This window comes from Cibotium barometz, chromosome 25, assembly GCF_041138505.1.
Source record: "Cibotium barometz isolate CiBa-2024 chromosome 25, ASM4113850v1, whole genome shotgun sequence".
NCBI lineage: Eukaryota > Viridiplantae > Streptophyta > Polypodiopsida > Cyatheales > Cibotiaceae > Cibotium > Cibotium barometz.
Genome location: NC_141070.1, coordinates 23,747,268 through 24,035,625, shown reverse-complemented (window position 1 = coordinate 24,035,625; position 288,358 = coordinate 23,747,268). Strand labels below are relative to the sequence as shown.

Below are 288,358 nucleotides of genomic sequence, written 5' to 3'. Positions count from 1 at the left end.
TTGATGGAACCCTGTATTCTGCAAAATACACAAATAAATCCACTGATTTGTAAAATGAAGGTGGTTTGTCTGCATACATGACATCTGCAATCCCCTTGTGAATTGCTTTGAATGTGCCACTTAAGCTCTCAACAGGCTGCCACTCCACAGCTGTTGACGGAAAGATAACTGAAATTAAACAAACAATAAATATATCAGAAGGAGAAATATTGTGTTGTATCAAATAGATAAAGTTTTGTTGAATTACAGTAAGAATGGAGAATTGGATGTTCATCCAAGTTCAACACCATGTCTTTGGCCATGTAGACATGTTGAACTTTTGCAAGCCAGCCATTGTCGGTCACTTTGAAGGCAAGAACACGACCTTTCCAATGGGATTTCACTTCAATTCGCTTGGTTCTTTTCACCCTGTGGGCACCTTTGCAAGAGGGAAGCATTGTTACCCAATCATTCACACGAAAAGACATGGGTTTTCAAACACCATCTTCTCTCGTGTTATGAAAATCACAAGAAGTTATATTATGAGAAGGACGACGTGAGGACGCCATAGAAGCTCACAGATGAGAGAAAAATAGTGAATCTTTTGAATAGTGAATCTTTTGAAAGTGCAAAGAAAGGAGAATAAACCATATGCCAAAATGAAGGGAAGGTGGAAAGTAGACGTTTGAAAAAATTTGGTGTTTTGTCATTAATAGCGTTGTTTTCAAGGCCTGAAAAGAGGATTTCGTATCTTCATGCTTGATATTTTGAAATAAAAAATGGAACAAGATGTCACTATTTTGGACCCAAACTTTAATGTTAGCCATCGTAAACGTCTAAATTTAGCCGTTTTAGCCGTTCGCCACTAAAATAGAACCGTTAAGAAAACATTTAGAGGAGACAAGAATGCCATACTTTTGTATACGTGTCAATTCACAATTGGACAATTTCTTAATCCTTAGATTAACAAACAGCCCTTTTCTAGCCGTTTTTGGCCCTAATGCTTGGACTGTAGTTGGCTTGTTACCCTTAATCAGAAATTTGATTTGCTTGTTTAAGCCATTCACAAATCGAGAAGCTAATCGAGAAGCTCTTTCGTTTTCTGTTAAAGAGGGTGAATATTTCTGCAAGTCCCAAAATTTATCATGATATTCTGCAACAGTAAGTGCCCTCTATTCCAAGTTTAAAAATTCATTCATTTTCTCCATGTGATATTCTGGCAGACAATAATGCTAAATCATATGCCTTTTTATTAGAGGCCACGTGATAGCCTCATTCCACGTCCCTATTGGCGAATAATAGACTTCCACCATAATTTCGCATAACCTTCAAAAAGAATTACTGTCGTCTTTGCCTTAGCTTCCTCACTGAAGTTACATGTTCAAAAATAATGTTCAAGTTGCTCAATCCATGCTTCCGCTTCTTCACTCCTCTTCCCCTTTCCATTAAAGGTTGGTAAGTGACCTTTTCTTTGTAACTTGTTTAAGGGCAAAATCATCTACACGTCCCGATTTAAATCATGTGCCCATAGCAGCTTTCATGGCCTGCAACTCCTTAATAGCTCGATGTACTGAAAGATCAAAACCAACCTGTGCAACAACTCTTGGTTGTGGGCTTATAGGAACTTCACTAGGTTCTTCTTGCTCCTCATCACAATTTCTTACTCCTTGCCCTTCTCGTTGACCCTGTCTATCATCAAAATTTAGACGATCTTCCATCTCTCCATCTTCTCGGTCATCTCTGTCTTCTTCATTCAAATTCATGGAGGCTCGAGCACACATGACTCTAATTCTTTCCTCCAATTCTTAATTCCTATCTAAGTCTGATAACTTCCTCTGAGGTTACACCCACATGCAATTATCCTTGGTAAAACCTCCTCTTCTTGCCCTACTGAATTTGTTTGATGTGCAACTATCTTGTGTCTGTACAACAAAATTGCAAAACAATTCTCAAGAGAAAGAAACTCCTGACTGTATCACAAAAATCAAAATTAATATTAGTCATCCAAGACCTGCAATAACCGCAATCAAGTGCAAATTGCCCAACCTAGACTCTCATACCAAACAACTGAAACGTTCCCATATTCTCTTCCATGATCTATGCACAAAATTTTCTCAAGATTTACAAAAAAATCACATCATACACTTTAGAAAACGAAGAGATTTTCAATAAACCATAATCGTTGGACAATCCAAAGGAACATAATAATCACCAATACAAAATCTCAAAATCAAAAAGAGAATCACCAACAAAAAGATCTAGCCAATCTAGAGCTTTTCTCCGACGCCCGCCCATCCAACCTCCACGCTGGACGTCGCGGCGGCTATGCCGAGTATGCCTCTTCTAAATATTGTCCACTCTGGGTTCTACCAAATGGCTCCCAAAGGGCATAAATCACATTCTCTATCCAGCGTTCCCTGTCTAAGGACGGCCAACCCGAATCTCAAAATCTCTCTCTCTCTCTCTCTCTCTCTCTCTCTCTCTCCTACACAAAAATCACCTCAAGGCTTTGAAAGAAGCCAAAAAAAAAAAACATCCCACGAGAATTAGTACATTATCATGCACGAAAACATTAAAGATAGAAATCTCTTCTAAAAACATGATCTTGAACCAAATTAGAGATGATATGTTCTTTTCTTTTTTTTTAACACTGGAAAGTGGTGTCGGATTCATTTTGCGAATACCGGCCACCCCGTGCAAAATCTCCCAATTATCCAAACACAGACTTTGTTCTTCTTGTGATGAACTTTCTTTCTTTAATACTTCTCTCTAACAAATAAAGTTATCTACCCCCTCATGTGAGGCCGTTACTAAAATTTAAGAGTCAATTTGGTATCCGTGCCCTATTTTAGACGTCCATTGCGGCTATATTTACTATGTAAACTCCCGTATGAGTTTCCTTTAAGCTAAACTACTCACTAGGACCCTCTTATACATTATCTAACATGGTTAAAGTAAGGACGAGGATATCTAAAACTTTTCAATAGGTATTATGGACCCTTTCAGATCTTGCAAAAGATCAACGATGTGGCTTTTCACTTTGTTTTATTGGATCACTAGAAGATACAAAATGCTTTTCATGCCAGATTGCTGAGGCCTATTTAGGACCATCTCCTATGGAGCTAGTTTTGGAGGATATGCTAGAGATGGATGAATAGGAGAAGGTACTGAAGGCCTATCTTGAAGTTTTTCACTTCGAACAACTACTTAGAAGCTAGGGGAAATGTCACCAATCCCTAATTTTGCAAGCTTCTACTCTGAATCTTGTGCATGTGTACCTGGAGGCCACAACATGAGAAGTGTTTTGTGCATGTGAATGGATGAATACCCAAGAAGAACTCTAGTGTGAGCCCAAGGACATGGCAAAACATACTTTTGACATCTAGCTACCCTTGGTGCCAAGATCTATTTTTATACATCACGTGTGCCCAGGAGGAACTCTAGCTTCTATATATAATTTTTAAGATACAAATATAGCAGATAGGTGATCCTTCCGATACTTCGATGCATTCATGTGCGTGTCCGAACTCTAATTTTTATTTGTCCGACTTGTATTACTGGCTGGACAATGCTTGGGTTTATTGCCTATGTTTTGTCCATAGGGCCAAGGACACCCCGACACCCTTGTGTGGACACGTTTGTGCACACTTGTTTGGGACTAACAAGTGGCAGCATGGGTTTTGTAGGTGGTAAATATGTTTTAATTCATTTTATTGCTTTATGTACATGTTACTAAGGTTTATGAGTGTAGATGTACTGACTCACTTAAAGAAGGCAAGATACTTTATAAAGTTTTCACATGGGCCAAGCAACATTTTAAAACCGTGGCCAATTATTATATGGGCATTAGACACCTAGAGAGTATGCATCAAATAGGCACCCCTTTTTGCAAGAGAAGAAGCACACTTAGTGCTATTTACTGATAAGTATTGCCCTAGCCATGCCTTTCCTTGAAACGAGCCACCTAAAAATGGTGCTAGTTAGCACTAGAAAGGTGAGCACTACATATGTCAGCTAGCAACTCATGAGATTGCTAGTTAGCACCACATGAACGTGCATGTTAGCACTATACATGATAATGCTTATCCCTTATTTTCAATAACAATTACCACAACCACATAACATGTATTCCAGCTTTACTATGAGGCCATATTTTAGCTACCTACTGTGTAGCTTCAGAAATTCTGGCCACACCTAACCCAAATGGTACCTTGGAGTTGGCTCCCCCAATATTTGAGTGATGACCTTTGATTTTTTCATGCCTCAACTCACGGCTCAAAAGCCATGGATACGGTTACCTAGTGCCTGCAGCAACATACTCAAAGAATGTTCCCACTGCCTCAACAGAAGCACTTCTTATATTAAAAAACCTTGCATAGGTACTCCAAGAACATCCTTTAGATGAGTGCAGCAAGGAGGATGACTCAGTTGTCCTCTTCCAGCACCGTTTTGGAAGCTTATTGACATTGATCACCATACACCTTTCAGTAGAACAGAAACAGGGGTCTCGTACATCGGACCCTAAGGATCCACTAATGGATGCCTATTTATTGAGAACACTGTTCAAAATCTTAGTAAATGCCATCATCCTTTGATACATCATATGTTTAACCATAAGCTCCTTGACATGATGGGATATGTCATCTTGTTGGTGTTCAAAAAATCCAATATTTCCTTAAAAATTACCTCTAATTTTAGGCTGCTTACTAAGAAACAAGACATCTCAGTCAACTTTTGGATGGACAGGCAATCTTGCTCATCTATCCTAAAATTACAAGAATGGAGAAATCATAGCCCAAAACTCACTGACAGCAATCTTGTCCTGGAATTGTGGGTGTATATGTAAGCAGCCTCTCTAATCTTAGGCTGCCTACACATGGCCCAACTACAAATCCCAACCATAACTTTGAATGGACAGGCAATCTTGCTCGCCCATCCTAAAATTACAGTCGATGAAAAAACCCCAGCTGCACCTTTCCCATGAAAGGCAATCCACAAGATGCACACCCAAACATTTATGTTACTAGGTTTTGGAGTTAAAGTTGATCTTCTCTAGACCAAAGTTGATCTTCTCTAGACATGCAGAAACTTCAATAAACGAGGTTTTAGAGTTCTTCAAATAACATGGCTAAGTTGCAGTACTCCAATTCCTCACTGCAGCATTTCATTGTCAATCTTCAAAGTCTTGTTCTCTAATCAACCAAGCACGGAGGAGGCTGTGTCAACCCTAGATATGGAGTAGCATATTCTATGAGACCTCAACTCACTAGATGAGCATACGCCCATACTTTATGGGGGGCTTAGAATCTTGACCTTGAAGAGTCTGAATTATGGGGGGCTTAGAATCTTGACCTTGGAGAGTCTTCTGGGTTTCCTCTCTGAATTATGAGAAGGCACATCATTAGCACATTAACCAATGGTGAGTCAACCCTCCTCACTGTTGCATCTAGGGAATAGTTTGAATCAATTTCTTCTCCACAGAAACCTTTGTGGAGAGAAACCAACTCTATGCAAAGCCTGTACTATGAAGAAAAAACCACAGGCCAAACCCATAGTAAGGCTTCGAGCATATCCCCAGAGAGGCTGTCATGGTTCTTCTCCAACCTTTGGAACCTTCGCTACAACTGTTATTGCTGCTTAACCACTTTGGCAAAGTTGAGGTATTGGATAAGACTGTCAGTGCCACCACCCCCCTACTTAACAGCCATTAAATCACATCATAACACAAGTCAGATCGCTTTTGATCACGGGCCAATCATCGTGATCCTTCAACATGAAGAGCCTTGCAAGGATCTCTAACATATTTCCTTCAAGACTTCCCCATAGCACATCTAGAGCACAAGGCAAGCTTTTTAACCAAGGCCCCATTCTCACAAGCTTTATCACATGGGGAAGTGGGTCTGGAGATAGGCCCCTCTCTACATTTACAAGGTCATTGCTCTCTGCACAGGTCTTCAAAGAGAGGGATAGAGAGAGAGAGAGAGAGAGAGAGAGAGATGCACAAAGATACACTTGCTTCTGCAACTACATGGTAGCTTACTTAGAAGAGGTGAAAGAAAACTTCATGAGCAAATTAACAAATCGTTCAAACAAAATGCTAAATTTACCGCTTCATGGGCAAATTAACAAATCGTTCAAACAAAATGCTAAATTTCGCTTCTCATATCAAGTGCACACTTGTTCAAGAAAGGAGAAATGTCAGCATATCAATACATACTATTCAGCTAATAGAACTTACAAACAAAGCAGCACCATCAAAACAATGGTCAGTATAGCAGTGACCTGATTGACCACAAGCTTGTTTAGGTGAAAAAGCATAAAGCAGAGAATACAACATTGCAACAAAACTGTAAAATAGCAGGCAGCTGCAAACCTCCCTGCCCAACTACTGCCTCCAAAATGCAACTGAAACTATCTGATCTCATGCAGGTATAACCTACCCCCCCCCCCCCAGCTCACACTCACACTCACAGCAGATTAGATATCGAGCCCAAACAGCTCTTTTTGAACTGGGCTTTCCTGAACCATTGTGCTAAGGCAAGCCTCCAAATTCCAATGTTGCATCGGTACCTTAATGCCAGGAAGAAAAGGGAACAAAGTTGTAGAAATTAGAACAAACCATCTTCTTTCCATTATGAGGAGGAATTCAATACACAAAAACCTATCATAGATAAAGCACATCATAATCAATATGTACAATGTACTCCATTAGAGAGCTCGCTTGGGACAAGCTCTTGCATATGGAAAATTGAGAGCTGCCCCAACATACCTTCGATTCAGCCTCATAAATGCCTATCTTTTGTAGCATGCACGGCCTGCTGAATGACTGAAAGTCATAAAGCACCCAGCTTATCCTTCTACCAGTCTCGAAGAACTCAGCTACGAATCCACATTATTGAAGTACCAAACATGAAATTCACACAGATCAAACAGGTACTAGTAGCCCTGCTCTAGGAGGTAATCACCGAGCTTCTCCACGATGGTGTTGCATTCAGGCGCCGTGACCGGTTCATCGTAAATGCCTATTACCAAAGAAAGGTTGGTCTTCTTTATGGTTACACCACCTGAGCCCTGTCATCAACATCAATTCCACCCCCAATTCAGTGATTTCTCAACAAGCATATCACCAAAGAAAGATTGATCTTCTTTATGACTCTAAATTTTAAGATAATCAATACAAACATGCATCCATGGAGTTTCCACATGATAGGCAGAGTATCACCAGAGAATACATCTCATAGAAGTCTTTGCAAAAGGGTCCAATTAGACATCCTTGCCAATAAATATCCTTGCTAACATCAACTTGAATTAGATTGTAGCACTTCATTGAACCGTACGGCCAAAGAGTATGCTTACCTTCTTCCCACGAATCACAACCCCTTGCTCACCCTGAAGGACAAGGTACTTGGCTCCTCCAATAAACAGTCCTCGCTGTGCAAGGGCACTGGGATCATTAAAAGCATCCACTATAGCAGAGATCTCCTCGGCTTTGATCTGCAGAAAAAGGACGAAAACCCTTGACATAAACTAATCCACCTGCAAATATGTGTGATAAGATGACAAAATATACAAAAAACACTTAAGACAGAGAGAACAGATTCAAAATCTTCCTGCAAATCTATGTGGTGAGCACTACATGTACGGGAAAAACCCCATGAAAACATCCAAACCTGAAACCTCTGCAAAACAGACTGTAAAACCTATCCCTGGTCCTGACACGACATACAATTACAAGAGAAAAAAAAACTAGATTTCCTGCAGCAGATCTTAAAACACCCTGAGATAGAGATAACAACAGATAGTGGCCTAAACAAACCTATCAAAGCTCTTGATCTGGGTGGCAAGAAAAATCCTGCCTCTGGTGGCTGCGAAGCTTCAGAAGCATAAATCCTAAACAACAAAAAAAAACAGTGGATCGGAGAGGGTCCTCACCTCGGGGAACTTATGGCTGGAAGCCCACACAGAGCCTTCGACGCCGATGATGGCCGCAGAAGTGAGGGTATGGCCGGTGGCCAGGGGGCAGAGAAGATGGTCATCGACATAGCTCTGCCAAGACATCCTGAGAAGGAAAAGACAAACGAAACCCTAGGGAAGCAGCTCTCGAAAACACAGGTAGTAGGGCTGCGTGTATGCAGGAGTAGCTTGTGGACAACGACTGTGACCACCCCTTAGCTTAAATGCTGAGTGTAAGATTAGACTTAGCAACTATAATTTACTTTTCAGTAAATGCGTTTACTAACTTTATTATTATTTTATTCTTTTTGCCTGCCAGCTCATACCCCCTTCTCTTTTGGTTGGCACACTCTCAACCTTGAGAGTGTGCCAAGAGAGCTTAGAGGACCCCAAAAAGCATCTTCATGTTTCCATTTCTTATTCTGGGCGGTTTCGCCCTCTTCACTTTCTAAATGATCCATGCATCTCTGCTTGCCTACATGTGCTTGTGTAAACGGATCGTTATCAGTGAGCGTGCATGTATGGACAACGAACATGACCATGGGTGCAGTATCCCTTGTGTGTGTGTGTGTGTGTGTGTGTGTGAGAGAGAGAGCATCAATCTTAGTTTCCTCGACGAATATAATAACAACTACAAGCATACAAGTTATTCAGCTATTTGTGGCATTAAGTCTATCAAAGATAGGTATGAATTCTGAGCTTGAAACATCATATTGCCAACCATCAACAAAGGATACATATGTCTACTTGCTAAAAAAATTGTCGATGTCATTGGGAGCATGCACAGTCTTCACAAATCCAAGTAACCACAACAAGTGATTGTTGACATTTTCTTGAGGGTTGGGCAAGTGACAAATGTTCTGTATGAAAGCCTTTAACTAATGGGGTAACTAGTTGGCATCCCCCTTTAGCCTTCACACTAGTGTGTGAACAACCTTTTAAAGGCTACTTGTGGGACAATCCCCTCGAGCTATTTCCACTTCAAAAGAAAACCTCAAATGCAAGATATGCCTTGATGAGATGACTATCCAAAGCTTCTCTTCCACTCATGCTGCTCCTTTTATATCCATCCTCCTAATCTAGTTGGATATTGCCACATTGTGCCAACATTTCTTTCCCTATTTATTGCACCATGTTCCATCATCTTCATCTCAAAATGTTCTAATTTAACTCCTCTCACGATCACTTGTAAGATTATTACCCCTTATCCCTTCTCTTTTCTTTGGTTTTAAGTTCTCTCTATCTATGTTCCACAAAAAGAGAAACAATAGAAAAACTTATTTATAAGGGCCCTACCTCTACTATGAGAGAGAGAGAGAGAGAGAGAGAGAGAGAGAGAGAGAATCAAAGCTTTTTTTGCCCCTAAACATTTCATATAGTAAGGGTTGTTTTCTTAATACAATACTAAGTTAATAATGTAAATCCTTGTCATATAACTAGATGAATCTTTTAAGATATCTCAATCTAAGAAAGCAATCTAAATCACATTTAAACTAGTCACGTATTTCAACTAGCCATTTCCACTAGATATCACAATAAGTAAACTTTAAGTTTTCATACCTTGCACATAATTACATTAAAATTGATAGAGCAGTAAAGTTAAATTAAATTAAAATCATGAATTTTGCTTGACAATACACATGTGTTTTGTAATATGCACTTTGATGTCCATGATGGATGGGCCTATGAATAGATCATATTTACAATCTTTGAGGTCAAGGGGAGCATATTTAGGGCTCCTCCTAGGTGATGTAATAATGGAGAGAAGCATTTTGGGGGGTTTTGGAAGGAGGTGTAAGCTCATGTTTGAGAGTTGTGGGTGCACATATATAATGGTCAAATATATCTACATTAACACCCTAATGAAGGTGGCGAAGACCGCTAAAACCCAAACCATTGTTGTAGAGAAGACCCCTCATCCCAATATAAGCTAAGAAATGCATATTTGCTAAAGGTGAACCAACTAACTTCGTGGTGCAAAAAGGAGAGAACTATCAAGACATATTTTTAAGCTCTTCACAAGAATCTAGAGATTAGTTTCAAAGTTCTACACAAAAATTAAGAAAGCAATCACTAGGAGAAAAAGTTGTAGTCGGGGTAGTCTTTTATAGTGAAAATACTGATTTTTATAATTTTCACATGAGACTTTTGTATTCAACTCTTGTAGCCAATTCTTAAATGTAAGTTCTCTTTTAACTCTTCATATCTATGTAAGTTCAAGTGTTCTAAGCACTCACGTTCGTTTATAGAGAGATACGGAGAGGGAGGGAAGGAGAAATTTTTCCTTTCATTTACAGACAGAGAGATGGAGAGGGAGGGAGGGAGAAAGGAATAAATTTTCCCTTTCAACTCATCTATGCATATTGTGCTTAATTATTAGTTGCTTCATTGACTCTCAATTTTACTTTGATGAAGTGATCCCAAACAGGTTCTTGTTGTGATGAAGTGGTCCTAAATAGGTCCTTGTTGTGATGGGTCATAGGTTCTTGTGTTTCTACAATGGTCTATTTACCCTTCTTAGAGCATGTTCCCTTACTTGTTTTACTCCAAGGTTGAGAGTTTCTTGTGGTGACTCATGGTTTTTTGAGAAAATGTTCATGTGGAGCTCTCATAGGGTTTGATTTTGGAAGCTGATTTCTTGACAGTACCTAGATGATACTTGTACATTTTAGACTTAGGCCGATTCCCTTGATAAAAACCTTGAGCATGAAGAAGATTCCTTGGTACCCACCATTGCTTGTAGCATCCTCGACTTTAATTGGTGACCTTATTGATGAAATAGATGTCTTGACTTTGATTGGTGTCGTTCTTCTTGACGGAGCACATGTTGAAGCTTTAGGTGACCATAACCGCATGTTTTACCTTTATAGTATCCTTGAGCCTTGAGTAATCTCTTTGATACCAACCACCATTGAGGTGTTGACTTGGCATAATTGTTCTACTTCTTCATAAACTGCTTATTAACCTTTGGTGATGGCATTTTAGGAATCCAAACTTTGGTGTGGCACCACCATCATGGTAACCTTGAGCTACTTTCTTGGGCACACAATGTTAAGATGGCATTTTAGGAATACAAACTTTGGTGTGCCACCACTATCATAGTAACCTTCAGCTACTGTCTTAGGCATGCAACGTTGACATGGCTTCTTGAGTCGATGTGTTTTGGCACCCACAATTGGAGAGGTTGGGTTAGAAATTTTTAGGGTTGTCACAAAAGGAGTCTCAATGATAAACATACAAGACATTCACCTTGAGAGTGGAAATTTTCATAATAGGGGTTGTTAATGATGAGGATTTTAATAGGGCCATTGCTAATGATGTGGATTTTACTTTGATTAGAGAGGCTTTTGGATATAAGTTTTATGTGAGAGATGATGTCGAGCTTGAGTGAATAAAAGATTTGAAGAAGGGTAAACTCCATTGGTTGGCAAGATCATTGATGGGGATTCTTGATGTTTACAAGCTTTATTCTTAATGGATAGAATTCGGCATTGAGATAAGAAGGATATTAAATGATGAGGTTACTCCTCTCGCAAATAAGGGGTTATAGATTTAGGTCCCATAACAGGTTCTTCTTTAGCACATAGAGGTATGATCCCCTCCTTAGAATGAATTAGTAAAGTTAGTAGGTCCTTCTTCAGCACATAGAGGTATGATCACCTCCTTAGAATGAATCAGTAAAGCAATAGTCTATTGGGCCAATAGATTGGGCCACCTAATGGCTTCAATCCAATCCAATCCCATCCAAGTATCACCTCTTCTTCGAGTGTAACTATTATATGCATTCTACACTCCACATGATTAGTTCCAACATAGACTGATTGTTTAAAATGTCCATTACACAGAAGTGTGGCATCACTAATAAATGTGATATAATTGTGTTAGTTCAAATGTGGGTTAACCTAGAGATTTTCATGTGTCAAACCTCATCACAATAAGTTCATGCCTTATGGGGGTTTACTTTAGTTCTATTATCACAGGAGTGAGATTTTTCAGATATTTATTACCCAATTTTTGTAAAAGAAAGCTTGTAGAGCAAGCAAGGGCTAAAAATAGCCATGTGACCTATTTTTGTAAGTAATAAAAACTCTAAATACTCAAGCAAGGATGCTTTTGGCACACGCTTTGGGGGGAGGGGGGATTTGGTAAACAACATGGTGTTTCTCTTTCTCGCCTGTATTTTCTATTCTGCACACTTCTCGAGGATCACAGTTTGCTGTCACAGTGATATCAGAGCCCTGGCTACGCTCCATCCGTCACATCAAAAGGTGTGTGTTTGGGACACTCTAATGGCCTAGGACCAACAGGTCCTATGTGTTAAGGTGCATAGAGCAACTGTGTAGGCATCAACGCGGCGGCACAAAACCCAAGGATCCATCGTGAACGTCACACCGCCACAACAACCAAAGTGCATGTCAAAGTGAGCATCGGTTTCAACACCCAACACGGTGCATAGTGGGAAGGAAGCACAGCAGCTCGACAGAATGGACAGTGCTAAGAGCACGTTGAACCTAGCACCGGTCGACCAACAACAAGAATTGCCAGCCCACAATGGTGACGAACACTCAGCGATAGTACATGAGCAACAAGCAACGTGGGTTTTTAAAGAAAACAAAAATTAGAAAACCATTAAATGGAATAAAGAAAAAGTAAGATTTCTAACTTACATGAATTTTTGTGAGCTTTCCTTTGGCTTGATGGTTTGAGGGATCTACTCTTGTTTGCAACAACAAGAGTGGCCACCAATTCTTTTGAAGAGGAAATGGTCAAAAACTAAATGAACTATCAATAAATTCACTGTTTTTGGCTCTGGGGGAGGAGTAGAGTAACAGTGCAGAAAACACTATTAACCTTTTACAAAGGAGGAGGCTTCTATTTATAGGAAAAAGTGAGCTTCTAACCAAGCAAACTGATTCTAGAATTTTCCAGATCAGTTTGGTCAATTTTTTACCATTTTTGGGTCAGTTTAGTTCACTTTTTGGATCCAGTTTTGAATTAGGAGAGAGGAGAGATGAAATATCTAATTTTATTGATTTAAAATTCAAAAGCAATGATGGAAAAAAGGCGCCTACTTCATGAGGGGGAATCCCCACTCTAAGGTGTCAAAATTTCATTTTTTTAGTATTTCCTTTGGTCCTTAGTCCACTCTTCATCTTATGTAAGTATTTACTCATTTTTGGGGGGATTTTCTTTATTTCTTCAATTTATCTCCTCCCTACATTTGAATTAATCTGATTGGCCTCTCAGAAAACCTTAATCTTAAATTTAAAAAAAATTGGATCCTTAGGATAAGGCCTTTTGAATAGATTATGATTTATTTCTAATGCACCTTTTATAATCTTTTTGAACTTCTGTTTTAGGAAAATTTATTTTAATAAGAAGATATATTTTTCCATCCAAAAATATCTAAAATCTGAATAACCTCTCTCTAAAACATTTTCTCTCTCTAAGATAAAATAAGTAGAAACAAGATCTTTTATTAATCTGAAGAGGGGATTGATTACAAGGGAAGATACTGGACATCTTGAGGGATTGGGGAGGAATCTTACAAGTCGAATCTATTATAAATGGCAATTTCATATATTAGGTGTGTACGTGGTATGCCTACCTTGGTTTTTGCATGAATCGTCGGCTAGGGGGCCTGGGAACTCTTTTCCTCGGTACACTTGGACAAAAACACAACCAAATCTTTATAAAGGAGTCCCACCAATACAGTGGTCAGGTGGTTGGCTAACCCATGGGCCGGATGGAGTTAGGCTAGATTGGAGGATTCCTGTGAAATAACTAGATACGATTAGTTACGTTAATTAAATTAAATCGTGAGAAGACCTTGTTCTGTGGGAGGGGATCAGTGGGCTGTGCCTCGTAAATGAGGAAAAAAGCGGTGATTCCATGGACCAAGTGTAAGTCTCTTCTTGATCTGACCATGTGACTTCAGGTTCGGTCAGATTAATTTAACTAGTTAAGACTTTGACTCATTAGAGTAATTCCCCCGTATGAGATTTTCCCATGGTAGAATCGCCCGTGCCTTCTGGGCGAGGGGAGTCTTTCTGGGCCCAGTTTCAGAGGAACCGCCCAAGCTAGCCTCTCGGACATCTGCGGGCGGGCGAGGCCCCGAGTGTGGATCCCCGCCCCGCGCTGGAGGCCGACGCCGCTTCCGCCCGCCAGTGAACCGTAGAGGGGGAAGGGATCCCACATGATCAAAGTTAACTTTGAGGTGTCAAAATCATGCAATGTAATGGTCTCCTTCCCATGCATAAACCTCAAAAAGCCTCGTAAGAATTCATAGAGAAGGTTCCAAGAGTTGATAGCCAATCACCCCCCAAAACCATATCAATCAGCCCCATATCTAGCACCAACAATTGAGCTTTGCAAGTGTACTCCTTTGAGAGCATTAATTCCACATTTTTGCAAATCATTATGCAATCCATGTTATCCCCATTTTCTACTTCAACTTTTCTCTTCAATGTCTCTGGGTACAACTTGAGATTTCCCAATGATTTGTAGTTCACAAAATTATGTGTGCTACCACTGTCCACCAACACAAATGCATCTCTTCCCTTGACCTTAGCCTTGAGTCTCAATGTATGTGCCCCTTTGCAACTAGCATAGGATTCATTGTATATGGAACAAAGAGTAGCATTGTGTTCATATGCATTTGTAGCACCCAAAGTATGAGGTAAGCCATCATCGTAATCATAAAGATCACCAAGAGAACCACGAGGGTTAAAAGGAAACTCCCCCCCCTATTCTAAATAATAGCCGGCATCCATAAACTCATTTGTCTCGTCAAGTGGCTCCATTTCTTTGTCATTAGTATCATCTACCACTTAAAAAAATAAACCATATTAATTTTGATAGTGTGGGCTTTGCACTCCTTCAAATTGTCCTTGTTATACTTCCCACCACATTTGTAGCATAGGTTTTTGTCCCTCATCTCATTGATGCAGTCCTCCCTCACAAATTTGGTCTTCATAACCCCATCATTGGTTGCCTTTGCACCCGCTTGAGAAGGCTTTCGAGAAGTATTCTCACTTTTGAAACCACCCGCATTGTATGGTTTGAAACCACCCACATTGTATGGTTTGAAACCACCTGTATGGTTTGAAACCACCCGCATTTGTATGGTTTGAAACCACCCGCATTGTATGGTTTGCCACCACTACCATAGATGATATGAAATTTGGGTACATTGGGAGTGGTAAGAGCTGGCTTTGTAAAAGCATTTGACCCATAATCCGACCGACGATTCACCCATGTATTCGTATACTTTTCTTCAAATACCTCGGCCAAGATCATTGCATCCTTGAGAGTTATATTAGTCTTTGTGCCTTCACATCCGTTCCAATTGCATTCTTTAATCTAGTGATATACTTCACTATTTTAAACTCTTCAACATGAAACATAAATTTTAGAAACTTATGTGTATACTCCTTCACACTCAAGTATCTTTGTTATAGATCGTCCCATTCACAAACCATTTTATCTTTGTGCATCTTGGAAGTGAATGCATCTCTCATATCTTCTTTGAATGAATCCCAACTTGTGGCCTCATAACCTTGTGATTGGAGATGCCTCCACTGTGCATGAGCATACCCTTCCAACTGTAAAATAGCAAAGTAAACCATAGCTTTCTCACTTCAAGGGTTCATCTCAAAATAAAGATTGGTGGCCCACTCCTCAAAGATGTCATTGTTAGTGCCTTCACCACTAAACTTTGAAAGGACAATATTATCTTGCACACCCTTGAATTCATCTCCATTCCCACGACGGTCACCACACCACACATAGGCCCATCCATATAATGATTGTGATCCTAAAACTCACCAAAAATATCTTCCTCAACATGAGGTCTTGAAGCACCACCTCGATGAGTATTCCCGTTAAATGGAACGTGACCATCACTCCTTGGAACTCTTAGCCTTCATTTGGAGATGCATGACCCTTGCCTTTGACTTCATTGGGTGTGTATGGAAACATTGGGTTGCGTATAGCACCATAAATAGAATGAAAACTTAGGTGATGATTCTCTTTTTCTTCAACATGAGCTTGTCGAAAATTGTGAGGTGGTCCACCCTTGTCTTCATCCTTGCTCTTCATCTCATCATGCATGACCCTAATCTCTTGCACAAGTGGTTACATCATGCTTCTCATCATCATCATCATTTGTGACATATCATTTGTCATAGATAGCGAGCATTGCTTGTGCATTTGCTCCTCCCAATTGATTTGATGTATTGGCCACATTTGCAAAACTTGTCCCAATTTGCACATGATTTATCCTATGTGCCATATTTGCATTGTTGTTGTCGCCTTGTAAATTAATATCATCTTCACCAATCACCTCTACACGATCCTCATTCACCATTTCCCTGTTTTCCCTTATCTCTTGAAGTTCCATCGCTTGCTTCTTAGATGGACAGCCCCCCTTAGCATAATGGGGCTGAAAATGCAAAATGACTAGTAGTAGGCTTAAATGGTGTCGAAAATTGATGATCTAGGGCTCTATGGATATATCTTGTTGCGTAGTATCCAAATATGCAAGAACATAAATTTTTTAGATAGCCCTAATATTATCCGTTTTAGGGTTTATACAACACTGCTGAAAATAGTAATTTGGCTCCAAAACCCTAAACGAGGTCAGAATTTTGTCTTTCACTTGCCCAAAACCCTGACTGAATTAGGGTTTTTCTTGCAACCACACATGAATTTCTGGGCAAAATCGGACAACGTCTCCTTTGAAATCAGGGCAAAATCTCAATGAAATGAAGTGTTACAATACTCATGTACTCATTGCCAAATTGCCCTAATGTCCAATGAAATCCAATTGCATGTGCATTTGACCATTGGCTTTTTACATGCCAAAATCACTGCATAAGTGTCCCAATACCTCACCCATGCATCATTTTGCCACAAGATTTGTCTTGATGTTGTCTAAGGATGTATATTGGTGGAGCGCATTGAATCTTGCCAATCTCCCGAACAACCAAGCTCTTCCAACCCCTTTACCCAAGTTTACAATCCAAGGGCAAAGGTTTGGGCCATTTCTTCACCACCACGTACCTAATCCCTCACCGTACCACTTTCCCATGGCACTCATGGCACGGTGAGTTCAAGACATGCACCCCTCGGTCTCTCCTCCATATACCCGAGTACCCTCACACATCACTAGTATGCTATAAATAGAAGGTGTAATGCAAAGTGATATGGAGAGTGAATGAACTCAAATAGGTGCTGAGATCACTTACATTTTGATTTTAAGCATGACTCATGCTTTTACAATTGTTCATTTATTCAAGTATGTACTCATGCTCCATCAATCATCACCAATGATTCAACACATCCAAAATGGCATCCGATAGTGATTAGAAATCAAATTTTCCAAATAATGACTTTGTCTTTATGCATACCATTAATGATCTTCAAAGCCCCTTCATAGCATAGGGTTTGCCAAGATTTTGCACATTTGGCATACCATTTATATGCATTTGAGAATATGAGGCATCCAATAAGAAATATCAAGGCAAATAATGCTTCCAAAAGCTTGCAATCAACCACAAGGCTCTTCAAGAGGATGTAAATGATTCATTTTTAGCAAAATCTCTCCAAACTTGAGAGCAAAATTTCTCCAAACTTGAGAGCAATGGTTGATTAATTGGCCATTTGGTGGGAAGCTTTGCTTAATGTCATCATTAGTTGGTTCTAATGGTGATTACACAATGCTAATTGCATGGATTAATGGCCAATGGTGAGAAATTAGGGTTTCTTGGAAGAAAGCCCCAAATCTCAAGTGGAGATTCAAGAAATCCAAGAAATCAACCAAGAAATGCAAGGGAATGCTTAGCAAATGTTCAAATGTTACCAAGAAGCCATAATCTTGAATGTTGGTAGAGAAATGCCCTTGCCTTGATGAAAAACGTGGGCCTCTATTTGCAGCTTTGTAGAGAGTCCATGGGCTTCATTCCTCAAGAAATAGAGCTCCAAAGTGGTAGAAAATGGTAGAATACTCCATTGCTAAGCTTGAGAAAGCATTAGGACATGTATTGAAGCTTGTATGAGGTGCTCATAAGCGAAAATCGCCACCCTGCTAGAAATTGCACCGCCCTGTTGCTGCCTCCCCATAACTTGATTCCAATGCTGCCCACAAATCTCTACTAGGTCTTGGTTAGATGCTTGGTAACATGTATGTGAAGCTTGAGCAAGAAATTTGATGAAACCTATGAGATTCTAGGTTTTTCTTGAAGCACAAAAGGGGCTGAAAGGTCTACAACTTTCCATGATAAAATTTGGGAAAAATAGGATCAATGAGAAGCTCTGATACCACTGCAATGAATTATTGTGATTATCAATTCACATTGGCCTATATACCATGGCCCCCTTTTCACACATAATTATTAATTTCCATCCTACTTGGCCTTTGGCCCATAAGCCTATGTCTCTCCCACTCACTCCTTGGCCCAATACAACTTATGCTTGGCCCTTGGCCTCATGTGTGCAATTTGTGTCCATCGCCTCATTACAATTAAATGCAATCAAGGAGTTACATGTGGCAAGAACAATGTCTAAGCTTGATGCATACCAAACCTTGGCTCATTTCGGATATGTTTTCTATATTTTTGAAGCACCCCAAAAAACCACCCGACAAAGATTTGGCAAATCGGCATAGAGGGTTAAAAACTTGTTTACACCCAAACAAGAAGAGGACCAAATAATCTCATAATGAAACAAGAAGTGGTATGGTAGTTTATCTCATCATGGAGCTCATGCATACCAAGTCTCATGACATTTAGACAACTCTACCCAAGGGCTACCCCTGGTAGGCAAGGCTAACACTTAGCAAAATACACTGAAATTGTTCTATTTTGGTATTTTACTATTTCTAGATGATCCCATGCTCAGGCATACCAAGTCTCATGACATTTAGACAACTCTAGCCAAGGGCTACCCGTGGTAGGCAGGCAACACAGGGCTGACACTTAGCAAAATACACTGAAATTGTTCTATTTTGGCAATTTACTATTTTTGGATGGTCCCATGCTCAGATGGAGTTATACAGGCATTCTTTAGCACATAAGAAGTACACAAAACAAAGGATGCCAAGCTTTGGGTAGAAAAAGATAATTTTTGGTCCAATCATAAAATGAAAAAAAGTTATTCACACCTGGCCATATCAGGGGCAAGACAAGCTCAAAACTAATCAAAATCTTGCATACAACCTTAAAATGTTGTGTACTAACCATGGTTCAAGTAGTTTTCTGATTGGGTAATGACAAGCCACTTTTAGCCAGTTCAGGAGGGTACAGGTCTAGTTTATCACTGCCAAAAATAGGTCATCTGATGCTCCAAATCTGATCTTGTTGTTTACAATACCTTATCTCAGTATAAAGCTCACGCACATAAATTTTCACAACTATTTGGTGCCTACATCATATGGCTACACTAACAGGTCACAAGTGGGACTTAAGAGTCAGAAAAGGCAAAAAGTTGTTGACACGTGGACATTTGATGGGCATGAATTATTCCGTTTTTAGTAGGATTTTGTAAAATCCACAATCTAATTATAATTCATAGGCAAATGAAGTTTTGAAGCATTCCAATGCAGGTAGGTAAGGCAATGGAGGCCAAAACAGCTTTTGAGCAGTAGTTAGCTGGACATCAGTAGCCACCACCAAGCCCCATCAGATGTCTATGCCTAATGAAAATTCAACCTTCCACTACCCTATCTGAGGCACAAACTAGTATGTTAGCTGTCAAATATCTGTTCTAGGTGCATACCAAACCCCGTTTCTCGTTGATCCAATATCTTCCCCAACGTACTTGTGGGTATCTTCGACGACCCAGAGCCCGAGCACCGTATGGTCAGCACCCTCTAGGATCCTTCGTAGGTCACCTAGCGCTTCACTCATAGGCCACTTCCTTGGTCCCTCATCCACTGTATCGGAAGCTCACCATTTTAATCAAACCGAGGCTGGTCAAGACCTCGGCCGACCTTGCTACGCGAGACGTCCTCCATTGACTCTCCGTCAGCAGTTGCAACTTTAACAGATAGATCTCCATGACCTCATTCACAAGATGGTCAAAATGCTTTCCCAACATTCTTGACATAAAATAGTCATTTACAAACAGGTCACAAATACAGTTTCTATAATGAATTCTCGTCTTTCCACACTATCCCTCTCTCATCAATCCACATTACTTATTTCACATTCCATTCATATGTGTACTCATTCTCATCCAATCACATCATTTTCCATTTCATCACATCAGATTCATTCACATCACATATCATTTATTCATCACATCCCAATTCACATGTCATCACATCTCATCACATCAGATTCATTCACATCACATATCATTTATTCACATCCCAATTCACATGCCATCACATCTCATCCATTCACTCATATCGACGTCACATCATTTCACATACACATTCGCATTCATTATTCCACATAGACATCCACATTCGTACATCCACATCCACATCCGCATTCAAACATACATATCCATATCCACATCCACATCCATACATCCACTTCCACATTCATACATCCACATCCACATCCACATCCATATATCCATTTCCACATCCACATCCACATCCACATCCATACATCCATACATCCACATCCATACATCCATTTTCACATCCACATCCACATTCATACATCCACATCTCCATTCACATTCATACATCCACATCCACTTCCACATCCACATTCATACATCCACATCCACATCCACATCCACATTCATACATCCACATCCACATTCCATATCTACATCCACATCTACATTCATGCATCCACATCCACATTCATACATCCACACATCCATTTCCACATCCACATTCATACATCCATTTCCACATCCACATCCACATTCCATATCTACATCCATACATCCACATCTACATTCATACATCCACATCCACATTCATACATCCACACATCCATTTCCACATCCACATTCATATATCCAATTACGTTTATCTGATTCATATCACTTCCATCCATCCATTTACATCTATCTGATTCCTATTACATCTCATCACATCTATTTATAGAATGTAAGAGAATTCTAATTTTTTTGATATAAAGATTCTTTACGGTTCTAATTAGACATAAAGACAACTTTAGTAGGAATAACACTTTTATAAAAATCCTTTTATGCATCTATTTATGCATAAATTGAATTTTAAGGAAAATAACACTTTCGAATTAAAAATAAACCTTTTATGCATTTTACTATGCATAAATTTCATTTTAATGAGAATAACACTTTCAAAATAAAAATAAATCTTTTATGCATCTATCTATGCGTAAATTCAATTTCAATGAAAATAATACTTTCGAAATAAAAATAAATCTTTTATGCATCTTTCTATGCATAAAATCAAAATTGATAAGAATAACTCTTTTGGATTAAAAGTAAAATTCTTTATGCATCTATTTATGCATAAAATCAAAATTGATGAAAATAACTCTTTTGAATTAAAAATAAAATTCTTTATGCAACTTTCTATGCATAAAATAAAAATTGATAAGAATAACTCTTTGGAATAAAAATAAATTTCTTTATGCATCTATTTATGCATAAAATCAAAATTGATGAGACTTTCCATACATAAATCCAATTTAGTAGGAATTACACTTTTAGAATAAAAGAATTTCTCTTATACATCTAATTTATGCATAAAATCATTTTTAATAAAAATCACACTTTTAATATATATATATATAATCTTTTATGCATATGTTTCTGCATACAAATCATTTATGATGAAAATCACTCTTTCAATATAAAAGAATTTCTTTTATGCATCCATTTATGCATAAAAATCATTTATGATAAAAATCGTACTTTTAATATATAAAAAAATCTTTTATGCATATGTTTATGCATACAACGTATTTATGATGAAAATCACACTTTCAATATAAAAAAATATCTTTTATGCATATGTTTATGCATACAAATCATTCATGATGAAAATCACACTTTTAATATAAAAGAATATCTTTTATGCATATGTTTATGCATACAAATCATTTATAATGAAAATCACTCTTTTAATATAAAAGAATATCTTTTATGCATCCATTTATGCATAAAAATCATTTATGATGAAAATCACACGTTTGTAATCAAAATAACTATTTCAATATGCTTCCTTCTATGCATAGAATTTGATTCTAAAGAAGGTAACACTTTTTTAATAAAATATTTTTAGGATGCATTTTTCTATACCTAGGTGAAAAATAACACTTTAAGAATACATATACGATGGGAATTACTCTTTTTGAATAAACAAAAAGTAAAACTTATTTTACACAATTTTAAAAAATTTTGCCATAACCTCCTTTGTATGGCTGACCATTTTTCAAATTTTAACTCTCTAAATTAATTAGAATTTCACCAAGAGTATTTAAATCATTCTAATGTAAACATTTTCTACTTATTTAAGAGAAACATTATGAAAAACTTGATTTTATCCATTAATCATTCATCTAGGATAAAGAATGGTTGGATTTACTAAAGAAGAGAGGAGAATGCCTTTTTTCAATGAGGCATATTAGAGAAGACAAAAATCATACAAAACCATAAAATGAAATAGAAAGAGAAGAATCTCCAACTTACAAGGAGAATTTGAGAGCTTTTCTTTAGCTTGATGGTTTGAGGGATCTACTCTTGTTGAAACAAGAGTGGCCACCAATCTTTAGAAGAGGGAAGGCAAAAACTAATGAATTATGAGTAAATTCATAGTTTTTGGCTCTTGGGAGAAACAAGGTAACAGCGCAAAAACACTATTAAGCTTCAACAAAGGGGGAGGCTTCTATTTATAGAAAAAAGTGAGCTTCTAACCAAGCCAACTGATTCTAGTATTTTCCAGATCAGTTTGGTTAATTTTTGACCATTTTTGGGTCAGTTTAGTCCACTTTTTGGATCTAGTTGAAACAGGAGAGAGGAGAGATAAAAATATCTCATTATTTGGGAGTTTAAAACTCTCCCACACATGAAATAGGCACCTCCTTCATGAGGGGAATTCCCCCATACTGAGGTGTTAAAAATGCATCATTTCTTCTAAATATCTCTCTTTTTTAACTATTAACTTTGTCCTTAGTCAACTCTTCATCTTATGTGAGTATTTACTCATTTTTGGGGGATTTTCCTTTTATTCTTCCATTTATCTCCTCCCTACATTTGGATGAATCTTATTGTTCTATAGGAACCTTAATTTAAAATTTTGAAAAAAATTTGACCCCTAGGATAAGGCCTCTTGAACAGATTATACTTGATTTCCAATGCACCTTCTGAAAATCTTTTTGAACTTCTGTTTCGGGGGAACTTATTTTAATAAGAAGAGATATTTTTCCATCCAAAAATATTTAAAAACTGAATTACCACTCTCTAGAAGATTTTCTCTCTCTAAGCCAAAACTGGTAGAAACAAGATCTTTTATATTTCTGAAGAGGGATTTGACTACAGGGGAAGATACTGGACATCCTGAGAGGCTGGGGAGGAATCTTACAACACATGGCAAAAAGAAGGCCTCAATAGTATCAGAATCAAATCCACCTGAATATGTTAGTTTATATTAACTTGAACGAGCCTTGTGCCAAATACTAACTTCATTGGACACTCTAGGGTATGTGCTATCCTAATAGCCCATACACTGATAGCCAAATTTTGCAGATTGAGTCTAAAATTAGTGAATATGTGCTTCTATGTCAAGCACATGTCAGTTTCACATGAGATTTCAAAGTTCTATTCCCCAATGCATGGAGATGCCACATATTAGTTTTTGGCCACAGTGGATATGCTTAGATGCCATTTTTAACCAGTCTCATCAACAGATAAAAAGATGTTCCCACCTAACAGTTTGCTATCCTTAATGCTCATGGAATTAGGTAACATCTTACACAAGGCATCTACCAAGTACATAGAAGCCAATACTCAAGTCTTGAGTCATTTGGATAGGTGTAAGATGCTAAAAATAGAAAGATCAATTTTTGAGCCAGTGAAAGAGCAATTTCTTAAAATTGGGTTATAGGAAGCCTCCTGATAACTTGTATGTGTTGTAAAAAACTAGACACCTCCTACAGTAGGTATACAATGCAGATATCAAATCTTGTCCAATTTAGACAACCCTATGCATACTAAAGTTTCACTGGCCTTTGAGTGAATACTGCGACGTGGATTTTGACAAAATCTCGCACAATGGCTAACTGTCTATCATGCATGGCTTAAAGAGGCCCTTCTACACCTCAGATGCCAGCAAGGCTTCAAACATTCATTGATAGTTGTCCAAACTTGTAGCAAATCAAATCTCCTATCAAACAGACAAAGGTAATTATAGTTTTCCGCATCTCAAAGTAACCCCTTTGCAAAGATTAGAACATTGAGTCATGACAAACCAAGAGTTGTATGACTGCTATTTTTAGCACAGTTAATTGATGCCAGAATCAGATAAGATTTCCCATAGGTTTGAATTACATCTTGAACTTGCATGATATTGAATATTACTCAAATATGATGCTTACTATCATAGATATCATCCAATGGTAGGTTTATGTGGCAGTATTCATGTTTATGCACAAAATCAAGCATCAAGGCTAGTGATCTGTCCATGCCTATGAAAAAGCAGACTTATGGGTATCGGAATCCTACTAGAGCTTGTATACCTATTGTTTGATGTCTAACCTACATGCATATCAACTCAGGAAAAAAATTGGCATTGTTTGGATACTTTTCAAGCATACCAAAGTAGGCCTAGAAGCCAGTTTTCCCATATGCCTTTGGGAGATGGAAAGTTGTTTACACTGAGCCTGAAAATGGTCTTGTGATACTCAAATGTTCAAGAGTTTCGTCATAGCCCTCATACATGTTGGAACCTACAAGAATATCAAATTTGAAGTCCTTCCGAGTGGTTTCATCTGACCAACCAAATTAGTTAAGCAATCTCTACGCTATGTACATGCAACAAGCGAAGCCCAGTCACCATGCATAACTATCTGTCCATGCCTAGTGAAAACAAGGGCTTCCCATGGTCAAACTTCAGCAAGGTCATGCACATCATCTCTTCATACACACTACCTCTCTCAGGCATACCAAGGTCATGCACATCATCTCTTCATAAGTACTACTTCAGCAAGGTCATGCACTACCTCAGGCATACCAAACCTCAAGTCATTTCGGATCAATCTAATATGTTTTCAGGCAGCTGGAAAAGGGTATCTACCACTTTTTTCACATTCAAGCTAGGAAAAGCACATAGATGTCCACGCCTGGTATTTTCTACCCCTTCCACACACTGAAATGTTGCATGCTTATGCACACAGGTCCACAGCTCCCAGACTACATGCATACCAAATATGGATGCAATCTGACCATGTATGGAGAACTATCTAGTAGAAATTCATGAAATGGGCAGTGGGAATAGATTTCAGGCACACAAGCCTGCTAGCTTGCCCACACCTGGGGTCAAATGAAGGGTATGGCATCATCTATTGGTTGTGCCAGCTGGGAAATGTTGAAATTGTACTAAACCCTATCAATTTATAACAGTATTGTCTATGTTTTCGAACAGGGGGGACATGCCACCTGGCAACAACTGGTTGCATGGTTGACCAGTAAGAATAAAAGTTTTTTACACTGGCCAGTAAGAGACCTTATAATTATCCAAATGCTAAAATATTGTACATAGCCATGTAACTAAGTAGATTTCACTGGCCTACTAAGTTTGGTTACATTTCGGGCACCTGAGGTTAGTCAAACAACTTTTCGGGCCCTCTCTAGGATCAAACAACTGCAAAAAGTGAAAATCTTGCATCATGTCTAATTGTCTGTCCATGCCTGGTAAAAAGTAAGCCTTCTACATATTAGTTTGTTGCATGCATCTAACTTGCTAATCTTCATATACCCAACTAGCCACATATCAAACCTTGGGCCAAAAGGACATATATAGCATGTTTAACTAGGCTATTGAGATAGGCTCCTGACATAGATTGGCAATTTACTTCTCACTATCTCATCAGATGTCCACGCCTGCTCATTTGAGGATGCAGATGAAGTCAGTTTGGTATGTGGTCTAACAGTAATGTGTCAGACATCCTGTAGTTACATTGTGTTAAATCTTCAACTATTCTAACCAACCTAAGCTATTATAAATAGTAATTCAGTGACACCAGGTCTGATTTAGAGGATAACAAAGAGAACTATGTAGAAAGCAAAGACCCTGTTCAACAACTGCGTGGTTGATGGCCAAGTATACATCTGATGCCCGTATAGATTTGTATGAAAACTTCTCATACAACAACCTACAAATACACAAAATCTCACATGCCACTTGCTAAAATTAAGGCATTATTGAAGCTGCTCAAGTCCTACCCGAACACATTGGACAAAATCTGCAAAATCACGACGTAGCCATGTTTACACCTGGTAAATTGAAGCTGCTAATGGACTCGGATGGATATGAGATTTTGTACCTCGCAACAATTCAACATGACCAATGATCTTGCCAAATCTCATCACATTCCGACCTTTGGAGGCGGGACTCGCTTTATAAGGCTATAAGCTTAATTTAGTATTTAATGGCATGTTTTTTAGAATTAATGACTTTTCAAGCTTAATTTATGGCCTTCTTTCACTTCCCACTTTTGATTGATTTTGGTGATTTTTGGGTTGTTTTGACTATTTTTCAAAAATTTTAGCTATTTTACTTAATTTTTTGGTCATAAAAAGCTATTTTTTCATGTGAGTTAAGCTTATTATCAAAAATTCCTCAATAACCAGCCATAAAGCAGTCAACTGCTTCCCTTCACCCTACCTTTGCATCTTTGCATACTTTTTGCTCTCAAACACTTGAATTCTTTTCTCTACTGAGTTTGGAATCCTCGTAGCCTACCGGTACACTATGCATGCCTGCATACTGTGATTTTTGCAGATTCTTGACCTGAAGCCTGCATAGAGAAAATCCATTTTCTTCTTCACTCTCCTCATCCCCAAGTAGCAAAACTACTTGTTGCTAATTAGCATCAAACTACAGACCTAGTAAGCCAGTTAGCCGGATTTAAGCTCTCTTTTGCATATTTTTCATAAAATTAAAATTTCCTCTTGATTTTAATCAAATCTTCCAAGTTGAACCTAAACCTAAATTAATTATCAATTCTCAATATATTTTCAGCCTTTCTTATGCTTTGCGATCTACTGTTGGCTTTGATTTGCTATTTCCTGTAAATTTCTATGCAAAAAATATGTTTTTTGGCCAAAAATTAAGCTAGATCGGATAATTAATGTTTTTTGATTTCACATTCATGGCTGGTCATTACAAATTAGTTATATGTAATTTTTAGATCCTACATTGACATATTCTAATCATAATTACAATGTATAGCAAATATGGGGAGGTTCTGTCGAAATTTTTTAGATTTCGGAAAAGCCAGTGAATTCACTGGAATGTTAAAATTTTCAGTGAGACATGACCAGAATGACTCAAGATTTGGAATGAAAATCCTTCATCATGTTCCACATAGGATACAAACCTTGTCCCCTATCTGAGACAATTCACTGACTATTTTTAGCAATTTATGCTAAATTATTCTATTTTGCATAAATTCAGATAGGCTGCATAACACAAATGATGAGGTCTAGTCACAAAGTGAAATAACTTTTATGTAATTCTCGATACCCTCCAAAGGCCTACCAAATCTCATACCTATTGACAGTCATTTGCTATATCCTACACTAGGTAGCCAGGTCCCATACATTTTTTTAGAGCCAATATTGGGCATTTGACTATTTTCTTCCAAATAAAAATCATGTCTACCAAGAATCACAAAAGCTCTACACAGCAAGCTCAAAAGAAGATATGAAGAAGAGAAGGCCGGAATTCCCTGATCCGTCTACCTTGGATGTTGAAGGATGGGTTGTCACCAACTATTCAAAAACTTGGATAGGTGATTCGGGTGAAAATGGAGAGAGAGTCCAAGTGAGACTGATGAAATATGGTCTTGACCAACAAAAGTATTTGTGTACCATTCACCTATATGGTACTCAATTCTACAAGATCCTGGAGTATAAGAGAAGCTCCAAGCCACTGGACTTGGTCATTTAGCAAGCTCTTGGTGGTCAAAAGATTATGATCCTACTTAGATTTTGAAATTCCTCGGCACCTATGATGCAAATTTGAATATGGGGATAGTGGAATTGGGAGGTCACACAGTGGAGGTTGCCATTGAGGACAGAGAACTCATCTTAGAAGCCCTCCAATTGCCAACACCAAATTCACCCCAATACATAAAACTCACAATGGAGAGCTTGGATTTAAGCAAGTACTTAAGTAATTGGCTAAGGCCAAATGCAAGAGTACCTTTTACCATCATCACATATCCAATGCTTATAAAAGCAAGCCAAGCTATATGCATGCTTTTGCAAGTTAAGTGCACATACAAACACAATAGAATTAATCTCCAAGACCATTGTACGTGTTAGCAGCTGGAAAAGAAGATGACTGGGGTTTTCAAATTCACAAGGATCTACAAGCTTACTATAGAGAACACAAGAGAACACAAGAATACTATAGCCAACCCATTCTTACTACATAAGATTTTTATCTTTAGAGTAGCAAAGGCACTTACTGGGTTTGCAGATTATACCAACTTCTAGGATGGAAAATCCAACACAAGAAGAAAGCCGAGTAGGAGAACTTTCTATGGACAATGCACAATAGGACAAGGGAACATAAGCTATAATTGATAAAGGAAAGGGCAAACATGTGGAAGAAGATAAAACTATCTTAAAAACTCTGCAAAGTGGAGGAGCAAAAGACACAGGAAGGCTTGACACCCGAGGGTTGAAGAAGCAGAAACCTCTACAAGAACCTAGAAGAGGCTACGGACTAGTGAAAACAGTGAAGATCCTGAGGTGGATAGGGTTCAAAAATAGGTAGTAACTCTATTGGGATTGAAAAGTGAGGGTTCATAGGAGGATCCAAGTAAAAAGTTATTGAGGTTAATGAATCCTTAGTGGAAACTGTAGAAATCTTTTACAAACAGAAAGTACAACAAAGATAAAATCATGTAGTATCAAAAAGAACATATTACCAAGTTGGAGGCAAGGGTAAAGGAGACTAAACAACAAGATCAACACATAGTTGACCTCCTGGCACACCTTGAAGAAGAAATAATAACATCTACATTATGGGCTACAAATTGCAATAAGCTTAAAGGAGATAAGGAGTGACTTGAAAGGAGAAAATGCAGATTTGACAAAAGAGAAAGAGGCGATAGGTAAGGAGCTAGCCGGTTTTGAAAAGTGAAAGAAGTCAACTACAAGAGGCAGCAAGCATCTCTCAACAACAACTCAAAGAGACAGAATCCAAGTTAGGAATCACTTAATGCACAGAGACTGGCAGCTTCTTGTGATGAAATGGAAAAACAACTTCATGAAGCCAAATAAAACTTCATCACACAACTGCAAAAACACCAAGAAGAAGAAAAGAAAGCAGTATTGAGAAGAAAAAGGCACTTTCTTCCCAACTAGAAAGAGCACAAAAGGAATGCCTCATGTTAAAGCGGAAGTAGAAGAAAAGATCAAAGAGTTGGATTCCTCTCTGCTACAACTAGCAAAACTCAATGAAGGAGAGTCCTCTCCAAGAGAACATGACCAAGGTATGCTGCTAGATACTATTGCAAACCATGCAGGCCAATGGGCTACACTAGTAGTCGCACCTAGAAATCCTGCACAAACCCAATCCTTTTCACAACAGCTCTTCTTCTATCCCTCGCTGAAAAAGAAACTGATTTTTTGTCTACCCTTATACACAAGGTACATTGCTAGATACTATTGCCAACTGGCTACACTAGCAGTCACACCTAGAAACCCTGCTCAAATCCAATTGTTTTCACATCAGCTCTTCTTCTATCCCTCACTGAAAAAAAAATTGATTTTAATTCTTCCCTTATACACAATGTATGTTGCTAGATACTATTGAAAACCATGTAAGCCAACTAGCTACACTAGCAGTCGCACCTAGAAACATCATCTCTTCTTCTATCCCTCACTAAAAAAGATATTGATTTTGAGTCTACCCTTATATATAAGGATATAGAGTGGATGGTCTAAAGGATATCTAGACACAATGCACCTACATTAGTAATGGCCATTTTTCACAATGACTTGGAGTTGGAAAATGCTAAAGACATATTTGTGGTTCCAATTCATCCTATAGTACTTAACTTCAGAGCATGGGTGAGAGTCTTGGTGCATTCTTAGGAATTCACAGAAGATGAAGAGATAATCCCCTTAGGTTTTCTAGAAAATCTCTCATTTGATTCTCCTTGTCCCAGGTATTATATAGCTAATAGCATAACTTGGATGACCACATATGGGCTCTATGAGGCAAGGGATTGGTAGAATAATCTAAAGATTAGAAATAGAAAATCTTACCAACCTTTGGGGATATGGAAGTTATACCTTCTATTGTGCACCCATTTATAAAATCTAGAAACACAGGGCTCAAGGGAATTTGATTTTATTCACCTCAACTACCCCATATTGAAGGAGGAAGAAGAAACAAAGTTAGAAGAAGGTATTCATGATTACTTTCAAAACAAGCCTAAAAACCCAAATGTGGATGAGGATAAGAGGAAGCAACTAAATAAATTAACATATCCTTATAACATGTCTATCGTCTTTACCTCTCTTGGCTGAAGCACATCTAAAAGTTAACCAAGCAGTCAAGACAAGCCTACAAATCAAAAAGAAGCGAATACACCTCAAGAAGATGTATAGTTACCACCGGCTCAATACTTTGCAGTCAGTGTTTTGCTGATTTTGGAGCATCTATACCTGTGTTTTGTTCCTGGCCTAACGGTTTCCCGGTTTCTACATCTGTTGGCAGTGGAGTGATATTTTTGCTGGATAGCAGTGTTTTGGCTGCGTTTTGCTTCCCATATGAGTTTTCTACACTAGGGGGGGGGGGGGGGCCTTTCTCCAGCTACTTCACTTGAGGATCAGTTTCGGGAGCTGTGTTGTATCTATGGAGACTTTCTTCTTTGATAGGAATTTATAGTTATTTGGAGGAGAGTAGTGATCTTTTCAGAGATCCTGAGCAAAGTTTATTTTGTCCGAGCTTGTGTTCTTTGCAGTATTTACAGAACAAGGAGGGTGTTTTGCCCTTTACGATGTGATCCTTTCACATGGATCTTTTATCTGTTTTGCTGATTCTTGGGATCTAGTTCTACTTCTGGAACAGTCTTCTGCTATCTGTGATGCTTTTGAGGACTTTGTTTTTACCACTGTAGTTTATATTCCTGCTTCCCTTCCTCATTTTGTGAGGAGTCTATCTCTGCATCTATTTGTGATGCTTCTGAGGATGCCCTCCCCTGCCAGTTCTGTTGGCTTGTTGTTTTGGAGGATGGTGTTTTGGACCCAGTGGGATGCTTTGGATTTGTGGTTGCTAACTAGGGCACAGTGGTACTTCCAGAGTTTTTTGGATTTGGATCACAATCAGGTTGGACTTGTATCAGGCCTACGATATCTTTTTTAAGAGGGGGATGTGTAGTCCTTTCATCTTGCGATGCCCACCTGAGTGGTGTGTACTTATGTACAGCATTGGGCAACTCATGTTATGGAGTTTGAGTAGATGGACCCCATCTTTTCTACATAGTCTTTACATCTTGCGATGCTGACCTTTTCAGAGGATGCTTTTGTACAACATTTGGCTACTCTTGGTATAGAGTTGGAGTAGATTGACTCTATTTCTTTTTAGGGTTCCAGTGAGGAGCAGTTTACTTCTCCCAGGATTGATTATATACAAGATCTGATCTTGGTTGGTTATGAGGTTTTTCATACCTTCTCCAGGTTAGATACATAACATTCGACTTTGGGGAGTGTTCTTACACTTGGGTTTAGAACCATTATTTGGAGTAGCACGTCATAGCCTATATGATTGTTTTCTTCCAGAGGACGGTGTACCTGGTAGCTTGTTTTATTGCTTTTACTGAGTTGCTAAGGAGATTGCTTGTGGAGCTTTCTTGGTACCTGTTTCTGCATTCTTTCATCTTTGATCGAGGATGGCATCTCTGGCTTCTTGGAGTTTGCTCAGCATCCCCGGTGCTGAGAGGGGGTGTTAGACATCATCCCCTACTTGATGGCTTCCTATTTGGTGTCCTATTTTAGCCTCTAGGACTGACCATGTTAGTTAGAGGGGCTGATCACCTCTCACTCATATTTTACTCCCCATTTATTGTCCTGGGTATTTTTCCCAGTCGTGAAGGTCTTTTGCTCCAGTCGGCTGCCTACAAGTAGTAGTATATATAGCTGGCATGCCTCCCTCACATATTCATTGCTTGCCTAGCTTGTCTAGCTGTAGTCCCTCACTTTTAACGAGGTTCTCCCCTCTTGCTCAGGACATGTATTCCTTTTGGTGATGATATTGAGAGCAAGTTCTCACCTATGTTTCCTCTCTCTCTCTCTCTCTCTCTCTCTCTCTCTCTCTCTCTCTCTCTCTCTCTCTCTCTCTCTCTCTCTCTCTCTCTCTCTCTCTCTATTGAGAGAGGAGCATGGAGCTGTGTCTAGAGAGAGAAAAGATTATGCCGGCTATGTAGTCTGGGAGCCGTGGAGACAGAGGAGCATGTTCTTTTAACATGCCCACAATATCAGCACATTAGGAAAGATTTCAGCACCACTTTAGAAGGATACACCGACTTAGTGAATTTGCTCTCGCATGGCCAACTTGCTGCCCTTGGCATATACTTCATCAAAATTCTCAAGCACCGTGACTACCTTGTAACACAATTGGCCACACACTAGTTCCCTCCCATGAAAGGAGGAGGCTTTGTTTACAGCTTTTGTACTTACTTCGTGGGGGTCCCATGGGCCGTTTTTTCGGCCTCCCAAGAACGATAATATATTCTTCTTCTTCTTCTTCTTCTTCTTCTTCTTCTTCTCTCCCTCTCTCTCTCTCTCTCTCTCTCTCTCTCTCTCTCTCTCTCTCTCTCTCTCTCTCTCATGTGTTTCCACTTTCCCTTCTTCTGCTGCACATTCTATTAGAATTAGTGTAAGGTCTCCTCTAGAGACTGAGGTCTTCTGTGAGGTTAATTTCATATTCGAGGAGAGAGAGGGTTAGTGTAGATAAAAACAATGTTAGTGTTTGAGGAGGGGCCTGCGGAGTCACTGGCAAAACGAACCTATCTCCGAGGCACGTTCGATGAGGAGTCATAATTCATCAGTTTGTTTCGTCCTCTGAGATCTTTCTTGGAGGATGAGCTGTCATTCCAAATCCTATATCCTTAAGTTTTTGTGGTAAGTAGTTCAGAGATGATAGCTTCTCGTACTTCTCAATCAATGGCTAGTTCTGCATATCTTCTATTTGCTTCCTCTGCTTCAATCCTAAAAGTTGTGGCCTGAACAATCGCTTCTTTATGTAGTCTTTGTCGTTCTTCTCCCAAGCTTTGACTGGTAGTCAGCTTGTTAGTGTACGTGCTCAAGCACTTGTTGTGATGACTAACAAGGATTTGATCCATCTCTTGATACTTGGCACTGATTACCTCATTTAGGGCCATCATTTTCTCAGCATGTGCTTTATTCATCTTCTATGTTTCTGTCTGCAAGCTTACCACTCTATTTTCTGCTTGAGTAATCGCTCCAGTGAGTGTTTGGATTTGTCCTATATACCCATCTTCTTTTGCTTTATATGCCGCTTGTGCTTCTTCTAGTTAGTGAGCAAATTGTGCCTCCTTCTCCTTGATATACGCCACTTCTTTTTGTAGTTGGTTGCTTTAATCTTGCCTTCAGCTCCTCATTGTCCTTTGTGGTACGGACTATGGTTTTGCTGATAAATCTGTTATTACTCTCCAAGGTCTGCAATCTAGCCTCTTGTTCATCGACTACCTTTATGCTTTTTAGAATGATGTCCCTGTGAGTGGCATCAGCTCTTCTAGCTACTCTTTAAGTTGTGTCACTTGGTCCGTAGACTCTTGGACCTGTTTCCATAGCGTAACATTCCTTTCATGCAGCAACAAGTGTGTGGTAAGCAAGTGAGATCTCCATACTCTTTGTTCTTAGGTCCATAGATTTGCACTTGTGGATGCTGAACCTTGTACTTGGTGCACCAGCAGCATATCGAGGCCTTCCATGGTTTCCTCAAGAAATCAAGTAGCGTCAAGATTGTGCAAGAAAGATCCTTCATCAACTTCCAATCACCTTCTCTTATGTGGACTCATGGTGTCATTGGGTCTCCTCCTCTTCTTAGTTTCTTGTGCTTCTTCAGAGTCTGGGTGTGTTGATGTGGCTTCTCCATTCCTTTCCTGCTCCTCCTTTTGTGGCACATGTTCTACAAGAGCTTGTGTTACACCAACTTCCACTGAGATGGGCTAATCAAAGATGATGGAGTCACGGAGTGTTGAAAGATTAGTGAACACCATGTGAGCAGGGCTAGACAGTGGCATTTGTTGTGTTGACTCTAGAATTTTTTGTGTTATCATGTTGATATTTTCTCTCTTTGGCCTCTTGTTCCTCTAGAACCTACTGAAAAGATGCAATATCTTGTGCTAGTTCTTCTTCCATACATTGAGGTTTCAAATTCTAATTATTGTAAGCTGCCTCACATCTTCTTACCTTTCTTGGATTTCTTGCCCCCCTTTCCTGAATGAGTTCTTTGGTCTCTTTTAAGACTTCCTAACCCTGCTGTGCAGCTCTTCTGAAATATATGTCGAGGGCTCCAATGTTCCTTCAATTTGGGATGCCCCTACCTCCTGGGTGCCTTCGAGAATAGGAAGATGAGCTGCATGGTTGAGCACTTTGGTAAGAAGATAGGGATTGCACACCTTTGCCTGATGTGACTTTAAGTAATTCTCCATCTCTCGATGGATGTACCAAGCTCAATCTTCTTGCTTTTCTTCATGGATTTTGGCTATTTTGTTGAGGGGGACCCTATTATACCTATTAATTGGCTCTACAAGCATTTTCATCCACTTCATCTCCAATGTTCTTGTATTCTACTCCATTTGAGTTGTAAGAGACCCTCTTTAGCATATCCTCCATAGGCATCTAATCAATGGTATGGATATGTGTTGGTATTGGTGGTGGTATCTGTAGATTCGTAGATCATTTCCTTGATAATGATGAGGACCTGCTCAGTTGACCCATCAGCCTTGGTGACTATGCACCTCTTGTCTTTAAGAACTCCGCACATAATGTTGTGTTTATGGTGCGGGGGAGGATCTCTACCATCTTGCCCATACCAACTTTCTCTAGCTTGGCTTTGATATCTGCATCCTTGTGGATATACCAAGCCTAGCCTTCTTGCTTTTCTTCATGGACTTTGGCTATTCTGTTGAGGGGGATATACCTATCAACTAGCTTGACTTGCATGATCATTGACATCACCCTACAAGATTTTTCATCCACTTAATCTCTAACGTATTCTGTGCCATTTGAGTTGTAAGAGACCCTCTTTAGCATATCCTCCATAGGCATTTGATTGATGGTATGGATGTGTTGGTATCGATGATGGTAGCTATAATGATTCACGGATCATTTCCTCGTCGGTAATGAGGACCTACTTAGTTGACCCATCAGCCTTGGTGGCTGTGCCCCTATTGGTGGTTCTGTCATATGTCTTTAGGAACTCCGTACATAATGTTGTGTTGATGGTGCGAGGGAGGATCTCTGCCATCTTGCCCAAACCAACTTTCTCCAGCTTAGCTTTGACATCTACATCCTCTACTATCTTCAAGCATTTAGGGTTGTGGTACTGGAATATGATTTTGCCATGACCTATCTGAATGCCCTTCTGAATGACTAAACCTTGAACTATTTGTGCATATGGTCCAAGATAGGTTAACTTCGTGCCAAGTGGTTGTCTCTTCCATTTTTCTGCTAGCGATCCCAGGGTACTGGCCTGGGTGATGGCCAAGTTTCCCTCTACCTCTGGTTCGGATGTTGTGGAGGAGGCCATCTAAAACATGTGAAAACACATCAATCATTGTGACTTGTAGGAGCTCGTGGTCCTCCTTTTTCTTTTTCTTTTTCTTTTGATTTTTCTCCTTTTTTTTAATGGTTAGTAATTTGTTTGGGTGTATGATGGGAAGAGTGTTAGTGTTGTAAGTAATAAACAAGAAGGGATGTGTGTGAATTAGTATAAGTCGGTCTTCAACCGTGAAGTAGCAAGCCGTGAAATGGCCAAGCATGAACAAGTGGTGCATGAAAGATTAATTTGTGCGATGTTAACCTGTGAAGCATTACACGTGAAAGGTTAGTTTGTGAAGTGTTAGCACGTGAAGGGCTTAAGCCATGAAAGTATTAACCCGTGAAGCACTTAACCCATGAAAGCACAGTCATTATTTCGTGACAGTGCAGGTTTTTACCCATGAAAGAGTAGGTTTCTACCTATGAAAGACCAAGTGTTTTAGATTAGTTGTGCAGATGGGTAGCCTAGATGTGGGTAATGCAACCCTTGCCATTTTTTTATATGGGCTTCAACCCGTGATTTACATTTGATTTCGTGAAATAGCAGACTGCTATTTCACGGGTCATACCCATGGGCATTTATGAAGAGCTATGTTGGTCTCTAGACTTAAATCAGGATGAATGCAAACAAGCTTAATGAAAACAAGATGAATGAAAACAAGCTAACATAAACTCAATCCATGTGTGCAAAAAGCAATCATTGTTTTCATGAAGACGCTTGAAACCATTGATTTCATTGATGAAAAGAAATTGAGAGTGTGAAGAGATCCTACATGGAATTCTATGGTCACAAGAGCAAACTCAAGAAGAAGATGCAAACAATGCACGCAATGCAGCAGATGATGTAGACGAGAATCACACAAAGCAAACCGAGTGATCGAAAAATAACAAAAACGGGAAATAAGAAATATTTATTATCTGGCCGTCAGCCCCCGGCGGCCATCTTAATTGGGCATGCCACATGTCTACCCACAATTTGTTGGGGTTTTTTAACCGTTTCATGATGTGAAGTGGTTTGAGTCAGTTCACGATGTTAACCACTTTGAATTGTTTTATGCCGTGAAGCAGTCTTGAGTGGTTCATGGCATGAAATAGTTAGAACTGATTCACGATGTGAAATAGCTCATACCTTTATCCATGTAATTATTGATACCCTATTGCCTTATATATGCTCAAACACTCCAAGGCGGCATCATGTAATTCATTCTGAGAAGTAGAATTATACATGTGAAACGAATGAACATGTCTCACATCATGGAAAGCATACCCTTTTACCTTGTACCCAGTTGTTGGAGCTAGGTAGCCTTTATCTTCCTCCTTCATTCTTTTAGTGCCACGGGAACCAATGTTGTACCTTGGGGCTTGTGGAAATGTGTTGTTGTTGCAACTGCATAAGTTTTGCATGAGAACTTTTGATTTTTCCCTCCATATCCAGTGGAGGAGGAGTACATCCACCAAATCCTTAGGAACCTGTTTTTCTTCTTGAGCCTGTGAGTGCACATCTCTTTTACTCTGGTAAATGGCTTGGTTCAGCTTTTCCTTCTTTATGGGTGACATTGGCGGTGTTGTTCTCCATTGATTACTTGGTTAAATTAGTTTCTTTTTCCAAATCAACTTTGGTGCTTCCTTATTACTTGATTTAGCTGGAGCTTTGTCTTGTCTGTACTTATGATACTCTTCTGTTATGCTGGAAGCACTTGTAGAAATGGGTTTTGAATTTGTTTTTGGTACCCATACCATTTTGTTTTTAGTACCCATACCATTTTTTTCCTTGATAGTAGCCATGTGCCGCTAGTAAGTCTTTTCGTACCCATCGCTATTGAATGTTGAGTTATTTGCAGGCTTGCTTTGAAAACAGCTTCCTGTCTTTGTCTGGCTTTTCTTGTCTCTTGCTTGTGTAGCATGTCTTTTTTGCTTTGCTACCCACCATGAGGTCTCATAATATCCTTGTGCTTGAAGCTGGGCCTTGGGAACCCAGTGCTTTTCGCCTAGATGATTTTGCTGCCTTTGCTTTGATTCTCTTGAAGAGGGAAGACCTTGCAATGAGGATGCTTATTCTGTTAAACCTTCTGTTTTTTGTGGCATTGGATATTCCATGTTACATGCCACTTCCTATTTCCCTTTATTCAATGGACTCCATAAGGGCATGGTAATGGTGTCTTTGCCATCTCATTGAGTTGTACTTCTTGTTTGGCCCATTGGATGTGGCAATTGCTAGCGCAAATCCATGTTTGTCCAAGAAGCATTTCCTCTTCCATTGTCCCTGCAAGCATAATAAACACCTTCCCGACGAAGGGATTATTTTTGACAGAGATGTTTACACTCAAAAGTCCTATTGTATGTGTAACAGAGGGATGCACACTTTGAACCTCAGCATTAGTTGCCTCCAGGGGGGTTTGTTTAGAGGTACCCATGTCTTGACCTTGTATCAACGAGTGCGATGCTTGTCGTGTGACCCTCCCTTATAGAGACCTGTACACTGAGTCATGCAGGTTCAATATCCAAGTCATCCTTGTCAAGCAAGGTGAGTGAAGCCATGTTGACATGTAGCGTTCTCCCTTGGAGTATTTTTTTGCCTTGGCTTCCTCTTGATCTCGTTTGATCTTGTCCTTAACTAGCTCTTTTTTCTGATTTAGGAGATGCTCATGTGTGAGCATTTCCTGGGTCAGGGGTCCATAATATATCTTGAGTTTACTCCCATTTATGTACCTTTCCTTTTCTACCCCTTCTATAGTTTCAATGCGGACTGACCCTTGAGGGGTGATTTCGGACACTCTAAAAAGGTCATAACCCTCTGTATATTAGTTTCTTTTTCTTGGTGCTTCCCACACCATACATGAGGACAAGGTCCCCCATTTCCAGTTCTTTTTGTTTCAAGTTATGGTCAAACCAGTGTTTCCTCCGTAGTTTTTTGACCATAAGCCCATGCGAGGCAATCAATCGGGTTTCGTCGAGTTTTTCCAAGTCAACTAATCTTTCGGCTAATACATTTTCAGTGAGTCTTTCCTATATGGCAATTCGTAAGCTTGGAACTAAAAATTCCATACACATTACCGCATCAATGCCATAAGCTAGGCGAAAGGGAGTGTATCTCGTCTCGCTACCATATATGATGTATGATAGGCCCATAGTGCTGCAATTAGCTTGTGTTCCCAATCTGTGCGGTGGCTTCTAAAGTTTTAGTCAAGATAGCAGAAAAGATATTATTTGTGCTCTCTTCTTGACCATTTGCCTGTGGATAATAAAGTGATGACTTGCTCTGTACTACAAGAAATCCTTTAAGTATTCAATCACCTCATTGATGAAATGTGAACCCCGATTACTAACTAATTCAAGTGGGCAGCCAAATCTGGAAATTATTTGTTCATATAGGAACTTGGCCATAGTTTGAGCATCAGCTCGTTTAGAGGCTCTAGCCTCTGCCCACTTAGTGAAATATATGTGGACACGATCACATAACGTGCTTGGGATGAATGCGCTACTGGAGTAATAGGTCTAACAAAATCGATTACCCATTTTTCAAAGGTTTGTCTCACAATCACGGGGGTAACTGGCATCCTGTCCTTTTGTTGTGGAATAGCACATTGTTTGCACTCTTTGCATCTTTTTAGAGATTCTATGGCATCCTCAAATAATGTAGGCCACCACAGTCCCGCCTTGTGAGATGTAACTTCTCTTGCAAAATGGCCTCCGACTATTATACTGCATGTGCTTCTAAGATAATGACAAACTTAGCTTCTCGCACACATCTCCTAAGGATATCATCCTTGCCCAACTTACATAATTCTCCAGCAATCAATTGATCAGGTGTGGCTAGCTTAATAAGTCAATGCATCTTATCTTTGTTCAAGGGTCGATCTTATGGAAACCCATAAGCTAGATAGTCGGATATTTCCTCACTCCATTCAGGCACCATGTCAAGTTTGAATAGACAAGCATCTGGAAGGTCATCGTCAATGCATGTTGCCAGTTCTTCATTTAAAAGTATAGACATATGGTCCGCCCTAAAACATATTGTGATCCTTTTCTAATCGTGACCCTAAATTCAAATTCCAAGAGTAGAAGCAACCATTGTGTGATTCTTCTTGTGGTGCGACTGTATAATCCCCTCTTAATCCAAGGTTATTTGGCTTATTGAATTTGAAACATCCTCAATCTCAGCATAACATGGATGGGGTCTTTGGGCCCTTCTATCTTGTCTCTTTACCACTATTAAGGGTTGTCAGACCAACGGTAGGAGAAGTACCCTAATTACACCATTGGAGTATCAGACTCAAATTGAAGTGATTCTAAGTTAAAAATTTGAAACATGAAACATCAGTTGTTGCAGTGTGATGCGTGAACCATTCTCTACAATTTCACGGATATCTGCTCTTTCACGAGACGACTAAGAAAGATAGTTCAGTAGAAAAATAGGTGAAAAGGTTGGAGTAGTGATTTTGCCTGTCGGAACATATTCTCATGCACTTGAGGTCTGGTAAACTGATTGGAGAAGACGATCTTACCCCCGATGATAGTGCATCAAATCACCTAGGCTCTTCCTACTTAAGGATTGTTAGCTTAGGCCGCTTGGTGAGCACTAAATTGAGTGTTTCAGCTTAGAGGAATGTGACCACCATAGAAACAAATAGTGAAGAATCCATGAAAGAAAAGCTACGATTCTATGGCCTTGGAGAGGAAGAAAAACCATCTTCCCCTCCTAGATCTAGCAGAACCTTTGATATGGCAAGGGATTTTTGGGTTTGTATGGCAAGGGATTTTTGGGTCTGCACCAACACGGCACGGAAGATGAAGCACAATCTATGGGCACGATCCCGTCAACTAGCACATGACATGGTCTAAGACCGAAATTACTAACCCAACCTTATAGTCCTAGGCATACTAACACAGTAAGGATCAGTGGGATGACCCCAAGGTTAGAAGGGATAAGGAAAGCACCACGAGAAGATAGGTCAAGTTTTCTTTCCCACATCGAAGGAAATGGAAACGGAATTGAAGAGGGTTGAGGTAGAGTGACAATTGCAGCTATTAAGCTTAAGAAAATAAGAGCTCAATACTCGAAGAACAAAGGCGGAATAATGGAAAATGGAGGAATTAAATTCATTCCGACCATATGGCAAAGAACCCGAAACATCTAGGAATGTCATTGATAGTATGTGGATGGGAATAACAGGAGTGATACCAACTCTAGAACCCATCAATGAGGAACCAAGGGTTGACGAAAGCCTTAAGACACAAGAAGAGGAAGAAAATCTGCCTAGGGCACCTATAGGTGGTGAGGGTCTTCTCTATACAAGAGAGGATATACAAGAAATGATCAATGATCTCACATTCTTGTAGAGCATGGAACTCTTGATTGAACAAAGTCAGGCTGAGGCTACCAACAATGAGCCAAGCAATAAGGCATTACCCAAACCCAGCCAAAGACCTGAAGTGAATAGAAGAACCTATCCAGAAAGAGGACGTGTTCTAGGTAGGGGGAATAGCTCCTTGAAGGCCAATTGTAGATCTTAATGTAGACTTAAATGTAGTCACAAGGGCGAACCTGCTAAACATGGCCACAAAAATGGGCCGAGGTATGGTTAGGAAGCTGGGAAATGCCATGGAATCCAAACCATCCTAGATGAAACCACATATTATTTCAAAGGTTGTGCAAAAATTTCGAGAAGATGGGGACCCGATCCAGTATATAGAGATCTTTGAGTCTACTTGTGAAACATGTGGGCCAGTTTGAGCGACGTAACCATGATACATGCTTTTTCCTTGACCCTAGAAGGGAAGGCTCACCAATGGTATCAAACACTAAAACTTGAGGATAAAGTGAACTTCACTCGACTTAAAAATGTGTTCATACCAAGTTTTGCTCAAAGTGGTGATAGATGGATGACTGAGCTCCACAATATCAAGCAAAAGGAAAGTGAGTCCATGTGAGATTATGTTTCTCGACTCAAGCACTTGAATTCAAGATGCAAGTTGAGGGAAAGGCTAACTGATGACAATTTACTGCGTTGCTTCCGAAGAAAAGGAGTTCGAGATCATAAGATGCATGATTATTTAGTGTTAGCCCGACCAGCTACTTTAGATACTTGTTGTAAGCTGGCCATTGAACATGAGGACAATATGCTTGAGTTGCTCTGCAACCGAAAGATGCCAAGGCAGCTTCCGTAGTGGCAACATCGCGAGTCTCCAGTCATCACAGGACATAAGAACCAAGAACAAGCAAGTTAGAAATATGACAGTGGAAGAACTCAACAATGCCATCTTAGAGAAATTAAAGGTTAAGGGATGGGAGAGAAACATCAGGAAACGCTCATCTCTACCCCCAAAAAGAACTAATTTGGTGATCTATTTAGAGACAAAATCACATGAGTACAGAATGCCTCACTTAAGGCTAAGGCAATTACTCTACTGTGCTCACTGTTAGAAATTAGGAAACCATGACACTACCATGTGCAAGTATCCGAGGGTTCAACTCTTAGCACAACTGCCAACATCTAGAGTGCCGATAGCCTTGCCGGCACCACCAGTGCAAACCAATGTGGCTCCAGGGTAGCCAAATACCTATCCACCAAGAGGGATGTTCCGAGTGTAAGACATGTTGCCTTTGTTGCCACCTATTCTACCTCCACAACCACCACAGGCTAAAATCAACCAAGTGTTGATTAAGGACCTCTTGGATGAAGTAGAAGTCATGTGCAAGGTAGAAGTCAATAATGACTTCTATGAGGAGTCCATAGAGATCGTACCAGAGTATTATGTCTTACAGAACAACATGCCAGTACCAATGTTTTAAACCATGGTACAATGGAAAGGAAAAGACATAAACTCAACTAGGATAAGGGGACCCATAAAACGTTTTTATTGTAATGGACCTCATCGAGTAAAGGACTATCCTCTTAAGAATGTGGCTAATACTGGCCAATGCCATGCCTACACTCTCATGTGTGAAGTGTGGTGTCAATTATTTGAACAAAGACTACCCATATCACGCTAGTAGTTCCGCTTCTACTGCTAACCATGCCACTACCAAGACTATAAGTGTGTAGCCTAGGAATATCACGCCGCTGAATGTCATGACTCGAGCACAAGCAAAACAATGGGTCAAAGGGAAAAACCAGGGAGCTGTTTACAACCTCTAAGACTGGGAGAAGGAGAAGAGTAAAAAAAGTGAGCAAGGGAGATACCATGGTCACAATCTAGGATGGATCCAAAGAAGATACCATTGACACACTAGATCCACCTAATCAAGGGAGATACCATGGTCACAATCTATGAATCCAAAGAAGATACCATTGACACACTAGATCCACCTAATCAAGGGAAGAAGGTGACCAAGAGCTGAAATAGGATGGGCAGACCCAAGAAATTGCAAGGGAGAAACCAACTACTACTAAGGGGATTGGAGAATATCCAAATGTTGAAGAAGAAATAAGGAAGCTGGAAGAAGCTAACGCCCTATTTGAGGAGTGTCAATGCAATCATGAAGCCAAGTTAAGGGCCAACTAGGCTAGGGATACAGTGTATCCAAGAAATGAGATGGTAAGGGAAAGAATATTGGACATGCCTACTCTGATCCCAGAAGAGTCTGAGGAGGGGACTCATAGTGACCTCATGGCAAGAATGTTTAAGGAAGAGGATCAAGTTATGTCAATCCATTCATTCCCTAGGATTGAATACACGACAAAGACATGTAAGGAGCCCTCACTCGCACAGAGAACCTAGAGCCATAGGTAGTCTCGTAGCCATACTATCCAAAACAGCCAAAATGCCACTAGGACCATTGCTACGCAACACGTCGGCATTGTGGGTAAATGTCAAGGATTGGGTAGAAGGAATATTGAACCTAATGTCCACTACAGAGGAGAGTAAGTCACCTCTAGAGCATAGAAAAACCTAGTGCACGAGGAAGAGGGAACACCCAGATTCATCAAAATACCTGTCAATCAATTGGGCCGATATTATGAGAGTGATGATACGAATGCCACAATTCCAATCCGCCACGATGGGTACCACAAGCACTGGCTATCCTAGATGGAGGTGCGGGTGTGAGCATTATTACCACACACAAAAGGTGTTGGGAGAACTAGGAAAAACCAGAATTGGAAAGAACAGATCTAATCACATCAAGATGGGAGATGAAACTTCCTCAAGACGGATGGGGCTACTGAAAAATGTTAGGCTTAAGGTCTTTTCATTCCGCTACCATCATAGAATTATTGTAATGTACTTTCTGCACCAGCTGGATTCATATGACATTATCTTGGGCATACCTTTCATGAGGGAAGCTAAATAGTATGATTGGGCATTAGATCAAGTGTAGGTTCAAAAGGATTCGCAATGATCTACATACGTGGAAGGCACATCCCATGGAAGGGCAATTGTTTGGAAATGATTTGGTCACCACACAACAGACCACATCCTTACAAGTCTGCCAACTAGTTGATGAGAATTCAAGGGAAGAGGAAGAGGCTGCAATGTATGTGTCACTTCCACCTCCAGATTTTAGCAAAAATTTGATGCACATGCTTGCCACTATAGATGTGTTGCCCCCTAGAGGAACCTAGTATGTCGAATCAGGAATTATTCCTACCACCTTAGTGCACATGGTAGATGTGTAACCAAGAGAAGAGGAAACAGGGGATGAGACCTCCAGCACAGAAGGGTCTAGCTCACAAGGCGACACAACAACAACACCCAATGCCTCAGGAGGATGGTGAAAACAAAAGAGGTATATCACTCGATGAAATGCCCTATTACGAAGTAAACCCATAGACGCCCTAGTGGCTAAGGTATCTTAAGGTCACTAAGGTGCACGATGAGTTTTCTAAGAACAAGGGTGAGGAGTTGAGTAAGATAACCCTATAAGGGAAACAAGGAGAAAGGGCTATGCCACAGGAGCCAAACCTACCTAAACTCACTAAGGCCGGACGTAGAAAATGAAATAAGGCTCTGGCTGAACTTGAACATGAGGTAAAAAAGGCACTAGCTCGGATGAAAGATGAGGAGGACGACAAGCCAGACCTACTCTGTGCCAGAAAATTTCAAAACATACACCATTGAAGAACAAAAGGTGGTCCAATTGATGGCTAAGAGAGTAAAGGAAGATGGCCAATCCATTTCTTACGACGGTCCAACTGAAGTTAAGGAGGCTGACATTGCAGAGAGACAGCGGAGGACTCCAAACCTGTTTACATTGCTAAAGACTTAACTATGGCTCTGAAGAGGAAGAGCTCATTAAAAGAATTCAAAGACTATTTTGCTTGGAAATACATGGAGATGAAGGGTGTACCACCTAAGGTGGTTCAACACACCATTCCGATCATGGAAGAATCGAGACCATCCAGGCAAAAATCGTACCAGATGAATCTAAAATATGTAGCGATTGTAAAGGAGAAAATTGATAAATTTATTGCCGCACGGATTTCATTTATGAATTCGAGCACACAGATTGAATTTCACCAATCGTGATTTTACCAAAGAAAACTGAGAAATTAAGGGTCTTTGTTGATCTCAAAAAGGTCAATGTAGGCACCAAGAGGGACCATTACCCACTACCATATATAGAACATGTATTAGAATGGGTAGTAGGTGAAGAAGCCTACAACTTCTTAGATGGGCTATAATCAGGTGTCCATAGCACCCGAAGACCAGCACAGGATGACCTTCAATACGATGCGGGGAACATATGCTTATAAGGTTATGCCTTTTGGCCTCACCAGTGCCTCAACAACTTTCCAACAAACTGATGTGCATAGCCTTTAAGGACTACTTGTAAAAGTGGCTGGAGGTATTCATTGAAGATCTGTGTGCACACTCACGCTAGATGGAGCACTTGGCTTTCTTGAGAAAGGTGTTTGAAAGATATCGATTATATCGTATATCCTTAAATCCTTTAATGTGTCAATTTTGGGTCAAGCATGGTGTGATCTTAGGGCACATTGTGTCAAAAATGGTATTTCTACTAATGATGAGAGCAAGGTAAAATTGATCTTGGAATTACCACCACCAACCAACTACAAAAGTGTATAGCGGCTTATAGGCCATGTTGGGTATTATCGACGCTTCATCATATTCTATGCTAAAATCAACAGGCCATTGTATAAACTACTCATTGTCTTTTAATGGACTGAGGAATGCCAAGAGGCCTATGATAAGTTGAAGAATGCATTGGCTCATGCTCCAATTATGAGACCAACTAACTAGGATCCTGTATTCCACATGCACATCAATGCATCAACCTTTGCTATAGGATGCATATTGGTGTAACCTGGGAAATTCAAACTAGATTATCTAGTTTGCTTTGCCAGGTCAGTTAAATGATGCTGAGATGAACTACACCACCACGGACCATGAAGGGTTGGCCATGGTTTATGCTATAAAAATTTATAGACATTACCTATTGGCCAATTTGTATTCTTTGTGGACCATTAGACCCTATAGACATTACCTATTGGCAAATTTGTATTCTTTGTGGACCATTAGACCCTATTATATCTGGTGAATAATGGACCAATCCTGGAAGAAAGAACCTTAAAACTCTAGGAGAAAGTTGGAAGAGTCTCACAAGATCATAGAGAGGAATGAACAACTCCGAGGTTAAAACCAATTGATAATCCAAGATATGTAGAAATAGAAATCATCCTTGAACCACCAGTTCAAATCACTCTCAATGAAGAATGAGGCAAGGGAAGTGAAGTTGGATCAATCATAATGGACCAAAAAGACAACATTCTTGAAATGGCCAAGAAAGCCGGAAGGGAAGTACAAATTCAAAGACCCTTCCCAAGAAGTTATAAGCTTACCCTAAACCGAGAGAGGAGATCTCGAGGTTGAATTGGTATAGTATATCCATCTAGAGATAGAAGAGCCTACATGATTGATTTCCTTATTCCCACCAAGAACTCCCATTACAATGCCATTAGAGCCTATCAAAGAGGAATCCCATAAGCCTCACAAAGAGCATGAAAATGAAAGAAAAGCATTGGAAGAGCTCCAATAGTTTGCTAAAATAGAGAATGTGAGATTGCTCCATGAGCACATCATAAGAGAAAAGATCGACCAAGAGAGGCAATATGCCCTTAGAGAATATGCCCTTAGAGAATCCCTAATTAGAAGATACACTGAGAGATTACCTTCAAAATGAACATGGGTTCCTAGCTCATTACGGGCCAAACCATCCTACATGGGTATGGATTACAAGAGTTGATGATAGTCACTAACATGCCATGTAAATATAAGCCTAGCTCATTATTGGCCACACCATCCTACATGGGTACGAATGACGAGAGTCAATGACATTCGCTAATGTGCCATCTTTAAGGGTTGCATTGAAAGGAGAAATGGGTATGGATTACGAGAGTCAATGATAGTCGCTAACATGCCATGTAAATATAAGCCTAGCTCATTATTGGCCACACCATCCTACATGGGTACGGATGACGAGAGTCAATGACATTCGCTAATGTGCCATCTTTAAGGGTTGCATTGAAAGGAGAAATGGGTATGGATTACGAGAGTCAATGATAGTCGCTAACATGCCATGTAAATATAAGCCTAGCTCATTATTGGCCACACCATCCTACATGGGTACGAATGACAGTCGTTGTTGATGTGCCATCTCTAAGGGCTGCACTGAAAGGAGAAATGGGAGCCTTGTTGAGAGAAGTCCTCTCAGCCTTAGTGACTATAACCATGACCGAATACTTGGCATGCAAGCTAGAAGCTTGGGATCAATGGATGAAAGAAAAGCTCAAACTGATTAGAGAAATTGAGGAGACATACCAAGCTAAAATTGGTAACCCACAACGAACATTCCAGGATGTACCAGTCAATGTGGTTGGGATTAAGCTAATAGAGAGGATTACAATGCTGTGTTTTTGAATTTGGATGGCCCACCACCAATTATTATGTAATACTGGGACGACCTTGCGTGCACCAATTGTCAATGATTTACGATTGGGGTTATGATGTTATCTACCTCTATCTCACAAGAGGGAAATACCATTAACCTAAAGGACCATAAGTACAAAGAAGTTGCCAAAATGCCTATCAATAACTTGGGGTCAGATACGACTGCTCGCTCGGATTCAATACATATACACCAATTCAATGGGCAAAGTGGCAAATTATGCGAGTCAACTAATAAAGCTTCCATAACTTCACTACTAGATCATAAAGAGGAAGAAAACTAGAATGGATGTATGTTCTACACCGATGGGAACATAGTTTTGTGATGAGAATGATAGCGACAAAATTCCAATCAAAGCTATGACCTTAGTGCTTCCAAAGCATAGACACCAACCAAAATTGTGACCTTAGTGCTTCCAAAATAAAGACACCAATCAGAACTGTGACCCTAGTGCTTCCAAAATAGAGACACCAATTCCACCAAGTAAGGGGGAAAAGTCTTCCAAAGAACCAATAATCGTACCAATCCAGGGCTAAAGTGCAAGTTTTACACCAAGCAGGCCCCTCCGCTGGCAAAGACGAAGATGTAGAAGTGTTGCCCCATAACACCAGGCACTTCTCAGAGAATTCCTTGAAAAGAGAGAAGATCTACTTAAGAGATCTAAGAAACCAACAAAGATTAGAGCCAGACATCCGCCAAGCTTCAAGGGGAAATAATAGTACTTACAATATATAGAAGCCTTAAAGGCAATCGGGGAGATCTAGTTGGAAGGATCTAATGAAAAGACCTAGTGTAAATGCCATGACAATAGATTCTAATATAGCTAAAGTGCTAGCCCATGATAATCCCTATGATACGGTTTCATTAGACTCTTAAAAGCTTCCAAGTTTGGATGGAGAAGACAAAACAAAGCCATAAAGGAAGGGAGAGTCACGAAGGAGGTTGAGCCTCCAAGTCCAACAACCAATGATCAAGAAGATAACTCTAAACAAGTCCCTTCTCGATTCCAGAATTATAAAGTGGAAAACAGAAAGGTGTGTGCTCCACCACCAAAAAGGGAAAAATCAAACAAGTTAAGAGGGTCCTATGATGGAAAAAACGATGCAAAATAGGTGGATTTACCATTGCCTGGGGTGGAGCTCAAATTAGTGTGGATCACCATAGACTTAACCTAAGAGGAGGAGATAGAACTTGTGGCTTTTCTCAAGGAATACATAGATATGTTTGCTTAGAGCTATGCAAACTTGAAAGAAGTCCCTCTAAAGGTTTTCCCCAGCACATAATTCCTTTAGTGGATGGTGCTAGGCAAGTAAAACAAAGACCGTATACATGCAATGGTGCCTACTCCAAGGCAATTAAGGATGAATTTGATAGACTTATCAATGTAGGATCTATTTATGAGATCGAGCATATAGATTGGATATTTCTAATCGTGATTATGCCTAAGAATAATGGTAAGATCTACATGTGCATTAACCTTAAAAAAATGAATGCTACCATGGCAAGAGATCATTGCCCACTACCATACACTGAACATGTGCTTCAAAGAGTGGTATAGGAAAAGAAGCCTATAGCTTCTTAGATGGATTTTTGAAGGTACAACCAAGTATCCATAGACCCAAGGGACCACCACAAGGCAATATTCGCTATTGAATGGGGAATATTTATTGTTTGGTTTTAACCAACATGCTAGCTACATTTTAAAGACTTGCATATACATCATCGTACAAGGATTTCCTAAGGAAATTCTTAGAGATCTTCATGGATGATTTTCTTCTTAAGTGACTTATGCACATTGGATATGCTTTACATTTTTTTTATAGTTTAAATTTGTAAGTAACTTTGTCATAAGTATTTGGAATGAGCTAGAGTACCCTGAAGTACACCTTCCATTTTTTGACTTTCACATGAATTTAAATAAACTTTCTCTCCTCTAATAAACTCTTACCTTTATTTGGTGAGGATTACATAACTTCTTGCTATATTTTAAATTTTCTCTATGTTGTCTTGAGCTAGCTTAATTATTTCGTTCTTACCCTCAAGAGAGTCTTTAGCTACCTGTACCTTTTTGTTCTCTAACCCTACTACTATGGACCTCTAAGCTAAAATCATCATAGCTACGTGTAGCTTTTGGTTATCTAACCCTACTACTATGGACCTCCAAGCTAAAATCATCATAGCTACGTGTAGCTTTTGGTTCTCTAACGCTACTATTAGTGGACCACTAGGCTAAAATCCATAGATCAGCATAGCTACGTGTATCTTTTCATTCTCTAACCCTACTGCTATTGGATATCCAGGCTAAAATCTATAAATCATCATAGCTATGTGTACCTTTTCATTCTCTAACCCTAGTGCTATTGGATATCTAGGCTAAAATCTATAAATCATCATAGCTATGTGTACCTTTTCATTCTCTGACCCTATTGCTATTGGACTTCTGGGCTAAAATGCATAAATCATCATAGCTACGTGTACCTTTTGGTTCTCTTACCCTATTGCTATTAGAATTCTAGGCTAAAATCCATAAATTATCATAAAATTTAGCACTATCATAAATAATTTCCAAAATGGGTAAATATTTAATTTAATTGGTTTGATTCTTGTTCACATATTCTCAAAGCATATCTTTGACTGACCCTTTTGGTATAACCATCCATCTGAGGATGCTGCTTATATGTAATCTCATATCTAATGTCTAAAAAATAACCCTCCCAAAGTGACCATCAAATTTGCTCATATTTATCTAACCTCTCAAAAACAAGCCGCCAAAAGTGACCATCAAATTTTAAGTGATATAATAAACTTTTTCTCTTTTGGCTTTGTGATCAAAATAACTAGCTAGCCTGTTAAGCCTACTACTGCCTATTAAGTAGTTAATTGATCAAAACAATGAGCCAGCTTTTCCATCTAGGCTCTACCCTAAAGTCTATACCTTGGTCATGTCACATGTTCAATAGATTTACAACCTATCTAAAAAAGTCTCTAAATGCTGGATTGTATCATTTAATTCATCAAATTTATGGATCTTTGATATGTGAGTTAGTTTGGCATCTAGTCTTGTCGGTTGCGACACTTGTATGGACACTCCTCTTTCCATAGTCTATTTAGTTTAAAATCATGTGTGTGATGAAATCAAACATAAGTGGTTGTAATGGTGGCATGTCATAACATTTGGCCACCCATGGTCATGTAAACAATTTTCTTATTCTTGCTTTAAGCTACTTCTAAGCTACGTAGAACAAATTGTTGGCTCACAAGTCAAAAGAGATTGTAACTAATTTTCTTAATATTGTTTTAAGCTATTTCTAAGCTATGTAGAAGCTGTTGTAGCTCATAAGAAAATAAGTTTTTTATTATTAAAAAAAGCTTTTGGAGATTTTTCAAAAAAAAAAGCTTGATAAAAGCCTGAAAAATATGGGGTTTGAGAAAAAAATCTCTGAAAAATTACCGAAAATTTTTTCTTGAAACTTTTTGGCTTTTCATCTTCTGGAAAATCTTTGGCTTTTCATTTTCCCGAAACCTTTTGGCTTTCCGAATTCTGGAAAAACTTTTGACCTTCCGTATTCTGGAAACTTTTAACCTTTCACATTCCGATTTTTTTTGTCTTTTCATTTTCCCAAAACTTTTGGCTTTCCGTATTCCGGGAAAACTGTTGGAATCCCGAAATTTTTTGACCGTTTGTATTCTAAATGCATTCGGGATAAATTAAAAATTTTAAAAAATTTCTAAAAATTAGTGAAAAATTAGACAAAGGTTATTTTAAATTTTGGAAAAATGTGGGGTTGGTGTTTGGCATGTGGTGTGTCCATTCAGGCGCCCGTGACCATTCAAATTCCGTTAAAAATATATTTTTTGACCTAGAAAATTAGAAAAATCCATTAAAATTATAAATTTTCATTGGATTTGAGAATTGTCGGGCAGAATTGGAAATTTCGTGAACGATGGAATTCTCAGGAAAAATTAAGAATATTCTGAAATTATTTTTAGAAATCCTAAAAATTGGTATTTTTAAAATATCAATGGTATTTTATCAAATTAAATTGCTAAAAATTTTATGGAAAAATATAGGTTTGGAATGCCATAAGATAGGTTTGGTGGAATTCAAAATTATTATATTTTGAGACCCTAAAAAATTAGAAAAAATTAGGAAAAAATCATGATAATTCTTTTTCTCGAGAATTTAATATTTTCGAGGGTTATTTAATGTTGAAGTACGTTTTCTCGTGTGCTAACATTAGATAGATGCGGGTTATTCGTATATTATTAATATGATTATATCTCATATTAATGGATATTTATGTTTGGATTAATTCTAAACGATGTATTCATGATTTTTTACCATTGTTTAGCCATTCTTTTTGGATATGTTCCTTAATTTCTTTTGATGGCTATAATTTACGTTCAAAGTGTGTTTCACCTTTGACACTTTTCCATGATAATTTATTTTGGCACTTATTAAAATGTGGATTGTGCTTAATTTCTTAAGCCTAAGACAAATTCTATCATGGGTCAGTTGATCGGTTTGTTTTGGTGGATTTTTATTGGATGTTTTCCAAGTTTTATATGGACTCATCAGGTTCTGCCTAGATCACTTGTGTCTAGGGGTTTTTTATTGAGTACTACACACATGTGTTTCACTTTTTTACTTTGGAGTTTTATTTGAACAACACAACGTTCATATACTCCGGGGATTGATGAGTTGGCCACCAATTTTAATGCTTCTTTTGGCATGATTAATGTCCATTAGATGGTATGCATTGATTTTTATGATCAACTTTGGTTTTCATGGATTGAAGGAGCTTCTATGCTTTTATCCATGGTTTTATAAGGATCTTTTGATCTTTTAAATAATTACATGTGCTTTGAAGGTAACATTTGCCTTCGTTTTTTTGCACGTAATTTTGGAGTATATTTCTTCTACTCTTGTACATATTGTAACTCAGATACCTAGTTGCTTATATATCTAGGTGAGTTATTTTTCTACCCTAACTTTATTGTGTTTTGGGTAGTTATCATTAGAAAGGCGCCAATAATTCAATTTCTTTTCTAATGATGTACTCAGAAGGAGTTATTCTTTGATGTAGTCTCAAGTATATAGAGACAGGTTTAGTATGTGAAAGTCTGGATAAGGCCATCTTATTCCTTTTATACAGGATTTTATTCACATTTCCTAGACGGCATACTAGGGAGTTTCAAATTGTTAAGGTATGTATGGGACGCTAGTGATCCCTCACATATATTATCTTATGGGATAATTTGGGCTCAAGATTGTTGCTTTGCTTACATCGCTTAGCATGTTGACCTCAACATTCAAAGACAATCTTATTTTCTAAATTCACTAGAAGGCATTCTTTAGATAAACTTCTTTTATCTATAGTTTGCATGTTTTGATGAGGAAAATCTCGTCGGCATTTTCACTTGTTGAAATCTCTTTCTTTAGAGTTCAAACAAGTTTATCTTATTGTGTTCGGATAAGGAAATTTGGATTCTTTCTTTGTTGGCATTTCTTTCTCTAGTTCCGTACTTTAGGTGATTTACACAATCAACCTGATAGGTTTACGGATGGACATATGTAACTCATCGAGACGTTGATGATTCTCTATGTTGATATGGGTAACTCGAGACGTCGATTATTCCATATGCAGATGTGGATATGTCAGGGCGCCGATGAATCCCTGGTTTCTGCTATTATAATGCCATGTTTTCTTACTTTATTTCGAATGGTTTACAACGAGGAAGTTACTTTGAATGTGAATTGCTCTGATCATCCACAGTAGTTTGATGGGCAAACAGAGTGTATGAATCAGATTATAGTGTATATGCTTCGTGCATATGTCTCTAGAAAATCATCATATTGAAAAAATATCTTCCAATGATGGAATTTGCCTATAACAGTTCTAAATTTACGGCTATTATTTTTTAGTCCGTGCATACTTATGTATGGGTATCAACCCAGGGCACCTATTGATGTCGGTCTTAAGGACATCGAGCTTGATGCATCGAGGGATTTCTTGCGAGATATGCAGGAAATGCTGTCCGAAGCTCGGGATTCTATCAGGAGTGCTCATGATAGGGCACGGTTTTATGCTAATAGGGGACACTCATCTCGGTCTTTTGAACCAGGAGCGTTGGTTTATTTTAATGTTCCTAAAGATTTTCAGACTTTGTCAATGGAAAAAATGCTTGAATTTATCTCCTAGATATTGTGGTCCATTTCGAGTTATGCATCGGATTGGCACAGTTACGTAAGAACTAAAACTCCCTCCAATTGTTAGAGTTCATCCAGTCTTTCATATCAATAGATTGAAAGGGAAACTAGGAGTGAGGATAACAGATTACTCCTCAAGAACTCATTGAAGTCAAAGATTTATCCTATGTTCCATATGAACCTGATATGGTACATGAATTCAGGGAAAGGAAACTTTGTAGTTGACTTATCCTTGAGGTTAAAATTAGGTGAAAAGATAGGAAAATTGAGGATTCGACTTGGGAGTCGGTTGAGATTGTTCAGTGCGTGCGCAGTTCTCCTTCTTTTCATTGCAAGAGTGCAATGTTTTGAGAGAGGGGAAGTATGTTATATGTACATTATGTGTGCTATGTTATATACACATTATGTGTGCATATACTAGGAGGCTAACCCACATTAGGCTTGTGAGCATGGGAGCATGGGAACAAGCTCTAGTGGAGCATGGGTTAGGACTAACCTTAAGGGTTAAGGTTAGGGTCAGGCATCCAAGGGTCACACATGAGAAATGGAAAGTCAAGAGTCACTTGAGGGCCCTCCTATATAATAGGGGCATGGGGCACACTCAAGGGGGCTTGGGGGGCTTGGGGGGCTTGGAGGCTTGGAGGCTTGGAGGCTTATGCTATGGTCTCTTGTGTAAAGGTCTATATCTACTCATCTACCATTTCACACTATAGCTACATGCTATTGGATTGGAGTTATACCTCTTGATGGTATGGGACATCAAGGTAGAGGTATGATGTATTTCATTATTATTCATGTGTGCATCCCTTGGGCTCGAGGGTGGTTGGGTGGTTGAGTTTATGCCTGATTTATGCATGTTTATGCATAATAATTATGTAGAGAGATCTTAGGGTTTTAACAAATAACTATATTTAGCACCCAAGAAAAGAAGAAACAACACCTTTGTCAAGGGTTTTTTGTGGCAATTGATAATTATATGGCCTTACACCTTAGGGTTAGCATGATCTTAATCAAAAAGTGATGGTGCAAGCAACGTCTTACATGTCCCAAAGTGATGCTTTGCTGCTCATAAGCCGAGTTTCAAAGACCCAAATCCTCTAAGCAACTCTACACCCTCATATGCAACAATGTTGTACTATCTCATAGCTGGGGCTGGATGGGTCTGCTCCAAAAATAACCCTCCACTTAAAATGTTAATGGATACCACCAATGGCATGGCAGGTGCTTTCTATTGATTAGCTAAGGTTGACATTGTATGTTCAACTAATTGAAATTACATCGTTTGCTTGTATAGATTGTGCTTTTTCCTTGATGACCTATAGAACTTTCTATGAATAGCAAGTATAGATTGTCCTTTTTCCTTGATGACTTATAGAACTTTCTAAGAATAGCAAGTATGCTAAACTAATTGAAATTATTGACCATACAACTAATTGAAATTACATTGTTTGCTCATCATAAAGATTGTGCTTTTTCCTTCATGACTTGTAGAACCTTCTAAGAATAGCAAGTATAAGAATGTTAATCTTTGCAAGCATCTCTTGCATGGTGTTCCATCAACAAACATAAAGAACACTTTTGTGTTAAAAAGTTTTACCATGTATTGCCACTCTAACTTGTGAGGTACCTAAAAGATGAAAATAAGACCATTCACACCAATCCCTATAATTTTTATGGACATCTTTGAGGTTGGATATAGAACAATGCTTGACCCAATGGGGCACATGTAGGTAGCGCACGAGGGATCGATAAACTCTATGATTGTTCAAGGGGTGGGGACTCTAGTGTCCATGCATGTAGACTATAGTAGAATACCATCACTGTCCCCACTATGGGTAGGGTAGATGCAAACCCAGTTACCCAACATTGTACTATAGTAGAATACCATCATTGTCCACTACGGGCACACCCCAACATTGTACTGTAGTAGAATGCTATCAATGTCCACTATGGGCAGGGTAGATTCGAAGCCAGTTACCCACCAACACCTCCTCTTTGGGAGGTAAGGGCGCTTTCTTTCTGTGCACATAAAAAAATCAATGTATGGGGAAATGTCTAGGCAATACATACACACACATATACATGTGTGTACATACATATATGTGCACGTAGGGTGCACATATATGTATGTACGTAGGGTGCACGTAGGGTGCACATATAAGGTCCCACCCAGTTTTTTCGATGGGTGGACACCTCGCCTTCTCCGTAGCTGAAGAAGTCTGCGAAAGAACGCCACGCTTGGCATGGTGTGCCTCTTAAGCTTGTTGGCGAAAGCGTTTTCTTCTGCTCCACTTCATGCGACTGGTAAAAGTTCTGTTTTCTTCCTAAGGCGTCGATTTTCCAGCTGCATGTGCTCCGGAGTATTCTGATTCAGAGGCGTTTATTGTATCTCAACGGGTATAGTTCATCACATTTTCTTCACATTTCAATCCTGTTTTTGACCTAACCTTGACAGTTCAATTCAATCCTGAGAGCGCTGAAGCATTAATTAGGGCAGTTTATGAAACATTAATTATGTGTTTGGGGCCTCCTTCACACACACACACACAGACACACACACACACACACACACGCATACATACAGTGGGTTAGGGTAACTGATGAAGATTCAAACCACAACAGAAATCAAAAAGTTGTTAGGGTTAGCAACTTAGAAAAGCACTTGCGCTCCCATTCATACATACATATATGCATGCATGACCGCGTGCAACCACTTTTCATGCTTCCGTTAAGTTGGATGTTGTTGCTCTGTCGTGAATTGCATAACATTTACTGGTGCCGTTTTCAAATGCAGGGATTTCCCAGCTTGTTGGATTTTCGTGGCAGTGTTGCATAAGAGTTCTCGGAACTCTGCAAAATTTCTCATTTGCGAGTCATGAGTTTTGTTTTCCGAGGATCACGTGGGGACTTGGAGAGTGGTTTTACTGACTTCATTCCTGAGCGCCGTAATGTGGTAGGTGGTTTTCTACGCATGTTTTTCTGGAAACTGTAATATCATGTCCTTAGGTCGGTCAATTTTTACAAGCGATTTTTGTGTATGAAAGAGACAACTTCAAGCTGCCTTAAATGTAAACATTAGTTTATAGGCACGCTACATGACAACTAGGAGCAGAAGCCGTAAATTTTTTGTTTTCATAAAAATAAGGTGTTCACAATCACTAAAATGTTCAGTATATGGAGAGTAGTCAAGCCATCATCAAGTTCATTCAAAACAACAAAAGTTTTTAGAAAGTGGTTCACTTTGTGAAAAGCAAACAGTTTTTATCCATGAAGACCTCACCCATCTGCAAATGGAAGAATAAAAACTGCAATGGTGAAGGTGCAAGAAGCAAGGGGCAAGGAGGAGTCAGACTACTCGCTTAGGTGTAGTACCCTTTGCCATGCTGTATTGGACCAGCTCTGCTTAGCCCTTCAAACACTTTAGGACCTATTCATTTAACCGATTCCCAGATATAAATAAGCAGACAGATTTGCCATATTGATAGGGAAAAAGCAGAGAAAGTATCTATGTCTTGAAAACTGAACAAACTGAAGATGCAAAATAGAGCTCTCCCAGATCAGTACTTTGCTGACTAACATCGTGTGTGTATTGTACATGCTTTATGCTCTACTCCAAAAAGAGGATGGCATTATTATGTTTCGAACCAGATACATCAATGGGATTTTGAAGTGGTTTGATATGAGGAATGCAAGCCAATTGTGACTCCTATTGAGACAAGCCTCAAGCTCAATAGCTTTGATGCCGGAGATTTTGTGGATGCCACTTCCTCGCAATAAAATATTCTCATGTCAGAAATGTCAATGTCCATTATGAATTACGAATTTCTTTCCCTCTCATGCTTTGAATTTTCCCCTTTTTTCTTTGCGGAATTTGATTTTGCCATAGCGCATAGCATTTAATGCTAAATATCACAAGCCGTGGGCAATTCAGAACAGGCCAACAACCCTTTTTCAGCACCGACCATTAGCAAACATTCATATATAAGCAGCCCTTGGTCCATTGCATAAATCATTAATCACAATTCCAGTCCTCAAGCATTCAAGAGCAGAAATGTGTGCCTAGAGCCATCCGGCCTCTTGTGCATACATTCAGCATTCAGCACTTCATTGTGCTACAGTCCCCAAGGCCTCAGTGAAGATCTTCTTCAGCATTCAGCCAGCACATGTGCATCTTGGAGCATATGGTTCAGCCTGCGTTCTATCTACCAAAAGATGTCACTTATATACCATGGTTTAAAGTTTTTATTATGACCATTGGAGTAGATGCCACATGTCATCATAGGATTTAATCTTGGGCCATCATCATCATGTGCCCTAAGATTTGATATAGCTAGCGACTATTGTAGTACAAGTAAGTTGTGGAGTTCTATTCCTGCACGTGTGCTTCTCTACCTTGTGTTCTTGCACATCTTCAAGCTACTCCACTCCAACTCTTAGAGGCTTGACCTAAGAGGCACACCCTAATGCATGAATTTGGCTGAAAATCTTGGCTGCCCTACAAATCCTTTAAAAAAATGTACATATGGGAAAAACACACCTTGGATGACCTAATGGAAAGCTTGCAGAGAGGGCTGTAAATCTGATGACCCTTGATGTCACTTGTGCTGCCCTTAGACTTAATTGCCAACACTGCTTCTAAGATGAGCACAAATGAACCTTGACTTGCCTTTATATAGGAATGGTAGTAGGTCGTATGCTGGTTGGCTAGCCTTTTTCTGACCTAAATTCTTTATCCAAAAGGTGTTTATATTGTGCCCCATCCATTGATGCCCATCTTGGGCACGTACGGGCTGTCAACAAAACTGCCCTAATCGGTCCACACTAGCCCTTGGTTCTTGCCTAAAAGGTGGGCGCAAGGGAGATCGATATCCATGTGCATCTTGCTTAGTGCATGCGCGTGACATAGGCATATTGCAGGTATCGTTACTCATAATGGATTTTAGCAAATTGAAGAAAAAGATTGGGTTCACAATCACTAAAATGGTGAGTAGTGAAGTCATGATCAAGTTTAGTACGCAGTTTACTTCGCAAAAAACATCATCTTCATGAATGAAGACCTCACCCAACTCAAAATGGAAAAAGGATTGCTACAATGGTGAAGGTACAAGAAGCAAGAGACAAGGGGGAAAGTGGGCTATATGGAAATATGGGCATGTACTAACGATGATGTGGGGTCTATGAGGCTATAGACAAGCTGATTGGAATTGGGAAACATGCATAGGAAGGGGAATAGGTGAAGTGTCATGTGCACACACATGGACATGGCTGATCCAAAGCTAATCCCTAATTTGCAGAAGATAAACACTAGGTTTAGGGCACTAGCTAGGCTCACACAGGCTCAAGTTGGACATAGTTGAAGTCAGCTAGGCATTGTAGAGGTTTACCTCAGGTCGGTAGTGTTTATGTGTTTTGTTGTCCATTGGACACATTTGAAGTCAGCCAGGCATTGTAGAGGTTTACCTCAGGTCGGTAGTGTGTTTGTGTTTTGTTGTCCATTGGAGCTGGCCGACTGATGGCCTAGTTGCCAAGGGCCTATAAAAGGCACAACATTTCTCAGTGTAGATCATCTCACTCCCACTTGGAGTCAAGTCTTGGATAGGACCCTTGAGGTCTAGATCAGGCTTTATGTCTCCTTTTTGGAAGGCCAAAGGCGAGAACATATGTACCTTTTTGTACTATAGAAATATACTGAAATAACAGCACTTCCCTCTCTCTATTCTCTGTCTACGTTGATTGTTCTTGCATCAAGGGTTCCTATGAAATACTTAGGGCTGAAAGAAGACTCCTAGAGCTTCCGCATGTCACATAAAGCTTATTGGTTTCCAATAGTCAAGCATAGGACTAGATCTGGAAGACATCAAGGGAAATAATTGATGGATATAGCAAGTGTTTACTAGATCTAGAACGAGCTTGTGGGTTGATGTCAAATCCCGAGATCTCTCTGAGAAGGAAACCTGCAAAACAGCCATGAAAAGCAAGACAAAGCAACGAACCCTAACCCTAGAAGGCAAAGCGGAAGAAACATATCTGGGTGCAGGCATACTCGCCACCCAACCATGACAGCCGTGAGCGACTCACAATCTTGGCCGTCCCCACCGAGCCACGAGCTAGAGCGTCATGCTCTCGTGAGTGCCTTGCCATCGTCCTCATCCGGTGTCCTCTACCAGCGGGGTTGCCCTCCAAGGACGTTGGCCTCCTGCGCGATGGTGCTCCTGCTCCACGCGCTTTGCACTCTTGTGCTCCATCTGTCGGTGTGTGCCCAACTGGTACCCCTTCCCCCAATAAACAGAGAAGGAACGCCCAAAAAGCACACGATATCAATAGCGGACCAAAAAGCACATGTCCGCCCACAACATATCATACTCTAGCTCGCCAATCTGCCTGCCCCTAGCGTGCACATGACATACTCCCCTTCCTCAAAAGAACTCACTCTTGAGCTCAAAAAAAGAACCTCAAGGAGAAGAAGTCACACTCGCAACACTAGAGAAACACTCTCTATTGGTCGAAACCAATAGTCTCAAGGACAATCCGACTAAGGGATCGATCTGCTCAGGTAACAGGACATGAGCGTCAAGTCCTAGTCACAAAAGCGTAATCCGGAGAAAATGGATCATCTGGGTAACTCGAAGCTGACAATGCTACCAGTACCAGAGGTAAGCAACCACTGTCCTAAAGAGTTATCCCGAAACCAAAAGTATCTTCCATTTGACTACCATGCTTTCATCTTGATGTCCTCTATAAATCTGGTCTAGAAAAAACCACAAAAACTAGGAAAACCCAACACCTACTACTGAAGCGTGAACCAAGTGGAACACAACAGTAGTCTCTTCCCAAACAAGAGAAGAACCCTAGAAAAGATCATCAATCTGTCCTCCGTCACCTCGGAAGTCTAACTTCCCAAACAGACCTCAGAAAGTCTATGAGTACGTTGGACATGAAAGGAAGAACTGTTCCAACAGACCTGGTTATGACTCAAGATAGCATCTATCATAACTGTTTGTATCAAAAGTAAAGCATCTATCCCTCAAAAATATTGAGATAGCCTTGTGTTTGTAGACGCAGAGTCTGAATAAAGTCTTGACAATTTGGTAACATGCGATGGATCATGGCATCCCATACCACCATGATACACTCCATACCCGTGCTATGATTACTACAAAACACCAGTTTGTGGATCTGTCGCGATCTATAAACAATAAATGCCAATGGCTGACCATGTGCCACAACCTGAAACAAGTTCTCGAAAGGAAGAACTCGGTCCAGGGTAGTCAAAGCATCTGTCTAAACCCAAAAATTCTTGGAAACTAAAACTTGCTTCCAAAAACTTATGTGTGCATCACGCAAATTCTTGAATAACCATGATTCAATAGTCTTGGTATAAGAATAGGCGGGTATACTTGGAATAGCGTGAATATCTATCTGTACACACTCCTGCTATGTAGAGGACCATCAAAACCTTAAGGACTGTAAGGTTGAAAACGTACATATTGGGTATTGTCGCATAACCGTCTTGTCATGCAATCTGACAACGAATCCCAACATGTAAACTTAATCTAGATGCCCTCTATCAAATATCTGTGTAGCCACAGTGTCAATGTGTGGTCAACTATTCCTCAATCCTACATATGTAGATAAGTCTTGCCTATCAAAGCCCAAAAACGAAAACAATGGTCATTCCAATATATGTAGGGTATTAGGTCTATGTCTTGCATGGTACAAGGCCATGACTAACTCGTACGAGTGGCATGATCCTTATGCGTCCCCTGAGGCCACAGAGATTACCTTTTTCCAGTACACTGTTCGGTTGGGGAGGCATATTTTGACTGTGAGGAGGATGGTCTCTCTAGCCGCAGCGGAGCATTGGCGGCTACAGGGACTCTCACAGGAGTTCCTGGAGGATTTTTGGGCTAGGCTCTGGGCTAGTCGACAGGCACGCAGGATCTCGATTTTTCAGTGGGGCTGGTTGCCCACAGGGGCTCTGCAGTTGGCACCTGGCTTGTCTATGGTGGTCTTCCGGCGGCCTGTGTCCGATGCGGCCACCCATTGGAGACACAGAGACACTGCCTATGGGACTGTCCACAGGCGCAGCAGATTTGACTGAGGATGCTGCGCATTTTGGCCCCCCTCTCTCCAGAGGGCATGTATACGTGGGGTGTAGCTGCTTGGTCGACATCGTCAGGGCCTGCTCTGGGATATGAGACGGAGCAGGACAGCCAGGCCATCAGATTCATTAGGGGCCAGCCTCGCCTTGTTCCTTCACCGGATTTCTCGTCCGTCGTCTGGACACAGGAGAGGGATTTACGATGGGAGCTCCTCAGTCTGGCTCACCTGGAGAGCCCGGTGTTTCAGAGCCTTTGGGGGGAGACTGGAGCCACCAGCAGAGACTGTTCGGGGGATTTGGCAGGAGCTGATCCACACCCTGCGCGGACAGTACGACCGCATCCGGGGCGACTCGGATGCGGCGATCTTGCGGCGCCAGGCCTTCCACACCACTTGGCGCAGCAGCCCCTTCTATACACTTCACGCGGGTACCCCCCGCTGGCATTACAGGCCACCTGTTTGGCTTTCCCCCCCTCCTATTGTATGATATAGCTCTCAGTCATTTGTACTGATCTTTGTACCTTTTTGCACCTAGGGAGAGTCTCCCTAGCTGCCTTGATTGGATCTCTGCTCTGCCTTCTTATGAGCAGGAGAGTTTTTTGTAGCCCAGTGGGCGTTTCCTCACAAGTACACCACAAAGTCCCGTACACAACCTAGACATTTTGGAGAGAAGAATCTGAAGAGAGATCGTAGAAAAACATGTCGCCATCACTTGCTGCTGTAGGGCAGCCCACTGACGATCGTATGCCTCTATCCGGACAACCTAGATGTGGCTGTCCACAACCTTTGGCTGCGTGAGGTAGACCTCGGGTAACACGGATGGCTGTGGCATGTGCGGCCCTGCTAGACTACGTTGCATCTGCATGAGTGCGTGCACACGTCATGCATGGCTGCATGGGAAACAGCCCCAAGAACTTGGGCTTCCTCACCCCAGAGGGGTCCCCATCAGCAAGGTACAGTCCCCATGCGGGTTGCCAGAAGCCCCATCGAGCCCCGACAATCCCTGCAACCACCGACTGTGCCATCGATAGTCCTTCCCATGTCCGTAGCACAGGCGACCAGGTAAGGAACCCCCACGCGCACCATCAGCTTCGGGAAGGTATGTGTTTTTTTTTTCCATTAAAAGAAAACATACCTGTTGCTTTAAAAAAAAAATTACAGCGTGCTAATCGCGGCTCTCTCTCTCTCTCTCTCTCTCTCTCTCTCTCTCTCTCTCTCGGTGGCGCTCATCTTGGCGGCCAGCTTTTTTCTGCCTGCCGCTTTTCTTGTGCTGCTGCCGCCTACCTTACTTTCCTGTGGCTGCATGGTGGCCTGCACATGGGCCTCTGCCTGCTCGTACAGCAGCAAGTATGCGATAGCATGCTTTTCTTCTCTCTATGCTGCGCTTCCTCGCCATGCCGGCCTTGCTTTGCTGCGGGTGACCCCTACTCAGCATCCCTGTGGCTACTGTTTGCACACAGTAACCCCTACGGCTGCCCTGTGGGGTTTCTCCGCAGCCTCTCACCAGCCTTAGGGCTAGTCTATGGTGCCTGCACACAGCAGCCTTACTTGGCTGGCCTGCACATGCCTATTGCCCGCACTGTCTGGCTGCCCTGTGCGCCTTGGGCTGGCCGCCCACAGGCCTGAACATGGCCACCTTGTGGGCTGGCCTTTGGCCGCCTTGCAGCCCAGCCACACAGCAGTGCGCTGGCTGCTGGTCACACAAGGCTGGCTGGCCACATCTAGGCCGGCCACCATGCCACCAAACCGCCCACAGTTATGTGAGCAAAAGCAATGCAAAAAGCAACGCAGCAGCAAATCGAGGACAGCCCAAATCACACAAATCTCGAGGCGCTCTACACACAGCCATCACGGGCATACAAACATGGCGCTTTTTTTCACAGCAACCATGGCATAAAAACCACGTGCATCCATGATGCTTTTTCTTGCACACCCGTCAGCTTTCTCTGTCTCTCTCTTCATCTTGCAATAAACCTACACATGTACGCTGCAGGAAACATAGAAAGAACTCACCCGAAGGTGTCCCGCTCGCATCTTCCTCCCGGAGAGGCTCTGATACCACTGTCAAATCCTGAGATCTCTCCGAGAAGGAAACCTGCAAAACCGCCATGAAAAGCAAGACAAAGCAACGAACCCTAACCCTAGAAGGCAAAGCGGAAGAAACATATCTGGGTGCAGGCATACTTGCCACCCAACCATGACAGCCGTGAGCGAACCTCACAATCTTGGCCGTCCTCACCGAGCCACGAGCTAGAGCGTCATGCTCTTGTGAGTGCCTTGCCATCGTCCTCATCCGGTGTCCTCTACCACCAGGGGTTGTCCCCCAAGGACGTCGGCCTCATGTGCGATGGTGCTCCTGCTCCACGCGCTTTGCACTCTTGTGCTCCATCCGTCGGTGTGTGCCCAACTGGTACCCCTTCCCCCAATAAATAGAGAAGGAACGCCCAAAAAGCACACGATATCAATAGCGGACCAAAAAGCACATGTCCGCCCACAACATATCATACTCTAGCTTGCCAATCTGCCTGCCCCTAGCGTGCACATGACAATTGATTATCTACATTGGTTATTCAAATGGCGAATCGGGAGTTTTCACTCATGTTGGTGAATTTATCAGAGTCGCACTAGAGGTATGTAGTGTGTAGAAGGGTATATCCTAACAAGATTAGGGGGATCATCTTTCATACCTCCAGGGTGAAAATTGCATAGTTCCACATATGAAGGAGATAGTAGACTTCTTTACATATTGTGGGGAAGATATTTTTTGACCTACATTGTACCATGAGAAAGAATTTTGAGGTTTGACACTGTGCTCTTGGATAGCTTGTGAGATAATGATTCCTATTGCATACGGGGCCCCTTTATAGAGGCTTGACATTAACCTTCTAGACCTTTAGCTGTCTCTGTAGAAATTGGTCTCTAGCAGTTGATTTTCTACCTAGGATTGCGGTAACCTTATCCATATAGCTGGCTAGCTTGGGAGGTGGTATTACAATATCACATCCTCTTTTGAGGCATTTAGATGAACATAATACCACTTTTCAAGCACACCTTGATGCCCCAGCCTCTGTCTTAGCAAACAAGAGATTACAAGTGATGGTGTCATTGATTATGATAGTCATTTGAGTTGCACCTATCACATGGTATGAGGATGCCCATTGGTCAGATCAGAATCCGCTTAGATCTGTGACAAGGCTGTATGTGGATCCAATTGTACATCTACGGGCTACGTGAAGTTGGGGACACATGAAAAGTAACCCTTTCATTCAAGGTGGATTTGGGGGTTTTTTGCCAGCTAACAATTAGCCCGTGACCTACATGGAGCTGGCTGATCAGTCCATGATTAAGGGATTTCACCTATGAATAGGCATGCCCCTCTGTCATGTGCATGCACATGGACATGCTAATCCCGCAGCTAATCCCTGAAGGGCAACGGATAAGGACCAGATTCAGGAGCTTCAGCAGCTATTATTGGCAAGGAAGGCATTGGGATGGACCAGGTGGCTGTCGGCCAGCAGATAAAGAGGATGTTCTTGTGTCGACTGCAGCAAAGGTATTTTATGTCTAGGGACCTGGCTGACAGCAGGTCAGCCTGTCCACATACCCTTCCAAGGCCTATATAAGGAGGCACTTGGCTCATAGTTGATCATCTCTCATCTTTTGGGGTGTTAGGACATAGACTAGGTTTAGACTAGGTGGTACTTCCTTTTATGGGGCAGCCTATGGCTTGCCAGGATTGTACCTTTTTGTACTCTATTGAATATACTGAAAACTCAGCTATCTCTCGCTCTTCTCTCCATCTTCTATTTGCGTTTTGCATCTGTGCGTTCCTTGAAAGAGTGCACAAAGCGGAAGCAGAGTGGCACTAGAATGTGCTGAACAGAGAGTAAGAGAGAGAGAGAGAGAGAGAGAGAGAGAGAGAGAGAGAGAGAGATGGAGCAAACTATGCTGAATATACTGAAGCAAAACAGTCCCAAGCAAGAGACACTACAAGTCTCATAAGTGAGGGAGCAAAATATGTACAAGACTGAATGAGAAATGAGAGGCCAGCACCCACTATTTATGGTAGGGGAAGGCTGGCCAACTGGAGCTGCAAAACAGGCCGACTGGAGCTACTGGACAAGGCCGACTAGAAAAATAGTAGAAAAAGGGGTGGTCAGCCCACAAGCAAGGGCCATGCAAAAGGGACCAAATGGGCACCATAAAAGAGCAGAATCTGGGGATGAATGTGCTAACACCCCCTCTCAGCACCATATGCTGAACAAACTCCGAGAATCCGAAGATGAGGAGCCAAGGAAGCTTGAGAAACCGGCTTGGTGAACAAATCTGCAGCATTCTCCGCGGGAAGACAATACTCCAAACGCAAATCTCCAGCAAGAACCCGTTCACGAACATAGTGATACTGAATCTCAATGTGTTTCGTACGAGCATGAAACACAGGGTTCTTGGCGATGGCGATGCAACTCTTACTCCGCCTCGGTAGAGGAAAGCGCCACAGTAGGTTGCTTTCTACTGCTCCAAGAAATGGCTCCAGACCCAAGTGAAAAAACACAACCAGTGGTCGAACGTCGTGTATCCGGATCTCCAGCCCAGTCCTGAGTCAGACCATCCAACAAGAGTGCGTCCTTGGCCATAAAAGATGCCAAAATCCAGAGTGCCACGCAAGTACCGAAGAACTCTGAGAGCACACCGCCAATGCTGTTGACGGGGTTTGGATGAGAAGGAACTCAATAAACTGACTGCGAAGCATATGTCCAATCGGGAGTAGGTCAACCATACCAAACATCCGACGAGAACCTGATACTGTCCCTGATCAGTTCGTGGAGAAGCATCAAGTGAAGAAAGCTTCTCACCAGTATCCATAGGAGAAGATACTGGTGCACCCAGTCATCTGAAATCTGTCGAGAATCTCCCGAGTGTACTTCTGCTGATAGAAGAAAATGCCCTTCGAGGTCTGCCAAATCTCAAAGCCAAGAAAATAATGCAAGAGGCCAAGATCAGTCATCTCAAACTCTATCTCCAAAGCATCCATAACAGAACGGATCCGCACAGAATAAGAACCTGTAAAGATGAGGTCATCAACATAGACCACAATGATAACAATCAACCCCCTCTCAAGCAGGATATAAAGGTTCGAATCTGCGTGAGAACGGTGCAGGCCAAACTTCTAAAAGAACTCATCAATCGGCTGGTACCAAGTCCGCGGAGCCTGCTTCAGACCATATAAAGCCTTCCTCAGCCGGTACACATGATCCTGTTTGCTCGGAACAACAAATCCTGGCGGCTGAACAATATAAACCTCCTGTGTAAGCTCTCCATTCAAGAAAGCCGACTTGACGTCCATTTGGAAAACGGGCCATCTATGATGTCGTGCAAGTGCAAGAACGGTGCGAATGGTAGTCATCTGGGCCGTCGGAGCTAAGGTCTCATTGAAGTCGACACTAGGGCACTGAGCATAACCCTTGGCAACTAACCTCGCCTTGTGCTTGTCCAAGTTGCCATCAGCTTGGAACTTTGATTTGAAGATCCAACGCACACCAATCACCTTACGCTGCAGTGGCCGAGGCACCAAAATCCAAGTGCCATTCCGTTCGATAGCATCCAGCTCTGCTTGCATAGCACGACGCCAAGGCTCATGTGAAAGAGCCTCGTCTACAGAAGTGGGATCAGAAGGACCATTAATGATAGTAGACATAAGAGCATAATTAACAAACATGTTACCCTCATGAATTTGTTTCCCTGTAACTCTGGAAGAACGTTAAAGAGAACCAGGTGGAGGAGTAGAAGGAAGATCACGTAACCCAGAATCACGAACTGTCTAATAATACCAACCAGGTACAAATCTGCTCGAACTCGCCAGAGGAGGAGCAGGGACATCATCATCTCCAGCTGAGTATCCTCAGCTGGAGGTGTAACAGAAGTAGCGGGAGGAGGAGGAGGAGGAGGAGGAGGAGAAGGAGGCAGAGACGGAGGTGAAGGAAGAAGCTCACCACCCCCCTCTGAAGATGTAGGAGTCTCGTCGAACACCACATCACGGCTCACAACAACTTTACCGGCCTGAGGATCATAAAGACGATATGCCTTGGACACAGTGGTGTATCCGAGAAAAGTCATGCGCTGAGACTTGGAGGCCAACTTGGAGCGGTGCTCCTTAGGCACATGAACATACGCCGTATACCCAAATATCCGGAAATGAACAACGGAGGGCTTCTCACCATGGAAAGCCTCATATGGAGTTTTATTAGGAAGAGCAGCAGTAGGAGACCTGTTCTGAATATAGACAGCAGTGGAAGCCGCCTTAGCCCAGAAACGTTGAGGTAATGAAGAATGCTCAAGCATAGCACGGGCCATCTCCATAATGGTCCTATTCTTCCTCTCGGCAACTCCATTCTGTGATGGAGTATATGATGTAGTAAGCTGTCTCCGAATGCCATGAGTCTTGCAATATTGCTGAAACTCTTGGGATGTGAACTCACCCCCTGCGTTGGTCCTGAGAGCCTTGACCGGTCTCTTTTTCCACCTCAGCTCTTCAATCACAGAAGTGCTGAAAAGTCTCATCCTTGGTCTTCAGAAAGAAAACCCAAGTATATTTGGTAAAATCATCCACCATCACGAGCATGTACAACGCCTTACTCAAAGAGGTGGTACTCATAGGACCACATAAGTCTGCATGAATGAGAGCAAGTGATGTCGAAGATCTGTGTGTCGCCTCCTTCGGAAAGGCGGCTCGGTGTTGCTTCTCGTGTAATCAAGAAGAACAAGCAGTAGACAGAGCCTTGATGGTCGGTAATCCCTCAAGGAGAAGAAACAAGAGACTGAAAGTATGCATCAAACCTCTCTGGAAGTTTGGAGAGCAGTCGAATAGCGATGTCCTCTGTGGAGATGTCCTTGCCACAAACAGCAAGCTCGTCCCGGAGATCTTTCATCTTGGAGATGAAAGCAGATAAAGATGGAAAGGCAGAAACTGATAAGTTCATAAATTGCTTTTCCAACGCCAAAATCTGACCCGGAGACTTAATCTCATAGAGATCTGCAAAAGCCTTCCAAACTTCATGTGTAGCATGTGCTGTACGCACATGAGAGAGAGAACAGAATCCTGACAGTTCAACATCAGAAAGGAGAAAACGTGTCGATCATTCAACTGCCAAATATCAAGCTGTGCCTGAGTCGCACCACTGGAAGCAAGGGTGGGAGGAGTGGCATTGGCCGGTGTAACAAGCCAATCCCAAAGATCCACGCCACGCAAGGCCGATTTCACCTTCACCTTCCATAGGGTGTAGTTGGAACCATCCAACTTTGCAGACTCAGCAAACATACGAAGAGAAGTCAGTGCAGCCATCACAAAAGCTTGGGCTCAATCTCAAAAAATGCACAAACTCTGAAGAAGAAGTGTCCTCCACAGGTACCAAGAGTGCCACCAAAGCTTGCAACACCATAGACCCCCTCTGCAAAGGGGAAAGCCCACTGGAGAGGAAAACGCAGCACAGAAGGCTGCTGCCCTGAAGAAAAACAGGCCGCCTATGTCCAATCTCCATGTGGAAAGAAAACGCTGATCAGAAAATACCTGATGGCTGCCATAAATCTGCCCATAACAAGGCCAGGACTGTGAGAGTGAAGAACACTGGATGACAACCATACGTGTGGCTGTTGCATGGCTGTACGGATGCCAAACAGTAGCTGAACAGCCAGCTAAATCACTGCTGCTGTGTATGGCCAGCACACAGCAAGAGAGAGAGACACCCAGGCGGCTGTTGTGTTGTGTGTAACCAGAAGAGAGGAGAGCAAAAAACACCACTTCTAGAATCGACCAGCCCAAAGCAAGAGGGAGAGAACGAATCAACTGCCTGCTGCCAATTAGCTGGGAAGAAGATTGCTATACGGCCAACGCTGAGAGGAGCACGGGGTAGAGAGAGACTGCAACCGGCCAGAACTGTATGCGCATCCCCAAGAGCATCCCCTTCTTCCTACCTTCTCAACTCGACTAGCCTAATATGATCCCCATGCTTTTCCTTTAAGCCAAAAATAGGTGGGCTGGCCCAAAATATCAACTTTATGTTTTTCCCAAGCTTGTTGCCCAAGTTTCATGCAGGCGCCTCTTTCTGTCCACCTTTCCATGCCCCAAAATATTAAATATGTCCAGCCTTCCTTAAATATATGTGAACACACTGACTTATAAGCATTATAAGTCACTTCGATAAATAAAATCCCATGCTGCTCATGTACCGTAGCCATCTTTCAGGCCAAACTTTGCTAGTAAATGCTTCAGCTTTCTATTGTGGAAAATCCCCGTTCACACCTTGGCTCCGCTCAGTGTATGAAACACTGGTCGAGGGACCAAATGGTGACAAATGCTGTGATACCAATGTCACATGAGTGGAAGCTCTGGGAGCCTTCTTTCAGCCCTAAACAGCTTTCTAGGAATAATAGCACATTCATCCCCAGATTCTGCTCTTTTATGGTGCCCATTTGGTCCCTTTTGCATGGCCCTTGCTTGTGGGCTGGCCACCCCTTTTTCTAGTATTTTTCTGGGATTTTTCCCAGCCTTTTCTGGCATTTTCCAGTCAGCCTTGTCCAGTAGCTCCAGTCCTGTTTTGTAGTTCCAGTCGGCCAGCCTTCCCCTACTATAAATAGTGGTTGCTGGCCTCTCATTTCTCATTCAGTCTTGTACATATTTTGCTCCCCCACTTATGACACTTGTAGTGTCTCTTGCTTGGGACTGTTTTGCTTCAGTATATGCAGCATAGTTTGCTCCATATCTCTCTCTCTCTTGCACTCTCTATTCAGCACATTCTAGTGCCACTCTACTTCCGCTCTGTGCACTCTTTCATGGTATCATCGCTCCCGGTTTAGCAACCTCCTTGCTGCCCCAGTTTCAGCACTGTTTTCAGCACCCTCTCCTCTGCGTTTTCTCTCAGATTTGCAGCCCTTTGCTGCTGCGTTTTCTGGACAGCACTTGCTGGTCACTTCTCTTCCAGATTGGCTTCACCAAATTTTTTGGACAGTTTTGGGACAGTTTTGTGGGACTGTTTTGTCTTGATTCTGAGAAGAGGAATTTTTGAAAGTCTCGTGCATGCTTTGTGGAAAATCTGGTGCTGTTTGCATCCACATCTTGGGTTATTGTAAAAGCTTCTATATGAATAAAGTGTCAAAGTCACGCAGAGCAGCACGCACACCACCCTAGGGCACTGAGCAACGTCGGTGGTGTTAGACATCATCCCCTACTTGCTGGCTTCCTATTTGGTGTCCTATTTTAGTCTCTAGGGCTGACCATGTTAGTCAGAGGGGCTGGTCACCCCTCACTCATATTTTACCCATATTTATTCCCCATTTTATGGTCTTGGGATTTTCCCCAGTCGTGGAGGTATTTATCCCTAGTCGGCTGCCTTCATGTAGAGGTATATATAGCCGGCATGCCTCCCTCATATTTTTACTGCTTGCATTGCTTGCCTAGCTTGTCTAGCTGCAGTCCCTCACTTACGAGGTTCTCCCCTCTTGCTCGGGACATGTATTTCTTTTGATGATGATATTGAGAGCAGGTTCTCACCTGTGTTTCCTCTCCATCTTTCTCTCCTCTCTCCCTCCTGTGTTTCCACTTTCCCTTCTTCGGCTGCACATTCTATCATGGTATTAGAGCGCCGGTGATTTTCAGCGTTGGATGCTCCCTCCTATACCTCTTCATATCTGCGTTTTTTCCGCCCCTGGACAGACCTGCGTTTTTGCGTTTTCAGCAAGGGAAGCAGCACATAAGTTGCTGCGTTTTTCTTCAGGTGGCTGTCTACAGCAGTTTTCAGCAGTTCTCGGCATTCATACCCCCCCCCCCCCCCTTAGTGCTGGTCGCCTGTTTTGTACAGGCCAGCAGGAGCATGTTTGCTGTTTTTTTCTTCTACAGGTTTCTGATGCTGATTTGCTGATCTGAGGCTTGGGTGTACCTATTTCTTCAGCGTTTCCATATTCAGCCCCTTATACCTCTGCGTTTTCAAATTTGCAGCCATGGTTGCTGCGGTTTTTCTGAACCGATCTTGCTGGTAGCTCTACCTTCACAACTGGGCTTCATCTATTGGACCCGAAGGTACCTTCTCTTCAGCGTTTTTCCTCGTAGGAGGTGTGGACACTAGTTGGCTTGAATTTTCAGGTTTGTAGCCCTTGTTTGGTTGCGTTTTCTTCTCCAGTGGACATCTCACTTGCAGAGGGGGTTTCTTGATTGGATTGTGGCTTTGGAGGCAGTTTGGTACTTGAGGAGGATTCTGAATTTCAGATTTCGGTCAGCGTTTTGCTGATTTTGGAGCATCTATACCTGTGTTTTGTTCCTGGCCTACACAGTTTCCCAGTTTCTACATGTTCCTTGCCTTCTGTTGGCGGTGGAGTGCTATTTTTGCTGGATAGCAGTGTTTTGGCTGCGTTTTGCTTCCCATAGGAGTTTTCTACACTCAGAGGGGGCCTTTCTCCAGCTACTTCACTTGAGGATCAGTTTCGGGAGCTGTGTTGTATCTCTGGAGACATTCTTCTTTGACAGGAGTTTACAGTTATTTGGAGGAGAGCAGTGATCTTTTCAAAGATCGTGAGCAGAGTTTATTTTGTCCGAGCTTGTGTTCTTTGCAGTATTTGCAGAACAAGGAGGGTGTTTTGCCCTTTTGCGGTGTGATCCTTTCACATGGATCTTTTATCTGTTGCTGATTCTTGGGATCTGGTTCTACTTCTAGAACAGTCTTCTGCTATCCGTGATGCTTTTGAGGACTTTGTTGCCACTGCAGTTTATATTCCTACTTCCCTTCCTCATTGTGAGGAGTCTACCTTTGCCTCTCTTTGTGATGCTTCTGAGGATGCCAGTTCTGATGGCTTGTTGTTTTGGAGGATGGTTTTTTGGACCCGGTGGGATGCTTTGGATCTGTGGTTGGTAACCGTGCCTGGGGCACAGTGGTACTTCCAGAGTTTTTTGGATTTGGATCAGAATCAGGTTGGGCTTGTACCAGTCCGACGATATCATTTTTCAGAGGGGGATGTGGAGTCCTTTCATCTTGCGATGCCCACCTCAGTGGCGTGTACTTATGTACAGCATTGGGCAACTCATGTTATGGAGTTTGAACAGATGGATCCCATATTTTCTACAGAGTCTTTACATCTTGCAATGCCGACCTTTTCAGAGGATGCTTTTATACAGCATTTGGCTACTCTTGGTACAGAGTTGGAGCAGATTGACTCTATTTCTTTTGAGGGTTCCAATGAGGAGCAATTTGCTTCTCCCAAGATTGATTATATACAGGATCTGATCTTGGTTAGTTATGAGGTTTTTCATACCTTCTCCAAGCTGGATACACGCTGGATACACGACATTCGACTTCGGGGAGTGTTCTTACACTTGGGTTTGGAACCATTATTTGGAGCAGCACGTTGCAGCCTAAATGGTTGTTTTCTTCCAGAGGAACGGTGTACCTGGCAGCTTATTCTATTGCTTTTGTAGCTGAGTTGCTGAGGAGATTGCTTGTGGAGCGTTCTTGGCACTTGTTTCTGCAATCATTCTAATAAAGCAAATACACCATTCGTGGTGGGGGCCCTATAGAGGGTATTTGGGACCCAATATTGTGTCCTCCCCATCTCTCTCTCTCTCTCTCTCTCTCTCTCTCTCTCTCTCTCTCTCTCTCTCTCTCTATTTTCTGCACATCTTCATTCAGTTTTTGTGCGTTAATTTCGTTGCGAAAAGAGTGCTGATGTCCGAGCATTGAAGTTACCGATCCTCTCTGAAGCTTCCGCATGTTACAGTGGTATTAGAGCCTACTTCAAGTGCAAAGATTCAGCAAAGAAACCAAAATTTTTTCTCGCTCGTGTGGTTGGTTTTTAGACGCCGGTGGACTACCCTTTTCGGAGTGACTCCTGTCCCTCGAAGGACGGTTGGTTTTCAGCCTCCAGAAGCCTTCGGACGTCTCCCACACAGATAGTGGATGGTCAGATTGCGTTCCGGAAAGGAAGTGTATTTTTTTGCTATGGCGAGCTTCGACGATGAGAGAGACCAAGAACCATGGGACCAGAGTGCACCAGGGAGCCCAGCCAGGGCATCAGGCTTGAGTGTTACAGATATGTTCTAGTAGATGATGCGAGCAATCGCAGACCAGACAACCAAGTTGGACGAGCAGAAGGCGCAGATCTTGGCTTTGGAAGAGCGTACCCGTTCTCCAGCGTCGCCTTTTCCATCTCCTGCTCCCTCTCCCTCTGTATCCCAGATTCCAGATCCTCGACACAGGGACCCTTTCGCAGGGTCACAGCCAGCCGAGCTCTTTGCTTGAGTTGCAGATGCGTGCATTGGAGATTCGACAACGTGAAGACGAAGCCATGCGACGCGTGCAGCACGAGCGTTCCCTGGCTGGTCATTTAATAAAGTTTATATTTATAAATGATAATAAATGCTATATAAATATGATAAAATATGAACAAAAATACCAGATAAATCCTAGTAAAATCCCTAAGGCTTCTGGGATGTTCTAAATGATGCACAGGCATATGAATGCATATTATGCAAAATGCAGAGCGCTTTCTGATGCAAACCCTAAGGCTTCTACTGACTCTACATGCATGAATGATTCTCTCCAAGTGGGTTAAGGGACTTGACTGATTGACTGACTGACCCGCTAAGGCTGAGGAATGACCTACGTAGCTCGTGCTGACTTATCCTGGACTGAGGATGTACAATGGGGTCACGGCGTACGACAAATATCATCCTACTGGGTTCTAATACTATAAAACTGTTGCACTGCTGATGATGAGCCATCTTGTCACCATGCACTGAGTGCTGAGTGCATGTGACATGATGTAACCTTTTGGTCTCATAGGTCATTTTGGCCTTTTGAAGATGAAGATGTTAATACAAGTTTCTTTCTTTCTCTCTTTCTCTCTCTCTATTCTGCCCATATCTCTCTATATTGTGCGTTATCTTCGTCACAAAAGATTGCTGAATTCTGTCCATTGAAGTACCGATCCTATTCATCAAGCTTCCGCATGTTACAATTTAGGAGCTTCAGCAGCTATTATTGGTAGGGAAGGCATTGGGATGGACCAGGTGGCTGTCGGCCAGCGGATAAAGAGGATGTTCTTGTGTTGATTGCAGCAAAGGTATTTTATGTCCAAGGACCCGGTCGACAGCAGGTCGGCCAGTCCACATGCCCTTCCAAGGCCTATATAAGGAGGCTCTTGGCTTACAGTTGATCATCTCTCACCTTTTGGGGTGTTAGGTTATAGACTAGGTTTAGACTAGGTGATACTACCTTTAATGGCGCAGCTTATGGCTTGCCAGGATTGTACCTTTTTGCACTACACTGAATATACTGAAAACTCAGCTCTCTCTCTCTCTCTCTCTCTCTCTTTTCTCCATCTTCTATTTGTGTTTTGCATCTATGTGTTCTTGGAAAGGTGTTTAGGGCTGAAAGGAGACTCCCAGAGCTTCCGCACATGTGACTCTCCCTCAGTAATCGATCTATTATTCAGCCTTCCACATCAGCAGTTGAGCAGCTTACCAAGCCTATGTGTGCAACTGAAGGCAAGAATTAACAGGAGACAGCCAGCGCTTGGGGGAACAACAGCGATTTCCGTCAACTTGGGGTTTTCTCCCTAGTTGTTGATCATTTGTATTTCCAGACAGTCATCGTACTCCATCTGTAGTATAATCTGTTCATCTTCTGTTAACATTCTTATAGCACGAGTAGGTCTACACATACCATGGTGCATGTTGGATGGATTATCATTGTCTTGTTGATTCTCCTACTTCTGTAATACAATCTTGATGTATTACATTGGTTTCATAGGCTTTTGTGGTCATTTGTAAGAGTCAAGAGGAGCCATTTTTTCTCTCACCATTTCTCTGTCCCCAACTCCCATTCACCCTTAAATTCTAAGGGGAAAAGAAGGGGAAAATATGGAAGATTGTTTAACATGCAACAAGTGCAATATTCTACTTTTCTTCAATGATGTGAGTTTGTGTAGTTTCTGATATTGCTTCTATAATTGGTCAGAGGTTTCATGGTAATGGAAGGTCTGTCAATGCAAATCCTATGGCGTTCCTTGTGACAGGTATACAATGTGTTTGTAAATTGCAAATACATAAGACTTTCACATGCTGGATTTTCATGCATTACTTCTACTGTTGAATTTGCTAACTTTGTCCCTTTTGACAGTACTTCTGCTCTTCATGATTCTTAATTCTCATCAAATGTCACCCAACTTCTTGGTAGGTATTGTTTTAGTTTTAAAGTTTGAGTAATGCTATCTAGAGCTTATTATATTCATATAAAGGAGTCAGTACAATTCTTGCAGCTTGAAGTCTTTAAGACTGCCTTTGGATATAAAAAGGAGTCCTGCTTCAAGGTTCACACAAGCAATTGATGGTTTCTTGTGAATCTTGCATGTGCAGCTTTGGCTTGGGATGGGTGTCTTCCTTATGGCGACGAGTCTACGAATGTATGCGATGTGCCAACAGCTCCAGGCTCAAGCACAAGCACATGCTGCCGCAGCCGCGGTTGCAGCTGGAGGTTTAGTTGGTCACACTGAGTTTCGTCTTCGCATGCCCCCATCTATAGCGTTTGCTACAAGAGGAAGGTTACAAGGCCTCAGATTGCAGCTTGCTTTACTCGATCGGGAGTTTGATGATCTTGGTATGTACATATATTCAAGTAGCATAACACTGACATGGAAGCATTTTGCAGTACTTATATATGCCTGCTATCTGTTTATTCTTGAAATGAATGGCCGCTTAGGTGTATTGCATTATGGCTGAGATATCTTAGTCTTGCATGTGGAGAGCCGATTGGCTGCCTGGGCTGAGGAGTACAACTCATGCAAATTGGCAATGAGAATCTGCTGATGGCTTGCATTTTCTGCACCAGCATGGCTGGTTGAGTTCGCATATGCTCTGTAGCCTTTTTGGTTGCATTTTGCTTCAATTGCTTGCACTGTGGCTGAAGCATGCACGTGGGCTTGAGGAGATGGCAGATGGGAATGGTGGGCTGCCTAGGCATCAATATATGGTGCCTATGGTGCTGGTCGGCCAATTGTTACAGGGAGACTAAGAGTTTTTTGGACAAATATTCGATAAATCGCCTTTTTCCTCATTTTGTATAGGCATCCCTCTTCTCACCAGCCTTTACCCCTTTGTTTCATAGTTGAGGAAAATTGGGAAATTGAAACGGAAACAGAAATGGGAATGGAAATTTCTAGGAAGGCAGAAACAAAAATGGAAATGCTGCGTCAGCAAGGAGGGCTGAGGGAGGGGAAGGGAAGAAAGTACATGGTTTGTTGTACACACATGTGATCACATTATGACATGAACTTGAAGGTTAAGAGAATAGAAGGGGATTAAAAGGGATATCAGTTGATGTAATGGGAATTTTCTGAAACACTCATGTTGATTTGGGTGACAAATCGAAAAGCACCTGGTGTAGTGGGAAACAGCAGCCCGAAACGCTTGCCCTAGTGGCTGAAAGGTTGCAGCTAGCCATTTTGGAGTTACTGAAATGTTTCTGTGACGGAATTGGGTAATTGGGCACCCAACGGGTTCCATGTCCATGGACTTGCCCATGATCCCATAAATGGTCATCCTGTTACCTTGCTAGTCACCTTAGACAGAAAAGGGCTTTGCACACGTAGACATTGACCTATCTAGATGGCATGAGGAGTGTTCCGGCACCCAACCAGGGGTCCAATAAATGCCTGGGACACCTGTACATCATTACAGCTTGCAAGTTAATTGCATATGACTTGTGTGGGACTTGCACATGAACTTTTAACACTTGATTGGACCTAGACCGAGATGGTGCAAGTGACATGTCCTTGGACAACCGCTCACAACATGCCCAATGCCCATTAAAAAGGAGTCTTACTAAGGCTCATTAAAAAAGGAGTCTAGAGTAGTCGTTTCAGCTGCCCATGGCTGTCCATGGACTTGCCCATGATCCCATAAATGGTCATCCTGTTACCTTGCTAGTCACCTTAGACAGAAAAGGCTTTCGCACAGGTAGACATTGACTTGTCTAGATGGCATGACGAGTGTTCCAGACACCCAACCATGGGCCTGGGACACCTGTACATCATTACAGCTGACACCTGTACATTATTACAGCTTGCAAGTTAATTAGATATGACTTGTGCGGGACTTGCACATGAACTCTTAACACTTGATTTGACCTAGACCTAGATGGTGCAAGTGACACGTCCCTGGACAACCGCTCACAACATGCACAATGCCCATTAAAAAAGGATTCTTACTAAGTAGAGAATGACCACGTGGCACCCTAGAATAGCAACAGATGTGCACGTGACATCCCCTTTTGCTTAAATTGATGGCGGGAGTTGTATTGTTTCCAAGTAGACCGCCGCCAACAACGGCTTGTATTCCTTGAAGAAATCCTTTTCCAACCACATGGGGTTTCTTGGTCCTTGAACTTGGTCAAATATCACCACTTCTTGTGACTGGTGCCGTGTTTGAATCGGTGCAGGATGATATGTTCCATTTCTAAGAGTTCTGTCTCATCAATGATACTTGCCTGCTCTTCATTTGGTACTCCGAAGGTAGAGGCCCCATGTACTGCTTTAGCCAACTAACATGAAAAACTTGATGCATAGTCCAACTGAAGGTAGAGGTCCCATGTACTGCTTTAGCTAACTAACATGAAAAACTGGATGCATAGTCCAACTGGGGGAGGGAAAGAGTTTCACGCTGATGTTGTTGATCTTTTTCGCTATCAAAAAAGGTCTGAAGCTTGTGAATGACAACTTAGGGCATCACTTTCCCGCTTGCTTGAGTCGTTGCTTCATGATTTTGAGGTGGACCCAATCCGCTTCCAAGAACGTGACGTCCATTCAATGCTTGTTTGCGTGCCTAGTATAGGCCTCCCGCTCTTTAACCAACTGCATCTTCACAAACTCCATAATTTCTTGATATGACTTGGTCACCTTGTTGGCCTCAGGAATCTTTAAAATAGTCCTAGTCATCAAAGATTGAAAAGGCCTCCCGAGTGCCACCTCGTAATGTGTCTTGCTGCCAATCGAGGATGAAAAGAGTCATCTAGCATTGCTTGATCTAAAGGCAAGAACTGTTTTCACTTATCTTGATGGCCATTGACATAGCACTTGAAGACATCGAAAGTTAGTTGATTGTAGATCTTTGTTTGATTGTTCGCCTGTGGGTGAACCGCACTTGAAAAAGTGTAGCTTAGCACCAAAGGAATAGAGCATGCCAAAAATGTGATGTAAATTCAGCATCCATGTTGAATGAAAAGTCAGTTGACTCTTCAGTAGTAACATCAGTCTTGCAAGGAATCAACATAACGAACTTACTAAACCTTTCTATGATAGTCAAGTTTTGTATTCCGACTTTCAGTAGTAACATCAGTCTTGCAAGGAATCAACATAATGAACTACTACTAAACCTTTCTATGATAGTCACTTTCGTATTCCGACTTTTTGCACTAGGAGGGAGATCCACAACAAAGTCCATGGAGATATCCTGGAAGGGACCATTAGGAATTGTCAAGGGTTGCAAGAGACCCACCTACTTACCATGAGGTGCCTTCACTTTTTGACATACCAGACAATATGAGACATATGTAAACACGTCTCTTCGCATCTAAGGCCAAAAAATTCCTCTCTAATTTCTCCAGTGTGCTATTCATGTCTCTATGGCCGCTAGAGATGGCATCATGCATGTCATGGAGAAGGGTAGCACTAAGACTTTCAAGCACATAGTCGGTCCTTATACAAGAGCCAACCATTGCACACTATGAACTGACATAGTCTAGTGTCTTCAAGCGGCTTATGCTCACTGCGTGTACCAAATTCTTTTGAATCCACATACTTATGATGCCGCATGTCCTGTAGATCAAGCCTCTCAAGACTTAGCAAGGTAGGATGTAGGGTGGTAATGGTTGGATATGCAATTGGGTTTGACTTCTAGCAATATATTCGATCATTCTGCCAAATTATTGGAAAATCGGACTCCAACTAGCTTGGCAAGATTGCTCCACTTAGGACTTGCCATTGAGTGAAGTCTTTCAAGCACACAGAGTCGGTCCTTATACAAGAGCTAACCATTGCGCACTATGAACTGACATAGACATAGCCTAGTGTCTTCAAGTGGCTTATGCTCACTGCGTGTACCAAATTCTTCCGAATCCACATACTTATGATGTTGCATGTCTTGTAGATCAAGCCTCTCAAGACTTAGCAAGGTAGGATGTAGGGTGGTAATGGTTGGATATGCAATCAAGTTTGACTCCTAGCAATATATTCGATCATTCTGCCAAATCATTGGAAAATCGGACTCCAACTAGCGTGGTGAGATTGCTCCGCTTAGGACTTGCCATTGAGTGAAGTCACTTAAGTGCCCGATGATCTGTGTACCATGAATTCATGTCCATAAAGGAAGCAGTACTAGGAGCTTCTTATCGTGGACCGAATAATTCCTTTCCCTCGAGTTCGATTTTTGGCTCAGGCTATGGGACAACCATCTTGCTGCAAAATAATGCATGATTATTGGCATCCGTATTGACCACAAATGGATTGTCCCAAGAGGCTAACTTTAAACAAGAGGCCTCTTGAGTCTTGAGAGCCTCGGGTGGGGTCATCCGGATCTTCTGTCTTTATGTTTTAACTCCTTTAAGCATGTCTGGGAGAGGAGCCGAAATCTCGGAGAACTTGTCATATGGGCACGATAAGCTTGATAGATCCCAATGAAGGAACAAACATCATATGCCGTGTAATTCCACTGGTTGGTGTGGAATGTTTGGTTGAACACAGTGTTAATACACTTAAATACACTAAGATTTAATGGACAACAAGCGCAATACAAAATGTAATTTGCTGAATTGACAAGAGACGCAATGAGTCAGAACGGTTGGTTCCTTCCTCAAATAATGTATATTGATCTTGGGAGAATCAAGTACATAGCATCACGGGACTTTCTAACTAGATTTCCATACCAATGCATATGAAAAGAGTATTAAGATCTCAGAGGAGCTACTTTCTCACACTACCCTCTCAAGTGTTCCAAGAATCAAGTATATAGCATCACAGGCATTTTTGACCAGATTCCATATCAATGCATATGAAATCAGTATTGCAAACAATATGGTTGTTGATGAAGATCTCCAAGGAGCTTCCTTCTCACACTACCCTCTCAAGTGCCCTTGTTCTCTTCTATCTGCTCTGTATTGTTCTTCCCATACATGGTAGAAACAATCTTCAGGAGAGCATGTAGGACAAGAGAACACTACACAGGGTATGTGAATACGGAGTTTTGTCCTTCCCTCTTGCTACTTGCTGCCATAATTGGTCATGAGAGCTTACCAATTGTAAATGCAGGGAGCCTTGGGAAAGCTTCCTCTATGGTTCTACTTAATAAAGGATGGTTGAAGTTAGGGTTTTCAGCCAAAAGACCAGAAATTATAGCGAGTAAATGAACTATTTTGTTGAATTTGAGCCATTGGGACTGTGTAGGAGGAGGAATATGACCCGGGAACAATATTCAAATTTTTGGGGACTCCCCGGGTGGAGAACCCATGACTCACATAAGCAGGAAACGGGAATTTTTTGGAAGTTTTAATGACTTCCATGTCGATGATATGTTGATGTAGGCCTTTTGTGTTGAAGTTGCCAGGCTGATGTCACTTGCGCCAAGTGACTGACAGACTTTTTAGGCTTGGGAGCTAGAGCAAAGTATGTGAAACTGCATGAAGTGGAAGCTACAATGAAGAACCCCCAGATTTTTGTTGATGTAGCATGATCATTTTGATGCAGAAGGTTTTTTTGTAGAAAACCCCCAAAAATTTGTCGGTGCAGGGTCAGCATACTGATGTTGGGACATCACTGATATGGCTCAGGTAGTACTTGCTGGAGCAAATCAGCCTTTAGCACTGCAATGAAATTGTCGAATGAGCCAGTACACCAATGGTGATAAGCGACAAACTGAGCAGAAGGGCCTTAGGTAGTGTGGAAGAGAACTGCAGAGGCACAGATGGAGGTGGAGTGCAAGGAACTGCTGGCGGAGATTGTTGATCGGTTGAAGGTAGAGGCGAGAAGGTCCAAGCAGTGGTGGTGCAGTCCACAGGTCGAGGAGACGGGCTACAGCTGGGCGGAGATCTGGCACAGGAGGAACTGGGCGGAGCAGGACAAGTGGTGATGACCAGGACTTGGGCAGCATTCTCAGTAGCTGGGCGGCAATCTGTGGGCACTAGTGCTACCAGCTAAATGGACAGCGGTGGTGCGCCCAAGAGTAGTGCTGCCTGATTTTGGTGGTGAAAATGGTGGCGGACAGCTCTGGGCAGGCGGTGAACAGCGGCGACCAGTTCTGGGCAGCAGCAAGGTGAGAACCTGGTTGCTCTGATACCATTTGTAGAAAATTAGGGTTAGCAGATCAGCAGGTATGGAGGCTTGAAGATATCCATGGTGAAGTGTGTGATAGAGAGAGTGAGAAACCATAAATGGAAACAGAAATGGTGATTCCAGAGAACTGGATTTCTGTGTTCCCCAGCTAGGAAATTGATTTTCTTGTTACTATGATATGCTCCCATTAGCCGTGGAGATTGCGGATGATGTGAGTTGAGATGGTATGACCTCTGCTGGAGGTGTTACAGTGGCCTTGATGGTCTAGAGGCATCGTGCTCTCCAGATCTGCCATGCTGCAATGCTACTGATCAGCTCCCAATGAATCAGGGACACATTCTATTTCATTTAGATGCATCAGGAGCTCAAGGTTCTAGATCTTAATTACAGCCTTACTTGATTACATTGCCTTCGTGCTTGTTTATTCATGACATCATTCTTTCCAGCTGCATGAAGCCCTGCCATGGTGATTATTACACTTTTGAAAGAACTTGAGTTTGGGCATGGAACATGGTTTTTGGAGAAGGTCTAGGGAGAGCTCTCTAGAAATGACCAAACTAGAGAACAACAAAGATACACTTTGAGAAAGATAAAGAGGACAACAAAATCAGCACTAGGTACAAATTGAATCTCTCAATTAATAGAAGCTGAAAAAGTGCTCATAAAACTGTCTACTCAATAGTGTTCACTGTTCTTGAATGAGCTCTAGAATTGTATTTTTACATGTGATGGCACAAGGCCTTTTTTTTTCCCAACCGGCCTTAGGCCCAAGATCCTCCCGTGGCTATCATTTTTCACCACCCGTAGGTGCTTTTTCAAAAGCCCGTAGGAGGCGGCTGCCAAGGAAGCACCGTGTGGGGTTTTGAACCCAAGACCTCCTAATCCTAGACAAACATCTCTACCACTTGAGCTATCACCTCATTGGCAGCACAAGGCCTTTTTATATACATGTGAGGGGAGGACCTTCTATAGGTTGACTTGCTACAAGTTTATGGAGTGCATCTGATTTGGTGGGCTAGAGAGGAGTTAAGCTAGTGTGCATGGTGGCTAAAAGTGGGCTCAACAAGTAGACTTCACTTCCATGAAAAGAAGCTCCAGTTTCATGTACACCTAGTAGGTGAAAATAAGTGAAAAGACTACTTCAGCTGGTCGATTCATTTCAGCCCCTTTCCACCTCGGTTCAGCCCACAAAAGTGGTTGTATGTGTTGGGGTAAAGGCATAATGCCCACCCTTATAGTGTGTACCTTATAGTGTGTACAAGCCCATAAGTTATAGTACATAGTACACTTAGTACTTTTAATGTACTAAGTGCACTATGTGTACTAGTGCAATATACATGTGTGATAGGGGAGTCACACACTCATATCATGAGTTGACTTATCCCCACAACTCTCTCTCTCTCTCTCCCTTGCTCTCTCTCTGTGTATGTCTCCCACATGAACTCTAACCCTAATTCTCCTCTTCTCCCACACAACTGGTATCAGAGCCTTCAACTGGAGCACACAGTCGAGCTGGCAGTGAAGCGCAGCAACGTTTGAGATTTGAGCTTCTTGTAAGGAAAGAGAGTGCTGAGCAGCGCACAGTACTGCACAGAGGGCAGGGCGCCAGGTAAGAAGGTGTGGGCTGCTTAGCTGCTGCCCAGGCACAGCCACGCTGCCCAGCAGGTGCAGCCACGCTGCGAACCAGAACCAGGCGAACCAGAACCAGGCGTATACCTGGTGCGTGTAATCGTGGAGTTCCAGCGCACAGCAGGCGGACACGGAGTGCAGCGGCGTACAGCAATTCGGTTGCTACGTGTAAAGTTGGGTAGCTTGTTACGCTTTGGCCAGCGTTACACGTGACGGAAAGTTGCGAGCGTTAGCCACAGGCGAAGCCAATTAAACCCGTAGTGCTGCCAGGCGGTTGGGCGAAGGCGTTGGCGAACGTGGGCAAGCGTGTCAGCGCATCTAGCGAACCTCCCTCTAACGCCCTGCCTGAAACGGGCCAGCAGACAAGCTGTTGATGAGGCAAGCCCCTTCGTAAACCCTCAAACCAGGCACAGACTGATCTCCATAGCCACCGCCCTTTTCTGCAACAGCAAAAATCATCAACCCCTTTTCTTGCAACAAAAAGAAAAATAAAAAATTGCAAGGTATTTGCCTCAATTTTTTTTTGGGATTTGCAATTGAGCAGGTACAATCATTAATTGAGTAGGTACAGGTGCCAAATTGCTCAATTTCTGAGCAAAATTGGCAAAATTGGGTGACATTGGTCACAATCAGGATTAATTTGCAGGAAATTGGATGTCGAAATTTGGGGATTTTGATGTAATTGTGCAATTAAGTAGTCATACATGCTGTATGATGTGAGAAATCGCACATTTGGGCAAAATTGCAGCAAATTGCAGTGCAAATCAAGGGGCTTTTGTGCCGATTGGATTGATTTGCCTGCAGGCAATCGCATTTGATGCTGTGGATAATGTGTTGATGCCTTACAAGCACTCAATGTGCCTGTAAATCAAGGGGCTTTCATTATTTGGATGTATATGGCTAGGGGGAAGCATCGTGAACACTCTGGATGCCTTCATGTGCGTCAATGTACCATGTATGATCAGAAATTGATCTTAAATCAAGGGGCTTTTCAAGTTTGTATGCTTGTTGAGCTTGGCAAAGCAGCAGGCAAGACATTTATGCCTTAATCCTCAAAAATCAGCTTGCAGTCAAGGGGCTTTTGCCCAATTTCTGTTCCGGACTGTTTTATGCAGTGTTCGGGACTGTAAAAGTCTGATTTTTACTCATTTGGACAGCCAGGAGAGCATTTATTGCTAATGTACCTGCTGGTACAGATTTGGCACAGCTTTGTGCAAGTTTTGGCATGGCTGTACACTGATTTGAGTGAGCAAAAGGTTCAATTTAAGCTGCTGTACTTGTCGGTACAGGTTTGGTACATCATTGGTGAGTACTTGGTACTGTCGTACAGTACTTTGGAAGGGCAACAGAGCACATTTAAGGTGCTGTCCTAAATCTGCAGCAACCAGATTTTGGTGATTTCATCACAAACAGTGGGAGAAAAGTTGCATTCTTGCTTCCGCAGTGGGAGATAAAGCTTGGGAGAACAACTGTGAGCACTTTGTGTGCTTTTGGTGCAGCGTTTGCACATTTTTGCAGGGAGTCAGGCATTTACAGGTTGCATATTGCTATGGCAACCACAGGTGAGAGCTCTTCATTGCTTCACATCAAGAAGCTTGAAGGCTCGCATAATTATGATATTTGGCAAACCCAGTGCTACAATGTGTTGCTCCAGAAAAAGCAGCACAAGCCTATCAAAGAAAGGGGTGTAATGCCCGCTTCTCTTACTGCTGAAGAGTGGGAAGATATGGATGAGTTGGCAAGATCTACTATCATGTTGTCTGTGTCAGACTCATTACTTTTTAGCATTCGTGAAGAGAAGACAGCTTGGGAAATGTGGCAGAGATTGCAGGACTTGTATGCTCAACAAAGTGCCTCAAGCAAAGTGTATTGGTTGAAAAAACTCATAGGTCTTCAGATGAAGGAAGGGGCGTCTATGACAGCCCATCTAAATGAGTTTAATGGTATTGTCAGCCAGGTCATTAATCAAAAGTTGGCAATGGACGATGAGTTCAAAGCCACTTTTCTGTTATGCACTTTGCCAGAAAGTTGGGACACATTCAGGACAGCCACTAGCAATTCGAATGCTATGCTGTCATATGCAGATGTTGAGGGTGCTCTTCTTCAAGAAGAGATGAACAGGAAAAACAACTCTGTAGGAAAGTCCAATGCAATGAATGCATGTGGGAGATCCCAGCAAAGGGGAAAAAGCCAAGAAAGGGGAAGGAGCAAGTCTCGCTCCAAAAAGGATTTGGAATGCCATTATTGTGGCAAGAAGGGACACATTAAAAAGCAATGCTACAAATGGAAAAATGATCAAAAGGAAAAGGGAAAAGGCAAAGACAAAGACAAGGATGAAGCCAAAGATGTAAAGCCAAAGGGCAAAAGTGGAGTCAAGATTGAAGAAATCAATGTGTCACATGCAGGTGGCAGTGAGGATGAGGTCCTATTTACGTCTTCACTTGATGCCCATTCACTTCTTACAGGTGGTCATGGTATGCACTCATGGATCATTGATTCAGGTGCCTCCTTTCATGTCACAGGTTGCAGAGACTTGTTTGTCAGGTATACTGCTGGCAATGAAGGAGTGGTTTATTTGGGTGATAACCATGCATGCAAAATTCTTGGCAGAGGTGATGTGAGGCTTGTGTTTTCAGATGGCTCACAGCTTATGCTCCATGATGTCAGGCATGTGCCTGAGATCAAGAAGAATCTGCTTTCTACGGGACAGCTTGATGATGCTGATTATGTTACCACATTTGGTCGTGGAAAGTGGAAGATTTGTAAGGGCTCACTGGTTGTTGCCAGAGGCTCTAAGGTGGACACTCTTTATTTCATGCATGCAGGTGTTTGTCACCATGCTAATGTAAATGCAACCGAGCTGCCGGAAATTTCTATGTGGCATAGCCGGTTGGGACACATGAGTGTCAAGGGAATGGAGCAATTGTCTCGTTTGGGTTACTTGCCTTCTCTAAAGTTTTCAAGTTTTCAGTTTTGTGAGCATTGTATATATGGCAGGCAACTGCAGTGCCCCCACAAGAAAGCTCTTGGACAGAAAGATGCTCAGTTAGAGCTTGTGCATACAGATGTATGTGAGATGCCTCAGCTTTCTTTGGGAGGGGCAAAATACTGTGTCTTTTATAGATGATGCCACACGCAAGGTGTGGGTTTATCCTCTTCGTTTGAAGAGTGATACATTCTCAGTGTTTCAGAAGTTTGTTGCTCTTGTTGAGAATCAAACTGGCAAAACACTGAAGGCTTTGCGTTCCGACAATGGTGGTCAGAACTTTTGTGATGCTAAAGGCATCAAGAGGGAGCTCTCTACTCCTTATGATCCTCCACGAAACGGGACAGCAGAGAGGATGAACAGGACCATTCAGGAAAAGGTCCGTTCTATGTTGTCACATGCTGCATTACCTCATGGTTTTTGGGCTGAAGCTGTTATGACAACCGTTCACCTTATAAACAGGTCACCTGACACGAGACTTGGTGGGAAAGTGCCAGAAGAAGTATGGACAGGGAAGCCTCCGTCATACAAGCACTTGAGAGTGTTTGGTTGCGTTGCGTACGTGCACATACGCAGGGAAATGCGCACCAAACTTGATCCTAAGTCTCACAAATGCATATTCCTAGGATATGGTGACAGAGGTGAAATGGGGTATAGACTTTGGGATCCCGTGAATAGAAAGATTATACGCAGCAATGATGTCATTTTTGATGAAACATGCATGTATAAGGAGCTTGCAAGGCAACAGGAGCCTAGCAGAGTCATCTTTGATGATGATGGACATCATGGACAACAACCAAGGGCTGTAAATCAGCCATTACAGCAGCAAAACCAGCCCTTAAATGGTGCTGAAAATGGTCCAAATGGACAGCCAGACATGGCGGAAGATATCCCTATGGATATACCACAGCTAGAGGAGATACCGGGCATGATATTTCAGCCTTATGGCATGGAACAGGAGCCACCAATGGGTGATATGCAGGTTGGACAGCAACCTGCAAATGATGGTCATTGGGTACGGAGGTCCACAAGACCCTCTAGAGCCCCTGACAGGTTTGTTCCAGGGGTTGACTACTTGATGCTCACTGACTGTGGGGAGCCCTCATGTTATAAGGAGGCTTTACAGAGGGCAAACAAGGCTCTATGGGAGCGTGCCATGAAGTCAGAGATGGATTCTCTGCACAAAAATGGAACATGGAAGTTGGCGCATTTGCCTGCAGGCAAGAAGGTTTTGCCATGCAAGTGGGTATACAGGCTCAAAGTTGCACTAGATGCAAAGCCAAGATACAAAGCCAGGTTAGTGGCTAAGGGCTTCAAGCAGGAATATGGTGTGGACTTTGAGATCTTCTCTCCAGTGGTCAAAATGACCACACTTAGAGCTCTGTTAGCTTCGGTTGCGCATGATGATCTGGACTTGATTCAGATGGATGTGAAGACTGCTTTTCTTCACGGTGATCTCCATGAGGAGATATATATGCAACAGCCAGAGGGTTATGCAGTAAGTGGAAAGGAGAAGCTTGTATGCAAGCTGAAAAAGAGTCTTTATGGGCTCAAACAGGCACCAAGAGAATGGTATCATAAATTTGATACATTCATGAAATCCCAGAAATTCAGGAGAAGTGACATAGATCACTGCTTATACACCAAGAAAGCTTTGGATGGCAGTCTATTGATCCTCATCTTGTATGTTGATGATATGTTGATTGCTGGGAAATCTCGTAAAGAGATGGATGCCTTGAAGAAGAGGCTGCATGAAACCTTTGATATGAAGGATTTGGGTGATGCAAATCACATTTTGGGTATGCGGATACTTCGGGACAAAAATCAGCATGTGTTGTATTTGTCTCAGAAGGAATACATTGGCAAAGTTTTGCAGAGGTTCAATATGGACGGGGGGAAGAAGACTAGTACTCCTTTGCCTCCATATGTGAAACTCAGTGCTATGGACAGCCCACAGTCAGATAGTGGCAGGGCTGATATGGCTAAGATTCCGTATGCTTCAGCTTGTGGCAGTCTCATGTATGCCATGGTTGCTACTAGGCCGGACATTGCATTTGCAGTGGGAGTGGTTTCTAGATACATGGCCAACCCTGGCAAGAAGCATTGGGAAGCAGTGAAAGGTGTCATGAGATACCTGAAGGGCACACAGGATATGTGCATATGTTTTGGCAAACAGGATGCATTAGTGCATGGTTACACGGATTCGGATTATGCCGGTTATCCAGATAACCGGAAGTCTACTACCGGTTATGTATTTACATTCACAGGAGGTGCTGTGTCATGGATATCCAGGATGCAGAAGTGCACAGTCTTATCTACTACAGAGGCCGAGTATATTGCAGCCACAGAGGCTTGCAAGGAGGCATTATGGCTATCTCGGTTAGTGGTTGATTTGGATTATACAGGGGATATTCCATTGTTGCATTGTGACAGTCAGAGTGCCATCCAGTTGGCAAAGAACCCTGTCTTTCATGCAAAGACGAAGCATGTGGATGTGAAGTATCACTTCATCAGAGAGGTGATAGAGAACAAGCAAATTCAGCTTGTTAAGATTCATACGGATGACAACCCGGATGATCTGTTGACAAAGAGTGTGCCTCCGGAGCGGTTTGCTCATTGCAGACACTTGATGGGCATTGGATGAGGCCAGTTTCAGCCTTGATATGGCCTTGTATATTATCATGTACATGCTGATTTTTTCTTTTCCTTCATTTAAGGGCACTTTGCCTTCAAGTGGGAGGTTGTTGGGGTAAAGGCATAATGCCCACCCTTATAGTGTGTACAAGCCCATAAGTTATAGTACATAGTACACTTAGTACTTTTAATGTACTAAGTGCACTATGTGTACTAGTGCAATATACATGTGTGATAGGGGAGTCACACACTCATATCATGAGTTGACTTATCCCCACAACTCTCTCTCTCTCCCTTGCTCTCTCTCTGTGTATGTCTCCCACATGAACTCTAACCCTAATTCTCCTCTTCTCCCACACAGTATGTCATGCTAAACTGCGCCACACTTCCGTCCAGCCACCAAAGACTCTTGTCATGACATGCATGTGTACATACAACAACATGCATGACTTGAACGGCCCATGCATGCACCAAATAAAGACATGCATGTGTAGATCCTTCACATGCAATACTGTCCTGACTTGCATACATGCATGCACAAAACCCAAATTTGCTCCTCTACATGTCAACACTAGCATTGAGGTCCTGACATTGCCTTTCAACAGTTTTTTCCCCTCCTGAAATTCATGACCCTTTTTTTAAGTTCACGTGAAAAGTAATCCATGAAGGCCATTGGGGGTTTGTCATAAAATCGCGACGGCACACGTTTGATAAGGTGGTAGTGCCACCCCCCTCGATTAAGGTACATGCAAGTTGTCTATCATTGGCCATTTTAGATGCATATGTCTAGTGACATGGCCATGAGCAGATGTATAATTTGTAGGCATACTCGTGATTTGAGAAATCTGTCAGAAGAACTAGGTCTTGTCTTAATTCGCTACTTACCCGACTCAGTCTCACCTTTTAGCATGGATGATGGTAGCCTATTTTGTGCTTTTTGAAACAGGGAGATGTGAAGCAAACAATGGCTTTGTGAAGACCAATTAGGAGGGTAGCCCCTGTCCAGACTCCCCTTCATCAGCCTCCATGTTATTCCAAACATGGTAGTATGAAACCCAAGTGAGAAACTAGTGTGGCTTCGAAACAGGTGGATATATCTGTGACGGATTATGATAGGATTGAAAGGCTGAGCCCTTGTCTGGCACAAAGGCAGGAAGGTGAAGTGGCCTGATCACATGACGGGACTGGACTTGGCACCCTTTTGTGAGTAGGCCTTGGAACTTGTGAGGCAGCCCTTCCATAGGAACCTTGAAGACTAACTTGTGGTAACTGTCGAGGACTCCACATTTTCCCTGCAGCATTTGCATGGTTAAGTCTAGGCTTTGGTGGAGCATAGAGTTGGGATGATTGAGCCTCTGTATATCCTTAATCTTCTCACCTTTTACATTCAGAAAATCTGCAAGGGGAAAGGGTGTAGGCGAATGTCAAAGATCAGACCTAAAGCTAGCAGAGGAAGTCCTTGCAATGCACCTCCTTTTGGCTTGAGTTCGGAGAGTAGTAGATCTTTGTTACCTTTTCTTAGAATTTGAAGATCTTTGCAAGGAATGATGTGCTTGATGTGGGATGCAACCTCTTGTCTGTCTAACTCCTGTTTATTGGATTTTTCCAACAGATTATGATGCATTAAGGGCCTTGGATGCAGACAATCCCCCTGGTGTGGCATCTTTAAGTGATTCAGAAATCAACGCTCTTCCACTTCACAAATACAAATCTTTGTCCCATGAGGGTGCTTCCGACAATCAAGTCAACAGGTGCATGTTATCGACATGATTTGGCTGCAATCGCCCTTGCCTCACATTGGATTGGCACGTATTTTTGCTTCTAACCCTTCGAAATCAAAACTTGCAGTGAGAAAAGCTCTGCATCACATCAAATGACATCTGGAGTTTCAAATGAGGCAGGGGATTTCTTATTTTCCTATTGAAAATTCACATTCCTGCATGTTTGTGAAACACTTCCTTATCTTAAGCTTCCTGTCTGTCACACAGACGGGGGATTGGATGGGTAATCTTGGCCAAGATTGCTAATCCAAGCCTTACAGGCAGTTATGAGGGGTCCGTCCCTTTCCCTCGGGTGGTCCCTTTGTGTGTAACTAGGCTTATACTTTGAATGTCTTCTTGCACTAAGTTTTTTACCAAGGAGCATCTGCATGGATCCTCTCTCTTGCATCTGGCTCCGATGCACACCCATCTATACCTTACAATGCTTGCACGCACATTCAGTCTTTTTAGGCCCAGAATTTGAAATAACACTAACATCTTTTTTTTTCCTTGAATTAAAATTAAACGATGCACAGAAAAAGAATGAGGCTGTCAGTTTGGATATCATGAAAGGGCAAGACGAGGACCTGACATGCAGTGTATGTCTTGAACAAGTTATTGATGGGGAGCTTGTGAGGAGTCTTCCCTGCGTCCATCAGGTAAGTTCTTTGTAGTAGTCAAATTCATTTGAAGCTACAGAGTTCTATGTTGCATTCTTACTTTCTGTGCCTGTGTGCTGAGCAGTTTCACGCAAGCTGCATAGACCAGTGGCTGCGACAGCAGGCCACTTGTCCAGTATGCAAATTCAAGCTGGGCTCTGGATGGCAGGCTGGTTCCAGCTCTAGCTCAGCTGCATACATGGTTTGAACAGGTTTTGATTTTCCCAAAAAGGAAAAAGCGGCATCATTGCCATGCCTCTATGCTTGGGGCCATCATGTATTATACTCTATGTATAATATGATCGTAATTTATGCTGGATGTGCCTTTTTATTCGTGGAATGAGTGGAGCAGCTGGTCACGTTTGTTTTAGATTATTGTCCTTTAGGTGTGCATGCGGACTGCATTCTAGCTTAACGTTGCTTGGGCATAAACTAGATCATGCAGCATGGGCTAATTTCTAGTGATGGTGGCAAAACATTAGATCAGGAAAAGATGTACAAATACAGACTGATCAGTATTCTTAGCAGAGAATAATGTACAAATACAGAGTGATCGGTATTCTTAGCAGAGAATAATACACAAGCTGCTTGTTGATTCATTCACCAAAGATGTACAAATACAGAGTGATCAGTATTCTAAGCAGAGAATAATACACAAGCTGCTTGTTGCTTCATTCACAAAAGTGAGAATACAAGACATTTTACATGGCTATAAAGCTCTAAGCACGAACACAACTGATCTCATTGAGGAGGAGATAACACTTTTATAAACAACCGTGTTGAGTTAAACAGGTAATGCGTTTTATTTTGGGGTACTCCCTTACCCTTCAGAGGAGATGCAGCCCACTGTGCAGTGCAGAGGTGGGGTGGGCAGGACATGCAGCTGGTGGGAGTAGAGCTGGGGCAGAGGCACACGCAAGGACGGGCGGCTAGATTGGTCGAGGTGCTATGCAAGATGGCAACGCAAGGCTTGTGTAGCAAAGGTGAAGGCCGGATTGGCGAGTGGAGAGATGCAGGGTGGTAAGGCAGCAGTAGAACAGACGAAGATTAAAAATAAGGGCGGATGAAAAACAAGGGCGGAGGTGAAGAAAAAATTAACAAAGGGGGGTGAGAAAAATATGGGGGGGGAAGGGCGTGCACACACGGGCGTGAGTAGCCTATGTGTGCGTGCAAATGTATTGAGTGCATGGACGAGGTGTGTGCACACATGCAGGTGCAAATGCAGGCACAAGTGCATAAATGTGTACATGCATGTGCGTGCGAATGGTGTGTTCATATGTGGGCATTGTAAATGGGAGTGTGGTCCACATAGGTGGGTGTAGGTTGTGTGAATGTGTTATGTATGGGGTGCATATGCATGCGCAAGTGAGGTGTACATGGGGAGTGTGGTGCACGAACGGGTGTAAATGCAGGTGCACGTGCATGCGTAAATGCGCATGGGTGCATGTGCATGTACATGGGGAGTGTGGTGCACGAACGCGTGTAAACACAGGTGCACGTGCATGCGTAAATACGTATGGGTGCGTGTGCACGTGGAAATATGTCAATGGATGTTGTGGTGTGCATGCAGGTATAAATGGGTGAAGGTGTGCACGTGAGTGGATGTGCGTGGGATGTGCACATGCAAATGTGTAAAGAGAGGGCACGTGGAAGTATGTGTTTTTAGTGGTTTTTTAAAACATTTCGTGTTATCCTTTGTTTGGGGTTGTGTTTTCTTATCATTTTCGGTTAGGGTAGTTGCTACGTTACATATGAACACATGGGCTTAGGGGTCAAGGTTATATCGTGCGCACGCTCAAGGTGGAGAATTGTTTGTCCATCCATGACAAAAGCTTGGACGTCGTCGCAGTTGGCCTTGATGGCACACTTTGATTGAGCTTGATCTTTCCAGTTTCAGCTTACGAGCTAGTGTTAGTGTGGTGGTTCTCTTTGGAGTTTTGCACCATGGGTGGCTCTTCTTTGATGGGAATAGGGATGGGGTAAGGTGTTGCCTCTTGTTGCTCGGAGCCCATGGACTCTTTGGACTACTTTGAAGGTGGTGATGTCAACATATGAATCGAGGTGGAAGCCAGTGCTCTCCATTCTTACTTAAGCTTTGGAGTTGCCTGATCGAAGGCGTGGCACCCCATCTTTGGTTTGGCATTTGATGGCATGGTTGTAGAGGCTTGTGGTGTAGGTTCTTGACTTTGAAACCCAATTATAGGGTTCCCCCTTCGTAGAAGCCTCGTGCTTCTAACAAACTAGTTTTGACCTAATTTCAACACTGTCCAATCGTGTAGACTTTGTCCCAAGCTTTTGTGAAAGATTGTACCAGAATATGAATCCAGTCTTCGGAGGACAATTTGAGAGGGGCTCATATTCTTGGTCCTCATCTTTTCATTATCCAACATCTTGTTACAAGCTCTACAGATATGATTCGCCATGATGTGGGTTACATGCTTTGCAAACATCGACTAAAGCGGTTCGAGAAGTTTTGTTAAGACTCATTGGCAAGAATGCCTCGACCCATGGGATGAATCTTTCCTATTTTTAAGTTCAGATATGATTCACCATAATGTGGGTTGCATTCTGCAAACATCGACTAAAGCAGTTCGAGCAGTTGTGTTAAGACTCATTGGCAAGAATGCCTCGATCCATGGGATGAGTCTTCTCTATTTTTAAGTTTATTTTCAAGGATTGGTTACCCTTGTGTATATAAATTTGTTTGGTTTCTCCCAATTGTGAACCAGCCTTGCTCCTCTTATGTATGGCCTTTCAAGGATCATTGCGTATGACCATCTTCTCTGAAAATCCATCACCACCAATGTGTGGTGGAAGCTTAGCTCAAAGGACTTAATCTTTGCATATTGAAGGATGCCCAAAGGTTGAGATGTGTTCCGATAGGCATCGAGGCTTGTGTCGAGTGGTGGGCTTCCCTAGGTCTCCCAACAATCCTTAGTGATTATGCTTACACCAGCACCACCACCACCACCCATTATTGCGAAGACTGTCATGCCTCAATAAGCAGCAAGTAACACATCGTTCATTTTATCGCTTTTGAATTAGTATACCAGCTTGTTCATGGGCACTTTTGGCTATCCTTTTGTCTTGGGTATGGACCTTCTCCTCCTCTTCAAGTTTATGTGTGTAGACTCTTAGAGTCCCCAATCGCATCTAGTCTGACAAGTCTCTCCAAAGTTGAGATTTTTCTTGTAAAAGAGAGCTTATTGGGAGTCAAACTTTCGAGGATAAGAAGGTTGTGAGGCTTGCTATGTCCCTTGTGCGATATTCACACTTAGCTCGTACTTACTTGGAAGTGGGCTTGGACGTGCCAATGTGTAGGAGATGTGCATGATCCTACCCTAGGAGACAATGCCTCTCCTGATGGTATCGAAATGAAGTTGTTACCTATCATGTTGGAGAAAATATTATGGTGACTATGATGACCCTTGGAAGGCCAACTTTCACCTCCCACTAAGTCCTCCGTCATTGCATCTAGCAATTCCAAATTTTTTTCCAGATTTGTTCTAGAGAAGAGGCTTTGGAACTTGTTCTTTTTGCATCCTCTTAAGAATGGTTACGGTTTTGGTAAAGTTCTTTAGCAAGCATTGAGGTCTCCTCATCGGTTCTATAATTCTCTAGAATGGGATCACGAATACACTTAGGCAGGGTCAGTGGTTTGTACTCGATCACTTGCTCAAGTACTGGCTCTAAGTCAGCTTACACTTGCTTACAAGCTCTTGGGCATGTTTTGTTCGCTCTTTCTCCAGCACAGTGTTGGGGTACTCTTTAAGTTTCTTTGAAGAGTTGTGGTTTGAGTAGAAAAACGCTCATTGTCTCCACCGAGGGAGGTAGCTTCAAAGCTATCTTTCAAACCTCTTTCAATGGTCATATAGTGTTGTTGCCCTTGACAATTGATTGTGCATTGTATTTTTGCGTGCTCTTCGAGGTTTCCTTCTTTTAGACCCTCTCGTTCTGGTTCTTTAGCCTTTTAAGGAGATACTGCAACCTTTTGAGCGCAAGTGCTTAGACTACTAACTTTGAGGTCAAACTTGAGCTTTCAGCTTCTTCACTGCTTTGGATGTTTCCTTTGTGATGGCATTAAGGAAGACTGTACAAATAAGGTCACCTTGTACACTTAACAAGTTAAGGCTCATCAAAGTGGTTGATGCTCTGACCATTGGGATTATTGTCACTCGCTTGAAATAATCCTTGAAAGGATGATCAAATCCATATAACATGTGTCTGTCTAAAATGACATTGGGATTTCGCATTGGATTTTGGGATGAAGTTGGAAGAAGTGCTACGATAGCTCTATGAGGACAATGAGCAATACAGTGCAAATCCTTACAATGAGAACATTGAGAAGAGATATAACCTCATGAATTTTGAAACCTACAACTATAAAATTTACAAAATCTTAAACACACAAAATACACTATACTCCAATTCTGTGTGTGCATTGGAGTGATCCCCATTTATTTAAAAAATCTACAAAAGTTTTTAAAACTAATTACCATTTCAAAAAAGGAACAATGTTTGACCTTCGCTTTTCTATTCAGCTCCAATTTTAAACACCAAGCAACCGTGCCCTCATGCCCCGCCTCCCTCCCAGAGTTGTGCCCTCATATCTCGCAGATCCACCCACTCCCGTCCCCTTCCCTGAGCCGTGTTTTCATGCCTCATAGCCTCCCTTGGAGCTGTGCTATCACACCCCCTATCCCCAGGTCGTGCCGTCACACCCCCCGCGCGTCGTGCCATCACCCCCCACCCCCTTGGTGTCATGTGCTCACATCCCCTCCACCCCACCTCCCCAGCTCCTACTCGGAGCCATGCTGTCACAACCCCCTAATCTCGACCCCGCCCAGCCCCCCCTCCCCCGCGAGGCCGTGCCGTCACACCCCCACCCCACCCTAGCCCATAGTCATGCCATCACAACCTCCCCTTGGACCATGCCACCCGCCCCCACCCCCCACCTCGGTTAATAAAATTGTGTGTTCTTTGAAATTTTTAATCATATACGGGTCTTTATGGTGTAATTATTTAACTCCATGATTCAACCACGTTACAAGACCAAAGACATCTAGACAACAAAAGACACAAGAAAAATTTCTATATAATCAAAACAATATTTTTAGAAAACAACATTTACATATACATCATATCGAATATGTGACTAATTCTTACTACAAACTTGTTCACTAATTATAAAAATGTTCAATGCTTTCAAGAAAAAAGATGATAAAATACAACCAATCAACCAACGAAAACATTTTGAAAAATGATTTTGGACAAATGCATCTTGCAAACATGCACTAGTGGCCATACATTTATTAGTGAGATAAAATCCTTCATGGTTAATGTAGTAAATATAAAAAAGATATGGGAAAAAGAACATGGCAAGGAAACTTGCTGATGTTAGACAAAGATCAAGCTTTTTCACCCATAAGATCTTTAAATGCTTCAAACTATGTTCTAAATTCACTACTAGAATACATACTACAAAAAGGTAGACAATTTTTTAAAAGTAGTGACCAACTCCAATGACAATGAGAAAGTCACAAGTTGTTAATCATAAGTTTATTATGGGCTGCTTCAACATTTTCAGACATGTGGCATTAACGACATGCTGCATAACAAATAACCTTTTATTATCCTCATTGTTTCTGCTCGAGGATGCATAGTTGTTTTGCTGCAATTTCTCATTTTGCATGTCAGCCTGCTTCTTATAACAATCTGCCTGCACATGTCCAGGCTTACCACAATAAAAGCATCCACGTGTATCACTATACTGCCTTTGCTAATTTCCACGACCTCTTTGACTCCCCCTGCCTCTGAATTGGCCTCTTCACCTGCATGTTGTTGTTGTGAATTCTGGGACTGTTGTTGCTGCTGCTGCTGGCTATAATTCTGATTACCTATTCGGCCACCTCCTTGGCCGCGTCTACGGCCTCCTTTACCTCGTCCTCTTCCTGACTTGTGTAGAAGGCCTATTGCTCCTGAACTGTTTTTGTTTTGTGAAGACTGTTGGTCCTTATTCAAGCTCTTCTCTTCTATAATCAACATAGACACCAAATCTGTGAAATTGGGAATGTTTTTTCGAGTCTGAATAGATATCTTGAACGCCTTGTATTGTGGCCTGAGACCACGTAGACAAACTTCCACCTTATCATATCATCATCTATTGAAATGCATGAACTTCAAACACAATAAATAAGACCAATAATCAAAACATATTAAATACTTGCTCAATTATTTTCAGATAAATGCAAAAGAAATATATCAGCACAGCAAGCAATGTACAAAGAAGGAAACATGAACATATGACTTTTATCTAGCTTATGAATACAAAGTATTTAAGAAGGGTTACACTCGTATAAAAATGTAAACATCAACCCTTCTATAAGCTACAGCGTACATGGTTGTTCTCTCTGTTCATCAGTGATAAAGCCTAAACTGGAAGAAGCACTCATATGATTGTGATTTTGATTGCCTTCAGAGCTACATCAACTTGTAGCCAAATAGTTTTTCTTTTATCAAGGTGAATGGGTTGAGCTAGTCACTTTATATATCTACCTGGGATTACTTTTACTGGTCATATTTTCATTGAGGCTGGCTACTCATGCCCACTTAGCGACAAGACTCGCTGCTCGGCCTAATTTGAGAGAGAACTTTAAGACTCACTTCCAAGAACCCAATATCAAGAGTTGTTTTCTTAACACTTTGTTGAGACATTCCATGCAATATGGAGCCTTGAAGTTTGGAGGAGATCGAAGGAGGATAGAGAGATTGCAAGTGATGATATTCTCCTGTTTTGATCAAGAAGTGATGATATTCTCTTGTATGATCAGGAGTGGGTCTTCCGTGCCATGTGAGAGATCATATTGCTCAAGTTTGAAGCATCCCATCAGATCTTAGATTCCCTCTTCCAAACTATTATTTGCATTGACCACTTCCCATGGTTGGCACCATGGGTCTTCCAAAAAACTTGCAAAGAAAGGTCAAAGCAGACATCAGTATTCTTATATCGCTAGATGGTTTCTTCACATTATCTTTAAATGGATCACCTCCCCCTTTGATTACAACTCGGAGGTCCCTCCTTTTGGAGTTCTCTTGACGAGATCAACCATATATATCCATCTAGATTTGATTTGGCTTTACACAAGTGGACCTAGCTGATCCCATCAGAGCTTTTTACAAAGCTTTTTCACTTCTACAAAGCATCTTTTAAGAGTTCCAGAGTATGGTTTAATCAAGAAACCCAAGTATCTCTCTAGACACCCTGCATGCCATGACAATTGCCATTAGAGTACGTTTTCATTGTCTTTGAATTGTGGCACGGGGGACATTCCACAAGAAGCGAGTATGCCAGGTATGCACTACCAGCGAGAGACAGAGAAGCACTATTCGTTTTCATGTCCAATTTATTATGCAATACAAGGGAGAGTTCAATATCTCTTCAAACAGGGGTTTGGTCCTCTTTCAAAGTGATGCACTACAAAGTTAAGAGATGTTTGGGCATGTATCTGACAAAGCTGCACCGTCATAGAAAGACCTTGATGCAAAACACATGCACAGTTCTTGACAACGAGCCCGAGGTCATAGTGTCTTCTTCTGAAACAAGCCTTTATTATACAACTTTAGCAGAGATGCTAGGCTAGACCTCACAAAACAAACCAAACTGGTGGTAGTTGATTGCTCCGCAATCCACACTTTTCCTTCAAGGAATAGCAGCTTTCATCTAGGTGAGCTTAAGGGGTCTCCAAAAAGGGTGGTGTTCATTCGCCATACTCAGGCTTGCTGCCGTTTTATCTCCCAAGAAAGAATTTCCCGTGTCTCCTCAGATGAGATGAAAGGTCTCGAGATTTCAGAAATCATAAGCTCCCCACAGTAAGGACATTCTCCAGCAATGGCATCATCGAGCTGCAGACGAAGCTGAACACAACACACTAGAAGGTTAAACAAACCAACTGAAAGCTTTGTGAAGATGAATAATTGCCCCTAGGGAGGTCATTAGAAAAAAATCGCATGATAGCACCGGAGTGCACATTTACGTAAATATACAGGTGTTAGATATATTCATCTTACAAGTTTGTATACTTTCTTGCCCTAGGAGGCATAACCCTTCATCATCAAGCTACACAGCCATAAAAGTTTGTATATTTACAGAAGATGGTGTGTATTCACAAAAATATGTTAAAAGACCTTATTTTAAAATTCCCTCTGCAAAGCATGTGATACAGAGGTTTTCTAGGAAGTGAGGACCTACATGAAAGAAGGGGGAGGGGGGATGTGTGTGGGAGGGTTACCTGATCTACTGGAGAGGGGTTTGTTGCTTCAAGTGGGTCTTCATTTTCCATAGATGATTCATGCTCTTTACTCATTGTTGTTCCAGAATTGGCTAGCACAACAAGCTTGCGCTGTAGGTCCATTATGCGATCCATCTACAAACAAAATAACCTTCTATATTAAACTACAGATAATTGCAATACTCATATTTATTGCAAAGTCATTTTCCTGTACATGTGTAACGCAAAAGGAAGAAGAAAAGGATTTATATGATTGCAACCATCACTAATCCAAATTAGTGTACTCTTAAAACAGCTTTACCTCATTTTTGTCTTTGTGTTTGATGACATGGGCAAGAAGGCACTGTGCATGAAATGAATGTTCACAAGGGAATACATAAAAAGGTGCCATCACAGAAGAATATCCTCTTGTTTGCACACTTCCTGATGCAAAAATACCAAGCCCACAAACCTGCCAGAATTTGGAAAAGATCAATAATTAGGCGAGCACACTCAATTCATGCATGTACATGCAGAAATATGTATGTATGTACCCATTTAAGTAGGTAAATATATATCTACCTATGCAGATAAGTATGTGTGCATGTACAAACATATGGGTATATGTACGTGAGTGCATGCATTTATGGATGCATCTGCGTATGTGTATGTGTGTGCAAACGTACCTATGTACATTTTGTGCATATGTACTTACTTACATTGTATGTGTATATATTTATGCATATGTACTTACATTGTATGTGTATATATTTATGAATGTGTGTGTTGTATGTATGAGTGTGCAAGCGTACATACTTACATTATGTGCATGTGTGCATATATACTTACAATATGAGCACGAGTGCGTACATGCATACATAATGTGCATGCATGCACATGTATGTAAATTATGTGTATGCGTACTATGTATGTACATATTAATAAAATACGCTTTTGTGGATGTTGCACAGTCTATGCGCACAAGGCAAGAGAAAATTACTCCACACTTCTCATCACGATCAACAATGGCATATCTCTGTGTAAGGGCACTGATATCACGCCGGATATTGTCAGCACCCCGAGTTGCATCGTTCATCTCTTGCTTTAATTGGTTGATTTGCCTATTATAATCCTCCAGTGATGCACAAATAGCTTCCTGGTTCCCATAACACAAAGTGGCATCAAATCGGTGAGCAACAAAGGAAAGATTTCTTTCTTTAACATGTTAACTAGCCTATTGTACACCTCTATTGATATATCAATTCACTTGCACATGCATGTATGCAAAAGCACACCAGAAAAAGAAGTGGCAGGCCTGTCATGTTTCCTACACTTGTTTTATGCTGTCTTATTTGAGGGGACTGCTTGCTGAAGATTTGTTCGCTATTTTTTGGGATTAGAACCAAAGCTATGTGTACAAAGGAGGACTGCGACCTTCTCATCAAAGTTTCACTAGTTCATCATATTTAAAAATACTATTGACCAAGCTAAAAAGAGCTTAAGAAGTATCACCAAGGCCTACCCATGGCAGGCCAAAGAGTGCATCACATAGGCATTGTTAACTGTATCCCCTCCATACAGCATGCACGAACATCCAGCATTGTTAACTGTATCCCCTCCATACAGCATGCACGAACATCCAGCAGCTACCTTTTATTACAGAGCAAACATGCTCACTTTATGTCTCACCTTGAAATCATCGATGAGTGCGAAATCTGGAAAAAACGGTAAAATGTCTTCAATTTTCAGAAGCCCATCTGCTTCTTTCAAGAAAGCAATCGCCTTGCGAATGTTCTCTCTCTCTACTCCCTTCTCCTGTTGAATCACATGCCTTGCTACCATGAGCCAAAGCTTTTTTTGCAATTCGGGATCATCCTCCACTTTGTCTGCTTCCGCCTTTGCAAGCTCAGGATCTACCTAAAACATGGAAAGAGATAGACTTGACACCTATCCTATTTTTTTTGTTAATCATATCAAATTCACTATTAACTTCTACTATGAGTGGGTAAATACTAAAATATGGACCTGTAGAGCAAGGGCAACAGCCTCCTCGTGCATATTCATTGTGCTGTAGATGTGTACACATGCTCGCATTCGCTTCTCCTTTAAGCACAGCCGGAGTGCATACTTTGGATCATAGAATATGTCTGGCTGCCCATGCCTTCCTTTCCCGTATTTGCTTTCCAGAAACCTAAGGAGTGCACTTTCATCCTCCTGAGACAAGCATGGCACAACAAGTTACATGTCCTGCTCTACTATCACTAGGTAAAGAAATCATGTGATTAAAAGACTTAAGCACCTGTTTAGCATACAAAGAAAGCAGCAGGTTGTGCACAGCACTGTCCTTGTTCTGCTGCCGCTGTACACAGAACTCCAGATACTTTATGGCTTCATGAGGTTCATCTCTGCAAGAATAGATATAACCACTCTTTATACTTCCATAAGCATAGAAAACAAAGGTGTGCATTTCAAAGCTATGAAACTATCCATAACTTTACGGTATCAGTGGAATAAAAGTACATGATTATGGACAGCTTCCCAGGTTTGCACTGCTTGCACAGAGAGTGTTAGGAGGCTTACTTAGAGTGAGGCTTGCTTGAGTAGCGCATTAATGCAGGGATCAAGCGCCTAGGATTCAAATTGTCCATTGTCATCCAGAACTCCACCGTTTCATATGGATCCAGCATTATTAGATCCGGTGCAAATTTGTACTAAATTCCAAGTTTGTTCATATCAGTCAGAAGGAAAAAACCTTGCTAATAGATTGTGATTGATTAACGTTAATCAACCAGCTATGTATACAAAAGAAGGTACTTTTGGATGCACTTTTAAGGAAACAAGTACCTGTAGCTCCGGTGAGATGTTGGGCTTTCGAAGCACTCCCAAGGCTTTCTTAGCCTCTCCTTGCTGTTAAAAGTACAAAAAAGTGTGCAATTGCTGATGTAGAGGAATCCAAGAATTGGACTACCATGCAACTATGAGACTGCCTTCACTACGTGTTACTAAGAAAAAGGGCAGCATTTGGTGACTGTAATTGCATCTGTATAAGAACTTACAAGCATCTTGTATTAGATGACAGACTTTTCTCTACCATTCCTCCCTTCACCCAGGTGCTAAGATAGATGACAGACTTTTCTCTACCATTCCTCCCTTCACACACACCCCCAAACCAAAAAAAACCTCCCAAAAAATTCCACACCACCTCAAAACACTTGTTATATTTGCCTTATGTTGGTGTTTGTGTAGAAAACTATACATCTCAAGCAGCTGTCATTGGTGCAGTATTGCATCCTATCACAATCTTTGGGAACAGCAAGGCAATAACTTGTACGTTGACCTATTCTAAACCTGTGGAGATTTTTACTTTAAAAGGCCAAATCTTCACCTGAATATAGTGATGAATCACCGTTTCATGTTGTTCCTTCAAACCCGCAAAAAAGATTAGCTCCTCGACCCTCCCGTAGCTACACAAAGATATATATATGCATTTATAGGCATTTGGCAAAAATCCATACAATGTCCTAGTAGTAGGACTAGTTTAAACATAAGACATTGAAACAGAAGTTCATGGTACATCAAACCAGTTCTTGAATTTTCTACCAATGATAACTAAACAAGGAAGATTGTTTTGTTTGGAAAAATTATCAAGGGGCACCTCTTCATTACCTTCTCCACCTGGAAGCACACCTACCTATACAGGCACTTTGTAGCCAGGTCACTTTGACTAAGGAGGCTGTGCTCCATGCCTTCAAAACCAACAGCAAATACACTCATACATTAGTGGATTAACCTACGCAGTGCGACGGGCTCAGCTGCATGACTTTGTCTGAAGCTGTATAGGCGAATCAAACTCGGCCTGATAGTAGGCGTGCCCCAAGGGATGAATGTCTGTGATCTTTCCAGGCGCGCCGAGAAGGCTTGCCTGTACCAAATCCTTGAACTGTCCGTGTGCACCAAGCGGCTACCCACAATCTTGCATACCAGGGTGGAGGCCTCCGAAGAGGCAATTGTCGTAGCAAGGAGCTGGAGATTTTCAGAAAAGGATAGGCAAGGGACGGCGGCCTCGGTCGTGGATGACGGAGTGGCTGCCATGGAGTCCACTTGAAGGGGGGCCAACGGGAGGTGGAGGAAGGGGCTGTGCATTGAGCACCCGGGGGGGGGGGGGGGGGGGGGTGGCTGGGACAGGTACGCAGGGGGAGCGGGAGCTCCAGTTCACAAACTCGGGTCTTTTGCATACTTTTATAATTTAAGAAAGGAGAGATTCCACGATGAGAAGTTAGAAAGTTCTAGGATACTAAGTGGCTAAGTTTTTCGATGAAAGAGAAAATTGTGTTAAGAATTTTGAGTCGTGAAGGCTAACTAGCGTTAGCATTTGACTTTGATGAGAAAAGCTAAGATCCTTGTATAATGATTTTCTTTTGTGCTCTCTCATCACTTATCTTTACTATTCGAAGCCTGAAAATGTCTTGTTCATTAGATCAGAAAGAAATAGCTTTTGCTTTTGTTGTATGAATCATCTAATGGATTGAGATGTGAAATTTAGCTTCCAATTCAAATCTGCATATCAGGTAGCAAAAGTATTGTTTACTCAGATCATTATCACTGTGCACCTTTGGAGAGGGATCATTAGAGACACCAGGAGGTCAACTTAGTTGCAGTCCCTAGAATTGTAGCTCACAGAAACTCTTGCATTGTCACTAAAAAATGATTGGCTCAAAGTGCTCTATGCAATGAGATCAGGAGTTGGTGTGGGACTATGTTAGATATGTCAGGGTTGCGTTCACAAAAGTGTTGTTCTTACTTTGAAACACAAACAAGGTGGTTAGAAACGTTAGGTAAGATATTTAACAATTGTGTACACATAATGCATGCAGGCTGCAATATGGCATGCATAGATGAGGCATAGTGTCCACCTAGTAAGGTCTAGGAGAATCAGAAACTTCAAAATTTACATAGGAGGTTTTGCATTTTGTATGGAGTATGGTACGTTCATACATGCATGCGGTATGCGAAGTACAGAACGGATCACAAGATTGAGTAGGAGTACAGAATGCAACTATGAACACAAATATTCGGAGAAGAATAGAGGAAAGAGAATGACAGTGGAAGACTCGATTCTCTCAATCTAATCTACTGTCCTTTGACAAACTTAAGATTTACAAAGAATCATGCTAGATCTTCTGAAAACTAAACTGCATGCAAAGCTAACTGCGAACAAAGCAAGAAATCCTCCTATAATACTCTCCGAATTGCTGAAATCTCCTACAATAGGAAACCATGGACTGATTTGCGTCAATGGCTGCTGGTTAACACTACCACTAATCTTCTCTCCCTCATCTGGCTGCTCAAAACACCCGTGTGGCAGATGATTAGATCGAGGACAGGGGTCTTATTTATAGAAAAACTAAGTTGGCCACCAACCAGTCAGCTGATTTTGCAGTAATCTGCATTTGGCATTATCTTTATTCACACACAGTCTATTTGGTCCCTAGGTATTTGTTTCTTCTGCTAAGCCCTAATCCTAACTAGCAGACTAACTGTAATGGTTGAGGGTGATGCGTGCGACAGATCATCAGTGATTGCAGTTTTCATAAGCACCTCTGCCTTCTTTTTGCCTTTATTGCTAGGGGGACAACTCTGTGGTACCATGTGGCTATACTCCCAATGCTTCAGAGATCTTTGGATCTTGGATATGGTTGAGAGCTTGGATGGAGCTTTGGCTCCTAGTCTAATATTATGCCCTTGATGTACTGTCATTACTGGCCATTGAAATCCTTGGTGAAGGTCCCCAAAGTAGAGTGGACATGCTCATAGTCACTTGCAATGTGCTTCGACTAGGTAGAGCAATGAGCTGTAATAGACAGAGAGATTAATACCCTGATAATTCAGGACCACTCTCTCACTACTGGTTGCACTAGGAGATGTGGCAAGTTCCACGCTCTGCCCATTCCATTGATGAGGTACATACAATGCAGGCCTTCTTTGCGTGGTGGCCGCACGGCTTCGACCCAGTGTCTGATCCCTTGGCTAGCGTCTCAAGCTTTCCTATGACAGTCTGCTTTCCAGGTCTCAAGAAGGAATACCTTTCTCTCCTCCTGGTGATAGGTGGCTATCGGAAGAGTGTCCCCACCCCCCCCCCCCTCTTCCCCCCGACCGCCACTTTGGTTCTTGCACGGCCAATGTCCTGCCGCTGTTGTCTATCCCTGACATCTAAATCTTGTGGCCTAGCCATGGAGTGTAAGCAAAAAAGGGGGTGTCATAGAAGATCACCCTTTTCATGTGGCTACTTGCAGATAGGAGCTTGGTAGTTGGCTGGCAGTAGACCAACATTATGTCCGAGATGTAGCCATCCCCAAGAGTCTCAACGTCATTGTCTTTGGGATTGCCCGAAGGCTTAGCAGGTTTGGCATAGGAGCCTACATGTTTTCACTATGGATCGGGCCCCCGCCCATACTGCTACGTGGACAGAGTTGCTTGGGTCACTGAGGCCACACTTGTCAAGTCATGAGGAGGAAGGTGAGTGTTACATGCACTGAGGTTGATCGTGATAATGCTCAACAAGGCCTTCTTTATACCTTTATGCGGTGAAATTCTTTATCCAATTCAGAGATTAGAGAGAAAAGAATAAGAGAGTGAAGTAGACGACACCTTATTGGGTCCCAAATACCCACTGTAAAGTCCCCACCCCCCTTGCAAGCAGGAGTATTTGCTTATATTATTCTTTGGAGAATGATGTACAATGCTTGAGTAAACAAGCGATATGAATGCCCAACGCAAGGATGAGAAAGACCATACGTCGGCTGAGTATCCACCAATCTGAGGCACTGCAGAAGACTCTTCAAGCCACTGATGCACGTCCAGATAGCTATAGGACTGCACATATTGTTACAAGACCGAGTATTTTACCTCTTTGTCTTAAGCATTGTAATTATGTTTTAAGCATGTTTAAGCATTCACTAATCATGTTTAATCCGGTAAATGCATGTGTGTAAGTTTGTACACGTGTGTGGATGCAGATACATGTTTGGTGTGTGTGTGTTCATGTGCATGCTTTTGGTTTTTCTCTTACCTTGTTGCAGGAAATAGCAGCTGAGGCACCTTGTGATTCAGCCCAATCAGCAACCGACACATGGCACAAATGACGTGCCAGCTGACACGTGTGCAGGTACAACAGGCTGCACAGGCTGGACTGCACGTGTGGCTGGCTGTTGCTCAGGAGCCGAGGCGGCTGCAAGTACTGCCACGTGGGCAGCCAAGCATGGGCAGTACTGCCATGTGGGCAGCCAAGCGCCAGGAAGCAGCAGCCAAGCGTAGCAGCAGCAGCAGCCAAGCGCCAGGCAGCAGCGAAGCAAGCGCAAGGCAGGCGGCTGGCTGAAGCGATGGCAGCTGGCTGCCACATAATCGGGCAAGCGCACAAGCAAAAGAGGAAAGCAAGGAAACGCGATGGGCATCCAGGCGGCAACTAATCGCACAAGGAAAAGCGAAGAGAAGAAAACGCCGGGCAGCCCAAAATTTTTTTTGAAAAGAAAAGCTAATCGATGGTTTATGAATAAAAGCCTCTCTAGTAGATTTTTCTAAGGCAAAAAGCGTAGCCCCGAAATTTGTATAAATAGAGGCCAAGGCCCTTGTATTCAACATCATCTTGGGTGAAAGCTTGAAGGAGATCTCTTCCCCGTGGATCAAGGAAGAATCTTCTCGGGAGTTGTGCAAGGGCTACGCCGACTTTGAATTATAAATAAATACCTGCGGGGGCGCCACGCTTTGGGGCCAATTGGTCTCTTGTGCAGGAGCACTCTAGCTCCACTTAAATATTTTCTTTTACTTCCAAATTTATTATTCCAGTTCATAAAGTGATTAAAGTGTGATTAAGTGTGTTCACTGCCCGTCAAGTTTTCTGAAGGCCGGTTTCAAGGTTCCATTGCCGGGATTCATCGTCAACTTTTTCAAGAAGGCGAGCCTGTGGTCGACACATTTAATCTTATGGCTGGAACTAGTGCGGAGATGAAGGATTTATCTTCGGAAGAGGACGAGTACTACTTTGATGAAGACGAGGAAAGCGAGCAAGAAATACCTTCCAATATGCTAGAGCTTGAAGATGATGATGCCACCTATGAGGCAAAGATGCAGAGTTTGATGGAGGAATTAATGGAACTCGCAGAGGACTCACGTTTTCCCCGAAACTTCAAAGCTGATTCCAAACCACAGAGGTAGGGATCTGAGAAGAAAGCCAAACCTCAACGTTCGACTCCCATACATCCAAATTTTCAGCCATACCTTGATTCTTCTTCTTCTTTTCCCCCACCTATCCATGGGAACCCTTTCAATACTTCTCATCCTGGTTACTTTGGCGGAGGCTTTGTCTTTCATTCCATGACGGGTGTACCCAACATGGGTATGACTGGGAGCTATGGCATGCAACCAGGTATGCATGGAGGTATGTATGGAGGTATGCTAGGAGGTATGTATGGAACTTATGGTGGCGGTGGTGGAAGTGCTTTTGGTATGCCTGGTATGGGAAGTGGTATGATGGGCATGGGATCTAATGCTGTGGGCAATTCTTTTCTCAAACCACATCCCTATAATAATCTTGTTCAAGGCGAGAAGCCGCTACCGGTCACATCCTTTAGGCCCATGTCACTGGTTGAGCAGATAGAGACTTACTGCTGTGGGTTATCCAAGGAGCTTCAAGATTATTGCATCAAAACAAAGGTCATTAATATGACTCAGATGATAGAAAATGCTTAGACTAGATATGCCATGCTTACTAGTCAGATGTCTGGATTCAAGGATCAACGTCTCTTCTCCAAGAAAGCATCAAAGGAATCAAAAGAGACCAAAAACACTGAACCACGAGAGAAGGGGCAATCCAAGAAGAGAAAATTTCAACCTTTACCTCAAAGGACAGATGAAGAAAGGAAAGAGCTTATAGCTGGCAACAAATGTTTCTCCTGTGGAGAAGCAGGGCATCGGTATTATAGGTGTCCGAAAAGAGCACCTAAAAACGCAGATGATTCACAGGAAGAGCCTAAAGCAAAGAAATAGAAACCGTCTGCTGGACTAGTACCTGACTTGATAGGGATGAAGCAAGGGGATGCATCTTTAGAGTTATGCAGAGCATGGGGAAGACTTCGAGATCAGGAGGTTTTGATCTTCTTCGATCCTGGGGCTCGTGCAAACTTTATCACCCCTGAGCTTGCAGCAAAGTTGGGCATTAAACCAGAGGAGATGGGTGTGTTACATGAGGCTACTTTGGCTTGCCCTGGACATTCGGTTGAGGTTACACCGATCATTGGGAAACTGCGTCTCAGTGTGCAGACTTACACAGACAGAGAGGATAACTTCTTCATTATGCCTTTGGAGGGTTGTGATGTTTTGTTGGGTATGCCTTGGTGCCATAAGGTTAAAGCGGTGGTAGATACTTTCAACATGAAAATCTCTCTCACTAATAAGAAGAAGGAACACACTCTTGATGTAAAGCTTTAAGGGGAATCTATTCCTGTTGTATCGGCCTCGGCCATTTCTCGTCTAATAAAGAAACATCTTTTTGTTTACTTATTGTTTGTTAAAGAGAATCAGGATACCACGGATTCTAACTTATCTGAGTTGGATAAAGAAAGATTGGATTTTCTCAAAGGTTTTCAAGATTGTTTTTCAGAGGCTTTGCCAGGGAAATTGCCGCCTGCCAGGCCTGAGGATCATGGGATTGATTTGATTCCTGGAAGTTCACCATCGAATAAGCCACCCTATAGGGTGAGTGTAGCCCAACAAGAAGAGATTATGAGCCAAGTGCGTGATCTGTTGGACAAAGGGTTGATTCAACTGAGCTCTTCACCCTATTGTTCACCAGTGGTACAAAAGAAAGATGGTTCTTGGCGGATGTGCATTGACTACAGGGCACTGAACAAGATTACCATCAAGAACAGATTCCCTATACCTGAAATCGATGATATTTTGGATCGATTACAGGGATCAGCTTACATAAGTCGCATTGATCTGAAGAGTGGATGTCATCAAATTCGCATCAGGCCAGAAGATGTGCACAAGACAGCTTTCAAGACAACTTTTGGACTTTATGAGTTTTTGGACATGCCTTTTGGTCTTACGAATGCTCTAGCGACTTTTAACAGGATGATGGATCGGATTTTTCAACCCCACCGTTCTTTTGTGGGCACTTTCTTTGATGATATGATTGTGTTTTCTCACTCAGAGAAGGAGCATCGAGAGCATTTGACCAAAGTCTTTGAGGAACTCAGAAAGCATAGGTTGGTTGTCAACGGAAAGAAGAGTGAATTCTTCATGCAGTAGATTCACTTTCTTGGGCACATAGTGTCTAAGGATGGCGTCAGGATGGATCCAATAAAACTTGAAGCAATAAAGAATTGGCCGGATTTACAGACTATTCATGATGTAAGAAGTTTCTTAGGACTTTGTTCATATTACAGGAGGTTTATCTGATTCTTTGCAGAAATTGCTTCACCTTTACATCACTTGACCAAGGTGTAAAATTCCGATGGACAGTAAAGGAAGTGGAAGTTTTCAACAAGCTTAAGGAAAAACTAACCTCTGGTCCAGTTTTGGTTTTACTAGATCTTCATAAACCTTTTTGGTACTTTGTAATGCATGTGGGAATAGCATTGGAGCTATTCTTATGCAGGAGGGACATATTATTGCTTATGAGAGTAGAACTCTGTCACCAGCAGAAAAGAATCTACAAGTGTATAAGAAGGAGCTTCTTGCAATTATTCATGCTCTTTCTACTTGGAAGCATTACCTTCTTGGGGCTGATTTCATTATTCAGAGTGATCATCAGACTCTTCGATATTTCCTTACCCAAACAAAGCTCTCAGAGAAGCATATGAGATGGGCAAACTTTTTGTCCATGTTTCACTTTTAGATTGTTCATATAGATGGCAAAAAGAATGTGGTAGCGGATGCCCTGTCTAGGAAACCACATGTGGCCGCCGTCTCCATTATCTTTCATCATGAACTTGATGATATGCGAGAACAGTATGCTAATGACTCAGATTTTGAGCGGATTTTTGATCGTTTGACCGAAGGTGAGCGAGTTGATCATTTTTCTCTGAAGGAAGGATTCTTGATGATGCATGACAAATTGTGTGTTACATCTCAGCCGAGGCAGAAGGTTTTGACAGAATGCCATGCTCCGCCTTATGTAGGCCATCATGGTATTGAAGCTACAGTGAAGGCTTTGGAGGCATTCTTTTATTGGCCTACTATGCGCAGGGATGCTGATGCTTTTGTTCATGATTGTATCATTTGTCAGAAGGTCAAAAGACACCTGGGTTACTTCATTCTTTGCCTATTCCAGATAGACTGTGGGACAATATTGCTATGGATTTTATCTTTGACCTTCCTAGAACAAAGAGTGGGAATGATGGCATCTGGACTATCATAGATCGTTTCAGTAAGCAGGCTCATTTCATTCCAGTTACGAAGAAGATTAATGTAGAGCAAATGGTGAGGATATTTTTGACAAATATCTTCAAATACCATGGGATGCCCACATCTATTGTCACTGACCGAGATCCTCGAATGACGAGTTTATTTTGGAGAGCATTGTTCGAGAACATGAAGACTTCGTTGAAGTTCTCATCGTCTTTTCATCCACAAACAGATGGTCAATCAAAAATTGCCAACTCAGTTGTATTGGATCTTCTAAAGTGTTATGCTTCAGATCGTAAAGAACAATGGGAAAAGTATCTTCCTTTGGTGGAGTTTGCTTACAACAACACCATTCACACTTTGACAGGAAAGGCACCTTTCGAGATTGTAGAAGGCGGGAAGAAAGTACCTCCGATCGTGCATACAAAAGATAAGATCTTCGAGGCAGATCGTTTTGTGGAGAATATGGATGAGGCTTACAAAAAGGTCAAAATGGCTCTTCAAAGGACTCAAGAGAAACACAGAAAAGCAGCAAACCTTCACCGTCGATCATTGGTTTTTGATTTGGGTGATTGGGTGCTTTTGGGATTTGAGAAGGCTAGACTTAGGAAAATGAAGGGTAAACAGAGCTTATATCCTAAATTGAGTGTGCGGTACTATGGGCCTTTTCAGGTGATTGAGAAGATGAGTGATGTTTCCTATCGTCTTCAGTTACCAGATCTTTGGAAGATTCATAATGCATTCCATGTGAGTCTTCTTAGACCTTTCAGAGGTGCGGTGCCTACAGCGCAGGTTGATGAGCCACAACCAGAGGTAGAAGAACTTGATGAGATTCTTCAACCGGAACAGATTTTGGCACATAAAGAAAGAAAAGTCAGAGGGAAAGTTTCACGTCGATATCTTGTGAAGTTTGTGAACTATTCGCCTATGGATTCGAAGTGGATGGAGGAGGGTAACTTGGCAGATTCACCGAGGGTACTACAACTTTACCTCGAGGCTTTTGGTTTGGAGCCTACCTTGCAAAGTGCTTCAACAGGTTCAGCTATGGATTCTGGAGTACTGCCTGTTACTCAAGAGGGGGGTGACTCCGCTCCTTTGTCACAGAGTTCATTTGGATGAGATCTTGAAGTCGCTTGGTGTTCTTATCAGCACACCCGAGATACTGACCTGACAGTATATCTGCCTACGGGATTTCTATGATATATGTGTACTAGTCACATGGTTTGATTCATGGATATACGAATATCTTCAGAGAATGGGGACGCCTATTCTAGACTTTCGTTTGATATGCATCAATATTTACTCATGTTCATGGTGTACTGCTGATCGTGGGTCCTATGGGATGGCCATGAGCGGAGCAGGTAAAGCATCCAGGGGGACATGACTATTCAGGAGGTGGATGCTCTTGATTTATGTTACTCGGATGTTCTGTTTCAGTTGGCAGGACATGGTTTTCTCGTTGCTCTCTTGGGTTTTGTTTCAGTTGGCAGATCCTTTGAATGAACAATTGAGGACGATTGCTTTGTTTTAAGAGGGGGGTATGTTACAGGACGACTGAGTATTTTACCTCTTTGTCTTAAGCATTGCAATTATGTTTTAAGCATGTTTAAGCATTCACTAATCATGTTTAATCCAGTAAATGCATGTGTGTAAGTTTGTACACGTGTGTGGATGCAGATACATGTTTGGTGTGTGTGTGTTCATGTGCATGCTTTTGGTTTTTCTCTTACCTTGTTGCAGGAAATAGCAGCTGAGGCACCTTGTGATTCAGCCCAATCAGCAACCGACACATGGCACAAATGACGTGCCAGCTGACACGTGTGCAGGTACAATAGGCTGCACAGGTTGGACTGCACGTGTGGCTGGCTGTTGCTCAGGAGCTGAGGCGGCTGCAGGTACTGCCATGTGGCAGCCAAGCACAGGCAACAGCCAAGCGCCAGGAAGCAGCAGCCAAGCGCAGCAGCAACAGCAGCCAAGCATGGGCAGCAGCGAAGCAAGCGCAAGGTGGGCAGCGAAGCAAGCACAAGGCGGGCGGCTGGCTGAAGCGATGGCAGCTGGCTGCAACATAATCGGGCAAGCGCACGACCAAAAGGGGAAAGCAAGGAAATGTGATGGGCATCCAGGCGGCAACTAATCGCACAAGGAAAAGCGAAGAGAAGAAAACGCCAGGCAGCCCAAAATTTTTTTTTGAAAAGAAAAGCTACTCGATGGTTTATGAATAAAAGCCTCTCTAGTAGATTTTTCTAAGGGGAAAAGCTAAGCATAACTTTTCCCCCAAATTTGTATAAATAGAGGCCAAGGCCCTTGTATTCAACAACATCATCTTGGGTGAAAGCTTGAAGGAGATCTCTTCCCCGTGGATCAAGGAAGAATCTTCTCAGGAGTTGTGCAAGGGCTACGCCGACTTTGAATTATAAATAAATACCTGCGGGGGCGCCACGCTTTGGGGCCAATTGGTCTCTTGTGCAGGAGCACTCTAGCTCCACTTAAATATTTTCTTTTACTTCCAAATTTATTATTCCAGTTCATAAAGTGATTAAAGTGTGATTAAGTGTGTTCACTACCCGTCAAGTTTTCTGAAGGCCGGTTTCACATATGCTGGTTGAATGCTGAAGAGGATCTCCAATGTTTCCGTACGCTTGTGACAATAGTGACACTTGCCTTTCTTCTTTTGGGTATCACCTTGTGACGAGGTGACTTGCCTTTGTCTTTGAAGAGGTAAGCATGGTCTGAGATTTGCTGGAGTCACCTCTGGATCTATTCTTCCTTGGCTGTTCCTCTTGAAGAAGTAAGCCAACAAGCTCCTCAAAGGATAAAGGGTTACCTCCTCCTCTCATAGGGAGTAACAAAGAAGTATGAAAATTTTGGTAGAACTCAGGCAAGGAGTTTAGAATTGTTGTGACCAATTTCCCTTCATGAATTACCTCATTAATATTCAGCAGCTTTTCTTTAAGGTCTGTTACCTTGGTAAGATGATCCACTATGGAATCACCTTTGTTCATGGCCAGGTTGTCCAGCTCCCAAGTTAGGTACATGACACGTGCTTCGTTGCGGGGCTGGAACATGGTCTCAACAAGCGGCCCTCGTAGAGCCACAGGATCGGATGTGAGGGATGATGGATTGCTTGACAGATAACGCAATCATTACCATTGCTTGAGCATCATGAGAATCCCATCTTCTTTGGTCTTCGGTGGGTCCAAGTGGTGGTACTCGAGGTCCTGCTAGCACTTAGGCCACCATTGGTGCCCCCCTTCCTATAGGAACTGAAGCTTCCGAGGTGGTTGGAGCTGGTGTCGGAGGACAAGGCTCTTGCCCATGACAATCTCCCATAACCCCCAAGCAATGAGCAAGCTTTTGAGCATAAAGCTCTAGAATGAGTAGTTGGGGCCATCAAGGTGGTCTTCAGTGGTGATGAACTTACCAAAGCTGGAGATGTCAGCAGCAACAGCAGGTGCTCTAGACATCCTCACAATACTAGGTTTCCCGACATAAGGTAGAGTGCAAAAAATAAAGAAGCCCCCCTTTGACGTGGGCTGTAGTGCACTATGTAGATGGGAAACAAGTGACAAGAGTGTGCTCACAGGGCATCGGATTGAAGCTGGAATGTGCTCACAAGGCACCGGGATTCAACTGGGTGTAAGGTGCGATCGCCAAAGTATACCATATGCAGGATGTACACTTGAATGAGCTGTAAACAGAATGCTCTTGGAGTTGTGCACAAAACCAAGAGTGCCTGGATGCCTAATGAGAGAAAAAATAACCAAGAATCCAAAATACCTCTGAAAGGCTGAAGAGTCGAGAGACTGTGTGTGAGAATCTGTAGCCTTTAGGTCCGGACCAGTCAGAAGCGCCCCCAAAATAGGTTGGTCTGATGGCAGCTGCCGCTGACACCAGCACTATCTCTATAGACCAACTGCAGCAGGAGAAGCAGCAGTAGCATTGCAGCCAGCCGACTGCAGCAGCAGCAGCAGAGAAGTGATACAGAGCCTGGGACGAGCGCGTGTGCAGGAGTACCTTAGAGAGAGCAGCAGTCGGGGCGGACACACGGGGTGTACGATCTTGGATCGGGAGCAGCGCGTTGCAGGAGAAGCTTCAACAGCGACGGGCACGGGAGCAGTGGGCTGCAGGAAAAGCTCAAGCAGAGGGGGCACAGAGGGAGTCAGGGCGCACCTGGAGGTGTGGGGTCGGGATACAGCACCTGCATGCAACAGGGGGAGGGTCTGGGTGGACAGAATGGTGGTGCCTCAACAGATGGCGACAGACCTTGGGCAGTGTACAGCGCTGGACCCCGTTGTGACGGGATGCACGAGGCAAATCCTTGCAATCAGGACAAGGACAGCGACGGCGACTTGTAGCTCCACACTGCTGTCGGGTCTTCGCAGCGTCCAATACTGTGGGTGGCTGTCGGACCGACGCTGTGAATGACGGCTGCCTTAGAGGTCGTGAATGCACGTAGGTGGTTGTCAGATGGCAAGAGAGGACCACAGTGATGACGTGCTGTCAGACGGCGAGAGGGCGATGGTAATGGCGAGTTAGCTGCAGCAGCAGCTCCGATACCAATTGTTGGGCTAGCTTGATGGTGACTGCTTGTGATGGGCAGATGACAGCTCCGGAGACAGAGAGAGGGAGAATGGATTAAGTAATGCTAATTACACTCTTGCATGAGGTACAAGATGCTTGATGTAATGACTAGGCAAGTACAAAAGGGGCACTAGATTTAAGGTGCAAGATTAGGCATACTTTAAACATTAGAATAGTGGTCCTTTTTATAGGAGAGACCCCCCTTACAAGGTGTGTGCATATGCTGCCACCACACATGCCACATGTCACATCATGATGCCAAGTGTCCTTATAAGTGTCACTTTGCCCCACATCATAGATTACAAAATATCCCTCTAAGAGGGTGTTCGCACAAGAAAAGAACCATTACACACTGGTGGTGGTTCACATTATTTAAGCCCAGTTTACATACACGTAGGGTGCTAGTTTACACAACCACCTAGCACCGGATTATTCCCACATTAATCACTAATTATATTCTCACTTTGTGATGAAAAGTATTTCAAACAGCATTTAATCAATTGATTCTTCTGGCAACTCCCAAACAGCAGGCATTTCCAAAAGCCCATATTTTACCAACACAAATTTCACTGCTACACTGTTTATCAACTCGAAACCTTGTGTAATGTGAGAAGGTCCCTCTGAAGAACATTGTTGTGGCCAAGCGTTTCGACCAGAACACTAACTGAAAATAGCTCCAGCCTAGAAGCTGATTATTTCTGATGCAACCCTGCTAATGAGCGTGGCTTCCAGGTTGTGTTGGAGGTGGCCCCAAGCTGGTCTGCTTCCTATAACCCTGCCCGCAAGAGTAACTGATTTGAGCATTGCAACTCGGTTGGAAAGCAGCTGAAGATTAGCCTCTAAAAAAATGCAATTGAACGTGTCCTCGACCTAGGGCTCTGCAATATTGTCCCCATGAGGATGGGAAACTAAAGGTGTTCAAACACAAATCCTAACAAGAAAATTGATTTTTCTGTTTTCCCCCTTTTTTCTCTCTAAAGGGGAGGGCGGTAAGCAAGCCAGAGATGATAAGAAGCTGCAAGACATGGGCAGGTCAGATTGCAGCCAAGGTAGGCTGTTTTTTTTAACCCTTAAAAAACAGCCAAGGAAGGCTGTTTTTTTAACCCTTGAGCAAGTCCTTCTGTAGTCACAATACCAACAGGGGCCTGTCAGGGATCTGAACTCAGGATCTCTCCTCCCAAGTCACAAGCCAACACCAATTGGTTATGCGCTCGTTGGCCCAAGGTACGCTGTTGCCACTGGCCACATGAAAAGAAGGGGCAGGAAACCCTCAAAAGGCCAGGGTAGCAAGGAGAGGGGTAGCATACTTGACATCCGGGAGGGGGATTGATTCAGCTCATGTCCAAAAAAGAACCTTCACGATAACCAATCCTACATGAACATGTCACCATGCGTGGTGTTGGTTTTGAGAAATCTTAATGAACATAGCTGAGGCCACTGTACATCTGAAATTTGGCCAATTAAATCAAGACAGCACATTTTATATGTAACTTACCTATTGTCTGGTTCTCTTTTCAAAATCTACAAAGTTTTTTTTATATAGATTATAAATAGTACCTCCCTAGCAGTTTCAAAGTCGTCGCCTCATCAAGAACATCCTTGCAATCACTAAGAAATGCTCGAAACTCTTTGAGTACGCTTTGGTGTTCTGTACTGTTCTTGTTTTCATTGCTATCATCTGATACCAAGCAGTTGATCTGCCACCAAATCTGGCTTGTAAGTGAATAGTAAAAACCAACAAAATGAACATTTTCATGATTCTTTAGATGGCTGTGGGCAACATGCACTGCCAAGAAAAAAAAACTTATTGGAGAAATCCAACATTATACAACACCAGAATATTGAGACAAGACGTGTGTATATATGAATGTGTGCACGCTCACATTCATAAATTTTACAACACCAGAATATTGAGACAAGACGTCTGTATATATGAATGTGCGTGCTCACAGGCACACGTACATGTAGGTGTGCACACACATGCATGCATACACGCACAAACATGTACATCTCTCTCTCTCTCTCTCTCTCTCATTTCAGTTTTTCTTTCCATGATACTTAGGACATGGACTTGTTGTATACAGATTTGTTTCATAGGCCAATGTGACCTTCCGTAGACATTAATATATCTTTTCTTTTCTTTCTTTCTTTCTCTCCCGCCCCCCCCCCCCCCCCCCCCATTGACATGCTCCCATCACAGAGGCCTCACTCTCTTTCTGCCTGGACATTGGTACTAGCTGAGGAGGGATCATCATCTGCAGTTCTTTCATTGTATACTTATGTATGTATGTATGTTTACATACATATATATATATACATATATATATATATCTATATATATACGCACACACACACACACATATACATATACATAAAAATACATATACATATATAGATACATATACGTATATATATATACATATAGACATATGTGTGTGTATATATATATATATATATATATATATATATATATATATATATATATATATATATATATATATATATACACATATGTCTATATGTATATATATACATATATGTATATCTATACATCTATACATATATATATACACACTTTTTTTTTAGTGGAATCATAAGTATATTAGATTTACAAGATGACTATCCAAAGTAGATAGTCCCAAAGTACATCAACTGAAGATGTCAATATAAGACATATATACATCATGATCTATTTGGTCAACCTGCATGCAATCGAAGAAAGATTGATGCAGGGAGTACCGAAAAAAAGAAAAGGCAGAAAAAACCGCATCACCAAAAACTGCATGGTTGCGAACTTTCCATAGTGTCCATAAAGCCCAGTAGCGCACCCATGAGAAGAAAAGAGAGAACTCTGGTCTGGGCAAATGAAGACCAAATAACCAGAAAAACTTTCCAAATATCATATTTGGAAATCTAGCCCGCAGAAGCTGAATGAGAGGAAGAAAAAACTGACGAGAAGAAGGACAGCTCCAAAAAATATGAATGATTGTCTCCCTGGAAGCAGAGCATCTACGGCAAGTGGATGAGGATATATGTCTGCGTGCCAGAAACTGTCCTGAGGGAATAATAGCCAAAAGAACGCGCCATAAAAAGAGCTGTTGTCGAAGAGGAAGCTTCGACTGCCAAAGAGATCGCAATCGTCTTTTCCACCACCAAGATGACCGATGCATATGCCAGAAGAGATTTGCCCGTTCAGAAACCCAAGGCAATGGCAACAAATGTTTATACAGACCAGCAACTGTAATATCAGATAGCCTCAAGGGATGGCATGAAGAATCAAAAGAGGAGATAGTCCAATCCTGCAGGCGATCTCGAATTCCCAACAGTGGAATCGGCAAAAAATCACGCCAAAGATGACGATAATGAGGTCCCAAGCCATAATGTGCAGCAGCCTGTGGAAAAGAAAGAGGGGAACCATCAGGATGGATGACATCTGCCACAGAGGTAACACCCTTTGAGTGGAGAAAATATGAACGCCGGGGTTCTTGCACCGCCAGGGGAACTGAAAATGCTTTGGACCAGTGGATACTCTCAACGCGGAGAGAGTTGCCTTGTAAGGAGCCGCGACCATTCCATTTTAAATTTGAAAGGACAAGCTTCCAATCAGCAAGTAAGCCAGAAATGAGAGGACAGCCCTTAATTTTGCCAGTAATGTAACCAAGAATAAAATCCCAATGAGTAGGTTGCCAATGGCCAAGAGCCGAAGTCGTCAGATGAAGTAACAAATGACGGATCATCGCTGTCCAAGGCTGAGTGCCTTCCAGAAATTGAAGCATCAGTTTACCTCTGTGGGCAAGAATATGCACCTGTAAATTAAGGATATTTAAGCCTCCATGCATTTTAGGGGTGCACAAACGATTTGCCGAAAGCAAACGTACACTCTTTTTCCCCTGTTTCGACCTCCAGAATATCTCAAAGATGGTGGACATAAATAATTTCAGCTCCCCTTTAGAAAACCTGATGAGAGGAAGGTAGAACTGAATATAGGCAACCAAGATGGATTGGAGAATCCGTAAACGAACATGCAATGGCCATGTTGCAAGTTTCCAGTATTCCAACTTTTTCTTGAGCTTTGCCAAGACCCAATCTGTTTGTTGACGGCGAGTGACTGACCATCCCAAAGGATATCCCAAATGCCGAATCAAATGAGTGGAGTGAACTATTTCTCCTGGCCATAGCAAATTATGCCACTGTTTTGAATGTAGAGGCAACAATTTAGATTTCTGAAAATTGATTTCTAGGCCAGCCGCAAGAGCAAACAAAGAAAGAGCCTGCATCAAAGTAGAGAGATCCTGATGTGTGTTGCGAGGAAGAAAAAAAGAATCGTCAGCATATGCCTGAGCAACCAACTGACGTCTATTCTGAATGTCCAATCCATGAAGACTGCCAGTATCAACCAAATGATCTATATAAAGAAGCATGGGATGCGTCGCTATAGCATACAAAAGAGCACTTGAAGGGCATCCCTGCCTAACTGAACGATGCAAAGTCCATGATTCTGAGAGATCTCCTGACAATATACAAGCCGCCTGGCTATCAGCATAAAGCCAGTAAATGATATTCTGCATTTTTTCTCCAAATCCCAGAGCACGCATGGTTTCTTGAATGAAATCCCATTTAATAGTATCAAAAGCCTTAGCAATATCCACTTGCAATAATAAGACATCTTGCTGCGTGTATTTGGCATATTCAATGCCAATATAAGCATTTGCAATGTTATCTGTAATGTGCCTGCGAGGAATAAATCCATACTGTGCAGAATGGAGTCCATCATTCAAGCAACCCTTAATGCGATTGACAACCATTTTACTGATAATCTTGTATATCACCGGCATAAGGGTAATTGGTCTCCAATCTGCCAAAGACTAACATAAGTGTTTTTTAGGCAACAACTTCACTAATCCTTTTTTCCAGGAAGCTGGCATTTGCCTTGTCTCCCAGGCAATGTTTACCATACGCAACAAAGGTAATTTGAGGGTGTCCCAATATGCAAGAAAAAATTCAACTGTAAGGCCATCCCATCCTGGAGCTTTCCATCGGCCACAAGACCTGATTGCATCAGACAGTTCTTGTTCAGAGAATTTTGTTTCTAGTTGTTGCGCCTGAGTAGCAGAAAGGATGGGGGATACATGCTGTAATAACCGATGACGTGCATCACACACTTCCATGGCATGAGAATCGTCTTCACCAAATTGAGAGGAGAAATGGGTAACACAAGTCGCAGCCAATTGTGCTCGGGTGGAGGTCCACGTGTCATCTGAAATTAAAGTGCGACATATAGATGCAGCTTGTTTTCTGGAATGTAAACTCTTGAAATTTTTTTTGGAAGCGCAGCCTTTGTCCAAAAGCGCCTGTTGTCGTGCCCGTATCTCCCATTTGACAAGCTTTCGGTGATCATTTACCTGAATACAGTGACGAGCTTGACATAAAGAAGTGGCTTCAGCCAAAGTTAGGGAGCGAAGATGACTAAGCTCGATTAACGATTGGCATGTTTGCTTAGCATAAGCAACAGTCTGTCTCCAACCTTCCAGATACTGTTTACCATAATCACGGATGACTGATTGCATGCGAGCAATAAAAGCTGTCCATGCATAATCCAAGTCAATGAAAGATTGAGGAAAGAGTGGCTGACAGGCCTCAAGTATCAGTGCTTTGAATGCATCATGCTCCAAGTAACTATTATTGATGATAAGCAACCTTCGAAGTGGCAATCTGTCATCAGGCATGTCGTGCAGATGAACTCTGAGCCATAAGGATACATGATCTGAATATGTAAATGTATAATCCACCCACAATTTGGTCGTGAGAGTATCATAATGAAACGGATGAAGCTGATACCATCGATCCAAGCGAGCTTTGTAAGTGGATCGTGCATTATGTTGGAAGGTATACCCAGGCATCAAGGGCTGAGATTCTTTCCAAAGATCAATCAGATTAAGCGTTGCTACAAAATCTGCCCACGAAGACGTCTCAGTAGCAAGCATATGTGTACGACCGGATGTATTATCACCAGGTTGAGGGGCATTATTGAAATCTCCACATATGAATGCTTTCTGTCTCCAAGGGTACAATTTCATTTGTTGCCATATCTGTCCTCTAGCCTGAGAGGATTGAGGTGCATATATTGATGCAAATTCAAAGATTTCACCCTGAATAAAGCACTGCATAACCATCCATCTGCCTTGGAGGTCATTAAATGCCATGACTGGCTGTAAATGATGTTTCACAAGAAAAAGTACACCCGAAAAGGCATGGTGGCCTGCATAAAAAATATCATAACCAGCATAATGGCCTTGCTGTCCAGCGTAGTGATGTTGATAGTGTTCCTGAAGAGCAACGATATCTGGCTGCATACGCTTCAAATATGCCCAAACCATCTTCCACTTTTTAGGGTCACACAAACCCTGTACATTGAGAGTCAAAACTGTGATATATGACATCATATTTATAGTGTATGTACAATATGAACAAAAAAGTAGCTCAAACATTAGGGGAAGTCCACCACTTCTACCCAAACAGGACAGCGATGCTTAATCAAAGCCTGATAGTCTCTGGTGGGGGACCACGGCAATACATGAACCATCTGTTGTCCATAGAAGAGAGAGGAGTGCTCTAAAAGCGTTTGCTTATGGTGCTCATCCACCATAATGACCTCAAAGAAACCTCTTGCCACATAGTGGACTTTGCGAACAAAACAACCACCCAATGTCCGTGTCAACCAATTCCCGACATCAGCAGCAACAGGCATCCTGCCTGGAAAAAAAATAATCACAGCATGCTTCGCATATTCTCGAATGGGATCTATGATTTCATCCACATCCACTGCAAGTCCCACCATAGGAACAGGATCTTTCCAATTCTTGCGTGTATCCTGAAATCCTTCATGCATTACCTCATAGATCAGCCCAGCCTCGGGCGTTTCATGCATAGGGTCATCCTGACCTACAGCCTGCTTTTGTTTTTTATGAGCATAATATTTTATAGGAGAAGCCATGATGAGATAACAGGCACTAGGTAAAGTCGGTGCAGAAAGGCGATATCAGGACAGCTGGACAGAGAATCGAGGGCGCTGTAGACGCACCAGCGAACAGTCTCAGTGGACCCACGAGCAAGGACGGGCACTCCAGAAGCAGAATCCGGCGACCAAAATGCAGAACTGGGCGATTGGGATAATGGCGAGGCAGTCTGCTGAGCAATTTCGGCGACGAATTGAAGTTGCGAGGGAACCAGGTGCTCACGGGAGCAGCAAACGATGGAGTCGAGTCGAGGCTGATGGACCACGCAGGGTCTCACACACACACACACACACACACACACACACCTAGCCTGCACACTCTCTCTCTCTCTCTCTCTCTCTCTCTCTCTCTCTCTCTCACACACACACACACACACACAGGGTTGTACAGAGAAGAGGAGCGATAAACAGTAGCTAAGCAGAGGGTATAACAGCGAGCAAAAAGTGAGTCAAAACAGGGAAGACGTGAAGGTTCGTGCAGTACTCTCTCCTGCGCGAGCTCTCTCACTACACCACACACAAACACACCTATATATATATACACACACATACATATATAGGTATATACATATACATATGTATATATACATGTATGTATATATATACATGTGTGTATATATATATATACATGTGTATATATATATATGTATGTATGTATGTATGTATGTATATATACACATGTATATATGTACAAATGTATACATATACATACATACATACATACATACATATATATATACATGTATATATGTACAAATGTATACATATACATACATACATACATACATACATATATATATATATATATATATGTATGTATGTATGTATGTATGTATATGTATACATTTGTACATATACATACATACATACATACATACATATATATATATATATGTATGTATGTATGTATGTATGTATGTATATGTATACATTTGTACATATGTACAAATGTATACATATACATACATACATACATACATACATACATATATATATATATATGTATGTATGTATGTATGTATGTATGTATATGTATACATTTGTACATATGTACAAATGTATACATATACATACATACATACATACATACATACATATATATATATATGTATGTATGTATGTATGTATGTATGTATATGTATACATTTGTACATATATACATGTGTATATATATATACAGATATATATATATATATATATACATATATATATATATATATACATATATGTATGTATGTATGTATATGTATACATTTGTACATATATACATGTGTATACATACATACATACATACATACATACACATGTATATATGTACAAATGTATGTATATGTATACATTTGTACATATATACATGTGTATACATACATACATACATGTATGTATGTATGTATGTATACATTTGTACATATATACATGTGTATACATACATACATACATGTATGTATGTATGTATGTATACACATGTATATATGTACAAATGTATACATATACATACATACATACATACATATATATATATATATGTATGTATGTATGTATACACATGTATATATGTACAAATGTATACATATACATACATACATACATATATATATATATATACATATGTATATATATACATATGTATATATATACATATATGTATGTATGTATATGTATACATTTGTACATATATACATGTGTATAAATATATATATATATATACATATATATATATATACATATGTATATATATATATATATGTATGTATGTATGTATATGTATACATTTGTACATATATACATGTGTATACACATGTATATATATACATACATACATATATATATGTACATATGTATATATACATATGTATACATATATATATATATATATATATATATATATATATGTATGTATATATACATACATATGTACATTAAATGTATATATACATATATATACATATGTATACATATATATATATATATATATATGTATATATATATACATACATATGTATGTATATATACATATATATACATATGTATATATATATACATACATATGTACATATGTATACATATATATATATATATATGTATACATATGTATGTATATATACATATATATGTATACATATGTATGTATATATACATATATATACATATATATACATATGTATATATATATACATATGTATGTATGTATATACATATGTATGTATATATACATATATATACATATGTATGTATATATACATACATATGTATATATATGTATGTATATTACATATGTATGTATATATACATACATATGTATACATATATATATATATATATATATATGTATATATGTATACATATGTATGTATGTATACATATGTATGTATACATATATATACATACATATGTATACATATATATACATACATATGTATACATATGTATGTATGTATACATATGTATATATACATATATATATGTATATATGTATATATATACATATGTATACATACATACATATGTATACATATGTATGTATATATACATACATATGTATCTATATATACATATGTATGTATGTATATATGTATACATATATATACATATGTATATATATATATATATGTATGTATGTATATGTATACATATACATACATACATATATATATATATATATGTATGTATGTATGTATATGTATACATATATATACATATGTATATATATACATATATACATGTATGTACATACATACATACATACATACATACATACATACATATATATATATATATACATATATATATATATATATATGTACATATGTATATATATATATATGTACATATGTATATATATATATATGTACATATGTATATATATACATGAAATTGCTCCTGAGCCAAGGGAAAAAATGTAGCCTGATGTCAAGGTCTTCGTGTATGGCTCTCCTCCCCAATCTGAGTCACTCCAATCGTGGAGTCTGACTCCATCCATCAATCCCCCTCTTGTGTAAAAGAGTCCAAGATCCTTCGCATGTTGTAGAAACCACAAGATACACAATCCTACCTCCCAAAGAGTCCTCTGCAAACATGAGCTCATGTCATATGCACTCTCCTCATCATCATCAGTGCAACATTGTACAGTATTAGTTCAATTCAGGATGATAGTTGTCGTACGCCGTGACCCCATTGTAATCCTCAGTCTAGGATACGCATTCATGCATATATAGTCACTAGAAACCTTAGGGTTTGCATCAGAAAGCATTCTACATATTGCACATCACTCATCCATTGCCTCTAGACCATGGCAAACACTACAGATATCATCTAGTATTTATCAGGATATTTACTATGATTTTTCTAGTATTTTTCCCATCATTTTCAGCTTTTTTCACATCATTTATGCATTTATATTGGACATGAGCAGTCGGACAGCTCAGTAGCCAGCCGACTGGCTCCTTGTGTCCATATAAATAGAGTTCTTGCATAATCATTCATTCATTCATCATATTCAGCAAAGGAGCATTCAAGCGCTTGTCATCCTCAACACTAGGAGCATAAGCGATCGCAGTTTCAGCCCTATTCTCTCAGTGTTTTCCTCCTACAGCCCTAGGCGCATCAACGCATGAGCATTTGGCCCCTACATCAGCAAAACGCAGCAGTTTCAGCATTCAGCCTTGCTGTTTCTGCATCCATACAGTTTTCAGCATTCATCTTATCATCGTTTTGCTCCAGCCACTTGGTGAAGGTAAAACGCAGCATTCATAAGCATTTACAGCATTCATACTCAGTCTCGAACAGTCCCAAACAGCCCCTCTCTCAGCCCTAGCTTTGCATCCCTCCCTCATTCCATTGGGAAGAGTGCATAGGCTCGAGATTGGACATCTTTGGTGCTTCTACAGCAGTGTACAGTTCAGCCCAACACTTGGTCTTCAGAGGTCTTGCATTTGGCTTATCGTCAGTCACACCATCAGTCTCTTTAAAGATAATAAAGCAAATACTATCTCGGTAACGGGATAGGGGGCCCTTTAGTCGGTAATTCGAGACCCAATACAGTGTACAGTTCTCATCTCTCTTATATCTCTTTAAAGTTTGAAGTATTAAAGTGGATTGCTAAACTCGCGAAACTCAGGATACAGAAGACGGTGCGCATTTGTGTGACAAGATCCTCCAAAACGAATACTTCCGCTGCATGTTACTGTCATGTGCACACCCATCAGGTGTACAAGTGGCATGGCATCATCAAGCATCCATAAACATCAATCAGGATAGTAAGCATTAATCCAAGTATTATTCAGGCATATATCAGCATAAGCATGTATATGGGGCTGTTTCAGCACCAACATCAGTACCTTAGTCTTCATTAGCATGTAAGGCATTTATTTGCATCAGGTCGGGGCTGTTAGCACCAGCCGACAGCATATTATGGGTAGCCGACAGCGTATCATGGGCAGCCGACAACAGCGATTATGCATTTATGAGGTCGTGCAGTCCCAGATAGGCTGGCCGACTGCAGCACACTGGCCGACAAGCAGCCATGCTCTCATATATAAGCAACGCATCATTTCAGCATGGTTATCTCATCTTCTCTTCAGCGTTTCCTTCCTAGGAGATAAGGGAAGTCAGCGGGACAATAATTCACCCAGCATATAGTCATCAAATCAGCATATTCAGCACCATAGGCAGCATATTCAGCCTATCCCTCTCATCCCGAGAAGGATCTTCATCTAGGACAGCATCATAGATCTATTTAGATCTCATTGTAACCCATTCATCTAATATAGCTGCATTGCATTGCATTGACACTATTTGTCTATCTTTTAAGCATCATTAAGTGAAGTTTATTAGCCTAAGGTTGTGACTACTACGATCAATCCCTCACATGTCACATTGGTATCTCAATGTAACCCATTCATCTAATATAGCTGCATTGCATTGCATTGACACCATTTGTCTATCTCTTAAGCATCATTAAGTGAAGTTTAGTTAGCCTAAGGTTGTGATTATTACGATCAATCCCTCACATGTCACAGTTACATTGGTATCAGATTCAGCTTGTCCACACACACCGTATCCTAGCATGAGGGCATCCTTGGATGGTCAGATTGCGTTTCGGCCACGACCACCGACTTCAGCATCATGTCTACATAGGAGAGTACCCATCAGCTGGAAGAAGTCTCCCCCGAAGGAGACCTTGCTCTTCCGACTACAGCAGACACCATAGCTCTTCTTAGAGCTCAGAACCAACTACTCATGGAGTGCCTCCAACTCTTGGAGGCAGCAGCAGCACGTCATCCTCTGCCTCCAGCAGCCCCCGACTACATCTCCCTCTTCTTTCAGATAGAACAACAAAGAGGAGAAGATGAGGGCCAAAGGAGAGAAGAAAAAGCAGAAGCAGAAGCAAGAAAACAACAAGAAAAAGCAGAAAGACGGCACTATGAGGAAGCCCAATGCAGGATCGACGAAGACCGGCGTCAAGCTGAACTCGCCGCTCGGGAGCACCAACGAGAGCTCGATCGAGAACGTATGTTACTTGAGCACCAAAGGGAAAAGGAGGCCATTCATCTTAGATACCAGCACCTCTCTTTAGCATCCCCCTCCTCAGGTGCCACCAGCCAGCAGTCCGCAGCATCAACTACCGTCATTTGCAGTCAACCAAATTTCAGTAAGTATGATGGTAAGTGTGATCATTTAGCAGTTAATCAGTTTATTCATCAATTTATTGCTCATTTTCCATTAGCTAGGATCACAGATCCTCAGGATAGAGTCCACGTAGTGGCTCCCCAATCTCACTAGTGAGGCAGTCACTTGGTGGCAGCATTGGTCTAATCTTTACATAGACCAGACCATAGGTGTTACAGCTTTTAGCTGGGATACCTTTGTCCATGACCTAAAGACCAGATTCCTCCCGTCCCAGTACATGTCTAGTCTGGCTGACAAGTTCTATGAACTCAGACAGAACGGATCCCTAGTGCTTCAGTTTTCCGACAAGGTTATTACTTCAGCACAGCAGTTAGGGCTATCTGCGCAGGCCAAGATAGAGCAATTCATTCGTGGATTAGATCCTAACATTCGGTTCACAGTTCGTAACTTTGAACCCAGTACATATGACCGGGCTTTGACTCTCGCTCAGAATGAAGATGAACGGAGGTAAGCCCAAGCAGTCATCACAGTCCAGTACCAAACCCCAACCGGGGAAGGGTGATTCGTCTTCTAAAGACACTAAGACAGACAACAGTCCTAGCTCTAGTTCAGGGGGTAAGGAACCCAAGCCTAAGAAGACCCCTGAGGAAAAGGCTCAAGTAGGTATCACTGGAGGCTATCTTCCTCCAGAGGAGCAAAGACAATATCAGTTAGAAAACCGATGTTTTTTCTGTCATACCATTGGGCATGGTAAGAAGAATTGTCCAAAAAGGCAAGCGGAGCAATTCTCCAAAGAGCCTTCTGTCACAGTTGCCGCAGTATCCCCCGCTCCTCCAGACCCGCCTACTATCACCAATGCGGTTCAGATCTTACCTTCTATGCATCCCATGCCATCCGTGGTAGAGGCAACAACCACATAGAAAAGCCTGATCCGAGCTTATGGCTCTGCCAAGGGCCGACAGTTCATAATCCTTTTTGACATGGGCAGTTCTGAGGACACCATCTCTCCCCAGTTGGCTACCAACATGAGCTGTACCTTAGTGCCCTATCATTTGGAGGTAGACGGGTTTACACCTCGTCTCCGCACCCACATATCTCAACGGGCACAACAGTTTTCTTTTCATGTTCAAAAGGCCTCATTCCAGTGAGATTTCATTGTCTCTCCTCTTTTGGGGCGTGACATGATCTTAGGAATCCAGTGGTTTTGTCAGTATGAACCTATTCCCAATTGGGGACAGGACACCTTTATTATCTCTAAAGGTTTGCCTGCGCTTGTCATGATTTGGGGGGATAGGCGCATTCTTGGCATTCCTATGATTTCTCATCTCCAAGCTAAACGAGCTATCCGCAAGAGAGCGATAGTGAAGCGCTAGGTGACCTGCGAAGGATCCTAGAGGGTCCTGACCATACGGTACTCTGGCTCTGGGTCGTCGAAGATACCCACACATGCGTCGTGGAAGATATTGGAACAAGGAGTAAGAGTTGTTTTCTAAAACCGGGCATGGATCTGGTTGATTGACCTTGCTGGTCCTCAAATGGATGAGTCCATGGCTCTTTTATATGGATTTGTTGGTTGATCTTGTTGATCTTCAACGAAGATTCCATCTTGATTTTTATAAGTGATTATATTGCCGAGTACTATGAGCTAGGAACTATTGAAAAGGCCCCTGAGTGGACAGGTGGTGAGCGTTTTGGTTACCAATGATGTCATAGATACTCTGATGAAGGAATGATTGGAAATTAAGATTCAACCGGATATTTTGGAGGATTGTGATCAGTGATACTATGGTTTCATTAAATGATTGTTTTAAAGATGGCTGAATCTGTAAAAAAGGCAATTTCATATTGGGTGTGTAAGTGGTGTGACTAGTCTTATGTTTGCACGAACATCCGGCTAGGAGACCTTGGAACTCTTTTCCCTAGGACCCGGGACAAAACCTAACCAAATTCCTAATTGGATCCCATCACTACAGTGGTTGGGCGGTTGGCTAATCCATGGGACTGGATGGGGTTAGGCTGGACTGATGGGTCCGTAAATCGAGACTCAATTTCTGTTTAGTTCGATAGATAAAGTAAATCCCGGACAAAAATTGGGGTGTAACTGAAAAGGGTGGGTGGGTGGGAAAAAATGAGGAACTAAACCTGCAAGTGACTGTCTATAGCAAATCAGCCCGCCTTCCTCTTGCTTCTCCTCGTCCCGTATGGTCCAAAACAGTCCACCAATCAATAACAAAACAGCCCCCCTCTTGCTCACACAGTTCCCAAGATCTTCCAAGAGCCTGGGCTCTGATACCATGTCAGAATATGCAGCGGAGATGAAGACAAGATCTGAAAACACAAGAGTAAGTGCACTGCTGAAAAACACAGCAATAGAGAGGGAGAGACAGAGAAGCGTATAACTCTGCTATATACACAAGAAAATCCCGGAGACTGAATACCGAATACAAACTATGCGGGGGCAAGGGGCCATTTTATATGGCCCCTATGATCCAGTCGGCCAGTAGAAAACCAGCCGACAGCTCTCTGTGGGTCACGCAACTGCTGAAACATCAATCGGCCAACTACTAATAGTCGGCCAACATACAAGTCAAGTTGGCAGCTACAAAGAGGGGCGGGGAGCAACAGGAGCAGTCGGCCACCACCTAGATCAACCAAGAGCCACAGGACAGCCTCCCACACCAGAATAAAATAGGGAAAAATATGGAGAGTGGGGAAAAATGAGAAAACACCTAAATCGGGCGGGCACACCCACAACAGAGGCCCTGGTGTAAATATACAGACAGGAGATGATTGCTAACAACATATACATATATACATAAATATATATACATATACACACACACACACACACACACACACACACACACGTATATATATATATATATATATATATATATATATATATATATGTATGTATGTATGTATGTATGTATGTATGTATGTATGTATGTGTACACATATACCTATATGCATATATGTGTGTATATGTATGTACACACACACACACACACACACACACACACACACACATATATATATATATATACACACATGTATATGTGGTGCACACACACACACACACACACACACACACACACACACACATATATATATATATATATATATATATATATATATATATATATACACACCATTATATATACACATGGTGTGTATATATATATATATATATATATATATATATATATATATATGTATGTATATATATATATACATATGTGTATATATGTATGTATGTATGTATATGTATATGTATATGTATATGTATATATATATATATGTATGTATGTATGTATATGTGTGTGTGGATAGGAGGACCGCCGGCAGACTTGACAGGTTTTATGTTGATGAGTGGGCTTGTAGCTGAGGGGGTATGATTGGTATTTTGGCAGGTACTTCCTTTTCTGATCACGCCCCAGTTATTTTGTCCTTAGAGAACCCCTGGAGGCATGACACGCATGCAAGCTCGAGGATTCCGGACAGCCTCATTCAGGACCCAAGGATAAGCAGCAAAGAGAGCAGATATGGGCGAGAGTGGATTTTCTTTCAGGCTCTGTTGCGTGCACATTGGATGAGGGCTTAGGGAAGATCAACAGTTTCTTGCAAGAGGCAAACCAGAGCAGAGTAGAGGGTTTTTGGGAGTAGGAGAGGAGTTTGACGAGGAGTCTTGCCTCTTTACAGTGGCTTCAACAGAGGTCCCCGGATAGCCAATGTATCGAGAGTTAGCTTGCCGCCACTCGCACGGAGATTAGATCCATAGAGGGGAGGAGGGTGGAGTATAGGTATCATGCTAGGGCCTCTTTTTGGACACAGGCAGGCGACAGAGTCATAGGGGATTTCTTTGAGATAGCTAGACCCCACAGAAGGAGAGATGGTATTCGCAGGTTGCGTGGCCAGGATGGAGCTATTGTTTCAAATCCCCCCCTAGGTGAGAGCCATCCCCACGGACTTTTTTCGATCCCTCCTCATTGGTGCCCTAGCATCTTCACAGGTGGTGGATGCACGTGAGAGGGTCTGGCGGCATATGAGGGAGGCGGTTCCACCTTCTCTTTGATCATTTTTATTGACACCATTTACTGCTAAGGAGTTGGTGGAGGCATTGATGGCACTTCCCACAGGCAAATGCCTAGGGGCGGACGGGCTTCTAGTCTCCTTTCTTCACCATTGGGACCTCATGGAAGGTGGCCTTCGAGCTACCTTCAATGAAATTATGATTACAGGTGCCATGCCAGAGAGGCTCTCAAAGGGCTTGATTCACTTGATTCCTAAGGAGGGTTGGGACAGATAGGAGATCAAGCAGTGGAGACCCATCACTCTCCTTGGGACAGCCTATAAGATATTGGCCAAGGCCATCAGCAGGAGACTCCAGCCTTTTCTCCCACACTTGATCTCCATGACACTCAGACTGGCTTTGTTCAGGATAGGAGCATCCTGGACAACATATTTACCTTCTCGAAGGCGACAACTTCGGCTAGGATGTGGCAGTAGGACCTCATTGTGCTTCTCCTAGATTTCAAGAAAGCATATGAGAGGGTGGATTGGAGCTTTCTGGAGGGCACGATGAGCTGGATGGGATTCCCTGTGGAGTGGATTCATAGGGTTTCAAGACTCTACTCAACCTCGCATAGCCAGGTCCTCATTCAGGGAGCCAAAGGTGACAGATTTCGCCTTTCCCGCTCGGTTCAGCAGGGATGTCCATTGGCACCTTACCTCTTCCTTTTCATCGCCGAGGCCATGAGCAATTTTCTCTCTACCCAAGAGACCGGGCTCCAAGGATTGCATCTTCCCCTCCGCACGAAGGAGTAGTTTCTTGATTTAGAGTTTGCAGATGACATAGTAGCCTTCCTTTCACGAGATGTTGGGAATCTCTAGAGATTCGCAAAGGCGATTAGATTTTCTATAGCGCATCAGGAGCGCAAATCAACTGGCACAAGTCGTGTGGTTTTTGGGTAGGTTCAACACCCGCCCCGACTTGGCGGCCAGTTGAGGCTTTCCAGTGGATCCCGAGGGGCACTCCATTTCGCTATCTCGGTTGCCAGGTTGTCATTGATCTCTCTCCGGAGGAACAGCTCGCTCCGCTTCTTCTGAGTATTTGGAAGAAGCTTTTATATTGGAGCACGGCGAGGCTCTCCCTAGCAAGCAGAGTGGTGGTGGCAAACCAGGTACTTCTAGCAACCATGTGGTACCTCACTTCGTGCTGGGCCTTTTCTCGGGCATGCATTGGCCAAGTACAGCGATCGATCCGAAACTTCTTATGGGCCGGAAGTGATGGGAGGCCATCTAGGGCCATGGTGGCATGGCGAGCGATCATTCAGCCACGTAGCAAAGGGGGTTTGGTCTCATTGATCCTGCTGTTCAGAATCGTGCCCTACTGGGCAAGTTGATTGTCAGAGGACTCCTTCCCGGTGGCCACATGTTAGAGGCCCGACCGCATGTATCTTGGGGAGCCTTGAGCACGGGACCAGCCAGGTCTCTTGGAGATTGGATTGCACATAGGTAGTTACCCCTGGAGGAGTTGGAGCAAGGCTTGACAGGGATTCGGGGTCGAGATAGGCTCAACATCAACATTGAGTCAGCTATCCCTCAGGAGTGGCTAATGCCCCCCCCCCCCCCCCCCCCCCCGCCCCCGCGCGGTGGTTAGGAGTGTTTATCAGACACGATATCCTCGTGGCGTTCCACGAAGCAGATGAGGATAGTGGTTTGCTCACTTTTTCTATTGGCTCCCAGGGCAGACTAGAGAGATCAGAGCTTCCCTTGGAGGATTTCAGAAGCTGCACCTTGCAAATTTTCGGGCACGAAAATGGCACATAGATCCAGCACCGGCCAAGGTGGCCTAGGAGAGACTATGGCGGCTATGGATTTGGGAGTGCCGACCTCTCACATGGCTGTAGTGGGACCCGGGAGAGTGGACTTGGCATGATCCTGGGGATCGGGAGGAGACTCTAGATGCCCCCTTCTTTGCATATACAACACGGCTAGGCCGCAAGATCTAGATGCTTGAGATAGATGGCACACCGGCAGCAACAGCACATTGGCAATCACAGTACCTATCACAACGCTTCCTTTCATATTTTTGGAAGAGGCTTTGGGACAACTTTCGGCCTAGAAAGATCACACTCTTTCTTTGGCTGATGGCACACATGAGTTTAGCGGTCGGTACTTGGCTGGCAGTTGGAGGTCGGTCAGCAGCTTGTCCACGGTGCGGCCACCATCAAGAGTCTCAGCGATGTTGCCTTAGGGATATCCCGAACGCTCAACAAATTTGGCAACGGATTCTCCACATCTTCGCTATGGACAGGGCATCGACTCGGATCATCACTTGGGGCATTGTAGCTTGGGCCACTGAGGCTGGAGCGATCACAGCTTATGAGGAGGATGGGGAAAGACTAGCCCTTCAGCTCTCACCATTGCATTTCAGTAGTACCAATCACAACCCCTCCCTCAGGTGACTGTCGGCCAAGCTCATACTAGAGATGGGAGATTTGCAGAAGCATCGCAGCCTGGCACATTTGGCGTGCTAGATGCAGCGAGGCCATCAAGGGTACCCGCACTCCGCCAGCTGAGACCATTAGGAGCATATGGCTTGATATCATTCATACCCTCTACGGTCAGTGGGGGAAGTTACAGGGAAGTTATGACCGCATGCGAAGCGACGGGAAGCCTTCCTGAGACTTTGGAGGCCTGGCCCTTTCCTCACCGATAGAGACGTGACCCCGTTTCGCATTACAGACCACCAGTGTGGTTTGTCCCCCCTCTACCCCCCCCCCCCCCCCCCCCCCCCTTATGAGATAGCCTTCTCCTCACAGAGTGGCCAGCCAGAGGAGAAGCATCTCTTCCCCTAATGATCACTTGTTTCCCGCCCTTATATGAGCCAAGTTTGTATTTAGCCCTTTGTGGTTGTACCTAGCCCTTTGTGGTTGTTGTTCTTTAACTAATTGAAGGATCCTTTTCCCAGGAAAAAAAATCAGTTACCTGGCCGGTCGGAACCCTGATTTTGCAGGGTATGCAGAGATGTAGATGCAGGTTGTAGACGGGCAGGCACATTGATGGCGGGCTGTCCAGGAGCTGGAACCAATGCGCTGGTGTCGGTCTTCTCCAGTCTTCAAGTTCTCCAAATCTCCGATGAGCTGTAGGTGGCAGGTACGGCAAGCTGCAGACGGGGGTTGCTGGCCAGTCCGGTCTACGGCAAGCAAACGGGAGTTGCTGCTGGCGTTGAGGCAATTGTGCAGACGGCACAGGACTAGACCTTGGAGCCAGCAGCGGTGACTGTGCAGGTGGTGTTGACGTTGTGGGGCAAAAGGAAAAGGGCAGTCCTCCACCCACACATGCCGGAACACACTCAAAGAACAAAAAAAGGGGCACCACCAGCTTTTACTAAAGCTGGAAAAGGGAAACTCACACAATAAATCTCAAGATACTCAAAACCCACAGTTCAACAACTCTCTACCCTCATCCAACCATCCAGATACACACAACATAGCCCAAAATACAAATTCACACCAAGAGGAGCGAGGGAAAAAGGTACATTAACTTCTCTACCTCACAACTCCATTGGTAGATGATATATATGGGTAAAAAACCTTGATTACATAGGCTCAACAGCCTTAAGCAATAGATCAATAAAGAATAGAGAGAGAATGAGAGATTAGCATGTGAATGGCATCTTTGTGCACAGAAGGGGGTCTGGGCACATCAACAGATACACACACACACACACCACACACTAAATCTACATTCCCACCTCACCCACAACTTCAAAAAAACTTGTAACACAAAGGCCCCTTGGGCTCACACACATTAATTCCAAAATGTTCTGCATCATTGATTGAATATGAAGTAGAGTGTTGAAGATAGCCGCCCTTTTAAGTACCCAAGATACTCACACCTTGGCACATAATCATTTCAAAGAGCATCATCCCAAACACACTCTCATATCACACATGCACAATGAGATAACCTCGCCTGAGATCAAACAAAGATGATCTTCAATGTTCTAGATAGGCAAATCAAGATAGCCCAACCACAAGAACCACCAGCACTTATACTTCTACCTTGAGCTTGATTTTCTCTTGAACCTTCTTTAAGCTCCACCACCTTTGATTATATAGCCTAGTGTGAATAGCCTCCAAAGTGTGTGAGCCCAAGCCTCAGAAACCTCCAAAGAATAGTGTCTTCATGTGAAAAACCCCCGGCAGCAAACACCAATAAGGATATAATGGAAGCAAGCTGGTTGCGCTGAACCGCTTCTGCAGAAAATGCTTAACTTTCAAGCAAAACCAGCATCTTTCTTTAGTGCAGGAAAACTTAGCATAGGTAGCATTGAAGTTCTTCGCACCGTCACCACGATGGTCTTGAGCTTTGCCCTCAAATGAACACTACACAAGGACTAGCATGCTCTTGTCAGCTTGGTTTCTCCTTAAATGAGCTTGGGTAATCAGAGCAGCAGCATATTCCCCCCAAACCTAGCAGTAAAGCCCAACAAGGCAACACACGAAACGAGCACACACCTGCTTAGCAGCAGCAATACAAAGCAAACACACATGCTCTGCGCTCAGAGGCGGCGACCCAACAAGAACACACACATTCTCTACTCAGACACCAAGGGGCAACAACCCAACAAAACAACACACCCACACTAGCCTCCGAGGCGGCATCCTCAACCAAAGAAAACCCCCATGATGTCGCCACCAGTGCGCCATCCTTTATACTTCTCAGAGTTTGAAGAATTCCACTGGCAGAATCGGGCAAATCCTGAAATTGTGCTCCTCGTTTGGCATCCATCACACCCGCCACCTTCCGTTTGAACCTTTCTTTGCTTGCTATTTTAATTTCGCCACCCTTTTTAAAGAAAATTACATGGTATTGCATTATTGCCCTTATGTATTAAGGCCTTTATATATTAAGGCCCTAAGTATTATGCACACCTTTGGCTTGATATTGATGATGAAGATCTCCGATTGCGTACGCGCCATCTACAAAGATCTGATCCACTCCTGCTCTTCTACATAAGCTCACGAGATCCCGGATTTAAGGAAGCCCAACCCTGATCATTGATGAACATAAATCTGGTGGTGTTCCACAATGTGTTCCCCATGTTGTTGCCAAACATCATGCCATTGATGTAACGTTACAATGGTTATAGTCTTGCACCGCTTCCAACAAACATATCTGCATCAAACACATCATCACATGCTAAAAAAGCTTCATTGCCACTTCAGTGGGTGGAGTATTGGGCATCCCAGTGCTATATGAACATGCATCTATATGTACATATGTTAGAAAACCATACTCAAAAAACTCCTAACATAGTTTGCCCACCCCCCAGCCTGCTAGGACATTTATGTCGAGCAGCTCTCAAACAACTGTTGTCCACGTGGATCAAAAGGGAAGCACTCACTGCTCTTCCACAATGCAAACACACGCCACCATCCTCCTGGATCAAAACAAAACCAACTGTCTTCTCTCCCACTGGTAGTCCTTCCAACATATCTATCCATCTTCATCTGCATCTGGCTCTAGATGGCTTTGAAACAAATTATGCTCCAAATCCGCTTTATGGAAGCAATATTGCACTTGTACCACCCGGCAACACCTTCAGCTTCCACTCTTTGGTAGGCTCCGCAACAGATTCTTCCGTCTTGGCCTCAACAGCCACCGTCAAAACTGCAACAGCGTTCTTTGGCTCTTCCCTTTCTTTTATTTTGGCAAAGACATGGGGAGGCACTTGATACATCCATTGCTTCACTTGCTTCGGTCTACTTCCACTAGATTTTATGACATCCACATCAAGGTTCAAAGGGTTCCACACGGGCTTCACCCCTTTTATCGGCATAGGCACCGTCTTTGCTTCTTCTTCATTCTTCTTGATGAGAGCTACACAAGGAGCTACTTCCACCTTGGGGACTTCATGGATCTCCTCAATCCTTATTGTACTAGTTGTCATTGTCACGGGAGGGGTGTAGTACATCCCCCTCGTCCATTGTTGGGGTTCCTCATAGGTCTCGAAAACTGGCACAAAATCTGCATTCACCGCAATTCCGAGCTCCCTTTTGTCGCTGCATCTTCCATTCTTTCTCCTTCGCAATCAGCACCACTTCTTCAAAATCCACTGGCCGCTTCAAATCAACCTTCACCCTTAGCGTTGTCACCAAGCCATTAATGAAGGCATTCTTCTTAAACATGAGAGGGGATCTCTCATTTCCAAGAACTGCACACCACCTGCTCCATAAGTCTTCAAACTTTCGCAGGAAAACTGCTACAGTTTCAGACTCTTGTTGTTGCAAGCCATTAAGCTCCTGCCACACCACACTTGGATCTTCTTTCATCCGGAATTCCGACAATAATGCCTGCTTCACTCCTTCAATTGTTAATCTCCGAGGCGGCTTCGCCATTGTTTCCTTTGCTTCGTACTCATTCCACCACTTACGAGCTTCTCCCTTGATACAGATTCTCATCAATCGTAGAATCCGGGCTTCGTCTTCAACATGGTTGCTAATGCACGCAATCTCCATCTGCTCCAAAAACTCATCCACATCTTCACCTTCGTCACCAAGAAACTTTGGGTATGCGTACACCATTTTTGGCATACCAACTAACTGCAGGTACTTGATTTGGGTTCCTCGGTGGGGGCACCAAAACATGTGGGTCGAAAGGAAAAGGACAGTCCTCTATAGCAACATCCACCCACACATGCCAGAACACACTCAAAGAACAAAAGAGGGGCACCACCAGCTTTTACTAAAGCTGGAAAAGGGAAACTCACACAATAAATCTCTACTCACACACCGAGGGGCAACAACCCAACAAAACAACACACCCACACTGGCCTCAGAGGCGGCATCCTCAACCAAAGAAAACCCCCATGATGTCGCCACCAGTGTGCCATCCTTTATACTTCTCAGAGTTTGAAGAATTCCACTGGCAGAATCGGGCAAATCCTGAAATTGTGCTCCTCGTTTGGCATCCATCACACCCGCCATCCTTCTCACCCGCCACCTTCCGTTTGAACCTTTTTTTGCTTGCTATTTTAATTTCACCACCCTTTTTAAAGAAAATTACATGGTATTGCATTATTGCCCTTATGTATTAAGGACTTTATATATTAAGGCCCTAAGTATTATGCACACCTTTGGCTTGATATTGATGATGAAGATCTCCGATTGCGTACGTGCCATCTACAAAGATCTGATCCACTCCTGCTCTTCTACATAAGCTCACGAGATCCCGGATTTAAGGAAGCCCAACCCTGATCATTGATGAACATAAATCTGGTGGTGTTCCACAATGTGTTCCCCTTGTTGTTGCCAAACATCATGCCATTGATGTAATTTTACAATGGTTATAGTCTTCCACCGCTTCCAACAAACATATCTGCATCAAACACATCATCACATGCTAAAAAAAGCTTCATTACCACTTCATCGGGTGGAGTATTGGGCATCCCAGTGCTATATATGTACATATGTTAGAAAACCATACTCAAAAAACTCCTAACAACGTGGACAGACGGCGAAGATGATGGTGGGCAGTAGAGGCGACGTGGACAGACGACGGCACATGCGAAGATCTCTGGCGACGGCGACTAACGGAGTCGGCGACGGAATGGTCTTGTTGCCGGAGTTGGGCACCCAAAATCTCCAAAAAATCGTCCTGTGCCTTGTAAGCCCAAGGTGCGGCTGAGCACCGCCAGGGGTCGCCTGCTGAGGTGCGAGCGCCGCCCGTGGGCAGGGCGGTGGTGGAGCCCTCTGCACTATCGCCGCCCCTGTTGGAGGCTGAAACGGGCAGCGGAGCTCTGAATTGGCGGCACTGGAGAACAGACGGAATTGTGGGCGATGGTTGAATTGCAGTGGACGGAAGCTGAGCTGGCGACAGAAGTGCAGAAGGCAGGGAGGCGACTCATGGTCACCATGAAACTCGTTTCGGTGGCTTTGAAACTCGTTTCACGTTTCAATGTTGAAACGTTTCATGTGCACATTGAAACCATATCGTTTCATGTGGGGAAAAAGGTTGTGATTTTGTGTGCTTTTTACCAGTGAGGAAGGGTGGCAAAGTGTCTACCCCGTCATCAAGTTTAGTAGAAGGGAATGTCATGTGCACGCCTTCCCAAACAACTTGGCCTGTTGCTTTGTCCTGGATAGCAACTAAATGCTCATCGAACTCCACCCGCATGCCAGTCTTGCAAACCTCATGCACTGACAAAAGATGACAGTCAAGAGATGGGACATAAAGAACAAGGGAGGAATGCTTCCCCCTTTTGCCATCGGGAACTTTCTCCACTCTACCCTCACTGTGAATCGGGATAGTGAACTTGTCACCAATAAAGATGTGACCTGTTTGCCTCGGAAGGTCCTGTAACAACTCTCGTGAAGGAGTCATGTGCCTAGAAGCACCACTATCCAGAATCCACTCCCGAGTATCCCCAACGGATGTATGTATGTATGTATGTATGTATATATGCACACACTTTTTTTTTTTGTAAAGCTTCATGTCATTAATTACAGGTGGGAAACCTCAAAACGAGGAAAACCCACCAAAAAGACCATATACAAGGGAAACTACTAGAATGTTCACTATGTTCAGTGTGAACATAGTTAAACATCTAAAAACAATCTATAAAAAGAGCATATAGAGATGAGTCTATCTCATGAAGAGAGACACAGTCATATAAAGATTGCTGAAGAGAGGAACGGAAGAATGAGTAAGCATCCAAATGAGGCCCAGCAAAAACTATCCTGTTGCGAGACTCCCACGTAGTCCATAAAGCCCAATAGCGAACCCAATCAAAGAAGACTTTATAGGATCTAAGGGGTGAAGGGAGAAGACCGAAGATCCAAAAGTATTTCCCAAAGGGTGCCTGCCGGAAGCGGGCTCTCAAACGTGTAGCAATCCGATCCAATAAAGTCCTGATGAGAGGACAACTCCATAAAAGATGAAAGACTGTCTCTTGAGAAGCACCACAACTATGACAAGTTGAAGGTGCCAAAAGTCGCCTAGCCAAGAAAAGGCCGACTGGCAAGACTCCAATCAAGCATCTCCATAAAAAAAGTTTACTTTTCAAAGGTAGACTGCATTTCCAAAGAGAATGAAGCCGCTGTTTCCACCAAGCCTGACTTTTATGAAGATGCCAAATCTGATTTGCATGTTCTTGAACCCAAGAGGCAGGCAACAAGAAATGATATATCGAATGAACCGAAAGTTTAGTCATTGATAAAGGGCCTCGTGCAGGTTGTTCTCTTTTAAGACTCCAATCAACCAAACGATCAGAACGATCCAAATCTGCAATTGGTTCAAAAGGAGCAAGAAGCTCCCGAATAAGCTGCCAGATTGATCTATAATGCATCCCCAGACCAAATTTCTTGGCGGCAACCACAAAAGAAAGCACATGGCCAGCAGCATCCAAAACATCATCAATAAGATAAACTCCTTTCTTTGAAAGGAAATATGCCTTCCTAGGCTCACGTAAAGCCAGGGGTACATCAAAAGCCTTCGACCAATGAATACTCTCAAGGCGAAGTGAAGAAGATTGCGCATTAAGCCTCGGATTCCAAAAAAGATATTGCGTAATCTGTTTCCAGGCAAAAATTAACTTAGATGAAAATGGGCAGCCGACAATCTTTCCATTGAAATGGCTGAAAATTGCATCCCAATACGTAACAGTCCACTTTCCAAAAGCAGGTGAAGACATAGACATACACATATGACCCAACATAATAGCCCATGGCTGGCGCTGTTGTACAAATTCCAACAGCAAAGTGGATTTACGAGCAAGCACATGAAAATGAATATTCAATATGTTCAAGCCACCAAATCTTTGGAGAACACATCTTTGGCATTGACAAAAGACGAAGACCCTTTTTACGATGTTGAGTTTTCCACACAATTGCCATTGTCAGAGACATAAACCGATCTATATCAGCTTTCCTCCACATAATCAATGGAAGAAAGAACTGTATGTAAGCCATCACAATAGCCTGCACTATCCTGAGACGTACATGAAGAGGCCAAGTGGAAAGCTGCCAATAATCAATTTTGCGATTCAATTTTAGCATAACCCATTGAATCATTTGTGAAGATGACAGCTGCCAACCCAAAGGGTAACCCAAATGACGAACGATATGTCCAGCAGGAGGTATTCCACCGGGCCACAATACATGATGCCATTGCCGTACACTAAGCGCAAGCAAGGTAGATTTACGGAAGTTTACTTTCAAACCAGCAGCCAGACCAAAAAGTTCCAAAGCCTTCATTAATCTCTGAAGATCTTGTTGCGTATTCTTGGGCATAAAAAAAGAATCATCAGCATAAGCCTGAGCCAGGAAAGTATGCCCAGCAGGAAGCTGTAAGCCATGCACTTCATCAGTGGCTTGCAAAAAATCCAAATAGCAAAGAAAAGGATGTGTGGCAATAGCAAACAACAAGGAACTAAGCGGACAACCCTGGCGAACTGAACGCCCCAATTTCCAAGAATCTGATAGAGAAGAGCTCAAAATCAAAGAAGCATCACTGTCATTATAGAGCCAATACACAATATTTTGCCACTTTGCACCGAAACCAAGAGAACTCATAGTCATAGCTATATAGTCCCAATGCACAGAATCAAAAGCTTTCTCAATATCAACCTGCAAAATGAGTACATCCTGCTTAGTGTATTTGGCATATTCAATGGCAATATAAGCATTGGCTAGATTATCATTGATTTGCCTCCGAGGCACAAAACCATATTGCGCAGGATGCAAACCATCATGTAAAAATCCTTTAATACGATTTGCCAACATCTTAGTCAGAAGCTTATAGATAACAGGCATAAGAGTAATGGGCCTCCAATCAGAGAAAACTTCACAAAGATCCCGTTTAGGGAAAAGCTTAACCAATCCTTCTTTCCAAGAAGATGGTAGTACATCATTTGCCCAAGCTTCATTGATCATATACAGCAATGATTGTTCCAACTGAGGCCAAAAAGCATGGAAAAATTCCACTGTCAATCCATCCCATCCGGGAGATTTCCATCGACCCATTGAACGTAAAGCATCTTTAAGTTCAATATCAGTGAACGCAGATTCTAATTCCAATGCATCCTGTGGAGAAATAATGGGCTGAACATGATGCAATAAAGCATAACGAGCATCAAGTATGTCAGACGAAGTCGTTGGCGGTTTAGCAAAAAGAGCTGCAAAATGCTGACTAGCAATATATGAGAGCTCCGATAAAGAATGAGTCCATTGACCATCAGATTTTTTCACCCTTCTGATGCATTCCTTTTGTCTTGAAGCATGTAGATTTTTGAAAAAATCTTTGGAAGAGCAACCCTTATCTATGATAGCTCGATGTCGCGAACGTGTCAACCATTTTTGCAATTTTCTCTGATCATTTAGCATGAGGAAATGCTTAGCCTCCATTAAAGATTCTTGTTCATTAGTATTTAAAATCCTATACTGAGCAAGATCAGCCATGGATTGACATGTTTCTTTAGCCTGCAAGATCTGATCCCGCAAGTCGGCCATGTAATAACGACCATAATCACAGATCACAACCTGCATGCGCTGAACAAATTGAAACCAAGCAATGTCAATGTCCTCATGCATTTGAAGGGGCAAGGGCTCAATGGCTTGCAAAACCATTTCCTTGAAATCAGCATGCACAAGATAACTGTTGTTTAAAAGCAACAACCTATGTTTCTGAAGAATAGAGAGATCTTGTGGCATGTCGAAATAAAGGCCTAACCATAAAGGAGAATGATCAGAGAGTAACATGGAACGATCAATCCATAGTTTGCAAACAAAATCATCATATTGATCAGCATGTAACAAATACCAGCGATCCAGACGTGTCCAGATATGTGGAAAAGCATTGTGGTTAAAAGTAAACCCTTGCAGATGAGGGAATACATGTTGCCATAGGTCCAAAATATTGCAAGAAGAGAGCAAAGCATTCCATGTTCTGCGTTCAGCTCCAAGCATATGAGTTCTTCCAGTGGAGTTAAATTCAGGAGATGGAGCATTATTAAAATCTCCACAAAGGAATGCATTATGGAGCCAGGGATAAGCCAACATTTGTGACCATATATTTGCCCTGTCAGCTGAGCTTTGTGGTGCATAAACTGCTGCAAATTCATAAATTTGTCCATACAATAAACATTGAATGACCATCCATCTGCCAGCAGAATCATTGTAGGCCAACATTGGTTGTAGATCATGCTTAACAAGCATAAAAACTCCCAAGTAATGCTGAGTGCCCGCATAAAATATATCATAACCAGCAAAGTGACCTGATTGACCCACTAAGGTATGCTGATTGTGTTCTTGCACACACACCAGATGAGGCTGCATTTTATGTACATAGTGCCAAAACAACCTAAATTTACTTGGATCACAAAGTCCTCTAATATTGTACGAAAGACATTTTATTGGAGCATCAAACATCAAATCTGTACAAAGGTATATACAGTGAACAGCCAGCAAAATCAATGCTGCATAACAACAACTGAATCAGGGAGAGAGCCCTCGCCCTGAATCAAGAGAGACTCATGCATATTCGTATCAACACACATATCCAAAGCATTTACATCGGCATCCATACTCGAGGAAGCACCTCGAACTACATCTGACCATATTCTAGAAAGCATAGTCGATGAAGTGGAAGACTGTGTAATAGTGGCAGATGCAGTCCAATTACGTGAAGGAACAGGAGCACGACGAACCATAGTAGCTTTTTTCGGAGTTTTCCATTTAGCTGAAGATATTTTATCTTTTCCTTTATCCTTGGGTTGATTAGACACTGCCAAAGAAGAAACAGCTTGTGGAGAAACTTTAGCTTTTCCTTTCTCTTTCTCCTTTTGAGTATTTCGAGTGGCTTGATTTGTTGGTATCTCCTTAATTTGAGTTGGCTGCTCATTCGCTGAGATGGGAGGTACAGCAGATAACGGCGGAGGATGCAGCAGAGAAGGACATTCAGAAGCCATATGCCCAAACTTATGACAAGTGAAACAAGCACCTGCAAAGACTCCCCAATTTAATTTGAAGTAACGTGCACCCATGCCACGCACATTTTCTACTTCAACAGCAATTGCTGGTGGTTGCTCATGGTCTGTATCCCACAAGATGCAAAATCTGTTTTTGTTTCCTGTAGGACGAGGTGCACAAACCACTTTGCCCAGAGTGGCTGCTATACCTGGCAAATGTTCTCTCAAATATTCTGGAAAATCCACGACCTTGACCCAAACAGGACAACGATGCCTAATCAAGGACTGATAGTCCTTGGTCGGGGACCAAGGTAACACATGTACCAACTGTATACCAAACATAAGGGGGGAAGATTCAAGCATCTGCTGCTTATATTGACCATCAGACAGTAATACATCATAAAAACCCCTTGCTGCAAAGTGAACTCCATCTACAAAGGGTCCACCTAAAATGGACTGAATCCATTGAGCTACTTCTTGCGCAGAAGGCATTTTACCTGGAAAGAAGAGAATAATCCCTTTCTCTGAGTATCTACGCAGAGGAGACACAATCGTCGGCAATTTAATCTTATAACTGAAAGAAGGAGGCGGGTCCTTCCATTTGACACGACTGTCTACAAAGTCCTCACATAAAGCCTCATATACAAACTGTGCATCCGACGAATCTTGCTTGATCATGGTGACAGATTCAATTGCAGCATGCTGCCTCTTGTTACTGTCTGCAGCATTATCCCGGCGAGCATAGGTCACAACAGTCTCAGACATAATTGCAAGAGTATGTACAACACTGCTAAACAACTCTTTTTTTTTTTTTTTGGAAAGCTGTATGCTGTATACAAGAGGCTTTGAAATTTAGGCGAGTAGACTTGCAGCTTCGAAGCAAAGGGAGTCGCAGGCGAAGAGGCGAATAAGGTCGCAAGCAATAGGCGAGTTGGGTTGCAGGCGATAGGCGAACTGCGAGCAGTCGAACAGGCGACCAGGGTCGCAGGTGAGTAGAGTCGCAGCTTCAAAGGCAAAGGGGGTCGCAGGCAATAAGCGAGCTGGGTCGCAGGCGATGGTGAACTGGAACGCAGGCGAGCAGTCTACACACACACACACACACACTTTTTTTGTAAATCCTTGATTTATTTACAAGTGGGAAACCTCTAAGCGAGGAAAACCCAGAAAAAGAAGAGTAACTATAGGCTTCACTACCTAGAAGCAATCAAAGTAAATCCTATAAGCATCAAGAGTGATGTCCCCAGCATCATAAGCAAAATGAAGCGCGTGACCAAGCGAGAACTTGAAGTAATGGAAGGGATCAATGTCATTGGCTTGGAATATGAGGTTGTTCCGAACATGCCATATGGTCCAAAAGACCCAGAATCGGACCCAGTTGAAAAATACAGCAAACTGAGACTGTGATGCTTGTAACACCCCAAAAAGCCAAAACCGTCTGTGAAAAATGCCCGAAGGGAAACGAAGGCGAAGAGCAGTCGAGACCCGGCGAATGAACGATCTGGAGCATACGCAACCCCATAGTAAATGTGGGACAGTCTCCTCAGTAGCTTTACATCGGACACAACATGAAGGCGCAATATGACGTGCATGTAGCAAGCTACCAACAGGAAGAGCACCAACCAAACAGCGCCACAAGAACAGGCGTTCTTTGAGAGGCAGATGACTTTTCCAAATGCGAAACAATGTACGTTTCCACCACATTGAAGATTTGGAGAGAGACCATAGCTGATTACCATGTCTGACTATCCATGCATCCGATTGCAAGAGGGCATAAACTGCCCCAGCTGAAATACATTTCATAGCAGTGGTTCCAAGATTCCAATCAGATAGACGGGAATCCACATTCAAGCGAGGTAAAGGAGAAATATCAGCAATCATCCGCTGAATTTCTGTCCAAAGATGAGAATAATGGGATCCCAATTGAAAACGATCCGCCGCAACAGAGAAGGAAAGAACCTGACCAGTGTCATCCACCACCTGATGTCTCTGACATATTCCTTTTTGAGATAGAAAATATGCTTGACAAGGTGAACGGTCAACCAAAGTGGAAGAAAATACACGACTCCAATGCAAACTCTCTAGCCGCAGGGAATTGCCCATCAAAGATCGGGAACCATGCCATATCATATGTGAAGTAACTTCCTTCCAATCAATAATGAGAGAAGAAGTGAAAGGACATCCCGGAATGTGTCCTTCAAGTTTTCCACATATAAGATCCCAGTATGTGGGTTGCCAATGACCATAGAATGGCGTGACAATATGCCGACACAAATGGGACACCATGAGAGTCCAGGGTTGCTGCTGGTCCAACAAAACCGGCAAAAGCATAGCTTTCCTAGCCAAAACATGACGTCTCAAATCCAAAATATTCAGCCCTCCAAGGCGCTTAGGAGAGCATAACTTGTCCATGGATAACAATCTGAGGCCCTTTCCACGAGATGAAGTGCGCCAGAAATGCGCCAATATACTTGACATAAGGGACTTCAAGCGGGATTGAGACCAATATAGCAAAGGTAGATAAAACTGCACATAAGCTACAAGAATGCATTGCACAATTCTAAGACGCACATGAAGCGGCCAAGTAGACAACTTCCAATAATGTAACTTGGAGTGCAAGCGCTCGGCTACCCAATCCAATTTCCGTGTAGCCGATACAGTCCAACCCATCGGATAACCCAAATGACGAACTATAATGTTCGGAGGAACAAGTTCGCCTGGCCAAAGCAGCTTATGCCAATCATACTCAGTCAGAGCCAATAGTTTGGATTTACGAAAATTCACTTTGAGGCCTGCTGCCAATCCAAACAAATGAAGAGTGTGCATAATTTGTTCCACATCATCTTGGTGATTGCGAGGCATAAAGAGAGAATCATCCGCATAAGCTTGCCCAATAAAATGTTTCCCAGAGGGTAATTTCAGGCCCTGCAATCTTCCAGACGAAGTCAAAGACTCCAAATACATAAGCAGGGGATGAGTAGCAATCGCATAAAGCAAAGCACTGAGAGGACAACCTTGCCTTACTGAACGTCCCAAATGCCAAGGATCTGTGAGAAAACCATCCAACAAACCGGCAGAGGTACTGTCAGCATACAAGAAATAAACCACAGAGGATAGCGTAGGCCCAAATCCCAGCCGAAGCATGGTATCTGCAATGTAATCCCAAAGAACAGTGTCAAATGCCTTTTCAATGTCAACCTACATGACCAATACATCTTGTCGAGTGTATTTCGCATACTCCATGCCAATGATGACATTTGCTAGATTATCAGTAATTTGCCTTCGTGGAATGAAGCCATACTGAGATGGATGCAAACCATCATGCAAAAACCCTTTAAGTCTATTGACAAGCATTTTAGCCAGCAATTTATAAACCACAGGCATGAGCGTAATCGGCCTCCATTGCGAGAACTCTTCACAAAGTGCTTGCTTTGGAATCAACTTGAGCAAGCCTTCTTTCCAAGATGAAGGCAAAACCTGTTGCTCCCATGCCCTGTTTATCATTAACAATAGTGGCTGGTCCAGGTAGTGCCAAAACGACAAGAAAAATTCTACAGTAAGGCCATCCCAACCGGGAGATTTCCAACGGCCCAAATCACACAAACTAGCATACAATTCTGTCTCCGTGAAGGCGGCTTCCAAAAGCTGAGCCTGGTGGGCCGATAAAATCGGAGCAACTTGAGATAAAAACAAGCGACGAGCCTCTCGACCTTCCTGCGTGAGAGAAGAGGCCTCAAAAATCTTGCCATAATGAGATTCCATGGCCCGTGCAAGCCCCACACGAGAGGTAGTCCAATCACCAGTCGGGAGTTTAATCCTCTTAATAGTTTGAGACTGCCTAGAAAGATGTAGATGACGAAAGAATTGTTTAGAAGTGCATCCTTTATCCGCTATAGCCTTTTGGCGAGCTCTAGTCTGCCACTTTGCCAATTTTCTCTCATCATTACGATGCAACAAAGCACGAGCAGAAAGCAACTCTGTCATCTGGATTTCAGTAAGAGATGAAGTGTTAGCCAGATGCATCAAACTTTGACAAGTGCCTTTGGCCTGTTGAACTTGCTCTCTGAAATGCGATAAATAGTGTCTGCCATAATCCTGGATCACACATTGAACCCGCATAACAAAACGAAACCATGCTGTGTCCATATCAACATGCATTTGAGAGATCAATGGCGAAATAATATCCACAATCAGATTGCGAAAAACCTCATGCTTAAGATAAGCATTATTGACATGCAGAAGTCTCTTTCTAGTTAATGAATCATTGGCAGAACATGAACCGAATTGTATTTTCAAGCATATCGGAGCATGATCCGAGAGACACAAGGAGTAATCAATCCACATATCACATACAAAATCATCATACTGCTGCATCTGAAAGAGATACCATCGGTCCAGACGAGCACGATACATTGATCGAGCGTTATGCTGAAATGTGAATCCTGGATCATTGGCTTGCAACAGAGGCCACAAATCCAAGGCATTACATGTGTGCTGAAAGAGATCCCAAGCTTGTCGTTCCACATGAAGCATGTGAGAATGTCCAGTAGTATTATCCACATGATTTGGAGCATTATTAAAATTGCCACAAAGAAATGCATTAGAACGCCAACAATAAGAGGAGATGGCATGCCACAAACGAGCCCTGTCAGTAGAGGCTGTGTATGCATACACACCACCAAACTCAAAAACTTCCCCATTGATAATACATTGAATGACCATCCATCTGCCAGCTGGATCATTGAATACCAACATGGGAAATAATTCATGGCGAACAAGCATCAGCACTCCAGAGTATCCAGCGGATCCTGCATAAGCTATCCAATATCCCGCAAAATAGGAAGTTTGTCCGGCAAAATTATGCTGATTATGCTCTTGAAGAACAACAATATCTGCTTTGCAAGTATGTACATAGTGCCAGGTTAGCCTCCATTTATCCTGATTGCATAATCCGCGCACATTATATGAAATGCAATGTATAGAACTATGCATCTTAAATGGTATATACAGTGGGCGAGAAAACCAACAGAAAGCTTAAGAACTCGTGCCCATGGACACATCCGCATCTGTCGCGGAAACATCAGCTGCCAAATCAAAACTCGAATGTGGAGGAAACAAGTGATGGCCATCCGACGTTGAAGCGGTGTCCCCTGTAACTACTTCCTTATAAGATCGAACAACTTTATCCCAGGCCTGAGCCAAGGAAGAGTTATCATTACAAGGCAGTTTTTGCTGAGCAACATTCTTCAAGGGGGGCACATAATTGCGAGAAGATGGTAGAGTACGTGCTTTGACAGTTTTCTTGGGTACTATCCACGCTTGAGTAGCAGGAAGCTTCTCTTTGCCCTTGTCTTTGATGTTCGGGGAAGCAGGAACACTTGGCATTTGAGACTGCTTCCCTTTACCTTTATTTAGTCCAGTTGTTGATGTGGATGCGGAAGCACCTTTAGATTGTGCCTCAGGGGAAGATTTCGCTGGAGGAGGAGTCTGAGGGGTAGGGACAGCCGAAGGAGGGGGTTGTAGATTTGGTTCAGAACATTCAGATTGCATATGACCAAATTTGCCACAGCGAAAACAGGAATTGGCAAATTTCCCCCATTTAAGCTTGAATGGTCGCTTTCCGACCACTGCGTCCCCAGAATCAACGGTAATGCCCGTAGGAGCACATAGAATACAAAAACGATTTGTATTGGCATCCAACTTCGGGGGGCAAATCACTTTGCCCAATTGAGCAGCCACAAAGGAAGAAAATGACGCCAAGTACGAGGAAAATCCACCACCTCAACCCAAACCGGGCACTTATGTCGAATAAGGCTCTGATAATCTTTAGTAAGAGCCCAGGGAAGAACATGAGTCATTTGCGTATTGAAGAAGAGGGGAGACATTTCCAACAAAGCATCTCTAGCTTCCATGTCTGCTAACAAGACCTCATAGAATCCTCTTGCTCCAAAATAAACACCCCGGACTGCTTGACGCTTAAGCAAGAAATCAACCCATTGTCCCACATCCTGTGCACTAGGCATCTTGCCCAGGAAAAAGAGAATCACTGCATTCAATGCATACTGCGCAACCGGATCCATGAGCTCCTGCACCGGAATACGCACTTCTGTGACTGGAGCAGGTCCTTCCCAAGCACATCTTGCTTCTTCGAAATCCTCATGCAGGCATTCCTTAATCAAAGACATGGCATCCAAATTCGAGGTGTTCATTGCTTTCCGACGCTTATAAATGGCCAGCTCAGGTGATTCCATCATGCACACCTTAAATTTTCTATAATCCCCAGAACTGCTCTAAGCCCTACTGCTGCTGCAAACAAGAATTTGCTGCGGTACCGCTGGCCGAATCTGCTGCAAGCCCCAAATGAAGTAGAAACCCTAATGCTGCTGCAGACGAGGAAGTACTGCTGCTGTAGAACGCTGCTGTAGAACAGGAGTCGGGCTGGCTGACACACACACACACACACACAAAAACACGCACACACACACAGTACGCACGCACGCGCGCACAGACACACACAGAGATGTACAACGCAGCACACACAGGGGCGAGTGAACACACTCAGCGGCACAGAGAAGACTCACGCTGTCGCTGGACAAATTCTTTCATGTGGTCGCCGGCTTTATCAGACAGGTAAGTGGCGAGCAGAGTCGAGCAGAGACGCAGGCGAGGACAGTCGCAGGTTCGCAGGCGAACAGAGTCGCAGGCTCACAAGCGAGTAGAGTCGCAGGCGAACAGGGTCGCAGGGTCGCAGGCGAGCAGTCGAACAGGGTCGCCACACACACTCTTCTCACACACAACACACACCACACACACACACACACACACACACACACACACACAGGTGAGAGCTGCAGCCAGAGGGAAAGCAAAGGAGAATCTGCTCTCTCTCAGACACGTGCGCAGGCAAGCAGGTCCCGGCAAGCAAGTCCACAGGCAAGCAGGTCCCGGCGAGCAGGTCCACAGGCGAGCAGGTCCCGGCGAGCAGGTCGTATATATGCACACACACACACACACACACACGCACACGTGTGTGTGCGTGTGTGTGTGTGTGTGTGTGTGTGTTCGCGCGCACATGTACGCAAGTGCGTACTTGCAATAGCACTAATGATTAGTACGTTTAGTGTGTTTCAATGATGCTGGCTAAGTTCACATGACAGAGCTGAACAAACGAAGTTGAGCAGGCCAAAGCACCTTGTGTAGGTACAGCTCCACAGCCCAGGTCGATATCATCGTGATTTGAGATCGATCTTCCTTACTTAGATTGTCTAACTTCCTAAGAAGGTATGTCCTTAATGCATCCTGAAATCACCAAATACCAAATAAGAGGACCCGAAGATCTGACTTTAAATAAACTCAAAAATGTTTTACATAATATATAGCGATTTAAATTGCGAAAAGCCCTGTGTATTGTGTACACCAACCTACCAGCTCACCCACTGCAACAAACTTTAGAGCAATTTCCTCAAATGTCGAGACATTATTTGTCTGTGAACAATCAAAGAAATATATAAATTCTGCAAGTTTGAAGCTTCAAGAATGACCTTAATAGCAAGTCTTGACTTTTTTGTGGATTCCAGATCTTTTTGCTGTTTGTTAATGTTCTTTTTCTTTTTTGGGGGGAGGGGAAGGGGGGTCAGAGTGTTTAATTTGACCTGATCTTGTTGAACTAGCATGCTGGCATGCAGCCATGCAGAGAATGTTATACTGCTTTCAGCAATGATGGCCCTACCTTTGCATAAAAGAATGCAGCCCTTGTATAGTCTCCTGCTGCAAATGCAATTTCTGCCTGCAACATGAAGTAAATGCTTGGACAAAAACAGAAGTGATGTATCTCTAGCAGTACAGAGCTCAGAATATGACAAACTAGAATATTAACAGCAGCAACTAGAATTAGAATGCCACAATATGCTAAACAGGAAAAGGTGGTACTTGAGCAGCATGGACATGGTCTTTCTGTAATGCATCTCTGCAATGCTCAAGAGCAGCAGTGTAATCTTTGACATCCAAATATACTTGCCACATATCCCGTCCTTCATCATCTATAACAATCTGAAAAAGGAGCTAAGTAATAAGAGCCCATTAGATCAACCAAATTCCATATCTTAAAAAAAATCAGCGCAATGACATAATGAACTCTTTATACTCTTCCCTATTTCATATATGAGGGTTTTCTTTCATTTAACAAAAAGGATAGCACAAAGACTACTAGAAGGATCGCATATCCAATCAAAGTTTAAATGTCAAATCATGGCACTCAGATCTATGGGTTATAGAAATGTACTGTCAAGGCTCAATTTAGTGTTGACTTCAGTTTGATCACTTTTTATTTGAGGATTTAGGTGCCACATTACCATTGTTCTTCTGCTCCAACATTTGGTATTAGATACATCTTTCATGCTAGTAACCTCTCCCTCCTTGCATCCTCCCCTCAGAATTTGTAGGCCTGACAAGAGAGAGCTCTTGGCAATGTAGACATTATAGCCGCCTCAGTCCGCCAGAGCCGCCACCATAGCAGCGCTTGGTGGCCACCACAGCAGCACCGCCCATCATCTCAGGTCACCATCAGATGTCAGCAAGTCGACATCATTGGCTGCATCCGCATCGATTCGTTCATCATCCGCCGCCAGTCTTACCAGCAAAGCTTTCTACTCACTAGAGTCAGTCCACTTTCAATACATTTGCAGGTATTCCGTCATCACTGGGTCGCTTGGCAGCTAAATTGGTTGCATTAAGTGGGCACTACACTTGCAGTGTATTGGCCAGGTTACATTTGGTGTGGGTCAGATGTTTTTTTGCAAAAGTGGTCCTATATGATGAGGCATGTTTTGGTTGCAAAGGGGTTTTGGAATGTGGTTAATGAGGTTGAGGCATGCCCTACCTCACTAGCAAGCCTGCGAGGTGTTACAGGTACATTGGAAGGTGATTCTGCATCCATTGTGGCTACAGCTGCACCCCCTCCTATTGCGGAGCAAGCAAGATGGGATAGTAGAGATGCAAATGCCCATGCCTTGATTGCAGTGTCAATGAAGAGGGGTATTATCCAGGATCCTGCACATTTGCTCATGTAAGTCTACTAAAGACACTTGGAATGCACTTGCAACATTGTACCATGTAAGTTTGCTAAAGACGCTTGGGATGCACTTGCAACATTGTACCATGTACGTAATGAGTCATGTGTCGCTTGCTTACGCAGGCAGCTTGAATTTGAACACATGAGTGAGGGAGACTCGATGAATGAGTTTCTTGGATTTCAGAGAGCAACTTGCAAGTGTTGATGAGGCCTATCCGGACAGTTCTTTGGTGCCTACCGTCCTCAATGCTTTCCTGGACTCATACTAGAGTTTTGCATCTACCATCAGTCTCATGATGAAGGGTAATCCAAATGCCCTCACTTTTGATAAGCTTATTGTTGTGCTCCTGCAAGAAGAGCGATCCCAGCAAAACCGGTATGTCTTGCATGTTGAGGATATAATGCATTTGCTGCCAGTCAAAGAGGCAAAGGCAAAAGCCTCTTTACAGGGTGGCTACAAGACACATTCAGCCCAAAATGTTTGTGGATCATGCTCTGATTAGCAGCACATGCAATGAAGAGGAAACTTTTTCCTTTCAATAAGCACAAGAAAATGATTAGTGGGTGTGTGCCATGCAGGAAGAGTATGATTCTATCCTTAACAATGACATCTGGTATTTAACACATTTGCCTTATGGCAAGAAGGCCATTGGTACGAATTTACAAGCTTAAGCGTAAACAGATTTGCCTTATGGCAAGAAGGCCATTGGTATGAATTTACAAGCTTCAGCATAAAGCACATGGTATTGTTGAGATCGCTACAAAGTGAGACTTGTTGCAAAGGGTTGTGCTCAGCAAAAGGGCATTGATTATGATGAGACCTTTGCTCCCACATCACGTATGACTACCATCAAGTGTATTATTGCATTGGTAGCACATCATGATTGGCATGTACATAAGTTGGACATCAAGACTGCCTTCTTGAATGGTGATTTGCATGGGGAGGTGTATGTATCTCAACCTTGTGGATTTGTTCAGAAGAGTCATGAGTTAAAAGAAAGCTATATGGCCTTCAGCATGCTCCCAAAGCATGGTATGAGAAGATTCATGCATACTTAGTTGCACTTGATTAATTGCAACAATCCAACAGAAAGTACCCTCTATGTCAAGAGGACGAAAGAGGATTTGTTGGTCATCGTTCTATATGTTGAGGACATGCCGGTCAAAGGTCCTAATGAGGAGAAGATTTCAACATTCAAGACTTAATTACATGCGTCATTTGAGAAGACAGATGTTCATGGCTTGCTCGAAAGCAATGGTAGCCCTGTCATCAAGATAAGTAGGAGGGGATGTCATGTGCACCATCTGCCCTAGGGTGCCATTTGGACATTCTCCTTTATCTAGGATAGAGGATCCATTTTCTGATGGGGCTTGAGAATGTTGTCAAGGGATGAGTCATTAGGTGCCATATAGGTCATTAGGGTTTGGTCCGGTCATGCCTGAGGCACGAGTCTTTTGTAACCTTCTTTGCAAGATGTAATGGTTGTACAAGCCCAACTAGACACTTATTGGACCCATTGCTCAAGTGTCTAGGAAGGCTAAGTCGGTGTCAAGCCCTTGTCAAAGTCTCACACAATGTCTGGGACCAGATTGGGAGAGTGGACCAAAAGAATGGACTAAGAAAGTCTCCTATCTAAAGTGACTTAACGGCACACCTTTTGAGGCAACCTGTGCCACTCTCAGCCAAGGAAGCTTGTGGCGTTTTACTCTCAGCATCACAGGCAAGCAAGGGAGGAACACGCACCATAGCAAGAGGGCGACCAGACCAGCTTGTGCAGAGGGGTTCTCAGCCCATCAACACACATCATCAGCAAAACGCAGCCACCCTACAGGTGCTGGAATGAAGAGAGTGCTTTGGTTGGATGTGTCAACTGTTCATAATGTGTTCAAGGAAGATATGTGAATGGGTGTGTCGAAGCTTGTGGTAATCCACTAGTAAGTGAGCTTTCAGAATAATTCTCAACCAAGGGGGGAGGCACTGGCTGTGACTGTATGTGGAAGCGGAAGCGGCAGGAAGCCTTCTTGCGGCTCTGGTGACCTGGCCCTTTTCTCACAGATAGAGGTGGTGAGCCCACTTGGCACTACAGACCACCTGTATGGTTATTCCCTCCCCCACACCCCTTGTATGAGATAGCCTTCTTCTCATAGAGTGGCCAGCCGAAGGAGAAGTCCCATCATGTTCTTTAATCCTCGCCCTGTACATGGAGGCGAGTTGGTATCTAGCCTTTCGCAGATGTATTTAGCCCTTCTAGGCTGTTTTTTGTTAACTAATAGAAGGATCTTTTTTCAGGAAAAAAAAACGAGGGGGGTGGGGGGGGCGCCCGGGCCGCGGGGGGGGGGGGGGGGGGGGGGGGGGGGGGGGTGGTTAGAAGGTTGGCGATTTCGAGCTTGTGATCTATGGCTAAAAGGTGCCTTGGATTATCCCCTAAGTGGAAGCATGGGAAGTTGAAGAGCCATATATAGGCTAGAGTGGCACCTTGTCATAATCATCTCCTCTGGCCGGTGTTTTGGGAGGCAGCTCACCGGGAGATGGGAGCCCAGTGGAGGGATGCTGCAGTGCCCGTTGGGGGTGTTCATGGAGCTCGATGGTGATGCGTCCCCTACGTGCGTTGGTCTTCCGCTGCGCATTCTGACATGGTATCAGAGCCGGGGCGTGTGTGGTCCTGGGCGACCCCCTCGCACCTCATTGGCTTGCGGAGCTCGAATCGAGGGAGGGTGTTAGAAGGTTGGCAATTTCGAGCTTGTGATCTATGGCTAAAAGGTGCCTTGGATTATCCCATAAGTGGAAGCATAGGAAGTTGAAGAGCCATATATAGGCTAGAGTGGCACCTTGTCATAATCATCTCCTCCGGCCGGTGTTTTGGGAGGCAACTCACCGGGAGATGGGAGCCCAGTGGAGGGATGCTGCAGTGCCCGTTGGGGGTGTTCGTGGAGCTCGATGGTGATGCGTCTCTTACGTGCGTTAGTCTTCCGCTGCGCATTCTGAAAAGGGGGGGGGGGGGGGGGGGGGGGGGGGGGGGGGGGGGCGCCTCTGGAGGAACTCTTGGTCATCTCCATGGTTCACTACACATTTATCAACTTTGTGGATCATGTGTTTCGCATTAAATAACATAAAAATAAAGCCGTAACTAGGCATACTGAGAAGTAGCAGGTGGCATACAGGAGGGCTGAAAGAATTACATCTGAACAGCCAACAAGCTTTAATTTGGCAGCCAGCTGCCAAGAGATGCCAAGGTAAGCAGGTGACCAGCCTGACAAGCATTTTACCAATTACATGCACCACAACTAGGTACCCCCAGTTCAATCTAGCCAAGCTGCACTTCAAGCATATGAAAGGGTCCAACCCCTTCCTTACTTCCCAACAGCATTCCAAGCAACCCTCAGGCAGCAACAAGCGCCAATTTACAAGAAGCATCCACGAAAGCTCTTCGAAGGGTGTAACCATCTGTTGTACAAGAGTCAGCAGTAAATTTCCTCCTATCTTGTGCATCTAAGCACAGGTTGTGTGCATGAAAGGATTTTGCTTGTGAGTGTGATCCCGTGCTTGCCTTTTTATACACCAGATTAACAAAACTATTACCTACAAATTTAAATTCTATCTGAAAATGGTGCTATAAGTGTAGTACCACTGACAAAAGAGATTGTGAGTTTAATAACCGACCTCATACAATGTATTCTCATTGAAAGCATAGACTGCCCCGCCAATAGCATCAGTGCATAGCCCAAGCATGGTTTCCGTGCTGTGATCCAACAGAGAGTCAAACTGTTTTTCCTCCACTACCTTCTGGCTTACCCTGTTTACCACCTGTTTAGAAGACGTGACTATCAAGCCGTGAAAAAATCAAGCGCAAAGTTGCCAGCTACACCACCTGCCCACCTAGCATACATCCTGCACAGCATATAAAATATCTATTGACTGAAATACCTCATTTCTTAAGGGAAATACACATACCTTTAACTTATTTTCGTACAGAAGTACAAAGTGGAACTCTGACAATGCAAGAGAACATGGTTTTATGGAGGCCCCATCGCTCAGCTTACTGTATTCGAGAAGAGACTTGTTCTCCACAAAATAATCTTCTATGCTATTTTGTGCATTGAAAATTTGAGAGCCCAAAGCCAAAAAACAATCAGCACCATGATGTCAACTGAACAAATATGCTTAAGATCCCCTTAAGATGAACCAATGATAAACCTGGATTTAATATCTGCTTACCTCTGCTGTAAAGCAAGGTTCAACTCCCCAAAGTAAATGCCTGGCCCAGCAAGCCAAGCAAAAATTTCGGTCCGGCGTTGCTTGGCAGAAAAATGCACCGCACTGCAGACCATCCAACAGAACCAAGTAATTAATTAGCACTAAGTGCAAAAAAAATCCATACCTACAAAGAACTCAAAAGAGCTATGTTATTCCTTTAGGGACTAGCTTCCTTTGTTCTAAACACATTAATTTACCTGTTGGATTGTTCACCCGGCAGTTCCGTGAAACGAACCGGTCTATCCACATATGCAGAGAAAGTTGCCTAAAAGTACCATATGCACAGGGCATTAAGATTTGTCGTTGTGTTGTATACTTGCGTGACACTTTGTTTCTGATGAAAACAATCTTTCCGAAAATTGAGAATTCACCAACCTCTAACGACCCCAAACCAGTGAATGAATAGAGTCGCGTTGGAGTAACTGCCATCAAGAAGTATCGCACTTGTGGTCCTACGCTACTGGTTTCCATCTATCATAATGAAAATAAGAAAACCCTCAAAACATACAAACAGTAAGAATGCCTAGCCTAGAACTCCATCTTATCATCATCAATTTCCCAGCAGATCAGAACCACCACACAGGCGAACCTGCCACGCAGGCTAATGATGGCACATTTCAATGCAAACTTTAAAAGTACACCTTGCTCAATTGTCTATTGCTGTATTAAAAGTGACTTACTTGAAGCCCAACAATAGGTTCATTAAGTTCAGTGAGCTCATAAAGCAGCTTCAGTGGTTTCTCCTTTTTCTCTTTCTCCTCCAAAGATGTCTCATAAAGCTGGCCTCCAGATGTTCCAATAACAATGTCCCGTGTCGTGGCTGGACCCACCCAAAAATCAATTGAATTGTAATAGTCCTCCATAAACTCTAGCCAATGTTTCCCCAGCTAAACACTAGCAAGCCAAAACAAGGAGCAATGAGTCAACCAACAAATTACCTTCACTTAGCTGATGCTTATTCCAAGCCACAGCACAAACAACTAGACCTTTTAGTCTGCTTAAGATGCGTGACTTTTTCGATTTTGTATGTAAATAGTGAGTTTCTGTTCCAACGTTTGTTCGAACTACTGCCAAAGCATGTCTCCCACCAGGATCAACAAACACTCGAAGCACAATCTGTTCAGAAACTTTGCTTGAACTCAAGTCAAGCTCTGTCACAGAAAAACACAGCAAATCAAGGACTTCCCTTACATGCTAAGAAAAGCCAGGAAGAAACAGGTACATGTAAAGCAGAAGCACACAAAATCTTCTCAAGCTTACTTCCAAAGAGCAATCTTCATGATTAAATTAAGGAAAACTTTAACAAAATACAAGTCACACTTTTATATCACTCTTACCTAAGCAATCTCCTCCAGAGAAATCATGTCGAATGAGCCACCCTCGGTCTGTACCCACTACAATGACATTGTTCCCAGCAGCCATGGATGTCACAAGCCCATGATTTTTCGATGGATTCCTTTCCAAAACCTCAACAGTGAAAATTTGATTGGTTGGATTTCTAGGCATATTTCTTGATGCCAAGCCTTCAGGTGCCTGCATGAAAGTTGATCGGAACTCTCTCTCTCTCTCTCTCTCTCTCTCTCTCTCTCTCTCACACACACACACACACACAACCAGACGTAAGAACGAGCACATGTTAAGGGCCAATACAAGGACTTATACAAATCTCTCAAAGGTGTGAACTGTAACAATGGCTGGAAGAAAATAGGGCAGAAATGCCCACCCATTACATCACCATTCATATGGCCCACATACGCACGATCCCTATATGAGTTACCAGATCAGCCCCCCATCCCACCACCATCACATCCACGCCCCATCATATCCACTTTTTCACACCTGCCAATGTGGCCCGAGCCATCCAGAGACTCAAAAACAGTAGATCACAGGACCACAAGGGCCTCTTGGCGGAGCACATCTCCCATGTAGGGAAACTCTAGCACCCCTCCTCGGCCATATGTTCAACAGGGCTCTTTCGGAAGGCTTCCCACCCACCTAGACAGCCCATACCATCACACCCATCCCACCACCTTAATCAGCAGATACAAGATCTTCCATCCGAAGTCCTGTGCCTATTACCCCCCGCAAATGGACAAGGTGAAAGCACCAACAAAGTTACTCCAAAAAATGTGCCATCAACACCCAAGCCACTGGTCTGAGGCACTCCTAGGAACATTGTGGGCTTCGTGGCTAGGATTAGGGTTAGTAGAGCCAGCACCTATGGAGACTCAAACAGATACATGGTGGTGTGTGTAGTAGAAAGAAAGAAAGAAAAAAAGTTATATTTACATCTTACAAAAGGCCCGATGGGCCTATGAGACAAAAGATGATTACAAGTATCCATGGAATATCATTGTCATGACTCAAACTGAAAGGAGAGAGAAGCAGTGATTGCATGACTCAAAGATACCTTTATTTAACGTGTTCAAGGCTTCAAACAGTACAATGCTCTTATAGGCTTTAGAGCCTTATCTTTTGACACAACACACATTGGGGGAATGACACATGGCAAGTGCCTATGACATCACTACTTAGCACATACACACATAAACAGCTACAAGAGGTGGTTCACACACTTAATCACTTACATAAGTGCGCATTTACACACACATACAAGGGCTGTTCATGTTGGGAATGGTAGAGAGAGAGAGAGAGAGAGAGAGAGAGAGAGAGAGAGAGAGAGAAAGATATATTAAGCGTCTACTAAAGACCCAATGGGCCTATGAGACCAAAGTGATACAATAATGTCCATGGCATATCTCATCATGGAATGGAAAATAAAACAGCAAGAAAACATAAATATAGCTATCTCACTGGGGTAATACAAAACTGTCCATGGAAACTCATCATGGAATACTAAGAACATAAAAACATGGGAGCAACATCAGCTCCGAGTAGATGGTATACCACTCTCCAAAATGTCAAGCATGGGGCTGACGAGTATGGCCGAGAGGTCTCCCTCAGCTATATCACGTGGAAAGGTAGCTCAATGGCGGTGGAGGATGTCCTGGATCTGGAGCTGATGAGGTGATCGTGGCCGAGGGGGGTCGAGGGCGTCGGGCATGCTGGAGTGCAGAGGCTCCGTCCAAGGTAACTCCTCTCGGGGGAGGTAGGCCCAGAGCAACTCGTGGAGGGTCCACAAGATCCACTATGTCGGTGTCCTCCACTTCCTGGGTCCGGAAGTAACTGGTGATGGTTGGCTGCCGAGGGAGGGGGCAAGGTGGCTGGGGCCTGTGTCTCAAGAAGAAAGTGTCCCTATGTCTGCGGAGCTCAAGCAGGAAGAGGCCCAGGCAATACGGTCCTCGAAGTCAATGATCCTGGAGAGTGGACCGAATCCCTCACGAAATAGACAGTGAAACCTCCTGCGGATCTCAGAGTATACTGGGCAGCGGCATATGTAATGCTCCTCCGTCTCAACCTCTGTGTGGCATAGTCGGCAGATCCTCTCCTCTCTGGGTGTTCGTATGAGCTTCGTGGCTCTGAAGATGCGCTTAGCTCTACCTGTCTCCACTCTGAGGCGGTGGGAAGAAACCCGTATTTGGCCAATCGCAATCCGCATGGCATGGGACATGTGAGCACTCAAGTAGCCCGGCTGCTGGATGAATTCATCCTCAGTGAGTGTGAGGAAGTGGTCTCTGTAAAAGTGCATCTTCGTGGGGAGCTTCGGGGGTGTGATCCATGTGCAATGTGTGTAGAGGCTAAGAAGATCTGACCGGATAACCCAGTTGGTATCCTCGTGCCTCTTTGGGCCTTAGCATGGATGATATGGGAATAGAGATTGATGCATGTTCTGCATTTGCAGACAAGACCGTGAAGGTCGCCCTTGTGATTGGGAAACTTCATATTCATATACAGGGTTATGTGGACCATGAGGACTTTTTGATTGCTCCATTGCAAGCATGTGATGTGTTATTGGGAATGCCTTGGCATGCACACCTGAATTCGAAGACGGATTATAAGAATAAGAAGCTACTAATAGCTCACAAGCATAAGAAGCACACTATTGATGCAAGATTAGCTGGGGACACTATTCCAGTTGTATCACATATACATATAAATAAAGCAATGTAAAAGAGCATTTCCTCGTACTTGATTTTTGTTCGTAATGTTGTGGAGCATAATAATGTACATGTGGATGCTCTAGATGAAAGCAAGCTGAATTTTCTTCATGGGTTTAGTGATTGCTTTGCAAAGTCCCTACTGGCTAGCATGATTATATCATTGATCCATACCTTGCAGCTCTCCTTCCAATAAGCCGGCTTACAGAGTCAGTGCTAGCCAACCGGAAGAGATCATGACACAAGTGAATGAACTCTAACAAAAGGGTCTTATTAGACCTAGTTCGTCCCCTTATTGCTCTCTTGTTCTCCTTACTCAAAAGAAGGATGGCTTTTTCAGAATGTGTGTCAACTATAGGACTCTTAACATAACCATTAAGAACCGTTTTCCTATTCCTCGCACTGATGATATCTTATATATACCTAGATGAATCCAGGAACATGCACAAATTCACCTTTTAGGAACGTGCATGTTATATACTCATGGTAGTCAACCCACAAGACTATATAACTATCAACTCCATTATGCATAGTATGGACTAGATACTACGACATCCCCACTAACGTCATCAATGCCCAATAGTGGGTGTAGAACTCTATATCAAGATATGCTCTCACACACACACTCCACACACACACATAAGAGCATATATTCACACAAAGCCCTTCGTACTGAGTTTCTGTCAAACCTCCGGAGATGCAGGGTGATAGGGAGAATTAGGGTTAGGTCATGTGGGAGACATACACAGAGAAACAAGGGAGAGAGAGAGTTGTGGGGATAAGTCAACTCATGAGGCATGAGTGTGTGACTCCCCTATCACACATGTATATTGCACTAGTACACATAGTGCACTTAGTACATTAAAAGTACTAAGTGTACTATGTACTATAACTTATGGGCTTGTACACACTATAAGGGTGGGCATAACGCCTTTACCCCAACAACCTCCCACTTAAAGACAAAGTGCCCTTAAGTAAAGGAAAAGAAAAATCAGCATGTACATGATAATATACAAGGCCATATCAAGGCTGAAACTGGCCTCATCCAATGCCCATCAAGTGTCTGCAATGAGCAAAACGCTCCAGAGGCAAACTCTTCGTCAACAACAGATCAGCCGGGTTGTCATCCGTATGAATCTTAACAAGCTGAATTTGCTTGTTCTCTATCACCTCTCTGATGAAGTGATACTTCAAATCCACATGCTTCGTGTTTGCATGAAAGACAGGGTTCTTTGCCAACTGGATGGCACTCTGACTATCACAATGCAACAATGGAATATCCCCTGTATAGCCCAAATCAACCACTAACCGAGATAGCCATAATGCCTCCTTGCAAGCCTCTGTGGCTACAATATACTCGGCCTCTGTAGTAGATAAGGCAGTACACTTCTGCATCCTGGATATCCATGACACAGCACCTCCTGTGAATGTAAACACATAACCGGTAGTAGACTTCCGATTATCTGGATGACCGGCATAATCCGAATCCGTGTAACCATGCACTAATGCATCCTGTTTGCCAAAACATATGCACATATCCTGTGTGCCCTTCAGGTATCTCATGACACCTTTCACTGCTTCCCAATGCTTCTTGCCAGGGTTGGCCATGTATCTAGAAACCACTCCCACTGCAAATGCAATGTCCGGCCTAGTAGCAACCATGGCATACATGAGACTGCCACAAGCTGAAGCATACGGAATCTTGGCCATATCAGCCCTGTCTCTATCTGACTGTGGGCTGTCCATAGCACTGAGTTTCACATATGGAGGCAAAGGAGTACTAGTCTTCTTCCCCCCGTCCATATTGAACCTCTGCAAGACTTTGCCAATGTATTCCTTCTGAGACAAATACAACACATGCTGATTTCTGTCCCGAAGTATCCGCATACCCAAAATGTGATTTGCATCACCCAAATCCTTCATATCAAAGGTTTGATGCAGCCTCTGCTTCAAGGTATCCATCTCCTTACGAGATTTCCCGGCAATCAACATATCATCAACATACAAGATGAGGATCAATAGACTGCCATCCAAAGCTTTCTTGGTGTACAAGCAGTGATCTATGTCACTTCTCCTGAATTTCTGAGATTTCATGAATGTATCAAATTTATGATACCATTCCCTTGGTGCCTGTTTGAGCCCATAAAGACTCTTTTTCAGCTTGCATACAAGCTTCTCCTTTCCACTCACTGCATAACCCTCTGGCTGCTGCATATATATCTCCTCATGGAGATCACCGTGAAGAAAAGCAGTCTTCACATCCATCTGAATCAAGTCCAGATCATCATGTGCAACCAAAGCTAACACAGCTCTAAGTGTGGTCATTTTGACCACTGGAGAGAAGATCTCATCAAAGTCCACACCATATTCCTGCTTGAAGCCCTTAGCCACTAACCTGGCTTTGTATCTTGGCTTTGCATCTGGTGCAACTTTGAGCCTGTAAACCCACTTGCATGGCAAAACCTTCTTGCCTGCAGGCAAATGCACCAATTTCCATGTTCCATTTTTGTGCAGAGAATCCATCTCTGACTTCATGGCACGCTCCCATAGAGCCTTGTCTGCCCTCTGTAAAGCCTCCTTATAACATGAGGGCTCCCCACAGTCAGTGAGCATCAAGTAGTCAACCCCTGGAACAAACCTGTCAGGGGCTCTGGAGGGTCTTGTGGACCTCCGTACCCAATGACCATCATTTGCAGGTTGCTGTCCAGCCTGCATATCACCCATTGGTGGCTCCTGCTCCATGCCATAAGGCTGAAAAATCATGCCCGGTATCTCCTCTAACTGTGGTATATCCATAGGGATATCTTCTGCCATCTCTGGCTGTCCATTTGGACCATTTTCAGCACCATTTAAGGGCTGGTTTTCCTGCTGTAATGGCTGATTTACAACCCTTTGTTGTTGTCCATGATGTCCATCATCATCAAAGATGACTCTGCCAGGCTCCTGTTGCCTTGCAGGCTCCTTATACATGCATGTTTCATCAAAAATGACATCATTGCTGCGTATGATCTTTCTATTCATGGGATCCCAAAGTCTATACCCCATTTCACCTCTGTCACCATATCCTAGGAATATGCATTTGTGAGACTTAGGATCAAGTTTGGTGCGCATTTCCCTGCGTATGTGCACGTACGCAACGCAACCAAACACTCTCAAGTGCTTGTATGACGGAGGCTTCCCTGTCCATACTTCTTCTGGCACTTTCCCACCAAGCCTCGTGTTAGGTGACCTATTTATAAGGTGAACGGCTGTCATAACAGCTTCAGCCCAAAAACCATGAGGTAATGCAGCATGTGACAACATAGAACGGACCTTCTCCTGAATGGTCCTGTTCATCCTCTCTGCTGTCCCGTTTTGTGGAGGATCATAAGGATTAGAGAGCTCCCTCTTGATGCCTTTAGCATCACAAAAGTCCTGAAACTGTTTGGACATGTACTCTCCACCATTGTCGGAACGCAAAGCTTTCAGTGTTTTGCCAGTTTGGTTCTCAACAAGAGCAACAAACTTTTCAAACACTGAGAATGTATCACTCTTCAAACGAAGAGGATAAACCCACACCTTGCGTGTGGCATCATCAATAAAAGACACAAAATATTTTGCCCCTCCCAAAGAAAGCTGAGGCATCTCACATACATCTGTATGCACAAGCTCTAACTGAGCATCTTTCTGTCCAAGAGCTTTCTTGTGGGGGCACTGTAGTTGCCTACCATATATACAATGCTCACAAAACTGAAAACTTGAAAACTTTAGAGAAGGCAAGTAACCCAAACGAGACAATTGCTCCATTCCCTTGACACTCATGTGTCCCAACCGGCTATGCCACATAGAGATTTCCGGCAGCTCGGTTGCATTTACATTAGCATGGTGACAAACACCTGCATGCATAAAGTAAAGAGTGTCCACCTTAGAGCCTCTGGCAACAACCAGTGAGCCCTTACTAATTTTCCACTTTCCACTACCAAATGTGGTAACATAATCAGCATCATCAAGCTGTCCAGTAGAAAGCAGATTCTTCTTGATCTCAGGCACATGCCTGACATCATGGAGCATAAGCTGTGAGCCATCTGAAAACACAAGCCTCACATCACCTCTGCCAAGTATCTTGCATGCATGGTTATCACCCAAATAAACCACTCCTTCATTGCCAGCAGTATACCTGACAAACAAGTCTCTGCAACCTGTGACATGAAAGGAGGCACCTGAATCAATGATCCATGAGTGCATACCATGACCACCTGTAAGAAGTGAATGGGCATCAAGTGAAGAAGTAAATAGGACCTCATCCTCACTGCCACCTGCATGTGACACATTGATTTCTTCAATCTTGACTCCACTTTTGCCCTTTGGCTTTACATCTTTGGCTTCATCTTTCTCTTTGTCTTTGCCTTTTCCCTTTTCCTTTTGATCATTTTTCCATTTGTAGCATTGCTTTTTAATGTGTCCCTTCTTGCCACAATAATGGCATTCCAAATCCTTTTTGGAGCGAGACTTGCTCCTTCCCCTTTCTTGGCTTTTCCCCCTTTGCTGGGATCTCCCACGTGCATTCATTGCATTGGACTTTCCAACAGAGTTGTTTTTCCTGTTCATCTCTTCTTGAAGAAGAGCACCCTCAACATCTGCATATGACAGCATAGTATTCGAATTGCTAGTGGCTGTCCTGAATGTGTCCCAACTCTCTGGCAAAGTGCATAACAAAAAAGTGGCTTTGAACTCATCGTCCATTGCCAACTTTTGATTGATGACCTGGCTGACAATACCATTAAACTCATTTAGATGGGCTGTCATAGAAGCCCCTTCCTTCATCTGAAGGCCTATGAGTTTCTTCAACCAATACACTTTGCTTGAGGCACTTTGTTGGGCATACAAGTCCTGCAATCTCTGCCACATTCCCCAAGCTGTCTTCTCTTCACGAATGCTGAAAAGTAAAGAGTCTGACACAGACAACATGATAGTAGATCTTGCCAGCTCATCCATATCTTCCCACTCTTCAGCAGTAAGAGAAGCGGGCATCACACCCCTTTCTTTGATAGGCTTGTGCTGCTTTTTCTGGAGCAACACATTGTAGCACTGGGTTTGCCAAATATCATAATTATGCGAGCCTTCAAGCTTCTTGATGTGAAGCAATGAAGAGCTTTCACCTGTGGTTGCCATAGCAATATGCAACCTGTCAATGCCTGACTCCCTGCAAAGTGTGCAAACACTGCACCAAAAGCACACAAAGTGCTCACAGTTTTTCTCCCAAAGTTTATCTCCCACTGCGGAAGCACAAATGCAACTTTTCTCCCACTTTATGTGATGAAAACACCAAAATCTGGTTGCTGCAGATTTTGGACAGCACCTTAAATGTGCTCTTTTGCCCTTTCAAAGTACTGTACAGCAGTACTAAGTGCTTACAAATGATGTACCAAACCTGTACCGGCAAGTACATCAGCTGAAATTGAACCTTTTGGTCACTCAAAACAGTGTACAGCCATGCCAAAACATGCACAAAGCTGTGCAATCTGTACCAGCAGGTACAATAGCAATAAATGCTCTCCTGGCTGTCCAAATGAGTGAAAATCAGACTTTTACAGTCCCGAACACTGCATACAACAGTCCCGAACCGAAATTGGGCAAAAGCCCCTTGACTGCAAGCTGATTTTTGAGGATTCAAGGCATAAATGTCTTGCCTGCTGCTTTGCCAAGCTCAACAAGCATACGAACTTGAAAAGCCCCTTGATTTAAGATCAATTTCTGATCATACATGGTACATTGACGCACATGAAGGCATCCTGAGTGTTCACGATGCTTCCCCCTGGCCACATATACATCAAATACATGAAAGCCCCTTGATTTACAGGCACATTGAGTGCTTGTAAGGCATCAACACATTATCCACAGCATCAAATGCGATTGCCTGCATGCAAATCAACCCAATCGGCACAAAAGCCCCTTGATTTGCACTGCGATTTGCTACAATTTGCTGCAATTTTGCCCAAATGTGCGATTTTTCACATCATACAGCATGTATGAGTGCTTAATTGCACAATTACATCAAAAGCCCCAAATTTTGACATCCAATTTCCTGCAAATTGATCCTGATTGTGACCAATTTCCTGCAAATTGATCCTGATTGTGACCAATGTCACCCAATTTTGCCAATTTTGCTCAAAAATTGAGCAATTGGGCACCTGTACCTGCTCAATTGTTGATTGTACTTGCTCAATTGCAAATCCCAAAAAAAAAAATTTGAGGAAAATACCTTGTAATTTTCTGATTTTTTCTCTAATTGCAGGCGGGTTGATGAATTTGGTGCTGATGCAGAAATTTGATGCTCTGTTGCAGAAGGGGGTGATTACACTGCTACAGCTTGTGAATCCATGCTCCAGGGTGTTGGCTCTTCTCTGCTGTGCGCTGGAACTCCATGCGAGTATGCTGCCTTGCTTCAGGGTGAGCTTATTGAGGTAGCGTCACAACATAGGAGGTCTTCCTTCTCTGCTTTCGCTTAGCGTATGAACGCCCAGCGCTAGCCTCCTTATCAGAGACGCCCAGCGCTAGCCTCCTCGCTGCCTCAGCCACGCTACACGATTAGCGTATGTTGACGTATTCGCTATGAGCTCGCCTTCGCCTGTGTGCTGTGCGCTTCGCTCACCTTGCGGATGAGACTGTTTCGCCTAGCGCCAAGCTGGCCTAGAATTGCCCGCTTATGCTGCCTTGGCTATGTTCGCTCGCTTATGAGCGCCACCTGCCTACAGCAGCAGCCGCTGGTGGCCACAAAGTGCAACAAGCTTATCGCCTGAGTTCGCCTCTTCGCTCGCCTAGCTTCGCCTTTGGCCTCTTCACCGAGTAGCAGCGCTACATACGACCAGTTGATGGTTGGGCAGCCTGGGCAGCCACGTGGGCTGGCTGCGTGGGCAGCTGGTTGGCCAGCCCCTTTTGTGCTGCAAGGAGCAGGGCGACCAGGAATCAGCAGGGCGACCAGGAATCAAAAGGGGGGGGCGGCCAGCAGAGCAGAAGAGGGAGGAGAACCTGGTGACCAAAGCTCTGATACCAGTTGATGGGGAGAATTAGGGTTAGGTCATGTGGGAGACATACACAGAGAAACAAGGGAGAGAGAGAGTTGTGGGGATAAGTCAACTCATGAGGCATGAGTGTGTGACTCCCCTATCACACATGTATATTGCACTAGCACACATAGTGCACTTAGTACATTAAAAGTACTAAGTGTACTATGTACTATAACTTATGGGCTTGTACACACTATAAGGGTGGGCATAACGCCTTTACCCCAACACAGGGTAGACTCAGCCATAATGAAGCCTAGCACTAAGGAAAGTAACCAATAGAAAGAATTAGACCGCTTGCAAGGAGCTTCATGCTTTAGTAGGATAGACTTGAAGAGTGGTTACCATCAAGTCAGAGTTGCACCTCGGGATGTGTATAAGACTACTATTCATACTTCATTTGGGCTTTATGAGTATTTGGTCATGCCTTTTGGTCTCACCAATGCTCCAGCTACATTTAACAGGCTAAAGGATCGCATCTTCAGAGAGCATCGCAAATTCACTGGCACATTTTTTGATGACATCCTCGTGTTCTCCCGAAATAAGCAAGAACATACTAAACACCTGACCATTGTGTTTCAAGAATTAAGGAAACACCAACTCTTCATAAATGCTAAGAAGAGTAAGTTTTTCCTTTCTGAGATCCATTACTTGGGTCATATTGTCTCTAAAGGTGGTGTACATATGAATCCAGAAAAAGTTCAGGCAGTAATAAATTGGCCTCAACCCAAGAATGTACATGAAGTACGAAGTTTTCTTGGCTTATGCTCATATTATAGGAGGTTCATAAAGCATTTTGCTCATAAGGCGTCACCCTTGCATGCTTTAACTAAGAAGAAGGCTACAGGAAGCAGAGTCCAATGCTGTTATAGCACTTAAGAATGCCATTGCAACGGGACCCGTGCTTATTGTGCCTGATTTACATAAGCCTTTCTCAATTGAATTTGATGCATCGGGAGAATGTATTGGAGCTGTCATGGCCCTGTGAAAATGGAACAGCACAAGTGTGGGCATGGTGGTTGCTGAGTCAAAATATCAAATGATTCACATGTGGGGTGCCCGGACAGAGATAATGATGTGTGGACATCCCTAGGTGTGAAGGGGGGAACTAGAACATTAATATTTTAATGTTATATGTGTGGTTGCCCGTAGGCCTTAGTGGCCCCTAGGGAACTTTAATAATTATTAAAGTTGGGGCCCTAGGATTAATATGGGGAGGGGGCAACTCCACTTTTGGAGTGCATGCCTCTCTCTCTTCATTCTCTCTCTTCCTTTTGGAAAGACGTGTAGCATACGTGCTGGTTGCAAGCGTGGAGAGCAAGAGAAAACAAGTCGGCTGCTGCAGAAGTTTGCTACTAATTTTTTTGTGCAAAACAGGCCATACAAACCAGCCGTACAGCTCTGTACGGACAGGCTGTTGCAGATACATCTTCTGGTACAGGCTGCGCACAGGTACAGAGTCGTTGCTGCGGGTACATCTGCTGGTACAGGCTGCGCACAGGTACAGAACTGCTACTACAGGTTCTGTTGCAGGTACAGTTGTACGAACAGAACAGAAGCTGGCGGCGCTGGACAGTACAGGTGTTGGCGGCGCTGGACAGACCTGGTACAGGCGGCGCTGAACTGGCTGAGCAGGTACAGTCGGGTACAGAGACTGGTTGCAGGCGGCGCATGCAAGTATAGTGACACGTGGCAAGTACGGACTGGTACAGTGCAGATTTTCAGGTCTGTACAGTCAGGTACAGCACTGAAGTGGATGCAGAGAGAAAGGTACAGACAGGTACACCCACACGTGTGAAGCAAAGTTGTTGAAACAAGTGTGCAAGTACAGACTGGTACAACCACCTTCCGGTGCAGATCCACGAGCTGATTTTGGTAAGCTCTGAATTTGTTCATCTATCTCTCTTTCCATTGGCTTATATCTGTTGCAGATTTGAGTTATCTGGTCCCTTGTGAGAGGAGGGGTATGGCAGATTGAAAAGGGTGGAAACAGAGAGATTGGACAGTGAATGTATGCTTGTGCTGAGATGTGGAATCATGTGCATGAGATATGCTAGATGTATGTTCAAGGTTGTCCTGCTGAATAGTCTTGGCTGATCAGAGGGAAGCACAGAGTGTTGCTTTGAGACACAAATCTGTGTGTGTGTGAATCCTTTGTGCTAAGAGGTATTGTGGGCTGCCAGATTGGCCATATAGGTGTATTCTCTTGGCTGATTTTGTTGTACTCAGCCTTACATATTTTTGAAATTGAATAAAGAAATACCGCAAGGGGCGCCAAGCTTTGGGGCCAACAGGTGTCGTTTTATTTTCAGATTTGGGGCACTCTAGCTCCAATCAAATTTGTTTTCATATCTAGACTACAAGTGGAAGGGTGATTGCTAGTCCACCGCACTTTGGTTTATACCAGAGGCCGGTTTCAGGAGCTGCCCTCAATCAAGAGGGACATGCAGTAGCCTACGAGAGCAGACATTTGCAAGGTGCCGAGAAACATATGGGTGTTTATGAGCAGGAACTCATGGCTCATGCTCTAAAGGTGTGGAAACACTACCTTTAAGGAGCTGAATTTACAAAAGACAGGCCATCGAAGTTTAGATTCTTTCTTACTCAAACAAAGCTTTCTGAGAAGCATATGCGGATGGCCAACTTTCTTTCCATGTTTCATTTCCAAATCATTCATACCCCTAGAAAGAAGAATGTAGTAGCCGATTTACTCTCCCAAAAGCCATATGTAGCTGCTATTTCAGTAGCATCACATGAAGACTTGACTACGATGCGTAGTGCTTATGCTAAGGATGATGATTTTACATCTTTATGGGTTGATTTGCAGTCCAGGACAGCACATATGCCATATGTATGTAAAGATGGATATCTCATGTATGCTAACAGATTATGTATTACCAAAGACTTCAGGCAAAAAAGTTTTGCATGAGTCTCATGCACCACCTTATGCAGGGCATAGAGGAATTTTGCCAACCACTCAGTTTATTGAGAGGTATTTCTTTTGGCCTAGTATGCGTAAGGACATTGAGGCATATGTACGTCAATGCATTACTTGCCATAAAGTAAAGTTCAACAAGCAAAAGACCCCCAGGGTTACTTCACCCATTACCCGTGCAAAATGAACCTTGGAAAAGCATAGCCATGGATTTTATCATGGACTTGCCTCGTACACAGTATGGCAATGATGCCATATGGACTATTGTGGACAGATTTAGCAAGCAAGCTCACTTCATACCAGTGTAAAAGACCATTAAACTAGACCACATGGTTAAACTTTTTCTATCACGGGTCTTTAAACATCATGGAATGCTTAAGTCCATTGTGGGTGATAGAGATCCCAAGACTACTAGCCTATTTTGGAGGGCTCTCTTTGATAACATGGGGATGAAACTTACTTCTCCTTAGCTTTCCACCCCGAGACAGATGGACAAAGTAAAGCTGCAAATTCAACCATACTTGATTTGCTCAAATGCTATGTTGCATAGAAAAAGAGCATGTGGGAGAAATTTTTACCCTTGGTAGAATTTGCCTACAACAATACGATACACTCTTCTACTAGCAAAGCACCATTTGAGGTTATTCATGGCAAAGTAGTCCTGCCCCCCATTTTGCGTACAAAAGATGAAATCTTTGCGGCAGATGAATACATGATTTGTAGGATGCTTTTGCAAAAGTACGGATGCCATTCAAAAGTCCAAGGAAAAGCATAAAAAGGCTACAGATAAGCATAGACTACATATGGATCTAAAAGGAGGAGACTCGATATTGCTGAATTTGATAAGGCCAGACTTCGTAAAAGACCTGGCAAGGAGGGAGCCACTCCTAAGCTTGCCAACAAGTATTATGGCCCTTTCAAAGTAATCCAAAAGATCAATGAAGTTGCATTTAGATTGGCTCTTCCAAATCATTGGAAGATTCATAATGCTTTTCATATGAGCCTACTTTGAAAGTATATGGGACCGGAACCCACTGATGGAAGACCCTCCTGAAGTTGAGCAAATGGAAGAGATCCTCCAACCTGACGAAGTGATTTACCACATGGTGGCGAGAAGAACCTTGGTTCGCCACCACGACTCAACTAGCTAAGGAAAGGCTGGCTGACCTCTAGTATAACAACTTCTGTTGAATGCTCAAAAGAAGATTTGCTAGCTGTTGCTCTCCAAGGAAATGTCAATACCAACCTGGCATCCAAGATAACAAACAAGAGTGCCACTCGAGATCCAGTGAAAACCCTCAACCGGCCTCCAAGTCAGGGTAGGTGATGAGCCACCCAAAAACCATGAGACTTGTGCCAATTGATCTATGCATCGAATGCACCGCAAAAAATCTCTATCGCATCTGCGAATCTTTGGGGCAGTTATGTTGTGTCATCGGCAACTCTGAGTTAAGCAGCTCCTCCTGTGAGCAGCTCCTGTAAACCGATCTCCTGGCCGGAGAGTAAACTGCTCATGACCTCAACTACAAACAAGAAAAGGAAAGGCACAAGAGGGCAGCCCTCCCAAACCGAATGAGCAAGAGGGAATCTGTCGCCTCCGGCCCCCTAAATGAGCACCCGACTGTGAGAGGAAGAATAGAGTCCGGAAACACCTCGAAACCACTCCACTGGAAATCCCGTCCAGAAAGCCCCAGTCCACCATATCGTAGGCTCTCTCAAAATCAAGGAGGAGAACTATCAAATCCTAATGTCTCAATAAAATTGATAACAATCAGACTCCATCCATCGAGCTTTGGAACTGTGAGTCGCCCAGCCCGTTCTGCTCTCCCTCGCCCCCGCTATCCACCTGCAGACCACTCTCTCCCCCACCCCCATTGTCCCACTTGCGCCCCCAATTCCACTTGCGCCTACCACCCCCCCCCCCCTTTCTCCCTCTATTCTCGCCACGTACACCTTCCTCCCCTCCTCTCTTGTGTTGCACCCCCCGCCCCCCCCCCCCCCCCCCCTTTCCTCGCTCTCTCGCTGCCCCTTGCCTGCGCCCAGCTCCTCCCTATCCCCCCCCCCCCCCCCCCCCCAACCACCTCCCTCTTGTTGCCCCCGCACGTGCCTCTCTCCTTCCCCCACTTAAACCCCCCCCCCCCCTTCTCCCTCTATTCTCGCCACGTACACCTTCCTCCCCTCCTCTCTTGTGTTGCCCCCCCCCCCCCCCCCCCCCCCCCCCCCCCCTTCCCTCGCTCTCTCACTGCCCCTTGCCTGCGCCCAGCTCCTCCCTATGCCCCCCCCCACCACCACCACCTCCCTCTTGTTGCCCCCGCACGTGCCTCTCTCCTTCCCCCACTTAGACCCCCCCCCCCCCCCCCGCCTTCCTCCTCTGTAGCCTCACCGCTTACCTCGTCTTCCTCCGAGTTCTTCGCCCCTTCCGTCTTCATCTGGCAACGTCTTCGGTCCCTGGGTTTTCTTCATTCGGCAAGTCTCAGCCTCTTCTGGTCTTCACCCTCAGGAGGACTCCATGACAGCCACTCCTTCATTCCCGACCGAGGCCGCTATAACTTGCTTATCTTTCTTTGAAGCAAACCTTTAGCTCCTCGCTACGACTGTTGCATCCTTAGAGGGCTCCACTCTGGTATGCAAGATTATCAGTGACAACTCAGAGATCTTCTTCAGGCTAGCCTCCTTGGTGGGCCTACAAAGATCACAGACATTCATTCTCTAGGGCGTGGCTACTACCAGGTTGAGTTCGACTCGCCAACGGCAGCAGATGGAATCATGCCCCCCCCACCACCTCCCTCCTGCTGCCCCCGCACGTGCCTCTCTGCTTCCCCCCTTAGCCCCTCCCCCCCCTCCTCACTTTCCTCCTCCGTAGCCTCACCGCTTACCCCGTCTTCCTCCAACTTCTTCGCCCCTTCCATCTTCATCTAGCAGCGTCTTCGGTCCTTGGGTTTTCTTCATTTGGCAAGTCTCGGCCTCTTTTGGTCTTCACCCTCAGGAGGACTCCATGGCAACCACTCCGCACACAAACATTTACCCCAGGAGGTGTAGGAGAGAGACCTAGCAGGGGTCTGGGGTAGAGACAAGCTCAGCATCGACATCGACTCAGCTATCCCTTAGGAGTGGCTGACTCCTATCCCAAACCCGACCCCCCCCAGTGTGGCTAGGTGTGTTTACCAGACATGATATTCTCGTGGCGGTCCACGAAGCACATGAGGATAGTGGTCTGCTCACTTTTTCTATTGGATCCCATGGCAGACTTGAGAGGTCCGAGCTTCCCATAGAGGACTTAAGGGGCTGCACCTTGCAGAGTGTGAGGGTGATTGGCTTTTGGGCACGGGAGTGGCACATAGACCCACCGCCGGCCAAGGTGGCCAGGGAGAGATTATGGCGACTATGGATATGGGAGTGCCGACCTCTCACACGCCTACAAGGGGACCCGGGGGAGTGGACTTGGCATGACCCCACTGATCGGGAGGAGACTCTAGATGCCCTCTTCTTTGCATATACTGCGCGGCTAGGCCTCAGGATCCAGATGCCAGAGATGGATGGCACCCCAACAGCAGCAGCACATTGGCAATCACAGGGCCTCTCACCACGTTTCCTTTCAAATTTGTGGAAGAGGCTATGGGACAGTTTCCAACCTAGAAAGATCACCCTCTTTCTTTGGCTGATGGCACACAGGAGCTTGGCGGTTGGCACTTGGTTGGCAGTTGGAGGTAGGTCAGCAGCTTGCCCGCGGTGCAGCCACCCTCAAGAGTCTCAACGACGGATTGCCCGAAGGCTCAGCAGATCTAGCAGCGGATTCTCCACATCTTCACTATGGACAGGGCCTCGACCCGGATCATTACATGGCGCACTGTCGCTTGGGCCACAAAGGCTGTGGTGGTTAGGGCTTATGTGGAGGATGGGGGAGGGCTAGCCCTTCAAGCCTCTCACCATAGTATTTCTGCAATAACAATCACAGCCCCACCTACAGATCACTGGCGACCAGGCTCATGCCAGAGATGGGAGATATGCAGCAGCATTGCAGCCTGGCACATTTGGCGAGCTAGATGCAGTGAGGCCATCGAGGGTACCCACACTCTGCATGCAGAGTCCATCAGGAGCATTTGGCTCGACATTATTCATACCCTCCGCGATCAGTGGGGGAAGTTACACGGAGGTTCTGACCGCATGCGGAAGCGGCAAGAAGCTTTCTTGAGACTCTAGAGGCCTGGCCCTTTCCTCACAGATCGAGGTTGGTTGTCCCCCCCCCCCCCCCCCCCCCCCCCCCCCCCCCCCCCCCCCCCCATATGAGATAGCCTTCTCCTCACAGAGCGGCCAGCCGGAGGAGAAGTGTCTCTTCCCTTATGATCATTTGATTCCCGCCCCATACATGAGGCGTTTTTGTATCTAGCCCTACGGGGTTGTATCTAGCCCATTGTGGCTATTTTTTCATTAACTAATAGAAGGATCTTTTTCCCAGAAAAAAAAAATGAGTGAGCATGTCACTAATCCCCAGGTCCTGCAGATGGTAGGAAAGCTCTACTGCCTTCCTGTGAATGCCGGCAAGCACGGACTCTTGGCTCCATACCATCCCCGGCGCTGCACTCAGGGGGGAGGAGAAGATCATCACACCACTCTCCGGGGTGGAAGGACTAGAGTGATGCAGAACCACGCAAATGCGGATGGAAGCCACCATCTTCTCAAAAATACAGAGGGAGGTCGAATCAACAAAGCCCTGGGGAGGGGAGGGGGAGGGGGTGGGGGGACCAAGTTGGAGGGGGCGACGGGCGAGCAGGGGGAGCTCCACCTCTCGTTCACTTCACATCGGGGCTGCCTCTCTCGAAGTGGACTCCTACACATATATGGGGGTTGTTTTTCCTCGTCCAAGATTGATCATAGAGTGTGTTGCTGAGACTAAGCAAGGGTTATGGCTTGGTCTAAATTTAGGCTCTTTCAAGACCCGTCTATTCTTTTTTCCCCCCTTGCGTAAACCAGCCAGTCGGAGGTGGCTACTTACATGTCACTAAGAGTACTCCCCTTGCCATATGTTGTTGGCCCAAAACCCTGGCCCTGCTTAGTCCATAGCTTCTAGGTAGTACTTGACACTTGTGCTTCTTCCCTCTACTCTCTTCTTCTGCAATGTCTAGCCAGCCTTGATCATCAAACGTGTGCATGGATCAAACAAACAACTAACCCACGCATGTGAAAGCCTGTAAATGCTATGTTAAGTTTATTGATGCCACATCACCCTTTGAACAAGAAGTGACCCTTCGAATTGTTGATGCATGAAGACTTTTCTCGAGTAGACCTGTACAATAGCACATGCTCTTTTTCATACTTTATTCTCTACATATCAAGTCAAACTTATCTTCAAACTACATTGCTCTGGAAGCAACAAACCACATGCAGTAAAGTAAGATAGAAAAACCTCATCGTCAAAGTCAGCAGTAACCCCCAAGGTTGATGAGTATGCTGGAAGTCGTGGCACATTAGAGTGATTTGAGGCCCATTCATCCAACATTGTTGCAATCTGCAACAAACAAAATTTGAGTCCTTCAATTTTCAAGTCTACAATCAAAAGTATATAAATCAATCCACCACTCAAAGGTCAGCATTAGTCTATAGATAATAGCATTAAGTGCTTAGACCAAAGTTGTATAGAGACATAACCAAATCATTGATATGGCCCATCAATGCCTAAAGTTCTAGGAATGTGCACCATGCCATAAATCTAGATTATTATCAACATCTCTTGAGAAATGACATCCTTTGTAAACACACTCATCCCAACAAAGCAGAAAAGGATGAACTTCCATTGCCGCCTATGGGTATGTTTCAGTAGGGTAGCCATTTCCAAGATGGGTGCACACACACAAACCTGCACAGTCTTAAAGTACAAGGCAGGTAGAACCCAGGCACGAATTGCTGGAACTAAGAAAGTCCCCATCGCTCGTCAGGCAGCAGCTGCAAGCCATATGCAGTCAACCCACAAATGCACGTCCTCCCTAGCACATAGGGAGCTCATTCAGGTGTATGGTTGGGTGGTGAGCTTTGTATCATCCATTCGAGATTCTTTGGTCAAAGAATGATCTTGCAACTGTAGAGAAATTCGTAGCTAAGACCTACAAGGGCATTTCAGTTGGTATCATAGCTAATCTGACGCAAAGGAGGCAAAGGAAATCTAGCACAGGAGATCAACATCATCAACAATAGCGTTGGGCAAGTTTACTTTCGTTAAGGTCAGTAAGTCTTTTGGAAAAACAAGGCAGCACAAATCTAGCACAAGAGATCGACATCTTCAACAAGAGCATTGGGCAAGTTTACTTTTCGTTAAGGTCAGTAAGTTTCTTGGAAAAACCATACCCTCAAAAGCAGGCACTTTCCCATAAAGGGGGTAAGCAGACAAGTGCCATCCACATTCTTGGGGTATAAGAAGCATGTGAAAGCCTCTTGTTTGTGTATGGCCACATGAGAAGGCCTCATGTGAACTTTTAAGGCTAAAAGACCTTGGAAAAAGCTTGAGAAAAATAAAACTTAAGAAAAGCGTTTCATGGATGCACTTTCCTATTAAGGGGGGGAAGAAGACAAGTGTCATCCACATTTTTTTGTATATGTGAAAGCCTCTTGTTTGGGTAGGGCCAGGTGAGAAGGCCTTTTGAGCCTAAAAAAAGCTTGAGAAAAATAAAACTTAAGAAAGCGGTTGTCGACCTGCAACAATGACAAGCGTTGTTGGGACCGCATTTGATAGGAAACACCGAAGAAGGATCAGGCGTTGCTAAGGGAATAAAGAGCTGAGGCATGCACAAATGACCAAATAGCAGCTATTCAACGGCCAATGTTGTATCACATGCATCTCGGATCTGGCACAGATACTCTTCACTATGGAGGAACAAAGAAGAAAACATGAAGATAGACGTGAACAGAGACGTGCGGAGGAACAACGAGATAAGGAAGCCACACACAAATATGAGAAAGACCAACGCCGTTGAGAAACCGCCAACCGAGAGTGCATCAGCAAACGATGGCACAGATTCTGGCATCCCTCCCCCAGCTGACTCCAAATACCTCGTCCTCCACCGCCCCTACCACCACCGTCATACGAACCTCTCCCAATTTTAGTAAGTATGATGGTAAAGTGTGATCATGCTGCTATTACTCAATTTATTCATCAATTTGAAGCACATTTTCCTTTAGCTAAAATTACAGATCCACAAGACAAAGTCCATGTGGCAACACCCCAACTCATTAGGGAAGCTGTTACTTGGTGGCAGCATTGGTCACAACTTCACACAGACCCCATCACAGGCCATTTCCAATTTGATTGGACTACCTTTGTGGCTGACCTCAAAGCCCGTTTTCTTCCACCACAGTACATGACCAATCTTGAGGACGAGTTTTACAAACTCACTTAGGGTGGTTCCCCTATTTTAACCTATTCCAACAAGGTCATTACAATGGCCCAACAGTTGGGCATATCGGAAGGAGATAAGCTCAAGTAGTTCATTCGAGGTAAGACACTAACATTAGGTACCCAGTTAGGAATTTTGAGCCTCAGACTTATGCACGGGTATTGACCCTCACTCAAAATCAGGAATTGATATGCAGATACAGTCTACCCCTAAGCCCCAACAATAGCCATCTACCAAACAATCATCTACCCAGGGTACGGGGGCTCAAAACAGCAAAGACCAAAAGGACCAAAAGAAAAATTCTCAGGGTCAATCAAGCAATAAGAAGGATTCTACGCCCAAGAAGACTCCCAAGGAAAAAGCTAAGGAGGACATCATTGGAGGCTATGTCCAGCCGGATGAACAGACAAGGTACAGGACAAAGAACCGTTGTTTCTTCTGCCACACTGCGGGACACAGAAAGAAAGATTGCACTAAGTTGCACGCTGAAAAGTCTGCTAAGGCATCCACTTCCACGAAAGCAACCGTAGCAGCCCCATCCACACCTCCACCATTAGCCTCTAATGCCGTTGAGCTTTTGCCCGCTTTGACTTCACTGCCACCAGTGGTATTTAATGATAAGCAAGGGGGTGAGACTAAGGGACAGACAAAGACTCTCATCCGTGCTTGTGGCACTGCAAGGGGACAACAATTCATTGTCCTCTTTGACATGGGCAGTTTTGAGGATGCCATCTCTCCTCAGTTGGCAAACAAGATGAGTTGTACCTTGGTTCCTTATCATCTTGATGTGGACGGGTTTCCCCCTAGTCTACGTACACACATTTCTCATAAAGCTTAACAATTTGAGTTTTAGGTTCAAAGGACAACATTCCAGCAGGATTTCATTGTCTCCCCTCTCTTAGGGTGTGACATGATCCTCAGGATCTAGTGGTTTAAAGAGTATGCACCCATTCCTGATTGGAGGCAAGACACTGTCACTATCATTGAAGGTTTTCCTGAGCCCATCATGATTCGTCGGGGATCGAAGCATTCCTAGAATTCCACTCATTTCCCATATTCAAGCCCAACGAGCCATCAGAAAAGGAGAACAGTGTGCGTTACTTTATGTCCACTCTTAGTCTAATGCAGTTCAGATAGCACCTGCAATGGAGCAGCGGATGGCTGGTCTTTTGTCTCAATACAGCAACATCATGCTACGAGACGACCTCCCACCCAGTAAACCTGAGGACCATCGCATAGAGTTGGTTCAGAGCTTCCCAACAAGTTCCCCTACTGCCTTTCTAAGGCATTGGAGAGCGAGCTGGAGCAGGAGTTAGCCCATCTACTCCAGTCTGGATTTATCCGACCGTCATCCTCCCCTTTTGCCACTCCCATTCTGTTTGTCCAAGAGAAGAATAAGTATGCATGCTTATGTGTGGATTACGGGGCGTTCAATAAGCTAACAGTTAAGAATAGATTCCCGACGCCCAGAATAGAGTACATCCTAGAACAACTCAATGGTGCAAAAATTTTCTCTAAGATAAGATCTTAAGAGTGGCTACCATCAGGTTCGGAACTTTGAGGCAAACATTCCAAAAATTGTCTTCCAGATTGTCACGTGCACACCAGTCAGGTGTACAGTGACATGGCATCATCATTAGCATCATCAGTAGTCATCAGGCATTTAATCAGCATTTTACAGGCATTTTTCAGGTATTTATGACCAGCCGACTGGCATTTATGGTATTTATGCTCAGTCGTGGACATTCAGTAGCTGGCCGACTGCATTAATGCTGGCCGACCAGCAGCCCTCATGCATATAAATAGAAGAGCCTCTCCATTCAGCATGGCAGGTTGATCATAGCAGCATTCAGCAGTGTGCTCTCCAACGCATCACACCCAGGAAGCATTGGGAGCAGCATAATCAGCAAACACATCATCCTCAGCCTCATCATCAGCAAACGCATCATCAGTTCAGCCATCATCATCAGCAAACGCAGTCAGTTCAGCCCAACAGGTCTGCGTTTCATCATCCCATCAGCATTCAGCATCTGTTCCAAAGCCTCCCTTCAGCGTTTCCTTCCCAAGAAACAAGGGAAAGATAGTGGACAGCAGTTCATTCAGCATATTCAGCATATAGGCAGCATATTCAGCAGTACAGATCCATTTGGATCTCATTGTAACATCATTCATTCATCTAATATAGCTGCATTGCATTGACACATATCTGTTTGTCTCTTAAACATCGTTAAGTGCAGTTTAGTCAGACTAAGGTTGTGATTACTACGGTCATAAGCTCTCACATGTCACATTGGTATCAGAGCGTTACAGGGTAACCAGCCTTAGAGCATGTTCAGTTCATCAGTCATTCAGTGAGACATCATTTTTATCGCTTCCGCACAGTTAAACCCAGTTCTCAAAATTTTGCAAGCCACCCTTAGGGATTTTCCCTTAGGTATGCACTAGTAACCCATCCATCTGCATTCTTGCATAGCATATAGGGTTGCACATGGCTTGCATAGTAGTCATCTTAGCAGTCAGTCTTGCATACATGTTACCCATGAACTCTCAGGGAAGAAGGACATCCATCATCAAAGGAGGACATAAGTTTGGACTTCAACTGGCAGCAGCAAGGGGTTTCTCTTCCACAAAAGACGGAAGTTTGCTCCAACATCGCCTCAGGAGGTTCCGAGCTTCAGGTACGACGGAGATGGTAGGTGAAAGGTTTCCAGAGGTAGGTCAAGGGTGACACAAGCATTTGCCATTCAGTTCCCGCAGTACATAGAGTCTTGGCTCAAAGGATTTCACTCCTGCAGACGGCCTCAGTCCCAGCAGAAGACAGAAGGGGGCAGTGGTTCGGAGGAGAAGGATCGTAGAGTAGTCGAAGGTTGCCAGGTATCCACCCAGCAACAGTTTAGCAGCGGGGAATGTCACGTGCACACCAGTCAGGTGTACAGTGACATGGCATCATCATTAGCATCATCAGTAGTCATCAGGCATTTAATCAGCATTTTACAGGCATTTTTCAGGTATTTATGACCAGCCGACTGGCATTTATGGTATTTATGCTCAGTCGTGGACATTCAGTAGCTGGCCGACTGCATTAATGCTGGCCGACCAGCAGCCCTCATGCATATAAATAGAAGAGCCTCTCCATTCAGCATGGCAGGTTGATCATAGCAGCATTCAGCAGTGTGCTCTCCAACGCATCACACCCAGGAAGCATTGGGAGCAGCATAATCAACAAACGCATCATCCTCAGCCTCATCATCAGCAAACGCATCATCAGTTCAGCCATCATCATCAGCAAACGCAGTCAGTTCAGCCCAACAAGTCTGCGTTTCATCATCCCATCAGCATTCAGCATCTGTTCCAAAGCCTCCCTTCAGCGTTTCCTTCCCAGGAAACAAGGGAAAGATAGTGGACAGCAGTTCATTCAGTTCATTCAGCATATTCAGCATATAGGCAGCATATTCAGCAGTACAGATCCATTTGGATCTCATTGTAACATCATTCATTCATCTAATAAAGCTACATTGCATTGACACATATCTGTTTGTCTCTTAAACATCGTTAAGTGCAGTTTAGTCAGACTAAGGTTGTGATTACTACGGTCATAAGTCCTCACATGTCACACAGATTGAGCATGGCCACTACGAATTTGTGGTGCTGCCCTTTGGACTCACCAACGCACTAGCGACGTTCAACAAAATGATGTCTCGGGTTTTTCAGGATCTCATTTGCAAATGCGTCTTCATCTTCTTAGATGACATCCTTATCTTCTCAAGGACTCCCGAGCAGCATGAGGGAGATGCACACACACAAGTTTTGCAACTCTTGCAAGACAATGAGTTGTTTATCAATGCCAAGAAGAGTGAGTTTGGAGTATTGGAAATCCATTATCTGGGATACATCATCAATTCATCAAGCATTAGCCTCGATCTGAAAAGATACAGGCCATTCTCAGTTGCGATGTTCCCACTACAGCCCCAGAAATCCGCTCATTTGTGGGTCTTTGTCAAGCCTACAGCACAAGTTTTCTGACCTTGCAGCACCTCTCACCGACTTGCTCAAGGGCGTGAAGACTCGTCATCAAAAAGTGTCTGTCACGGGCAAGGCTCTAGAGGCATTCCACACAATGAAGAAAGTTGCCTCGGAGTCACCAGTTTTGAAGTTGACGTCATGGGATGATCCTTTCGAGGTGATTACCGATGCCAATAACCTTGCCATTGGAGTTGTTTTACAGCAAGATGGTAGGCCATTGGCTTATTATAGCCACAAGTTGAATAACGCCGAAAAGAATTATTTGGTGTATAACAAAGAGCTTTTGGGGGTGATGACCGCTCTTAAACATTGGAAGCACTTCCTGTACGGGAGGGACTTCACAGTTAAGACAGATCTCCATGCACTTAAATGGTTGCAAACCATGCCCAGTGCCCAATGGAGTGACAAGCAGTCCAAATGGAGTCAATTGTTCCAACATTTTGGGAGAATGATTGAATACATCCCTGCAAAAACAACCTTGTTGCCGATGCTTTTAGTCACAAAGGCACCATTCAGACATTGCAGGAGTCCACTGTGCTAGAAATTCAAGGCAAAGACCTAGACAGCATGAAGGCGTAATATCCGGATTCGGAAGAGTTCGAGACTCAATATCAATTGGCCCTCAATTCAAAACCAGGCCACTACAATATATGGTTGTTCTTCAAGAACTGTCTGTGTGTACTCGAAGAAAAGCGCAAGTCCTTCTTCATGATGGCCCTGATTCTCTTATTGGAGGTGGCCTAAGATGTGACGAGATGTCTACCAACACATCCAATCATGTCATATATGTCAAAAGGCGAAAGTTCCTCATACGAAACAGGCAAAGTTACTTCAGCCTTTGTCTATTTCAGAAGGACCTTTTCACGACATCAGTATGGACTTTGTAGGCCCTCTTCCCGCCTCAGCTGGATCTAGAAACACACGGTGTATGACAATTGTGGACAAGTTCAATAAGTTTTGCATGCTCATTCCATGCAAGCATTCAGCCACGACCAAGGGCACAGCTCGCTTGTTCATTCGGTTTTGGTATCCCATTGGTGGTTTATGTTCGATTATATCATCTCCAGAGGATCTACACACCTTTTTCATGCTTGTATTGGCCATTTATGAGGCCCTGCATTCGCATATCTTAGCAGAGATTATTCATCATTTTTCTACCATTTTTGGTATTTTTTGGCATTTTATGTAGCATTTAATGCTACAGCCATGCTGTTGGCCTGCTACAGCTGGCCGACCAGCATACTGAGGTAGTATATAAGGGCTGGCTCCCTTTCCCTCCGTCCATCTCATTTTTTAGCATTCAGTTGAGGTCATTAGCAGCTGCTACTGCTTCGCACCATTGTATGGCACCTACGGGCTTCCCTCGTGCTCAGATTTCAGCAATAAACCTCAGTTTCCAGCATTTACGAGCCTTGTACCTGGGCCTACATCTATGTTTTATATTTGCTTCACTTTCTTTCAGTTTACCACGGACAATCACATCAGATAGAGATCCTAAATTCATGTCCCATTTTTGGAGAGCATTGTTTGACAATTTTGGGACTAAGTTGCAGCTTTCCATTGCATTCGATCCACAAACAAAAATATACAATCAATTGGCCTTTGACGTCTCAAATCATACTGCCATGACCAACAGTCGAAATGGGAACAATACCTTCCATTGGTTTAGGCAATCCTAAACGATACTCACTCATCAAGTATTGGCCGGACGCCGTATGAGGCAGCGTTTGGTCGCCGGTTCTCATCTCTTTTGACAAGACAAGTGTCACCATCTCTTGAGGCCAATAAAGCCGCCGAGACATTCTCGAAAATCATGGAGTCAGTTAAGGAGCGCCTTGCCAAAGCTTAGGAAGCCTATACCTGGAAACCCAACAAATCCAAGCGAGATGTCAACTTTAAAGAAGGGGATTGGGTATATCTCCACATCTTGAAACAAGTGTCACCATCTCTTGAGGCCAATAAAACTACGACATTCTCGAAAATCATGGAGTCAGTTAAGGAGCGCCTTGCCAAAGCTTAGGGAGCCTATACCCGGAAAGCCAACAAATCCAAGCGAGATGTCAACTTTAAAGAAGGGGATTGGGCATATCTCCGCATCTTGAAACAACGGCTAAAGCAAGTGGACAAGCGTTGTCCCAAACTTTCATTCCGAAGTTTCGGTGCATTTCCAGTCATTCAGAAGTTAAGTGCTGTCTCTTTAAAGTTAAAGTTGCCGACAAGTTGGACTATGCATAATGTCTTTCATGTTTCTTGATTGAAGCCATACGTAGGTCCAGCACTGCAGGATATATAAGAAGAGCAACAACCAGATATGATCTATGAACTTAAGTCATAGAGCCAGAGCAAATTCTCCTCCACAGATGGAAGCATGGATCCGGACAAAGAATACGACATTTTTATACGAAGTTTAAAGACCGAGAAACCCATGAAGCAATATGGCTGGATGAAGAGTTCTTTCAGGAGTACCTGTCATCATTTGGCCACCCAATTGGTCCACCCGTGCTTTCTCATCATGTATGTACATTGGACTGGTGTCCGTGGGCAGTTGTATATGCCGGGGATTGATGCCACTCATGTGATATTGTGGACTTGGCTTTCCGTTGGGACTTGTACCACTGTGTACATGCCCAGAAATGCCTGGTGGAATTGGTGTTCCATTGGGTCTGGTACCTCATGTACTTGCCTGGAGCATGTCTATTTTGGTATAGTCTCATGAACGGGGATTGTCCATACCAATGCTGCATTGCATAGCGTCTTTATGTGCTTGCTTGCAATTGAAATTACATGCTTTTTTCATGCTTGCTTGACCAATGTGTAGTTCCGGGTAAGGGGACGCCCGCCCGCGAACCGTGCGTGTGAAACTATCTATTGACATGGTTATGTGGCATGTGACAGGTGGTAAGCATTGTCCATAAACCTAGTCTTAGGAGTTAGCACTAATTTATAAGTGAGTGTGTACACACTTCATTAAGTTTTGGGCAACCCAAACTATCGTCTCGTTATTTATAACGGGATGCTACAGTGGCCGGGATCAGGAGGGCTGACATGCTTCCCACATGGAGGTCATACACGGACCGGAGGCACGGTGGTAGACTACATTATGGGATCTTTGGAGGCATCACAGCTTGTCACCTCATTCTCCATTCCACCTCGTCCTATTGGGGCAGATCATACATACTTGGCATTTTCACTAGCCGGATCACCAGTATCACCAGCCCCCCACATACCGACGCCACACACTACCATCTACTTCACACATGACATGGCAGACATATACACTGGCAGAGTAGAGGATGGGCTCCTACTCATGGATCCCCTGGCATCTATGGATACCATTACAGCCCAGCTCGCATCACTCCTACACACGGCTGCATTACAGAGCTTCCCACATCGTGTACACTCAGGAGAGCCTGCGAGACCTGGGACTATGCCCCAGAACAGATGGTATGATGACGAGTGCAGAGCCCTATACTCACGACTCCGCATACAGAGAGCTTTGGGAGCCATCACAGAGCAGGAGTCGAGGAGAGAGATGAGGAGACTTACTCGCCGCAAAAGGCGGGCCTTCGCAGAGATGCAGGAGCTAGAGATCTTTCATTTCTTCATGAGTAGAGATAGCCCTGTCTCATGGCGGCACTTTAGAGAGCCCCGGACCCCGACACCTATTGCAGACCCACAGACATGGCACACATATGCAGAGGGTCTATACCATGCCCCACAACAGCCACCTATACCTCAGCCACAGGAGCCTCGACCTACCACAGCTAGCTTCTTTACCCACTCGATGGTACAGGAAGCTATCCGCCGCCTACAGCATGGACGGGCCGCCGACCATATGGGCCTGCAGGGTGAGCATCTCATATATGCAGTAGATTCTTTAGCTCCTTTTCTTGCACACCTGTTTAACAGGGCACTAGCAGAGGGTTTGCCTGCGGAGTGGACGATGCACACCATTGTGCCGATTCACAAAACAGGGGATATGCTCGATCCGAGCAACTACAGGACGGTTATGGTTGGCCACGTGTTGGCCAAACTCTATGGTGCAGTGCTGGAGCAGGAGCTTAGCTTATATGCTGAGCGAGCAGGTTTACGCTCATCAGGGCAGGCAGGCTTCAGGAGAGCTTTCTCTACCACTGACCATGTATTCACTTTGAGATGTATGATTGATCAGGCCAGAGTGAGGAAGAGAAAGCTCTATTGCTGCTTTGTGGATTTCCGCAAGGCATTTGACACAGTACCACGAGAGAGGCTCTTTCAGCGCCTGCAGTCTCTTGGCATACCAGCAGATATGACATGGGGCATCTATGCATTATATGAGCAGGTTTTTGGGCGAGTCAGATGTCCAGGAGGTATGTCCGAGACTATTGCTAGCACCATTGGTGTGAAGCAAGGATGCCCACTTTCCCCCACGCTATTTGGGTTATACATTGATGAGGTGGCTGACTTCATTACACGGGGAGGCGGAGATGGAGTTGATTTAGCAGGTACCTCAGTACATATTATGCTCTATGCTGATGATATTGTATTAGTGTCTGAGTCCCCAGGTGGTCTACAGCAGCATCTACATGCACTCCATGATTTCTGCACACAGAGAGGTCTTACTGTGAACCTTGGGAAAACCAAGGTTATGGTCTTTCATACATCGAGACAGGGCAGGAGTCAGCTGACATTCACTCTCGCCGGATGCCAGGTGGAGGTGGTGACATCATACGTGTACCTAGGGGTTACCTTCTCTGCAGCAGCCACACGCTTTACCATGGGTTCAGCAGCCAGAGCTAGATTGACACGCGGATATGCAGCATTGGCTATGCTAGAGAGACAGTGCCACCAGGCGCATTTTCAGGAGCCCCGGACGAAGGGGTGGCTATTTGACACATTAGTCACACCGGCATTGATGTATGGAGCAGCAGTATGGGCGCCAGGCCTTGCTACCCATTGGTGGACACAGATAGAGAGACCACAGGCCCTCATGATGGCACGCATGATACGCAGCAAACCGTCAGTACCTCATGACATTATCCGAGCAGAGTTTGCTACGCCTCCTATGATGGTAGAGGCCATATTTCAGACTATATGCCTGCTAGACAGATTTAGAGAGATGCCACAGGACAGATTATCATACAGAGCTTTTCAGGCATCTAGACAGTTGGCTGAGGCAGGAGACAGAGGATCATGGTATGCACAGGTCACACATTGGTTCTCACAGCATGGCCTAGACATGGATCATCTACCACCATTCCAGTATGACAGGGATGCACCACATATCCGTCTCTCTCATAGTGAGAGGAACAGAGTATTGAGACAGGATCTATGGCAGCTCTATACACGAGAGACATGGATATCGCCTACACAGCCTCTTCCACCGAAGATGCTATACTACAGAGATCACTTCATGAGTATCACTGATGATGGATTTATAGAGAGGCCTAGATACATGGAGGGCTTTTTACCACATGGCTCCCGAGTGGCTATTGGTCAGCTCAGAGTTTCATCACACCGATTGGAGATTGAGACTGGCAGAGCAGCACGGATCCCCCGAGAGGAGAGGGTATGCAGATTGTGCAGAGAGGATGTGGAGAGTGAGGAGCATTATGTATGCAGATGCAGAGCATATACAGCCATCAGAGAGAGATATCCCATTTTATTCAGAGAGCCACATTCCCTACGCCAGATCTTTGAGACAGCAGACCAGCGCATACTGGGGAGATACATTCTAGACATACAGCGCCACAGAGAGACATTATTACAGGCTCAGACAGCTCCAGAGGGGGGGCGACAGACACAGATTACTACATTTTTTCAGAGATCCATACCCCTCCCAGCCCCTACACGGCAGGGAATTACTCTCCAGAGAGCAGAGACACTTAGAGCCCGCAGGAGACAGAGGACACCTGGCTTTCGGACACCACGCCTATACCAGAGAGAGATGACAGAGATCAGAGCTCAGTTTCACAGAGAGGGTGCGGAGCGATTGGCTCGCTTCAGAGCACACCCAGGCATGTTCTTCAGGGAGCTGTGGACACCCCCTTCACTGATGTATACCATTTTATACCCCCAGTATGGTACAGGATGGAGCTAGCTAGGTTGCATATCATGATTGTATACTCCATGCATATAGCTTTGCATTCTCCTAGTAATAGAGCTCCATCCCCTGCATACCCAGATTCAGCTTTTTTATTCAGTACTTTTTCATTTTGTTGGGATGACAGAGGATACCCCATACAGGTACTCCGATTTGTCTCATAGGCCGAGTTCGGTCTTTTGGAAGACGTTAATAAAATCTTTCTTTCTTTCTTTCTTTCTAGAGATTGGCACCTTCTTCATGAGGACTGTTGGGCTGCATTTTCTGCACTTTCTCCTTCCCAACTCCATTTCCAAGCTTGCTAACGTGTTTCTCAAGCTTCCAAGAGTGTTTCCGGATGCTAATCACTCTCCTACACACTCCCAATGACTGAAATTCAGCAAAACAGCTCTCTTTATTGCTGTAATTTCTGGTCTTTTTGCTGAAAAGCCTAATTTCAGCCCTCCTTTCTCAAGTTGAACCATAAGGGAAGCTTTCCCAAGGTTCCCTTCATACTCTTGAAGACTTTTGTCGCGAAGAAATGCGACAAATCAAAGATCTCATCACTCCAAGGACTTCCATCGCGAAGACGTCCGCTGTCACCGACTCTACTTGCAATTGGTAAGCTTTTATGCTTAAATATGGAAGCAAGTAGCAGGAGGGAGAAACCGGATTACAAGATCACATACCTTGTGTAGTGTTCTCTTGTCCTACGTGCTCTCTTGCAAATTGTTGCTACCATGTGTTGGTGGAACAATAGAGAGTAGATGGTAGGGAACATGGACACTTGAGAGGGTAGTGTGGATTGCAAATCTACATCGACAACCACTTGTTTGCAATACTGTATTCATATGCATTGGTTTGGAAATCTGGTCAGAAATGCCCATGACACTATGTACTTGATTCTCCGAAGATCAATATACTTTATTTGAGGAAGGGGTCGGCCGTTCCAGCTCATTGTGTGTCTCTTGTCAATTCAGCAAATTACTTCTTGTATTGAGCACGTGTCCATCAAATCTTAGTGTATTTAAGTGTATTGATTAGCATTGTGTTCAACCACGTCACAGTACCCCCAATTGTTGGTGGACTACTTGGAAGCCTTGAACCTGCCGCCAAGTTAAGCAAGAGGGAATGTCACGTGCACCCTGCACTAGGGTACAAAGTGACACACTAGCATGATCATCAGTGCAACATTTGTACAGAAGTAGTACCCTTCTATAGGAATATTTGTCATACGTGAGCCCATTGTGAGCCCTTGGTCCAAGGACAGTAAGGCATGAGTTACGTAGGTCAATCTCCGAGCCTTAGAGGTCAGTCGAGAGTCAACCCTCTTAACCCACTTGGAGAATTCATCAGATAATGCATGTAGAGTCAGCCTTAGCAGAAGGTCTTGCATTAGACAACATCTAACTCATGTTGGCATGCCCATGGGCTAGCCAAAGGCCAGCCCATGGCTGGTGGCTTTGTCAGGGGCTTGATCAAAGGCTATTGACAACCCTAACCCTCTAGATGAGGCAGCCGACAGCATCCACGGACAGTAGACCCCTGTCGGCCAGCGGCAGGGCGGCCATAGGGCTTCATTTGCAGCCTGTCCTGGGCTCTATGCAAACAGCCAGCAGGCAGGGCAGCAATCAAAACACGCGCATCATTTTCCAATTTTAAGCATAAAAAGTCGGCCAACTCAGCAGGCAGCAAGGTAGTTGAAAATAACCAGTCGACCAGCATTAAATGTTACGAGTAACATTTAATGTTAGCCTTGGCAGAACCTCTTTAGCATTCAGCCAACATATGTGCAGTCCTACAGCTATCTGGACTTGCATCAGTGGCCCGAAGAGTCTTCAGCAAAGCCTTGGATTGGTGGATACTCAGCCGACGTACGGTCTTCCTCGTCCTTGTGTTGGGCATTCATATTGCTTGTTTCTCAAGGAAGACCTTGCATTTGGCATTTATATCGCTTGTTTCTCAAGCGTTGTGCAGCATTCTCCAAAGAATAATATAAGCAAATACTGATGCTTGGGGGAGAGAGGAGGGGGGGGGGGGGGGGGGGGGGGGGGGATGGGGATGGGGATGGGGATGGGGGGGGCCTTTTCAGTGGGTATTTGGGACCCAATAAGGTGTCGTCTACTTCGCTCTCTCATTCTCTCCTCTCTATACTCTCTCAATTGGATGCTAAAGATTCTCACCACATAAAGGTATAAAGAAGGCCCTGTTGTGCGTTATCACGATCAACCTCACTGCATGTAACATAAGGGGTCTAGGGATAGATCGACTGGTGGATGGGAATGCAGCTATGGCAGATGTGTGTAAGATTGTGGTGAGCCGAGGAGTGAGGTCGGCTATTGGGAGATTGGGGTCTACATATGTTAGATGTCGGTAGAGATGGTCAGAGTAAGTCGAGTACCCAGGTCCCATCGTAGTGGAAGTGAATCTAGGTGTAGTGGGAGAGACGGGCAGTGGTGGTGGTGAGGATGGTCGGGAAAAGCCGAGGTTGAAGGAGAAAGATGCATGGTCGGCTCCAAGGGGGCGGGTGGGAATGGTGAAGGTATGTATGGATGTGGCTAAAGCCGAAGATCCCATCAGGTAATCCGCTGTACTCGAACCTCTGCCATGTGGGAAGCATGTGAGAGCTCCGAAAGAAGGCCAACGGGACATCCCGTTGAAGATGGCTAAGCCATGTGCGGTCCCTGGCACGAGGAACTCTCTCCCTGATGTTGTAATGTCCCCTCTGTCTTGTGATGCTCACTGAATGTCAATCTCCTCCTAGTCTATCTCCTGCATGGTTGGCTCCTCCTGGTCATATACAGATGCGTGCTTGCTCTAAGTCCTAGCGTTGAAGTCCCCTAAAAGGAGAGCTTCGCCCAAGTGTGAGAACTCAATGATGTTTATATGGAGGGGATAAAACTGCTCTCCCTCCTCTAGAATAGCATATGAGAACTTCCTAGGTGGGAAGTAACATACTACAATGTGTATACATCTCTCCAGTGTGACCTGCAACCTCACCCACATAAAACATGCCTCTATGTCCTGCGGACTACGGTGATCATGGGCTATAGATGTGTCCTTAATAGTACCCCCATTCCGCCAACCCATGTACCCCACCACATGTGCGTGTCTCCTCTCGATATGCGAAAGCCCACTAATAGCCTGAAATTCGTGGTAGCCCTCTTGCGGGCTCTAGTGGGTCTCAGTGAAGAAGATAATGTCCCTAAGTCCCCAATGTCTGACCATTGTGTACCATTGCAGTTCCAAACTGCTAGCTCGAGGTGTAAGGTCCCACAGACCCCATGTCCCTATTTGGGACACCGCTCTCTGATGATGACTCGCCCGTCCCTATATACTTGTATATTGCCGATTTCCTATCTAAGATTGATTGGATAATTAAGATAAACATAAAGATAATTAAAGATAAACTATTATCCACTTGAAAGAAAGAAAGAAAGTTACATTAACGTCTACAAAAGACCCCAAGGGCCTATGAGACCAAAAGTAAAACAATGGTACCATGGATATACTTAGCCATGGAAACTGAAAGAAAAAGTAAAATGAAAACATCTGACAGTGCATGTGATCAACAGATGACCCTGTGTAGAGTGAGATATGATGTGATCAACTAATGACAATACCTGCCTCCGCCAGAACCAATCTAATGGTGGAGTGAATGTTGGGCCTCTCTGATGGGAGCATGTAATGTCAGCGGAGAACCTCACGAATCTATCTCTGTGTGGTGGATGTCACCATTTGGCCACCCGAATGGTTCACTCTTGCTTTCACACTATGTACATATTGGATTGGTGTCCATGGCTTATGGAATGTGCCTATGCATGTGATTGACACGTGTCATGCTGTATAGTTGGATATGATATTCTGCTGGGACTTAACGTTATCATACCCGGAATATCTGGAGGACTTGGCTTTCCGCTGGGACTTGTGCCTTTGTGTACATGCCCGGAAACGCCTGGAGGATTGGCTTTCCACTGGGTCTGGTATCGCATATACTTGCCTGGAAACGCCTGGTCTTATATGGTTTCATGAACGGAAATTGCTCATGCCAATGCTGCATTGCATAGCATCGTTATGTGCTTGCTTGCAATTGAAATTGCATGCTGTTTTCATGCTTGCTTGACCAATGTGTAGTTCCGGGTAAGGGGATGCCCGCCCGTGAACCGTGCGTGTGAAACTGTCTGCTGACATGGTTGTGTGGCATGTGAACAGGTGGTAAGTATTACCCAATCTAGGCTCAAATAGCCCTTAGGACTTAGCCAATATTTATAAGTGAGTGCGTTCCCACTTCATTAAAGTTTGGGCGCCCAAAAGTCACTTATAAATTATGACCGCTTCCAAGTTCACACTCACTGAAGTCTCGAGGCGGACAAGACTCAATGTCCAGGACTTGATCCTCCCCTTTTACTCATAAATGGACATCTCCCCATGTCCCTTCACCTGATTGGACCTCAATTCACTTACTTATTAAGAGAAAATTCGTGTTTTCTCTTCATGAGGATTTTTGGAGGCTGAAAACTCTGTTTTTCCACTATTTCTCTTCATTTCCAAGCTCTCCATAGCCATACCCAACTTGCTAGGGTGTTTTCCAAGCTTCCAAGAGTGTTTCCAAGTGCTAATCACTCTCCTACTCACTCCCAATGACTGAAATTCAGCAAAACAGCTCTCATTTTTGCTGTAATTTCTGGTCTTTTTGCTGAAAACCCTAATTTCAGCCGTCCGTTCTCAAGTTGAACCATAGGGGAAGCTTTCCCAAGGTTCCCTTCATCCTCTTGAAGACTTTTGTCGCGAAGGATTGCGGCAAATCGAAGATATCAACACTTCTAGACTTCCAACGCGAAGGCTTCCGCTTGCAACTACTTCTATGAAGACTGGTAAGCTAATTGGACAATGTGTTGTCATTACTTATTTGTTTAGCCGCCCTGTGTAGTATTTCTCTTGTCCTATGTGCTCTTGAAGATGTTGCTACCTTGCTTGGTAGAACATAGAGCCAATGGCAGAGAATATGGGCAGTGAAGTCGGGCCGGGCATCAAGGCAGCTCCTTGGTGATCTACATCGACATACCATTGTTTTCTAAATGCTGAATTTCATATGCATTGGCATGGAGGATTTGGCAATGGATCCCGTGAAGCTATGTATTGAATTTCTCCAATAGTAATACAATTTACTCAAGGGAGGGGTCGGCCGTTCCGGCTCATTGTGTGTCTCTTGTCAATTCAGCAATTTACTTCTTGTATATGAGCGAGTGTCCTTCAAATCTTAGTGTCTTTAAGTGTATTGATTAGCATTGTGTTCAACCAAGTTACAGTGGAGAGACCTGATGCTCTAGGTTGGGGACATCTGGCTCGCACAATGGATCGAGCTCTCTCGCTAAGAACTCCTCTAGGGCGTGGAGCTGGAGCGTGGGTACGGGTGGTGGGCTCGGATGTCGTAGTAGAGGAATTGTTGTGGGCAATGGATTCCGATGTGGATGTATGTACCACAAAGAAATCTATGATGGCTCTCTTTGAGGCATCCTGTTGGAGCCGAGGCTGTCTCTCAGCATGCTACCTCAGCACTACATCCATGTGTCATCTGAGCTCCATCAAGTACATGCCCAAGCACCTTTGATCCTCAAACTGTATCACCCGTGTGATTGGTCTGAATCCCTCTCGGAGGAGGGAGTGGAATCTCCCCTGTATCTCGTAGTAAGCCGAGCAACTGAACATATAATGGGCCTCTTCCTCTACTGCTCATGTGGTGCATGCTGTGCATGTCCTCTCCTCACGTGGGATATCCTCAGCTCTGCCAGTCTCTACTCTGAGGTAGTGGGAGGATACCCTGAGTTGGCCGATCGTGATATGCATAGCATGTGACATGTGTAAGAACTCACACTTCTTACCAATCTCTGACAGAGACACCCATGTCTGGCGTATGTGTAACCCGAATAGATCTAACCGGATGATCCAGTTGATCTCCGTCGTGAGAGATCAAGGTAGGGGGGATCCAAGCTATACTGAAACGGGGGGAGACAATCCATCTGTATGCCATGTGCATGAAACCATTCAACTACCTCAGAGTACCATGCATGTGTCAGTAATGGTGGCGGCCATGTCGCTGAAGAGGAGGGCAGTCCAGCTCATCTCAATCGCTCCCTCTCCCTCTCGCAGTATAATTGCATAGAGGCCTCTAGTGCTAGTCGTGAAGCATGTATACATGCTGAATATAAGTGACAGTCTGAAAAAGGGCATCTTTAACCAGTGGGGCCACCCCAAACTCTACATATGAGAGAGAGAAAGAAAGAAAGAAAGATTGTATTAACGTCTCTCTCAGGCCAAAGAGAGAACTGGCCTATGAGACAAAACCATGTACAATGTATGTGGTATCTCTGAGTATCAGATGGTGCTCAGTGCACAATACAACAACTGGAAGAAAACTGCTACTGTGAGATCGGGATGTATGTACATATATAAGGATGGAGCACTACTAGATGCCACGGTGATACAACGATGCTCAATGCAGGCATGCTCCTAGTCAGCTCCATCCTGTGGTGAGGGGGGGGTGTAATATGTCATACATGTCAGCGCCAGTTGTAATGATATGCAAGATGGCCGCCAAATCAATGGGTCCCGGCTGTCCTCTCTCCTGTAGTCGCCTCTGGTGTCGTGCCCGAATGTCCCTGATCATATGTCGATGTCTGTGGGAAGGGCGGTATCCGGGCGCTCGTGGACGCTGCCAAATGCTCCGGATGGACTCCGCCGGCGGGGTGAGGATGCCTTCCATGGCTTCGTTGCATCTCCAGATGTACCATGCAGCATTACTGCTGCAAGTCTTCCATCTCTGGCTAGAACCTAGAGTCCAGTGATCTATAGGTGGAGCTAGAACTAGCACTGCAGAAATACGAAGGTGAGAGACCCGAAGGAGTCCCCCACCCTCCTCCTCATATGACATGACGACTGCGGCCTCATTGGCCCAAGCAACTGTGCCCCACGTAACAATGCAGCAGGGGGCCTTGTCCATAGTGAAAATGCGTAGGATCTGCCACTAAGCCTTCAGGCAATCGCAAAGACAATGATGTTGGGACTCCTAGGGATGGCTGCACCTTGGACATAATGTTGGCCTACCCCCAATGGCCAACCAAGTGCCAAATGCCAAGCTCCTATGCGCTAGCTGCCACATAAAGAGAGTGATCTGTTAGCATTCATCTCCTGTCTGTACCATACTGTGTCAGGGCCTGTTGATGTGGGTGTGCCCGCCCGTGGGAGGTGTCCCTGATCATGTCCATGTTTTTTCCATTTTTTTCAGTAGTCGTGGGGGGCTTTTTTTTCCCTGTCGGCCTGTAGGTGTTGGCTGGTCAGGAGGGGCCCATTTTTTGATGCTGGCCGACCAGGCCATATATTAGCCGACTAGGATATACCTAGTCATGGGCCATTTTTGGGGCTGTCGGCCTGTTTCTACTGGCCGACAGCAGCCCCTTGCCCATATATATTGGGGCTCATGCCCCCCACACTTTTTGTACCAGATATACTTGTGTATATAGCAGAGTTTACACCTCTTCTCCTCTCTTGCACTTCTGCAGTTTTCTGCTCTCTGATTTCTGTTTCATTTCCGTTGCACATTCCAACATGGTATCAGAGCCCCAAGTGGCTTGAAGCTTTGGAGACGGTGAGAGCTTGCGGGGTTGTTTTTTTTTTGGTGCTGATTGGAGAGTATTTGGGCTGTACGGGACATGGAGAAGCGGGTAGAAGGCCGCATCATTGCTGGACAGCCACCTTGCAAGAAAACGCAGCCTCTTCTTCCAAAAAAAAAATTCCCCACGCACCCTCCCTTCACAAGACCACGTGATCCCCCGAGATGGCAGATTTGCTCGAGATGGCAGAGAAACCTGTGAAGATCCCCACCCTCCCAACGTTCCCAGTGGAACGACAGTTGGACAGGAACAACTATGGCATTTGGAAGGTAATGATGGAGTCTATTTTGGAATCTTATGATTTGGCTGACTTCATCACGGTTGGTGTTTCAAGGCCAAATCTGGCAAAGGAGGACTCTTCACTATCAGTCAAAGAGCAAGAGGCCCAGGCACAGTTGTGGCATTGTGTCAATGCCCGTGTGCACTCTTTCATCTTCTTAACTGCACACCCCAAGTGATAAATCATATCAAACACGTGACGCTGGCTCGAGGGATTTGGCAACACTTGGCCTCTCTGTACAATCGGGGTATCACCCATGAAGAGAGTTTCCTTAGAAGTGCAGATGCGAGTGATGAATCCTCCAAAGTCTTCTACGATACGAGAGCACATCAACAAACTCCATGCTCTTCAGCAGGAGGTTCTTTAGGCTGGGAAGGAGATATCATCAGAGGACATGGCCATCACCCTGTTGTCTCATCTGTCCTCTGAGTACTCAGCTTTCTATTCTTCTTTGATCACCAGTGGAAGGCTCGGCACCATTAATTGGGAGGAGCTTGTGCCGATGATATTGGACCAAGAGGAGCGGTTTCTCAACCCTCCATAGGGCGGAGGTTCTAAGGCTTTGACTGGCCAGCGATCGAAAGGCCGCAAAAACAACAACAACAAAAACAACAAGGGCAAAGGGAAGTCTTCTGAGAAGAAGCCCGACTATGCTTTGAAGGCCGAGCGGACCTGTAACCATTGTGGCCAGAAAGGTTATCATTGGAGGAAATGTCCTCAGCGGAGCATCGAGAAAGGTGCAGATTCCTCAGTTGCAGCCGCGAAGGCTCCAGCTTTTGTGCACTTGGAGATTATGGACACCGGAGCTTCATCTTCTTCGAGCGGGGAGGCGGTTGGTATCACCATTGGGAATACTCAACAGGAGTGGATTCTGGACAGTGGTACTTCCAAGCACATGACTCAGTGGTGCTTCCACACACACGACGACTCCTCGAGAGTTTTTACAGGACCTTCAAGGGCAAACAGGTCACATCTTTATTGGTGACAAGTCCACAATCCCGAATAGTGAGGGCAAGTTGGAGATCATTCCTGATGGCAAAGGGGGGGGGGAGCATTCATTACCGATTCTTTATGTTCCATCTCTTGGTTTTCATATTTTGTCAGTGCATGAGGTTTGCAAGATTGGCATGCGGGTGGAGTTTGATGAGCATTCAATTGCTATCCGGGACAAAGCAATAGGCTAGGTTGTTTGGGAAGGCAGAGTGGAGAACGGGATTTACAAACTCTCAGCACTCTCTTCTCTTACAGGTACTTAGCTTCGTGATTTGTGGCGTACCTTAGCTTCGTGATTTGTGGCATTTTCGTTTTGGCCACTTGAATGTGGACGCACTCTGGCGGGCTTTCTGGGACTAGGTGGTGGATGGCTTGCCAGATGTTGGCAGCAGGTAGGGACATTGCAGTACCTACATTCGCGGGAAGCAACATAGGGAGTCTTTTCCGAAGCAGGCTACCAGGTGGGCTTCGAAACCACTAGAGTTGGTTCACACTGACTTATGCGGGCCTATGCAGACCCCATCCTTGGGAGGAGCCTTGTATTTCATGCTGATTGTGGATGATTGTAGCAGGTTCACATGGGTGTATTTTTTGCCACATAAGGACCAAGCCTTTCCTCAGTTCAAGGACTGGTATGCCTTGGTGGAAAAGGAGTCTGGATTGCAGGTGAAGACTATTCGGGCTGACAAAGGAGGGGAATCCTCTTCCAATGCTTTTGTGCGGTTTTGTGCGGAGAATGGCATCAAGCCAGAGCTGGCCAATACAGGGTCGCCTTCAAAGAATGGAGTGGTTGAGCAAAAGAAATGGACTATGGTGGAGATGGCAAGGACGATGTTGGAGCATTGCAACCTTCCTCGTCCACTTTGGGGAGAGGCTGTCGCTACTACAGCTGTCCATATCCTCAACCGATCTCTAACGATTGCAGTGCCTAAGATGACTCCGTTTGAGGCTTATTTTGGCAAGAAACCAGATGTCTCCCATTTCCGTGTTTTTGGGAGTGATGCCTATGCTCACATTCCAAGTCCCAAAAGCTTGACTCCAAGTCCCAGAAGCTTGTTTTTGTGGGATATAACTCTCTTTCCAAAGGCTATAGGTTATATGACTCGGAGTGGAATGAGGTGGTTGTCAACAGATGTTGTCTTTGATGAGCATGTTCCAGCTTCCGCTGTTGAGGAGCCACCGCTTCTTGGAGAGCCACACGAGTATGAGGATGAGTCCCGAGCTATTGTTCCAGCTAACCAGTCTCAGCCAATAGGAGAGGTTGATCCCGAGATTGGAGATTTGCCACAACAGCAAAGGAGGCTCCGCGTTCTGTTCGGGTACCGAAGTGGTGGTTGGATACCATTCGAGAGTTTGGTGTGACAAAGTATCCCTCCGAGTGGATCACGGAGGATGGACCTCGAAGATCATATGAAGTTCGTGACAAATGTCAGTCAAAGGAGCATTTACAAGTAAATTATGCCTTGATGTCTCATATCATTCGGGACAAGGAGCCTGCTTCAGTTAAGGAAGCTCTTTCCCAAGAGACTTGGAGGAAAGCCATGCAAGTGGAACTAGAGGCCATAAAGAAGAATTGGACTTGATAGTTGGATCCGAGGCCGTCGAAATGGTCAGTCATTGATGTCAAGTGCGTCTACAAAACCAAGTATAAGTCCGATGGGTCCGTGGACAAGCACAAGGCTAGACTTGTGGCTAAGGGCTATGCTTAGCGACCAAGCATCGACTATGAGGACACTTTCGCACCAATAGCTAGGATGGCCACGATTTGGATAATTCTTGCCCTTGCCTCTCATCAGCAGTGGCCGGTGTATCAAATGGATGTTAAATCTGTGTTCCTGAATGGTGACTTGCAAGAGGAGGTGTATGTTGAGCAACCTCCAGGCTTTGAGGTTCCGGGCTCAAAAGGTATGGTTTACAAGTTGCGGATGGTCTGAAACATGCTCCCAGGGCTTGGAACCAGAAGATTGATGCTTTCTTTCAGAAACAAGGTTTCCAGAGATCAATTGCAGATCCGAACTTGTATCTCTTTAGGGAACGCGGTATGGTCACATCGATTATCCTCTATGTGGATGATCTTGTCCTCACTAGCAATCATGTGGAGCACATAGCTGTGACGAAGGCTGCCTTGTTAGAGGAGTTTGAGATGATGGATTTAGGCTTACTCCATTTCTTTTTGGGATTGGAGATTTGGCAGACCCAAAGGGGGTTCTTTGTTTCTCACGAGCGGTATGTTCATGAGTTGTTGGAGGCCTTTGGGATGGAGAGCTACAAGCCTATTTCATCTCCGATGGACCCGAATACCAAACCTATTGTACATGATCCTTGTGAGCAGGTTGATGCCTCTTTGTATCGGAAACTTGTCGGTTCATTGAGTTGGTTGTTGAACACCAGATTGGACTTGAGTTTTCCAATGGGGCTATTGAGCTCATTTATGCAGACACCTTTGAAGACTCATTGGGACACACAGGATTGCAAATCTTGCGGTATCTGCAGGCTACGAAGAATCTTGGACTCTTTTATGACACTACAGGGGGATCGAAGGACCGAGTCAGACTCCGAGATTGAAGTGACTCTGATTCGGGAGGAGACCCAAACACAAGGAAATGTACTTCAAGATACGGCTTTACCCTTGGCTCGGGAGCGATTTCTTGGAGCAGCAAGAAGCAACCAACTGTTGCCTTCTCTTCCACTGAGACAGAGTATCAGGCTACTTGTGGTGCTGCTTGCGAGGTGGTGTGGCTTAGGAGGTTACTTGGCGAGACTGGTTTCAACAGAAGGAACTCACGATCATACAGTGCGACAACCAAAGCTATATGGCTATTGCTCGGAACCCAGACTTCGATGCCCAGACCAAGCATATAGAGATACAATATCACTTTGTTCGAGAGATGTTCTGGATGGTAACATCTTGCTAGCCTGTTGTTCGACGGAGGGCAATGCGGCAGACCTCTTCACGAAGCCTCTTCCTCAACACATGCTCCGTCAGCACTCCAGCTCACTCGGATTAGTTCCACATCTAGGAGCTGGGAGGGGGTGTTAGCATTCATCTCCTATCTATACCATACTGAGTGAGGGCTTGTGATGTGGGTGTGCCCGCCCGTGGGAGGTGTCCCTGGTCATGTGCATGTTTTTTTCATTTTTTCCAAACCGGCCTTCAGAAACTTAACAAGCGGTGAACACACTTAATCACACCTTAATCGCTTTACAAACTGGAATAATAAATTTGGAAGAAGAGAGAGAGAGAGAGAGAGAAGCACGTTCGCCCCTGATCGTGATCGCGCACTCTGCTGGAGTTTGTTTTGAGAGAGAGGCTGTCGCCTTTACGTGATTTTGCAATTGGTCCTTCCCACTTGCTGGTCGTCGCCAGTTCTTGTTCATAGTCAAGCTTCTGCTTTTGCTCTACCTCAGGGCTTGTGTGTGTGTGTGTGTGTGTGTGTGTGTGTGTGTGTGACATGTGAAGGATGAGACCGTAGTAATCACAACCTTAGTCTATACTTAACTGCACTTAATGATGTTTAAGAGACAAACAGATATGTGTCAATGCAATGCAGCTATATTAGATGAATGAATGATGTTACAATGAGATCCAAATGGATCTGTACTGCTGAATATGCTGCCTATATGCTGTAAATGCGGGCTGAACTGCTGTCCACTCTTTCCCTTGTCTCCTGGGAAGGAAACGCTGAAGGGAGCTTTGGGAACAGATGCTGAATGCTGTTAGAATAATGAAACGCAGACCTAATGGCTGAATGATGCTGCGTTTGCTGAAGAAGATGCTGATGGAGATGCGTTTGCTGACTACGAATGCTGAGGATGATGCGTTAACTGAATGCTGCTGCTGATGATGTGCTGAAACGCAGGATGATCCAGAGGAGGCTGCGTTTGCTGATTATGGTGCTGAGGGTGATATGCTGAAACGCCAGATGCTCCAGATGAGGATGCGCTTCACTCTGATGAGCCTTGATCAGTGAATGAAGAGGCGCCTGAATAAATAGGCCAACATGCTGCTGGTCGGCCAGCACTAATGCAGTCGGCCAGTACATGTCTCTCAATAATGCTAGTCGGCTGCCCCAAAATGCCTATTAAAATGCATAAAATACCTGAATAATGCCTGATAAATGCTGGTAAAATATCTGACGAATCTGATGATGCTAATGATGCCATAATGATGCCATGTCACTGTACACCTGACTGGTGTGCACGTGACATTCCCTGCTGCTAAACTGTTGCTGGGTGATAAACCTGGCAACCTTCGACTCTTCTGCGATCCTTTGCCTCCAAACCACTGCCCCCTTCTATCTTCTGCTGGGACTGAGGCCGTCTGCAGGAGTGAAATCCTTTGAGCCAAGACTCTATATACTGCGGGAACTGAATGGCAAATACCTGAGTCACCCCTGACCTGCCTGTGGAAACCTTTCACCTACCATCTCCGTCGTACCTGAAGCTCTCAACCTCCTGAGGCGATGTTGGAGCAAACTTCCGTCTTCTGTGGAAGAGAAACCCCCTGCTGCTGCCAGTTGAAGCCAAAACTTATGTCCTCCTTTGATGATGGATGTCATTCTTCCCTGAGAGTTCATGGGTAACATGTATGCAGGACTGACTGCTAAGATGACTGCTATGCAAACCATGTGCAACCCTATATGCTGTGCAAGAATGCAGGTGGATGGGTTACTAATGCAGACCTAAGCATATCTCTTTCTCTCTACTCTCCCTTCTGTCTACGTTTTTGCATCAACATGTTCTCAGTGGTGCTTAGGGCTGAAAGAAGACCCCCAAAGTTTCCGCATGTTACATCAAGAGCATCCACCTCGTGAATAGTCAGTCTCCCTAGATGCTTTACCTGCTCCACTCATGGCCATCCCACAGGACCCACGATCAGCAGTACATCATGAACATGAGTAAACAATGATGCATATCAACTAAAGTCTAGAATAGGCGTCCCCATTCTCTCGAAAGATTCGTATATCCATGAATCAAACCATGTGACTAGTACACATATATCATAGAAATCCCATAGGCAGATATATTGCCAGGTCAGTATCTCGGGTGTGCTGATAAGAACACCAAGCGACTTCCAGATCCCATCCAAGTGAACTCTATGACAAAGGAGAGGAGTCACCCCCCTCTTGAGTAACAAGTAGTACTCCAGAATCCACAGCTGAACCTGTTGAAGCACTTTCTAAGGTAGGCTTCAAACCAAAAACCTCGAGGTAAAGTTGTAGTATCCTCAGTGAATCTGCCAAGTCACCCTCCTCCATCCACTTCGAATCCATAGGTGAATAGTTCACAAACTTCACCAAATATCGACGTGAAACTTTTCCTCTGACTTTTCTTTCTTTATGTGCCAAAATTTGTTCCAGTTGAAGAATCTCATCAAGTTCTTCTACCTCTGGTTGCGGCTCATCAACCTAATCTGTAGGCACCGCACCTCTGAAAGGTCTAAGAAGACTCACATGGAATGCATTATGAATCTTTCAATGATCCGGTAACTGAAGACGATAGGAAACATCACTCATCTTCTCAATCACCTGAAAAGGCCCTTAGTACCGCATACTCAATTTAGGATATAAGCTCTGTTTACCCTTCATTTTCCTGAGTCTAGCCTTCTCAAATCTCAAAAGCACCCAATCATCCAAATCAAAAACCAATGATCGACGATGTAGGTTTGCTGCTTTCCTCTGTTTCTCTTGAGTCCTTTGAAGAGCCACCATGACCTTCTTGTAAGCCTCATCCATATTCTCCACAAAACGATCTGCCTCGAAGATCTTATCTTTTGTATGCAGGATCTCAAAAGGTGCCTTACCTGTCGAAGTGTGAATGGTGTTGTTGTAAGCAAACTCCACCAAAGGAAGATACTTTTCCCACTGTTCCTTATGATCCGAAACATAACCCTTTAGAAGATCCAATACAACTGAGTTGGCAATTTCCAATTGCCCATCTGTTTGTGGATGAAAAGACGATGAGAACTTCAACGAAGTCTTCATGTTCTCGAACAATGTTCTCCAAAATAAACTCGTCATTCGAGGATCTCGGTCACTGTCAATAGATGCGGGCATCCCATGGTATTTGAAGATATTCGTCAAAAATATCCTCACCATTTGCTCTGCATAAATCTTCTTCCTAACTGGAATGAAATGAGCCTGCTTGCTGAAACGATCTACGATAGTCCAGATGCCATCATTCCCACTCTTTGTCCTAGGAAGATCAAAGATAAAGTCGATAGCAATACTCTCCCACGGTCTATCTGGAATAGGCAAAGGATGAAGTAACCCAGGTGTCTTTTGACGGTCATACTTCACCTTCTGACAAATGATACAATCACGACCAAAAGCATCAGCACCCCTGCGCATAGTAGGCCAATAAAAGAATGCCTCCAAAGCCTTCACTGTAGCCTCAATACCACGATGGCTTGCATAAGGTAGAGCATGGCATTCTGTCAAAACCTTTTGCCTCAACTGAGATGTGACACACAATTTGTCATGCATCATCAAAAATCCTTCCTTGAGAGAGTAATGATCAACTCGCTCTCCTTCAGTCAAACGATCAAAAATCCACTCAAAATCTGAGTCGTGAGCATGCTGTTCTCGCATATCATCAAGTTCATGATAAAAGATAATGGAGCCGGCAGCCGCATGTGGTTTCCTAGACAAGGCATCCGCTACCACATTCTTTTTGCCATCCACATGAACAATCTGAAAGTGAAACATGGACAAAAAGTTTGCCCATCTTATATGCTTCTTTGAAAGCTTCGTTTGGGTAAGGAAATAGCGAAGAGTCTGATGATCACTCTGAACAATGAAATCAGCCCCAAGAAGGTAATGCTTCCAAGTAGAAAGAGCATGAATAATCGCAAGAAGCTCCTTCTCATATACTTGTAGATTCCTTTCTGCTGGTGACAAAGTTCTACTCTCATAAGTAATAACATGTCCATCCTGCATAAGAACAGCTCCAATGCTATTCCCGCATGCATCACACTGTACCACAAAAGGTTTTTGCAGATCTGGTAAAACCAAAACTGGACCAGTGGTTAGCTTTTCCTTAAGCTTGTTGAAAGCTTCCACTTCCTTCTCTGTCCATCGGAATTTTACATCCTTTTTGGTCAAGTGATGTAAAGGTGAAGCAATCCCTGCAAAGAATCGGATAAACCTCCTGTAATATGAACAAAGTCCTAAGAAACTTCTCACATCATGAATGGTCTGCAAATCCGGCCAATTCTTTATTGCTTCAATTTTTGCTGGATCCATCCTAACGCCATTCTTAGACACACTGTGCCCAAGAAAGTGAATCTCTTGCATGAAAAATTCACTCTTCTTTCCATTGACAACCAACCTATGCTTTCTGAGTTCCTCAAACACTTTGGTCAAATGCTCCCGATGCTCCTTCTCCGAATGAGAGAACACAATCATATCATCAAAGAAGGTGTCCACAACAGCACGATGGGGTCGAAAAATCCGATCCATCATCCTGTTGAAAGTTGTTGGAGCATACGTAAGACCAAAAGGCATGACCAAAAACTCATAAAGTCCAAAAGTTGTCCTGAAAGCTATCTTGTGCACATCTTCTGGCTTGATGCGAATTTGATGATATCCACTCTTCATATCAATGCAACTGAATAAGCTGCTTCCTATAACCGATCCAAAATATCATCGATTCGAGGTATAGGGAATCTGTTCTTGATGGTAATCTTATTCAATGCCCTATAATCAATGCACATCTACCAAAAACCATCTTTCTTTTATACCAAAAGCACTGTTGGGCTGCACTCACCCAATAGGGTGGCTTATTTGGTGGTGAACTTCCAGGAATCAAATCAATCCCATGATCCTCAGGCCTAGCAGGCGGCAACTCCCTTGGCAAAGCCTCTGAAAAACAATCTTGAAAACTTTTGAGAAATTCCAATCTTTCCTTGTCCAACTGAGACAGGTTAGAATCTCTGGTATCCTAATTCTCTTTAACAAACACTAAGTAAATAAAAAGATGTTTCTTTATTAAACAAGAAATGGCCGAGGCCGATACAACAGGAATAGATTCTCCTTTAAGCTTTACATCAAGAGTGTGTTCCTTATTCTTGTGAATGAGAGAGATTTTCCCGTTGAAAGTATCTACTACCGCTTTAACCTTATGGCACCAAGGCATACCCAACAAAACATCACAACCCCCCAAAGGCATGATGAAGAAATTATCCTCTCTGTCCGTGTAAGTCTGCACACTGAGACGCAGTTTTCCAATGATCGGTGTAACCTCCACCGAATGTCTAGGACAAGCCAAAGTAGCCTCATGCAACACACCCATCTCCTCTAGGTTGATGCCCAACTTTGCTGCAAGCTAAGGGTGATGAAGTTTGCACAAGTCCCAAGATCGAAAAAGATCAAAACCTCCTGATCTCGAAGTCTTCCCCATGCTCTGCATAACTCTGAAGATGCATCCCCTTGCTTCAACCCTATCAAGTCAGGTACTAGTCCAGCAGACGGTTTCTGTTTCTTTGCTTTAGGCTCTTCCTGTGAGTCATCTGCATTTTTAGGTGCTCTCTTCGGACACCTATAGAACCGATGTCCCGCTTCTCCACAAGAGAAACATTTGTTGCCAGCTATAAGCTCTTTCTTTTCTTCATCTGTCCTTTGAGGTAAGGGCTGAAATTTTCTCTTCTTGGATTGCCCCTTCTCTCGTGGTTCTGTGTTTTTGGTCTCTTTTGACTCCTTTGATGCCTTCTTGGAGAAGAGACGTTGATCCTTGAATCCTGACATCTGACCAGTAAGCATGGCATATCAAGTCTAACATTTTCTATCATCTGAGTCATATTAATGACCTTTGTTTTGATGCAATAATCACGAAGCTCCTTGGGTAACCCACAGTGTCACGTGCACACCCTTCAGGTGTGCAGTGACATGGCATCATTTTAGCATCATAAACATCATCAGGATTTATCAGGCATTTTATGGGCATTTTTCAGGCATTTAAATGAAGGTTTTCAGCATGTACCACCTGGTATGGGCTGGATTCAGCATTGTAGCATCACATTAGCCATCTAGACCAAAGCATTTGGGGCTTGTGGAGGCAGCCGACAGAGTTTGGACAGCAGCCGACAGCATTTGCAGCCAAGATAGCATTTTATGCTATTTTTACATTTATTTTGTCCAAAGTTGCTGGCCGACAGCAGTATGCTGGCCGACCAACCTTATTTGAGCTATATAAAGCAGGCGCCTCTATTCCTTACAGCATCCCAGCATTCAACAGTGTGTTCTTCAGCGTTTCTACTCCAGGAGGGCTGGGAACAGCAGCGCATCCACGCATCACAGCATCTACATCAGCCATCTTCCCAACTCCTACATAGAGGGATACCAACATACAAGTGGTGGAACTCAGCATTGGAGTCAGGACAGCCATCCTTCATCATCCTTTAGCATGTTTCCCTCTCTTCCAGGGGTAGACATCATCTAGGACAACATAGATCCATTTGGATCTCATTGTAACCGCATTCATCATCTAATATAGCTGCATTGCATTGCATTGACACTCATCTCTCTTGTGTCCATCTCAGTTAATCATCTCTTAAGTAAAGTGTAGCACTAATCCAAGGTTGCTTAACATCGATCGGTCCCCGCATGTCACATTGGTATCATAGCATAGGGTAGGCAGCTTAGCAGTCAGTGCATGTTCATTCTCTAAAGTCATTCAGTCATCATGTTTCACGTTTCCGCACAGCTAAATCCAGTTCTCAAGATTCTGAAGCCATCCCTAGGGTTCTTCCCTTAGGCATGCATCGGCAAGCCATCCATCTGCATTTTGCACAACAGCATATAGGCTTGCATCAGTATTTTAGTCATCCTAGAAGTCATACCTTGCATCATGCGTTCTGCAAGGCCTACAGGTTTCACCCACGAGTTCTCTCGGGAAGAATGACATCCATCATCAAAGGAGTGAATGGAGTTTTTGACTTCAATTGGCAGCATGGAGTTCTCTTCCACAGAAGAAGAGGGAAGTTTGCTCCAACATTCGCCTCAGGAGGTTCAGAGGTTCAAGAACGACGGAGATGGTGTGTGAAAGGACTCCACAGCAAGTCAAGGGTGACTCAAGTATTCCAGGTAGATCTGCAGGTTGCAGGTTAGCAGCATTGTGCCATGAAGTTCCCGCAGTTCAGTAGTGTTTGTCCCACAGGGATCTCACTCCAGCATTGACCTCAGTCCCGGCAGAAGAAGTCAAAGGGGACGAGTCTCATTGGAGGAAGGTCAACACGGAGTCAGAAGGTTGCCAGGTTACCACCCAGCAACAGTTTAGCAGAGGGGAATGTCACGTGCACACCCTTCAGGTGTGCAGTGACATGGCATCATTTTAGCATCATAAACATCATCAGGATTTATCAGGCATTTTATGGGCATTTTTCAGGCATTTAAATGAAGGTTTTCAGCATGTACCACATGGTATGGGCTGGATTCAGCATTGTAGCATCACATTAGCCATCTAGACCAAAGCATTTGGGGCTTGTGGAGGCAGCCGACAGAGTTTGGACAGCAGCCGACAGCATTTGCAGCCAAGATAGCATTTTATGCTATTTTTACATTTATTTTGTCCAAAGTTGCTGGCCGACAGCAGTATGCTGGCCAACCAGCCTTATTTGAGCTATATAAAGCAGGCGCCTCTATTCCTTACAGCATCCCAGCATTCAACAGTGTGTTCTTCAGCGTTTCTACTCCAGGAGGGCTGGGAACAGCAACGCATCCACGCATCACAGCATCTACATCAGCCATCTTCCCAACTCCTACATAGAGGGATACCAACATACAAGTGGTGGAACTCAGCATTGGAGTCAGGACAGCCATCCTTCATCATCCTTCAGCATGTTTCCCTCTCTTCCAGGGGTAGATATCATCTAGGACAGCATAGATCCATTTGGATCTCATTGTAACCGCATTCATCATCTAATATAGCTGCATTGCATTGCATTGACACTCATCTCTCTTGTGTCCATCTAATATAGCTGCATTGCATTGCATTGACACTCATCTCTCTTGTGTCCATCTCAGTTAATCATCTCTTAAGTAAAGTGTAGCACTAATCCAAGGTTGCTTAACATCGATCAGTCCCCGCATGTCACATTGGTATCATAGCATAGGGTAGGCAGCCTTAGCAGTCAGTGCATGTTCATTCTCTGAAGTCATTCAGTCATCATGTTTCACGTTTCCGTACAGCTAAATCCAGTTCTCAAGATTCTGAAGCCATCCCTAGGGTTCTTCCCTTAGGCATACATCAGTAAGCCATCCATCTGCATTTTGCACAGCATATAGGCTTGCATCAGTATTTTAGTCATCCTAGCAATCATACCTTGCATCATGCATTCTGCAAGGCCTACAGGTTTCACCCATGAGTTCTCTGGGGAAGAATGACATCCATCATCAAAGGAGTGAATGGAGTTTTTGACTTCAATTGGCAGCAGGGAGTTCTTTTCCACAAAAGAAGAGGGAAGTTTGCTCCAACATTCGCCTCAGGAGGTTCAGAGGTTCAAGAACGACGGAGATGGTGTGTGAAAGGACTCCACAAGCAAGTCAAGGGTGACTCAAGTATTCCAGGTAGATCTACAGGTTGCAGGTTAGCAGCATTGTGCCATGACGTTCCCGCAGTTCAATAGTCTTTGGCCCACAGGGATCTCACTCCAACATTGACCTCAGTCCCGGCAGAAGAAGTCAAAGGGGACAGGAGTCTCATTGGAGGAAGGTCAACAAGGAGTCAGAAGGTTGCCAAGTTACCACCCAGCAACAGTTTAGCAGAGGGGAATGTCACGTGCACACCCTTCAGGTGTGCAGTGACATGGCATCATTTTAGCATCATAAACATCATCAGGATTTATCAGGCATTTTTCAGGCATTTAAATGAAGGTTTTCAGCATGTACCACATGGTATGGGCTGGATTAAGCATTGTAGCATCACATTAGCCATCTAGAGTTTAGACCAAAGCATTTGGGGCTTGTGGAGGCAGCCGACAGAGTTTGGATAGCAGCCAAGATAGCATTTTATGCTATTTTTACATTTATTTTGTCCAAAGTTGCTGGCCGACAGCAGTATGCTGGCCGACCAGCCTTATTTGAGCTATATAAAGCAGGCGCCTCTATTCCTTAGAGCATCCCAACATTCAACAATGTGTTCTTCAGCGTTTCTACTCGAGGAGGGCTGGGAATAGCAGCGCATCCACACATCACAGCATCTACATCAGCCATCTTCCCAACTCCTACATAGAGGGATACCAACATACAAGTGGTGGAACTCAGCATTGGAGTCAGGACAGCCATCCTTCATCATCCTTCAGCATGTTTCCCTCTCTTCCAAGGGTAGACATCATCTAGGACAGCATTTGGATCTCATTGTAACCGCATTCATCATCTAATATAGCTGCATTGCATTGACACTCATCTCTCGTGTCCATCTCAGTTAATTATCTCTCGTGTCCATCTCAGTTAATCATCTCTTAAGTAAAGTGTAGCACTAATCCAAGGTTGCTTAACATCGATCAGTCCCCGCATGTCACACACAGCAATATGTCTCTACCTGCTCAACTAGTGACACAGGCCTAAAGGATGTGACCGGTAGCAGAGCATCCCAAAATTTCTTGTTATATTCTTCCAGATTACTACAATCTCTGGAATCTAATCGATGCCAAGCTGTCATAACATCCACCTCAAAAGTCGGTATCAACCGTAAGGAAGAGAAGATTTGCTTGAACTCCACCCAAGTGCTAGGTGCTATTCCCTGATGAAGAAGTGTCGACCACCATTGAAGAGCATTACCCTTTAGGAAAGAAGCTGCCTTTCGTACCTTAGATGCCTCTGTGAAGTTACCGCCAGAAAATGCCACATCAAACTGTTGAAAGAAGGTGAGAGCCTTCAAACGATCCTTTGCACCACTAAAAGTATCAAACTTTACTACAGCACCACCCTCTTTATAATCTTTTGGCTTCTCACCCTGAACAAGATTATCATAGGGATGTGGTTTGAGAAAAGAATTGCCCACAGCATTAGATCCCATGCCCATCATACCACCTCCCATATCAGGCATACCAAAAGCACTTCCACCACCACCTCCATAAGTTCCATACATACCTCCTAGCATACCTCCATACATACCTCCATGCATACCATAGCTCCCAGTCATGCCCATGTTGGGTACACCCGTCATGGAATGAAAAACAAAGCCTCCGCCTGAAACGAGACCCAAGCAGGGGTCACCCCTTCCTGGACTCACTTCTCCAATTAGCACTTTAATATACACTCTTAAAAGACAATAGCACAAGACAAAATAGCAATAAAAAGTAATTAACAACTCTGAGCATAGATAGATGACACCACACTGAGGCCGGAACGGCCGGCCCCCCCCCAAGGATTGATATTATTACTTGGGAGAATTTGTTACAAGTACACGGGCCCAAGGCCAGATTTCCAATAAGCAATGCACAATGAAAAACAAAGTATCAAACCCAAACATGTTTGTTGATGCCGAGTCTGCAGTCACCAAGGGCTGCCCCGTCCATAGCACCTTCTAGAGTCACACTCCGCGTGCAATCCACCCGTCCCTGGCACTACGGATCACGCCGTGCCAGTCCTAGCGATGGGGCACCCTCACGGAGTTGACTTGGTGAATGGAAGAGGAGTCCAGACATAGGAGAGCAGGAGAATTCCTCATTCTTCGCGATGAAAATCTTCTGGAGCCACCGTACAGCCAGTAGGAAGAGTGAAACAACTTGGGCCACTTGTAGGGAATACGTATGACCTAAATCCACGCGGATTACCCCACTGGTCTGACCTGAATCACACGTGGGAGTGAAGAGGGCTCCTGCTAACTGTTTTGAGTACACACGTGAGAGAAAAAGAGAGCTGTCCAGACCTGAATCCACGCATGGAAGTGAAAAGAGAGAAGCTGTACCATTCAGTCCATGGGAAAAGGGTTCCAAGGCTGCTGTACGGCCAGAATCAACAGGCAATGATGATTTTTGTACTTCCTGTACCTGCTGTACCTACTGTACGACCAGAATCAGCAAGAAATGAGGGTAATATACCTGCTGTACCTACTGTGTGGTTCAGTCCTCAAGCAATAGATGGAATAGGAGCTGTACGACCTGTTTCATGAGAATATTGAGTGCTCCAGCTGCTGTACAACCTGTTTTCCCTAAATCCCAGCAAGCAGTTGTGTTTTTCTCCTTCAAAATGCAAGGGAGAGGGCTGGAAGTGAGGCGCCTTCCTCCCATGCAAAGGATTGGGTGTGGTAGGTGGGGTAGGTGGCCAACCCCCACCCCACATGCTATAAAAGGGTGCCCAGGCCAAAAGAAGGTGCCCACACTTATAAAGTGTCCACCTACTTTTAATGAAGTATGAAACCTGTAAGTTATAAGACTTATAACTTAAAACTCTTATTAAAATAAGGATTTCCCACCTGTTCACACGCCACAAAACCCGTCAGAAGACAAGGCATTCCACGGCTCACGGGAGGGCGTCCCCGACCCCTGAGCTAGACACACATGTCAGGCATGCAAACGAAACCAGTTCACGCGAAAACATTTTAAAGGCAAGCAAACATGAGTGCACAATGCAACATTGTTAAAGGATAATCTCCGTTCAGGTACTTGCACAATACTTGACATTTCCGGGCACAAACAGGCCCACCGGAAAGTCAATTCCAGGTACACACACAGTGTACAATCCACCCGTCCCTGGCACTACGAATCACGCCGTGCCAGTCCTAGCGGTGGTAATCCAGAAACATACACCGTGTGCAATCCACCCGTCCCTGGCACTACGAATCACGCCGTGCCAGTCCTAGCGATGGAGCACCACTACGGAGTATGCTCATCCAGAGCCCAAAGCTCACACAAGAAGATAAGAGGACCATTAGATAGCTCAATGGTGACATCTCCCCGTCTTCTAAACAGTTGTCCGCAACTGAAAAGCTTCCAAATAGTCATGGAGAAGCTGCGGATAATCTTTGAAGTAGTCCTCATCAACCCACTTAGCATCAATGGGGAGATAGTTCTTGAACTTCACCAAATAGCGTCTCACAAGCTTGCCTGCAGATAGCTTACGCTCTTTATGAAACACAATCTGCTCTGGTTGCAAAATCTCTTCCAACTCATCCACTTCTGGTGGATCCTCAATGATAGGAAGACTTGGTTCCGGACCCACATACTTTCGTAAGAGGCTAACATGGAAAGCATTATGTATCTTCCAATGGGATGGCAATGCTAAACGAAAAGCAACTTCATTGATCTGCTCAATGACCTTGAAAGGCCCATAATACCTGGATGAGAGCTTGGGAAACATCCCCTCCTTACCAGATCTCTTACGGAGTCTAGCTTTTTCGAATTTCAGCAATACCCAATCATTTACCTTGACATCCAAATGCTTTCTATGCTTGTCTGCAGCCTTCTTATGCTTCTCTTGAGAACGGGCTATGGCTGTCCGTACCTGTGCAAAGGCAACATCCAAGTCCCTGACAAAGTCATCAGCAGCAAAAATCTCATCCTTAGTACGTAGGATGGGAGGCAATACCACTTTGCCATAAACTATCTCAAAGGGAGCCTTCCCAGTAGAAGCATGCACCGTGTTATTGTATGCAAACTCCACAAGTGGCAAATACTTTTCCCACAAAGTCTTTTGATCAGCCACATAGCATTTGAGAAGGTCCAATACGGCTGAATTTGCTGCTTCACTTTGACCATCGGTTTGAGGATGAAAAGCAGATGAAAAATTCAGCTTTGTGCCCATATTGTCAAAAAGTGCTCTCCAGAAGAGACTGGTAGTCCGAGGATCACGGTCACCCACAATAGATTTAGGCATACCATGATGCTTGAATACCTGTGATAAGAAAACTTTTGCCATATGATCTGCCTTGATCGTTTTCTTGACCGGCAAGAAATGAGCTTGCTTGCTAAACCGGTCAACGATAGTCCATATAGCATCATTACCTTGCTGAGTGCGAGGCAAATCCATGATGAAATCCATAGCTATACTCTCCCATGGCTGCGAAGGAATAGGCAATGGTAGAAGCAATCCAGGAGACTTGTGACGATCAAACTTGACCTTTTGGCAAGTGAGGCAAGCACGTACATAAGCCTGAATGTCCTTCCTCATCCCTGGCCAAAAGAAGTAGCGTTCAACCATATGAGTAGTAGGTAGAATACCTCTATGTCCTGCATACGGTGGAGCATGGCATTCTTCCAACACTTTTTGCCTCAAATCTGTGAGTACACGAAGGCAATTATCTTTAAGGAGATACCCATCTTTGATCACATATGATGCATGAGTATGACCAGCCACCAAATCAGCCCATAAATGTGAAAAATCAGCATCTATATGGTACTTATTTTGCATAGACGACAAGTCTCCATGAGAGGCAATAGAGATAGAAGCTATATACGGCCTGCGAGACAATGCATCGGCCACCACATTCTTCTTTCCCGGTGTATGCACAATCTGAAAATGAAACATAGAGAGGAAATTTGCCATCCACATATGCTTCTCTTAGAGCTTAGTTTGTGTGAGAAAATACCGTAAGCTTTGGTTATCGGTCTTCACCATAAACTCTGCACCCAGAAGATAGTGCTTCCATATGGTCAATGCATGAACCACTGCCAATAGCTCCTTCTCATAGATCCCCAAAGAAAGCTCCATATCACGCAAACGGCGGCTCTCAAATGCCACGGGGTGTCCTTCCTGGTTTAGGACAGCACCTAAACAATCTCCACATGCATCACATTCCACAAAGAATGGCTTGTGCAAGTCAGGAATGATCAACACGGGCCCAGATATGATTGCATCCTTTAGTGAATAGAAAGCTTTGCTTTCCAATGAAGTCCACTGAAAGGGGACTTTCTTCTTTGTCAACTGATGAAGAGGGGCAGCAATCAAAGCAAAATGCCATATGAACCGTCTATAGTATGAGCATAACCCAAGAAAACTACGAACCTCATGCACTGACTTGAGTTCAGGCCAATTCTTGATAGCCTCAATCTTGGCGGGATCCATTCGTATGCCATCTTGAGAAACAATATGCCCAAGATAATGAATTTCGGAGAGGAAGAACTCACTCTTCTTAGCATTGATGTGAAGTCTATGCTTTCGGAGTTCTTCAAAGACTATGGCCAAATGCTTTCTGTGCTCTTCTTCACTCTTGGAATAAACCAAGATGTCATCGAAGAAAACTCCAGTGAACGATCGATGATCTCTAAAAATCCTGTCCATCATACGGTTAAAAGTGGCAGGAGCATTTGTAAGACCGAAAGGCATAACAAGATACTCATACAAACCAAATGCTGTCCTGAAAGCGGTCTTATGCACATCCTCTGGTACTACCCGTACTTGATGATATCCACTCTTCAAATCAATCCGGCTGAAATATGCCGAGCCATCCAATCTATCCAAAATATCATCAATGCGAGGAATAGGAAACCTATTCTTAATGGTTAGCTTATTTAGAGCCCGATAATCCACACACATACGATAAGAGAGATCCTTCTTCTGCACTAGAAGTACGGGAGAGCAATACGGTGAAGAGCTAGGGCGGATCAAACCTTTTTGCATGAGCTCATTGACTTGCTTCATGATCTCCTCCTGCTGTGATGCACTCACACGGTATGCCGGCCTATTTGGTGGAGAACTGCCAGGCACAAGGTCTATACGATGATCCTCCGGCCGTGGTGGTGGTAGCTCCCCTGGAAGTGAATCTGTAAAGCAATCTTCATATTGTTTCAAAAATTCCAGCCTATCACATGTGAGAGAATCAAGAGAATGATCAACATGGTCTACTCTATCACGAACAAAAATCATGTACGAGCAAAGACCCTTTCTCATGGCTTTATTTATTTGTATGTGTGATACAATAGGGATAGAATTCCCTTCCACACCGGCATCAATAACATGCTCTTTGCCCCTATGCATAAATGTGATCCGGTTGGTCTTGTAAGCCTTGCGAGGATCAAGACGGGAGTGCCAAGGCTTTCCAAGCAATACATCACACCCATTTAATGGTGCAATGAGGAAGTTCTCATGGTCCAAATATCCCTGAATATGCATGCGAAGCTTGCCAATAAGAGGTGTGACCTTGACTTTCTTGCCAACAAATGCACTTCCGGCCTCAATCTCCGGTCCTATGTCATCCACACTAATGCCCAATGCTGTAGCCATTTCCAATGATATGAAGTTGTCCGTGGCACAATCATCAAACATAAATAATGCGGGTTGATCTTTGAGCTGTCCCCATGCCTTGCATACCATCCTATCCAAAGCATCATGGGCTGTCCCCCCTTGTACATCGGGCACCATATGCACATTAACCTTGGTTTCCTTTGCATCCTCTTTGCCTGCTTTCTTTGGGCATTGCCGGACCATGTGATCTTTACTACCACAAGAAAAGCACTTACCGTCACGTATATATTGCACCCTTTGTTCCGGAGTAAGTCCATAGTTAGGCCTTTTGTTGGGACGCTTCTTCTCTGAGGTACTTTCAGCTTTTGGAGCTCCCTTAACTTCATTGGAGTCCCTTTTAGGTGGCTGTCCACCCTTATGCAGATTTGGGACAGCCTTGTCCTTCCCCTTTTGAGCATGTCCATCTCTATAGTTTTGCTTCAGCTTTTGCTCCAATTGCTCGGTGGCCAAAGCAGCTGAAATGAGCTGTTGTAGAGTGTGGTTTGGGTACAACTCCAAGCCCGATTGGTAAACCGGTTGGAGTCCCGATTCAAACTTTCTCTTGCGTTCCTCATCATTTACCTGCATAATAGGGGAAACTTCCAAGAGTGTTTTCCAAAACTTGGATACATAAGCATGAACTGACTCACCTTCATTCTGCTTAACCCAATCCCACTTCTTGCGTATGTTCTTCTTGGCATTAGGGGGTAAGAATTGGACATAGAATCTAGTTTTGAATTCAGCCCAAGTGTCCACGGGAGTGCCTGAGAGCTTTTCTGCAAGCCACCAATGAGCGGCCGTGCCCTTCAAGAACATGCTGGCATGCCTCACCTTGGACTTTTCTGAAAAATCCTCATCACTAAAAGCAATGTCAAATTGGGAAACAAATGACATAACCTTGGAAGCATCAAACTCACCATGATATGTCTCGAACTTGACGGATTTGTCCCCGGCTTTGAATTCCTTTTGCTTATGAACATGATGCTCATAATCCCCATGCGTCCTCTTGATTCCACGTTCATGTGGATCAGCCCTGGCATCCATAGATGCTCCTGCATACTTAGGTGGCATACGTGGACGTGAACCATGTGCTGTACCTGCATGCATGTGTGTAACCCCACCACTTTCTCTTGCAGCATAAGCATGATCCGGAGAGGATGTGGAGATGGGAGCATGAAGAAATGGCTCTTCACGGGAGAGTTCAACAGGTAAAGTAGTAGTACGGGGATGTCGGTGCTCTCTAAGCCCATGAGAAACCTGCAATGATGAAGAATGAGGCTTGTAACGATCATCTCTAGAAGTAATGTTACCTTCATAGGCATGGCTATGCCTCCCATGTAAGGTAGAATCACGTCGGGATGTAATGGAAGGCTCCTCTTTGTGGACAGCAGATTTCAGCTTTGGAGAGGCTATCCCAGGCATGTCCACCAATGGAGATCTCTTTATAACAAGCTCCCCATCCTGGCCCTGCAATACATCACCCTTATCCACTAAGAATGAAAGAGCTAGCTCACGAGGTTTCAGCCCTGATCCACGAGCCAAAGCTTCAAAGTCTTGAAAGACGGTTGCCTCCTTTTTCTTTGCATCTAGCACTTGTTGAATGTGTGGGTCCTCACGTAGGCTGGCCAATTCCATCTCCCTGGCATGGAGAAGCTCTCGCATACGCTGAATTTCAGCATTGATGGCACTTGGCTCTTGCTCTTGCTCCTGCATTTTCTCCTTGCCACGGGACGGCTGTCCCAACCATACATGATCACGGGCATAAGGCATCCGTCCACTTGCTTGTGTTCCACTGGAGTGCCCCTTTGAATTTGGCACTTCCTTGCTACTTGCTTGGCTAGCCATAATAAGAGTAAAGTCACTAATGGAGAGTGGTCAGGAAGCCTTTGGATCGTCTCCCAATGTAGAAAAAGGAAGATCCGTGCTCTGATACCACTGAAACGAGACCCAAGCAGGGGTCACCCCTTCCTGGACTCACTTCTCCAATTAGCACTTTAATATACACTCTTAAAAGACAATAGCACAAGACAAAATAGCAATAAAAAGTAATTAACAACTCTGAGCATAGATAGATGACACCACACTGAGGCCGGAACGGCCGGCCCCCCCCCAAGGATTGATATTATTACTTGGGAGAATTTGTTAGAAGTACACAGGCCCAAGGCCAGATTTCCAATAAGCAATGCACAATGAAAAACAAAGTATCAAACCCAAACATGTTTGTTGATGCCGAGTCTATAGTCACCAAGGGCTGCCCCGTCCATAGCACCTTCCAGAGTCACACTCCGCGTGCAATCCACCCGTCCCTGGCACTACGGATCACGCCGTGCCAGTCCTAGCGATGGGGCACCCTCACGGAGTTGACTTGGTGAATGGAAGAGGAGTCCAGACATAGGAGAGCAGGAGAATTCCTCATTCTTCGCGATGAAAATCTTCTGGAGCCACCGTACAGCCAGTAGGAAGAGTGAAACAACTTGGGCCACTTGTAGGGAATACGTATGACCTAAATCCACGCGGATTACCCCACTGGTCTGACCTGAATCACACGTGGGAGTGAAGAGGGCTCCTGCTAACTGTTTTGAGTACACACGTGAGAGAAAAAGAGAGCTGTCCAGACCTGAATCCACGCATGGAAGTGAAAAGAGAGAAGCTGTACCATTCAGTCCATGGGAAAAGGGTTCCAAGGCTGCTGTACGGCCAGAATCAACAGGCAATGATGATTTTTGTACTTCCTGTACCTGCTGTACCTACTGTACGACCAGAATCAGCAAGAAATGAGGGTAATATACCTGCTGTACCTGCTGTGTGGTTCAGTCCTCAAGCAATAGATGGAATAGGAGCTGTACGACCTGTTTCATGAGAATATTGAGTGCTCCAGCTGCTGTACAACCTGTTTTCCCTAAATCCCAGCAAGCAGTTGTGTTTTTCTCCTTCAAAATGCAAGGGAGAGGGCTGGAAGTGAGGCGCCTTCCTCCCATGCAAAGGATTGGGTGTGGTAGGTGGGGTAGGTGGCCAACCCCCACCCCACATGCTATAAAAGGGTGCCCAGGCCAAAAGAAGGTGCCCACACTTATAAAGTGTCCACCTACTTTTAATGAAGTATGAAACCTGTAAGTTATAAGACTTATAACTTAAAACTCTTATTAAAATAAGGATTTCCCACCTGTTCACACGCCACAAAACCCGTCAGAAGACAAGGCATTCCACGGCTCACGGGAGGGCGTCCCCGACCCCTGAGCTAGACACACATGTCAGGCATGCAAACGAAACCAGTTCACGCGAAAACATTTTAAAGGCAAGCAAACATGAGTGCACAATGCAACATTGTTAAAGGATAATCTCCGTTCAGGTACTTGCACAATACTTGACATTTCCGGGCACAAACAGGCCCACCGGAAAGTCAATTCCAGGTACACACACAGTGTACAATCCACCCGTCCCTGGCACTACGAATCACGCCGTGCCAGTCCTAGCGGTGGTAATCCAGAAACATACACCATGTGCAATCCACCCGTCCCTGGCACTACGAATCACGCCGTGCCAGTTCTAGCGATGGAGCACCACTACGGAGTATGCTCATCCAGAGCCCAAAGCTCACACAAGAAGATAAGAGGACCATTAGATAGCTCAATGGTGACATCCGCCAAAGTAACCAGGATGAGAAGTATTAAAAGGGTTTCCATGGATAGATGGGGGAAAAGAAGAAGCAGAATCAGGGTATGGCTGAAAATTTGGGTGGATGGGAGCCGAATGTTGAGGCTTAGCTTTCTTCTCAGACCCTTGCTTCCGTGGTTTAGAATCAGCTTTGAAGTTTTGTGGAAAACGTGAGTCCTTCGCGAGTTCCATTAATCCCTCCATCAAGCTTTGCATCTTTGCTTCATAGGTGGCATCATCATCTTCAGCTTCTGGCATATCGGAAGGTATTTCTTGCTCGCTTTCCTCATCTTCATAGAAGTAGTGTCCTCTTCTGAAGATAAATCCTTCATCTCCACACTAGTTCCAGCCATAGAATTAAATGTGTCGACCACAGGCTCGCCCCCTTGAAAAAGTTGACAATGAATCCCGGCAATGGAACCTTGAAAACCGGCCTTCAGAAACTTGACAGGCGGTGAACACACTTAATTACACCTTAATCGCTTTACAAACTAGAATATTAAATTTGGAAGAAGAAGAAAATAAATAAATAAGCGGAGCTAGAGTGCTCCTGCACAAAAGACCAATTGGCCCCAAAGCGTGGCGCCCCCGCAGGTATTTATTTATAACTCAAGGTCGGCGTAGCCCTTGTACAATTCCCGAGAAGATGCCTCCTTGATCCACGGGGAGATCTTCTAGCTTTCACCCAAGATATGTTGTGGGATACAAGAGCCTTGGCCCCTTATTTATACAAGTTTGGGGGAAAAAGCTATGCTTTTCCCCCTTGGGAAAAATCTAATACAAGAGCTTTTTTCCCAAAAACTATAACAAAAGCTTTTCCCAAGAAACTATCGCATAGTTCTTTTTTTTCTCTCTTTTTTTTTAATAACAAAAAAACACGGCACTTTGGTGCATGCGCGTTTTTTTTCGAAAAGGAATCCCACGCTTTTCTTTTTCGCGTTTGGGCTGCCCGGCGTTTCTCCATCGCTTTTTTCCCTGCGCGTTTTGCTGCCCAACGCCCACGCTTCACTACTGCCCGCCTTGCGCTCACTGCACGGCTTCACTTCTCTCTCGCTGTATGCGCCCATAGGGCTGTTTGCTACATGCCGCCTATGATATGCCTGCAGCCAGCCGCCACTCACACGTGCGCTAACAGTACCTGCAGTCCACCCTTCGCTTCGCTCTCTCATCACTTGCAACCAGCCACACATCAGCGCCTTTACCTGCCACATCAGCGCTTGCGCACGTGCAGTCAAGCCTGTGCAGCCAACCGTACCTGCACACGTGTCATCTGCCACATCACCTGTGCCACGTGGCTGTGCCATGTCAGCTGCCTTCCATCAATGCGACATGGCAGTACCACCTGTCGACTGCCTGTACCCAGTTGAACTTGCAGAAACACATTGAGATTTAGTATCACTATGTTCGTGAACGGATTCTTGCTGGAGATTTGCGTTTGGAGTATTGTCCTTCCGTAGAGAATGCTGCAGATTTGTTCACCAAGCCGGTTTCTCACACTTCCTTCGCTCCTCATCTTCGGATTCTCGGAGTTTATTCAGCATCTGGTGCTGAGAGGGGGTGTTAGCATATTCATCCCCAGATTCTGCTCTTTTATGGTGCCCATTTGGTCCCTTTTGCATGGCCCTTGCTTGTGGGCTGGCCACCCCTTTTTCTACTATTTTTCTGGGATTTTTCCCAGCCTTTCTGGCATTTACCAGTCGGCCATGTCCAGTAACTCCTCTCGGCCTGTTTTGCAGCTCCAGTCAGCCAGCATTCCCTTACTATAAATAGTGGGTGCTGGCCTCTCTTTTCTCATTCAGTCTTGTACATATTCTACTCCCTCACTTATGAAACTATCTTTGTCTCTTGCTTGGGACTGTTTTGCTTCATTATATTCAGCATAGTTCTCTCCATATCTCTCTCTCTCTCTCTCTTGCACTCTCTGTTCAGCACATTCTAGTGCCACTTTGCTTCCGCTCTGTGCACTCTTTCATACAGGTCGACAGGAGCCATTTCTTGGAGCAATAAAAAGCAGAGTGAGGTGATATGGTTGCGGAGATTATTGGAGGAGCTCGGCTGTCCTCCTACCGGATCTACTCTTCTTTGTGACAATCAGAGTTGCATGAAACACAAGGTTCTTGGCAATGGCGATGCAACTCTGATTGTCACAAAGAAGAGTAGATCCAATAGGAGGACAGCCGAGCTCCTCCAATAATCTCCGCAACCATATCGCATCACATGCAGCATAACAAACTGCACGGTACTCCGCCTCGGTAGAGGAAAGTGCCACAGTAGGCTGCTCTTTACTGCTCCAAGAAATGGCTCCAGAACCAAGTGAAAAAACACAACCAACGGTCGAACGCCGTGTATCCGGATCTCCAGCCCAGTCTGAGTCAAACCATCCAACAAGTGCGTCCTTGGCCATAAAAGATGCCAAAATCCAGAGTGCCACGCAAGTACCGAAGAACTCTGAGAGCACACCGCCAATGCTGCTGACGGGGTTTGGATGAGAAGGAACTCAATAAACTGACTGCGAAGCATATGTCCAATCGGGAGTAGGTCAACCATACCAAACATCTGACGAGAACCCGATACTGTCCCTGGTCAGTCCCTGGAGAAGCATAAAGTGAAGAAAGCTTCTCACCAATATCCATAGGAGAAGATACTGGTTTGCATCCAATCATCTGAAATCTGTCGAGAATCTCCTGAGTGTACTTCTGTTGAGAGAAGAAAATGCCCTTCGAAGTCTGCCAAATCTCAAAGCCAAGAAAATAATGCAAGAGGCCAAGATCCATCATCTCAAACTCTGTCTCCAAAGCATCCATAACAGAATGAATCCGCACAGAATAAGAACCTGTAAAGATGAGGTCATCAACATAAACCACAATGATAACAATCAACCCCCTCTCAAGGAGGATATAAAGGTTCGAATCTGCGCGAGAACGGCGCAAGCCGAGCTTCTGAAAGAACTCATCAATCTGCTGGTACCAAGCCTGCAGAGCCTGCTTCAGACCATATAAAGCCTTCTTCAACCAGTACACATGATCCTGTTTGCTCGGAACAACAAATCCTGGCGGCTGATCAATATAAACCTCCTGTGTAAGCTCTCCATTCAAGAAAGCCGACTTGACATCCATCTGGAAAACGGGCCATCGATGATGTCCTGCAAGTGCAAGAACGGTGCGAATGGTAGTCATCCGGGCCGTCGGAGCGGTCTCATCGAAGTCGACACCAGGGCGCTGAGCATAACCCTTGGCAACCAACCTCGCCTTGTGCTTGTCCAAGCTGCCATCAGCTCGGAACTTTGATTTGAAAATCCAACGCACACCAATCACCTTATGCTGCAGAGGCCAAGGCACCAAAATCCAAGTGCCATTCCGTTCGATAGCATCCAGCTCTGCCTGCATAGCACAACGCCAAGGCTCATGTGAAAGAGCCTCGTCTACAGAAGTGGGATCAGAAGGACCATTAATGATTGTAGACATAAGAGCATAATTAACAAACATGTTGCCCTCATGAATTTATTTCCCTGTAACTCTAGAAGAACGCCGAAGAGAACCAGGCGGAGCAGCAGAAGGAAGCTCACATAACCCAGAATCACGAACTGTTTGATAATACCAACCAGGTACAAATCTGCTCAAACTCGCCCGAGGAGGAGCAGGGGCATCATCATCTAACTGAGTATCCTCAGCTAGAGGTGTAACAGAACTAGCGGGAGCAGGAGGAGGAGGAGGAGGAGGAGGAGGCGGAGGTGAAGGAAGAAGAAGCTCACCACCCCCCTCTGAAGATGTAGCAGTCTCGTCGAACACCACATCACGGCTCACAACAACTTTACCGGCCTGAGGATCATAAAGACTATATGCCTTGGACACACTGCTGTATCCGAGAAAAGTCATGCACTGAGACTTCGAGTCCAACTTGGAGTGGTGCTCCTTAGGCACATGAACATACGCCATACACCCAAATATCCGGAAATGAACAACGGAGGGCTTCTTACCATGGAAAGCCTCATAGGGAGTTTTACCGGGAAGAGCAGCAGTAGGAGACCTGTTTTGAATGTAGACAGCAGTGGAAGCCGCCTCAGCCCAAAAACGTCGAGGTAATGAATAATGCTCAAGCATAGCACGGGCCATCTCCATGATGGTCCTATTCTTCCTCTCGGCAACTCCATTCTGTGATGGAGTATATGATGTAGTAAGCTATCTCCGAATGTCATGTGTCTTGCAATATTGCTGAAACTCCTAGGATGTGAACTCACCCCCTCCATCGGTCCTGAGAGCCTTGACCGAGTGACCGGTCTCTTTTTCCACCTCAGCTTTCCAATCACAGAAGTGCTGAAAAGTCTCATCCTTGGTCTTCAAAAAGAAAACCCAAGTATATCTGGTAAAATCATCCACCATCACGAGCATGTACGCCGCCTTACTCAAAGACGCGGTACTCATAGGACCACATAAGTCTGCATGAATGAGAGCAAGTGATGTCGAAGATCTGTGTTCCAAGACCATGACTGAGAAGTCACAAGAGCAAGTATACGCCGAGTACCTGCTAAGAGAAGAATGCCATCATCCTTCTTGGGTTGAGACACCGCCGTTGAGGAAGAGTTCTTTGCTGCTTCATCACGCTTCTTCTTGTGACATTGGGGTGACTTGTGACCCTTCTTGCCACAATAATGACATTCAATGTCCTTATTCTTTGAAGATTTGTTGTCTTTATCCTTGTCGAAATCCTTGGAGTTATTGTCAGAACCCCCTTTTCCTTTCTTTTGTTGATTCTTCCCTTTATCTCGTGCTGCCAAAGCTCCATCAGGGCCACCAGAGGGGCCAGTCCGCTCCTCAAAGTGAGATTCAATCTGCATAACGGAGGGGAGAACTTCCTCCCAAGTAACTGGAACACGACGAGGAGAAGAAACAAGAGACTGAAAGTATGCATCAAACCTCTCTGGAAGTTTCCACACGTACCAAGAGTGCCACCAAAGCCTGCAACACCACAAACCCCCTCTGCAAAGGGGAAAGGCCACTGGAGATGAAAACGCAGCACAGAAGGCTGCTGTCTTGTAGAAAACAGGCCGCCTATGTCCAATCTCCAAGTGGGAAGAAAAACACTGATCAGAAAACGCCAGATGGCTGCAATTGGAGAAGAAGCCAAACTGGAAGAGAAGTGACCAGAAGGTGCTGTCCAGAAAACGCAGCAGCAAGGGCTGTGGATCTGGGAGAAAACGCAAAGGAGAAGGTGCTGAAAACAGGGCTGAATCTGGGGCAGCAACCACAACCTGCCCAGCTAAAGAAAGCCTGGCTCAACTCCACTATAACAGCTTCTTCCAAATGCTCAAAAGAAGAGGGGCTAGCTACTACTCAGGGAAGATATCAATGTCTGCCTGGCATCCAAGATAACAAATTGGAGTGTCCCTCGAGACCCATTGAAAAGCCTCAACTAGACGCCAAGTTGGGGCAGGCAATGAGCCAACCCAAAATCCACACAACTTGTGCCAATTGATCTGCACTCCGAATGCATGACAGAAGATCTCTATCGCCTTGGCAAATCTCTAGAGGTTCCCCCCGTCCCAAGACACGTATGATGCTGTGTCATTGGCGAACACCGAATCAAGCAGCTCCTCCTACACACAGATGGGAAGACACAGTCCATGGAGCCCAGTCCCCTAGGCGGAGAGAAAACTACTCATGGCCTTAGCGACAAATAGGAAGAGATAAGGTGCTAGAGGGTAGCCCTGTCGGACCAAGCGAGAAAGCGGAAATCTGTTGGCTTTGGCTCCCTGAATAAGAACCTGGCTGTGTGAAGCCAGGTAGAGTCCCGAAACACCTCGGACCCATTCTTCCAAAAATCCCATCTTGCACATCGTTCCCTCCAGAAAGCCCTAATCTACTCTGTCATAGGCTTTCTCAAAATCAAGGAGGAGAACAATAAGATCCTGTTGAGGCGTCCTAGCCGAAGCGATCGCCTCCCAAAAAGTGAAGATGTTGTCCCGAATGCTCCGATCCAAAAAGTGACGATGCTCCCTGGTTGGGTCAACCCCATAGTCCAAGCATCGGAAAGTAAAACAAGAGAAAAGGGGAGTATGCCAGCCAACGTACTGGCCTATGGATGGGTGGGCTGGATCAGTCTGGTGCTTTCCTTTTGCAAGTTATATGATGATGAAAGTTCTTGAAAGAACCTTGCATGAGCATATTGCACAAAATATAGCATACTTCTATGTGCTTTGTCCGTGCATTTTTTAGCAACGGCAATAGCACTCTAATATCTGTGAGAATAAGTACTACACCACTTTGTCTAATCTCCATGTCTCTCAACAACCTCCTCGACCATGGCTGTGAAGACTACTCTATACTCAGCTTCACATGAGGATGTAGCCACAATGGATTTTTTCTTGCTAAGCCAAGAAACATGTGAGTAACCCGACAAAAAACAATTTCCACCTGTGGATTGTTGAGTATGAAAGTCGTCAACCCAATCTGAATCATTATATTCAAACAAGTGAATATCACCTCCTTATCCAAGTGACTGCGAACCGACTCTGAGCCCTGGAGGTACCTGAAAATCCGCTTCACAGCTTTTGAATGTGAGGTGCATGGGTTGTGCATGAACTTGCTCAATAGGGAAAACACCATAAGATATATCCACTCTAGCGTTGCATAGATAGATCACACAGCCTTACTATAAAGAGTGGCATCTCTGGCATCAAAGCTATTGAGCTTGAGGCTTGTCTTAATAGGAGTCACAATTGGCTTGCATTCCTCATAACAAACCACTTCAAATTCCCATTGATGTACCTTGTTCAAGACATAATAATGCCATCCTCTTTTTGGAGCAGAGAGGATAAAGCATGTACCATACATACAAAGTGTTAATCAGCAAAGTAGTAGAAGCATCAAGCTGGGAGAGCTCTATTTTGCAACTTCAGTTTGTTCAGTTTTCAAGACATAGCTACTTCATCTACTTTTGCCCTGCCATTGCAGTTTTTGTTCTTCCAATTGCAAATGGGTGAGGTCTTCATGGATAAAACTGTTTGTTTTTCACAAAGTGAACCGCTTCCTAAAAACTTTTGTTGTTTTGAATGAACTTGATGATGAAACACCACTCTCCATACACTGAACATTTTAGTAATTGTGAACATCATATTTTTATCCAATTCTTTGAGAAGAATTGGAAAAGAAAAATTTGAAGGCTTGTGCTCCTAGTTTCCATGGTTCCTTTCATACCCCCCCAAAAAAAATAATAATAATAATAATAATCACTTGCAAAAAACTAACTGACTGAGGACATGATATTACAATTTCCAGAAAAACATGAGTAGAAAGCCACCTACCACGTTATGGCGTTCAGGAATGAAGTCAGTAAAACCACTCTCCAAGTCCACGAGATCCCCGGAAACGAATGAGAAATTTTGCAGGGGAACACCACCTTCTTCCGAGAAGTCTTATGCAACACTGCCAGGAAAACCCCAGCAAGCTGGGAAATGCCTGTTTTTCCCTGTAGCAAATGTTATGCAATTCACGACAGAGCAACAATATCCAGCTTAACGCAAGCATTAAAAGTGCAACTAATGCAGTCGAGCCTACAATGTACTGTGTACCACATCGGATGTATGCATGCATGCATATATGTATGTATGTATGTGAGTGTAAGTGCTTTCATAAGTTGCTAACCCTAACTACCTTCTGATTTCTGTTGTGATTTGAATCTCATCAATTACCCTAAACCCACTGTATGTATGCATGTGTGTGTGTGTGTGTGTGTGTGTGAGAGAGAGAGAGAGAGAGAAGGAGGCCCCAAACACATAATTAATGCTCCTAAACTGCCCCAATTAATGCATCAGCGCTCTCAGGATTGAATTGAACTGTCAAGGTTAGATCACAAACAGGATTGAAGTGTGAAAAAAAATGTGATGAACTATACCCATTGAGATCCAATAAACGCCTCTGAATCAGAGTACTCCAGAGCACATGCAGCTGGAAAATCGACGCCTTTAGAAAAAAGAGAACGCTTTCGCCAACAAGCTTAAGAGGCCAAGCGTGGCGATCTTTCGCAGACTTCTTCAGCTACGAAGGAAGCGAGGTGTCCGCCCAAAGTAAAAACTGTGTGGGACCTTATGTGTGCTGGTATAGGACCCTATTTTTTTGTTTTTGTTTTTATAGGACCCTATTTTTTTGTTTTTGTTTTTATAGGACCCTATTTTTTTGTTTTTGTTTTTGTTTTTTTGAGCCAGGTCGGGCCGCTAGAGCTGCCTTGTGCTTGGACTTGAACAGAGAAACGCTTTTGTATAGGACCCTATGTGCACATTCATGTATGTATACACGTGTATATGTGTGTGTATATCTCTATGTGTGCAGGCCTACACATTTCCCTGTGTTGGGTTCAAATCTACCCTCCTGCCCGTAGTGGACAATGATGGCATTCTACTTAGAACATACTTACACTTATTGTGTACCTACATGGACACTAGACTCCCCACCCCTTGAACAATCATAGAGTCAATCGATCCCTCTCACGCTACCTAGATAGGCCCCCATTGGGTCAAGAATTGTTCTATATCTAACCTCAAAGATTATTGGGTGTAGGAAGCAAGCACGGAAAAATGTCGCACCACTATTCTTGCATTTGTTTTTCCCATTGGAAGCTTGCCAAAGTGTGTATACATACCGATCTATGCTATATTGACAAAGAAGATCTCATATTTAATTTAAGAACTATGTAATTATAGCATTTGTTGTGCTTGATATTATTCGCAAATAATTAAAACATAATGGAAAATAATATCAAGCATTTGTTGTGCTTGATATTTATTGGCAAATAATTAAAACATAATGGTAATAACGTTCACAAATGTAATTATTAATTTTTTCTCTCCCAAATACACTTATTCATATGTTGAAATTTGAGATTCATTCTATGATAGCCCCACCAATGGACCTAAGTAGATTAACAACCCATTGCCCCTAAAAATTATAAGGATTGTGTGAAGGTCTTATTTTCATCTTTTAGGTACTTCACAAGTTAGAGTGGCAATATAAGGTAAAAGGATTGGTGTGAATGCCCTAAAAATTATAAGGATTAGTGTGAAGGTCTTATTTTCATCTTTTAGGTACTTCACAAGTTAGAGTGGCAACAAAGGGTAAAAGGATTGGTGTGAATGGTCTTATTTTCATCTTTTACAACTTCACAAGTTAGAGTGGCCATAAAAGGTTAAACTTTTTAACACAAAAGTGAAACACCATTCAAATACAAGAGATGCTTGCGAAGATGAACATTCTTATACTTGTTATTCTTAGGAGGTTCTATAAGTCATCAAGGAAAAAGAGCAACCTTTACAAGCTGTAAGTTCAATTAGTTGAACATACAATGTATGGTCAACTAATCCAATTAGTTGAGTATACGTCCTATTCTTAGAAGGTTCTATAAGTCATCAATGTAATTTTAGTTTACATACAATGTATGGTCAACTAATTTCAATTAGTTAAGCATACTTCCTATTCTTAGAAGGTCATCAAGGAAAAAGCACAATCTATACAAGCAAACAATGTAGTTGAAGATACAATTGGCCGATGCATAGATGATCAACATGGACCATGTGCCACGGTAAGACAATATCTAGTGTGGAGAATTAGTGTGCTTGCACTTCACTAGGAGCGAGTCCTTTCCTCCCAATGCTTACCTTTAGTTCCAATTTTTGAGCAACGGTTTGGGACTAATAGTTTTGTGAGAGAAAAAAACACTTTTTGGATCAATGCCTTCATGCACACATTATGTAAGAGAAGGAAAGAAAATAGATAATGTGTGTATGCTCTCAAGTTGAGTTGTCATCTTGACACGGTTGGTTGAATTAACACAGTAATCATGTTGTAAACAAAAATTATTTCTAAGTGTTCTTTACGGTGTTAGGTTTATTACACACTATTGTTGTTCCTTATTTTAAAAAACCTAGCATAGAACCAAAGGATCTTGAATACCTATAAAAGCTAGCACATGCATCGTGAACAATGGCACCACTTTAGCTTTGTGTCACAAATATGTGGCCAAGATAATGTATGTATTATGTTACATGGACAATCATAGACTAGAATGTTAACACTATAATAGATTATACTACCACACACAAAGTAACAGGCTTTAAACATTACTAAGAAGCTAGTAATAAACTTCTTTAAACCACATGCCTAACTTCGTAAACCACATTAAAAAAAGAATCACATCCAAGGGCCTCACTTCTTAAACAACTCCATATCACCTACGTGCATTGGGTAACAAATAAATATGTTTATTTTACATGTTTTGTTAATTCATAAATATCATCTCTTGTAATTATGAATATTTTTCAAATCAATACCCATCTTTTATGCAATCTGGTAATATATTATACAATAGACATCCCTTGAGGAGTTACACAAGCTTTGCTAAAAGTGCACATTTATAATCATGGTACCATAATCAATAAAACATGTTAGATATTTGGTAATACTACACTATGAGGTCATGTCCTTATGCAATGAGCACTTTTGTCGCACTGGGTTTGTTCCCATGGCCACCCAGGTATGAACACGGACCTTAGGGTTAGCTAGTATATAAGTAATCTTATTTGCAGCTGAGGGTTAGCTAGTATATAAGCAACCTTATTCATGGTTTACGGTTGCGTGGTGATTTTTACTTTCTCTTTTTGTACAAAGTAGAACTAAGCCTAATGACAAAGCAGTGAAATGCATTTTTATTGGTTATTGTGGGTGAAAGCAAAGGTTATTGTCTCTACAATCCTCTCACTAAGAAGATTATTATTAGTAGGGATATCGTTTTTGCAAAGGATTCTGTCTATTCAATGATGGAATTTAATAAGCATGCATATGCCAATTCTTTGGACATGTTTGATGGGTTGTTACCCGTGCCAATTTCTATTGATTTTGAACACATTTTGCCTACTAATCCTTGTTTGTTTGCAAGGGAGGAATGCTCAAGGAATTGATGCACTAACTTTAGAGATGTAGCAAATGTTGAAAGATCGGCAATCACTAAATCTAGGGTTATGCCTACATGGGTTAAAAGCACCTTTTACAATAGCAAATTATCTACTCCTTTGCAAAGTAGAACCAAATTCGGTGCTTGAACTCAATAGATATTGCTGAGTCTACATTTCTTAGTTCTTTATATGATGTAGGTGAACTTGAGTCTTTTGAAGAGGCTCAAGAAGATTCAAAGTAGGTGAAATCCATGTAGGATTAAATTTATGCCATTAATAAAAATGGTACTTGCGATTTAGTGTTTCTACCACTCAACAAGAAAGCCATCGGTACTAAGTGGGTCTTCAAAAGGAAGATGGGTATTTACAGATGTAAGGCCAAACGTGTTGTAAAAGGTTATACCCAACAAAGATTGATTATGATAAAACTTTTTCTCCCACTTCTCGTATGTCCACTATCCAATTTGTTATTGCTTTTGTAGCCCATCATGGATGAAAAGTGCACCAATTGGACATTAAAAAATAGCGTTCTTGAATGGTGACTTGTGAGTCAACCAGCTAAATTTGTCCAAGTTGGTCAAGTACAGAAGGTATGCAAGCTTACTAAATCTTTATATGGTTTAGAACAGGCTCCCAGAGCTTGGTACTAGAAGATTCAAGCCTTTTTGACTGGATAGGGATTTCAAAACAGTCCTACGGAATGCACTTTATATGTGAAAAAGAACAAGCAGGATTCGTTGTTGTCATTCTCTATGTAGATGACATGCTAAAGGCACTAATGAGGATTTCATTACAACCTTCAAGGCTGACCTTGTCTCAATTTTTGAGATGTCAGATCTTGGTCTTTTGCACTAATATTTGGGTATTCAGTTTATACATGAAGATAATACTATAGTCATTACGCAATTCAAGGACATCACAAGGCACTACTAAAGAGGTTCAACATGGAAAGTTGCAAGCCAATTTCTACACCAATGAAACTTGGTGTCAAGCTTCGTCTCTAGAGGATGTCGATGAACCATTTGACATAACCACTTATGATCAAGTTGTTGGATGCCTTGTGCAACTTACAACCAGACATCTAATATAGTGTGTTACAACTTTCAAAGTTCATGCATTGCCCAAGAATTAAGCATTGGCAAGCAATTAAACGTATCTTCCAATACTTGCAAGGCACTTAAGATCTTGGATTATTCTATGTAAAGGGGGGTGATTTAGAACATCATGCCCACAATGATTTCAATTGGGTAGGCGATTACGATACATGATAGTCCACATCTGGGAACTATTTCTTTCTTCGAAATTTGTGCATATCTTGGCTAAGTAAGAAAACCAACTATGGTAACAACATCTTGTGAAGCTGAATACAGAGGAGCATTCACTATGACAATTGAATGTGAATGGTTGAGAAGATTGATGGAGGATCTTTACGTCCCTTCAAACACCCCTACTCCTATTCTCACTGACAGTCATAACACAATGGAAGTTATCTTTCATGCCAGGACTAAGCACATTGAAGTGCATTACCACTATGTTAGAGAGAGACTCCATGTGCAGGAGAGATGAATCTGATCTATACACATGATAATGGTTGAGAAGATTAATGGAGGATCTTTATGTCCCTTTATACACCCTTACTCCTATTCTCACTAACAGTCATAACACAATGGCAGTTATCTTTCATGCCAAGACTAAGCACATTGAAGTGCATTACCACTATATCAGAGAGAGACTCCATGCAGAAGAGATCAATCTAATCTATTGTAATACACATGATAATGTGGCATATCTTTTCACTAAAGCCTTATCACGTGAAAAGTTTGAGGCCTTCCATAAAGCTTTTGGTCTCTTTTCTTCTAGAGACTGATCTGTAATCATTGTAAAACTCACATTTGTACTAGAGAGGGGGTTTGTTAGATACTACACCATGAGGTCATACACTAATGCCATGGGCACTTTTGTCCCACTAGGATTTTCTCCATGGCCATCTAGGGGGTTAGCTAGTATATAAGTAACCTTATTCGTAGTTTAGGCTTGCTTACTCATTTGTACTTGTAGAGAGTTTTATCCTCTCCTTTGAGCTTGCCATTCTCTCTCACACTTTATACCCTTGTGTTCTTGTCTTTGAGCTTGCCATTCTCTCTCACACTCTACACCCTTGTGTTCTTGTCTTTGATCTTGCCATTCTCTCTCACACTCTACACCCTTGTGTTCTTATCTTTGAGCATTGTGTGTGTGTTTGTGAGTTTGGCTCTTCATTATGTGAGATCTAACAAAACCATCGTATCATAATAATCTTATTTGTGCATGCAATGTATGTTATTATATGGGTTGCTACAATACTATAATGACTCTATGTTATTATATGGGTTGTTATGTTATTATTTGTGAATGCCATTTATATTATTATATGGGTTGCTGACACTACTATAATGATTCTATAGTGACACTAATTGTATGGTGATTTTGGAATCATATGTCCCTCAGAGAGTTAGCTTGATCTTAGTCACAAAGTGATGGTGCTTGTAAGCAACATCTTACATGTCCCAAAGTGATGCTTTGCTGCTCATAAGTTTAGCTTTAGAGCCCCAAATCCTTTGAGAAGCTCACCTATACCTCTTAATACAACTACATAGTTGTACACAAAGAGAGTGGGTGTAAAAGAAGACAAAGGTAGTAATATACACACAAATGTAACAAACAACCAAGAAGAGAGGGAGAGAAGCACAACGCTCAAAGTAGATTGATAAGAATGAGTGAAGTACAAGCGAAGTGATGTGATAAGGTCACTTACATACATACATTGTCATGTGTAGTAGAGACATAAGCTACAAGGCTAATCTCTCCCGCAACGAGCCTCTCCCCGACATAATGATGAATACACCTCAATGTGCTTTATTTGGCATGAAACATTGGGTTCCTTTCACAATAATGCACTCTATCTATATCAATGAAGATGGAGGCGGGAGACTATTGTCCAACACCAAGATTTGCCGAAAGGTATATGAGCCATACATACTCCACAATTGCTTTGTGAAAAACTACCTTGTATTCAACTTCACAGCTCAAAGTGGCTACCATTGGTTGTGTCAGTAGGCTGTAACGCCTGGGACCGACGGCAGACCGGATGGCCATGTCCGGGGTTCAGTGGGAGAGGACGCCCATGCGGAGTCATGGGCAGCCAGGCTAGTGTGGACGGCAGGCCACACACTATATATGCACAGATATTTGATGACATCAAGCGCCGTAGTGCGTGTGGTGGTTCTAGCAGGGCCAAGGGTAGTGAAAAAAGGAGGTCAGGCCTTAAAAGAAAAGGGTTCCGCAGTGAGAAACAAGGGGATAGGATGGACCAGGAAGGATAGGGTGGTCATTGGTCTAAAAAACCACGACCATCCAGGAAAAAAAGAGACACTGAAATCCAAAAGAAAGAGCATTATATTAAAGCGCGAAAGGAAAATGGTTGCTTTAATTGTAATGTAGTAGGGCACACGAAGGCTGAGTGTCCAAAACCTAAAGCCAGCACGAGTGGCAACGAGCCCAAAAAAGATGGTAAATCTTCTAGGCAGTTGCATATAGTGCAGAGACTCCCTCTCAGTTCCGCAGAGTTCAGAGAGGTGACAGTGTGTCATTGTGATGAGCATCATGCTTGTTCAGTGACACTAGCGATGTGGCAGCCTACTGTAGGTCTGCATGACATGGTACGCATGTATGGCACCATAGGTGGCCGTAGAGTCACAGTTTTTATTGATGATGGAGCTAGCTACAACTTCTTGAACTACTCGTCGTTAGTCAAGAAGTTGGGGTTGATTGAGACCCGAAGTGATCATGAGTATACTGTTGGATTAGCTAACGAATATGATAAAATGGTATGGAATACCGTAGTATTGGGGGTCCCATTATCTATGCAGGACTATGAGGCTCCGCTTGACTTTCACGTCATGCACTTAGCCAGAGCAGACGTATATCTAGGCAGGGAGTGGCTGTATGGCTTGGGCCCTAGGCTAGCTCGGAATTACTTATATAATACGCTATGTTTTGAGCACGGAGGTAGAGTCATCACCCTGCAGGGCGACCGTACTGTCCCTGCCACACCACTTATTTCCTCCATTGAGCTGTGTACAGCGGTCTGCAGAGACTAGATAGCAGAGGTATATGCTTGTTACCCTCTATTGAATTCTGTTTTCGTAGATGAAACAATAAATGATGTTTGCGTAGACAAACAAGGAAAACAAAATAACCTTGGACGAGACCCACTGTTTGAAAACCCTATTTGGCATGCATGTGATTCAAACAAGAAAAAATCCAAGGTGAATGAGACATTAAAGAAAAAGTACGTAGATACTTTAATAAATTTATTAGAGGAATTTCAGGATGTTTTTCTTGATGATTTACCAGATGGTTTACCACCATCTAGAGAAGTAGACCATGGAATCGAAGTTATGCCAGGATCAAAACCTATAAGCAAACCTGCTTATAGATTAAGCCACTCTGAGGCACAGGAGGTGGAAAAACAATTGACGGAATATTTGAACAAAGGCTTTATTCGGCCTAGTTCAAGTCCGTGGGCATCGCCTATTCTTCTGGTAAAGAAGAAAGATGGATCTATGCGGATGTGCATAGACTATAGGGCTCTTAATCATATAACGATTAAGAACAAGTATCCAATGCCACGCATGGATGAGTTGTTTGATCAACTCTATGGATCGAGATACTTTACAAAAATAGACTTGAGATCTGGGTATCATCAGGTTAGAATAAAAGCAGAAGATGTTGCAAAGACAGCATTTAGGACCCGTTTCGGGCATTTTGAGTTTTTGGTTATGCCATTTGGGCTAACCAATGCTCCAGTGACGTTTATGACGTTGATGGATAGTATTTTACGTCCATATCTGGGAAAATTTGTAGCAGTTTTCCTAGATGATATTCTTGTGTACAGTAAGACACAAAAAGAACACATAGAGCATTTGCGTCTAGTGTTCGAGTTGTTGAGAGAACACAAACTATTTGCAAAGAAGAGCAAATGTGAATTTTTTGAAACAAAAATTCACTATCTTGGCCATATTATATCCGTCTCGATGGTACGTGGATGGAGCCAGAAAAAGTAGAGGCTATTCTTAAATGGCCAGCGCCGAAGAATCTCGAGGAACTGTAGATTTTTCTTGGCATGTCGGGGTTCTACCAACAGTATGTAAAGGACTACGCGAAGATCGCAGTCCCGTTGACTGACCAGTTATGGTCAAAAACTAAAAACATTAGTTGGGGGGAAGTGGAATGAAGGGATGTAATGCATGAAAATATGAGTAATCACCATGTAAACATGATGCCTAAGTGTGTTTAGTCTCTCACACCAAGAGAATGGAAATAGCCTTCCACAAGCCAAGAAGCCATGAGCTCCAAGAAACATGAGTTTCCATTTCTAAAAATGATCATCAAAAGTTACAACCATGGTCCAAGTCCCCTCTTTTATACATGGACTTGTCCCATTATTAACCCTATTGAATAAAGTTCCTACTTTATTACAAACCATCCCTTCCCAAAGATTTTGTCCTCAAAATCAATAACATGTACAATCTCAAAGTATGAGACTCTAATGTAATCAATGGGAAGTGGTTAAGAGTTCTCAAGTACATCCAAAGCACATATACAATGAAAATTTGGATGTGTACAAGTCCACGAAGCTTCAAGCCCAAAGTGTATGAGTGGGACTGTTATGACAGCCCTTCTAGTCGATGAAGACCCTTGAAAATCCTTCATTTAGACTCCATATATTGGGCTGAAAATGATATGTACACTCAGCCATATGTAGCCCACATCATAATCTTTCATTAGGATACGCCATGAAGCTTGTTCGAGTAGAAAAATAGGCCCAATAGTAGACCTTCCCAAAGCTGTCCAGAAATTACAGCATGTATACTTCTCCTCATATTACCCAATTTGCTCAAGTAAACCATACCACTTGGTCACGGAAAGTCATCCACAAGTAAGCCATGTTGTTGGACATACTCCAATGATTACCAAGTAGCCTCATCCATGGGTAATTGCTTCCATTTGACAAGGTATTCATCAATAAGACCCTCTTAGGTGGTAGACTCTTTGGCACTTGCAAAATATCTTCATACTCCTTAAGAAGAGTTGCCATTTCCTCATCTATGTGCTGTCCACTGCCTTCCATCCCCTCTTGGGTAACATGTAACACATAGATAGTGCCAAAAGCCTTAATCTCTTTCTTGAGTCACCTTGGAGTGATCAAAGAGAGCCTCTTAGGTGCATTTGCAGCAAGTACCACCTCCCGGATCAAACGGAAATTCACCATCCTCCGTGATGAAAGAATGGTCTTCAAGTGACTCCTCATGTGCTTCTTCATTGCAATCCTCCCATTCCTCAATGTCATGAGAGTCATCCTTGTTCTCTTCCTCATCCATGAGGATCATAGTGGCCACAATCTTCTTTGATTTGCACACATGCCCGGGTGACCACCTCTCTTTGCACTTGAAACATAGCCCTTTGCTTCTCAACTCCTCAATCTTTGGATCATCCATTCTTTGAGTCTTCTTGAAGGGTTGAAAGGGCTTCTTCTTCATGAAGTCACTACTCCTTTTGGCATCAAATTGATGTATCCCATTCTTTGGCTGTCCACCCCCAAATGATGTAGGAGTTCTTGGATTAGAGGATGGTAATGTAGAGGTAGGACCTTTCCCAAAATTGTAAGAAGTAGTGGTTGGTTTGAGTGTGTCTTTGGTGAAGGTCATGGGCTGAGATCTCTTGTACTTTGGCTCATAGAGTTCGGCTAACCTCATAGCTTCTTTGAGAGAGCTAGGCCTTTGAGCCGACACATCCGCCTTGATGAAGTGTTCAAGCCCATGCACAAACTTTTTCATCTTCATGTCTTCACTCAAACCTTCCACATACATTGAAGCTTCAAAAACCTCTTGATATAATCTCTCACCATCATCCCCTTTTGAGAAAGTTCATACCATTCTTCATGGTAACGGTCAAGCACTAGGGGTGAAATGAAGGCCAAGTTCATCTCCCGCTTCAATCCTTCCCAAGTTGATGGCGTGTTCCCTTGTTTGACCAAGTGCCTCCACCATTGATGTGCATAATCTTCAAGGTGTAAGGAAGCGAATTGTACCGTATCACGCTCACTTTTTGGGTAAAGTTGGAAATAAGTGTCAAGCTTAGTAGCCCACTCCTCCAACTCTTGCGGAGATGATCCATCACCTTTGAACTTTGATAGTGAGACTTTGTCTTTGACATCCTTAGAAGCTGTGTAGGATGGGTTGTCATGTTGGGTAGAGGGTTTGAACCTTTGCATCTTCATATACGATTCCATGAATTGCGCAAAGTCTTTGTAGTCCCTCTTGATGTCATTTGGTAACTCCATCCACTTCTCATGAGCATCCCTTTGTCTTTGGGCAAAGGACAATTGGTTCCAATCGAGTACCACCTCTTCATCAATCATGTGCATATTGGAATTAGATGGACCCGAGTGAAAAGAAGAATGAAACATGTCCTTGACAAGGGGCCTCCGTGCATCCGCCATGAATCCAAAAGTAGCATTCTTGGTGGCATGCTCATGCATTACTTTGGGAGAAACCTCTTGTGCCATAGGTAGCTTGCCTTCCCTACGGCCTTCAAAAGCTGTCCCATATTGCTTGCCTGCATGTGAAACACCATGACCACTATCAAATGAAGGTTGGCTCATTGGCCGAGCCACCCTCTCTTCCAAAACTTCCATCCTTGTGGCCATAGTATCAAGTCTATCATTGACCTCCACCCTTGTAGCCATCGTGTCCATCTTCGCATTCATTTGCATCAGCATTTGCATGATCGAATCGATGGGGATGGTATGTGACGCTTGTGGGGTGGGCTTGTGGGCACTTCCAACATTCACTTCTTCATGCACTTCCCTTGAAGTATGCCCACAAGTATCTTCCGGAGCATCTAAGATTCCTTGCTCCATAATTGCTTCTTCTCCCTCTACCTCGTCGGGAGTCAAGGTGTTATGCTTTGGTCGCCCTCTTGTCCTCGTTCCCATGGAAAGTATCGGTTTCCAAGATTTGGCTCTAACTTGAGGTAGGGATGTCTGATTGAAGTGGTCTAGAGCTTGTTGGAGAGCTAATGAGGTGTACTAGACCACTATACAAAGACCCTTAAGAGGTGAGAAGTGCTACTATTCTCTGTTTTAGGGTTTACAGGGTTATAGGCTGAAATAGTATTTTGAGCATAACTTGAGCTAGAAATATCCGAATGCAAAACTTCTTAGCTCAAATCGAAGCCCTCGATGAGTACTACGAGCCTATGTGATTAGATCTTGAAGACCTTAAAACCCCTATGACTGAATTAGGGTTTACTGTTTCTGCAAAAACCCTAATTTCTACCCCAAAGAGATATCGAAACGGAAAGGTTAAGGGCTCATTGGGTAGCTCTAAGGAAGCACTAAGAGCTCGTATGATCACCTTTAATTCAGTCCAAAAGGTTTGGGACTGAATTAGGGTTTTGTAAATCTGCAATTTTCTTGCCCAAGTGACCCTTTTGTGCCCCCAATGATCCTTGCTTGTTCCCACACCTTTGTTAGCACCTTTTGCACTTCCTTTGCATCCCAAGGTCTGCAATTAATGTTTCACCAACCTCAATTGCCATGCATAGCCAAGATTTTGAAAAAATTTCGTCATAGTCTCCTTTGTAAATGGAGCCAAATCTCAACTGAAAATGCAATTTCTGAAATCAAAATACAATGCTCTTTGCATCCCACAATGCCATGAAAGCTCTTATGCAATCTTTGTCCATCAAGGCATTAGCACATCCACACAATATGATGGAATAGGGGGCCCCATTGCCCAAATGCATCCATAAAGTCGATGTGAGGATTGTTGAGGACGCGCGTTGAAGCTTGCCGATCTCCCGGCCAAGCCCTTCTCACCCCTTCACCAAGTTTTCCTCCAAGGTGAAGGTTGAGGCCATGTCTTCACCACCATGTACCTAATCCTCCACCGTATCGCTTTCCCAAAGCAATCACGACACGGTAGATTCAAAACATGCTCCCCTTGGCCTCTCCAACCAACGCCAGGGTACCCTCACACATTGCTAGATTCACTAGGAAATGAAAGTGAATGCAATGGTGAGTGTATGTGTTTGGAATTTACAAATGGGATGAAGGTAAAATCACTTACATGTGTGTGGCATGACTCATGCCATTTACAATATTCTCATGAATCAATACGCATGAACTCATGCTCATTCTCCTCACTCCAAGTGTTCACCATCCATCAAACAAATTCCAACATCAACAACATCCAACAACACATTGACACTTGTGAAATATGAGTTCAATCCCCCAAAATTGATCCAAGAGCTATGCTTTCTTATGCCAAAATGCAAGTCATAGCATTGAATGGCTATGTAGATGATTCAAGGCATCTATGTGGCATAAAGATAAGCATGAATGGCTCCCAAAAGCATTGAGTAAACTTGATACTCCATCAATGGCATGCCAATTGAATCAAAGTGAAGAGAGTCTCCAAAAATATGATCCCTTGTTTGGCCAAGGCTCATGTGGAAGCAATCCATTGCACAAATGCAAGCAATAATGCATAGACAAGCATCATTGGCATGTGAATGGTCAAGCCAAATGGTTAATGTCTGAAATTTAGGGTTTCTGAATGTAACCAACCCCAATCAACTCCCAAAGCTCCACCAAATGCTTCAAACTTGCAAGAGATTGATGGAATCACTCACCGATGACATCCCATGAGCTTCAATGGTGGAAAATGTTGAAGAATGCTTCATGTTGGAGAAAAACGTAGCCCTTCTTGCTCTGAAATTTGCAGCCAAATAGCATCTCCCATGTGCTTGAATAAGGCTTGAAAATATGCTCCAAGCAAGGGCTAAGAACCCTATTGAAAGACTTCCAACTCTTGAGGTAGTAGAGCTAGGCTTCACCTAGCTCTCCCTCCCTCTATTTTCAGCGCAGATTTGAGGCGGCAGCCTGCAGCAGCCCGCCGTGTGCTTCTTTGCCTCCTCCATGAGATGATTAGGATGCCAAACATGCCTATGAAATGTGTAGAAGCTTAGCAATGCAAGATATGGTTCAATGGAAGGTAGGTTAAGCTCAACTTTCAGCCATGGAGAAATGAACAAAAGCTCCCAAATCTTGAGAAAAAAAATTAGCAAGAAGAGGCTCAAATGAAAGATCTCAGAAAGCTCTACAAAAACCCTAAGGTTTGGCATCAAAACGGGTAAAGGAAGAGCATCCCATGGCTATGGAAAGCTTGAGGAAGAAGAAGATGATTACTAATCATGATTAACAGAAAAGTTAATTGCAATTAGTCACTTGCCCTAAGTTTTGGCCCGACTGTCCCAAATTTTTGATCCAGAGGCCCAAAATTTGGTCCAAAAATGGCAAAATTGGCCAAAATCACTCAAAATTCAAGCAATTTCCATGAAATGCTCACCATCTCCATGAGATTAAGCAAGATTAGAGAAGATTTGTCAAGAATCACTCAAGGATTACAAGAAAATGAAAAAAAAAATTAAAAGAAACTCAAATTTTCAAGCAAATTTTCCCAACAACCCATGCATGCCCATGATCAAAATCAAGAGCTCTGATACCAATTGGAATGAAGGGATGTAATGCATGAAAATATGAGTAATCACCATGTAAACATGATGCCTAAGTGTGTTTAGTCTCTCACACCAAGAGAATGGAAATAGCCTTCCACAAGCCAAGAAGCCATGAGCTCCAAGAAACATGAGTTTCCATTTCTAAAAATGATCATCAAAAGTTACAACCATGGTCCAAGTCCCCTCTTTTATACATGGACTTGTCCCATTATTAACCCTATTGAATAAAGTTCCTACTTTATTACAGGAAGCCCAACAGAAGAGCTTTGATAAGCTCAAGGTGACCGTAGCAGTTGCACCTGTTTTGACTATTGTTGATCCAAATGAGCCGTTTGTTTTGGAAACAGACGCTAGTAATGAGGCCATTGGGGCCGTACTTATGCAAAGGGGACGCCCAATTACATTTGAGAGTAAAAAGTTAGATCGTGCGCAGCGTAACTACTCGGCTTACGAGCGAGAGTTACTAGCGATAGTTCATGCACTGAAAAAGTGGAGACACTATTTATATGGTGCCACTTTTGAGGTCCGGACGGACCATGAAAGTCTGAAATGGCTTGAAGGTCAAAATGAACTGAAGGGTAGAAAAGCTCGGTGGGCGGAGATTCTACAGGAGTTTGACCTTCAGATACGTTACCAAAAAGGTAAGTATAACGTGGTGGCAGATGCACTTAGTCGCATGCCACAGATTAATGAACTTAGTTTCACAGTCTTCAAGAATGATTTCTTGGAGTCACTACGTGGTTTATGTGAGCATGATCCATCTTTTACAGAGGTCTGGCGCGCTGTACGCGTACGCACTTCTTCACAGACGCGACCACCTCCCTCGTTGGCACGGATTGCTAGTCCGGAGAGATTAGCCAAAGGTGCAACGAGAAGGGAAACGAGAGTTAGTCCGGAGAGACTAGCCGTGTCTTCTGGGTATAGTTTGGAGCCGGAGAGTTCTGACGTAGGCCCTTCATCACCTTTGACTGCCACACGGCTTCAAAGGGGAGTGATAAACTTTGTCGGGGGGAGAAATATGCTAATTACTCCATTGATAATGGGTACTTATTCTACAAGGGTAGAATATGTGTACCAACTATTGGTGACTTTCGGGCCCACATTCTTAAAAAAAGTCATGATAGTCCAAGTGCGGGTCATCCTGGGATTCAGAAGACCTATGCACTAGTAAAAAGACAGTTTTATTGGCCTAGTTTGTTTAAGGACGTCCAGACTTATGTGCTGAAATGCAGTAAGTGCCAGGTCAATAAACATGAACGTCTTAAGTTTGGAGGACTACTCCATCCGCTGGATTCCTCAAGGGAAATGGGAAAGCATTTCCATGGATTTCATTACCGGTTTACCCAAGACGAGTCGAGGGAATGACTCGGTGTGGGTGGTAGTGGACAAATTAACTATAATGGCAAAGTTTATCGCCACGAAGAAAATTGTTAAAACGCCAGAGTTGGCAAAACTCTTTATTGAACATCTCTACAAGCTATATGGCCTACCCGCAGATATAGTGTCGGATAGAGATAGAAAGTTCAACAGTCATTTTTGGAGGGAAGTCTTCAAAAAGTTGGATACTACTTTGAGTATGAGTACGGCAGATCATCCGGAGTCTGATGGTCAAACTGAAAGAGAACCAAATTCTAGAGGATATGTTGCGTTCTTATGTTAGTAAGAAGCAATCTAATTGGGAAGAGTACTTGCCCTTATTAGAGTTTGCCTATAACAGCTCTAAACACTCAGCGACGACTGGATTTACACCATTCATGTTAATGTATGGATTCCAGCCGAGATCTCCGATGACTGTAGGCCTAGAAAAGGAGAAGATTCAATCTGTCAAGGATTTCCTTAAAGATATGAATGATATGCTCAGAGCCGCACGTGAGAGCATTCGTAGCGCTCAGGATCGCGCTAAAACTTATGCGGATAAAGGACGAAGAAAGGTGACCTTTGTAGAAGGTGACTTTGTATTCCTCAAGGTTCCTGCGCAGTTAGAAACCATGAAAACGGGAAAGTGTGATAAACTTTCTCTGAGATATTGTGGTCCTTTTAAAATCCTTAAGAAGATTGGGGACGTAGTATATAAACTTAAGTTACCAGAGAGTTCTCAAGTCCATCCTGTCTTCCATGTCAGTAAACTGAAGAAATCAGTTCACGGGTTAGAGAACGCAGTTTCTCCAGAGATTTTGGTGGACTTGATAGAGCCACCAAAGATACCACATGAACCTGAAAAGATTCTACAGTATCGTGATAGACAAACCCGACATAAAGTGTATCAGGAGGTACTTGTTAAATGGACAGATAGGGATGCTACCTGGGAATGCCATAGTGAAATTTCCAAAAGGTTTCCCCAGTTTGTTTTCGAGGACGAAAACTCTTCTTAAGGGGAGGTAATGTCACGTAGGCTGTAACGCCTATGACCGACAGCAGACCGGATGGCCATGTCCGGGGTTCAGTGGGAGAGGACGCCCATGCGGAGTCATGGACGGCCAGGCTAGTGTGGACGGCAAGCCACACACTATATAGCCTGGGGGATGAGGGGCAATCCTCATTCTTCCTCTATGGCTGGGTGGTGAGCCAGAGGCCGTCCCCTCTCGTGGTAACGCCCGTAGTGGCGTTACGGGTATCTAACAGGTTGCTTCTTATTGAGCTATAATATACATGAATCACTAAGATGAAAGCAAAAACCACTAGTGGACACTCATGTGCAATAACATCTAGCCCAATCGGAGTCACAAAATATATGATATATATATATATATATATATATATATATATATATATATATATATATATATATATATATATGAATCACTAAAATGAAAGCAAAAGTCACTAGTGGACATGAACCACTAAGATGAAAGTAAAATCCATTGGACACTCGTGGTGTCATATAACATCTAGTGTAATCAAAGTCACTGAAAGTATGTAGCTAAATATCCCCCCCCCTCTAGCATAGAATAGCCCAAGGGACGGAGTGCCTTGCCAATTCTTATTTCTAGCACTGTGCATAAACCTACTTAATTGGGAGACCCCAAACTAAATGTTTGACCTTGTATTGCATAGATAGATAAGGCACCCAATACCATACTAATAAAGTGATGCACCGAATGATTAACGTGCGTCCTAGAGATTGAGCCTAACACATGTTTCCTACTAGTGTAGTAACATGCTTATAATCTTCAAAACCAAATCACAATCTCTATATGTACTTTAATTGCCATCATAATGCTATTTTCACATTGCATAAATTGTATTCCCAAACAATAATGCAACGAGCCCAAATTGATCATCTCAAATGACACATATAATTCAACCTTGAAAGATGAAATCTTCTACTCATTAGGGCATGTGTGAGCAGCATGTCATCAACTATAAAATGATGACCAAGAAACAATATTTACTCCTTTTTACATAGAGGGAAATCTTAGTTAGACTATTGTAAAAACCATTTGCAACCAAGTATGTCTTTATCTTCTCATACCGTGCTATGGGAGACTTCTTAAAGCCATATAAAGCTTTTCTTAACTTGCATACTTTAAACTCTTATCCCTTCTCAACAAAACCATGAGGCTGAGATACATAACCCTCCTCATGTAAATCACCTTTCAAGGCAGTCTTGATATCCAATTGATGTACATTAAAACCAATATAGTCATGTGAGATGTGGATGCAAAGGTCTCATCATAATCTATGTCCTTCTCGTTAGGGCACGTTTATGGAGCGAGCAAGTTAGCGAGTAGATTGGGTTATTGACAACTTACCAGTGTATGAGCGAGCAAGAGCCAAAAGATGTATGGATATGTACAAATGTAATAATTAATCATAAAGGAATACTAAACTACCTATGTTTACTAACATCAAATAGCAAGTTGATCATAAATTGACAAGAAATTTACAAATAATACAACATAAAAAATATACCAGTGGTAATACTAAGGCAAGAACAAGTAACATTATAGTGCTAGTTTTTAGGAGAATCTGAGACACATGGTATTTCATGATAACTTCAAAAAGTTGAAACTTCTACCACTTGGAGGTGTCGATGCTGATATTTCTACCATCACAAAATAGTGCTATACTAGGTATTCCTGGTCTACCAAAAAGGAGTACAACATAAAAGGAGGCAAAGGAACTATGGCCTAATGTGAAGTGGAAGGGTAGCACCTTATAGCTTTTGTGAGCATGTCCTTCAAAACATATTGAGCTATTTTTGCTTGATGGATGTGCACACTGTTATTCACATCTTGCCCAAGCACCATCAAAAACACAAAATATATATGCTTGCAAGCAAGATATGTCTTCTTCTTGTTTACCCTTTCCATTAATGCACCATATGAACACAGGAGGGTTGATTCTATATTATCACTTCAAATGGTGGCATCCCCTGCTCCATCAACATCCTTTGTTTTCACATAGAACATTTCTTTGACACCAGCCTTGTATACGACTCCACCAACGATCTCTACTTTCATGTCCAATGCTTGTTGAATCTATTCAAATGCAGCTTTAGATATACCTCCTCTATAGGGAAACTTATGGCTTTTTCCCCCAAGAAGGTCATTGTCACTGTGTGAAGTTATGGATGTTGGGAGATCCTCAAGTGAAATACCAATATCAAAACCTGCATGAATAAGCTTTTGTGCTTCCCCAATTTTCAAGGAGGTGCTCTTTTTAATGGGCCATACATCAGGAACACTAGGGGGTGGATATAAAACTAGTGTTTGAATCTTTTGTATATGTCTCACATCATTATTGTAGAAATGGCACATCTTATCTTTTGTCCATTCTTGAAAAACACATCTCGCAAACAACTGCACATCACATTTACAACCCTTTGCCCAATGATGGGACTTTACCCTGCTTGTCTTTGGAACTCTCCTAATAGCCCACTTTCTATCATGAATTTCTTTTTCCATTTCTACTAGTTGTTCGTCTGTATCATGCTCTAAGTATATTGTTGTATCCTTTGCCTTTACATAGTCCATCCGGTTTATTGTCATAGAGATAAATTCTAACCTATGACTACAATTACCAGCATTTTCCTCTTCTCCTTGGTGAAGAGTTCTCTTCGCTCGAATAGTCTTCTTCTTCCCTTTGAATTTTATCATATTTGTAAACATTGGAGTTCCCATCACTGCATCACCAAGTATTCGCATGAAGTGGCTCCAAGAGATAGGCTTTCACAGAGTAATTGAATGAGAAAGTCAGACAAGAAGGATCATGCGATGAAAACTTTGTCTGGATATTAAAGCAGAGACTATATTTCAAGAACCAGTGTGAGCATTTTGAATAATTCGGACTCTTCCATGTACTGATCTCCTCAGAAATTCGGTGGAAGAATGTGAGTACAAGGGTAAAGTGACTGATCTACCTAAGCTTTGTGTCGGGAATTCTATTTATGAATTTATAAATGGAAAAGGGATGGAGGGAATGGAACAGAAGTACGATGTAAATGTATGGACAAAACCACATACACAAATGAGATCCAACAAAACATTTATTCTAAGAAAAAGCTTTTGTGGTGGAACCTAACAGTGTATGCTTGAAACATCCTTGCCCATTCAAAGGTTCCAAATATGCTTTATTGGAAAGGGCAATTATTGAAGTCTCCTCCAAAGGACTCTTGGAAATGGGTAGTTTTGGGAACTTGGGCTACTTCTTTTGTAAGCATGTTCCTATGTGTGTGGGGATATGATTAGTGTGTGTATACTACTTTATGCCTAAAGACTTTTACCACATCAGACTGTTTATTCAGTGGGGGATGCATACACATGAGGTACCAAAGGGGATGTGTAGGGCAGCTTTAAGAAACACAAAGCCCTTGTTGCTCGAGTAGTTAGCATGGACCACAATGCAGGTCCGAGAAAGATTCAGATGATTATTGCTAGGGAATTAATTTTGAAAGCATTTACATATGAAGATAGAAAGGTGGGAGAACACATGTCTCAGAAAGAGTTTTATGAGATGGCACAGGAGCTCCAAGGATTGTTGCAGCTTAGCAAGTAAGTGATTCCTAGTACTTTTATGTATTGTAGTTGGAAATTTCAAAACACGGTGTTGTGTAGGCTAAAGCAAATGGTCATGCAGAGTCGAAAGACTAATTGACCATAAGGTGAAGGGATAGAAGCAAAATTTGGATGTGAGATGTTTTATATTTAAGATGTCAACAACAGGACCAAGCTCAGGGGTGGACATTGTTGATCAAATGGATGCATGGTGATGGTGATTTACGACACTCTTGGGGTTGTTTTGATCAAGTTCATAGAATTGAGGGATGGCATATGATGGCCGCACATGTATACGACCCCTTGTGAGAGTAGTTTCATTTTTAGCAGCCTTCACTGATTAATAGTTTCCTTGCACACTTCTCTCATATTTTATTTTATTTTTTCAGTTTCCAAATAGTTCCCTTGCACAATTCTCTCATATTTTAATTTTATTTTCAGTATTCAAGAGTTATTAACAATTACCACATGTGAGTTCAAGGAAGCAGATGAAGAGGCACAAGTCTTATTCTAGGAGAATCTAAATTCAGTTATGATTGAGCAACGAGGGAAGCCAGTAAATTTTTATAGATTTATGAGGCAGAAGCCAATTGGAATGCTATTCATAGGGTTTACAACAATGGCAAAAAGATGGTTGGAAAAGGACGATCATGCCTTTTTCATTGGAGAGATAGCCTTAATGTTCATACCAATAAATATATATTTTTGCAGTATAAAGAGGTGCACATTGTAATGTGTGAAAAGTGGAGGACATGTAAGACAAAAGATGATGCTCTTGTACAGTTCAAAAAAAATTTGTGCTTGGTGGGCAACAAGCAAAGCTGCAGATAAGAGCATTGCAAAACTTGATATAGCTGGCTCAGTTGGTGGCATTTTAGAGTAGGACACTAGGGACACTTTCTTGTACAGGTGCATAAAAGCTCTTTGTTATTTGTAAGATATATTTTTTCTTCTTAAAATGAGATTGTGTCAAGACCTAAGAATCTTGTGTGTGTGCGCAGAGTGGGGATCCCACAATCAATGCACTGGTGCCCATGACTAATCTATCTAAATTAAAACATGGGAGTTGGCTAGCAAGAGAGGGTTATAAGCATAAACTTAGCCTCTATGATGCTTGTGTCACAGATCTGATAAATGCAATCTTGTAATGCGCTTGCTAACTAGCTTTCTTGGAGGGAAAATACATTGGTAGTGCACATGTTCTTCAAATGGTAATAGATAGTACTTTGTTAAGGCAAAAAACCAACCCCATCCATTTCAATCAATGCCTCTAACACCACCTCATGATTGCAATTAAGCTTTTCTTGCGACATTTTGTGCGAAGCCATTGCCTTTCCATCCATGAAAGGAACTTCAATAGAAGTTGCTACAACATTTCCCAAGAAAAGCTTTGCAGACTTGCAACATTAATAGATTAATGATTTATTTACTATTTTACATTCACTTTTATTTGATTTTGATATCTTATAAACCTCACATATATTATCAATTAGTTATAATTCATTTAAAACATTGCTATATGTTATTCAGTAAAAAAAAATATCAAAATAAGTTTTGCTATTTTAATTGAAAACTAATATTTATCAATAATGATAAAAAATTTCTATTTTATGTGAACAGTAATCTAATCTTTAAATGATTTATAGTCTTTTGATTTGATGTTTCAGTTAGAGCTCATGGAATGGAGCACCTGTAGGTGTTAGTCTGATGACTGAGGAATTGATTATGAGTCAAAATTGAGCCAGTCTACATCAGATGAGAGAGTACACAGTCAGTTTAGGTCAATTGAGCATCAGATGAAGTTAGCTGAAAGTTTAAAAGGCTTGGATTGACTTGTGTGGGTTTGAGGGAAGCGTTTTTGTATCAAGTCTGTTCAGCAGTGTTTGAGGAAGTGTTTTTGTAGTCTATCAGTAGTAAAAAATCAGCAAAATAGTAGTCAGATGAGAGTTCGTGGGGTCTGATGAGTGATCTAGAGTCAGCTGTGCAACTTGAGTGTCCATGGTGATGGATTCTTGTGAGGTTTGAATGTCTTGAGGGTCTAGGAGTGTCAGTTGAGTCAAAATTGAGTCAGTTAGCATCAGATGAGAGAGTATAGAGTCAGTTTAGGTTAGTTGAGCATTAGATAAAGTCAGCTGAAGGCTTAAAAGGCTTGGATTGGCTTGTCTGGTTTGAGGGAAGTGTATTTGTATCAGGTCTATCACCATAGTTAGATGAGTTAGTGGTTTAATGAGTAATCTAGAGTCAGCAGTCATATGAGTCAGTGGTTTGATGAGTGATCGAGAGTTAGCTATGTCAGTTAAGTGTCCATAATGATGGATTCACTGTAAGATCCATGTCCCCACTGCGTAACAAATTCAGTGGTGCTAGCAGCGGAAGTAGCACTTCTTGCGCGGGGCAAGGTCCCACACTCGGGGCCTCGCCCACGGATATCCGGACAAGAGACTAATCCATCGGTTTTTCCAAAACCGAATCCGGAAAAACTTCCTTTGCCCGAAAAGCACGGGCGATTCCACCAGGATAACTTTTCCCTAACGGAGTCAAAAGCCTTAACTAACTGAGCTCATCTGATCGAACCCGAAAGTCCCATAGTCAGATCAGGGAAAAAGACTGTACTTGGATCATAGAGACCAACGCTTTTTTCCTCATTGAGAGGCACAACCGCTCATTCTTTTCCATAGAACAATTTTTGTCAGGAATTTACTTCATCTATCAAACTAAACAGAAATTGAGTCTCGATTTATGGATCCGTCAGCCAGCCTAACCCCATCCAATCCCATGGGTTAGCCAACTGCCCAACCTCTGTAGTGATGGGATCCAATTAGGAATTTGGTTAGGTTTTGTCCCGGGTACCCGGGAAAAGAGTTCCCAGGCCCCCTAGCCGGATGTTCATGCAAACATAAAACTAGTCACACCACACCCAATATGAAATTGCCTTTTTTCTCAGCATCAGCTATCTTTAAAACAATCCTTTAATGAAATTACCTTTTTTCTCAGCATCAGCTATCTTTAAAACAATCCTTTAATGAAACCATTGTGTCACTGATCATAATCCTCAAAATCTCTGGTTGAATCCTTATTTCCAATCATTCCTTCATCGGTGTACTTATGGCATCATTGGCAACCAGAACGCTCACCACCTATTCACTTAGGGGTCTTTTCGATAGTTCCTAGCTCATAGTAACTGGCAATACATTCACATAACAAAATGGAATCTCCATGGAAGATCAACAAGGTCAACCAACAGATCCATATAAAAGAGTCATGGACTCATCCGTTGTTTGAGGACCAGCAAGGTCAATCAACCAGATCCACACCTGAATTCAGAAAACAACTCTTACTTCTTGTTCCAATATCTTCCCCAACGTACTTGTGGGTATCTTCGGCGACCTAGAGCCCGAGCACCGTATGGTGAGTACCCTCTAGGATCCTTCGCAGGTCACCTAGCGTTTCACTCATAGGCCGCTTCCTTGGTCCCTCATCCAACCACTGTACTGGAAGCTCACCATTTTAATCAAACTGAGGTTGGTCAAGACCTCGGCCGACCTTGCTACGCGAGTGGTCCTCCATTGACTCTCCGTCTCAGCAGTTGCAACTTTATCAGTTAGGTCTCCACGACCTTAATCACAAGACTATCAATATGCTTCCCCAGCATTCTTGACATAAAACATTCATTTACAAACAGGTCACAATACAGTTTCTATAAGAACTCCCGTCTTTCCACATTATCCCTCATCAGTCCACATTACTTACTCCACATTCCATTCATATGTGTACTCATTCTCATCCAATCACATCATTTTCCATCTCATCACATCAGATTCATTCACATCACATATCATTTATTCACATCCCAATTCACATGTCATCACATCTCATCCATTCACTCATAATCGACGTCAATCATTTCACATACACGTTCGCATTCATTATTCCACATACACATCTACATTTGTACATCCACATCCATACATCCACTTCCACATCCGCATTCATACATACATGTCTATATCCACATCCATACATCCACATCCACATTCATACATCCACATCCACATCCATACATCCATTTCCACATCCACATCCACATCCATACATCCATTTTCACATCCACATTCATACATGCATATCCACATCCACATTCATACATCCACATCCCCATTCACATTCATACATCCATTTTCACATCCACATTCATACATCCATATCCACATCCACATCCACATTCATACATCCACATCCCCTTTCACATTCATACATCCACATCCACATCCACATCTACATTCATACATCCATACATCCCCATTCACATTCATACATCCACATCCATATATCCATTTCCACATCCACATCCACATCCATACATCCATTTTCACATCCACATTCATACATCCATATCCACTACATCCACATCCCCTTTCACATTCATATATCCACATCCACATCCACATCTACATTCATACATCCACACATCCCCATTCACATTCATACATCCACATCCATTCATACATCCACATCCACATCCATTCATCCATTTTCATTTATCTGATTCATATCACTTCCATCCATCCATTTACATCTATCCGATGCCTATCACATCACATCACATCTATTTATAGAATGTAAGAGAATTCTAATTTTTTGATATAAAGATTCTTTACGCATCTAATTAGGCATAAAGACAACTTTAGTAGGAATAACACTTTAGTAAAAATCCTTTTATGCATCTATTTAGACATAAATTCAATTTTAAGGAAAATAACACTTTCAAAATAAAAATAAACCTTTTATGCATTTTACTATGCATAAATTCTATTTTAATGAGAATAACACTTTCAAAAATAAAAATAAATCTTTTATGCATAAATTCAATTTCAATGAAAATAATACTTTAGAAATAAAAATAAATCTTTTATGCATCTTTCTATGCATAAAATCAAAATTGACGAAAATAACTCTTTTGAATTAAAATAAAATTCTTTATGCATCTATTTATGCATAAAATAAAAATTTATGAAAATAACTCTTTTGAAATAAAAATAGATTTCTTTATGCATCTTTCTATGCATAAAATCAAAATTGATGAAAATAACTCTTTTGAATTAAAAATAAAATCAAAATTGATGAAAATAACTCTTTTGAATTTAAAAAAAATTCTTGATGCATTTATTTATGCATAAAAACAAAAGAAATAACTCTTTTGAAATAAAAATAGATTTCTTTATACATCTTTCTATGCATAAAATCAAAATTGATGAAAATAACTCTTTTGAATTAAAAAAAATTCTTTATGCATTTATTTATGCATAAAAACAAAATTGATGAAAATAACTCTTTTGAAATAAAAATAGATTTCTTTATGCATCTTTCTATGCATAAAATCAAAATTGATGAGAATAACACTTTTGGATTAAAATAAATTCTTTATACATCTATCCATGCATAAATCCAATTTAGTAGGAATTACACTTTTAGAATAAAAGAATTTCTCTTATGCATCTAATTTACGCATAAAAATCCATTTATGATGAAAATCACACTTTTAATATAAAAAAACTTTTATGCATACAAATCATTTATGATGAAAATCACTCTTTTAATATAAAAGAATTTCTTTTATGCATCCATTTATGCATAAAAATCATTTATAATGAAAATCACACTTTTAATATAAAAATTATCTTTTATGCATACAAATCATTTATGATGAAAATCACTCTTTTAATATAAAAGAATTTCTTTTATGCATCCATTTATGCATAAAAATCATTTAGGATGAAAATCACACTTTTAATATAAAAATTATCTTTTATGCATATGTTTATGCATACAATCATTCATGATGAAAATCACTCTTTTAATATAAAATAATTTCTTTTATGCATCCATTTATGCATACAATCATTTATGATGAATATAACACTTTTATAATCAAATTAACAATTTCAATATACTTCCTTCTATGCATAGAATTTAATTCTAAAGAAAGTAACACTTTTTTAATAAAATATTTTTAGTATGCATTTTTCTATACCTAAGATGAAAAAGAACACTTTAAGAATACATATACGATGGGAATTACTCTTTTTGAATAAAAAATAAAACTTATTTTTCATAATTTTAGAAAATTTTGCCATAACCTCCTTTGTATGGCTGACCATTTTTTAATTTTTAATTCTCTAAAATTAATTAGAATTTCACCAAGAGTATTTAAATCATTCTAATGTAAACATTTTCTACTTATTTAAGAGAAACATTATGAAAAACTTGATTTTATCCAATAAACATTCATCTAGGATAAAGAATGGTTGGATTTATTAAAGAAGAGAGGGGAATGCCTTTTTTCAATGAGGCATAACATCATAATCATTTTAGAGAAGATAAAAATCATAAAAACCCATAAATTGAATTAGAAAAGAGAAGAATCTTCAACTTACAAAAGGAGAATTTGAGAGCTTTCCTTTGGCTTGATGGCTTGAGGGATTTAGTCTTGTTTGAAACAAGAGTGGCCACCAATCTTTAGAAGAGGGAAGGTCAAAAACTAATGAATTAGTAAATTCACAATTTTTGGCTCTTGGGAGAAGCAGGGTAACAGTGCAAAAACACTATTAAGCTTCAACAAAAGGAAAAGGCTTCTATTTATAGGAAAAAGTGAGCCTCTAACCAAGCAAACTGATTCTAGAATTTTTCAGATCAGTTTGGTCAATTTTTGACCATTTTTAGGTCAGTTTTGCTCACTTTTTGGATCTAGTTGAAACAAGAGAGAGGAGAGATAAAAAATATCTCATTATTTGGGAGTTTAAAACTCTCCAACACATGTGAATTAGGTGCCTCCTTCATGAGGGGAATTCCCCCATACTGAGGTGTCAAAAATGTATCATTTCTTCTAAATATCTCTCTTTTTTAACTAATAACCTTGTCCTTAGTCAACTCATCATCTTATGTGAGTATTTACTCATTTTTGGGAGAATTTTCTTTTATTCTTTCATTTATCTCCTCCCTACATTTGGATGAATCTTATTGGTCCATAGGAACCTTAATTTAAAATTTTGAAAAAATCTTGAGTGTATCCCTCATTTTCTGATCTACAAAATGTATGGGGTGGCAGCATAACGTTCATTTTGTGTTGCATCATACAAAGTGTGTGCATGTCCTTCTCCATGACAGTAACTCTATGTGCATGTGTAGCAAGCAAGAATGAGTCAATAAAAAACTCTATACAATAATCCTCAGTTGCCATTTGTAGGCAATTTAGTGTTGTAGTGTACCACATTAAGCCTCCTTTCCATCTCTTAGAAATGCTTCTTACCAATTCTCTGGATGGGGCCTTGGGAACACAAATGTTGATGGATTTTTGGGCTTTCCTTATTTCCCTGAGTGCTGACATTATCTGGCCCTTCCTATATGCCCTCCTTTGAAGCAAATGGATAGGCTTGACCTTTCTAGGTATCTTTTTTGGCTGAGAGGTTGTAAGTGAAGCAAGACCTCAACCACTCCCTGTTTTTCTAGCAGTTTGCTTTGTTCTTAACATTCTCTGCAACCTGAAAAATTTAAAAACAAAAGTTATTCTCTACACATTAGAAAAAATTATCACATAAGAAATAATCAAGCCATGAGAAGAAATCATCAGTTACTCTCTCTACAAATTAGCATAAGTTATCAAATAAGATGAAATCAGACAAATACAAAAAGGAAATATTATCTAGAAGCAAATACCCACTCCAAAACAACCATGACAATTCCAAAGTTGCATTAAGCTTCTAATTCCCCAAACCAGGACCAAAGGATTGAGATCAACCTTATCACTAATGCTTCCTTATGTTGGGTAACCATAATGTGAAGGATACATCAAATTGAATTATTCTAAACACTTTAGCTTCTCTAACGTATTTGTCAGGTACCTAGAAAACATGCACAAAAAGTGAAGGAAGGCCAAGCTCCCCCCCTCGGATGCGTTTTTCTACTTTAGTATTTCATATCCATCTAGCTTTATAACAAACTTAAGCACACCATTAGTCTTCATGGTTGTGAAGTGATAATGCCTTACCATCAATTTCTACAAGGTGCAAAGCATATAGAATATATTGTTTGAGCTATTAAAGCAAACCTTTCTTTTACCACTATTATAAACTCCTCTCACGCGATATGGTTCACCTATGAGCTCATTAAAATCTTCATTTACGATATACCTCTCTTTTCTTACATGGAATAGCTTAGGAAATATGTTAGAGGTTATATTATCCTCCCTTAGCTTTGAATTTATCATGCAGTAGATCTTAGTGTAGCCTTCTCTACTAATGCCATAGTCGTCCAAGTCTTTTGTACATCTAGGACGTTGACTTGATGGCCATCAACAAATTCTTGCACAATGTCCTTCTTCACACTCTTGAACTTGGCTGCACCAATCATATGCTTGACTACTGTCGATATGATAAGAGATGAATAATGCAACTTGATGACATCCGAATCCTTCATATGTTGGCCAGGATGCATTAAGATCCTGAGAGACATAAACTATCAATGCTATAGACGAAGAAGGAAATGGAGATGATTGTAACTACCTTAATTGAAGGCTAGAATCTTAGATGCCATAGTTACCTTATAGCTCAAATTCATCTTTTTAGTCCTCCACTCCCAATCTTTAGGGTCTTAATATTGCTTACGATCCTTTTTCTCTATCTGAGGCCGACGAGTTGTGTTTTCTTGCTTCTCTCCCTTCGCAACTTTCTCTTAAAGTCTTGAATCATAATTGCTTTACTTTCCATCTCTTGATGAAGCCTCGATTGTTCACTGAGTAATAATGAGTGTTATGATGATAAGCAATTGTATAAGTGCTTGAAGGCTTCAGCACTAGATGATAAGTTATTATAATAACTTAATAAATTTATATATCCATCGTTTTGGCTTCAAGAAATGTCTTTTTTTCTTAAAAAATTCTGCATTTATGCGAGACAGTTGAATCTTAAATTTTTAAACGTAGTTTTTACCTTCAAAGTTCACTTAGTGCATTTACTTTGAGAGTCACTTTCAAAGTGCTTCTAAGATGAGTGCAGATACTTCTTGAAATTTTTTATGCCAAAAGGAATGTTCCAAGCTTAAAATAAAATTCTTTGATGTGACTATCAACAAGTACAACAGCTCACAAAAAGTTGCATTACAACATACTGATGTGACTAATTTAGGAGGCGTCAAAGTCACAAGACTAAAAATGGTTTTCCATCCAAAATTCACATTTCTATTTTTGAATGAAATAAATAAATAAATAAGGGGGTATTTATTACAGGGCCCTCCCGACCTGCTAAAATTCCCCTAATGAAGAGACCTTATGGTCTAATGTCGTGAAAGGCTCAAAACTAGCCAACCCGTGTGGCTGGTAGATTTGCTCGAGATATGGCTTGTCACTTTCATGATCACCCATGCATACAAGTGATGGAACAAGTATACTATCGAGTAATAGGGCAGTTAACGAGGAGATACAAGTGGATGTTAACGGCCAAGTGGATGTTAATGGCCAAGTTATAATTAAAAACTTTGGTATCCAGCCAGGAGATTGCCTTTCCTTATAATCAAAATCTTCATGGCATCTCCATGACATTTGCATTTGGATCCCCTATATATGCCCATAAAAATAAGATTCATAGCCAGGGAGTTCCATGAAAGGCGTGCTCATGACTCACATTTCATCTACATTTTTTCATACTTCAAGCTTAGCTCTTTTGATTCACTAAATTGACAGTGCCAATTTATGCTTACCACTATACATGCATGGCAAACAATTCCAAATTTTGACATTGTTTCCCCACAGTTAGGTTTCTCAAGCTCATCATCCTTTTCATGAACATTTAAGATGATTATGTTTACATGCACACACGCACACAAAACTTGAGATAAAAAAGAAAGATATCGGCTCACGTGATCACACAAAAAAATCCCAAAAAAGTACATTGGATTCTAATTATCATGGGAATTCCTCTTTTATCATAAAATGAATTTATCTAAAATTTCTCTTTAAACTAAATAAAAATATGCATTATTTCAACTATACCAAGAATTCCTCTTTTTCCATTTAAATGATTGAATTCCAAATATGATGGGAATTCCTCTTTCATCATTTAAATTTATTCATGCATAAAATAATTTTCACTAAAATTTCTCTTAAAAATTAAATAAAAATATCCATTAATTTAAATATGACAAGAATTCCACTCTTTCCATTTAAATGATTGAATTCCAAATATGATGGGAATTCCTCTTTCATCATTTATTCATGCATAAAAATAATTTATCTAAAATTTCTCTTTAATTTTAAATAAAAATATTAATTATTTTAATATACCTATTTTTCTCTTTCTCCATTGAAATTACATAGATCTCCATTATCATGGAAATTCATCTTTTATCATAAAAATGAAATTACTAAAAATTTTTCTTTTGCTCTAATTAACTATTTATGCATAAACATTAAAAATTAATTTTCCATGGATATGATGAGAATTATTCTTTTAGCATAGGATGACTAATCCTAAAATATGGTAGGAAGTCCTCTTTTCACATTATGCATAAAAATGATTTATGTATTAATTTCTACAAATTTTACCTTAGCTTCTGCTCTATTACTGATAATTTTTAGTAATTTAAAAAGAATAAAATTTAGTAATATAATTATGATAACTTTACTATCAATAGATCTAAATCCAATTTATGGATCTAAATCATAAGTTCATCATAATTTATGTAACATAAAAGCATTAAAAAGCCATTTCTTTAGCCTCTAGCTTAACTAGCATAGAGTTTAATTTTAGAATTGAGAATTGCTCCATGAGAAGCATCATTTGAATAGAGAATTGGTCATAGGAATGACCATTCTTTGGGGAGAGAGAGATATACTTAAGAAACATCCTAATTAAGCATGAATGTAAACTTTTTTTTGATTAATCATTAGAATTCTTTAGAAAGCTTCATTTGCATTGAAAATCCATTCATTTGAATACTTCTCAAGCTTGAGAGGGGTTAAGAAGTGAAAACATTTAGAATATTAAAGAAAAAACCATGAAATTGCATCTTACCTCTTGTTTTGCTTGCTTCTCTTTCTTAGAAGAAGCCCCCAACCAATCAATTGGTTAGTATGTTGAGAGGAAAGCTCCAAGGAAGGTTGAAGAGAGAGAGAAATTCCAATCTCTCCAAATTGTAGAGGATTTTTAGGGGATAATAGAAAATATGCTTATTTTAATGTAACACTAGCATGGTCTAGTTCACAGATGAGAATACAAAAGAATGAGGGTCTATTTATAGGTGAGGGAGGCCACTAAGTGAGTCCAACTAAGTTCTAAAATTTTCCAGCTTCAGTTTGGCTGAATTTGGACAAGATTTGGACCAGTTTAGCTCCTATTTTGATCCAGTTTGATCTAGGAGAGAGGAAAGATAAAAATATCTTAATATTTTGGAATTAAAAACTCATCCAGATGTGTGAAATAGGTGCCTCCTTAAAGTCTCCCCCCTCCTTACCAAGGTGGCGTAATGCAATGGTCTATGCAAAACTTAAAGAGTGTTTCTAATCTTACTAGGTCGCGTAATGCAATGGTCTATGCAAAACTTAAAGAGTGTTTCTAACCTGGACGATATTGATGGCGGCAATAGTGCCTGTACGATAGCATTACTTGGTTTGGCAGAAACGTTGCTTGGTTCGGTGGAGACGTTGCCTAGTCTCGTGATGTTACGCGCATCCTTGCGTGTGCGTTTGGGTGCCATGACTTAACTCTACACAATTACAGCAACTCTTTGCTGAAAATGATGTGTGTGAGGACTCCACTAGCATCTAAGCGTATGCACAAGTGAGAATGAAGAGATATATATATATCTCAAGGTCTAGAATCACCTTGAGGCTTAGAGTTTCCCTGTGTAGAGACCCTGATAGAACCAACAAATTGTTTCGGCCATAATTGTATGATAAAAACTTAGAATATGGTCATGTAGCTAGTCAAAAGAATTGGAAGGCATCTAGTCTACAAGCAATCATGGGCAGAATAGGCAAAAATGTCTGTATTTAGCCGTAACGTGCCATCTTTAGAAACACGTTGATTTTTCATATTTTTAGCATGCATGGACTCTAAATATGTAAAAATACTCTAAATATGACCTCCTATCACCTAAATTATAAATTCTATTTTTTGGAGATATTTATCTCTTAATAGATCTATTTTTATCTTCTTATTTCTTTTCAAATTTTTGGAACTAATATTTTTACTCTATCACTTTCTTAACGTTTCTAGCCTTATAGTCTCTCTCGAAGTGCATTCTCTTTCTTCTTGAAACTTATACACCAAGGCTGAGGTAGATGCAATGTCAAGAACCCCTGAGTTCCAACAATACATGAGAGGCTTGTTGTTATAAGAAAGGAGCCTCAGAGGAGAAGTCCTAGATGTTGGTGTAAATAGAAATGTGAAAATTGTCTTAATACCACTTGACCCAAGGTACATATGAATCGACATGCTAGAGCCATGAGAGGCCAAGGCAGGGGAGGGACAGATAGGACGATGTATGAGGCTCCACCAAGGGAGCCAATGAGAGTAGCCCCTTCTATGGGAATTGTAACACCTGTAGATCTATTAAGGATGTAGGAAGGAGGGTTTTAGGTATTGCACCGGCACCATAAAGAGCAACACCAGTCAAGCCCAATCATGTGGCAAGACTAATGTCAAAGGTTATGGTAATGCCATACATCACCTGGAGATATTCGAATCGGTGTGCAAGACTTGTGGACCGATTAGTGACCAGGCAAAAATATTTGTATTTTTCCTTACAATAGAAGGGAATGCAAATTAATGGTATCGATTGCTTAAGCCAAAAGATAGGATTACTTTTGCATGACTTTCACATGAAGTGACCGATTAGTGACCAGGCAAAAATATTTGTATTTTTCCTTACAGTAGAAGGGAATGCAAATTAATGGTATCAATTGCTTAAGCCAAAAGATAGGATTACTTTCGCATGACTTTCACATGAAGTGAAGATAAGTGGTGCCCTGTGGCTCAATCGAATAACTTCAAGCAAGAGGAGCATGAATTGATGAGAGATTACATCTCTCATCAATTCATGAACTGAATAATATCAAGAAATAGGAGCATGAATTGATGAGAGATCACATCTCTCATATGAAGAACCTAAACTCCAGCTAGGGATAGTTTGACAGATGAGCATTTGTTAGCATGCTTTCGTCGTAGGGAAGTAAGGGATACTAAGATGCATGACTATTTACTATTGGCCAAACCAGCATCGCTTGATGATTGTTTGTTGCAAGCTAGCCATTGACTTTGAGGATAACATGATTGAGTTGCCATAACCAGATCATACTAAATCAATTACTCTGGTAGCTTTGTCATATGCATCGGTTTGAACAAGAATGAGAACCTTGGAGAGACGTATAAAGGATATGACTCTAGATGAGTTAAGCACTGCACTCCTAGATAAGATAAAGCTAATAAAAGAGGTGAAGGATACACCCATAACCTAACATTTATATCCACCATGATGAGAGTAGGTTTGGTGCTCAATATGCCAACAAAATCACACGAGCATTGAGTGTCCTCAGTTAAGGCCTCGCTCATTGATGTATTATGTACACTATGAAGGATACACCCATAACCTAACATTTATATCCACCATGATGAGAGTAGGTTTGGTGCTCAATATGCTCAATATGCCAACAAAATCACACGAGCATTGAGTGTCCTCAGTTAAGGCCTCGCTCATTGATGTATTATGTACACTGTGTATGCGACTTGGGAACCATGATACGAGTATGTGTAGGTACCCACATCTAACGCAACACATGCAAGCACCTCAAATGCTCCAATTCCCATCTATACGACAACAACCAGCTCTACTTGTGCCACTTGGGCAAGAGTTTGTGCCAAGGGTAAATCTGTTAAACATGAAAAACCAAACGAGGGGAACATATAAAGTGCCCAAAGTACTTTTATTGTGGCATGTTTTCTACCACCACAACCACCACAACCTCGCATAATGCTAGTTTATTAAATGATCATTGATGAAGATGTGCCAGAGGAAGAGGAATATGCACGAGAGCCTTGACCACTATGGAGGAGATAGATGACAATTGGGAGGTAACCGCGGAGTATTTTCTAATGCACTGGAATATGCCAATACACCAGTATTCTAATCTACAGTGCAATGGAAGGGCCGATATTTTCTAATGCAAGGGAATATGCCAATACACTAGTATTTTAATCCATAATGCAATGGAAGGGCTGGTATATTAATGCCATGGCAAAGAAGATCCTCGGTGTAATGCTACCCCACTGCCAAGGACCTCAGCGCGCGAGTGACCGAGTGTCCTCAATCATAAGATTAATGTGACAAACCTGCAAACTACTCAAGTCAACACACATCTTGGTTTGAGTTATGTAAAATTCAAAATTGACCATCTAATTAAGGACTGTCCTTACAAGGGCATGGGAGAGTCTTCAACAACCACCAACCCAACCACCACGGGACTCCAAATGATTGGGGTGTGATCTAGGGTGGTGACAATGCCACTAAATGTCATAACTCGTGCACAAACATTAAGGACCCCAGGAGTCAAGGGAGAACCCTCAGCTAGACCTTCTACATGGACGATGGAAAGGAAAAGAAGGTAGGATGAGGAGACTCTGTAGTGGTAATTAAAGATGGGTCAGATGAGGGAATGATTGAAACTACATCCACTGAGTCAAACCAAGAAAAGGGGTTGACAATGGTTGGGCTATCCGTATTTCTCTCTGCAGAGCAGAAATCAAGATGCCAATTGGCACCTAGCTAAGAGGCCCAATCCCAGACTGTGGATAGTTTTAAAAGACTGGATGGAAGGTAGAATTTAGACTGACCCTCCAACGGATAAAGGATTACATTTGCCTCTCGAGAACGATGTAGACATAGAGGAAGGAAGAGGAAATTTAGCCGAACTCATCCAAATTCCAGTTAACCAAATGGGAAAGTATTACGAGAGCGACGACACAAATGAAACACTTTCAATGGTGCACAAGGGTTATCAAGCTCTTGTGATCCTAGATGGAGGAGCTGGAGTGAGTATCATCATGAAAAAAGTTGGGAAAAATGGGGAAATCCAGCCTTAGAGAGCAGATAAACCTCGTTGTAAAAATTGATGATGGTACCACATGCCACGACCTACGAGAGTTCTACAAAACTTGAAGATGAAGAAATCTCTTTTTGCTTTTGCTACTGCCATACGTTTGCAATTATGAATTTTACGGTCATGTGGATTCGTATGATGTGATTCTTGGAAGGCCTTTTATGGAGAAGTGCCAAATTGGTTCACACAATTCGGCCACAAATCACATCTATCTATGGAAGGATTCACAAATCACATCTATCTATGGAAGGATTCACAAATCTTGAAATTAGACGTGCGAACTTAGAGGATGCACCCCATGGATGGGGGGTTGTTTTAGTAATGGCTCAAAAACTATAGACAAAACCATCGCATTGTCAACTGTTTATGTGTGTGCAACCCATAAACCACTAGAACCATTACAAGAAGAGAACATCTTGTATGCTTCCCTCATTTACGAATGATGATTTTTGTGAGAATTTGATGCATACATTATCCACGATAGATGTCATGGGAAAGATAGGGATGAAGTTTGTGGAACTTGATGTGACAGATAAGTGGCCAGTACCACCATACGAATGATGATACCCTCAGTGTTGTGAACTTGATGTGAAAGATAAGTGGCTAGTACCACCATATGAATGATGATACCCTCAGTGATGAACTTGATGTGAAAGATAAGTGGCTAGTACCACCATACGAATGATGATACCCTCAGTGTGATGAACCAATCCGAGGAAAGATAAGAGGCCAGTACCACCATAAAAATGATGAGAGCTTGATGTGAAAGATAAGAGGCCAATATCACCATATGAATGATGAGACCCTCAGTGATGAACCAGTCTGAGGAAAGCTCTTTAGAAGAGAAATTATCTAAATCTAATGACAAGAAAGAAGCCTTGATTTTAGCTCCAAGGTTGAAATTTTGGAAATGGTTGAAGAAGAAATGTTATCGAGCTAATCACAGAAGTGAGATTCTTAGAAGAGGATCCACGGATGCACAATGGGGCTAAGATACGTGACACTGAAGTTCATGAGGAATTTTCTAAGAATTAGGGAAATGATTTAAGCCTGGTAATATTATTCACCCCATGAGTGGAAGAAGTTAGCAAGGATCCCCCTAAGCTCACAAGATCAGTAAGAAGGAAGTAAAACAAAGCTTTGGCTGATATGGAAAGAGAAGCAAAATGAGCTTTGGCAGTAGGAAGGGAGGAGGATGACGAGGAGCACAATTTGAGGAAGGTTCCTAGCTATTTCAAATCCTTTGATGTTGTTGAGAGGAGGGTAGTTCACCTATGGGCACAACGTTTGAGGGTGGATCAAAGAGGATCCTCATATGATGGACTTGTAGAGGTGAAGGAGGTGAATATTAAGAGCTAAGCGAGGACCCCAAACATGTCTTCATTGCCACGAACCTCACTCTACAAGAGGAATTACTCTTTTAAAAGAGTTCAAGGGCTATTTTGGGTGGAGCTATAAAGATATGAAGGCAATGCCACGAGTAGTGGTACAACACACCATCCTTATCATGGAAGATTTGAGGTTGGTCAAGCAGCATCCATACCAAATGAATTTGAAATACTTAGCAATTGTAAAGGAGGAAATTCATAAACTCATTGGAAATTTCTTTGGATTTCATTTATGAAATTGAGCACACAGATGTGGTATGACTAATTGTGATTGTACCCAAGAAAAACGAAAAGCTTCACGTGTGTGTCGACTTGAAGAAGGTGAACGTGGAAACCCGCAAAGCTCATTATCCATTGCCATACATAGAGCATGCTCTCAAAAGGGTGGCAGGTGCATAAGCCTACAATTTTTTGGATGGATTCTTAGGATACAACCAAGTATCCATTGCACCTCTACTGAGGACCAACATAAAATTGCACCTCTACTAAGGACCAACATAAAATTGCTTTCACCTATCACATGGGGAACTTTTGTATATAAGATCATGCCATTTGGATCAACTCTAACAATCCCACAACCTTCTAGAGATTAATGAGCATAGCCTTCAAGGATTACCTGCAAAAATAGCTAGAGGTATTTTTTTATGACCTCTATGTACATTCGCAACAATGGTTGGACCATCTAGCTTAATTTTGAAAAAGGTGTTTAAGAGATGTCGATTGTATCGCATATCCTTAAATCCTTTGAAGTGCCAATTTTAAGAATGGAGTAATACTGGGGCATATTGTGTCTAAAAATGGGATCTCCATAGATAATAGTAGTAAGGTAAAACTCATCGTAGAGCTACCACCCACACCAATTATAAGGGAGTATAAAGGTTTATGGGACACATCAGCTATTATCGAAGGTTTATCGTGTTCTATGTTGATATTGCTAGGTCACTATATAACCTTTTAAATATATTTGAATGGACCGAAGAGTGTTAGCATGAGTATGATGAATTAAAGAGGGCATTAGCTAGTGCACCCATCTTGAGACCACCGAATTGGGAACTCGTGTTCCATGTGTATGTGTGGTTTAGCATAGCCAAGGGAACATAAATTGGATTACCCAATTTGCTTTGCAAGTTGACAGCTCAATGACGCCAAGATGAATTATACCAAAATTGAGAGGGAAGGACTAGCCATGGTGTATGTGATGAAAAAGTACAAACATTAATTGTTGGCTAATAAGGTCATCTTCTTTATGGATCATCAAGCTTTGTTGTACTTGGTCAACAGGCCTTGCATGACGGGCCGAATTACACCATAGTCACAGTGAGAAAAGGCTCACAATATGTACTGAAAGACCACATGTTGAGGATACCTAATGGGGAAGCTGCCACTAGTGTTGATGATGAATTACCAAATGCTACTTTATTCAAATTAAATCTGGTATCGAAATGGAGTGAAGAAATCTTCGAGTATCTTGCCTATGGATTTCCATAAGACAAGCCATTAAATAAGAACATGATGCGACGACTTATTAAGTTATCAGTACCTTATCGGTTAAGCTCGTTGGACAATTGTATAAATTAGGCAAAGATAACGTGTTGAGATGGTGTGTCAGGGAGGATGAATTCTTAACCATCCTAGAGGAGGCCCATAGTAGAATCACTAGAGGATATTTTGTAGCCAAAGAAACAGCAAGGAAAATCTTGTAAGCCGAGCTATGGTGGCCAAAAATGTTTGGTGATGCCATGAAATTTGTCAAACATTGTGACAAATATAAGCACTTAACATTCCCCATAGACAAGATAGAATGCCATTGGTTCCGATCATTGTGCAACAACCCTTTAAAAAATGAGGAATAGACTTTGTTGGACCCATTAGCCCAGTGCTGCGCGAGCGGAAAACACAAGCCCGATACATAATTGTGAGATTGACTATTTCACAAAATGGGTGGAAGAAAAAGCTACTTGAAAGGTAGATGCTCGTACAACTGCTAAATTTTTATACGAGCACATCATATCCATATTTGGGTGTCCCCTAGAGCTAGTGAATGATAAGGGCTCCCATTTTATCAATGAGGTCATTGAGCACTGTGTTGATAGGATTTATGGTGATACACCGTAAGTCATCACCCGACTACCCTCAAGCTAATGGGAAAGCAGAAAGTACAAATAAAGTCCTTTGTGGTATCCTGACCAAGCTACGGAAGCTAGCTGAAATAATTGGGAACATAAACTAATAGAGCCACAATGTGGACCTATAGGACTTCCTATAAGTTATGTGATACATGTCAGTTTGGGAAGCAGGCAAGGCTTCCATTTCCAAAGAACGATCAAATGAGTAGGAGGCCTTTGGAATCATTCATAGTGATATTTGGGGTCCAACAAAAATCCCATCCAATAAATGGTTGCAGGTATTATTCTGTCTTCATTGATTATTATAGTAGAATTACATGGATCTACCTCTTGAAAGGAAAAAAGTGAAGCATTTGGAAGTTCAAAGAGTTAAAAGCAAATGTTGAGAAGCAATATGGATAGTGGATCAAATGTTTGAGGAAAGATTGTGGAGGTGAGCTCACCTTACATGCATTTGATGATTTCTTGAGAGGTCATGGGATATAAAGGTAACTTACATGTAGGTACACACCTCAACAAAATGGAGTTGCAAGAGAAATAATAGAGTCATTGGTGAGATAGCACAAGCCATGCTTAATGAGAAGAGCATGCCAAATTAATATTGGGAAGAAGCATGTGTAATAGTAGTGTACTTGTTGAACAAGACACCTATAGAGTAGCTACTCATGAGAGCACACCAGAGAAGATCAGGATAATTAGCTATAGACCTGACATTGGGCACTTGAATTTTTTTAAGTCGTGTGGCTTATGTACATGTGCCCACGATGTGAGAAGAGAAGGAAATTGGATCGGAAGGCACAAAAGTGTGTTTTCATTAGGTATGCACAAGATAGAAAAGCATATGCAATTGTTACAATCCAGTGACAAAACAGGCCCTCATTAGTCTCATGATGTGATATTTGATGAGATGGCTAACTGGTATAAGGAAAGTGAGAATGTCATGGTTGATGACAATGATGCCAATGTGGATGTACCTTACCATTGGAGGAGTCTACTAGTAGGTTTGGGCCACATGAGACATCTAGTAGTGATAATGTGAGTCCGTGGTCAGGGAGATTGAGACGTGATGTGAGCAATCATAGTAGTGCATTAGATAAAGACAAGAAGAAGGTTGAAGGCATTGGCATGGGAAATGCAAGTTGTAAATAATCTAGTTCCGAAAAGTCTTAATGATGAGTTGGACATTCCAATGATTAGGAATCTAGGTGTAAATCATGTGATAGGTATATACCGCCACATGCTAGAGCTTATGAAGCTCATAGTGACACACAACCATTAAAGAGGTCACAAAGGGTGAGATTTTCAATGTAGAGGTTGGCATATAGAGGATTTGGTATGCATTATACGTATATGACATCTATGGTGAAGCATGTGGAGCATACTTGTTTTGATGAGGCTATTGGCAAAGAATCTTGGGACAAAGCTATGGATGAAGAGATGGATGCAATGGTACATAACGACACATGGGATTTAGTTGAGTTACAAAATGGAAAGAATGTGATTGGCTATAAATGGGTTTATAAGGTCAAATTTAAGTCACATGGATTCCTAGAAAGATATAAGGCAAGGCTAGTCAAGGGTTATGCACAAACTCATGGAATTGATTATGATAAGACATTTAGTCTAGTGGCTAAGATGGCTACCGTAAGATCAATGATTTTATTGGTTGCATCTAAAGATTGGGAATGGCACCAAATAGATATCAAGAATGTTTTCTTGAATGGATAGTTGTAAGAAGAGGTGTTTATGGAGCAGCTAGGGTTATGTACACCCATATTTTCCCACACATATATGTAGATTAAAGAAGGTATTATATGGGCTGAAGCAAGAACCATGTGCATGGAGTAACAAGATTAGCAGGAATCTCATTAGCATTGGATTTCATGTGAGAAATTTAGATTCTTTATTATATGTAAAGAAGACACATAATGGTTTGGTGGTGATGGGTGATATGTGGATGACTTGATAGTCACAGGTCATCATGGGAATCGCATTACTAATGAAAAGGCATCATTGAGTAGTAGCCAGTTTGACATGAAAGATTTGGAAGAGTTGAGATTTTATTAACCAAATCAACATGTTACCTTGCACAAGAGAGGGAGAGAAGAAGAGAATGAATACCATGCAAGGGTCGATTTGAGAACTAGAAAATAGACAACCTTTATGAAGGTTAACTCCCCTATGTGAGGCTTCTAGGGGCTCACTCTACCTCCACTTGTGTCACTCAAATGGAGATTCCACAAGCTAGGTAGAGAGAAAAGAGGAAGGGAGCTATGGAGAGCTCCACTTCTACTCCGTGCCTTTGTGTGTGCAAGAGTGATTGCAAGAAGAAGACAAGAAGAGGGAGAAGAGGAAGCAAGATAGGAACCATCACCTACATGCACACAACCACAATCAAGCAAGCGAGCATCAACAAACACAAGCCTACCACCATAGCCACAAGAGAGAGTGAGGGAGAAGAGGAAGCAAGACAAGAACCATCACCTACATGCACACAACCACAATCAAGCAAGCAAGCAAGAATCAACAAACACAAGCCTACCACCATAGCCACGAGAGAGAGAGAGAGAGAGAGAGAGAGAGAGAGAGAGAGAGAGAGAAGGCAAAACTCAATTGTAATAATGGGATTTCCCCCTTTCATATTTCATAAGTCACTTATATACACGGGCTCTCTTTCTACAATGGCCAGCTGCCCATTTAACAATTGGGGGCCCAAAACTGATTTCCTAGCTCTATGTATACCCAAGCTTATTCCTTAAGATTGACATTACACAAGTCATAAGCTCGGTCATCCTATATATCTTTTACATAAAGCACTTAGCGCGGTTACATAATAATGAGTTACAAGAAGAGTAACCACTCTTAGAAATGATGTTAACTAGTGTGGTTAACATACCCCCTTCCTAATTCAGATTCATCCTCAGAGCTGGCAAGGAGACTAAGAAACAGTAGTAGATGGAGCAGGTGCGCGTATCGTGACTTGGGATGTGAGGGGGAGCAATGGAAGACCTTGTAGCTGGTCCAAAATGTAGTCTCTATCATATCTTCGAAAGTTTGTAGTAGGCGCCAGGGGGCCACATCCATTGGATGTGCTTATAGTAGCAATAATCACTTCAAGGTAGGGCCTTTGTAGAGATCAAAGGCAAGGCCTTGGTTGCCCTCGTAGAAGTGGTTCCAATTTGGGAAGGCCTCAAGAAGTGTGATAATCAAGTTGAAGAATTGGATTGTGGCCACAATTGTTGGGTTGTGGACCTGATCGTATTTGTCTTGAGATGAAGGCCTGCATCTTGGTCAGCACGGCAACATCTATGCATGGGCTTTGTGATGTTGGTGGAGCAAACCATGGAAAGTTGTACTGCAGCTTGGGGTTCACTGTCTACTCCTTCTGGAATAGGTCCCAAGCCCAATGTCCATGGATAGGCAAGTATACAGGTGGCAGGGTGCCTTGAAGTACTACTCCTAGATGTATGGATTTAGGATAAAAGGCCGGCACCAAAAATAGGCTGCTTCCCCATGAGCTCGAAGGTTATGGGGTGAGTAGTGTTGAAAATACAAGTGAATAGGGTGTGTGCGGGAACAAGCCCTTGGTTAGAGGCTGTAAAAGAGGAGATATAATTGTGAAAGAACCTGTGAAAAGGTGAGAAGAATCTACTGGGAGAGAATAAAGGGTAGCATGAGAGAATTTATGAGTGTGGAGTTATTTTGGGAGATATTCAGGGAAAAGAGAAGAGGTGGAGAGAATCAGGCAAGAGGTGGAGATATTCTGGGAGTGAATCATGGAGAAATCAATGGGATTTGATGCTTGATGTAAACTCTATAAATTGAGGCATAGCCCTAATGAGAATTTGCTAGTTTTTGAGTATCCATGCCTACATTAATCTATTTGCTAATTATCCACTAATTACGTCTTAATTATTTCTTAATCACTTTGTTAATGATGTTGATTCTAGTGTTTGATCCACCATAGCTCATCATTATGCTCAAATTTCAACATGGTATCAGAGCCATGCCTAGAATCAATTAGGTTTATGAGCCCATTAGTTAATTAATTAGGATTAGTAGATAATTAGCAAAAAAATCAAAATTTTAGTGAGTTTTTTACTTCCCCCTTCACCCCCAGCCAATGGAGGACTCCATTCAGCTTGCACACTCACATCTAGGGCAAAAGCTTCTAACCATAGCTAGCTAACACACTTGGCTACAAGCCCATCCAAACGGCGCAGCAAACCACAGAATAATTCAGGAGAAATCGACGATTCTGCAGGCGCGTTTTTTATGAGGAAAATGAACATTGCAACTTCATCAAATCAAATTGCTTCAATTCCTCTTAGCCTTGGGGGTTTTCAAGCATGCTCTATAAGTTGGTGAAGACAGAATTCAATTTCATCAAGTCTACAGTGAGATCCAAGCTCTTCATCAAATCTGCAGGTAACTTTGGTAAAACAGAGATTAAGCTTTCAATATTTGGTCAAATCTTGTATTTCTTGGCTTAATTCTCTACTAGACTCATTGCTATTGATGCCTTTGAAAGCATTTGAGCTCATTTGAAGTGGAAGGCACTAGATCTGGACTCCCCGCATACTCTGTTTTTTGCACACAAAACAGAGCATTATTTTGCTAATCAATGATTAATCAATGCTAATCACTGTATTTTGGTGCAATTGAGGATTCAAATTAACCATTAAGTATCTGGTACAGATCCCTAAAGCTTCAGATTGCAAATCGAAGTTGGTTTGATACTCCAACCATCCCGTACAAATTGGTTACTCTTAATTTAGTGTAATTTCTGGTGATTTTATGCTGATAAAATTATTGTAATCATCTATTAAACACCAGATTGAGTTGTAATCATCTATTAAACACTAGATTGAGTTGTAAAAGGGTAGACACTGCCCTTGAATCTTGAAATTGGATCAAGAGGTAAGACCCCCTTCACATCACCATGAGTTCAGCATAGGAAATAGCCAAATTTAATGGGGAATAGTTTTATACATGGCAGACAAAAACCATGTATTTGCTGATGAGGAAAAATCTGTGGGGATTAGTTGAAGGGAGAGATGAATGCCCAGAGAGAGGGAAAAATGAGTGGAAGAGCAGGAATGAAAAAGCATTGGGACTTATTGCACTTAGTTTAAATGATGAAATCATTCATCAGAGTGGGCAAAAGATGCATGGGATGAACTCAATAAATTATTTGGTACACAAGCAAAAAATTCAAAGATAAATCTGTTAATGCAATTCTACAAATTGGACATGAAGGAAAGTGAACCTTTAATCACACACTTGAACAAATATAAAAGCATTAAGCAACAGCTAGCAGGCTATTGGCAAAAAGGTAGAAGATGATGAAGCATTAGCTGTACTTCTGAAGAGTGTGGACAAAGGAGATTATGAAAACATTGTAGCAACACTAAAGAATGTACCTGAATTGAAGATACATGAGATAGAAGCAGATCTACTAGAGCAAGAGAGCAGAGGCAAAGAGAAGAAAGGGCTCGACTCAACAGCAGGAGAGGAAAAAGCATTCTTCACCCAAGGAGGATTCTCTCGAGGACGAGGACAAGGAAGAGGCAGAGTAGGAGGGAGGACCTTCACTTGCCACAAATGTGGAAAGCCAGGACACATGGCGAGAGACTGCTACAACAAACCAAGTGAAGAAGGAACGACATCGGCAAACTTCATGGAGGCTCCAAAGGAAGTGGAGTCGGATTATATTTTCTGAGAGAGAGAGAGAGAGAGAGAGAGAGAACCCACAACCTAATGTAACCTGCCCCAACAAAGTAAAACCACCTCTGAGCCGCCGATGATGTAGGCCACGTGGTAGATGTATGTGTGAGCACTTTAGTCAAGGTCGCGGGCACTTATAGTAGCCTTGGACACATAGAGAGAGAGAGTGTCAAGGACTATGGAGTTTAGGGACTTGAGGCACTGGTCGCGGGCTATCAAGTAAGAGAGCAACTTGGTATAGGGTCCAGGTGTGCTAGGATTATTCACTTGAGGGGAGGTGTTGAAAATACAAGTGAATAGGGTGTGTGCGGGAACAAGCCCTTGGTTAGAGGCTGTAAAAGAGGAGATGTAATTGTGAACAAACCTATGAAAAGGTGAGAAGAATCTACTGGAAGAGAATAAAGGGTAGCGTGAGAGAATTTAGGAGTGTGGAGTTATTCTGGGAGATATTCAGGGAAAAGAGAAGAGGTGGAGAGAATCACGCAAGAGGTGGAGATATTCTGGGAGTGAATCATGGAGAAATCAATGGGATTTGATGCTTGATATAAACTCTATAAATTGAGGCATAGCCCTAATGAGAATTTGCTGGTTTTTGAGTATCCATGCCTATATTAATCTATTAATTATCCACTAACTACATCTTAATTATTTCTTAATCACTTTGTTAATGATGTTGATTCTAGTGTTTGATCCACCATAGCTCATCATTATGCTCAAATTTCAACAAGTAGAGGGGGGCCGCTGGTAACAACCACGTTGAGACGATGCGGGTGTTGGTGCTTTTAGATGGGTCGAGTTGGGAGGCCACTGGTAACCACCACGTTGATGATGTGGGTGTTGGTGCTTCCAGGCATTATATTTGGCATCTAGATAAGGCTGAAGGACATGGATGTCAAGTCGGTTTGTGATCCTATTGATTAGGGCATGTTGGAGTTGTCGACTGAGTAGTATGCTCATTGCCTAGTCGAACTCCGTGCGATGTAGGGGGTCACACTAGTTGAGAGGGTTGAGGGGTGGATTTACCTCTTTGTTCTCTTGCAGTGGTGGTGGCGAGGGAACTGCTCCTTTCATCATAAGCGTAGGGGAAGGGAGGCTAGGTAGTGATTACAATTGGGGGGGAGTAGCAATCGATGGAGAGGTTACAATGGTGAGGATGCATCGAGGAAGGGTGGGGGCCATGCTGGTGTCGAGGGTATATCTTTAAGGTTTATGAGGAGGCCGATATGAAGATGGAGGGTAGGTGGTGAAGGAGGAGTGGGTGATGGAGGAGAAGTGGGTATGTGTAAGATTCCTCCCTCCAGCTTTTGAGGTGTACAGGTGTAAGAACCTCCCCTTTTGATCTTATAATTATTCCCCTCTCTGAAATAAAAGAAAGATCTTGCTTTACCGTGTTTTGGCCTAGAGAGAGAAAATGTCTGAAGGGAGGTAATTTAAAATTGAGATATTTTTGGATATAAAAATCCTCCTAGTGTTTAAAATAATTTTCCTTGAAACAGAAATTCAAAAAGAACTTTCCAATGTGCAATTGGAATTAATTGAAAATAGGTAAAAAGGACCTTATCCTGAGGGTCCATATTTTTTAAAAATTTTGGATTAAGGTTCCTATGGACCGATAAGATTAATCCAAATGTAGGGAGGAGATAAATTGAAGAATAAAAGAAAACCTCCCAAAAATGAGTAAATACTCACATAAGATGAAGAGTTGACTAAGGACAAGGTTTATTAGTTAAAAAAGAAGAGATATTTAGAGGAAATGATGCATTTTTGACACCTCAGTGTGGGGAATTCCCCTCATAAAGGAGGCACCTATTTCACATGTGTGGATGAGTTTTAAACTCACAAATAATGATATATTTTTATCTCTCCTCTCTCCTATTTCAACTAGATCCAAAAAGTAAGCGAAACTGACCAAAAATAGTCAAAAAGTGACCAAACTGATCTGGAAAATTCTAGAATCAGTTTGCTTGGTTAGAGACTCACTTTTTCTTATAAATAGAAGCCTCCCTCTTTGTAAAATCCTAATGGTGTTTATGCACTGTTACTCTGCTTCTGTCGTCCTAAGCCATTTAACATTGAATTTCTTGATAATTCAATTGTTTTTTGGCCTAATCCTCTCCAAGTGAATTTGGTGGCCACTCTTGCTGCAAACAAGAGTAGAATCCTCAATCCCTCAAGCCAAAGGAAAGCTTTTAAGCTCCATGTAAGATTAATTCTTCCTTATTGGTGAATTTTTAAATCTATGGTTTTCTCAAATTTTATGCTTTGTAAATGTTGAATTAAAATCTGATGCTATGCCTTGATGGAAAGGCCACCCCCTTCTCTTCTTTACAATTCAGCCCTTCTCAATCCTAGAAACTTTAATTAAAAGATTGATTAAACTCTTTTCATTGTTTACTCTCTTGATTTTTAGAAAATGGAGTAGATTAGAGATATTAGAATTCAAATTGGATTAATTCAAGTCATAAATTGAATGATAAAATTGAGAAATGGTCAGCCATACAAAGGAGGTTATGGCAAATTTTTTTTAAATTTTGTGGAACTAAAGTTTATCATTAGGTTATTCTAAAAGAGTAATTCTCTCCGTTTGTGCATTCTCAAAAGTGTCATTCTCATTAAAATTGAATTTACGCATAGGAAGATGCATAAAGGATTTATTTTTATTTCAAAAGTGTCATTCTCATTAAAATTGAATTTATGCATAGGAAGATGCATAAAGGATTTATTTTTATTTCAAAAGTGTTACTTTCCTTAAAATTGAATTATGCATAAATAGATGCATAAAGAATCTTTATATCAAAAATTAGAATCCTCTTAAATTCTATGTTTAAATTCTGTGAATAGAAGTGATGAGAATATGAGGTGAATAGATGTGATGAGATAAGAGGTGAATAGATGTGATGAGATAAGAGGTGAATCGGATAGATGATTAGATGGATGGGTGTGATGTGAATAGAGGTGATGAGATGTGAGGCGAATAGATGTGATGAGAAAAGATGTGAATCAGATAGATGATTGGATGGATGGGTGTGATGTGAATAGAGGTGATGAGATGTGAGGTGAATAGATGCGATGAGATAAGATGTGAATCAGATAGATGATTGGATAGATGTGATGTGAATAGAAGTGATGAGAATATGAGGTGAATAGATGTGATGAGATAAGATGTGAATTAGATAGATGATGATTGGATGGATGGATGTGATGTGAATTAGATAGATGCGAATGGATGGATGGATGTGATGTGAATAGAAGTGATGAGAATATGAGGTGAATAGATGTGATGAGATGTGATGGGAATTAGATAGATGAGAAGAATGGATGAATGGATGGATGTGATGTGAATTAGATAGATGTGAATGAATGGATGGATTGATGTGATGTGAATAGAGGTGATGAGATGTGAGGTGAATAGATGTGAGATGTGATGTGAATCAGATAGATGGGAATGAATAAATGGATGGATGTGATGTGAATAGAGATGATGAGAATGTGAGGTGAATAGATGTGATGAGATGTGATGTGAATCAGATAGATGGGAATGAATGGATGGATGGATGTGATGTGAATGGAGGTGATGAGATGTGAGGTGAATAGATGTGATGAGATGTGATGTGAATCAGATAAATGTGAATGAATGGATGAGATGTGATGTCATGTGAATCAGAATGTAAATGAATGATATGAGATGTGAGTGAATGTGTATGTGAAAGCATGGATAAGGATGTGCATGTGAAGAATGGATGTGAATTTGTATGAGAAGAATGGATGTGAATGAGTATGTGAAAGAATGGATGTGGATGTATGTGAAAGAATGAATATAGATGTGTATGTGAAAGAATGTGATGTGATGTAAAGAGATGAGATGTGACATGAATATATGTGGATGTGAAGTGATAGATATGAATGTATGGATAGATGCGAGTAGTCGTACATGTGAACGATTGGATGGATGTGGATGAATGAGATGAGATGTATATGCATGAGATATGATGTGGATAGAAGTGATGTGATATAATGGTGATGAGAATGAATGTGATGGATATGAATGAAAGTGAATGTGATGGATATGAATGAATGTGATGTGATGGGATGTGAATCGGGATAGATGTGAATGAATGAGATGTGAGTGAATGTGATGTGGTCTGAATGGATGAGATGTGAATGAATGTGATGTGATGAGATGTGGATATGGGTAGATGCGAGTGGATGAGATCTGATGAGGATAAATTGAGGAAAGATGTGATGAGATGTGGATATGGGTAGATGCGAGTGGATGAGATCTGATGGAGGATAAATTGAGGAAAGATCTGATGAGATGAAAGATGATGTGATTGGATGAGAATAGAAAGATGTGATGAGATGAAAATGATGTGATTGGATGAGAATAGAAAGACTTATGAAATGGTTGTGGAATTAATTAATGTGGTTTGATGTGGAGCAATGTGAAAAGATGAGAGTTCGTTATAGAAAGTATTTTGAATTGTTTTTAAATGATTGTTTTATGTCAAGAATACTGGAGAAGCATTTTGACCGTCTTGTGAATGAGGTCGTGGAGACCTAATCTGATAAAGTTGCAATAGCTGATGGTGGAGAGTCATTGGAGGACGTCTCGTGTAGCAAGGTCGGCCAAGGTCTTGACCAGCCTCAGTTCGATTAAAATGGTGAGCTTCCGGTACAGTGGATGAGGGACCAAGGAGGTGGCCTATGAGTGAAGCTCTAGGTCACCTGCAAAGAATCCTAGAGGGTGCTGACCATATGGTGCTCGGGCTCTGGGTTGCCGACGATACCCACACGTGCGTCGTGGAAGATATTGGAACAAGGAGTAATAGCTGTTTTTTGACTTCGGGCATTGACCTTGCTGGTCCTCAACGGATGAGTCCATGGCTCTTTTATATGGATCCGTTGGTTGATCTTGCTGATCTTCAACGGAGATACTATTTTTGATATGTGAATATATTGCCGGTTACTATATGAGCTAGGAACTATCGAAAAGGCCCATGAGTGGATAGGTGGTGAGCGTTCTGGTGGTTGCCAATGATGCCATAGGTACACCGATGAAGGAATGATTAGAAATAAGGATTCAAATGGAGATTTTGAGGATTATGATCAGTGACCAAATGGTTTCATTAAAAGATTGTTTTTTAAAGATAGCTGATTCTATGAAAAAGGCAATTTCATATTGGGTGTGTAAGTGGTGTGACTAGTTTTAAGTTTGCATGAATATCCGGCTAGGGGGCTTGGGAACTCTTTTCCCTGGTACCCGGGACAAAACCTAACCAAATTCTTAATTGGATCCCATCACTACAGTGGTTGGATGGTTGGCTAACCCACGGGACTAGATGGGGTTAGGCTGGACTGATGGATCCCTAAATTGAGCATTAGGAAAAAAGGGAGCTCATTTTGGGGCCTTTTACGGTTTGGAAAAATAAGCTCTCAACCAATGAACAGAGGGCCAACGTAACATTGGAAATTCACAAAAATAAGAGAAAATAGATAAAAGAAACAATATTTTATGTAGGTACAAGCGTGCTACATTAATGTGGAGATTGGTTTTTTATTCTCACAAGATCTTTGGACATGAAGATAGAATCTAGTCTGACATTTTCTCTGACAAGGGCCTTCCCGCTTCCACCTTCCTTTGAACTTTGAAATGTTGTGCTGCCTTTCCTTCGAAAGGTCTACCATTCTACACCACTGCCTCATTGTGCAACAGCCTCTTCTTTTCCAAAACTGCTCCCTTGATCCTGTTTGGCTTAGAGTAAGATGTTTCTTGTCAACTATCTGTCTGCCCACTTTCTCTTTCTTGAAACTTCACTTTGTTATCTTGTTTACATTACTTTGCTGTGGTTACAGATTCACAAGGTCTCCATGGTGAATAAAAACTATGGTCGTTCTTGTGGAAGACGCTCTGTGGATGATAATGCTATGAAGGCAGAATTATACCACACATCCTTACCCCGTCGACCTGCTTCTTCTATTTCTTCGGTAGAGAATTCAAGTACAGTCAAAACGGAAGGAACTTGGGAAAGGTTTACTGTTTTGAAAGGAGCATGGGTGCTCATGCAACCTAGTAAAAGAAAGAGACCCCAGACAAAAAACATTTTCTTGGCATCATGGAAGGGAAGAGTACGAGATTTTAAAATCACCAGAGGGAAGATATCGTGAAAGAAGTTTTGATTCAGCATGTGTACATGCATAAAGAACTTGTCTTGCGAGACTATCCAAATGATCTTCCGCAACACAGGCCTAATTGTATATTTTTCTATTGTGGTTTTGTTCTTTATGAGGTGTATGGATTTTTAAGACAAAGCTTTCTTTCTTTGCTTATTGACATTCTTGTGTTATTTTATTTCAGATTTATACCCTTCATCGTATGAGACATGGCAAAACATCGATTGTATTCTGGGATTTATAGATGTTTTGCATGGATCGATAGGAGAACAACAATACCAAGGTCGATGTGCAACAGAGCTAGCTCAATCTGGTATATTTTTTACTGATCATTTTTATGAGTTGGTTGCTGGACAATGCAAACACACATGGTGTGTTAAGAAAACAAGACCTTCCGGCATGGAATTCAGTGGATTGGCCTCTCCCACATTTTAGTGTTACAGAGGCATATAGGGCCAAGCAAAGAAGTACAGAAAGCTCTGAGGCCCAATATTGCCACAAGGATAATAAAAATTTCTTTATGCATGCCTCTCACAGTTTTTGTAGACTTGTTTAATACCTTTCCAGTGAAGGTTTCAAAAACAATGTTCACAGTTAAAGCAACAAGTCTGGCATGCATGCCACAATTTTTGGATAAAGGTTGGGATAAGAAGACATGTAGTTCAGTGTTTTGTGAGGTTGTCCAACCTTCTATGCAACTGAAGTACATGGTTGCATCACAAAATTTCATTTTTTCTTTTTATTATAAGCGCAGTCGAATGCTAGGTACAAAACTAGTCCCAATGGATCAAGATGAAGATTCTTTTGGTGCAGAAAATAAACTTCTTGATATTGATGTTGTTGAGAATGGTGATGTGCTAGTCAATATCTCATTAAGACAATGTTGCTCCCTAGCTTAATTGCGCAATGACATTCTATTTGAGACAGAAGGTTCTATTTCAAAGAACTTTTTATTTATCTACAACAATAAGAAGGTATACCATGTGACTTATCCTAGTCTCATTAAGCACTGCTATTAGTTTACTTTACCCTATTGTTTCATATTGCTTTTTTGCAGGTGCTCAAAAGAAGAGAGAGTTCAATAAAATGCAAAGACATTGAAAATTTGAAAATTGAGATAACACAGACTCCATAAACAAAGGTATTATATTCAATAATGTAAAATTCTGTACAGAAGTGTTTAATTATATATGTAGAACATATTCTTGACAATAATTTTCTATTTATCTACAGGCTGATCTAGAGGGTGCTCTACATGGTCCAAGCTCACCGTATCATCTTTATTTGGAGAATCTATTTTCTGCTGCTCCATCCTATCATGTACAGTCTCTTGGTGCTGCTCCATTGTCTCCTCTACTGCCCCTGGAGCATCTGTTTGCTGCTGCTCCATCATCTCCTCAATAACATCAGCAGCAGCAGGTCCTTGTTCTTGTGGCTTCTCCTCATCAGCACTAGGTCCTTGTTCCTGTGGCACCACATCTGCATCATCTGTGTCATCAAGGTGTATGACACCTTCTCGGACTTTAGAGCTCTCACCCAACTCGACAGTAGCTGGTACAATAGGTTTGGGGGAGGCATACTTCAAAAACTTCCAAATTATATCAGCTCTGAAACTATACACATAGTTCGAGCTGAAGCTATCTTCTCTCATCTGCAATGAGATATGATGATTTAGAACACTTTGTACCAATATCAAATTTTTTGAAGCTAAATGAAAATTTTTTTTTCTTATAAGCTCTGGCTGTCCTATCTCAAAATAGCTTGAAAGTATATATTTGGCACTAATCAGCACTCTCCAGCCACAGCTACTTGAATCATCTTGTTGTGGTGTCTGGATAGTTGGAAAGATATGTTAGAAACTGTTAATATCTGAACAAAATAAAATTATTCAATAAGTTCAAAGGCATAGCATGAAATAGACATCAGTAGAGGGAACAACTTTCTACCTCTAAATCTATTGGCTCTATTGAATCCAAAAGATTGACATTAGGAGGACAGTGATCCAATGCATCTAGAAGTCTTCTAATACAACTGCAATACATATAATTCAGTTAGTGTGCATTAAATCCAAATAATGAAGTTTAAAGTTAAAAATAGCACACAAACCACTTACAATTTCACCTCTCTGTGTGTGTTTCTAAGAGAGTTGAATAAAAAGCATTGCTTTTGCTGGATGTCAATAGAAGCAAAGCTCCAGTGGTCACTGCATAAGGAAAAAAGCATTAAGAAATCAAAGGCTACAAGAGTACTCAATCTTGAAGAAAAATCTCAAAAGAAGCAGCCACCCACATACTTGTTATGGTATGGAAGTAGCAAAATATCAACATGATCAAAATCACAGTGTCTGAACCAATTGGAAATATCCATGGGAGTTTCCTTTGGATCTCTTAACTTGAAGGAAATTATAGAATCAATAATATGAACTGTATGCTGTACAGCATGGTTCAGCCAGCTTCTCATCATGCTACATTGGACAAAACAATAATTAAGGTAAGGTGTAAGGGAGGAGGTACAATAAGGATTGTTTTGCAAACAAATGTAAAATAAAAGACACTTACTAGAGCATTGCAAGAATGATAGTATCTGAGCAATACTCATTCTTATGAGCCAATGCTGCCAAGTATGCTTTTGTCAAGTCAAAATTATTCTCTGAAAAATCATCTTCAATATGGACAACTATGTTAGGGCCTAGCTCCTACAACCTTCTCTGTATCTGTAGCTCCATCTGTACAGTCTCCACACCTATAGCAGATTTGGATTCTTCTATTTGCTGCTTCAGTGACTCCTCATAAGCAGCTTTCCCTCTGGTGCTCTTTGTGTGGGACACTTCAACAACCTTCACCTTGTCTGCCTTCAATTTCCTTGTAGGTGGAATTAATAATATGTCTCTCATTTTTATGTCCTGCCATTCCACAGGATGGACCAGCTTATCATACCTCCATCTAACTCTGGATAATGTGTTGAAGTCCTTGGCCATCAGAGTTACCCTGTGAGCATGGACTGCTACAAGCATTACATCTTCAAAGTACTTCTCCAAGTAATCCTCTGCCATTTCCTGTAAGGAAAGAATGGCAGTCCTGTTTCACTTGAAACCAAGGTGCCAGCTATCACAAATTTCTCTCACTAGCCTCTGAAAAGGTGCCTTGGGGATTGCAAAGCCTATAGCTTTTTGTTGTTTCTTGATCTCCTTTAGCACACCTACAGAATGTTTTAACCTCTTGGACTTTTGCTACAGCGTGCTCATTGGCTTCCCCTTCCTGCCATGTGCAACTCTTCCCTTTGGAGACACACTAGATTCCTTGATATCAGCCCCAGCTGCTGCTGCTCTGCAAGGCCTGGCCCCTTGCCAGACCTCCTTGCAGTTGCCTTGGTTCTTGCCGTCACTCTGAAAAGGTGCATACAAAGCAATGGAAAAAGATTAAAACCATGGAGAACATGGAATGATAAAAGAAGGTAATGACAAATTGGATAGAGCAAAATTGAACAATTTGTAACAAAACGCGATTATGATAATTTGAAATTTCTAACAGCCCATCATCGTGTTTTTCTGCAAATACTTGAAACAACATGCTATTGCATTCCTACAGTGAATTCTTTGTCTTTTCAACTATAAACAATATGTATTGAGTTTATGCAAGAAGTATGCAGCCTTGAATAGCCTAGAAAGTGACAAAATCACAATGAAAGGGGTGGATGAAGAAAAATTTTCAAATTTGCAACAAAATGCGATTTGGGCTGTTTGAGATTTCTAAAGCCCTCTCCTCGCGTTTTACTGCAAATTCTTGAGACAGCATACTTGAACATGCCTTTAGTCATTTCAGTGTGTATACAGCTTGGTGCAACATGGATTGAGCCTATAGACAGCAAGAAGTGATCAAGCTCTCACTCAACAAGCCCAAATATAAAAAGTCTTCCTGCTTCTACATGCAATGGAAAAAATCTAAGAAATGCATATAATATTTATCATAATATCTAACCTATATCACATCAATCAGTACCTTACGCTAATATACTATTAAACAAGAAGAGAAGGAAATAGATTGTCTTACTGACCTGGAAGCTATCTGCAGGTGTGTTGTGCTGATGATGAGTATCCTGAGCTGGGGATGAACCTCTGCTGCTGCTGGTTTGGATGCTGATGGTGTAGAGTAGGGAGGTAGAGATGCAAGAGAACGGAGTTAGGAGAGTAGATTATTGCAAAATACAAATAAAGGAGCTATTAAATACCACGCGTGTGAAATATAGTCGTTTTTTAACACGTGTGGGTCCCACCCAGATCTTTTGGAATTTGAAATTTGACACGTGTGAAAGTCTGTGAGATCCCTGTTCCCACCGAGCAACGGATTCAGGATACTGGCAGCGGAAGTAACACATCATGCGTGGGTAGGGGTCTCACACTCGGGGCCTCGCCCACGGATATCCGGACAAGAGACTAATCCGTCGGTTTGTCCAAAACCGAAACCGAAAAAACTTCCTTTACCCGGAAAGCATGAGCGATTCCACCAGGATAACTCTTTACTCTAACGTAGTCAAGATCATTACGGATCAACTGATCTGATTGCACCTTTAACGGTACTTGGTCAAATCAAGGAAGAAACTTGCACTTGGATCATTGGGATCAACGCTTTTTTCCCCATCAAGAGGCACAGCCGTTGATTCCTATCCATAGAACAATTTCTATCCGGGATTTACTTCATCTATCGTAATAATAGAAATTAAATCTCGATTTACGGATCCATCAGTTCAGCCTAACCCCATCCGATCCCATGGGTTAGCCAACCGCCCAACCACTGTAGTGATGGGATCCAATTTGGAATTTGGTTAGGTTTTGTCCCGGGTACCAAGGAAAAGAGTTCCAAGGCCCCCTAGCCGGAAGTTCATGCAAACATAGAACTAGCCACACCACTTACACACCCAATATGAAATTGCCTTTTTCTTAGCATCAACTAACTTTAAAACAATCCTTTAATGAAACCATAGTACCACTGATCATAATCTTCCAATTTATCCGGTTGATTCATAATTTCCCATCATTCCTTCATCAGAGTATCTATGGCATCATTGGCAACTAGAACGCTCACCACCTGTCCACACAGGGGCCTTTTCAATAGTTCCTAGCCCATAATACTCGGCAATATAATCACTTATAAAAATCAAGATGGACTCTCGTTGAAGATCAGCAAGATCAACCAACAGATCCATATAAAGAGCCATGGACTCATCCATTGAAGACCAGCAAGGTCAATCAACCAGATCCATGCCCGGTTTCACAAAACAACTCTTACTCCTTGTTCCAATATCTTCCTCGACGCACGCGTGGGTATCCTGGGCGACCCAGAGCCCGAGCACCGTATGGTCAGCACCCTCTAGGATCCTTCGCAGGTGACCTAGCGCTTCACTCATAGGCCGCTTCCTTGGTCCCTCATCCACCGTACCGGAAGCTCACCATTTTAATCGAACCGAGGCTGGTCAAGACCTCGGTCGACCTTGCTACGCGAGACGTCCTCCATTGACTCTCCGTCAGCAGTTGCAACTTTATCAGTTAGGTCTTCATGACCTTAATCCACAAAATGGTCAAAATGCTTCCCCAGCATTCTTGACATAAAACAGTCATTTACAAACAGTCACAAAATACAGTTTCTAAATCAAACTCTCGTCTTTCCACATTATCCCTCCTTAGTCCACATTACTTATTCCACATTCCATTCAATGTGTACTCATTCTCATCCATTTCCTCATATCGACGACACATTAATTCACATTCACATTCATACATCCACATTTACATGGATACATCCATTTTCACATCCTCATTTATACATCCACATCCCATATCCACATTCATACATACACATCCATATCCACATCCATACATCCACATTCACATCCACATTCACATTCACATCCTCATTTATACATCCACATCCACATCCATATTCACATCTATACATCCACATCTACATCCACATTCATATACATCCACATCCACATTCCCATTCACATCTATACATTCACATCTACATCCACATACATACATACATCCACATCCACATTCCCATTCACATCTATACATCCACATCTACATCCACATTCACATCTATGCATATACATCTTCATGCATACATCCATTTTCACATTCATATATCCACTTTCACATTCATACATCCACTTTCACATTCATACATCCATACTCCCATCTCCACATCCACACATCCACATACATACATCCATTTCCACATTCCCATTCATGTAACCCCATATGTCTTCACATTTAATCTTTTACATCACATCCATTCTCGCCCTATCACAACCCATATACATCCTATTCTATCACATACACTTCTTACCTCATCCCATACACATCTTATCACATCCTATCACTTTCCATACGCATCTTATCAAATCTTATCACATCTCATACACCTCTTATCACATCTTATTACATTTCATATCTTTTTTTTTAAAAGAGAATTCTTATATTTGATTTAAGATTTCTCTACACATTTATTTATACATAAATTCCATTTAAGGATACTAACACTTTCGAAATTAAAATCAATCTTTTATGCATCTTCTTATGCATAAATTCAGTTTGGTAGGAAATTACACTTTTAGAATAAAAGAATTTCTCTTATGCATCTAAGTTAAGCATAAAATCCATTTATGAGAAAAATCACACTTTTAGTATAAAAAGAATATCTTTTATGCATACCTATATGCATGAAATCCAATATGATAAAAGTAACACTCTTACAATAAAATAATCAACTTTTATGCATACCTCTATGCATGAAATTCAATTATGATATAAGTCACACTTTTATAATAAAATAATCAACTCTTATGCATACTTTTATGCATGAAAATTAAAAATGATAAAAGTAACACTTTTGATATAAAAATTTATCATTATGCATACTCTTATGCATGAAAATAGAAATGATAAAAGTAACACATTTGATATAAAAATTTATCATTATGCATATTCCTATGCATGAAAATAGAAATGATAAAAGTAACACTTTTGATATAAAAATTTATCATTATGCATACTCTTATGCATGAAAATAGAAATGATAAAAGTAACACTTTTGATATAAAAATTTATCATTATGCATATTCCTATGCATGAAAATAAAAATGATAAAAGTAACACTTTTGATATAAAAATTTATCATTATGCATACTCTTATGCATGAAATAAAAATGGTAAAAATAACACTTTTGATATAAAAATTTATCCATTATGCATACTTCTATGCATGAAATAAAAATGGTAAAAATAACACTTTTGATAGAAAAACTTATCCTTTATGCATGATATTAAAATTCAATTTCTCCATGATTGTAATGAAATTCTTTCAATTAATCTAGGATGATAATTCCTAGAATATGGTAGGAAGTCCTCTTTTTATGCTTTGAATGAGATTATTTTATGCATAATTTTTATAAAAATTTTGCCATAGCTCCGCTGCTATGACTGATAAATCTCAATTTTTCTAAGGGATAATTCTTATCATTAAGAAAATAATTAAAATAATCTCTAATTGGATTATTAATCCATAATGGATTGAATCATTAATAAACATAAACTAAAAGCATAGAAAAAAGGCATTAATTTGGCCTCAAGCATAGTTCAATCTTGGGTTAAGGAAAAGCTTTATGAAAAGCTTGATTTGGATTGAGAATGGGTCATGAGTATGACCATTTCTTGAGTGAGAGAGAGAATTTACATAAAAATCATTAGAATCTAAACATAAATGAAAATTAACTTCAATAGCATTATGTAACTCTTCACTACTATTCAAACTTCAATAGCATTTAAAAAAAAACCATACCAATTAAACTTCTCAAGCTTGAGAGGGGTTGAGAAGAGAGAAACATTGAGAAATTATAGAAGATCAATATTCACTAATTACCTTACAACTTGCTTGATTCTTTGTTCACGGTAGAGGCCCCCAACCAATCAATTGGTTAAGTATGTTGATGGAGCCACTAAAGGGGGATTGAAGAAAGAGAGAAGCTCCAAAAACTAGTGAATTATTAAATGAATTCACAGTTCTTGGCTTAGGTGGAGTAGAGTAACGATGCATAAATACTATATATTTTTCAACAAGGAGGAGGCTTCTATTTATAGGAAAAATTGAGCTCCTAACCAAACAAACTGATTCTAGAATTTTCTAAATCAGTTTGGTCAATATTTGACCATTTTTAGGTCAGTTAAGCTAACTTTTTGGAACTAGACTTAAATGAGGAGAGAGGAGAGATGAAATATCTCAATTTTTATGAGTTTAAAACTCATTCAAGCATGTGAAATATGCACCTCCTTTAAAGAACTCTCTTTCCTTACATATGTGTCATAATGGAATCATTTTAATATTGCTCATAGTTTTTTACTAATAAACCTTGTACATTTTCAACTCTTCATCTTATGTGAAATATGCACATCCTTTAAAGAACTCCCCTTCCTTACATATGTGTCATAATGGAATCATTTTAATATTGCTCATAGTTTTTTACTAATAAACCTTGTACATTTTCAACTCTTCATCTTATGTGAGCATTTAAGGGATTCCCCTTCCTTACATATGTGTCATAATAAAATCATTATTCCCAAAATATCTCATA

The 288,358-nt window shown here is 42.5% G+C and overlaps 4 protein-coding genes across 5 annotated transcripts; 1 reads left to right on the top strand and 3 right to left on the bottom strand.

Moving 5' to 3' along the window:
• Nucleotides 1-6,581: 6,581 nt before the first annotated feature.
• Nucleotides 6,582-8,153, bottom strand: LOC147624373 (profilin-like). The gene is made up of 3 exons (XM_086819362.1): nt 7,912-8,153; nt 7,336-7,473; nt 6,582-7,050 (listed from the first exon to the last, which is right to left on the bottom strand). Exons 1-3 carry the CDS (start codon nt 8,035-8,037, stop codon nt 6,916-6,918), a joined length of 399 nt encoding a protein of 132 aa, XP_086675488.1. The 5' UTR covers nt 8,038-8,153; the 3' UTR covers nt 6,582-6,915.
• A 48,028-nt stretch (nt 8,154-56,181) lies between these two features.
• On the top strand, nt 56,182-92,474 carry LOC147624372 (E3 ubiquitin-protein ligase SDIR1-like). Of its 2 annotated transcripts, none has more exons than XM_086819361.1 (9): nt 56,182-56,336; nt 56,827-56,985; nt 76,130-76,187; nt 76,292-76,344; nt 76,528-76,768; nt 91,352-91,490; nt 91,588-91,636; nt 92,036-92,158; nt 92,244-92,474. In XM_086819361.1, the coding sequence occupies exons 2-9, from the start codon at nt 56,908-56,910 to the stop codon at nt 92,364-92,366; spliced, it is 864 nt and encodes a 287-aa protein (XP_086675487.1). In that variant the 5' UTR covers nt 56,182-56,336; nt 56,827-56,907; the 3' UTR covers nt 92,367-92,474. The 2 variants fall into 2 exon arrangements, with proteins under 2 accessions (XP_086675487.1, XP_086675486.1); XM_086819360.1 differs by having other exon boundaries at nt 56,253-56,429.
• A 7,055-nt stretch (nt 92,475-99,529) lies between these two features.
• On the bottom strand, nt 99,530-229,713 carry LOC147624370 (zinc ion binding protein). Its single transcript, XM_086819359.1, has 26 exons — nt 229,506-229,713; nt 228,916-229,079; nt 178,793-178,894; nt 160,690-160,885; nt 160,291-160,503; nt 160,033-160,172; nt 159,728-159,823; nt 159,550-159,617; nt 159,314-159,415; nt 159,050-159,182; nt 158,759-158,902; nt 153,957-154,076; nt 153,757-153,813; nt 153,453-153,512; nt 153,219-153,326; nt 117,967-118,106; nt 103,811-103,889; nt 103,270-103,332; nt 103,006-103,136; nt 102,725-102,830; nt 102,451-102,639; nt 102,115-102,342; nt 101,426-101,581; nt 100,748-100,897; nt 100,447-100,581; nt 99,530-100,072 (listed from the first exon to the last, which is right to left on the bottom strand). The coding sequence occupies exons 3-26, from the start codon at nt 178,883-178,885 to the stop codon at nt 99,929-99,931; spliced, it is 3,051 nt and encodes a 1,016-aa protein (XP_086675485.1). The 5' UTR covers nt 178,886-178,894; nt 228,916-229,079; nt 229,506-229,713; the 3' UTR covers nt 99,530-99,928.
• LOC147624371 (uncharacterized) lies at nt 217,062-219,626 on the bottom strand. The gene is made up of 2 exons (XM_086819358.1): nt 217,349-219,626; nt 217,062-217,191 (listed from the first exon to the last, which is right to left on the bottom strand). Exons 1-2 carry the CDS (start codon nt 219,621-219,623, stop codon nt 217,154-217,156), a joined length of 2,313 nt encoding a protein of 770 aa, XP_086675484.1. The 5' UTR covers nt 219,624-219,626; the 3' UTR covers nt 217,062-217,153.
• Nucleotides 229,714-288,358: the final 58,645 nt, after the last annotated feature.

Excerpts from the sequence above, each read along its gene's own strand:
- LOC147624373 (XM_086819362.1), bottom strand. The coding sequence starts at position 8,037 with ATGTCTTGGCAGAGCTATGTCGATGACCATCTTCTCTGCCCCCTGGCC. Across the intron at positions 7,474-7,911 it reads CCAGCCATAAGTTCCCCGAG|ATCAAAGCCGAGGAGATCTC; the intron begins GTGAGGACCCTC and ends CTTTTTCTGCAG. Across the intron at positions 7,051-7,335 it reads TTGTGATTCGTGGGAAGAAG|GGCTCAGGTGGTGTAACCAT; the intron begins GTAAGCATACTC and ends TGTTGATGACAG.
- LOC147624372 (XM_086819361.1), top strand. The coding sequence starts at position 56,908 with ATGAGTTTTGTTTTCCGAGGATCACGTGGGGACTTGGAGAGTGGTTTT. Across the intron at positions 56,986-76,129 it reads TTCCTGAGCGCCGTAATGTG|AGGTTTCATGGTAATGGAAG; the intron begins GTAGGTGGTTTT and ends ATAATTGGTCAG. Across the intron at positions 76,769-91,351 it reads TCGGGAGTTTGATGATCTTG|ATTATGATGCATTAAGGGCC; the intron begins GTATGTACATAT and ends TTTTTCCAACAG.
- LOC147624370 (XM_086819359.1), bottom strand. The coding sequence starts at position 178,885 with ATGTTGGATGAATGGGCCTCAAATCACTCTAATGTGCCACGACTTCCA. Across the intron at positions 159,824-160,032 it reads AACCTATTGTTGGGCTTCAA|ATGGAAACCAGTAGCGTAGG; the intron begins GTAAGTCACTTT and ends TCATTATGATAG. Across the intron at positions 100,898-101,425 it reads ATCGTGATGAGAAGTGTGGA|GTTTGTGGGCTTGGTATTTT; the intron begins GTAATTTTCTCT and ends AAATTCTGGCAG.
- LOC147624371 (XM_086819358.1), bottom strand. The coding sequence starts at position 219,623 with ATGCGAGAGCTTCTCCATGCCAGGGAGATGGAATTGGCCAGCCTACGT. Across the intron at positions 217,192-217,348 it reads CAATGAGCTCATGCAAAAAG|ATTGGATGGCTCGGCATATT; the intron begins GTTTGATCCGCC and ends TATTTTGGATAG.